We start from the raw sequence: 288,358 nt of genomic DNA, 5'->3' as shown, positions 1-288,358 counted from the left end.
CTTAATGATGGTCTAATTGCTGCACCAGGAAAGGTATCGGAGGATCACGGAGATTAGCTTCACGTGTGAGAAAATAATTAAAATCGTGACGTTCTATTAAAATGAAGCGTTGCCGGCTCGTTTAAATTTGATCTCCACCAGAAAAGTGCCGACCTCTGTAAAAATTCCGAAGATTCTCCTTCAGGTACAAAGTCGAAGTATAATGAGGCGATCTGTTGTGCAACACCTGGAGACAGAGCACTAATAAGACAGCTTAATATTAGACAATGTCACGAAATAGAACACAGATCCGAGCAGCAACAAAAAATGTAGTTATAATTGAGGATTTCATTTTATGTGTACATTAAAAATTTACAGAAAGAGAAATGGGCATCGGGATTTGTAAATAATCCTCAGAGGGCAGATTTTTGCAAAGGAATCGACCAGTAGAAACGGATGAGCGAATACTGCCTCTGTTTTTGACAGCTGTGGATAAAATTGTGCGTATTCTTCAAGAAAGAACCTCGCAGCTAGCGCAATAGCTATGATTGCTGTTCAACACCATCTGGAGAAGCCCTGGGCCTGTTCTTCACACGTGGCCGATTCGCTCTGGAGAGGACGACATTTTTTCTTCCAGAAATTCCGGTTTTTTTCATCCAACAAAGTAGAAAACTCAGAATCCTTAGGACTAAACCCTGCTCTCGAAGAAACAGACTACCGAAGGGCTCCAAAGTTTTAATTAATTCGCAAAATTCCGGCAATATCATTTTTTTAAACACGGTGAAAATTCATTTATTAGATTAGAAACCTTTTCTCTTTCGTTCACTTTTTAATTAGTCGTGCTTCGTTTGCACTTTCGAAAAATGTGACGTAAGAGTTTAGTATGAAAGAGATGTCACTACACCGTGAAAATATGAAGGAATTCAGGAACATTGCTTTATTCCATGTGTACGAACCAACATGGATGCACTTTTCATATCCCAAGTTTAAATTGGCCACTGCAAGAAAAAGGAATAATTCAATTTTAACCCTGAACCACATTCACACCATCATCACTGATTAAATTTATAGGAGTTAATTCTCTTATGTTTGGTTTCTCTTCCCAGAAACGTCTGGCTCCGATATCTTAATAAAAATTAGAAATAAGGAGGTCTGCACGTCGGTTAATTTGAAACATGTATCTTTTGCAGAATGTTTCTGCAAAGATTCCGCGGTTTGTATTTGACGCGTCCGTGGACATTACTTTCTCTATAGAAATTAAAGGAAACACATTTCGACAGCTGCTAGTTATTGAGCGAGCACCTGACTGTGATAATGAGACTAGGATAAACAACAGATTACCTTTTAATCTGTAGTAGTGGTAAAAATGTTCTTAAATAAACATTGGAAGTTCGCATTTGAAGTTCGCGAACTGCAACGAATTCTGTGGGTTTAGGCCATCGATGTCATATAGATTATTCTTGTTTAAAATACCACTTTCTTTAAATAGGGAGTGAACACAAAGAAAAAGCGAAAACATACATTTTAAAAAATAACATTGACAATAATCCAGCGAGTGATCAATGAGACAACAAAATATAACACGCATAATGCAGCTTTGTCATCCGGTACGCACAAGATGAGGGCCTTCCGGTTATTTGAGTGTTCCATCAACTCAAGAAAAATATTTTTACAAATGACACGAGCAATGTATCATTAGTGCAGAAGTCAAAGACATTACACAAAGTAATTAGTATTGTGCATTGATCGACGCATTTAGAATGATCTTTGGCTAACTGCATTATCTTCTTTCCAACTAAAGGAATTATTCCATAAATTTATTATATACACAACCGCGCTGGGAGAGGGGGTTTACTCTACGAGAAGAAAACTGTCCATCTTTGTCCCACCAGCAAGAAGAATAGAACATACTGAAGTGCTTTTATCTGATGATGACAAATGCGCTGGAATGTCGTTGCTCTAAACCTGTAAAGTAAATTATGCTGTGTTTCCAGATTAACATGGAGTTACCTCTCACAAAAATTGTCGATGTAATGTCCTTTCAAGACCAAATGGATTAGGTCACGTGCATTTAGAGCTTAGCAAGTTTTATTTCTCCGCTCGCTACAAACCTGATTAGGGAGTATTGTCTAGAGATTTTGTGGTAGTTTCTTTCGAAATATTCAGCAAAAACAAGTTTCCTTCAGGAACCGCCATTAAAGAAATCTTGTTAATGTACAAATAATTTTAAGTCCTACCTGCGGGAATGTGTGCATTAACGGATTTACTTCCATTGTGTTGATAAATTCAGATGAATTGCTTAAAATCAGTCGAGGACGATGATGCTAAAGAAAAACAATTTTATTGGATTATACATGAAACAAAAAAAATAGTTTGTGTTTAATAAACGCAGTTTAGGTCTTGCAGAGAAATAGTACGTGTGTATTTTACGAAAAACGTAATCTCTTATAGTTACCCCACCACCCTTTCTCAGTGGATGCTTATAATACTCGTATTTTCAAATTAGTAAACCATATCTGAAATATTTATTCCATTTCTTAATCGGCGAAGTCAGAATGAGTGAAAAATTAAGCCGAAGAAACATTTAAGCCTGACTTGAAGCCGAGTTACTTATTCGAAGCATTAACATGTTTTATATGCACTGCTAAGCAATGCTACTTAAGCCTCGTGTGAGAAGAGAAGTTTAATGAGATAGTATGAACTTAAGTATTCTTAGGTTCGAATGCTGTTTGCAAAAACCTTCCTAGAAACATCTATTCTGCTCTACTAAGAGTCTCTCTTAGCATTTTTAAAGCTTCTCTTAGGATTTAAGGGTCAAAGTATTAAAAGATAATCTGAAATTATAGATGGTTTCCCAATTTCAGATTTAGGACAGTTTTCATTAAAACAATATTCCCTTTTCAGTATATTTTCTTTATTCCTGCGACAATCATTCTTTCATATCACGGTTAGGTGGAATGGGATAATGCACAAAGTACTGTCTCTATTTTTTACGTTAGTTGCCGAAGGGTGATCACGCAGTACGTCTATTCATTCCCTCGTGATTTCAACTATTGACATAAACTGAGATCGTTCTTATACTTAAAACGTTCTACAGAAATCTATAATCAGAAATGCGATATGAATACATAATGAAAACTATAACCAGATTAACTCTGGAAGTCCATATAGGAAAATGCAATTCTCTGTTCAAAGATTCTGTTTTTTTTCCCGAAGAATGTGCTGCCATAAACGTTCTTACCTGAAGATAAATATGGCAGCGCATTCTTCGGAAAAATACAGCGTCTTTAAGCTTAAAAGTGTATTTGGCATCGTGAAACTCCGGCGACAAATAGCTCTTTTATTCATACCAATTCCCCCCCCCCCCCCATTAAAAATCAGTCTTACATAATCTGCTTCACTCGCCTGATCCTTTCCCACGCTTTTTCATTTTCTTAAAATTCAGCAACTGTTTGAAAGGATCTCATTTCAATTTTTTTAAAATTTATTTATTGTATTAGGCGGTCCCAGCCAGCTTTCTTCGCATCCCCGCCACTGATCACAATACTCTACAGATATTTACAGACTTGCAGCACTAATTCCCGCTCCATTACAAGATATTGAAGGTTCTGCGCTTCATGTAACCGCACCATTATAAGACATTGAAGCGCTGCAGTTCATATAAAATGAATTTGGAGTCCCTGCCACGAAAGGTAGCTAGTGAGCAATTGCCATCAGTGCATACAATTTTAAAGTAATGTCCAGACTGAGAAAAGAGTCTTTTTTAATAAATGAAATATAACCCGGAAAGTTGAATTCCAGACACTAAAAGTATTCTCCAAAGTAAATTGCAGTCAGACCGTGGAAGTATTCTCAAGAGTAAATTGTAGTCAGAAGATGAACATAGATCTGTTCCAAGTGCGTCAGCTTCATAATCGTTGAAATATGCTTAGTTAGACGTTGACGTTTCCAGTGGACTCGTCGAGTACACCGACTTAAAAGACCAATCAGTGATGAAATGCAGAAGCATTATCAACTCATTTTAATTAGTTGAAAAAACATTCAGGGTAGTGTGATTGGCTCTTCTGAAAGAACTTCAAAAGGAAAAACATATCCAACAGCGTTTTCAGCTATGGCAGAAATGTTGGGATACACTCAAAAGCAGAAGGGCATTGTGAAGAGACCTCACCCATTATTGGTTAATGATAAAATGTTTCGTTTTGCAGATTTAGCCTGGTTACTTCACTGGGTAGACGAAGTGTGCCTTAAGAGTTTCCGATGAAGAAAATTCTTCATCGTGCAACTGTGACGGTTTCAAACAGAATTCTACATAAGAATTCTGTTTGCCCAGTTAACTTGGGAATTTTTCTTACAGAAGGACGCATTTCTGAATTTCAAACTATTTAAATTAATAAAAGGTTAATGAGAAACACCTTGTAAATTGGAATCTGATAAACAATGGACAGCATAGTAATATTTTTACTGTGAAGTTAATTCACTCCCCCCCCTGTCTATTGGAAGTTACTTAGATGGAAGCAGAGAGTCCTGCGAACTTTCCATATTTTTTCTTAGCTACTTCGAGGAATAAGCGATTTTAATCATGCGACATTCCTTACATCGATTTGAGTGGGCAGAAATGTTTAGCAGCATCTCCACATTTTGCATCTATTTAACATAGTCTGAGAACGCATTAGCATTCCCTAACAAAATGGAAAACTTCGTTGTGCAGCCATCTTAAATACCGGAATAACGGACATCTTCCTCTGTACCTCACAAAAGTTCTGTTTCGTGTGTAAGCCTACTCCTCTTGATACCCAACAGACCTCAATTATTCTCTCCTGTAAAGCTGATCAAGGGCGGATCCAGCAGAGAATAATTGAGGTCTGTTGTTGGGTTTTAGGCCCATCCCATCGGTAACTGTAAGTGATATTTCGCAGTGCTGTATTGTGGCTATACAAGTCTATGTTCAAGAGTTGATGTTGTGCGGTCTGTAACCCCCGAAATAATTCTTGGGGGAACTCCCTACTCCCTCCGCTTCAGATCGGCCAACTACTACAGCCGCCATTGAACAGACCTTTAGAAATTTCTTCAGTCTATGACAAGACGTCAATCTATACCTTTCGAAACGAGTGACAAGTGGCAAAACCACTATGATGCATAGGACTTAATTGGGGATAATCATCATTCTTTAAGATCATTCCAGCGTTATTCGTAAACAGAATAGTTTTTTATGCTGGTACCCAAATTCTGGACCTCAGAGGCGGTCCCAGGTAGGGGCTATAACCACCCCTCTCTTATGATTATAACAATGTGGATTTTTTTACTTCTACATGATGAACTTAATGATTCCTGGAACATTGCTTTAGCCCCCTCCTTTAGAAAATCCTGTAACCATCTCTACTGGAGTTGTTTTCCTATGCTCTTAGTCAAATGCCAGGCTCTTTTGTTGTATTACTGTGCTTCCCCCCCCCCCAAAGAAACATGAAGGCGAAGGCTGCATCAATCCTTTGCGCCTCACAAAGATGTTTAATGCTTGTAACTCTGGAAACTGAAACCAGCAGTAATGGTAATGAAGCACATTTGCAACTTCAGTTTTCAAAGAATATGAGTAGTCTCATGTATTCAAGTTGCTGAAGTGTTCTAAATCGCATAATTTATTTGGAGTATTGTATATCATTATTACACCATTTGTAGTCCATCTCCTCTTCTACCCAACTCCAACTTGCACATTTTCTCAACTCTGCAAACAGCAACCTTCACAACGCAATTATGGCCAAACGCGTCTTCCTGAAGGAAGTTTATGAACTCTCTTATTGGCGGGATATTTATAGCCTTATCGGATCGCCAGAGAAAGGGCTGAACGAGTCCGCGAACCTGTCCGTTTCGGTGCACGCGCACCGCGTTAAGCGCCGTCTGTTTCTCGGGGAGCCCCATTACGCTAATTTTCTATAGCTTTCGACATCGCTTCGGTAGAAGTATCGATAGCCACTTGACGCGTTCGCTTTTACCCCTGGAGGGTGCGTGCAGCGTTTGACGTCACACTCGAATTTGGCCTACATTACCCGCTCGGTGATGTAAGTCGATTCTATCATCCCGGCCTCCTCTTCCTCCTCAAAGGCTCTCTCGGTGAAATATAGAGTCAACAGACGTCCGTGAGAGTGCTCGTGGTAGTGTCCTCTGTCATCGCTTACGAGGGGTTCTCGCATCGCGCGAGACAAATGAAGAATAGAATGCCTAGAAGAAAGGAGAATTAGACGAAATCTAAGTGGGCCAGCTAATTAAGTAAAAGCGCGAGAAGGAAAAGAAGAAAGAAAAAAGGAGATAAGAGAGGCCCTAGGAGGAGGAGGACACACTAATTTCGGTAACCATTTTAAAGACAAATGATAGCATTAAAAGTTTATGTCCCTAATTTTAGTTATAAGAAAATAGCGAAAGGACATTAATAAGAAGAACTTTATTACCCGAGGCACCAAGACAGCCGAGAGAGGTCATCACCAGAATAAATGTGGCCACTACGATGAGGATGCCAGAGCTGTAATTTGGCTCACAACTGAGGCGGAAACCAGCTGTTGGTAAAGGAACGATCACGGACGAAAATAACTTCTCAAAGAATGCGATGAAGAAAAATAAGGAAACGCGAAAATTCTTACTGGAAGAAAGGAAAATGCCATTTCCTTTGCGTATAATAGTTTCTTTTTGTGGAGCGAGACGCTCACATTTTTATCACCGCATCAGTCTGCCTTAATGCTCTCTTCTGTTCTTCACTCGATTGAATTCGTCAAAAGTGGAACTGTTAATTAAATGTAATAACTTTTGCCGTTTTTCATTAAAAAAAACCCAAACTATTCCGAAGCTGTGAGTGGAACACAGCAAGATTCGCTGTTGTGGTGGTTAGGATTGTGAGGATACATCCCATTGCAATTAGGGACAGCAACTTCCTCCAAGCTTTTCATAGTAGTAGTGCTTTCTATATTAATACAGACAGTGATTTGATAATGACATTATTCGCAGAAAGCTGGACAGTTAGTTCCAAGTGAGATATTCAAAGTTATTGTTCACATCAGAACAGATTTAAAACTGCGCGATCTCATATTTTCGATAGTTTAAATTATCTGCCCTCCATGTTTTCTCATATTATTTGACAGCAATCTGTTGGATTCTTCACCCGAAGTGCAAATCAAAATTCAAAGCTATTCGAGCTAGTAATTAGCGCATCTCATATTCTGGTTTTGATATGCATGCACGTTCCTTGTTTCCACTTCGACTGTCTCGCGCACACATACACACCTATTATCATCAAGCTCGCATAGAACGTTGTAGTTGTTATTAAACACAGATGCATCCTCGTTCTGTCTTAGAGTTTAATTAAATCGCCCTGCTTCGCTCTGAAATGTGACACCGTAGTGATGGTCTGGTCTATTTTCATGCACGGGCAGTCAAAGCATCGATAAGATTCTGCTGGTATGTTGTTTCGAAGTTTATGCCCACCTAATTACACGCAGTGGAATTTGCATCAGAGATGTAACATTTTTCTTTTATTCTTTTTGACCGATTCGTTGCTTCTTTCAATTTTTTTAATTAAGGAAATCATCTGTTTGAAAAACTCACGATCGGTCGCCAAGGTAGAAGTAACCTAAGACTGCAAAAATATTTGCAAAGGAAAAGAAATGTAAAGTGGTCCATCAACTGCATAAGTCCTCTAAAAGAGAAAAGTGATCGTTCAACAAGCCATATTTTCCGTGTACTTGAGCTTTCCGGCGAGGTGCCTCTCTTAAATTCGAACTGGAATTCTAATAATTTTACAACAGACTTAACTCTTGAGGTGCACTCATGAAAAATGCACGTAGAAACTCCTTTCATCATAAAATTTATTCATATAAAAATTACCAAAATGTTGAAGTTATTGGAAGAGTGGTAGCTTAAAATAACGTGGATCTCGTAGTTAAATATTCTTCCCTCAGGTAAAATATGATAGATGTTAGTTTTTACCACACAACTTAAGAGTTAACTAAACGACTTCAGGTGTTATACAGTCAAGAGAATTGTCTGGTTTATATATATAGCATAAAAAAGTGTCAAAAATGAGAGCGTTTCATGGACTATGGCTACTGATAAACAGAACAAATTCAACAGGCATATAAGTAATGGAAAAAAGGGATACAGAAAATGAACAAAATAGTATATGGAAGAAAGAAAAATAAAAAGAAATCACGGCATATGTAAAATAATATATATATATATATATATATATATATATATATATATATATATATATATATATATATATAAAGATGCAAATAAAACAGAAAAGTATATTGTCGTATAATTTAAAACCATGGTGTCATTATCAAGTGTCAACCACCAAGGTTTCACCCAGAGATGACAATATAAAGGCCCTGTTTCTGACGCGAAGCACATGCCAAGAAGTAAAGGTCAAAGGATTAAAAATTTTCTAGTAAAATTTAGAATAAATTTACGAGGTTAGGACCACAAAGGAAGAAATATGTGGAAGGATACAAATAATAGCCATGTGATTTACGGTTGACACAACACAGGAATAAAAAGAAAAAAGCAGGAAAGGAACTCGCCGCAACAGGCAGATAGTAAAATAATGCGAAACTAAACCGTACTACGGAATATATGGAACGTAGAAGACCATAGAAACCTCAAGCGAAAAAAAAAAATATGCAGTGTGGTGTGTGTAGTTAAATTCGGGATAAATACAGCTCAGAATAGTAAAAGAAATAAATAATGCACAAAGAAGCAAAGAAAGGATGCTAAAACTTTGTGAAGGATAAAAAAGGTAAATAGGAAAAATAGTTTCTCACTATGCGTTCGTAAAACTAATAGCTGACAAGAAATATAAAAATAAGGAAATAGAAAAATGAAATGTAGCAAAAACAGAAAGGCTCAGGCAGTACGTAGTCGCAAAACTCGTTCTTTTAGATAGTACTTTGAGGGGAATTCTGAAAGTATGAATCACGAATTTAAAGGCAGTCTTGTGTAATTAAGAATAATAGTATATTTAAAACAAACAAACAAATATATATATCACACAACTAAATAATTATTTGTTCATGAAAAAAGAATTATGTTATGTTTATTGCTCTGCTCAAGAGCCATCCCCTGGACAACAGTAAGCTAGAGTAGTGATATCTACATTCAAGAGTTAAGGCAGGACATGTGTCCAGAGTTACATGGATCAACATGTGTGCTTAACCTGAAAGGTGCAGTATTTGCAGAGTTTTTAATTACAGTTTTTTAATTACATACAGAGTTTTTAATTACATACATGAAATTCCAGTTTGTGGGATGCCGAAGTATCTCAATCCTGCTTTCTGACAGGGAAAAAACCATAATTGGTAAAGAACATAAAGGCGCACAGCAGCGTCTTTTCTGGCTCACGTACTCCCCTCCCCATCTTTTTTATGAGGATGTTTCAGGCCCACAAAGAATTGATGCACAAAAACTTAGATATGGTTAATTCTATAGGCCTGTGAGGGCATTTCAGCGCAGTAGTTGAAATCAGAACAAAATTCATACACTTTATCTTAATTCGATTTTGATCATTTACAGACTTTCTGCTCTCATTGAAACCGCGACTCACAACTGAGGCTTAATCCCTAAGTTGAATATAAGCCGAAAACATGCTCAGTCTTCAGTGAGAGTATAGGAAAGGCTTTGCATTCGATTCCTGGCAGGATAAACGGAACTTATATGATATTTTCCCATACCGTAGCCAAGTTGATAGATCTCAAAAAATTCTTTTCCAGGCGCACTTTGTAGGAGCCAAACAAACTCCTGTATATAACGACAAAACCCAAATTGCAAGAACATCATTGGAGGTGCAGCAAAGCGAACTTTAGAATGTCCGGGAAATGAGGAACTGACGACCTTTCAAGTTGATCTTTGATCGTGAATAGGATAATTGGTCTGTGATGAAAGAGGTTGCTTGTCACGGGTCGAAGTTGAAAGGCTAGGGAAGGAAAGCTACCTATCATTATTGTATTTTAGTTGAGTTGATTTTATCTCTTACAATCATCTGTGAACTGTATATATAATTTAAGTAATGTTATTCAAATGAATTGTGCATTGAACATGATCTGTAGCTTCTGCCAGTAGAATATCAGGATACATTCAGTAAATTTAAATTAAAATAAACTTCTTCTGCGAGCCTTAGTAAGTAATAGTTATAAATCAAAGGTAAGAATGGATACAATATAAACATAATGGATCACTTAGGAACACTACAAGTTAAGAATAGATAGTAAGCTTGATCATGTCGTCATAATCCTGTTGTGTAATGCCCTAAATAGATGGCCAAAGTCCGTTGACAAGCCAGCTTTAAGTTGTCCGCCATGTCTGAAATTTTGTTGATGAAATTAGTAATTTTCCCTTATGTGTTGTTTGGGGATTTGAAAGGTAATTTGTTGCAGTTAGTACTGCCGTGATATGAATGAAGAAACCGTGCAAGAATTTTGGAAAGTAAATATGGCCCAAGAGGATTTAGAAGAGTAATTTCAGAACGGAACCTTCTGAGCTGGACACACAGACAGACTACAGTGGAAGCGACTTGCTGTAATGCTCGCAGTGGTAGCATATCAAGCCCTACAAGCCAGTAGTGGACGTAACTTGCACCCACTGTTTCCTGGCAACGCTTTTCACATTCAATGTTAAAGTGAGGTTCCACACTGGGAGTTCCAAAGTCGGTGAGGGCACGACTGGTGGTTTGCATAGGAGTAAGGAGAATTGTGGATTCCAGAACATCCAGGTTGATAGAAGGTGCCTAGATTTTTGCAGTATTAGAAATTTCCCTCGCATATTCCTTCTAGATGTTTTAATAAATACTCTTATTAAGTCGACTTCCTGTTACATGTTGCAACAGTTTCTTTAGCTTCAAAATATGCCTTACTTTAAACTACATATTCTGTCTACAAGAAATATCAGCTGTGATGACCATTGCTTCTCTTTCTCCTTTGCTATACACAAGTGTAACTTTTTAGTTCTCAGTTAAAGTACGCACAGTTGATGTTAATTAAAAAGCGTTTATCTACATACCATTTCGTAATTCTTAGTCCGCGGTTATTTTCTGTTTCTGCATCGTTATTAAAACTGTCCATATTTCTTGTTCTTTTTGGTCACGTGTAATGATTTATGTTTTTTCTCCACCCCTTTGCAGATTACGTCAATTAGCGTACAAATCGCCATTACAGTAATGTGTTAAGCTACGGAGTGCTAGGTTTTGGCAATCACAGCATATCTGGTCATTAACTGAAGACTGATGTCCTTCATTTTGCTAAAGCTGGTGTGGGTGATGAATAGTTTCCTCAGACATGCCGTTTCTCATCAAAATTTAATCCAAAATTCGTGACTCCATTTAAACAATCTCATACGTTGTGTGTGTGATGGAAGTCTGCCCATCTATTTATCTTCCTTTTACAAGCCCTCAAAGAGCTTAATGCACCTTAAAGTTCCTTCTACTCTCTTTCAGCGAATATAATAATGTTTAGCGAGTGCTGGATTACATTGCCGCTAATTTTATATTCACCATTTCTCCCCTTGTGGACAATGCTCCAGTATTGTACAACGAAATTTCCCTTTCTAAGATGCCCAAGAGTATACATTTCAATTCCTCTTCTTAGCGGTTTAAATTTTTAACATTTGTAAAGCGTAAAACTTCCAAAATTTGCATAAAGATTTCACGAAAATGATGTTATGAGAATAACGCGATTCCTCATCATTTTCTTAATGTTACATATGTAATTACTGCTGAATACGTAACTTTATTTTCTTCACTAATAACCACATAACAGTGATGATTCTAAACACCTCACACCATCCCGAGCTACTTTAATATTCTTACGAAGTAATTTTTCGCATTTTATGTGCTGACAAGTTTATTCTGTTTCTTTCCAAAATTTGTATTCAAAGGTATTTAAAACGACCTTATAAAATTAAAAAAAAAAAAAGAAAGAAACAAAAAAGCAAATCCACGTTCTTTAAGCAAAGAGCATAAATAAAAATTTAACGCTTTTTACTCTCATCTAGTTAAAATTTATTGCCGAAAAGCAGTTTATTTTTATCACCTGTACAAAGCTCATCCTTCCAGTGGTGTTAATTGCCTCTGACTTTGTTTTCAAGATCTCCATTCCGGTTTATCGTAGCTAGAGCTTTTGGAAAGAGTAGGAAGAACACGCGCAAAAAAATAAGATCATTTTGAAATACTCCTTCCAGACATTTCATGGCACAAAGTAGAAAATTAAAAATAATAGAAAACATTCCTCATTAAGACCAATACGCGAATATTCTAACAATCATTGAAACTCGCTGAAGGGCTAAAGAGAGAGAAAAATACTCTGAAATGACTTCGATTATGAACTTCGTTCAAATGTACATCATTAATACTTCGCTGGATGGTAGAGACTTGTTAATATTTAACAAGCCAATGTTATTAACAAGCGCTTAAGAGCTCTCTCTTCTCTGTATTTAAGCCTACGAAAAATGCCTAATTGGCATATCTATAAATAGCAGCGTGCTTATTTGGATAATTCAGTAATTTATGTAAGTCTGCTCATATTCATTTCAGTTATTGACTGCAAAGAATTATCAGACAAAACCCCCTTTCTTATTCTTTAGTTTACCACTCACATTTTTCTATTTTACCGCTCACAATAATTAGCCTTCGCAGTAATACAGGAGTTACCATTAAGTGTCCGAGTCCTGTCAACGCAGAAAAGTTTTAATGCGCTTTGTCTTTTATTATTTTTATTTTTTTACTGCGTGGCCGGATTAGAAAATATCGGTTGAGGGTTTCGTGGTTTTTCATTGACGTCAAAGCATGTAACCCGACTATAGACATTTTATTGTATATACAATATAATACCTGGTGGCCTTAGTTTCTTTGGTACAAAACAAAGTGAATAAATTATAATTTTAGCTCCCCAAAAGTGTGGTTTAAAGTTTGAATATATTATTTTGATGTCGCAGAGTTTCTTTGATTTTTGGGGAATAATATTAAGATTAAAGACACAGTCTAAGTCATTAAGAGTTTAATAAGAATTTCATATTTTTCAGCTTGAAAAGCGGAATCAGAGTAGCACCATAATTTAACGTCAAGCAGCCACTGAGAGAAGTACAGTGGGCGGACAGAAATCATGGGATACCTACCTAACGGGTAGAGCCACCTTTTTCCCGGATAAGGGCAGTCACACGGCCAGGCATTGAATCCACTAGTTCACGAAAGCGTTCTACAGGTATTTCCACCCATGCTTGCTGCACCGCTGTCCATAATTCCGTCACGTTCCTGGGTGGAAGGTCCAAAGCCCGAACGGACCTTTCCACAACATTCCAAAGATGCTCAACAGGGTTCATGTCCTGTGAACGGAGAGGTCTTTCCATGGTGGTAAAATCTGTGGAATGCTCTTCGAACCATGTTCTAGTCACCACTGCTCTGTGGGGATGCGCATTAGCCTACTGGAAGAGTCTGTTGCTGAAGGTTATCGTGCACAGGGTGCACGATAACCAAGAAGGGATTCAGATGGTTTGCAAAGATGGACACGTAACCTGGACTGTTCAAAAATGCGTCTAGACGTACCAGAGGTCCCAACGCGTACCAGCTAAACACGCCCCAGACCATTAATATCTATATATATAGATGCATGCTTTTTTACATATTAATAGTCTGGACCGACCGTCCAGATGCCTGAACAGTTCCTTGTTAACATGACAGGTGCATAGTTTCGTGCGGTTTTCGCCAGATACGCACCCTCCCGTCCGCTCGAAATAACTGTAAATGGGACTCATTGGACCAGGAGACCCGTTTCTAATCATCCAAGGTCCAGTGCCGATGTTCTTTCGCCCAGTTTAGGCGTAGAATCCTGTGTCGTGGTTGTTAGCAATGGGGCTCTGGTAGATCGGCGGCTCACATAACCTATTGCAGCTAATGATCACCTGATGGCCTTGGTGGGGACGTTTCTGGCACCTCTCTCGTTGAAGTCGGCGGTTATTTGTGCCACTTTCGCTCTCCGGTTGGCTGAAACAATGCGAGACAGACGTCGACGGCCATGTTCATCCACCACCTTTCTCTGCCCACAGCGCTGTCCACGATCAGATGTTAATCCGGAAATGGCGTATTCCCGATACACTCTTGATACTGCCGAATGAGGGTTGTGTAATTTCTGTACCACTTCCGCGATAGAGTGACTCATGCGTCAGGCAACCACTATCATCCCTCTTTCAAAGTCGGTTAATTCATGACGTTTATCCATACTGACATCGAATTACCATCTACGTGAATGCGGTGTGCTTTATATATCTGCCAAGCGGTGGATTCGTCCACTAGCGAAAGGAGTGACAGCGTCACCTCGCCTAGGAACCAGGTATCCCATGAATTCTGTCCTTTCAGTGTACGCCTTTCTGGAGCTGGAGCGAGCTGCTAAAGAATTCCTGAGGATTTTTTTTAATCACAACGCGCGCACATTAAAACTAAATGTCGGTCGTCGATGTCTCATGAATGTTCGGTTTCCAGTATTCTAGTTATGGTTGCTCCTATTATGAACCTATTCCGTAGTAAGTACACCACACAGGTTTACAACGAACCACGTAGAAACTGGTTGTATCCCTTTCTTCTAGTTTGGCAATAACAATAACCACAGTAAAACCGGTTCTGTCGATTTACATTTATTTCAGTTTCTTGCTGCTTAACATTTGTTGTGAGTTCATTACAGATGTGTTAAGCTTGACCACAATTTCTGTTCATTTCGATGAACTTTTCTTATATGAGAAGTCGCTCCAACTGAGAAATTGCACGAACGAGGAACCACTGGCAGAAACATCAGTGGGGGGAGTGTTCTGCTCAAACTAGAAATATTTCAAGCGGACAGGCAAGGAATTTGTCCACGACAGTTACAATAAATATTACAAGCGTAATAATATCTGTAATTGTTTCGGAATGTTGTACTAAAGCCATATCAGTGGGACCAGCTATTCACCTGAAACACTCCATTCGCAGTGGAACCTTGTTTATCACTTCTCACGAGACTCCACTTCAACTCGCCTGTTTCATAACGATAAATTGGCCAACCAGTATTCCGAGTTGTTCGCCACGTTAATTCGCATCACCTACGCAAATGCATGTCGCGCCTATGCTATAATCAACCTCACTTCATTGCCATTAGCGATAATTGCCACAAGCACGTTGACACGCACATCTACAAATCAAGGATGTGTTTAGTTTGCTTCCATCTCACCTTTCAGCAATTCCAAAGTGATCGATAGTTGAAAGTTTTGATATCAACTTCTGCAGTTTAACGTTCCAGTGGAGTTTAAAAAAAAAACAATAATTACGTTCTCTACAGAGGTATTTTATGTTTGTGAGGATTGTTCCTGAACGTTTAGATGTTTTTTATTGTTAATTCTTGGCTCATCTCCCAGATGAGAAATATGACGATTGCTATTAATAATGCGTCACCCATCTTGATTTTCACCACGATTTGGATGAATATTTCTGTTTTTCTTCGAAATTTATACTTTAAATAATTCCATAGTGTCTATCTCACTATATGTAGTTTAATTTCTGGTTTGAAGCATCTTTTTAAAATATCCATTTTTCCTCTTTGTTAAATTACGCTTAAACACTGTTATTGTTCAGCTGAACTTTTTTTAATTGCAGTTTCTTTTGGTTTCTTTAATTTTTTCATCTTTCTACTATATAAGATGCGCATCCTCCCTGAAGCTTAGTCTGGGTGATCCTAAGCTTCAGGGAGTATCACCTGAAGCTTAGTATCATTGCCATCTGCTAATCGTTTGGGGAACTTTGGGTTCCAGTCCCTTCGCAGTCTTGAGTAACTTCTAAAGTCCTCTTCAATCGAGTTCATATTAGCCGATCTCAGGATAATGGAGTTTAATGAGGTAGCCATCCGAACCTGAACATATAATTTTCTTCTGTCTTCCTTCTTGCAAAGTCCAAGCTCAAGTCTCATTGATTATGGGGGCGTAGAACTAATGGAGGACCCACATTCAGAAATGATTTAAACGATCTCAAAGAGCAGACGAATTAGCCTTAGGACACACACACACACCTGTTGCGATGCTAACCTAATAATTTTATTAAAATGGTTCGTTTAAAATATTTGCGATGTCGAAATTAGACAAAGCATCGTCTAATTTCGACATCGCACGCCACTTCCAGTTGTGTGTTATGTTTTGATTTCAAGATTCTGCCATAAATTTTTAAATGTGCTTATTCTTACTTCTCTGTTAAGTTTCTCTATTTACCTGACAAATTAAATGCCAAGAAGCCTTCAAGATGAGATGGTGACAAAAGAAATCTGCTAACAGAATAAATGTTGCATGAAATGAAAAAGGCATTTTTGGCCTGCCATAATTATACGTTCTCATTTTAATCATATTCTCTACGTAATTGAATGAAAGCCAAGTATACCTTAATGTGTGTTTCGTGGGATCACCTGACGTCACTCCAATGCGTAATCCTTAGAAGCGATGCTCCTATTTTCGCTTCCTTACATGGTCTTTGGATGCCAAACTCCAACCAACCAAGGAGATTGTAAATATCTCAATGTCAAAAAGCCACTTTAAAAAGTGGTCTGTTGTTTGTTTCTTAGGAAAAATTCTTCTACTTATTATAAAATGTACTGTCACTTAAATGATTTTAACTTAACTAAGTTTAACTTAAAGCTAAATGACATGCAGTGATCATAGTCCAGGATAATTGAAATCAATCCACAAATATTAAAGAGTATGATACCGAAGATTTTTTAATAATTGCAATGCAAAATGCACAATTCCGTTTTCATGAATTTGATTGCGTTTCTTCAAATTATTATTGAAATTAATTCTTTCAAATCAGCTAATCCCGATCATGGATTAGGATTTAAAAGATATTTTAATGTATCGTGTTTAGATTATGAGAATCGAATTTTAAGAAATATAGATTTCTGTATTTTCAGTGATTGAGCTGTCCGGTCTGAACCCGTATGTGTATCTTAAACTCTGAGCACGCTCATACGCGATATCACTGAATTGTAATACATCATTCCTTTCTTCTGAACAGTAAATCTTACATAGAGAGAATAAAGTTCTAGCTATTAGAAACAGTTACGATAAATGTCAGTGACAGCACGATGCAGTAAGTACTTCATCTATCTCGCGGAATTAAATCTGTGGGCATCAAACCCAAAGTTTTTCTAGCAGCCAACCGTTGCTTTCATGAAAACTATAGACTTTCCGAGTAAAGTTATCGATAAAAATACCCACCACGATTTATGTGGTCCTAAATGACAATGCCCACCACTACCAGCAAATGACAGAATGATATATGACTGAGTTCCTACTCTTTGCTGGTTCTACTCAGTTATCTTCCTTAGGTGGATACTTAACAACAAGCGACCTCTACCGGGAAATGATTAACTGAACGTAGTCTCAGGTGCGTTTGAAATGTCTTCTTTCGGAATAAAATATACTCCAACAGAGAGTGCATTCTTATTTGGGCCAGATTTGCAGTTCTCTACTCTGTTCACTCTAATTTTAATACTGAGATAAACAAATGTACTCCACCGAGTAACGCTCTCATTATTCAGCTGCCCAAATACCACTGTTTTGTTTAGCAACTGATTAATGAGAGCTTTAGTCGATGACGTGTATTTCTTTGTCAGGATTAGAGTGAACAGATAAGTTAAAGAACTTTTTTCAAAGTGCGAAATCTAGTCTATAGAAGGGAGAAAAATCAGGCGGCTCAAGATCATCCGTTAGGCCTTCTCTTCCATACCATGAAAGAGTGGAAAGCCCAATGAGTGTCATTGAACCGCCTGTTCTTTATCCATGATATATAGTTAATTTCTTAAAACAAAAGTCTGTTATTTCATATAATAATATAATAAAATTCTTTAATAAATTAACTGGTATACATTTTTGATTCACTGCACAGATAACCAGAGGAATCTTACAGAACATTCACTATACAAGTGACTAATCACGAAAGTACAAAGTTCAGCTACAAATTAACCATTAAAGACAAAAAATGTCTGAACAGGGTATTAATCTTAATAAAAAAACAAGACTGCAAATTAAGCATAATATAAAATGACATCGGCATACTAGGACCGGCACTTGCAAACCAATCCTTTACATACATTAAGATAGCCCAAGATGTCATCTCGATATGACTTGTCAATCGACCATAGGTCCGAGTTGATGTTGAGCGAGTTAAGAGTGTCCAAAATCACATTTGAGAAGTGTCTATTGAAACTCTGGAGCCTTGAGCACAAAGAGGAGGTACTGCGAAGGTGTCTTCCTGGTAAACGCCAACCAACCGTGTTCCAGATGCTCATATGATCATGTTTAGATGAACACAGATGAAGGAACGCCTTTATTTTCTGCACGTGGGCTCTGTGTATTGCAGGTTCGAGCATAGTAGAGATTTGGATGTCGTGTAGATATGGTGAGACCACCTGTTGGCCCACTTCAGCACCCAGAATTCTAGACCCCATAGTTTCTTGAGGCTAGTGGAGGTGCGACCTACCAAACTTCCACGGCATAGGAGATCACGCTACTGAAATACGTTTCGAGGTATTTCCAGATTATTTGTTTATTGTGAGTTCGGCATAAATCTATTTTCATTCTCCAGAAGACTAGGAAGGCTTTAGCATGCTGGGCTTGGATTTGTTGTTTAAAAGTGAGATTCGCGTCTAAGATTACCCCTAGGAATTTGACGCTGTCTGTGGGAGTCAGAACCTTTCCTGTTAATTCCGGAAGAAAGGCATCAGCGGATGTCATGCGACTTGGATAAAAGATGAGATAGCTTGACTTCTGGGGATTAACTAAAAGGCCAAAATATTTGCATATTGGCAGAAAGTATTGAGGTAGTTGTTTAAAGTTTCTAAGAAAGTTTGTGTTTCTTGTGGATCAACAACCTGGCGTTTGCATGGCAAGTAACACACAATATCATCAGCATACGACATTGAAACTGGAACTTGACCCATAAGTGGAATGAATATTGCAGCGAATAGCAGAGCTGAGAGAAAACTACCTTGTGGGATTCCTACTTCTGCGCTTTTACGGACTGTGCTGTTATTACGTGTGAAGTGAAGCATTCTCCTACGTAAGACTTTGGAGGAGCTTGAGAGTATTGTCGGATATACTGTAGAAACTATTAAGTAATAGTTTCTACAGTATATCCAAATCACACCCCTCCTATTAAGGAGGGGTGTGATTTGGACTGAGTCGAATGCAGATTTCATGTCCAGAAAAATGGTGTGTAGGTCCTCATTGTCATTCCAGGCGTGAAGTATTTTCTGCGGTAAGGACGGTAGACAGGTTATAGTAGATCTATTCGGCATGGCATAATGGGTATGATCTGGCCTATGCACAAAGACTGCGAGTACAACGTCATTATAGATGCACTTCTCGAGGCATTTCAGCAAGGGAGAGGCGATTGATATTGGCCTGAAGACCGCAGGTGTTTTCGGATGAACCTTTTTTGGAACTGCCACGACTCTGTAAGTCAACCAGCTTTCAGGCGCCAGTCCCTGTTTGAGTATTTTGTTGTAGAGGTGGGTGAACCCTCTGCTGATGAAATAGGAAGCAATTTTGAGACTAAAAGAGGTATTGAGTCAGCTCCTATGGTAGACTTGTCAGGTAGTGAGTTTATTTCCATTAGCTGTTCTTCGGAAATTTCGATGTTTGCTGGTAGTTGAAGAAACGTTGAGCACTTCATTCCAAGGATATACTTCAGACACTCTGTAATCTCTCTTAAAACGCAGCACGTGGTCACACCATTCCTGGACATCCAAAGCTATGGGGATGCAGGTATGACTTGTTGACCACACACGTTTGCCTCTGGATAGCCGGCCGTTCATGGAAAGTGTCAATAGCTGATTGTTTGATGTTCTTGAAATTCATCCTTGCTTTGGAGAATTTGGCATATGATTCTTCTGAAGGCGACTTCTTGTAGGAGGCCTGGGCTGCCTGTTTTTCCTTGAAGGCCTCAGTCAGGAGGTCATTCCACCATGGCTTCGAGTGGGGGCTAAAGATGCAAGTTTGTACATTGCAGACCTTGCAAGCAATGAATTCCATCCATCCATCCAGGCCGACCGGGCTAGCCGAGTGGGTAAAGTACCTACCCGGCAACCCAAAGTGTAAAGTGTAAAGTGTGTTTAGGGTCAAACGGCACCAGGGGTTTCCCCCATCTCCGCGTTGCTTTCATTGTGAGTGAACCAGTTCGCTGGGAAATGCCAGAGATTTAAAAGTGTATGGATATTGTATATGTGTAATGTCATGTACCGTTGTTCATCTGGTCGTTTAGCCGCTGGACCCCTACTGAGGCCCAACGTTGCCCCACTTTCGCCCCGTGGAGGCAGACCAGGAAACACCAGTAGACTAAGATTTACTCTGGCAGGTCCTGCCGCTTAATTTCCTGAGATTTCGGCGGCTAGGACCTAAAAAAAAAAAAAAAAAAAAAAAAAAAAATATATATATAAAAATAAAAAATAAAAAAAAATAAAATAAAAAGAGGAAATGAAAGTTAAAAAATAAACTAAGATATATATATATATATATATATATATTTTTTTTTTTATTTTGGTAAATTCTATGGGGAATAACGCTAAATTTTTGAAACGCTGAGTGTATGGGCGAAAAACGTAATTTGGAGATGATTAAATCAATTCCGATGTGTAGGGCATTCGCTTGCGTATGTGCAGGTAGAGTGGGTGGGGAGACTGAAGTCTGGGGGGAAAAGACAGAAGTATGGAGTCGAGAGAGGAGGCAACTCCAAGTCACAGTGGGGCATGCCCATGCCGCACCAGAAGGGAAAGTGGGAATGGTGAGAGGGGGATGAGACAGTAAGACCGTCTCCCCCCCCACCGGGGATATGGGTATTAAAGATGAAGGAGGCTAGGGTGCCCTCTTCAATTCGCCAAATGGCGTTTGGCAGCTGTGCTGCGTTAAGTCTCTTTTCTTCAATATTGAGCCGGTTTCAGTCCAGTCGCTCATGGGGTAAGCGCCGTCCTTGTGTTTTTCACTCACTTGTCTCAAGGTTTTTCTCTGTAGTAACTCTGTTGGATAGTATTTTATGGTCTTGTACAGTTTAACTTGTGGTGATATTTCTTCAGACACGATTTATGGTAATTAGCAGTTTTCTCCTCTCGAAGAGGTCCTGCGCATATTGAGAAAGTGCTCTGTATTCCTCTTCTGTGTCAATGAAGTGGGATTCCAGTCCTTTCGGAAGGTAGTGTATCTTTGTGATCAGGATGCCTCTGAGATCTTCGTATTCTGGGCAGTCGTAGACCAAGTGGTTCCAGTTCTCGATCTCCCCACATGTGCAGTTGGGGTCCTCAACAAGGCAGAACCCGAGCAGCTTCTCCTTAAAGGGACCATGACCAGTAAGGAGCGAAGTCAAATGCTTCCCCGGAAAGTACCAGGCTGGTTGCTTGGGATATATTTTGCTGAGGTTGGGAAGGAATTTTCTTGTGATTTCTCCTTTTGTTGTATCGGTCCATCTTTGTTGCCACTCCCGAAGTAGGTAAGCCTGTAATCGGACTTTTTCTGTTTTTGTACTACTCGCTGGGTCAATTATGAAATCCTGGAAGGTGGCAGCAACCCCCCTGGCATGCAGGAAGAGCAAGCCAGCTTTTACAGTCTCCAAATCGAGGGGGAGCGCTCCAGCAAGCACCTGCAACGCTGGTGTGCTTACTGTTCTGCATGCTCGTGTGGTTGTTAGTAAAATGGTCCTTTGTATCGTATCCAGAGTTCTCCTATTGACTACAAGCGTCGTTTTGCTGTACCACACTGCAGCAGCATAAGTTATCGCAGGGATGAAGGTTGCCTTATAATACAACATTAGTGCTGTGGTCGCGGGTTCGATTCTCGCCTCGGGCTTGGATCAAAGTACTGCAAAAACCTTGGGAGGTGCAATATGGCCACAGAAGCCGATGCGCCAACAACTACCAAATCAAAAAAAAAAAAAAAAAAAAAACCATCCATCCATTTCGAAAGCCAGTAGGCAGCCTCATTGATGTTAAGCTCTGCCCGTATGTTCCATGGGTAAAGTTGAAAAAGGGTACTAACTTTTCAACGTCGATGTATTTAGGATTGTACACTGTCCTGACGTGTTTGTAGCTTGTACTGGCGAATGTTCCTCCTTAGATGCCTACAGTGATATTCTGGCAGTGATGAGACGGGAGGAAGTTATCGGTTATAGTCAGGGTTTCTTTTACGGAAGAGTTTGAGAAGATGCGCTGAAAGGTGGCATCACCATGTGAGGGAGGAATATCAATAAGACCAATGCCAATTTCCGACATGTTCAATGACAGTGTATCTAGGAGCTTCTTTGTTGCTGGCAATGGTAGGTTAAAATCTCCGAGGATGATATAAATACAACGTATTATTTATTCCATTAATTAATTCGGTAGTTTCGTTATTTCCTGGATGTGATGGCCCTCCACGCGATGTTCTACATCGTGTGGAAAGGACTTTTGTTCACTTCCTCTCACCAGCCGAAATTAAAGATTACTTTCCATCAGTTGGTGAAACTTTTATAAAGTTATTTCACATAGTAGCTGAGCTACTCGGTGTCGAGTGTGGTTTCATGGTAGGTTGTAATTTCAAGGTAATTTAAATGGTCGCTAGTACGCTCCATTGGATTGCTGTAGTCTCAAAGCAACCATTTTCTTTCAGAAACTCCAGTTTTCATTCAGAAAATAAATTAGAACGTACACGCAGTGCGACCAGCCTCAGCGCTTTACCAAAATTAAAAAAAAAAAAAAAAAAGATCTCACTTGGCTCTTACAGAAAAATCCCAACTCACGCAGTTTGCTTCGCCCTTATAAAACTAAATGGAATACACTTAGATGTCAAGTAAAGTTGAAATGACTACTGTATACACTGGTTTTCAAAATTAGTTTCCCAACTTGTGGTTTGGTTGCCAGTGTGAGTGTACTCATTTGATGAATTATTTAAAACGAGGCCTTGATAGATAATTCAGCCGATTCTTGTTTAAACTTTGTTCAAGCCTGAGGTTTTTTCTGGTTGGACTTGAAGCAAGGTATCGGTTGCTTTGTGAAAAAGTACTAAATTCCTTACCCCCTTTGTAAATAGTGTATTTTTAACTTACGCCTTGAGTCAGAATAGATATACAACAAGAGTCAGTTTTAAGACTCTCTCTCTTTCTACACGGAACCAAACTTTAAAACGCTGTTCTTTAAAAATATTCTCAAACCCTGATCTGCTTTTGCTAAATGTTTTGTTTCAATTTTTTTAAATGTCAAGAATTGTATTTTAAAATTAATCTGTACATAACTACAAACCGATGAAAATATAAGATTTCATAGTAAACGTTTATATACCAAGCCGTTAGAAAAGTTCTTTTTAACAAATTTCGTACGTTCAAAAAGTCAGTTTATTTTAAAAATTTATTAAATAGTTCGCAGCAAACACTGTTATTACTAAGGGGTTCAGAAAAAAAAACTTTGGGTACCTTTGGTATAAATATCGTGTACTGTGAAGACAGACCAATAAAACGGAAGATATAAAAACTGAAAGAGGAAACGTTGGAAGAGATTTACAACATTTTCAGAAAGTTTCTTGCTTTATGGCAAATACTACGGAAAAGTTTTATTTACGAATATTGGAACTTTGGCAGACTGACTTGATTGGAGCTGGACATTGCGTCACTGATGATCCTGACTCAGTTACATAAATAAGTTTACAATCAACGCGACTGTCGTGGATGGTGGTTCAGATACTTTATTCTTCGTGTATCTCGATAGGGGAGTGAAGTCGGGTTACTAAACTTTATTGGATATAAATCCTGTATGTCGCGATTGGTTGGCTGATTGTTTATGCTAATCTAAGGGCTAAGCTGTCAGTACTGCTCGACTTCTTGCAAGAGTTTTTATATGGACTCTTTGAAGGGTTGCTCGGTCATTCTTTGAAAGTGATTTATTTTCTTTTCTGCCAAGCATGTATAATGAAATGTATCTGCCAAAAATACTCCTCAAATGGTATGGTTCCATGTGGACAGACCACTTGCATATTACATTGTGTGCCCCTTTAAAATCGTTCATTGAAGATCATTTGTATGCATTACTGTCAGCGTTAGAGATCAGTACGGTATTGGGGTAGGGTGGTTAGGGTGAGGGGGTAGGAAAGAAAGTAACTCATGTACGATGTATGTTTATCATCGTCTTCACAAGTAACAGAGCAACGCTCCCTGTACTAATCTAAATGCAGCCTATTCATCATTCAATTTTTATCCCTGTCTCCATTATCAGCTGACATCACTTCATGAAGATTAACCATTCCCCCCACGTCTTCGTGTTCTTCTTTATTCGAACTGCACTCGGCGTGGAAAAAAATACGCGGAACTCTATGCTCGCACATCGTATCGGAAAAGGGCTATTAATCAAGTCGATTAAGACGCAGAAACGACGTGATTAACCCGCCTGTTACAACGATGAGAAACGTTACTTGGAGTTAATGTCTTGATAAGATGGAGTATTTGGACGATTGCCAACCTTCTAAGGACTTATATTATGTCTAATAGCCTCTATAGCCCTTTATGTTTTTTTTTCCCTTTAATTAATTTACAAACCATTTTCCCCGATATATTTTGCCATTCAGAAATCGCTTTTATATCTAATAAAGAGGTTATTAGTGCCATCTGGTGCTCACCAATAGGCTCATATGTCCATTCTCCATAGAGTTATTAACCGCAGTGGATAATAACCATTATTGTAAAGAGCGTTTTGTTTTTCTGCTTTTAAATCATTTATCCTATTCTTAATGAACACTTTACATTTTATTAGCAAACTTGGTCACAGATGAGAATAATATCAAAGTATTTAGGGCCTGTTGGAATTAAAGTATTTCTCCTTCGCACTGAAAATATTCATAGCAGGCGCCTTTAATGTACAGCACAGAAATCTGGTTTCAAAACATAAAGATGATATGCAAATTAACGCAGGCAATTATTTGTAAACGGTTTTTTCTGGTAGAAAAGCGCAGTTTTTATTCTGGAATCAGGAGGTTGAAGTCCTGGGAAATATTGTTGAGAACTAGTTGGATTCCTCCTATTATCTCTTGGCCTTTGTTGCATCTTTTACCTCATTGCGTGCCCTAATCTACTAGCGAAGTCGTGTCACCTAGAGTATGACAGTACAATGCTTCTCAGCTAAAGGGAACTTTCTTTTGTGTACGTAGTAAGTTGCAGCAAGGATTTTGCATTTTCAGGTTTGTGAACTGCTCAATTGTTTTGTAAAAATCGGATCAGTTTTTGATTTGCAATAACCCTTTCCCTAAAATAACTAGTGTGCAACGGGCGCATAAATTACTGGTCTTGTGATGAACGTTGACGAGATCAGGCATTTAAGCAAACAAAACATTTATTCACAGGTTAATATGAACAAAATTATATCACACTATCTTCATATACTGCCTAATCATTCACAATCACATTTGACACCGTTATCTCAGGGAGGGACAATTCCTAACTTATTTTGGTATTGATTCTGAACCTTTCTTAATAAAAGAACATTTTATTGAAGCGAAAATGAGGCTGTAGTTGCACACATCCTGCTCTCTGACATCACTATGAATGCGAGAAGACAAGGGCGCTCAAAATAAAGGAAGAATATAACTGTCAATTTGTATATCGACTATTTAGAATAAAGTTGTATTAGGTTTTTGAGAAATTATCGATGTAAGCTTAACGAGCAAGATGAGTTAATTCGTTCTCCAGAATCATTCACCCATCAGTGGGAATCACGTGTTGACTATAACATAAACATTAACAGCTTCAAATAAAACTACGAATCTTAGTATCCGAGGATTTATAAATAATAATTATGGGCCTCCCATATACATTCATCCCTACTTAAGCATTATATCGCTTTCTTTCTCATTTGCATCAATACAGCCGTTCACTCTGCTGTACTCCTTAAAATATCAATAATCCGATTGAACTTACCGAAAATTTAATTCACCTCCGATCCTTTTTAACTGCTGCTTCGACTGTGGCGATTCGGTCTTCCACCAGGCACAAGTTGATTTGCTCCTGGAGAGCTTGGGCCGGCAACTACCTGATGTGTACTGGTTTCTTGTGGATTGTTCTCCTTTCTTCTCTTTTTTCTGCTCCGTGCATCGCCTTTTAAATGGACGATTGTTTTTGTTTATTCATTAAAGTGGATCCATCCTCGGGATCCAACCGTTTAATTGATGCTCTAATTTATGAACTGTATTAAGCGACAATTGGTTTCCAGATAATGACGTTCTGTTGTTTTCCGAACTATGTTTTATTCCTTTCCAAGGCAATTCTGGACAGTATTCTAAAAGGTAACCAATAGCACTCTCTACAGGCGATTAAGCGACTCGTGTTATATCCAGTGGCCCAAAGGCGTTTTCCATGCTTTGAAATGTATGACACGGTTTTCAAAGCCTCCTTATGTAGACCTTGTACCAAAGTTTAGTTATATCCAGTGATAAAAATAGATCAAGTTAAGACAATGAATTCTATGATTTTAATGGGCGCAGATTTTCTTCATAATTAAATTAATGAATTTGTTGAAAGAATGAAGAACCACGACAGAATTCCTTAAAAATCATAAAGCTGAAGTTTCCTATTCAGTAAATTTTAATTCCTTCAAGGCCAAGGATCTTGGCACAGTGTTGTTAGTCTTGGGCTTGCAGCTCGAAAACTTCGAGAATCTCGACAGCGTTTTGATGAATGCAAACAGTGCCTTTAATTTGCTATGAACATTACAACACGATTAGATAAACTCCATGATTAGAAATTTTGTAAACATAAATGAACTAAAGTATACCATTATTTTAAAAATTTACAACAGGTACTATTAAATTGTCCACTGAAGCCTTCTCCCTTCCATTTCCTTTCTCATGATCAAATTCTACCATTTTAACTGTCCATTCGTCTCATATTTCAGCTTCCTGTTTGCAAGTACAGCATTGTACTTGGAAACAGGAAGGTCTTGTATAATTGCCTTTTGATGAACACACATTTGTAATATTTTGATCTATAAAAATTCGGAATTTGTACAACAAGGCATTCTTTAAAGTACTGAACAATTTACAAAAAAAAAAATTTCAATCTGGCACTCGTTTGACATTTCTCTCTTTATACGATGCTTGAAGGACTTTCTTTATCCTTTCAATTGTTTTTGAGTCCAGCAGGATTTGAACTGCACAGATAAAGCAATCATCTTAATTTTTACAATGGAACAAACTTGGCGTTGCAATGAGTGCCCTGGTATCGTACAAACAGATGCCCTTGCAGAAAGGTCAATTGTTCATTTTTTTTTTAAAAAGATGGCTCTGCTGTGTGTGTGTGTGGCCTAGCCCTAGACGTTATTTTATATTTTATCTGTCCCTTCTTTCATTAAAAAGCAAAAAAAAAATTTTTTTTCACATCCTGAGGTTGAAATAAAGTGAAAACTGAATAAATCGTGCAGAAGACATTTCATAATAATTATAGAGAATTGAATAAAGCGTGGGCGCTTCCATCAAAATAATTTAAAAAAAAAAGCTGCCTACTTGCCCACTAGCTGTGTTGGAACATTACTTTTGGAAAATATGAAACGATTATAACTTAACTCTAATATTAACCTTCAATAAAGAATGATGGCAGAAAGTATATTGATCAACCAGAGCCATCGAAAGAGTGTCGACCAGTGAAAATAGTTTTGTACTTGAATGGTGCACGAAATCCTAAGGAAACTGGAAGCTAAACAACGGACGTTCCTTACATTAAAGAAATCTTTTACCAGTATAGGGCACCCGAGTTTTCTCTTAAAGGCTAAATACGTAGACTTCCAGAGAAGATATCGACTGTGTACACCACCTGCGATTCCATATTTGGCTTTCCATATTTCCGAAAGAAATAGGAGTTTTGTTGCTTTGAGATGAGTCATAAATATTTTATCTTCCCTTGGCAGTATGTTGCCTCTTTTATTTTTGTTTCTTTTCTTTCATAAAATAGAGCTGGGTTACATTTTTCCCTCTTTGGTTGGGATGGAAATCGTACCAAGGATGTGAAGTGTCAGTTTGTGTAACTAAGTGTTTCCCAGGTATGCTTGTTTATAGTTATTGCAAAACCAACGAAAAACACCTGGAAAAATTCTTTAAATCTTAGACCACATAACTCAACCCTTCTCCCTTGAAAAGGATTCGGTAAACTGCTTCCATCATTGAAAGGATTCATACTGGAGTTTTAGAAGCAGGTTGTGAATGAGTTCGTCATTATTCTGCTTCTGATGCTCTTAAATGAGTGTATTCTGTATAACGTTAGATCTCCCTTAATATAAAATTGACAAATTTCTATATGGCAAATAAAACAAAATACCCTACAGCAGAAACTAGGATTAAGAGGAAATATTTGTTTAAAGTTTTCGAGCTCTTGATTAATCTCACAGCTGTGATTAGATGACTGAGTTGGCTTAGTCCAGAAACTGAACAGTGCTCTTATATTAAATTGGAACCGCGTAGTACTAAAGCCTTTGAAGTATCGTTGTACACCAATACATAATTTGAGTCTATAAGTTTAAATTTATCCAATTTTAACTGTATGTGTAAGAAGAAATTCATTCTAAGCAAAGCATATATTTTTTGAATAATTAAAAATGAAATATATTATTATATCTAAATTAATTTATGCTTTTATTAAGAAACAATTTTAATTTAAATTTCTAATTTGGTAAAATTAAATCGTCTGTCTAGGCTACTCGTCATTTCTCACAATCATTCACTCAACCTGCAGATCTAAACTATAAAAAACTACTTTTTATGTATATTATATACATTTTTTAAGTACAACTTCATTAGTAAACACTTATTATATTTTTTAAAAGCTGCCAGCTCAAATACAGTTCTAAATATTACATCAATGGAATGGTTATTGAGAAGGGATACGATTTGCAAAGTGAAAGACCCACGGATTCACCTCTTCTTGAAAAGTGCAAGGTTAAGCTGAATGCACTATGGGCAAGGATGATTTAAAATGATACTAGTTTACATTTTTGGCTTTCTTTTGTTTATTTGGATAGTTCATATAAAAATATATCATAAGAATTCCCCCCTAAAATGTATGGTACAATATAATAATAAAATGCCGCAGACTCCTACTAAGATTTAGAAAGTTAAAGTACTAAACACTAAATCATGAAGGAAAAAATAATAACTAAGGAAATCCAATTTACAATATTTGCATATAAAAAAGGTAAACTGCAGCCATTATCAACCCACTGCAGGATGGAAGCCTCCTCAACAATTCATGCTGAGGGAAATGGACCATAATCTGCCACGCTGGTCCAGTGCGGGTTGGCAGATCGACGTATTTAGCAGGTCAAGTCAGGGGCTTGAACCCCGGTCTACTCAAAGAGCGTGTGCTACTGCACTCCAGCTCCTGACCATTGGGCTACGGAAACCCTCTTTGCATATAAGTACTATTAATTTATTCATATGAGAATGCAGGAGGAGATCAATAAATTATTTATCTGACCACAATATTTTTACATATTATACTATCATTTATGTACTATAAGTTAGGTATATGTAGAAGTGGTAAAAAACCATTTGGTATAAATAATTTTCTCATTTAATTTTCTGTAATCTTCTATCTCAGCTATTTTCTCCAAATATTTTTCGACATACTTTATTTACAAATGACAGTACAGCAGTGAGATAATTACACTAACATAAGAAAACACTAAACATTTCCTTCTTTTTGAATATATTAAATATTATACCAGTATCTTATAGTCATTTATGTGCAAGAGAATTGAATTTAGTAATTTCAAGACCTTCAAATGGAATTGGCTACAGCTGAAGGAACATCATCTGAACTGAGGGTTTCAGTCAGAAGATCGTGGATCTTGATAGCTGCTACAGACTGCCAATTTACGAATCATGTGAAGAAGTATGGGTTGGAAGAGGGGTGATGGCCTTCTGGGGAAATTCATAGAAGTTATTATTTGTAAAAGTTAATAATCGTAATAATGTTAATAAAGAATCAGAGAACTAATTCTGTATTTTGAAACAAGTTTTCCATAGCGTCCGCTGCAGCAGAATAGTTGACAGTCGCCCGATTGCCAACGCCATACGTGCGTGGAGTGCTCTGTTCGTCTCTTAGAAGTTCAAAGAAACTTTTTAGATGAATCCGAGTTAATCGATCTTGTTTGAAGGTGTAGGATGATTTCTGTCGGAAAAACAGGAATTTTTACTCAGTACATCCAGTCAGTGACATGTACAATGAGCGAGCACGAAAGGTATTCATAGTACGTAATTCGCACTATTTAGGCGTTTAAGCTGCAGAGATTCTCCTCCGGTCTATGTCTTAACCACGTATTAATCGATCCAAATACAGTAGATAGATCATTTCAGATAGTGGATCTGGATAGCAGTTTTAGAGAATCGTGTATCTTTGGCCACCAATCCTTATAGAAGAAGTACGGGCTGGATCCTCATGGGTAGCGCAGTTAGTAGAATCGCCGTCCTCCCCACACCACGTGGAAAAGATGTCGATGATGTGAGGAATTTTTATGGGCCTTTTTCACAATGTAGCTGAGTTAGTCGGTTTCAGGCGAGGGTAGCATGTTTTTTTCTCTCCCATAAACTCAGTTTTTCGTCCAGCGTACAGACTCTAATAGAAAATCTAATTTTGCTTATGGCAAAAATGCTATACCTTTGTATGTTCTTTTGTTCGTTAAATTTAACACCACCATCTCAACTTGCTAATATAAAAACTCGAAAAGATTTCGTGTGAATAATAAAGACATAATAAAATACTACTTAAATTTAAAGGATGGCATGTCTTTGTTTAATTAGAGAAGCAAAAATTTTCAGCCTGTGGAAAGAAAAAAAGCACTGCGCTGCACTGTTCTTTACTGTGCTTAGTAATTCTGGCTGGGCGAAAATATTCATTTGATGCGATGAAATACTCCAGCTGCATATTAGAGCATCTCTTATTCATATGTTATCCGATGCCAATTTATTTAAATTTATCCTAAATTACAGTAAACTTTAAAACACGTTGTATTTTGTTGTGGGGGGATAGATAATGAAAAGTAAATATAGAAATGAATGAGATTCAGATGTCATAAATATCCTTACCACGGGAGCACTATTGGCGAGCATTGAAAACGTGTTTGATACCTCTTGAACCATGGTTGGATTCTTGACCATCGGACGAACAACAGGCCTCAGAAAATCGACAGTTGGTATGTATTAGAAAAAAACTTCTCAGTGGTGAACACACCTTCCTATTAACAGGTGCGTGAAGAGTGGAGATAGCATTTATCAACAAACCACTCTGGTCTCTGAGACTTATGTTTTTTTATGAAAGCGAAATTATTAGTTAGATACCACTTGTAATAAATCTTCCTATTGCAGGTGGATAACAAACATTCAAATCGTAAAAATAGAAAGTGTTTTAGGATGGGAGCACAGAAATTCATTTCGGATTTCAGTGATACGAAGAAACTCTCCAGAGAGGAAAGCTTTTCGATGCAATCAGTCTGTGCAATAAAACAAATAAACTTAGCTATATACAGAACAGATTTCTTTAAGAATTAAAAAAAATATAAAACTAACAAAAACCTTTAATGCAAAGATGAGATCTACTAGCTTCTTTAAGCGAATAAGACCAAAAATTAGCCAATGCCGTCACCTTTTTGATTGCGATAATCATATTAAAATTGTCTTTTAGTTATGGATTGGTTTATGGAAGTGACTTCCGAAAACATTAAAATATTTATAAAAAGGTTTAAATAACACAACGATATTTGTTGAGGTGCTGTTAAAGTTACCTGAGCTAATCTAAAACATTTTCTCATGTGCACTTGTTTCATTATTAAATTTCTTAGGCAGCTAAGTCTGTGATCATCATCATTATGGTTTTAGGCTTTTAAAGTTTTATGAGCTCAATGATAAACTGTGTTTAGCGCAGAAAAGTGGGCCTAATTAAACATAGTGTAAGTTTCTTACCATAATAGTTATAGGCTATTCCCGCTCATATAATAGTTGTTTATGTTAATCAGCCTTTATCAATTATTAAATAGTAAGCTGCATATTATATACACCCTCTGGAAATATATTTTATGTCAAAATTCGTTTTGTCAACTTTGTCTATCTTTTCTCCGAATCTTCCCTCCCTCATTAGTCCAGTTAATTGAATGTCAGCTGCTCTTAACACACTTAATTTTACAAAACAAAAAACAGCAAAACAACTCATAAACATTCCCTTCATTGTTTTTCATGTGTACCAACTTTTCATCTCTCCTGTTCACTCTCCAAAGAGATAATTGAACACAACAGACTTCACTAATGTCTTGCCTGATTTCAGCAGCAACTCAGTGGTTATTAATGTAGCTGCCTGGCAAAGTGATGCATCCACATTTCCACAGATGCTGGCCAAAAAATCCAGAAATACATCTGGCGATTTCTTTGAATTCTCCAAGCCGTTAGCAGATGTGTCCATAAGCGCCTGTATTGTGTTTAACTTCTAATAACACAATTGTAATTCGACTACTTAATTCATTTATTCCATCTGTTTAATTACGTTTCCTCTCTAAACGTGTTTGAGTTGTCATAATTAGAGGCAGTGAGCTTGATTTAACTTTCATCGAAAGGATCCTGCTAAATGAATCGTATTCCGACAGCTCTAATAAAGATGGGTAGATGCGGACAAAAAGTATCTATTCGTTCGTTGTGAAAGGAAAGAAGAAAAGAACTGAGAAGATTTTAAATTATGTACGCTTAATTAAGTTTAGACGCGCTAGGAGAGTAATTAATAGCTAATATAACGGGAGCAACTTCTGTGGATATCGCGTCAAATAAACTGTGTGCAATAGTAAAGTAATTAAAACAAGATTTATGCGACTTGACAATAAATGATAAGTTTAGTTAATTCACATATTTTCTGAAGTGCGCTTGAGTTTGCTTAGAAATCACCCCTAGGTAGCCAAGGCTATGAAGCATCTGTGTTCTATGGTTGGTTTTTCACTCATTTTGTGTTGGTTTTCCACACAATCCAGAGTAGAATCGAAACACAGGCCGCACTAGAAACATTGCAATCAGACAAGAGTGAAAAGATTTCGAAAAGTTAAAATTTATAATGTTTCTCACCAGAAGGCGTCTCTTCTTTTATGTCAGGGGTATATCAAATACGCTGAACTTAAAAGAAATGTTTAGGTCAGTAATATTTTCAATCCCCATGCGTTCCATTATTTAAAACTAATTCAGTTCTTTGTTTCCCCTAGAAAAATTCGAGACAGTACAAAGATGAGGAATTTTCCCATTAATGCTAATTACGAAACTGTAAGACTTCTTTCCCTTTGTTAAATTGCTGCGATCTTAAGAACCACCTTTGTCTTCCCAACTTAACACACACATCAGTGTACCTCTTCGTTGATTCAAGGGAAGCAATTATTCAGTTCACTGACCGTGACGACAGAGAGGCCATTTAACAATAATCTGTTTGCTCCGTAATTTATCTTTGTGGCGCTAACTCCTTCGTCCCTAATTAAACGTTTCAGCAGTCCAGAAACGGTTTGCTGTTCTGCAGAGAAAGATTTTCCAACTTTTTATCCCGTTATTCCTTCGGATGCGAACGCTGTGTTTGGTCCTTCAGGTGAAAACGATGTATTAAGACAGGGGCTAGCATAGATGCTATCACATCCATTTTAATCATTGGATGGGCCGGAGTTATTCAAGAATAATTGGTTCACTTCTCGCGTTACCTTGAAAGTATTAACTTCTTATATGTAATTAAGACGACCGACAGATGCCCTCTAGCGAAAAATTTAAGCATTTCTTTCGGAATTCCAGTGTCGAACTGTGAACATATCTGTAGGCGTATTGAGACTTCGTGGATGGATTTTTAATCCTAACAGCGAAATGAATTTCAGAAAAGATTCTGCAAATCATTAATGCTAACGGAAGCGCAGTTTAAATATTTACTGAAAGATACAGATACTTGTAGAAAATTGCTTAGTCTTACTGTGTAGGCTAGTGCCTCTTAATTTTAAATATAATTAAGAATTCCATTTTATTTGATTTCGAAACAAGTCAAAGCATGTTGGATTCTCTTCTCTTTCCAAAACGGAAAGGACTGAGTATAACGAGTTAGGAGACACATCTAATTTATGCTCGAAGATGCACTGTACATATCCTGCAATATATATCGAAGCCCTAAATGTAAAAATATGATTAAAAAAACCGAAATTTTTAATATAGAATATGACCGCCATGGACTTCAATAACATCAGCGACTTTCTGAGGGAGACACATCCACACTTTTGATGTGTGGAGTCTGGAATCTTACTCCCCTCAACCCATAAGGCTACCATTAGTATTCGCTTAAACTAGAATGTCTTGTTCTGTCTCTTAATTGTTCTAAACCATCTACAATGTGTTCAACTGGACTCAGACGTGGGATAGAAATGGCAGATTCGTCCAATTATTTTTCTCAAAGCAGCGTTGTACAGATTATGCTTTCCGACACAGAGCGTTGTTATTCCGATACACATATGGCTCCACTTTCCAAAGACCCCAGAGAGATCGCTGCCTTCATGTCATTCGTTGCTGAATATGTGATATTTTTATTACATATTCACCCTATATCACATATAGAGTGGGTTCCATACCAGTTTATATACGATGTAGGATTTAATAATGCGAGAATGCAGTAATGAACACGCGTTTGAGTAGACTGTGGTTCAAGCCCACATGACGCTGTTAAATAATGCTAATTATTATATGCATTAATCAAAATAATTAACTGAAAACTCCTCTGACCTAGTGGTCATACCGGAGCTACGAATAAGAAACCATTGCGAATGCAAGAAGAATCCTTAATTCCTGAGTAGTCAGCAGTTACTTGAGCTGCGTATTACTGTAAGTTTTGTATCTTCCAGTGCTACTGTATCGATGCCATTTACAGATCGGTGAATGTATGATCTCTTTTACAGTACGTTATTAGTATGATTGAAGGTCTGCATTCAGTCCAAAAACGCAATTGCAATGAAAGTTGGCATGCTATTTCATTTTCTGAACATACTGTTCTTCTAAAGTATCATTATAACCAGCCACTTTACTTGCATCATCATCATCAGACATTTTGATCAGCCCCTCTAAATATGAATTCGAAGACACTCCGAAAAAGTACTTTTTTCAAGAGAGACACTTGGCTAGAGAATACCTTTCTGAAATCGCTCGACTTCATCCCCAGAATATTTCTGATTTTGACTTTTCAATTATTGTACCTTAATCGTTGAACACAACCATACATTTCCAGATCTCAATGTGATGATGGAAGTTAAAAGAAATACTGTGCAGATATCCCTCATCCACAAAGTTCAGTGTTCCTGGATTATGACATGACCTCGAGAAAAGAAAAAGAAAAAGTAGTCTAAGTGAATTTCCAAGGTGAAATGCAATCTTGACACCAGTTAGCAAAACATGCAACTGGCGCATTCCCGAGCACATGGTTCTCCAATGACATACATGGAAAGCTTCGGAAGCCTGTAAACAACCGTTGTCGAAATATCTGCCCTTGGGATGTGTGCGCTTCTTTGCAGTTATTCTGCACGTGGTCATACAGATACTGTCATTTCTGAAAGAACTGAATGTCATTCTTATGGAAATTCGGTTTAGATATTCGCAAATTTCTTCACTATACCATCTCTAAGCATGGCGCTTTCCACGCGGCATGAAATATTTTGATCAGATCCCTTCTAAATATGCATTAACCAATGATCGATTTTTATGAAGGTGTAAAACACACGCACGCGCATCCAAACTGCTGCCGCTAGGACCTTCAAGACATAGAGAGGTTCCATGCACCTTTTTAACATAGAAATTTATCTCGTAAAATCTTCAAGAAGATGCTACAGTATTCGTGTGCTTATTCTTAGCCAGGGTCATTGCTTATAAATATGAATAGGGGACTTCAGAAAGCTGCTCCGCCACCTCCCCACTTCATTGGAAGGTGGCAAAATGGTGGGTAGTGCTCACACACACTCCACATTCGTCCCGCCCTTTCCCCCCACCCTTTCCTGTGGCACGTGTATGCTGTATAAATGTATATTTGAGAATACATCAGTAGCCCGCTTGTCGAACACCGGTAGCACGTTCCGTCGGGATTTTCACCTCACCAGCTGAGTGATTGATTGCCACGCGGTTAGTGTGACTGTTTGCGTCTTCATACGTCATTAGTATTCTGACTGATGTCGTTGCAGGCTTCTCTGCACTGCACTAGATAGTGCGTGTCTCACAGCCTATTGTTTTTAGATCTGTTTTCCTCTCTTCTTTTGATTTTATAATGTAATAACGCGTTTGTTTTTTGCACTGCTTATCAGAGATCTTTTGTAGTTTATTCCTCTCTCTCTTTCTCTTGTATGGCGCCATCTGTTTAATGTTTTATCATCTCTGACTGCATTTGACGGTTCTTGTGTCGCTAGCAATCCTAAAACTTCAATTATACAATCTTTTCTTCCCATTTATGGCAATTTGCAATGCAGATAAGTAAATTTACAAGAAAATGTAACGTTCTGTCGAAAGGAGTTAAGCACGATACATCACCTCCAGAAAACCTGTCAACCAAGCACCGCGTCTGCTGCTTCTTGTCACTGTAAAATATCTCCACCTCAAACCCCTCGAAGTCAGAAGAATCTAAAGAGATCTCAGACTACTTTTTGAAATCACCACTGGCCAATGTAAAAAAATTGCTCATCTTCAGTTTTCTTCTTTAAAGTTCCATTCGGTTGAAGTCATAAGATATTCCATCAATGACTTTAAAGAATTTTGTTTTAATTTAATCATTGTTTCAACATCAAAGAACTAGATGTAGAATTGATATCAAAACTTATCACAAACACCATAGATTGTTATGGCATTATCAACCAGTTTTTTACCTTAATCCTGGCAGGAGCCAACTCAAAACATTTCTTACTTTACGCAACCAAACTGTCAAGGCTTAATGAAATAGAGAGTTTTCAAATATACCCTTACAGCTGATTTAACCAGAACAGCTTATTGGATTTGTATATTTTCGTTTCTCCGCATGCGGGGACGTTTATCGATGTATACAGCTATTGACGGATTTGGGCATGCGCTCAGTTAGTTGTTGGAAAGGTGAAAGTATGTGCGCGCTCTTCGCTGGAGTTAGTCTTAAACTTTTTGATGCTAATTCGTACATCTCAGGCAGAGTTGATATAGACTGTTAAAACGAAAACCTCAGGACTAAGAATCGTTGGTCTCAGTAGGAGGTATTACTGGTTTCGCAACGGTGTGGTAGGCAAGGCACTGTTCCTTTGTATATGTATAACTAGTGAAATCCAACTGTAGAATTTTGGCTTTTTTCTTAATTATCTTGACAAAATCAAAAAAGGGAGTTATATGATAGTTATAAATGAGAGAACTTTCCCTTAATATAGTGTTTACGATCGAATAAATCAGCAAATGAATGTTGAATGAAATATATTATGTTCGGAGTATATGCTTGTAGTCTGATAACTAACAGAATTTTAGAAATCCTGTGATCTACTTGTGGAATGCATCAGTAAGTCTTTATAAAAGGATGATATTACCGCTTTCCTGAACAGAAAAGGTCAAATTTTCAAATCCAAATCTTAGGAGAGAGGGTAATGGGACGTTCTCTAGGCGATCTCGTTTTCCCCATGACCACAGTTTGAACTTATTTCGCTGATATATATCTACCTTCACTTTCGACAGACGACTGAGTACATTAATCCCCCCACATATTTCAATTCATTGCCGTCGAAGTTTAGAGAGCAATAGAAGAAAGCAAAGAAGAAATTGAGATTCCAATTTGAATCTCAATTGAAATTGGAATCTCAATTTCAATCTCAATTCACAATCTCAAAGATGTAATCTCAAATATTCATTATTTGTAAAAGGCTACGCTAATTTGGCTGTATTAGTGTGGGCACCCCGAGGCCATTGCGCATTTCAGTTTGAATCTGTTTAGTTGAGGTACACGAATCCGATCACGCTCTGCGATTAGGTATAAGGCGTGATTATTCGTTCATCAAAGAGTTTCTTAGACAGAACCTAGGAAAGGTTTCGCTGACCTTTATGACAGCCATTTCCACCGTGGCACGTGTTCCAGGAAATGTGTCCAAGAAGGAAATGAAACGTCACCTATTTCCAGGAGAGCGCGACAACGAACACGCTTTAATTATTTTCTGCTCGCTCCAACGAGAATAACGAGTGTATCGACATCCGTAATCTGCCGACTTTTCTCTTCCCATCGATTTTTCGCAGAAATATTCAGGAGGAGTTGGTGCCTCGCTTTTTCTCGCTTAATAACACCGGTCCAGAACAAATCTAATTTGTAATTTGCCATTGCGAATTATCTTCGTTTGCATTTGGCATTACACCAATAGGATTTGCTGTACCCACGTAGCGTGTGACACGCGCAGCCTGTATGACTTAGTGGCCAGATATTTCATCCCAGCAGCCACAACGTTCCGCCGTGAATAAAAGTGTCACGGACCCAGATCTTGTACTGACATGAGATATTGAAGAACGCAGCCGCGCTCGAGGTTTGTACGTGCAATCGCTGCGGATTCTCTTTTTATTATTTTTCCTTCCATTTTTCCGGTAAAAGAGACTTTAATGGAGAAATCTTTATTGGCGAATGTCAAAGTGCCTTTAGGTCAAAGGTCTACTTGAAGTACCTTTTGTGCTCGTTGAAGCTTATTACACAAATTCCGATGGACTGCGGAACGAGGAAGATAACGCTAGAAGGCGCTTCTTTTGTGGGTTATATTCTCCCCAAAGTTATAATTACTCATCAAGCGCCGACTGTGAACCTCACAAAGGGGAGGTGGAATAGTGAAAAAGGTAAAAAGCATGCAAAGATTAATTGGCAGAGGCTCACCATAAACATATTGGATTTTCTGTAAATTTATGTCACAGTCAACTCGTGCAAGTATAATTTTACACGTAAAATTTAAATGATCAACTGTTGTTACACAAATAGCGTGATTCAGTGGTTGGCATCTGGTGGCAGTGTCCTTAGACACGTCTTTACCTGCAGCTTTAGCCCTCAGCGTATAAAACAGTCAGTATACCATTTTTAAGTAAAAACCTAAAAGTAACATTTAAGCATCATTATTAGAAATCTTTTCCCGGGTTCTGCCTATAAGGATCCCCTTTATGGACTTTTTTTTTGTTTACGGATCTGTGGTTAAAGAAACAAACTGAAAAACGAAAAGGAAATAATTTATTATTATTATTATTATCAAGTGCATTCAGATATAATCAAAGATCAATTGGATGTCCGGCTATTTCAGAGTAGAGGTGGCGCTTGAAGAGCGATTGCCATTGGTCTGAATGGATTTTCCCCCCTGATATAAAGCATCCCTTTAAGTAATGAGTGGTTAAACGCGAGAGAACAGTGTATACCACACGTGTTTGAGTTGATCATTCACCGTGATTCTAGCCCACAACTGCTAAATACGATGATGTTTTTGTATTATATTCAATCAGTTTAGTAAACCCCCTCTTACCCAGATGTGCAGCTCTCTTTCCTGTACTGCTTATTAGACAATTTGTTTTAAGATTAATCGAATCTTCATGATCCCAGCACAGGACACCAGTAGAATGATTTAGTCACTATAATTGGATAAATCAATAAACATGTTCTGAGACCCAACAACACCAATATTGCAGAAGGTCATGACATTACACACATTTCTGGCCTTACGGAGTTTTGTATTCATCACTGTGTACCAAGGTGGAGTAACTGACGTTCAGGATCCGCCCTACATAAGATCCTATACATATCTACACGTCAATACCAGTAATACGTATATTTCTATCCATTAAGATGTACTTTTTTTTACAAATCTAAGCGTTTATAACATAAGTTGTTATTGTTTTTGGGAGCTAACTGTGTTGTCCAAACTATGTTGTTCTTGAAATACAAGAGCAAGTGCTTTTAGTTTATTTTTCGATCCTTTAAGTTGGTTTGTCGATTATTTTCTAGAAACTATATCCGCTCATTAGTGAATTCATTTTAATTTATTCCAATATTGTTGGAGAATTGTTCGATGTTCCTTGGAAACATGCTCTTTACATCTACGAGATTCGTGTAGCATCCTTTCTAGGGTTTTTTTAATTCGAGTTAATGTCGCCAACAACAACAGAGGGAATGTCTGTCTTTCCAGATAGAAGATTTTTACAAAGATGAAAATATTCTTGGTGAGAACAACATACCTCCAGGAGCGTTGTTTGTATGAAGATGGATGATGATTGGACTACCGGCCCTATATTTACTTTATAATGTGAAGCAATTAAAGTATTTTGATCATTCAAATGAAACAGACGTTTTTAATGAACAAGTTCAGAGATGCACCTGGTTAAAGGGCAGCATCCGCCGCGACGAGAATTGGTCCCATTATGTGACCAGGCTACACGCCCTGGGAGTACAGCTCTGTTTCCTTTCATCGTCCAAGCCAAAGCAACAACCTTCGAGTTTTCTTCGGATTGTAGGTCGAGTGTTCCAACACTTCCTACTTGTCTGCTGCAGCTGAGCCTGGACACGGAGGGCTGTGTGAAGTACCACTGTGCCGTTCGTTAAGCTTCCCGTTCGTACTTTCATGGTTCACTGTGACTGTTCATTTGTTTCGTTGCGGAGAGGTAATTGTGATGAATCCCCACTACTCTTGCTGACTTATGTCTGTGGTCTCCTGGTAGTAATAGTGGCACCACGATTTATTATCGCTTGCGATGATTTGACCCCGGAAATATTCAGCCTTTTCCTTTATAACCCTCCACACGATTCTTGCGCAAATCCACGAATAGTTCGCGCTATTCTTCAGTCAGACATTTTATCATCTGCGCAGCACACCTTCCGATAACGATATTTCTTCCAGCATGGGGTAGTTACTATAGATGTTTATTTTGAATTTACCGGCGATCTTCTGCACGGCTTTATGGTGATTTACTTGCACTAGCTCATCCACACTGCTGATATTATTTTGTTAAGGGTGTTATGTGATTGGCCCAGACGGGGTATAAACAACGCACGCACACCCACATTAATATACGTATATCGACATATTACACATATCAGGCCCTTTTACAGAGATGCTATAAAATACAGATACATCAGGTAGAGGGGGAGTAGGACGTCTGTCTGTCACCCCAACACACACACACACACACACACACACACACACACACACATATACATACATGACACAGATGTGGGATGCCCTTGTGTGACTTTTTTACACCACTGGAAGATCGTGGTAGATTTTACACAGCCAGTGCTCTACACGGCTACCATGCAGTTGGTTGTTCACCCTCTACACCCAAAATTTTTGTTATCGCACTCTCAGTACATCCGAATGTATCCATTTATGACGACTCTGCATGTTCACACTTAGTTGGTTGGATCACGTACAGCGGTTGGGCAAAATAATGAAAACACCTATGACAAGAGTGTCAGGTAGGCACTAATATGGTGATGGGCCATCCTTTGCTTTTAAAAAAGTTTGGGTTCTACATGGAATAGATTCAAATAAACTTGAACTGTCTTAAGATGAATATTGGACTATTCTTCATGGGGAAACGTTTCAAGCTCCTTGAGTGATGAAGGTAATGGAAATCTGCTTCTCACTCTCCTCTCCAAATATGTCCATAGTGACTCAATAACGTTTAAGTCTGATGATTGTACAAGCCATGGAAGATTTTTAGCCTCAGTTTCACGTTCCTCAAACCAAGATTGAATACATCTGGCTCTGTGTATTGGAGTATATGTAGTATGTTATGAACTTGGTCAATCAGAATATCGAGGTAATCAGTGACAATAATTCGCCTATTCGGGGTGATGATGATAAGGCGTAAAGAATACCAAGATATTGCTGCCCAAACCATTATTAATCCTCCTCCATGTTTGATGATTGGCACAACACAGTCAGGATGATGTGCTTCCTTGGGGATTCGCCAAACTTAAAATCTTCCTGACGCCGAAAAATTGTGAATAATTCGTGATAAAATATGTCGTTTCCAACATCAGGGATCCAGTTTTTCTGCTCCTTACACCATTGCATCCTTTTGCTAACGTTTCTGTCAGTAAAGTCGCTTGGTAATAGCAGTTCTGCATAAATTTCAGTTGAAGTACTTGCCGAACTGTTTTTTGCTAGCATCTGGATTGCTGAGACCAGCATTAAGTTCTGCAGTGATTTTACAGGCAGTAGTTTTAAAATTTCGGGCCACAATCCTCTTCAGTATCTTGCGGTCTCTTTCAAGTGAGCTTCGAAATTGAACCACAATTCTTTGTACCACATTTTGTTTTTCCATACTTGGTTGATGCAGATGCATTAAAAAAATCAGCAGGTTTAGTTACCGATGCTCATATTAAATGTGCAACCAATAATTTGATCTCTTTTCAGACAGCTCGGTCATTTTCTTCGTGTACATTTAATATCACAAATGAACATCAGCTTTTATCGTCTTAAATACATCATACAGCTAATAAAAAACTACTACTTTCATATCAGGTGTTTCTATTATTTTGTCTACCCACCTGTATTACTACAACAGTTTTGAGGAGACTTGTCATTCCTCTCCATCCCTTTCCTAGTGATGTGCAGCCGTCTATAAAAACTGTGCGCGATTTAAATTTGGCACCCACACAGATGTCTTGCATCTCCAACTGGAATTATGTCATTGTGAGCATTATTCGATATTTCCAGCCTTCCCTTCATAAGATAGCCTTAGAGCTAATGTAATGGCATAGTGCTACGTTCGGGGAACAAGTGATTTAATTGCAGGTGCTCTTTCCCTCCCACTGGAATCAAATTGTTCATTTCGTATCCTTAAAAGTTTTTCCATTGAAAATAGCGTGATGCACAATGCCCATTTCGGTCCATAAAACTGAGAATGGGTGCTGTAATACGTAATTTATTACTCCTTGAGAGCTGAATTAGTGGCCCTTAAATATAACAGGTTTTCCTTTCACTGCATTGCACAGTATTGCTTTCGTTATAAATTAACGATGGCTCCAGTTTAACGCGTTTTACATTAAAATAGTCGCACACTGCTTCACGCTTGTCATGGGCTGGTGATGTGAACCCGCTCATGTCGCGGTTTCAAGGAGAACGTGACAATAAGGAGATTTTTATTATCGGCTGGCCGAGCTAACGAGAATTGCCAAGAATATCGACAAGCCAGGGTGCTGCAGTTTCTTTCATCGTTTGATGGTGGTTCCAATGGCTAAGATTCGATTTAAAGTATAACCAACGACTGCACATTTCACTCTAATTGAAAGCTAGAGTGCATTCTTGTGTTGGGGGACTTGTCTAGTGGGAAAGGCGTTAAGAACAATTTCTACAACTTCGATAGCCGATTTCTTAACTGCAAGAGAAAACTGAAGCCAAATAACTAAGAGATCGATGGAAAAAGAAAAAAAAATAAAGTTTCTCGTCTTCAGTATAAACACGATTAGATTTCGTGGAGAGATCTGATCGTGTTTATACTAAAAAAAAAATAATAAAACGTGGGTTTTATTTTTTGGCTTGTTTAGCTGATAAACAAAACTTGAAGAAAAAGGTAAATTTATTGTGATTTTTATAAGTTGCCAAAGGCAGCTGCTCCACACGAGAGTCTAAAAGAAATCTCTCATTTTCACTCTGGTTATCGGTTTCTTTTATAAGGACTGTCCCTGGCTGGAAATGGTATCGGAAAGACACTGAAATCCTGTGTCGTATCGACACGACGTTCTTTCTGAAAATCGTTCTCTGAGTTCTTCAGTGGTGAGAAAATTTTCTAAGAAACTTAGTCTTGTCTCAGAAAATGAAATTAATGTAAAAACGAATATAGAAAATGAATATGTTTTGCGAATGGATACCGGAAAGACTTAAATGAGCGAATCAAATTTATATAATTTTAATAAACAATCATCATAGCTTACAATGTAGAGCTTTTTAATACTCCAAGTTGAAATCTCGTGTCTTTGATAAGTGCGTTGTGCAGTAGTACTAGCAATAAAATTGACACCACTAACTCCAGTAGGCTCAATGTTGTATTTTTTTTGACTCTATTATTTTTTTAACTTTGGTATTTATGAACTGTAGTAATGAAATTACTCAACTGCAGTTGAAATATATAACACGGGAACATTTCGACTTGAAGGAATTCGTTTCTACAGCTCTCAAACATTTGAATTTATCTTGGATTTTTTATTCTTTAACACTTTAGAGCTAATTAAGATTCTTTGCAGATTTCTTTCGAAAATCAAAAGAAATCTTCAACGGTCTGGTGGACACTGTAGATCTCATTGGAATGATATTGCACTTAACAGAAGGTCGGTTATACCCAAACGCTATTCCACGATGCTATTGGACTGGTCGGCCATATCAGAGACTCACGAAAAGTTAATTTCGTCGTTCTTAAAACCCATCAGTCAGTTTATATTCTGTAATATACATAGCAGATTTAACAAACACTACCTAATGAAGAGTGGATATATTTTTAGCTTATTGCAGACTCAAATCTGCTAGCTTCTGTACTCTCTTTATTTACAAGTACTTTATACATTTATCTGAACTCACAATGGCTAAAATGTCTACCATCCTTGGGACAGCTACATACGCAAGCGCGATATACGTTTGCTGCAACATGCCGAAGCATATCGCTGGTGTAATGTCTTTAATAGATTTGTCCATCATCTAGAAATGTCTATCGTTTAGCAATTCCTCAGCGTGTAGTTTGTTTGTTGAGTATATTCGAAGAGCACATGTTCCTTCGAATATACTCACAAGAAGTAGGAAGAGGTCCTGTCTGTGATAGTCATGGCTGCCAAATGTTTGTTTTTTGTTTTTTTTCTCCTGAAAACTGGAGTTTTTCGTCCAGCAAACGGGAAAATCGACCACGGAATATAAGCAATTTACAGACGCGATATACTGACGCCTCGTAGCCCTTTAACATACACCTAACCGTGGCTGCCAAAGTCGATCTATTAAAACAGATTACACCACAGGCACTGAGGCCCTGGACGTGTGAGAGGTATCACCATCCTCTTGGAGATGCCTTCAGTGTATTCTTTATCAGTAGGCTCTTCAACGATGGCAGTATAGCGCCCGGCGGTTACAGTCTCCATAAAAAGATAAGCCCGATGATGCTGTAGAACGAGATCGCGCAGTAGATCCCAACCTTTTGAGAATTGAGCAGCTCGTCCTACAATATATGTTGAGTTTTCTATAGCCTTATAATTGTATTTTAACAGATCTAATTAGATAAAACAGGATCTGTTAAAATAACAGATAAAACCTCATCTGTGAAAAATGGCTTGTCCAGAACACCCAGCCCAAGCGCATTTTTATTTCTTTTCGCTCGTGTATCATCTTCACTTCATGCAAGTAAAACATTTTTAACTTTTCTTGGAAATTGCTGTTTGAAAAACCAATTTGTTGCGCTGCGAGTTATATAAGGTATTTATTTACAAAGGCCTCTATGCAAACAAATATTCACGTCTTCAACACATTCCATCGAAATGTTTTAGTAATTTACCAATTTCCAAATGCTCTTATTTTCTAGTACCTTTATGGTGTGAAATTCACGTTTAAACAACTTACTACAATGGACACCACTTTGGTGTAAAAATAACTCTCCAGAACGTTCGTTCGTTCGTTATTTGGTTTTTAGGAGCATTAGCAACTAAGGCCATATTGCTCCGGGATATGCGGTGGTCATTCCTTGACCTTTCCGCATACTCCGTATTTGGTGGTGACGGGCTCGAACCCCGGTCTAATCAAGAAGCATGTGCTACGCACTGCTGCTCCTTCCCACCTGGCTACGGAGGCGCCCTCCAGAACGAAACACCGCTGTGCTAACGTTTACGCCACTGTACACATCTACGCATGCTGCTTGTGGTACCCCTTCTATTCATTATTGGATGTATCCGTACATCAATTTTCACTTTCTTCTGTCTATTCACTTCAGATTTATAGCAGATATTCTAGTGACCCAACTAGACAAACATCCTTCAGAGAACTGTCGCTGATGTAAAAAAAATCATATGAACTTTCTCAAAATTTGAAGGAATCAACAAAAACTGAATAAATCTAAATATCAAGAAATTAATTACGTTACTTTCAAGAAGAGGAGCTATCAATCATCTTACTTTACTTAAAAGAGCATTCTAAAGTGTTTGCAATAAACGATTTTGATATTATTGACTTATGTTTTGCAAGAAACACAGTACCAACCCCCCCTTCCCTCCAAATGACTTAAAAAGGATTATATTATTGAAAAAAAAAATGAAAAACTGGTTCTTATTCTAAACGGGATAAACTCAATTTATAAAATTATTTTTATAAATTTTTCCGGTCTTTCAAAGAACACAGTCATCGCCATAACTTGGCCCTGCTTTACTGTGGGCTGCTGCTGCTGCTGCTTTTTCTTCTTCACTCTAATACTTCCTCAATTTTTGATGCTCATGTAGGAAGAGGGATAAAACGTTACATTTCTTTAATTTGTTACCAATAAGTTTTTATTGACAAACCAGCATTATGATATTGGGATTACCATTGTTAGAATTCAGAAATTTGGAACCAGCTGCCTCCTCTAGATTGTCCTCAAAAGTCAATGACTTTTAAAGGGGTCTGTTTCATACACTGTATTTGGTGAGATGGATGATTGAATTCAGGGTCTCAGTAACCATCAGAGACGCCAGTAACCTGGTCTTTGTAAAAAAATATGACTGATGATGCATTTGAAATTACGAAGAATTCAATTGGTTTCCAGAAAGACGACATCCTATTATTTCCAAAACCAATTCGTGGTGCTTCAAACATTTGTTTCTTTCTAAGCCGATGGATCATATCTCCGCAAAAGATGTAGATTAATCAAACAATAACGGGATTCATTTCTTCAGCAAATGTTATATCGTATATTGCCCATTTCATTGAGCTTTAAATTTTAATTGAAAATTTGCCTCCTTATCCAACGTATAAAGGGCATGCTAGCCGACGATATCTTTCATAAATAACCTTGTTGAAACTGGAGGCCGGTATCCGTTTACCACAGCGCGAACATTACCGGGGACAAGATCACGTGATACACCCACCGACATGTTTCTGTGGAAAGCCAGTGGGATTGCGGTAGAAGAAAAAGCGCACTGCATGAATTTGCCAAGAAAAATTTTGGTCATTACGCCGTTTTGCAGATTATCGATTAGTGGCAGTAACAAAAATGCTATTCTTAGAGTATTTGGTATTTGTGTTACCACGGAGATCCGCCCCCTCCACTAAAGACTTGTCGTGTGTGGGTGTACATCGCCTGGCGCGTACTATTCATTGCCTGTTATCAGCGGCAGCTGACTGAAAGTGGAAGAACAAGAGGACGCCCTCTAGCAGCTGAATGATTAATAACAACATGGAACTTGTATAACAAGGGCCAGAAATGACGGCTCTGAAGATAGGGGAAGACGTCGAGTGTTTTTTTTTTATTATTATTATTTTTTTAAGTAGCGAGTGTGTCTCGCAAGTGTTGTATCTCCCACTCTCGTGCTGGCAGCTGGGTGATCAGAAGAGTGTGACTTGATTAGCAGAGAAAACATAACTAACTTATGTGGAAAGAGTGTGGCGGTGATGACAGCGGCAAAATGAAAGTAATCGCGGGTAGAGAAGAGAAAGTGGGCACTCCAGAGTGGAGTTGCAAGAAAAAATAACAGAGACAAGAGATGAAGAAATAAGAATTGAAAATTATTATTATGAATATTCCATGTTTCCCCTCTTGTGCATCTCGATGGGTCCAGTTAATTATAGTGTTTCAGACCGAAATACTCAATTGGTTGTCGTGTAGGAGATGAAGATAATTTTAACAAGCTCGCACTTGATGGCACTGCTACTTTTTCTCCGGAATTTTTGTAGATGATTCATCATAAGTTGGTTCGTGTATTTGGAGAGAAACTTGTCCAAACTGTTGATGTGATGAAATACAGAAATATTATAAAACTGTGGTGAAATTTCCAGTTATGTCACTCGGTGCTAGTTTAATATAAGCCCTAATATGGTGAAATCGAGGAGCATTCGGGCAATTGAGCCATTCTGAACGAGCACATCGATGCCACTCTTACTTAATGTAGTTTCTAATCACTATCTAGAAACTGCTGCTTGGTTTTCTTGGCGCTCGAGGGAAATTCAAAAGAAATGTTCACCGCTTCCAAGCTGTATACTAGAATATGTTTATAAAAACATTTAGCGATGGTTTTGCTCCATTTTTCTGAAACATTTAGGAAAAAATTATTCTTGTTTTGTTAATAATGAACAGCTTCAGAAGAAGGTTTAGAATTAAAAATATTCGTATGATTATTTGCCATCTTATTGGTTGGAAAATAAATAGTTAATAGTTTGTCTCTTATTCTTTAGATTTGCACAACTATATTTTACTCTTCGGTGAAATTCACAGTGTTATAAATTTTATTTATTCTTAAGTTCATAATTACCAATTTCTTCGAACTATAAATATTTAAACACTGGAATTGAGCAGGTTTCAGATATTAATAATGTGGGAATAGCCTTATGAATAAAGAATGACAGGTAACTGAAGAAAATGAGAAATGTTTCCGATTAGATAGTCAAAAGTTTTTGCATATGTAATAAAACCATAGCGGAGAATTTATTTAAAAGAAATTGGTTTCTGGCCATCCGTTCAAAGGAGCTGGAATCGATAAATTATTTTTGCAATACAGGAGTTTTTTTTCTAATTCTACCACTGCGATAAAGTTAACCTTCAAAGGATAGATCGTATATTATATTTAAACATCATAATGCAGGATAGTTAAGGGACAGTGGGTTGTATTGTGTAAAACCTCAACTATTGAAAATATGCACATTGGCTACATTTTGATCCATTGATGCAGTTGATAAAATTGGTGATTTTGAGAGCGTAGTGGCCGTGGCTGCTCTGGAAGTGTGATTGATAGTTCTGTCCATTGCGCGGAAACTGAAGCCTGAAGGTAGGTATTGCAGAACGAGTATAGGAGAGAGAGAGAGAGAGTTATAGTAAAAAGCACTGAAAGACGAGGCCCCGGGTGCCAAGCGTTTCCGTGGCCAAGCGATTCTTGCGAGTTTATAAAGCGTTTTTCCTCCAAGTGACAGAGTTTTCCTTATTTTTCTCTTAGAATTAAAATTTTCTGTTAAGTAGCTCTACTTACTTAAAAACACTAAGAAGAGAGCCCAGAAGAAGGCAAGTACCTTTTTCTTTAATTTAACTAGCCGTACTAACTTACTAACTCTACGCTTGGCCACCAAGCGGCACTGCTCCTGCCTCCCCGTGGCGGGGCCGGTAACCTGGGTGGTAAAGGCAAACCCCCAGGGCAAAAAGGAGCAAGCATGGATAAAAATCATTATCCAAACTTAGAGCCTTTGAGCTCAAGAGCGGAAGATTCCAACCCTGACCATGACTCAAGTCAACCTAAAAGACTGCGAAGAGAAGCAGAATGTCATGACGATTGCCCAAACTTCCTGGTGATTCATTCCCTGTCCGTCCAACCTGTGGGTAAGTTGTCACCATTCTTAATTCAGAAAATCTTGGAGTCAATTGCAGGATCACCAAAAATGGTTAAAAGACTGCAATCCGGAGACCTTCTGATAGAAACAGCCACCTCTAAACATTCTGAGCGGCTGTTAAAAACAACAACATTTGGTGGGTTGACAGTAGAAATTACTCCCCACAAAACTCTAAATTCATCAAAAGGTGTCATCAGCGAGTGGGACCTAATTACAGTCTCCGAAGAAGAACTACTCCAAGAACTCAGCAGTCAGAAAGTAGTAAATGTAAAACGGATCATGACAAAAAAAGATGGAAATCTTACTCCAACAAGATCCATCATTCTGACATTTGGCACTCCAGACTTACCATCCTGTATTAAAGCTGGTTATTTAAACTGCCGGATTCGACCATACATCCCGAATCCTGTTCGTTGCTTTAAATGTCAGAAATACGGCCATTCCCAGCAGGCTTGTCGCGGGGAAGCCACATGTCCCATCTGTGGCTCTAAAGATCACACCCAAGCGGATTGTTCAGTCAAAACTCCTGTTTGTCCAAACTGCAAAGGAAGCCATCCAGCCTTTTCCAAAACTTGTGAGCTATGGATAACAGGAAAGAAAATACAAAAATACAAAATTGAAAATAAAGTCACGTTTCCTGAGGCACGTAGACAAGTTATGTCGACCATGCCTAGTGGTCGTTCTTATGCAGCTCGAACTAGAAACTTTGTTTCTACTGCAGCTCAAACGGATGTATCAGTTCCGCCTAACACCTCTCTAGCGAATTGGCTTAAAGTTACACTTTCAACCTCTAAAAAAGATAATCCTCATAATCCTCCAAAAAAAACTAGCGAAGCCACAAATACTCCAATCAGTATCCCTACTCATACCCCATTGGTCTCGATTGAAAAAGAACAATTAAAATCTCACTCAGTCTCAAAAAAAATGGAAGCGCCTACCAATAATATGGATGTAGACGAGCTGCTAAGTAATGAGGAGCCCATTCTAGAACTCCATGCAGATGACACCATGGATCTTGGACGCCCCACATTCCCAAAAAAAGACCGGAAAAAATGTCCCACGAACAAAAAACAGTCAGACGAATCATCCTCAGCTAAAACTAAATAATGTATAACATCATACAATGGAACTGCAGAGGACTAAGTAGTCATTCTGATGACTTAAGGGATTTACTAGCTCAATTCAATCCCATAGGTGTATGCCTACAGGAAACTTTCTTGTCACCCCAAATTTCACCAAAATTCTCAAATTATGTGATATATAGACGAGACAGGAGTTCAAACTCTGCTGCTCGTGGCGGAGTAGCTATTCTTGTTAACTCTGACATTCCATCCAGGCCGATCCAATTGAGAACCACTCTAGAAGTTGTCGCAGCTCGTATTGCAGTTGGTATTTCAGTTACCATTGTTTCCATCTACATTTCACCCTCTCTACCACTTCCTCATTCAGAACTTGACAGCCTGATTTCACAACTCCCAACTCCAATTTGTCTCTTTGGTGACTTTAATGGACATCATCCATTGTGGGGGTCTGCTACAATGGATAGAAGAGGCAAATTGGTGGAGGAATTCATGAACAATAATGGTCTTAATTTACTAAATTCTGGATCTCCTACTTACATACACCTAGCAACAGGATCTGTTTCTGCAATCGACTTATCAATTTGTTCACCCTCTGTCTTTCCAATCATGACATGGTCAGTATTAACTGATCCCTTTAACAGTGATCACTTTCCAATTATTTGCTCACTACAAACAAGAGTAACTCCGAATCCTGTTCAACGATCCAACTGGCAGTTTAAAAAGGCAAATTGGGAAGGATATTCTGCCCAAATACTCTTAGACAGATGTTATGTTCAAAGACAACATATTGATAAAGTAAATACTTATATAACCAATCAGATTCTCACTGCAGCAAATGCTTCCATTCCAAAATCCACGCCTTATCACAAACACAGAAATAATTGGTGGAATACAGATTGTTTAATTGCCAAACAGGAAAAAAACCGTGCTTGGAATAATTTCCGCAAGTATCCCACCACTAGTAACCTAATTTCTTATAAAAGACTCAAAGCGAAAGCTAGACAAGTTAGGCGGAAAGCGAAACGGGATTCATGGATTGCTTTTGCCTCAACCATTACCAAAGACACGGATACACGGGTCATCTGGAAAAGAATACAGGCATTAAATGGCAAATTTTCTCGGCTGCCCTCCCCGATACTTCATTGGAGAGGGAAAGACATTTCTACTCCTGAAGAAGTTGCAAATGCATTAGCAGAATCATTTGCAAAAATCTCAGCTTCTGCCACCTATGCGTCTGCCTTTCAGAACATCAAAGCAGGTGCAGAACGGTATAAAATCAACTTCTTCACGCGCCGCTCACTGTCGTACAACCAACCATTTACATTAATAGAACTGCAAGAATCATTAAACAGATCTTCCAATAGCGCTGCAGGACCAGATGGAGTTCACTACGTTATGCTAAAGCATTTACTTGATGAAGACTTGAGAACTCTATTAATTTTTTATAATCGGATCTTCACTGAAAATGCCTATCCTTCTTCATGGCGCCATTCGTTCGTTATCGCCTTACCAAAACCAGGAAAAGATCCTTCCTGTGTTGAAAATTACAGGCCAATATCTCTTACGAGCTGCATGGGAAAAATTTTCGAAAGGATGGTTCATACTAGACTCACCTACATCCTGGAGTCAGAGAATCTTCTTCCAGAACAACAATATGGCTTTCGGAAAAACAGATCAACACTGGACGTGCTTATCAAAGCCGAATCTCATATACGCAATGCCTTTGTCATGAAACAACATCTAGTCATGGTCAATTTAGATCTTGAAAAGGCATTTGATACAACATGGCGCCATGGTATTATTAGGGACCTTTACCATCTGGGGCTTCGGGGCCATTTGCCGGAAATAATTCAGAATTTCCTGCAATTGAGCTCTTTTCAAGTCCGGTACAAAAACATCCTCTCTACATCTCACATTCAGGAAGAGGGAGTCCCACAGGGATCAATACTCAGTCCAACACTGTTTTCAATCAGAGTTAGTAGTATGACACGAGATATCCCAAAAACTGTACAAACGTATATGTATGCAGATGACCTTACCATTTCCTGTCAATCTCAAAGTATGAATACCATTGAACGGCAGCTACAACTTGCCATAACCAAAATAGAATCCTGGACTTCACTGAACGGTTACAGACTGTCAGAAAAGAAATGCACTGTCACACACTTTTGCAAGAAGCGAACTCTCCATCCCGAACCTGAACTGCAAATAAACAATACTCCAATCCCGCTTGTTAATACCGTTAAATTTCTTGGACTACTATTAGACCGCAAACTAAATTTCCAAGCTCACATCACTTATTTGAGAACTACTTGTTTAAGGCATTTGAATATACTTCGTTCTGTCTCATCTATGTCATGGGGAGCTGATCGGTGTACTTTGCTGCATCTCTATAGAAGTTTAATCCGTTCACGACTAGATTATGGTTGTCCAGTGTATGACTCTGCCAGGAGCACTACATCAAAACAGCTAAATATGATCCATCACAGTGCTCTGAGAACTGCGCTGGGAGCTTTCAGGACTTCTCCGATCCAAAGTCTATATATTGAAGCGCATGATCCCCCATTACACCTGCGTAGAAAAACACTACTGCTTCACTACGCTGCTAAGATCCAGAGTCTACCATCGCACCCAAGTTGGGAGTATCTCTATAATACTCGTTGGGATGCCTTCTACGAGAGCAAACCAAATGAAAATAGACCCGCCTCTCTCAGGATCAAAGAACTTGTTCAGACTTGGAATATCAATTTAAATGACATTTTCCAAGACACAACTACACCTGTTGCTCCTTGGACATATGTGTCTGTCTTTCAAGATACATACTTCCTCCAGTGGGGGAAAAATATACCTTCCTGCAATATCAGACAGTTACATTCAGCTCATGCTACGGACAACCATGCCTGTAAAATTTATACGGATGGTTCAAAAACTGAGAGTATGGTAGGTGCTGCGGCAGTTTTTCCTTTATTTACAAGTTCAGCCACACTACCGCTTGCTTGCAGCGTCTTCACAGCTGAATTATATGCTATTAAGTTAGCGCTTAGTAAGATAATTGAGCTCTCCATCTCATCTGCCATAATTTACACAGATTCTCTTAGTGCTGTCTCTGCCATAAGGAAGAATTCCTCCATTTCTCACCCTATATTGAAACAGATTCATTCCCAGCTATTCGCCTGCAGTGTGTCCAATCAGTCAATCAGTTTTTGCTGGATCCCTGGCCATTCAGGCATTCCGGGAAATGAAAGTGCTGACTTTGCCGCTAAACATCCCCAACCCGCTCTCTCACAACATCCTCAGGTTCCTTTCTCTGATTTTAAGTCGGTCATACGCAAAGTCTGCTATGATAAATGGTCACAGACCTGGAAAAGTGACCCTAACAATAAACTTTATCAGATAAAAGAAGATCCAAAGCTGTGGCTGTCTGGCTTCCGAAGAAATAGACGAGAGGAAGTGGTACTGGCAAGACTCAGAATTGGACACACTCACTATACTCATCTCTTCCTATTATTGGGGGAAAGTCCACCGCAGTGCTCATCCTGTCAGACGCAACTTACAGTCCGTCATTTCCTGGTTGATTGTCCCTTACATTCAACCATCAGGTCAAACACTTTTCAGTCACTCTCTACATTGAATATATCACCTGATTTATCTCGCATCTTAGGAAATGAAGCAAATATTGAAGAACTTTTATTATATCTAAAACATATTGGTTTGTACAGAAGCATATAATTTAATCTCTCTAACAATACGCTTTTGTGAATTAACGATGAAGAGACACAATTTGGCCGTAGTAGCCCTTGTGTCGTTAAACCGAACAACAACAACAACAACTGAAAGACGAATCAATTTGCCCAGAAGTTTTAAACCCGTTTTGAACATAACCTAACCTAATTTTCAATAAGTATGTTTAGTAAAAAATTTCTTAATGTTATTAAGATTTAACAGACAATTGAAAATTTTAACCCTTGAAAAAAAGAATAATGTAAACGTGTGGTATTTTAATTATGGCGTTTGTTTTAGAACGAAATTAGTTTTCTGGGCTCCGCAAAGGTTTGGCTTGGTGAGACGTAATCTAATTTTCCTGAAAGTTCCTACTCTCTTGATAACACAGCGATTGCAACCGATGATCTTTGCGACTCAGTGGAACGCAAATATTATTTTTATTAATTTAAAGAAGGTCGCTCTGTGCTGAGAAGCCACAGTCATCTGCAATGAAAGAAATTCACTCAGGGCGCTATTCCAAAGCAAAATTCGTTGGATATACATTGATATTTAAGATTGTGGTGAGGAATTCCAGTGTTGAATTCTTAAATCGGAAGCTTTTCAGAACTGATTCTGTAGGTGTAGCTGTTGTATATTTTTGAATTAGTACAAAGCGGTGGCTGAAACAAAACTATTCACCACACTCAGCGAAACTTTCTTGGCAGCGGGATAGATAAATTTAACAGCAAGCTAAGAGAGCCTGTAGCGACACAGGTTTGTTTTATAAACTGAGAATTGTGAATTTGAGGATCAGTTATTTTATCGAGGTACTGTATTTTAAAACACCTGGTATTATAAGGAACATCAATATAGTAGTACTGAAATAGTTATCCTGTTTTATTTTAGCTGAAGTTGGTTTTTATATAAGATCATTATTTTAATTAATAAATTTTGCTTTGAATGCGATTGTTTCACAATATTAAATCTGATATTGTTTTATGTTGTCTTGGTTGTGAAATATGTAAACTATTCTCTTAAAGAACAGTGGAACAGGCTGAACTTTTGAACTTACGAGTTTTAATTCATCGATCGCTGAAGCTGAATTCAAAGAGTCGATACTTCAATCCTTTTCTTTGGAACTATAACATGGATTTCCAAATTTTAATAGCGAAGCAAGAAACGAGACATTCTGTTATTAAAACAGCATATTGATGCAATTCGATATTTTATTATTGAGAGATGTTTTTAGCATTAAACAGATTTTTTTCATGAAATAAACGAACTACTATTTGTTCCACATATTTCAAATATAACGTTTAAATTTTTCCATTGAGACTCTGAGCTATCTCGTGAGATATTACCATAAAAGAAAAGTCAATATAAAGACCAATAAGAAAAAATATATTTCAGTCTTCGACGTTTGCTTTCTGTACAGTTCTTAAAGCGTCGAAATTGTAAGTGTATTACTTGAAGGAAGAATCCTTTTGGTTGGTCCTGAAGCCACCACGCCCGCTGTCTTAACTTTTTTTTTTTTAATTTGACGATGGGCGACTTTCCTGAGTGCCTCCTTCAGTAGCTAAGAAAGGTGAAAATCGCTCGGAGCTGTCTAGTGAATGTGGAAGGTGAGGTAACACTTCAAACCGAATCTCCTCTTTCATCTTCAGGGTAGAATGAGTGTTATGAGCGTGATCATTGTACCGCAGGCACTTATGATTAACAAAGCTGAATTATTTTTCCGAAATACTCGTGAATTAATCATGAATTTCTTCAGTATAATGAACTGACATTTTACAATTAATCCTATACGAGTGGGTATAAAAAAGTTCGCACCCTGACCGAGATAAAACATCATTAGGAAGATGTCGTTTTTAATACAAGTCGTCTACACATTCAATAACTAACATGTGGAATTTCATTCCCGTAGGTGATCGTACACCCGAGGTGGAATCTGAGGAAGGGCGCTGTTTGACAAAGTGGAGTATCGAGAAGTAATCAAGTTCCTGCATTTGCAGGGCAAGAAAGCTCAGGAAAATGACGAAGAAATTAAAGCGTGTATGGGCAGAACTGTCCATCCTATGACACTGTACAAAAGTGGAAACAGGAGTTCCAGTGCTGTCGTACAAGTGTCTTTGACGAGCCAAGAGAAGGAAGGCCATCCACAGACAGTGAGACGGTTGCAAAGGTTGAGCAGCTGGTGCTGAGTGACAGACGTGTGACAATTCAATTAACCGCAGGTGCCGTGGGAATTAGTTATGGGTCTGCCCACAGCATTTTACATGACCATCTGCACATGTCTAAGGTCTCCGCACGGTGGGTTCCAAGATTGCTGACGTGTTCTCGCCAACTGTTGGATTTGTGTAATGCGGATGTTGAGAACTTTTTTGATCGGTTGGTGACAAATGACGAATGCTGGATGTACAATGAAGAAACCATTGCGTGGGTGCCGCTTCGATTCGTCTCAGGAAGTCATCAATGAAGTGGAATCGTGGTTTCAGGCAAAAAGTGCGGACTTCTATGATCAAGGCATTAAATAACTGATCCACAGATGGGAGAAATGTGTTACTAAACACGGAGAGTACATAGAAAAAGGATTAAAGTTCCTGTGAAGTTTCACCTTTCTAGGGTTATTATTTCTAGTTAAGGGTACGAAATTTTTGATACCCCTCGTAGATTTTAATTCAGGTTGGCTCAAAAATAAAATTAAAAACAACATCCAATTCTTCGTAGGTTAAAACTGCTTGTTATAAATTGCGTTTATATTATTATTTGTATTACCGTTTAAAAATATTATGCTATTTCCGATTTGATTTTTATCTCCTGGGAATTCGGCACCCTCGGTGGGTTCCCTTATTGCGCAGTGGTGCCGATGTTGAGGATCATTCACAGATCTTTCTATCTTCTTCCTCCAAAAAATGATATAAAAATAAAAATGCTATTAGGAATAAAAATTAGGTTATAATATTGCGAAAGCTGAAAGGAATTATGACACCTTGTTTAGTGTATAGCCACGTAATGGGGCTCTATTTTTAGCACTTGTTGGACCACCGTTTTTTGAAATTGGTATAACACTATCTATTAACCTATTTCGAAAAAATCTATTAAAAAGGGAGGAAAAAGCAGATTGCCGAGACCTTAATTGCAATATAATTGGCAGCAGCTATCCGTCCCACAAAAAAGAAGAGGAAATTTTGCATTACTGGCAGTTAGTTGAATTTCTAGAATATGAAACCATTCAAGTTTACTTGGATTTGATCCATTAAGGCTTAATCGTAGTCCTAATTAAATGCGACAACAGGAAGTTTTAAAAATCGAGCTAGTTTCTTTGACATTTGGTAATTAATCTTTTCTACCTCAGGAAACCCCGAAGCAAGAAGAATCGATGTTTTAAATAGCACTCAATAAGAGAATATTTCAGGCATTCAGTTACAGTAAGAAGTAATTTTCTTTAAAATAACATACGTTTAGTTGGTATAGTAAAAAAGAATGCGCAGGCCTTTTTCTATTGGCAGCTTAGCTTTTATAAGATGTCAATAGAAGGTGGTAAGTTTTATGTATTTGTGTGTATGTCTGTTATGGATAGGTGAGAAAAGAGCCGTTGCCTCTGGGGATAGTCGAGAAAAATCTCTTTTCTTTAGCTCAGCCTAAGAAAAAAGTGAACAACAATGACTGTTCATTTTAAAAAGAAAAAAAAAACCTTGCAAGTGGGTAGATGGTGTTTATAAGGCAAGAAAACTTCAGTGAAGAGATGAACTAAGGTGGGTGTGGCCAAGTATTTAACTTTGCATTAACTTTATAAAGTAACTTCATCAAAAGTAGAGGTTGTCTCAACTGCCCTAAACACAGATCCGGTTGAAGTCAGCACAGTCATTCTTTTATTAGCTCTCAACACGAGTTGTACTGTTTATTTGCACCATGTTCAGAAAAATATTAAAATCGGAGAAATCCAACAGTTATTATTTCTTCTTCCGTCCGTTCGTTCGTCCGCATGTAATAAATCTCCTCCTGGTGGATGGATTTTCATGAAATTTTATATTTTGGTCCTTTTATAAAAGTCATTAAAATCAGATCGATAGAAATCCGATATTATTTATTTATTATACATATCACGTATGCTGTCCCTATATCGTAGTTGAAGCACTGGATATTATGTTTGTTGTTATTCGCTGGTTCAAGGAATGAATGGGCAATGTGTGGCTGATGAGCAGAAACAAACATTTCTCTGTCTTTCTTCTAGAATTCCCTAATTATTACAATTTGCTAACACTTCTGAAATGTAACGCACTGCGTACATTAACTAACTTATTCTTTATTCTCGAACTCCCGTATATTATTGGGCTCCGAAAAATAATAGTATTCAATTTATGGAATTACAATTACTTGCAGAACGCGTAACTTAAATGAAATGTTCATTCGGATATAGCCTCTTCAAACCACTTGAATAATTAATTCGTGATTATTATTATATTAGCCATAATTTAACTAAATTGTTTTGCTTGCTGCTCAGAATATGAACTGATGAGCACATAAGTACAGGTACTCTATTATTTAGGCCTTTGATTTTTCTCCTTTATTAAATTAACTATTCGAAATTCTTCAGATGATTGTAATTTATTTTATTTCTGATTCATTAATTAATTTCCATGCTGATAATTACATTCCATGTAGGAGACAAGCTATTCCGTGACAATGCAATATATGGTTGCTCTTAGCTTTGGATAAAGGCAAAGGATCGCATTAAAATATAACCATAGAGATAAAAAAAGAAATCATGACACAGTTGTCAATACTAACAATTCTGTTACTTCTAATTACACCACATTATTGCATGTTTCTTTTGGTCAGCAAAGAATTTATTTCAGATTAAGTGTGAATCCAGACCGATCTTCATGCTATTCAAACTGAAAAGTACGTATACTATGTCTTTCTTTAGGATAGAACCACTTTGGACATTAAAAGAATTTCTGAAGGAGTTCCGAATTGATAATCCTGCTGTTAATGAGCCTAAATAAGAATATTTAACGTTGAAGAATGTACCATCTGAATTCAACTGCATCCAGAATTGCATGTTAGGTTTTTATTACAGCAGTATTAGTTTTGATAACTTCGATTTGGGATGTCACTCTTTTGTTGACCATCGGGGCTTAATTTAAAGTTTGGACATACGTGACGTGGTCATCTATAAATTTTCTGATATTCTTAAATCGATCGACCAATCCTTTTAGGAATCGAAGGGTTCTAAATTCCGTGCCACAGATGGTATTTATGTAATTACTGAACACGTGTTCTTCAGCTCGGTCACTAGCAGTCTGCAAAGTTGTTCTTTAAGATTCATTCTCCCCTAAATAGATCCACTTTCTGTTAAGTGGATATACGTTCCCAAACTGGTAACCGAGCCAACTTAATCGGGAACGGCTTTAAGAGAAGACAATGTTCACAGCCTTTAGATGTCTTCTTATAGCCACAAGATTGGTCTCCGGATAGTATGCAGTGGGCCAAAGAACATCTTTAACTGATATGTATTCTTCCGAACTACCTATCACTGTTATTCGGTGTTTTCTAGAAAGATTACATTCCAATAAAAGTATCTGTTTGTCGATAGGATTCCGTAAACATTCGCAGACCTATTAATCCCTTTAAGAGGTGGCGAGTGTAAATTTTTTACCTGTTTACCTTTCCCCAGAAATGTTATCTGAAGTTTAAGTTGTTTTGCAGTTCCGATCTATACCGAATAAAGCCTTGATGTTCAATGCTCGCTCACTAGAATTTCAAAGAATAATATTTTTATAACGAAAATCTTCAATACTTTTTATGTTGAATTCGCGCCATAGGCCTGTAGTTAATAACAATTTTCTTTGTCCTCTTTGAGCTCGGGTAAAATTCTTCTCGTTTTAAATGCATTGAAAAAAGCGCCACATGAACACTGAATAATTAAAACAATGTTTAGTTAAAGATTCTTCAGGAAAGGCAAAATAGATCATAAAACTTCACTCTGGACTCTTCGAAGACGAAGAAAAGTATCCCATTCCATTACCAAAGAAATGTTAAGAATTCATATTTTTTCGGGTATGACATCGACTTGTCTCAAAGATTCACAAAGGCACCCCGGTTTGCCGGCCTATTTTAGCTCCCCACACGGCAGATTTCATAAATCTCGCGCTATGCTACCTAACGGCCAGACAGAAGGGTGAGGTACAACACCCCAACGAATTTTCAGAATCAATAATCGTCTCAGGCACAGGAAAGATTGCTGTGGTCATGACGCAAGTGGTGATTTGTCACCTTAAAATATTCATCCGCAGCTGTCGCTTCGGAGCTCACTAATGTGCCCCGGAAAGAATATTCAGAAAGTGAGAGAGAATGAGAAAAATCTTGAGAAAAGACGACAGTTTTTATATCTTAAATTTTCTTTTTGAAAATATCCGGTAAATGGTGAATTGCCCAAAGTGAAATATGGTAGTTTATTCTCGGCTCGAATCAGCTCGATACGTTACTCAATGGATTCTCTGTAGCCATGGCAACCCCGCCGTATGTATTTGGTTGGCAGCGGAATATTTGTTTGATCTGGATTTAATCATAATTACCAAACTATCTGATTTTTGATTTTCAGCCAAATTGCGATGTACTCAAACCAAACATTGCCTAAAACAATGTGGAATAATCAGTCCCAAAACACTCGCATGCCAGAATAGTGGAGAACAGAAAACAAAGGCGATTGACAAATACATATCATTCCTGTGGTCTTTCGCAAATATAGGGTAAGGAGAACGCGGTAATTTCACTGAATGCTTGATTGATGGTTGTTCTATACAGCCTCGATGATTTGTGGGAAATAGTTGTACAGGAGCACTGGCATCCCGCAGTAATTAATTCTAGCCGCTAAGTGGCATGTATCGAGTGGAGTTGGTCACTTTATGGCCCCATTCAGTAATAGTCAGCTTTGCAGAATCTCGCTGAAGATTTTAAATTGTTGTTCGGCATTTACAAGAAAACTGCAACCACAGAACTGCGGGAAGTATGTAAGGAAAATGTGTATTGGGGATGAAAGAGAATCATGTAAACGAACATGGTAATCAAAGCGTTATTAAGCTGCATGCTGTTACATGTTAAATATTTGAATCTCTATACTATACTATATGCCATGAGAAACTTTGTAGAAATCACAAAACTCAAGTTATTACAATTTAAATGCAATATTTTCATTGATCCACCTCATTCGGCTTTGACTGGTAATGTGTGAAGTGGATCATTTGTACTTAATGCGTGTAGTGTAATGTGTGAAGTGGATCATTTGTAGGGGTTCCCCCCACCCATCTCCACATATTGTACATTGTTGCGTGTAACAGATCACTGTTTAGGCCAGAGATTTAAGTGTGTTTTGTGGGTTTTGGAAAGTTTAATGTTGTGTATCGTTGTTCTTCTGGACATTTAGCCGTTGTGCTCCTAGTTGGGACCCACCGTTGCCCACACTTTGCCCCGTGAAGACAGACCAGGGACCCAGCAATTTGAAGTTTACTCTGGCAGGTTCTGCCACCTAATTTCCTGAAATTTCGGTGGCTACGACCTATAAAAAAATTAAAAAAGCTATATGGGGAAGTGAGCGCTATAAATGGGTTAAGCCGAAAGAGGTTCACGTATGCATTTGAAATTTGTACATTTTAAAATTTTTTTTCTGTGTGGGTCATTCGCTTTGAGTATAGATAGAAAGGGGGAGACTGAAGACTGGGTGGGGGAAAGCCAGAAATATGGGGACCATGGAGAAGGCGACCCCACAAGATAAGTGAGGCAGGCCCTTGCCTCACCAGACGAAGAGCGAGGGGGAGGAGGAGACCGGCCCTAGGCAGCAGCTCTGCGGTTCATCGAGTGAAGCCAGTCCAGTCCCTGTGGGGATCGGACTAGTGATGAGGTCGTTCATAGGGTATGATCATCTGGTTAGTACCAGTTTTGGTATGTCGCATTTGGTGAGTCATCCAAATCACATTTTGTCGAGTCAGGATAAGGTGTCATCATTCGTGGGACAGTGATCCTGTCCGAGCAGTCCTAGGTTTTCCTCACTGTGGGGGCAGGCAGAGGTCCCACGTTTCACTTGAGGGTGTCCATGCGGACCTTGTGTTTCAGGTCCGTTTTAATGTCCCGGTGTCAGGATAGTTGGTTGGTGTTCGAAATTCACTAGTGGGTAACCAGTAGTTTGACTTGTGTCCGTTTGCTTTTTTCAGGGTTAAAGAGTAGGCTCTAGAGTAGTCCCGGTAGGGTCCTTAGTCTGGCAAACATCTCTTGGGCAAATTCTAAGATAGTCCGGTAATGGTCCTCCTCCAGCAGTATAAGGCGCTCCCGATCCTTTGGGTTGAAATGGATATTCATGATGAGATGGCAACGGAGATCTTAGAGGGGGCAATCGTGCATTAAATGCGTCCAGGTTTGTTCCTCACCGCAGTGGCATAATGTGATTCTACAATACCGAAGACAGCCAATTTTCATTGAAAGATCCGTGCCCTGTGAGCAGAAAAGTGGTGTTGAGGCCAGGTGAGAACCAGGGTGGTTGGCATGGGTAGACTTGCAGGATGTCCGGGATAAATTTCCGGTTCACGGCGCCCTTGGTTGAGTCCATCCATCTGGATTACCAGATTTGTCCAAGGCAGGTTGTAAGGCGTTTCTTCTATGTTCCAGTGTTTCTGAGTGGGTTGTTCGTGAAACCAATGCAAGTCACTGTTCTTTCCTTTGAAACGTGGTACAGTAGGCCGCAACGGATGATTTCCAGGTCTAGAGGGAGACAGCCCACCAGGACCTGGAGTGCGTGCGAGCTCACAGTACAGCACGCCCTTCAGATGGTTAGTAGAATGGAACGCTGTATAGTCTAATTTTTTCTTATTGACTGCCGTGGTGGCTTTTTTAAACCAGACACCCGCGGCATATTAACAGAGCTCGGATAAATATGGCTTTATAGAAGAGGGAGAGTGTCCTCTTCTTTAGTCCCTAGTTCTTCCGGGTAACTCTGGCAATAAATGCTGAGTACTTCTTAATTTTTGTTTGCAGATGTACAAGATGTGGGGCGAAAGATAGGTTCTTGTCAAGAGTAAATCCGAGATGCTTCAGTTCTGTTGTTAATTTTATTGTGATATCTTGATTTGCAGTGGCCTGCTTATGTCGAGAGAACCGTTTAGGAGTATCGAGGAAGTTTTGGTGGAGGAAATTCTCAGGTGACTGACTGGCCTATTTCTGTTGCCTGATTTGCAGTAGCTTCCATTTGGGCTGTGCTGTCCGCCTGTAGCATGAGGACAAGGTCGTTGGCGTACGCTGAGAGACAATCTCAGGTTCGAGTTAGTCCCTTCCAGGCGTTTTCCTGTTTCACAGTTTGGTCACTGCCAAAAGGAGTTCTGCATGAATGAAACGTACACCGGGCAAAGTCAGTGCACGTCGCAAGAACTTCGTATCTGAGGCTTTGGAGTCCCGGGCACAACGACGGGACTGCACCGGGGGCTGGTCGCTTTCGTCCGATCGCAGCGGTTGCTGCTTCTATAATAATTGTTGTTATGGCTGTTTGACGTTGGTCTGGTGTGAAACCTGCACGGGCAGCTTCAGTCAACTTTTCTCTGAAAAGGTCCCAGTTAGCCGTTTTCACTGCAGATCTGTGCAGGGTGAGTCTAGGTATAGATTTATGGGTGAGAGCACGATGTAACTGAAAGGTGATAACTCTGTGGTCTGAGGTGGTCCAATCTACTCTGACCACCCAGGAGGATAGGTGGTTGGCGATGGAGTGAGTGGCCAAACTGACATAGATGGTGCTTCCAAGAGAGGGCTTGAAAAGGTGGGTGGATTGTTTGGTAAGCAAGTCTTACCAAACAATCCACCTGGTTGGTTGAGAACTGTGAGGCTGTTGTTGGTAAGGAATTCTTCAAGGCGCCGTACATTTCTGGATCTGCATCTTTTGGGAGTTATGCTGTGCATGCCGGTGACCTACAAGTTTACATCGGCACAGATGATGATTTTAGCATTAGGAATTTCATGTAGGACGTTCTGCAGGTAGTTTACCGCCGGGAGGATGTCTTCACCCGGTCGACAGTATATTGATATTGCAAAAAAGTTCCCAGTGGGGAGATAATATGGGCAGAGGCAGCCCATTGTTGCACAGATGTGAGATCTTGGTCACCGTGAGGTCAGGATTGCGGACGATCGGGGCCGCCCAAGGGGTGTCTCCGTCGTGCTGTACCACTTTGTAGTTGAGTGGGTATCCTCTCACCACTCGACTATGCGAGTATGGCTTCCTGGAGGAAGAGAATGTCCAGGTTTTCCTCTTCTGCCTTTTTTTTTTTTTTTTCACATACATGGTCTGTAACTGCCATGGCCCTTTGTACGTTGCGTTGCGCAAATTTCATTATAGTTGAGTTATAATTTTAGGTAGAGCCCATAATTTATTCTTGTTTGTTGTGCACTCTTGGCTCTAACGTACACCGGGCATTTATTGTCTCTGATCAATTGTCTCTTGTCGGTAGGTAGTTTTTGGACCTTACAATTGGCACAGGTTGGAGCATCTTTCTTGTTGGGGCAAGAGTAAAAGGTCTTGGTTCGAATCCTGTGTCGAAGGGAGGTACTTTTGTGTTCCTATAATGCCGAGGCTGAATTAGAGTGGATGTTTTTCATCTGCCAGAACAAACTGTCCGAAATTTATAGCCAGAATTCATTCATGTCCCATAGCTTTAGTTGCCTTGGCGTTAGTCTAACATAACTACTGCGACAATGGGTTAATATACCAATATGAATAAATAAAAGGCTTTGTACAAAGTCATATGGGCCTGTGAATTATATTAATTATGTTAAATATAGGAAACAATCTTATTTTTTCCCTGCAGATACGTAAAAAAAAGCTAAAAAAGCTACCACACATGTGTCCATTGGGATTTTTCTGATGTAAGGCCAGTAGTATCTTAGTTTTTCCACCGAAATATTCGGGTTTTTCATCCAACAAAACACATATTCTGTCCATAGAATAGATGCACAGTTGCTGATTATTCTAAATCATCGTTCTTTGGCTTAAATGCCCACAATAAATGGGGGATGAAACGTGTAAACTTTAGCCGTGCACTTGAATAAATAGACTACAACGCGAAAAAAAAAAAAACAATACCTTCTGCCGAGATGAGATTCGAACCCGGTCGTTTTTCTACAGTGTGGAAGGACTACAACGGCAATCTTTGTGGGATTGAGGGTGTGTACCGCGAAAGCTACACACAGTCACACCCACAGATATTTAGTATTTGCTTTGTATGTTTTCAAATTATTTCTTTTCCAAAACTGAGATTCTGTATCAAGGACTTTAATGATGATTCACTTCTCTCTGTCTGAGAATGCCCGCATCCACATATTTGAAATCCGATATGGCGTTAAAATCGTGGTTATACGATTTAAATATAGTTAAGATTCCTAGTTACATTTAAACTTTTTTGCAAACTAATTCGCCAGTTCAGCATCTGTCGTGATAATCAATATTGGAATAAATTAATTTACTACTACTGGTTGTATATTCAGATTATCCTTCAAAAACTTCTTTCTCTTCTTAATCTAATTGTGGTTAAATGTTATTTAGCACTACACAAAGAATGTGGGAAGAGATGGGATATCCTCTACCCAATTTCGGTTTAAAACACTTAAATTACATCCCTTCCCCTATATTAGCAAGAATGTTTGTAAATGAGAAAGCATTTAAAATCTACATTCTCGTAGCAGTGCTCTGAAAAAAGGAATTGGGCTGTAGTGCAGCAGTAGCATAATTAACAGGATGTTGTTGTTGTTGGCCAATGCTGCTGCTTCTGCTGTCCACAGAGTTGGACGTTAACATGGTTTAGGGTTCATTCAAGTGTTATACAAAACTTTTTTCCCCGATGTAGCATCATTTCGTGTTAGCGGCTTTGCTAATAGTCAGAATGATTTGTTATGGAATTCGGACAATCCCCGTGTATTCGATTAAAATTGGCGTTTGGTGTGCTCTCACGGTGCAGGATTATCGGTCCAATATTCTTTGAGGACACTGTGGAATCAAAACACTATCAAAACATTTTAATACAGTTCATCACTTTGCTTAAGGCCGATAAAAGGTATTCTTGGTTTCAGCAAGACGGGACCACGCTCGAACGACCATGGAATTATTGCGAGAATTTTTTGGAGAACAGTTAATTTCACGGGGGGGGGCTGTGCCCCCTAGGTCACCCGACTCGTCCCCAGTAGGTTTCTTTCTTTAGGCCCATCTCGAAAGGCTTGTTTAACTAACATCTCAGAGGCTACTGCAAGAATAAATCAAAGAACGTAGCACAGAATATGGTGAAACAAGAGAAGGCTTGCATGCAGCAGAATGGTGAGCACTTTAGCGTCTCTTGTGAACTGTATTTAAGCAATTATTTCATTGTGCTTTTGTAAGTATTTGATTGTTATTATAATAAATATTATGATGTGAAATTCCGGTGGCGTTTTAAAATGAATATCCTCTGAATTAATTTTATTATTTTGTAAGCAAATCATGAATAGTTTGTGATTAAATGGTTGGGCGTGTAATTTTTCATATGCATTTAAAACACCGTGATCCCAAGTGGAATCGGCGTCCGTTGATTCAGTTTTTAACCACCGAACTTCAAGAATCTTGAGAAATTCATTACAGAATATTTGCTTTGCGTGATGAAGGTGGCTATTGATGAGGATGCTATTCAGAAACAGTTGTAGTGGAGTGGAGTGGAGTGTTCAAAGAAGTGGAATGCAGTTACATTCCACTACTTTTTGAACAATCCAATACAGTCATCGACTCTTGTAAGACTCGATTTACCAGAGTCGATTCTATATTTCTCTAGTTCTAGTAATCATTTTCTCGGCTACCGTTTCCCTTTTTTGTTAAACTCTAAAGAAACTGATTCCAACATTTATTCTGAATGGTACACTGAAACTTCGAACCACCTGCGCCTCAGCATCAAACACAAGCGACCGTGAAAACTAACAAAAGAAAGCAGGCTGCTTCATGATAACGCACGCTCATGCTTTACCAATCCGATTAAGGATTTGCTTCAAAATATGCCCTAGGAGGCACTCAAGACATTGAGACACTGTCCACATTTGTCACCATGTTTTCAGTCCGCTCAAAAAGCTTCTAAATTACTTTGCTTCAGTTGAAAGCTGGAGCCAAACCAGCCGTTAAACAGTGGTTTCATCAGCAGACGATTCTCAATAAGGAATATGCAAATTAGGGAATCAATGGGACACGCGTGTACCTTCCTGAGTTGTTGAGGTACACGCAAAAGGTGTAATCCGTTTTCTTGAAGTTCCCTGTCCTAATATCCGGCAGTCGCATAAAAGTTTTAAGTTGCTGCTGCGGTGTATTCGATGCATCACCCCGGGCGCCTTTTCCAACGCACGGACGCCCTCCATTAGCTTATTGCTTCCAGTCGGGCTGGGTAAACATTTAACGGCACCGGAAGGGATGTAAGTCTAAGTGGGACTCGCACTTTGCTGTCGTTACCAAAGAGTTCTTTGTCGATTCTTTGCACGAGCCGGGGGAAGAACAAACGAGTGCGCGCCTCGGTACGATTATTTGCTTTTATCGAAACGTGTTTGTAAATAATTCCCGATCTACTTAAGTTTGCGTTTCGATGACCTCCTCGTTGAATCGTAAATGCAGATCGGATAATAACGCAGCGCCCTCTGTGCGCTGTTGTAAGAGCGAGCTTTAATGGAAACATCCGATGAATTATTAGCGCAGAATACCACGGTACGATAATCTAGCGGTATTGGCACAGCGAAAGCAATCAAACCGCGCACGTGCTGAATGTGGTTTGACCTGAGCGGGGAAGAAAATAAAAAAAAAAGGGTTTGTTTAAAATTCCGTTTGATGATGGTAATGTCGTTCTAATCAGTCTATGGGCACCGAGGAATTTTTTTATCCTTTTATAGTGATTACTTTGGCATGGAAACTAATCAAATATTTTATTTATTTATTTATTTATTTCTCTCCCGAAATGCATTTATACCCGTATGCAGAGTTTTAATTTCTTCTTAATTGGATATTCATCCTTCGTATTTAGAAATCACTCGTGTTTCAAGATAATTCTCTCTGTTTCATCTAATATTTTGAATTACTGATATATATATATATATATAGTGTGCATTAATTCGAGTACTGTAATTATTAACTAATCGCTTGGATAAATATATCAAAACACCCTTTTATTAGAATATAGTCCACTTATTTCATAAGAGATGGCAGCACTTGTTTCGTCAGTGGAATTTGGTGTATGCTTGTTTTGAGAGTACACTTTTATTCCCCTGCGCTTTTTGTAAACAACTCATTAAGTTACTAAAAAGGAGAGAAAATTGTGCTTTGTTGAAGGTACCTTTGAATCCGTTGGTTAAATTTATTTTGTTCAAATAGTTCAAAATAAATAACTGAAACTTCAGATCGCGGCCCCATCCACTGATTGGTTCATACTTTTGGAGCTCTCTCTCTCTGAATAACTGTATATGAATTAATTACAGTATATTTTTAATTTGATAAATATGGAACAGAAGAAGAAGCCGGATTGTAATAGCAAGTGTTGTCAGAATCAAAGCCTGCAAATTCAAATGTAAATTAGTATAAATAGAAATGTTTAAAATTAAAAACATGTATAAATCTTAATAAAGAAATTAAAATTACGTTTTTCTCTTGCTATAAGAGAATAGAATGCATTCCTATCCACATAGATATGTCTATAATGGCATGCAATACGTTTTTTTCCCAAATTGTTTCAAAATGTTTGTACTTTTTAAGAATATATGTACTTTGTAAGATGGACATTGTCTACAGGACGTGAAGCCCCATCTAAGCTTGAAGTGCGGTGCAGTTGCACCAGAAGTTCCATTATTGAGTTCACTCGCTTACTCATAGTGCTTTGATCAGTTTACGGAAAAGTGGTGGAATCAGTTCCGTGTGCTTTAAAAATTACCCCCAGTTCATTGTTTTTCAGTGTTTTAATATTTCTGTAAGTTGTTTTCGAATTTATTGAAGTGATGTTTTGTGTTAAATTGCTGGGTCAGCCAATGTCGTGGCGATTACCCATTAACCCATGGGTGATGGCGTATTCCTACCGTGCCCTAAAAAAGAGAAAAAGAAAGAAAGAAAGAATAAAGATTCTTTTGGTTATTTCAATTATTAAATTATTTTTATTTGTCATGTAAAATTATATATGCACATGGTGACCGGATACTCGTCTGTAATGCGCAAATAATAAATTATTAAATAGCGCCATTTAAAAGGATAAAGAAGGGGGCCACTTTCCCACACTATCTGAGCAAAATGATATTCAAAGAAACGGATGGCTTTATCTGTAGCTGACAGCTGAGAACGTTCTGCAGTCACGGAGGTTGTTGAAGAGATTGATGCTACCGATGCTACAGCATGAAATCAACTTTCATATGTTAGTGCTAGGGCTTAACACGGCAGCTCAACACTCTGTGCTCATATGCTCAACTGTTCGTAAAGTCCTTCAATCCATCATTCATTGGTACTAGCACACTTTCCCTATGATTTCTTGCGAGGATGGAAGACGATGACGTGCAGCCCGGAACACTTGTAGGCCAACCAGGCTCATTTCCAGTTAAGTGCTGTTATCAGTACCTATAATTGTTGGGAGCAGAGATCATCACTTTCCAGGAGTTTCCAATGAAGTACCACGCCATCACCCATGTGTTACTGTTGGTGTTAGTTGTCTGACGGCACCGAGGATTTCCACCTTGGGTTTTGCAACAAATTTCATAATCGACCATTTTAATTTAAGAAGATTCGAGCTCATGGTCCAAAGACGTATACCGTCTGATAACCGAATGTCATTGTGATTTTCTCCACATCGTGTGATTCTTGCTCTTGAGGAGAGGTAGGATGCTTAAAAACAACTGTCTTATTCAGATGGGGCTCTTCCACACATTGGTCGTCGAATAGCCCATCTTCTTCGTAATGATGTAGTCATTCGACGATGACTACATCATTTCTTGTTACTTTTGAAACGTTTGACCACCCCCAATCGCTGTACAAGAAATCTTGTGACATTGGCTTGTGGGATATCTCAAGGATGGGCGTATCAAGGGTATATCAAATCTCTGAGTGATTCAAAAGAAAGTACGTCGCTAACATTCCCTCTGACATGCTTGGGGTGACAGTTGGCCACGCCATTACAGGAAAACAACGGGATTTTCCTGTAATAAAACTTATAATCATGTTAAATAACTATTATTTTTTTTTTTTTTTTACGATTGCCTTATATACAATGTGGTTTGTTCGTATCCCTTAGTCAGTAAGCATAGCCTTCTTTTTTTTTTTTTTTTTTTTTTTTAATCCGCAGATTCAGTTAATCCAATTCACTTAATTTTTCCGAAATTTCACGAATATAAAACTAAATTTTCATTAAAATTACCGTACAATATTTATAATATTTCATTTATTTAAGTATTATTTATAATAATGATATTTCAACCACTAGATGGCGGCAGCAATCAAGTGAAATCTTTTGCCATTTTAATTTCCCAATTATATCGTTTAGGACTAATTTCGCTAAAATAAATAGATGAATATACCGTGAATTACACAAAATTAGTTGTAGATCACTACACTAGCACTTCGGTTTAATATGCTGTTCTGTTATGTATAATGATTCATTGAAACATTGCGAACAATTGATATCCCATCGAGTCTCCTGTTATTGTATTGCAGTTCCATAATTTCATAAGAGATGGCAGCACGGGCATTTAAAAGATACGTTGCACATTTCTGTTGCTTCATAATAAATGAATTTTGTATGAAGCACCGCAAGCTCTCATTATTTCAGTGTCATCTATTTATAAACATGAATTCTGTCGAGATCTATTGAATGCTTTTCTATTAAGAAATGCCCTACCTGAGGTTCACTAAAACAATATTCATTATTCTTTAGTGATGAACGGACAATGGTGACAGTAAAGTTTTATTTTAATAAAAGATGATGTACGTTCGGCAGAAGTTAGTTTCATACATGAAGTTTGAAGCAGAATAATGAGTTCTTTCTATATGCACCTGAATAATATTCAACTCGCTGTCATATCAAGTCTACCTTATGCACAAGTAAAGTAAACAAAAAGCTGCAAAATAAAACTGCTGTTATCAATCTTCATTTTTAAAATTCCCTTTATATGCGAAAGTTACACTTTTGAAGAAACAAACACCAAATGAGAAGTAAATTAAATACGTTCTGTGGTCTGTTTTCCTGTTTCTGAGTTGAATCCCGGAGAAGGATGAAAAGAAGCCCACAAATGTTCGACGGGATAGAAGACGATTTTAGGAAGGATGTAGATTTGCTTGAGCGAGTACAGAGAAGGGCAAGATTGGTGTGGGGAACGAAGGGGTGCTCTTACCAAGAAAGGCTTTAAGTTCTGCAAATTGCAGCGTCTGGAGGCTAGGACGTGATCTGATTGAGGTTTTTAAAGCATTAATAGGTTGAGAAGGCTCAATTCTGATGGGATTCTTCCTCTTCCTCAGATTAAGAACCTGAGGGATCATAGATTCAAATTGAGGAAAGACAATTGCAGAATAGATGTTCGGAAATTTGCATTTAGCCAGCGTGTGGTTGATTGCTGGAATAAACTTCCATCTGTCGTTGTGGAAGTTGGTTCCTTAAAAAAATTCAAGGAGGAACTGGACAAACTTTTAGAATGGATGTGTGGAATAGGAATTTTTTTTTTTTACGTTAAAATCGTTTTTACTGGCATTATTCCAAACTTTTTGTAACGAAAAACCGTCATACGAAAAGCGTTCTTTATTCCAGTTTAATTTATCTTCTAGTGGACCAAATTTAATGAAATTTTGCACGGAGCTTCATCTTAGCTATATACTAGAGGAAAAGTTTTCAGACCTCTGAAAATTGCAGTAGTTTTTCCAGGATAGTGAGAAATATGATCAAGGAAATTTTCTCACGTAATAAATGGGATAATGTGGACGTATAGCATATTGTTGGAAAGCTAAGGAATTTAAAAACGAAATATTAAGGTTTTAAGATAGAAAACAAACTTTCGAAAACGCATCTGGTGTTTTCAGATTGATGTAATTTTCTTCTTTACAATTAAACTCGAGGCTGGAAAAGAGTTTTGCACATGTATGAAAACATTCTTCAACTTGCACACGTCATCAGATCTTTCGACAAATACTACACGTATGGAACAACTATAGACGGTGATATTTAGTCGTGAACTCTCAATGTAAAAATTATATATCCTACTTTAGTCATCGCAAACCGATATGTAAATTATTATTAATAAAATAAATATTATCCATAAATTTTATTAATATCTGAAAATTAAAACGTTTTTAACGCCTGCCGATGACTCTTAAATGTAAAACACGTTAAATATGCTAGCTGCAAGTCATTCTTGCTTTCTTGTATCACATGCCTCTACTACTATGAGCCTTTTTCACACGCTGTTAGTGCATGTATCCTATCCATTATATGGGACAGATGACTAACTGATCACACTGATACGTAAATGAAATATGACAACATTTTCCAGATTATTATGAACCTTGATGCAATAGTTGATCATTAAACAAAGAATCCGAGAATGGTTGGGACAACTTATGATTGAGATCTGATTAATGATAGATCAGTGCCAGTTAAGAATTAGTTACTATAAGGACATAAAGGATGGTGTTTGCTTTAGTTTCAAATTCACAGATATTCATCTAGCCGAGTGACTACGGCACGGTTGAACAGTTTCTCGCAGCCTGTCTGCACTGCTCAGAAAACGTTATATCTTCCCTTTACTTTAGTTTTTCATCTGTACAACAAGAAAATCGACCGTAGAATATACACTCTTTTTAGGCACGATGTATTGACGCTTCACTCCTCACTAAATGCCTCAGCCCTTCTTGATTGAGAATATCTTTTAGAGTATTAAGGTTACCTATGCAGGATGAAAGATGATTCCTTTTTTCCTAAGAAAAATGTAATCCTCCTTTACTGTTTTCCTTCTTTAACTTTGGAAATGTTTTGCTGTTTTTGTAGTTATGTCATACTTTGAATTCACAGCATACATTGATTAGTTACTACAGACATTGCAGAACTTTATATAGCACTTTTAATGGAACTCTTTCTATGCTCCTAACTAAAATCTTTAATATGTGTATTAGTAGTGCAAAACGATGCAAAGAAGCGAACTTGTACACCGTAAGCCAAAAAAGGCAACACTTCCTATATCACCTGTCCATTCCTAAGTTTATTTATTCAAAATACCTCCTCTACAATACCAGATGAGAGTTTGTTCCAAAAAACCGACTACGCAGTGGCTGAAGTGAGATTTCCGCACATCTATCTTGCGACCATCCTTCCTCAGTTTGATTTTATACCCCCACCTCGTGAGTGTGGTTTGAGCAAGAGGAAGGATTCCATCGGCACCGAGCTTACTCAGTCCATTCAAAGCCTTAAACACCTCAATCAGATCACCTCGCAGGTGCATAATCTCCAAGCGCTGTAGTTTGCAGAAGCCCGTTTGGCTCCCCTCGCTAGTCTCGTTGCTCTCGTCTGAGCCCTTTCCAACCGACCCACATCCTTCCTAAAATGAGGTTTCAAAACCTGTATGGAGTATTGAAGATGTGGCCTGTCCATCGTCTTATACAATGGGATAATTTCCTTCATATCCCTGCTGTAAAAATTCCCATATATCATTAACAGAACCACATGAGCTCTTTGGCAGCCTGTCTGCACGCTCAGAAAACTTCATATCTGACTGCACAATAACCTCCCCAGTCTTTTTCATTCTCCACTACCCTGTGTGTGAGTGTACCACACAGTTGGTACGTTAATTACGGGTTACTGCCACCCATATGAAGTAGCTTGCATTTGTCAATATTAAACTTCAATTGCTACTTCTTAGACCAATTCAATTTGTTTAGGTCTTGTTGCAGTAGCATATCCTGATTAATTTATTATCGACGAGTTATTTCCAAATCGTATTCAGATTTAGAAAAGTATCAAGATCAGTTGAGTGTATTACGCATCACGACTGTAAATTGCGTATTTTCTAAAACGAGTTTCTTTTTAAGACTGAATAAAGCATCGATTTGGGAACTTTCGAAAAAAAACCAACCAACCTTCTCCTTAAACCAGAAGTTTTTAAACTTTGTGTGCAGCTCCCTCCCAATTTTGTCTTTTCACCTTCATCTCTTATTCTAGTTTCAAAATTTGTAAATGAAATTAAAATTCATACAGTAATTAAATCAATGTTGGAATGGCTGGATCCCTGTCTACTCTCTTCTGCGAGGCGAGCCTTCCAGGTTAAAAACCCCTTCTTTACACTAACAAACAAGAAAGTTATCAAACTTTTCTGGTGTTAAAAATTGAGCGAGCTTTATCCATTTATTCCAAGTTATGAACCACTAATTTTCCGAGATCGCGGCTAATAATTAATACCTAATACTCGGTGACTCCATGACCCCAATATTCTTCTTGCACTTTTACCATTCAAACTGTTAATTTGTTCATAGAAGTGTTGAAAAAACAGGATTTCTTAGGGTCTCGTTTCACCCCTGCACAGCTATGTCTCTTCCTAAATTTGGAAATGCTTTCATTTTTCCCTTCCTTCTGCAGGTTCAACTCAAGGGATGTTTTCAACCATTCGATTAGGAGTTGTTCGCTGTTATAAAGAATCCTCAGCAAACTCATTGATGTGTTCTATTCTCAGCAGACAGCGACAAAAAGAAAACTGCAGAAGTCCTGTAATTAACCAACGCGTGGCTTGCAGACTTAATAAGCGAAGGAATGTATTAATCGATAGAGACTTGATTCTTGGCTGAAACTCTTAATCACGTAAGCCTAATTGCTAGAATAGTAGGTGACTCACAGCGTTTCCCCGCATTTACGAGGTATTATTTAAGTAATTAATATGAATTAGTATCTTAATCCTTTCTCCCTCCGTACAATGAACGTTACGGGACGTTCGCAAGGAAATTATAATCAGTCTCTTTCGTCCGTGTGACAGTAATTGCCTGGATGTCTTAAACCCAGGCGTCACTCATGGCATTAATGTAGTAACGTTTATGTCGATGCACGCATTGCGTTGAAATTGTCTTGAGAGCATTTGATAAGAAATAATAAATGCGAAAACCTGAGCATTCGTCGATTTAGAAATACACTGCACTATCATAAGTACGTTGACACTTCTCCCACACCACTGATGAAGTTGGTTTGGAAGTGTGGAAATTTACTGGGTTTCGAAAGAGGAAGAATTTTCGGATGCTGAATCGGTTATTTACTGTTTGTTCTATGCTCTGTCACGATTAAGGATGAACACTTATGAAGAGAAGATTATGGTTGGGTGGTCAAAGATATAAAACGTTATTTTATGCTGTGCTTGTGGCATCTGTCGAGTGCTGGCACTAAAAGCATCGAACCTGGACGAAAGGCAATCTTAAATGTCTTCCTGATATACAACGGTACTCAGGATTCATTCAAATTGACATCAACTTCAGTAGTTTGGCCAAAGAAAAAATTAAAAAAAAATTTTAAATATCAATCGTTTAGTTCACACTGTTGAATTTTATTTTAATATTTCTCTTAAGGATTGTTTTGTTCATTGACATAAAAAAAAAACTTGTTTCTTTTGCACTTTCAAAATAAAAACTTGTCTTACATATTTTATTTTGAATATTTCAAAATTTCAGCACGGCACCTGAATTCATATAATTCAGTTTAACTGGATTAGATTCCAAAAAGGTACATAGTCTTCTGTCCAGTACTCTTCCTCACTAAAACTTTTAAGGTTACGTTTCAAATCCAGTGAGAATCCTTCTCTGGGTCTTAACCCATTAAATATAGCCGATTAAAATTAAAAATTCACGAAGACAACGACCAATTTGTACATTTTCATATGTGAAAAATTTTAGTTAAATCAGATAAATAACTTCTTAAATTTCATTATCATATGTGCGCAAAAGTTGTAATGCGAACTTGCATCGTGCATGTATGCAGAATGCTTGAACTATTGTGCAACATCCAAACATAAAAATCTGTCAACCTATGATGGGATGCTTACCCACATCCATCGTGTCATCGAATACGATAGGCGCACACTATTCTATTTTATATAAAAAAAATTTTCTTGGTAAAAGGGGTGTGATTAAAAATCCTTGATAAGTAGCGGCTTTTCCGTGTGTCATTCTCCTTCCAGGGTATCCTCCTCCCTGACCTTTCCGCAGTTCCGTTGCCAGGCGACTGCTTGATGAACTTTATTCTCCACCAAGCAATGGGAATTGTGTTATTTCAGATAAGGGAAGGTCGTGTTACGGGGGATTTGACGAACGGCTGTTTGTTCTCTCTTAGCAATGAAACGTCCGAACTCGTCAAGGAACTCCTGAAAAGAAGGCTGAAATGAAAATCTGCGGATGTGCGCGAGTTTTCTGAGTGAACGTTTCAAAATAGCCGATAATCAATGATGCTGTTCGTGTCTAATATCGCGTCCTGTGACCTCCAGTTGCGAAACGTAAAATGAGGTTTGGACCTCGGAGATGAGGTCGCCCGACTTTATTTGTGTTTCTATAATAAACTGTTTGCGGTGAGCAGCTGCCGAATTAAACTGACGTCTGTAAGGAATTGAGTGGAGAATGCGATGATGCTGAAGAAATGCCGTTTTAAGTTGAATTAATTCTCCACATAGGTAATACAGAGAACCGTTAGCAGAGTGTTAGTTATGCATTTTTTAATGAAATTCTAATGTTTGAAGACTACCTAGCTGCCCTCACGCGGTAGCATAATGTTTACGATTATTTCCGTCCATAACATGTGGAAGAGTCCTGGGTTGGGATATCGTCTTGACCAGAGAAACTTTTATGGGCTATTTGTACAGTGGACGAGTTGATTGATTTCGAGCGACAGTTATAAGGGTCCCCGTTCTGGAAATTCTGGTCTTTCATCCAGCAAAATAGGCAAGCCTACCATAGAATATACGTAATTTGCAGACAATACACAGATGCCTTATTTGCCTTGGCGCAAAATAAATCAGCCAAACCCTGGAATAAATTCAAGTCATCCTTCGATTTTACCAGCACATGCCATTGTTCAATAAGCCCAGGGAAGGGAGAAAGGAAATAACCAATATGCAGAACAGCCATGAATATATCGAGATCCTTCAGAGTCATCAGGGCGATTCTCCTCTCAAAGATGCATCGTAACGTACTGTATTTAAACGATTCACTACCTACATAGCGATGGGTCGAATTAAGAAGAATGCTCAAAATGTGTGCTACTCTTAAACGTAAAAACAATATCATTTACAGACTGTTTTAACAGCTTCTCATTTTAAAGATGGTCATGCGATCAAAATATCACCACTATCGTTTTAGTATTTTAGTAGCTAAATCATATGGGCTTTTTCTGCATCTTCCAAAATATGTATGTATTTCTATCATTCACATCTTCTCTATCGCAAATTAGTACCAGCTGTCTAATTCTGCATTAAAGTTTACCAAACTATCAATTTGAACCACTATGGAAGTCAATTCATTCCAATGTAAACTTCATGAGACCCAGCCTTCTGTTACGCTCCAAAGTTTCGTATTTATGTCCCCTGGTTCTTCTCTCTCTCTCGCCACTGAAAGCGTACCTTATTGATTCATTTTATTGATTCCCTTCAGGGCCGTATACACTCTTCCCCTCTAAGCTGTTTTGTTGCAAACTTTGCTATCCGCAACTTTCTAAGCCGTTCTTAATATGGACGATTAGCACCATTTATCAATCTGGTTGAGTCATGGCTATCTTTCTCTTAAACCTTTTATAGATGTTCTATGTCTTTTTACAAGTGTGGCATCCAAAACTAAACAGAGTATTCTGAATGCAGTCTTATCGTCGTCTTTAAGATAGACATCTTTCTCTCTCTTTGCGAAGTTCTTTTATAATAGACAGGACACCATACGCTTTCCTCAACGTCCGTTTACAGTGCATGGAAATTTTCATGTGTTATTGAATCGGAACTCCTTAGTCTTTTTTGTCATGGGCCACTCTTTACTCCATTTCCCCTTAGCTTGTAATGAATCCCTGGATTTCTCTTCCGTATGCGCAAAACCTTGCATTTAGAAGGATTAACCTTCAGTTGCCATTTTTCAGGCGATTTATGTCATTTTGGAGCAAAATTGGCCTGGTTCTGGTTGATAATCGCCCTTCCTACCTTTAAGTCATCAACAACCTTTGACAACTTCTCCTGTGCTCCCTCATCAACATCATTTAGGAAGATGAGGAGTTTCTTTTGGTAACCAACTCCATATCATCGCTAAAATTTTCAGTGCTGATCTCTGTCAATGTAATCATCTGTTTCAGCCATAATAAACCACGAACAGTAATATTAAACTCTGTATTTCTAATTCAGAGTATCAGTAAAACCCCTCCCTCCTGAAAAAGGGAAAAAATTCCAACTCTCCAGTACGTTGAAAGAACACAAAAGAGACATGCGCTGCACGCATTATACTGCAAACACGGCACCGCTAATTAACTTAGTTATTTACTTAATTTTAATTACACTGGTTCCGCTTATTTAGTGAATTCGAGGCCTGATTAAATGTAATTATAGTTTGTTCGGTACGTAACCTCTGAGACTACAAAACGAGGGGAAGCCACTAAATTCTAACAGAGCTGTTTCGGTGTTCTTTATTTGAAGTTAATTCTCTCTCTGTCATCACTTTAAAAAGTCTGTTCGTAACGCTAATTTTACTCAGGGGAAATGAACTCTCATTTCATCTAATTAGTGCTGTTTCTGTTTTTCGAATGGGAAAAGATTATAAAGTAGGAAGCGAATTCAGAGCCAAAACACGCAATTTCTTTTTGCTGAATTAAGAATTTGATAATACCAACGGGAAGGCAAAGACTATCATGAGTACGACTCGGATTCACTTCTAACAACCTGCGTCACGTTTCCAGGAGGAAATGGAAGTCTCAGCACGTCCATGTGGTGAATGAATGTACCACACACACAGTTAGCCATCATGTTACGATAAGCAGAGGAACTTTCTGCGGCTTAATGAAAACCTTCGTGGTCCATCTTACAGCAGACCCGGCCATAGATCTTTGTGAGACTGATATTGGACTAGCGAGGACGTTTCACCCATAAAATTGTTTATCGGATGGAAAAGGCCTTCACTTTGTTTCCAAGTAGGACAAGTCTCCGGTAATGCAACAGCGACCCTAATTCGTCTGTTTAATCGATTTCTGTCAGCCTTGGAAATTCTTCCAGAATGCGTAAGGAAAGTGGTCGTGTAAATGGATTTCATTTGGCTAAGTACGCTTTGCCAATTGCTGAAATCTGGTGTTTTACATTCTGTAAGGATCTGGATAACTGGAGCGAATCTTTTAGCAGAAACACCGCAACGGACGAATGGTACACATCGGTATCACTTATTTGATTTTATTTGTAGAAGGCTTTCAATGTCTGTTACCTTTTGATATTACTTTAACAACAATAAATGGTGGCAGGTAGTTTCAAATAATTTCCATAAACTGTTATCTTTCTTTGCAATTGATACATCATGCTTTTATACGTAAATGACTGCATTGCTTTAATAAATAAATAAAATATTTTCTGTTAATACTACGAGATAACCACATGGTCAGAGGAGTTCACAAGATAGAGATTAATACATGAAACAGCACCATATTTAGCAGTCATCCACTTGAACCCCGTTCATTCAGCAAGTGTATTTCTTCAGCCTCTCGCCTCACCATTCGGCTGACATCATGTGTAAATTTAAAGGGAAAATAAATAAATAAAATGACTTCAGCATGTCGGATGGAGATGAAGATAATAGGCACGCACACGCACGCGAAAGAAACTTTTTAGTGCAAAGGGTCAGCTGTGTTCTGGTCTTGTGATTTTGTAATATTCCTGAAAGCCTATATCTCGTTTACCGTTGATATTTTTATTTGTTTTCTCTGGTTGGGGACCCGAGAGATTCTTTTGTTTTCATTTGGCTCTGCTCCATCAGACAACGCCGAGCATTTTTTCCTTTGACTGGATAGGAAATAGTTACGCTACAGATGAAAGCATTGCATAGAAGAAAACGATTTGTTTTTGCTTAAAGATTTCTCAATCCCTTCGAATGTGTTTTGTAAATAAAATCATAAGTGAATATTTGGAAGACTAGTGATTTTTTTACACGTATTTCTTCCGATCTCTGAATGCTGCTGCGATGGTTCGTTCAGAGATGTCATTGGCCAAATAGAGAATGGACGAAGCAGCTGTCTTTCGGCTAGGAAACATTCTTGGGCATCCTTCATCGTTAGAAACAACCAAGAGTCACTAATGTTACAGGGTTATGCAAGCGTGGAGGATGTCGGATAACTTCAATTTTGTTTTCTGTAAAAGAAATTCCATCTTAGCAACATTGGGCGGAGCATTTTCCTCATACGCTGCTCGACAAAATTAACAGAACAAAATGTTTTTCATGAATATTTTATTCTGAACTGTCTAGCCGAAGGCAAATATTTGATATAATACGCATCTTAGCATGCAAATTCCGAGTATCTAATAGAAATCGATCTACAACCTTACAGAGCTGCACATTATGCAAATTATTCATGCCTATAAAACACAGGTTGTGACCACATCACTTCATTCCCGTTTTTTTTTTTTGGCTTGCTCAGTGGGATAGGCACATCTCCAGTATTCAGGGTGGCAAGTCATCGTCGTTTAGATGATTCTTGGAGAGGGCAGATCATAGAACGACTTGAACCTGAGCAAGTGCAGGCGGAGTTGGCACGTTGACTTAACGTGTCACGCTGCTTTGTCTTCCATAGTGTTACACTATGGAAACAGTTTCAGGAGACAGCAACCATTACAAGAAGAGCTGGCCAAAGTCCCCCAAGGGCCACGTCAACCAGAACAGATAGCTATCTGGCTTTAACAGCAAGACGGAACCGTACAATATCCTATGATCAATGTCTCTTGAAGTTGCTGCGGCTACAGATGAAAACATTTTCAACCGAACTGTAATAGGAAGACTCAATTCAAGTGGACTCTACGCGAGGAAGCCAGTGGTTTGTATCCCATTAACCCCCGGTTATAAGGGGAACCTTGGAGACCACCATACAAACGCAAATACCAAAAACCTCATTAACCCTAGCAAAGGATGCAAAGAAAAACAGCAAAGAGTTCTTTACTCATGTAAACTCTAGAAGGAAAGAAGGGATGAAACAGATTGGTCCACTTAACATAGATGGTCTGACTATTGATGATCCTGCTCAGATATCTGACAATCTGAATGAGTATTTTGCATCTACATTCACACATGAGGAGTTATTCAAGGCGGGGAATGCCAGAAGTTAGCAAACTCTAACGGGGAGCTATGTGATTTCGTAATAACTGAGAGGCAAGTAGAGGAGAAATCGTTGAAGTTAAACATAAAAAAGGCACCTGGGGTGGATGGGATCTATCCAGTTATATTAAAAGAGGCAGCAAAGGAAGCAAGAAAACTCTTAGCCATAATTATGAGAGCATCTTTGGATTCAGGGGAGGTCCCCATGGACTGGAGGTGTGAAAATGTATCCTCAATTTAAAAAGGGGTTCAAAAGGTGACACAAGTAACTATAGACCTGTTAGATTAACTTTTGTTCCAGAGAAAATAATGGAGTCACTGGTTAAAGAAGCATTGCAGGATCACCTAGACAAGACTGTAGTAATAGTTAAGACACAGCATGGGTTTGTTAAAGGGAGGTCTTGTCTGGCCAATTTGGTTGGAAACTATGATGTGGGCGCCTCCGTAGCCAGGTGGGAAGGAGCAGCACTGCGTAGCACATGCTTCTTGATTAGACCGGGGTTCGAGCCCGTCACCACCAAATATGGAGGATGCGGAAAGGTCAGGGAATGACCACCGCATATCCCCGGAGCAATACGGCCTTAGTTGCTAATGCTCCTAAAAACCTAACAACAACTATGATGTGGTCACAAAGTAACTGGATGCAAAAAATAATGTTTATATCATATACTTAGATTTCAGGAAAGCTTTTGATGCTGTTGCACATGGAAGACTAATGTAAAATTTGGAGCTGTATGGCATTAAGGGCAAGTTGCTACAATGGATGAAGGAATGGTTGAGTGGAGAGTTGTAATCAATGGACACTGCATTTCGTATAATAATATTATTAGTGGAGTTCCCCCAGAGTTCGGTGCTGGGCCCATTGTTGTTTTGTGTATTGATGAAGGTATATTAGGCTTAATTTCCAAGTTTGCAGATGATACAAAGGTTGGGAGGGTTATTAACGACAGTATGCAACTGGATCTGGATAAGTTGGGCAAATGGGTTGAGAAGTGGCAACTGAAGTTTAACATTGACAAATGCAAAGTACTACATATGAGTAGCAGTAACCCCAAGAGAAACGTACCAATTGTGTGGTAATACACTCAGGGAAGTGGAGAATGAAAAAGCCCTGCGGATAATTATGAAGTCAGATATGAAGTTCGCTAGGCATTGCAGACGGGCTGCCAGAGTAGGTCAGGGAGTCTTATCAATGATATATAGGAATTTTGATAGCAGGGACAAAAAGGTGATTATCTCGTAGTACAAGGCAATGGTCAGGCCACATCTTGAGTACTGTATACTAGTCTAGATGCCTCATTTTCTAGAACGAGTACAAAGAAGGGCAACAAGATTGGTGAGTGGAACAAAGCGGGGTCTCTTACCAAGAAAGACAAATTCTGCAAATTGCAGCACCTGGAGACTAGGTGCTCTGATTGTGGTGTATAAATGCCTTGAACGGGTTGAGCAAGCTCAATGCTAATGGGATTCTTCCTCTTGCTCATATTAAGAACCTGATAGGGCATATATTCAAATTGAGGAAAGACAGCTGTAGAATAGATGTGCGGAAATTTGCCAGTGGGTAGTTGATTGCTGGAACAGACTTCCATCTCTTGCTGTGGAAGATGATAGCTTAAAAAAAGTTTAAAGCTGAGCTGGACAGGTATTTGGAGTGAATGGATCGTTTTTTTTTTTTTTTTTTTTTGGCTGATGATGCATAAGCTTGCTTTCTTGCATAATATGCCTCAACTAATGCTAACCCCAAACCACCGCAGAGCTCATTGAAACTGGTGTCATGAACACGTGACTTGTAGTCTTGACGACTGGGGCACCGTTCTGTTCTCTGATAAGTCCCGTTTAAGCCTACAGATTGTAGACGTTATTTCATCTGGAGACAACGAGTAATGCGTTACCATCCCTCCAAGATCAGAGAGAAGGACTTACAGTGGAAAGCAGGTTCTTGTGTGTGGTGGAATAATGATCAACGGCCGCATCCCTCTTCATGTTTTTTGATAGGGGTACCGTAACTGCGCAGAGGTATTGAGAACAGATCCTCGAACCTTATGTGCGACGTTTTGGAGGTGCGGTTGGCTCAGATTTTCTTTTCATGCATAACAGAGAATAGAGCACATAGAGTTCAAGTGGTGATGGAATATTTCGAAACTGAAGATATCCAACGACTGCCGTGGTCATCACGGTCAGCAGACATAAATTCGATCGAACATGCGTGGGACGCCCTTGGGCATCACAATGCACGCCGACAGCCAACTCCTCGGTTACTTGGTGAAAGAATGAGATTTGTTCCCACAGAATCTTATAGGCACCTTTATATCGGGCATGGTTCATCGCTGTCAGGCCTGTTTAGCCATTGGAGGGGCGTCGAGAGGGGATATACTGATGTCAGGTGACCATATTTTCGAGCATCTTGTTATCAACTTCTGTAATGTGACTTTTTTGGTAATTGTTATACAATCCCTACAAATGTCCCATATACCTGCCTGAAGTTTCTTGCTGTCTCCTCATTTCATCGTTATTCTGCAATACACCACAGGACCATATTTTGTCCTGCTTCATCGAAAGCTGTACAAGTTTTCCTCCTTTTTGTACGCGTTCTGTTAATTTTGTCGAACAGTGTAATAGTTCTCCTATGCGTACTTTGGAAACCCATATATACCGCACACTCGATCTCGATTATACGAAATGTGATTTAGCCCATGTGGACGTCTCTTCTGAAACGCTGACAGAAACGTTTTCTTCAGAAATCTCTTAATACGAGTTTCCTGTGACTGTAGTGCCCTTAGGACCACAATGTTTAAGGATTATTCCATCAATATCCCAGAAAGTAGCAACACGGAACTTTTTTTTTCAGCGGTGACTCAGCTTGAATTACAAAAATCCAGGAGAAGGATGCTCTTCGTTGCAGAACGTTTCCTATCCGACGAGCTACTTCGGCCAGTAAGCCGAGGTCTCGCAGTCCACTTCGGTGGAGCTGCTTAAGTCTAAAGGATTCTTCAACTTATTGGCTGATTTTGAAACAATCCGGTGAGAGGCCAAATGGGGTTTTATGAATCTTTTGTATTATAATATTTTGTTATTGTTTGAGTTGACCTGAAGGTCTTTGTGATTTGTATTTATTAACGTACTGAATATTTGGTTGCCACAATTTACAAATAAGAACTAGTCGCATTATGGGCGAAAGCTCGGGTGAAACGAAAGCACATTCAAATGACAATTCGCTAGTGGGCCAAACAAACCTTCACAGCCTAGAAGAAAAAGTGTGAAAAATGTGTATCCATTTTAGGAGATTTTGTCGAGAAATGCCTTGTTTCATTTCTGTATCTTGTGTATTTTATGAGAAGTAAATTTGTAGACAATTACTTGATTCAACCCGTAAATCGCGAATAAATACACACTAATGGCATTTAACGCAGATGCACGTTCTCTTGGTAATGATGAGTTAATTCCAAATTTATGAAATAGTTCGATTTAAGCAATGGCATAAATTGTAATCGAATTAGTAAAATGAAATGCTCCCATAAAAGTATTTGAAGACATTTATGTACGTGTTTCAATAGTAGTAGTGGCATGTGATGCAAGAAAGCAAGTGTATGAGCTTATGCAGCTTCAGCCAAAAAAAAAAAAAATCTCACCATTCCCTCCAAATGCCTGTCCAGTTCCTCCTTAAATTTATTCAACCTATCAACTTCCACAACGACAGACGGAAGTTTGTTCCAGCAATTAACCACCCGCTGGCTAAAGGCAAATTTCCGCACATCTATTTTACATCTGTCTCTTCTTAATTTGAATTTATGCCCCCTTAGGTTCGTAATCTGAACAAGTGGAAGGATCCCATCAGAATTCAGCGTGCTCAACCCATTCAAGGCCTTGTATACTTCAATCAGATCACCGCGCAGGTGCCTAGTCTCCAGCCACTGCAATTTGCAGAACTTAAGCCTCTCTTGGTAAGAGGATCCCCTCATTCCCCTCACCAATCTTGTTGCCCTTCTCTGTACACGCTCAAGTAAATCTACATCCTTCCTAAAATGAGGCCTCCAGACCTGTACGCAGTACTTAAGGCGTGGCCTGACCATTGCCTTATTCAGAGGGAAAATCACCTCCTTCTCCCTGCTAGCAAAATTCCTATATATCATTGACAAAACCCCATGACCTGCCCTGGCAGCCTGTCTGCATTGCTCAGAAAACTTCAGATCTGACTGCACGATTACTTCCAGGTCTTTTTCATTTTCTACCACCTTAAGTGTAGTACCACACAGTTGGTACGTTTCTCTGGGGTTACTTTTACCCATATGCAGTACTTTGCATTTGTCAAGGTTAAACTTCAGTTGCCACTTCTTAGCCCATCTGCCCAAATTATCTAGATCCTGTTGCAGTAGCACACTGCCATTACTGTCATTAACAACCCTGCCAATCATCTGCAAACTTCGACATTAATCCTGATATACCTTCATCAATATCATTGATAAATATACAAAACAACAGTGGACCCAATACCGAACCCTGTGGGACTCCACTAATAACATTAGTCCACGAAGAGCAGCACCCATTGATTACCACCCTCTGTCTTCTCCCACTTAACCATCCTTTTATCCATTGTAGCAACTTACCCTTAATACCATTCTGCTCCAATTTGTACAATAGTCTTTCATGCGCAACAGTGTCAAGAGCTTTCATGAAATCCAAATATATGATATAAAAATTATTTTTCGCATCCAGTTCCTTTGTAACCACATCATAATATCCTATCAAATTTGTCAGACAAGACTTTCCCTTAACAAACCCATGCTGTGTCTGAATTATTGCTGCAGTCTTGTCTAGATGATCCTGCAATGCATCTTTAACTAGTGACTCCATTATTTTACCCGGAACAGAAGTTAAACTAACTGGTCTGTAATTACTCGTGTCACCTTTCGATCCCCCTTTGTGAATTGGGGATACATTTGCACATCTCCAGTCCGTGGGAATCAATGATGCTCTCATAACTATGGCTAAGGGTTTGCTTAGTTACTTTTCCGTCTCCTTTAATATAACTGGATAGATCCCATCCACCCCAGGTGCTTTTCTTATGTTTAACTTCAACAATTTCTCCTCCACTTTGCTCTCAGTTATTACAAAATCATTAAGTATCCTGCTACAATTTGATAACCTTCTGCCATTTTCAAACCTTAATAATTCCTCATGAATGAATGTAGATGCAAAATACTCATTCAGTTTGTTTGATATCTGAGCAGGATTATCAACAGTCGAACCATCGATGTCAAGTGGACCAATCAGATTCATCCCCTTCCTTTTAGAGTTTATATAAGTAAAGAAATCCTTGCTGTTTTTCTTAGCATCTTTTGCCAAGAATTTTTCGTAATCTGCCTTCGCCTGCCTAACCTCCTTTGTGACCTGATTACAGACTAGCTTGTATCTGCCATAGGCTTCTGAGTCGCTTGATAATTTATATGCATCCCATGCGTTTTTCTTCTCTGTAACGAGTCCCATTAGTTCATTTGATAACTATTTAGGCCTAAACCTTGAACAATATTTCTTAATAGGTATGAAACTTTTAGTAGCATTCACGATTAATTCCTTGAATGCTTCCCACTTAGAATTTACTGTTGGTAACATCGTCAGTTGATCCCACTGTACAGAATTTAAAAACTGTCGGAGACCACTGTACTCGCCTTTACGGAAGCAAAAACCCTTTCCTTTACCCCTGATGGTAATTAAATCTTTAAATAAATCCCACATCAGTACATTTGTGATCACATCAGTATTTTGTTAAGAAAGGCTGACTTTGCCCTCGAAGCAGTCCTTGTCAGGAGTCGTTTGAAAGTGCTGCATCAGCAGTAGCGAGGAAAGGTCACTTGATTATCACAAACATCGATCAATGGAATAGAAACCTCGCTTAGTCAACCGAAAAGAAAATTAGCCCTCTGGAGGCGGTGTACTTGCGCAGGTTGAATTATTCCCAATAACTTGTGGATTATAAGTGTACTTAAGCGTTCATGAGAGCGTGTTAAGGTTGGTTTATTTCTTCGATGCCACAAATTATGAAATTCGATAAAACCCCTTAATAACTAGGAAAAGCGAAATATAATCTCCTGAAAAGAGTTAATGGCACATGATTGATTTATGGACTCCTTCTCCATGTGAAGATATCAGATGGCCAATATTAATGAACTGTGTAAATTTCCTTCATTTTAAACCGAATTTGTAACGAAAGAAAGCTTAAAAGTTATCATATTTTGAAACAGATACTGTCCGTAAATTTGTGCAGTCCTGAATTTGGCAACGCTAAACACATCGTTAACGAGAACAACCAAGATCGTAGTCCCGAGTTATAAAACCATTTCTAAATGATTGCGATAAATTTATAAAGGGCATAGTCCCTCAAAAGTTTTTCTAACTTTCCTCTGCAGGTAGTGGATGATGCAAGGCAGAAGTATTTGAAAATGGAACAGGTATAAAAGTGCATGGGAACACCACAGTTATCATTATTAGACAGTATGAGTGGCAGTAAGGATCTTTCAAAAAGTTATTTCAAGTTAACAATGTTCAGCGCTGTAGCAGGTTGGAATAGTGATGGGATTACAACAGTTAAGCCAAGGTCTTTTCAAGAAATTTGAAGAATATGGATTAGAAACTCTCTGAGGACCGCTTACATGAATTCGAAGATGTCCTTACAAAATCCTCCACATAATGCCAACGAAAGAGTAGTGCGCTACCCACCGTTGGAACTCCGAAATAACGTCTCTTATGAAGTAATCAGTTGAAGTACGTGGTGTTCAGGTATAGTGTTCGAGTTTAGAGAAGAATGTCTACACAACACCAGTTCAGCAGTGTATCGCTCAATATGGAGGAGCAAGCGTACCGGAGCTGATTCTTGTGGTTCGATTAGGACAGTTAATGTCCAAAAATCCTGAAAGGCCTGTTTGTTTTAAAAGTTGCATTGTTGTGAGATTTTTTGCTGCCTTTTCCATGTACCATTTGAGGCTGTTACTGTCCCTAAGCTGCTATGTTCGTTTCGTATAAATGTTGCACTGTCAACACGTGGTTCTCACCGGGTTTTTTTTTTTTTTTTGTCTGAGCACAGTGAGGTATGCATTTCTGTTTTGCTTCAGATTTTATAATTCTGTTATATTTCATGCGTTAGCATTCGTTTTCAAATTTTCTGTCTGCTGGGTCAATAATAATTGGTATGCATGTAATATTCTACAGTTTTATGTTATTCACTTGACGTAACCTAAACATAAAATTCAAATTTAAGCTATTAGTGCAGAATGACAGAAATAGAAGACGCGCACATTTCTGTCACTCTTCATGATTGACCATTAAAAAAGTCAGTGTGATTGGGCGGTATAAATTGAACATTATATAAATAATATTGCCCAAATATATAAAATATATATCGGGCAATATAACTGAGATTGGGCTGTATAAACATATTGCACAATGCTTTTTATATGGACCAGTATAGCTATTTCGCGGTTTAATCATTATTATTGGATATAAAATAATTGATTTTATATCCATGGACTCCTTCCCCATGTGAAGTGGCGCTGGTGGCACCAGCTGTATGCTAGCAATTAGTGCTCTATTAAAATTAATTAATAAAGAAGGTTTTCGGGAGTGTTGCTCAGAAAGAAGTTATATTTTAGATAAAATAAGTGTGGGTGAGTAGGTTAAGATTTGGGACCTAAAGGTGGTTGTATTTTTCGGACTGTGAACTTTTTTAAAATGGCTATCATTATTATGTTCGGACATAGGAAAACGTAGGAAATTTCAAGGTCATTAAATTTTTAAGGAACTATAATCAGTCACTGGAAATTCTTAGTAGAATAGTTGTGCTACCTTGATAGCTTTGATGTAGAAGTTTTCAGGATACCAAATTGTATTTAAAAATACTCACGTGTTGCTGAGTTATACATTATTGGTATTTTCAAGGTTACAGTAATTCTACCGAGTCAGCCATTTGGATGTTTCCAGGAGATAAAAGAACTACAGCAGTGCCACCTGCTTGTTCATTGGTGACTAGAAATTCGGTATAAATTGCGTAAAATTATTAAATTGTGACATCACGAGGAAGCATCATTGAATAAGAGCTGTTCCATTTATATGGCTGCGGCAGGTTTAGTAGATCGGCAGCTTAAATCCCAAGCCCGGATAAATGGTGAGGGTTGACGTCAGGAAGGGCATCCGGTCGTAAAAACTATGCCAAAACCAATAGATGTCTTCCGCTTAAGAAGTTAATCCAACTAGAGGGGAAGAGGATGTAAAGTGTGAATTGGGAACATTGAATGTCGACCCCATATAACGTGGGAAAAGGCAAAGACAAAGAAGAAGATTGGATATAAAATAATCTGAACGCAAATTTTAAGTCGGATATTGCTTAGCACCCACAGATTTAGAGAACAATGCAGCTTATTTTTATTGAAATTTTAATAGGTATTGCAATGAACTGCATAAAAATATGATTTTTCTTTTATAATCGCCTCTTTAATCCATATTCAGCAATAATCTCCCAGAATGTTAGGCTTTCACCCTTATTGGCAACGTTTCTCCATGGTAACAAAAACTTGATGAAAACGTTCACTTATGTTCATCAATAACGGGTCTAAGGTTTTCCAGGAAAAATTTTAGATTGGAATGGAGGAAGTGCAATCTTAGATACATATTGTAACATAAATTTAGGGAGGTCTGTAATAAACTCCGAATCAAGATTTTATAGATGTTATAAAAGCAAGTTTTTATATATAATACCAACCAAAATTTCATAATTGCAATAAACGCTTTATTGCCCAATAAATGTTCGCAAACTCTTGAAGGATTTCCAAGCTGCCGATTCCAGTGGATATAACTCACTTTCAAAATGAGTATTTTCAGTTCTCTTATTAGCTCTCAACTCATTTCTCAGGTCTCTTAGTAACTCTGGTCTCTGCAGATCAATGATTACACCTTTGATTTTGAAGTTAACTTATGCTACGTGGAAAGTTCAGTTTTAAAAATTGGAAGCTCCGTAGCTTTTAAGAAATTCTTCATTAGACTTACAGACTCCGGACAAAAATTAGCCGCTTGTGGTATTTAGAACGTATAACAAATTGAACACGTTTATCTTCTACTCTTGTTTGCTTACATCACTGAAATCGTAAGGTTAACCTGTTTTCTCTATTTACAGGTATAACAGCTGTGGCTGAAGAAGAAAGGGTTCCCGCCACGCAAACTGGGGTGCTGGAAAGATGTTAGTGAGCGACAAAAAAATTAAATCATGTGTGTACGCACAAAAGAAGTTTTATGTGAAAACATACTTGGCTTGGAAGAAGTTAGTGAAATCCATTTGTAGAATAGAATGACGTCACAATCATACATCCCTAGTATGATTGTGACGTTTCAAACTTACACCCGCTACTTATTCTACCGAATCAACATTAGTGACTGAAGTAGCGTCATTTAGGATGTGATGCCATTTCCGTTACATTCCAGTTAGGTGCCCCTATAGATGTTTTCACATCAAAAGGAGTGATAGCATTTAGTAGGTCTATATCTTGTTAAACAAGTTCCTGATTTGTTGATGTTTCAGAAAGAACAGCAAATAGAGTTTTTTTTAAATAATGATGCAAATCGAAATCAACCAGAAATCATCGGCAGAACTGTGGACGAAAGTATATGCTAAGTGATTGTGTTCGGCAACGAATATCACCTCTATTAAACGAAAAACGATTTCAGACGAGACAAGAACTGCTACAGGCAGTTAATTAAGGACCTCGTCAGGCAATTTCTGAGAGAACACTGCAAAGAAAATTGCATAACATCGATCTGGAGTCGGGTCTCCCGAAACAGTCCAATGTTTAAGAGCTGCGCAAAAAAATGTCGGCTGATATGGTCTAAAAGATATAAAACTTGTGTTGATAATTGGAAGCCATGTTGTGGAATGACTAATCCAAATATTTTGCCGATATTGTAATGATGCCAGGCACCCAGTTCACAGGAGAAGCAATGAGGCATTTCATCCAGACTGCAAAGTGTCCTGTAGGCTTGTGGTGGATCACTGACGCATTAGAGATGTTTTAACTATTATGAAGTGAGGTCCCTACTTGGAATACCACCTTGGATGAATCAGGCTGGCTATACAAATATTCTGGATGATCAGGATGTGCCTCTTACTAAACGTTTGAGAGACACTCATGATTTCCATACCCCTGTATTCCAAGACGACAGCTATCTGGTTCACAAGCCCTCTACTATTTTCAACCGACACGATAGAATTGACCAGCCAGTCGCCAGGTTTAAATTCTGTAGATAATGCATGAAACTATTTTTAACGGAAAGTTAGACTAAATTAAGACTCAATTGTTTTGAATGGCCTAATATTGATATAAACTATTTAAGGGGTCCAGCCTACCAAAGAGAATTATGAAGTGATTCGTACTAAAGGTGTTGTTACACATTAATGGAAAAATTACAGAGGTACCTTTTTTTTCGTCCGGTCTCTGTGAATGAGAAGTGAATGTGAATTTATGAGAAGCAGTGGAATTGTTTTTAAATTAATAGTTATAAATGACATTTTTCTTTCCAGGTACGTGATTCTTGCAATGGGAGACAAATATTTATTGTCATAATGAATGTTTTTGACTCTACTGTCGCACTCGAACAAATAGCAACATTTTGTGTACCCAGATTGTAAACCAAAACCATCCAAATAACTGTGACATCTACGGAGATATGCCGCTTGCATTTATCGTACTGTATTTTTTCTTAAAATGAGTTCAATATTCTCCTGGAATTCTTTCATATGGACCGTATGGACACTTGGTTTAGATGTATGTATGTTTGCATTGTAGAGAAGCATATCTTTTAGACTTAATTTTGGAGAGTCATTGAAGAGCCTCCATTATTGTGGTTTATGTTCTCTTCGAGGGCATCAATCAGTCTATCAACATCCATACAGTAGCAAAGTGAATCTTCTTCCATAGAAAAATATGAAGAAATCGGTTTTTCATTTAAGACATACAGATATAGTTATATAATTTTGCAGTAAATTCCATTCTTTTGGCTTAGTCCTAAAAGCTCTGCCCATTCTTCACATTTAAATCACGGAAAAGGGCGATTAATCCACTTTGCTTTACAAGATGAGGCATGTTTGGGTCTGGGCATTCGCATTCTGATTCAGAACTCGCATCGACTTTTTCTATTATCATTTGTGTTTTCCCAGTTCTAATGACCAGATTTCTGGAGGAAATAGTACTTTGTCACTGTAACTAAATCTTCTTCAGCAGCAGTAGTAGCTGTTGTTGAAATGACGTGTTGGTTCCCTGCACACCATTAGGGGCAACGATACCTTACATTTATTTTTAACTAGGCTCTGAGTCTGGCCATTAACTATTCTGATTCAGAGTCAACATGGATTGTTTTCATTTGGTCATCTGTATTATCCTTTTCTAATGACCAAAAGCGCAAGTAGTACTGCATATATGAGGAATCCTTACTTCGTGCTCTTAATTTGCAGCAAAAATAAAATTTGTATGCTTTATTTAATAGGGGTTTTATAGACTGTCTATAAGATTTAATTTTGTAATCACCACTAGCATAACAACAGCCATCTGATGAATTAACGCACTGACATTTTAAAACCTGCTGTTTAACCAAAAATATGAAAACAGCACGAGTTTATTAATATGCAAAAAGTTAACTTGCGCATGTATAACTCCGGCTGTTTGGCCTTGTATGGCAAGTTTTATATATCTGCCTGGCAGGTGCTGCAGAGTAGCCCAGAAACTTCCGTAAACTGAACACTGCAGAAGTGATCAGTGGTCACTAGCAAATGAACGTAATCTCAATGCTGATAGGATTCTTCCTCTTGCTCAGATTACAAACTTGAAGAGCCATAAACTGAAATTGAAGAAAGACAGTTGTAGAATAGATGTGCGGAAATTTTCCTTTAGCCAGCGAGTGGTTGATTGCTGGAACAAACTTCCATCTGTCGTTATGGAAGTGGATAGATTAAATAAGTTCAAGGAAGAAGGGGACAAACTTTTGGAGTTAATGAATGGGTGAAAATGAGAAGCTGTTTTTTTGGCTGATGCTGTATAAGCATTCTTTCTTTCTTTCTTTCTTACATTATATGCCTCTACTAATGCTAAATGTGCTTTATATAAGAGCGTGTCTCAAGATATATATTATTAAAGGGAAGCAAAGTGCTCCACGAAGTCCGTGGAAGTGTTTAGGATGGTGGACTGTGCTCATTATTTGCTCTACGAATAAGTTGCATAGCAAAAAAATATATACAAGCTTATCCCCCACTAATTCTAGGAGATAAGCTGTTAGAGATATTTTTCCCTCTAGCGTTTCTGGAAATCGAGTAATTAATTTAATAAAATTACTCTTGTAATTAATTTCAAGTCAGTTGTTAATGACAATAACTTATGAATAAAACACCTCTTTTAAAAGCTCTTATTAATTTTATTTGCGTGTAGGTAATTTTGCAACACAATGGACCATGTTATATATCTGGTATCGTCGGCTACAAATATAAGTGAGAGACTACAATGCAGGTAAGCCTAGCTTAACGTTAATCCAGTTAAAAATATTTTTTAAAAGACAAATAGAACCAAACAAGAATACAAAAACTGACTGCTACATTCTAACACGCACACAAGACAGAATTCTGGACACAAACAAACACTTTATCAAGATTTCCTGTATGTGAGCAGACGTAATCTGTCCCACTGATTCTGGAAGATAAGTTAAGGGGTCTTTCCTCCCCTCCAGGTTTCTTATTTCTCCCCTAGCGTTTTTATTATTCACAATAAATACATGTAGCCAGCCTCTAACTTTATTAATAATGAATGCAATAAATACATCTGATTTTACAACAGTAGATAATTTTCACAATGATATGTATGTAAGCTCTTTTCAATAAATATATTACAAATTACATTTTTCAGCTCATTAAGAACAAGGACAAACACTTAGCAAATTCATAAATATTAACATCTAAATATTGAAATTCAGTTTTGTTTATTTTAAAATATATTTGTATTTTTAATTACAAATATTAATATACTCCGTCGTAAATTATTGCTATATATTTATATAATATTTGGTTACCACAACTGGCCTGAAGATGGCAGCAGTAGTCCACACTATAATGACGTCTCGGCTAGAAAATTTTATCTAATGTATACTGATTTAATAAAAACGTGCTGGGAAGGTGCATTCAGATAAAATCCTGTGATATGTTATGATTCCTTATGTGCAAAAGATGTATATTTTAAAAATAAAAACACTTTTTTCTTAATTTATACATGAAGTGGAATAAAAAATTTAAATCTGAGATTAAATGCTTCGTTTTATTTAGTAACAATGCGATTGAACTGGCCCAAAACTGTTTATTGAGTTTTCTCTTTGATGTCATTATTTTCGATTTATAAAGTGTTTTAAAAGGAGTTTTTAAAATTTAAGAAGTTAGTCATATCGTTGAAGAAAACTCAAAGAGTTTTCTTCAACGCACGTTTTGTTAGGCCACATTGCATACTTGTCCCTGCATAGTATTCTTTTGATGAAGTATTAAAAGCGTTTTTAATATACTATTGTTTGTGAATCTTATAATTTAAATGAACAGTTTAATACTACACTTTTTATAACCTGAAAAATGCATTTCTCCCTTTGATTAACAGTTTTTGGCAGCATGTTGTATCATAAAGTTCCAATCCACGATCGATCAATGAACTTCAGCTAATGAAAACGCAAATAAGAGATGCTATTTTATAAATGATGACTACATGTATTATATCAGTTGGGAACACGAGGCCTTTGCTCGGATGCTGCTTCATAGAGTCCGTAAAAGCCTGCCTGCGTCGTCCTTAATACTAGAAAATTAGCGAGTCTTCTCAGCACTGCAAACAGCACTCGACTGCGATTGAAATCAAATGATCAACTGACAAATGACCCGAATATCCTTCAGTTAGTTCATCGCTGTTTCTAAAGGATGCGCTATCAGCGTTCTGCAGGCATTGATGCATATTGTCAGATGGTTAATATTGAATTACTAGGATAAAGTGAAAGTCTGTGTACGGTTTGTTGCGATAAACAACGTCATGCGCATTATTTGCTTTATAAGCATCATTTGAAACCGGGCGTAGATGTTTACAGGCTAGTGAATAGATAAACTCCTTTCTCAGCCCAGTAACAGAGTCAGTATTGCGTGAAATCTGTTAATTATTAGCGTAACCATTTTGCAGGAGGGTCATCGATCACTGCCTTCATAACAATTTTCATTAGCAAATTAAATTCGAATGGTGAAATAAAACACACGCGAAATATAGATATTGATGAAGGTGAAAATGAATCTAACATAATTTATAAAAACATCATACAAAACTCATACAAAAAAAAAATTAATCTAGAGAACAGAATTTTGATGACTTGGACGTCAAATATAAGATTAATATTTCATTTCCCAATTTAGATGAAGTAAGAATAATAACTGTATGCTGCATCAGCCCAAATGTCTAGTAGCCTTTTAAATTTGACTTGGTGCATTATGGCCTTAGCTGCCAATGCGCCATTAAAACCCAAACCAAAGCACCAGCCCAAAGTACCATTTTAAATGTGAAAACGAGAAAATGAAATTGTTTTGCAGCATCTTATTGTACAGCTCTTTAATTTTGTCTGGAAAATTGGTCATCGTGTTCCACAGTTAGTGATTTGTTTTAGAAAATGTACTGCCTAGCCTGCAAATTCTTTTTCTAAAGTGAGAATTCTTGTTTAACTGAAATAGGAATCCAAACATGATTCTTCATTCAAAGCATCGTGTTGATGTTTTGAATGGAGCTCTTAAAAATCATTTTTATAGTGAAACAACTTAAAAAGCATACCTTGTTTTTGGAGAAAAGTTTCGTTAAAGTAATATGCACTATTATCTGTGGTTATTTTACCCTTTTATGGATAGACCAGCTCAACGTACTTCAAATAGAGGAACCTTTCTATCGGTAGTACATTTAATTATCGAATGAATTGTGCTTTCCAAGAATCAATTAATTCATCAAAAATAACTGATAAATACTTATCTACGAATATCCAAATCAGTTTTAGGTTTGACAATAAATTAAACCAGTTTTAAGTAGTCAAGATCACTTGGGAGATATCAAATAATTCAACTTTAAAATTATGCAGTTCACTTATTCTCTTAAAAGGCTTTAGTTTTTTTTTTATAAAAGGAGAAAAATATTTAATGTTTAGAATTTATTTTTCTCCTTCCAATTTTGGAGATAAAAACAAATGGTTCTATTATCCTCCGAAACGCAGTAAGGTTAATATAAAGCCTCAAACTTTCTTACAAATCGGTATAACTATCTTCAAAATACAAGAAATTTGTTAACTGAATGTTCTGAAATTAAACATAAGCTGAATTTATGTTACTTGTGCGTGAGACAGTCTCCTTTAAATCTTCTATTATGTTTGAATTAAAATATACAGAAAAAAAACATTAAATTTTGAAGTGTGATGGTTATTATACTTTTAAGGGGAAAAAAAGAAGACGAATAAATTAGTTTTAGTCAATTTTTTTGAAGACCAATAAATCAGCGTACTAAAAAAAATCAAAATCAATATATTTTATTTTATTATTGAGTTATCTATGTATTACACAGACAGTTACACCAACTTCACTTAATGATGCAAAAGGTTTCACCTCTTAAGTCTTCGCTGTAACCGAGTTAGTCGGTCTCGGGTGAGGGATGCTTCCTTGAGCGCCTAAATACCAGTTAGAGATAATACGTTTATTAATAAGTCACGAATTTATATACGTCATTCACGTATTTTAGAGAACGAAATTTAGGGTATGTCTCTGACAATGTATATTTTGAATAGGACTAATTTTCTGATTGTGAGGTTGGTACATTGAGCTATTCTACCTGACACAGTTGCGCTCCTGCAAATCCTTTTTTGCAGTTCTCAGGACTAGTTCACTGATACTCTGAACATGCAGTCTCATACTGGAGATCAAGTCGGAAAATATATTTTTATTAAGAGACCAGGGATGTTCTTGACTTATTTGATAAGAATTCAGTACTGATACCATAATTTACATACGCGTTATAAACTTATTCCCCATCCTGTTACAGCTAATCGTTTTCGGCCTGGTTGAACTCAAGTGCTGAGTGGCTTAAGTTATCCTATCAGAATAACTAATGTCATTTATATAGGTTAGATACTTCGTAAATATTTTATTTTTAGCAATCAAGGTGGATAACACGGATCAAGGACAGATGCTGCATTTGTTTTAAACAGCTGAAGCAAGTAACCCCTATTTTTCATGGCTGTCAGAGGAATGACGTCAGAGCTTCGAGTCAGCTATCGGAGTTCACAGAGGGAAGGTCTCTGACGTCAAGGGTTGGCAGTAAAGTGAAGAGGAAGATCAATTCGCAATCAGCGGTAGTGTATGCAATAGAGGTGCTGTGATGCTACGTACCTGCAATTTTAGAAGACTTTCTTAAACATATTTTTCTGCTCCTTGTCGTAATACATGTGCACAGCGGAAGGAAGGACGGAAGAGAGAACCATCGCGTGATTTAAGGACTTCGTTAGGATATAATGCAATTGGGGTAAAAGTTTGTTAGATGGCTTGAAATTACCACAACCGTGAAGAAGAAAATCTGTTTCGTTTTCATTATTTTAGATTTTATTTTAACGATTAAAAAATATAAATAACTTAAGAAAAAATATAAGCTATCCCAGAAGATTTTGTAAACAGAGGATACTATTTTATCCTCCGTTTACTGACAAAATTGTTTCAGTAGAATAATTTGGAATTAATAATAAAAATATCCTTTCGAGAAATGTGGCATTTCGATAAAATTGAATTATACGAGCGGATGATGAGAGCTGATTCTGATCTCGTAATTTACTGTTAAGTTGATGAAATTTTAAATAGTCAAAATAATTTCTACGTTATCAGTTTTAATTGAAGCTTAAAACTATTTCTTTTAGTTAGGTTGAGCATATCCACAGTTTTTATATTGTTCCGATTAGATTGGAGAATTAAAATGTTATTGTACACTGTAAAGTTATTTGCTTGTGCTTCTTTTAAAAATCAAAAAGCGCAGAAAATCCATCGCAAAGTGGGTGATGATCTCCCTGCGTTTTAAAAACGACTTCTAAGTTACTACAAAAAATATTTTCACACTTCGAGAAGTTTAGATATATTCTAAACGTGACTGGATATTGATTTTTCGTTTGATTTCTTCCGCTAAATTACCAGGATTCCTCATTTTTATGTACAGGTCATATAAAATAAATGTGTGCTATTTGTCTTCTCTACCACCATGCCCTTCCGAGAAATAACACTGCATGAAATGAAATTAAAATATATACTGGAATTAAGCTTTTAAATTGGTTCTATAGACTACGTTTGGAAATTTATATTGCGGGTTAACAATAAACTACCATCTACACAGTAAAAGCGTCGCATCCAGTTTGATTTTGCTTGACCTGTTTGATCTTCGTGGGTCCACCAATCTGTTAATTTCCGTGAAAAGGGCAAACTGTCACTCGACACGCTCATCAACTCGGTCCGGGTGGCATTAAGATATGCCACATCGCTACAGCGGTCTTCGAAGAGAGCATATTCCTTAAATGAGCAGCCTCGTCGCCTTTAGAATCAGGCGCAATAACGACTCGACCCAGAGGTTCATTAGGACCAATGATGTTGTCGTTCATAACCGTGAATTCGAGAACGATGGCCTTCAGCATATCCTTGGTGACATTAAAGGTCAGCGCCTCATTAAATACAGGATTTATAGTTGATCTTTGAGTTGACGTCTTCTTCTTTTTCAAACGGTGTCCCCCATGAGATAGGGCCACTTTGACGTAAGGATCTGAGAAAACAAATGAATAGTAAGACATAAAATATCTTTTAGGATTAGGGGTAATTGTGTAACATAAATAAGCATTATATGGGATTGAAGGCATCATGCACAATTCTAAACGTACATAATAAGAAATCAACTACTACAAAGTTACTTATTCTGCATCAAAGTAAGATCTGCTTAACGTGTACATCGGCACAACATGAAGTTTGGAGGGTGGAATATAGTGAGAGTTGTTTCTTGCTCTCTGGACTGGGGTGCAGTCACTAGAACACTCATTGCTGTGACCTACCCGGACATTTTGTTCGGTTCTGTACTACCTACGGTTTAGCATTAGTGTCTTGAGTGTATTAAATTATGAAGCTTCGAGCAGACATCTGAGCACTTAGTTTGGAGAGTACAACGTGATTATGTTCGCTCACATTGCAGATCTGATTTCCTTGAAACATGTTTATGAGCTGGAATGCTGTATAAGGTGCGCGGCTAACATTTTACTTTACGATTGTGCAGCTGAGAGTGGAGTAAAATATCAGCTATCTAGCGACGTAAATTCACCAGAAGGCTCACCACTGTCATTTAAGGGAAAAGGTGAGCAAGGCATTAAGTTTCTGAATAAACATTTCAGAAGCGTTGGTGGCCTAATGCTAGAATTCAATTACAATACAGGATACTGTGCAGAAGTGGATTATGGGAATTTATGGTTGGTCAAGTCTAACCTCAGTGGCATCTGGAGAGAGCAATATTGAACATCGTTCGCATGGAGGCATTAGACGAGAAAGGATCTCTCTCTGAGAGGGTTTCCGTAATTAGAACCACACCACTGTGTGAATTAGACTTAATAATATCTAGATAGTAATTTATGAGAGCGCCTGCACAAGGTAGATGTTTTAACAGTATTATTGGTGTGATATTTCAGTAGTACGTGAATCTACGTCATGAAAATATCAAACTGGGATCGGAATCTTAATTACAGACCTACGTACCTTCGTTAATTAATAACGTCCATGCAATGATCTCTTGAAAATAGACATTGCGCAAATTACAATTAAAATATTAATGAAAGGAGTAGTCCATTTCTCTCTTCTAAAAGCTATTGCTTTTCACTCCCTGTTGGAGATGCAGTGCCGGCATTAATAGCTGTGGTTGTCACCTTCACATTATTTTAATGGTTAAAAAGTAAAAAAAAAAATATCTTAATCGACGTTTTGCGCCTAATGGAATATTTGAAAGATTAATGAAATATCTTAATATAATTTAGGAAATATTTGTAGGCTGTGAGAAAGAACTCATTTATGGTTAAGTAGTATTTACATGCAAATTAGGTTTTATAATTTCTGGATTCCCCGGGGATGCGATGAAAAAAATATCATATTCATAATAAGAATGTTCAGATTCACAAATAAATAGCAAGAAGGAAGATTAAAAATTTTCTTACAAACTGACGCACTATGATCAGAATAATCGATGTGCTAAAAAAATCTGTAAATAGTTGAGACCAACAAACCAACCTGTAAAAAGTGGAACAAGGAACCAGCTGCTAAATAATTTGTCCGAAGAACAAACAGAAATGATACCTGGCATTAATGAGCTGAACAACGAAAGAGATTTTTACCAGAAATGGTGGAGAGTGTGTTAGAGTTGATGAAATTGTAAACAAAAAAGATATCATGGTATAATATTCTGTAACGGAAGGAGGAATTTGAAATGATGATAGTGAGATTCATCGTCATGTCGATGGTTGATGAAACGAGTGTGGACGTGAAGAATGAATGGTTATGGAAAAAAAGGATCGAGACAAATTAAATTTAAAATATATAATATTTTAATTAGTTTGATTGTTATTCCTTTTCACCATAAACCCCATCTAGTTCAACACGCTTTTCTCATCTCTTCACTCATTTTCTAAATAGGTATCAGCATTATATATACTAAATAAGAATACAATATCATGAATGAATAAATAATTTTTATTTGTTCGTTTACCGTATTATACATAAACAGGAAACAACCGCTTTAAAACTTAATGTAGGGGATTAATAAGGACTGTAAGTCGGATTAGTTCTACGTTAACAGTGATCAGCTGTTAAGCGCATTTATCGTATTAAATTCTAATACTTCAAAGGTTGTCATCAAGCATTAGTCTGGTGTAGATTATTGTTTATAAAGATTAGAGTCTAATTGAAGCATAGTTGTGCCATCATGAGTTGATACATCTGAAGCATTGAACGTCCAGATCACCAGTCCGAGATAATTATAAGTGGAGGCATCTTAAGGTTAGCACGTACGGAAAAAAAAATCTAACCTTTTCGATGGATATTGCTGGGAAGAACAACAGCAGATTACTTAATATGGTACCACGCTTCACAAATCTATAAACTGTCCTGCAATATGGCTTCTGTAATGAGTGTTAGTTGTCGTCTCCAGATCAATCAAGTTTGAAGAGTAGTTGAATTAATGGAACAGTATAAACTTGTTACTCAGTTTCTTTTACTTTTCTTCCCGGTATAAACCGATCAGATTTTCAACCGGTTTGCAATTATTTTCAGTGAAAGAGATGATCTTAGGGCAGGAGGGGTATATGCATAAATCCCTGAAGGACGGATTTAATTCCTAAATCCGGTTTCCAGCCAACTGGCAACTATCAAAGAACTATTTGTATTTGGCAGATTGTACTTGTTGTTTTCCCCTTTCAGAACATTCGGAAGTAAAAATTAGTTTTATTTGGGTTGTAGTAGACGGTGTCCATACTTACGCAGCGCATAGTATCGATGGATAGACGGCCGTCTTAGGATATCTGACTGGTTTTTTGGCTCTAGCAATCACAGATGCTGCTTGCATTTTCTAAGAATTTCTGTGTGTTAGACAAAGCTCAATCTGATACCAAATACTGCACCTCAGTCTTTATGACTCTTAACTGTACGAATTATTTCAGCTCTAAGCGATAAGTTCAGAGTGATTGGTGTTAGCTTGAGAGAGAGAGAGAGAGAGAGAATATTAGCAATAAGGAACAAATTAAACCTTTTTTTAAATATTCAGCCAAAATCATCAGCTTCTGATTCATTTGGGCCACTGCATTTCCGGGATTTACTGTTTGGGGTTAAGGTATGAGGAGCTTAATATCACCCTCATAAACATAATTTGGTAATTTAGAAATGGGATTAAGAGAGCCGTGAAAAGCAGACCAAACAGGACTCTGCCTTGTAAAACTTCTGCAGTTATTTTTCCTATTTAGTAGCAAAATTAACGATGCTAAAAATTCTTATCTGCACTTTAAGAGGGATTGTATGAATTGAATCTTATTTCCACTGATAATAATGAACCCATTTCAAGCACATTAGTTAAGAATTAACACCTAGGCTGTCGAAGGCTGACCGGACTTCAACGTTGATAACTGTGCGAGCTCAGACTTAGCCGCAAACTCATTTGGAATTCGAGACTTGAAGGATGCATAAATTAGTAACAGTACATCTACTTGGAACAGCGTTCTACAATTGGTCGGGTCATTTGCTCAGATGACATTGATAGCAAGACTTTTTCTAAGTTTTTACACAGTTAATGTTGTGTTCATTGGTCTGTAATGGCTTAGCAGTGTGGGATTTAGAATTTTCGGCAGAGGAATTATAGCATAATTATTCCAGTTGGAGGAAAAACCTTTTTTAACCAATATATTATTACATAATAGTGAGCATTAGGTTAATTGTACTGTATATTTCACAATAAAATGTGGCACATTGTCAACTCCCATTGTCTTTGACGGCTTGAGAGGATTGATCGCATTAACTTAGTGATTGTGATTGACGGTAGTTAGTTTTGATTGACTGGGTGCCAATCTAGACTACCGTTGGGATTACCCGGAGATCCAGCAGGGAAGCGAGCTGTGCAGTCCGTCACCACTATGAGTCAGAATGACTGAGCGTTGAATTTTGAGCAGATTGGTGTGGAAACTTGCAGTTATTAGGTGTCTTGTTATAATTCTAGATAACATACCGATTTATTTCTATTAAACACTGCTCTTGTCTTAGAGTAGACTATGCGGTCGGTGGACAGGTTCGATATCTTAAATTGTTTTACTCGAAAAGGCTGGAGAGGTGGTGGTTTCGCCAGTCTGCAGATCTCGGAGAAATCGTAACCTTTGCGGCAGCAGATACCGCTACAGCATTTAGCCATTTGTTAAAAGGTTGGCGACAAGCAGTGGATCACAGGTCTTAAGGATTTTCAGTGGAATGTATTTCATTGCACAGAGTCACCTTTCGAGGTCGAGAAAGGTAGGAGACCTTCATTATGGGTGCTAGAGATATGGAAATTTTGTTTCAAGCTGTAACAGAAATTGAAAGAGTATTGAGATTCGGATGAAACAAAAATGCCAGAGGAAGCCAGGCTACTTAAAAGTGAGTCTTGAAGATTCTGTAATTGTAGAGAATGGTTGAAGTTTCCACAGATTAGATGAGCGACTGGCTTATTAAGTACGCAACTAGATCGACTGTTTACTGCGTCAGAATCAGGGATTGGAGAGACACAAACCACAATAGCTAAAAAAAATCTATTTCCTAGATTTCGAGGTTGTTTGTCTTTATACTGGCAGCTAATCATTTAGAAATAACTGCAAGTACTTAAGTAATAACAATACACATATGAAACTATTAATTGCAGAAAAATTTACTTTTATGCCTAATGGATAAATATGCAATGAAATAAGTGCTTTTCTCCAAAATAACAGTATGTTACTTATGGCTCGTATAATAGCTAAAATTATATGAAAGCAGTGATTTTTTTGTTTCATTACTTTGCTCATTCTAAAACGACAGGGAGTTATATAACAAAAAAAAAAAACAACAAAATACACACTAATATTTCATTAACCACCCCTTGCTTTGATGATTGCCGCACATCGTTGTTGCATCGATTGGATGAGGTTCTGAGTGTAATCCTGGAAATCTCATGGTACTAAACACGAATTAATGTCTCTTGCAGCTCTCTAAGTGTTTTTGGTTTCTTTTGCATTACTCAAACACCCGTTCTGTTGCAATAATTTTCAATTGGATTGGAATTTGAACTGTTCGCGGGTCATGTTATTGTGCGAATTGATTTATCCTTCAACTATTTTCGCATCTGTGGGCAGTAAAGACAGCGAAATAAATTGCATTTATTTAAACAGGAGTGCGACATTTCATAAATTTTAAACATTTTTCTAATTTTATGATGTAGTACTTTTAGCTCTATGATATGGTGCACAGTCTTCTTGAAAAATGCATTTGGCAACATCCCCATACTCCCTCTAATTCTGAGAAGTAATTTTGTCTCAAGAGCTTCCTGGTACACCTCAGAATTAATTGTACCTGTCACAAATTCAAGCCCCAAATCATTTGAGATGCAGAATGATTCACTGTGGAGGCGATACAGTCAAGATGAAATTCTTCTTCGTCTAACAGTCTTCTGGTTGTCCGAACCATGCAAGTTGAATTATTATTCATCAGAGAAAATAACACATTTCCACTGATCCTCAGACCAACTAGCATGCTCTTTTGCGCACGTTGTGCTTTCATTTTTTGCGTCGAAAGTGGCCTTTTTGTCGGGTGACCTGCTACTAATCCCAATAAGAATGAGAAAAGACGACTATGTACTGTAGCAGTACTGTCTTTATTCCTGTATCCTCCTCGCATGCTGTTTTGAGATCTGTAGATGAGGGCCTTCTGTTTCAGACACGCAGATGGACTGGGAATTTTTCCTACTCTGCAGAAGATATTCATGGAGTCCCACTTTCTCTTTTTCTGTTTAGACTGCCAGCATCTTATAATTTTCGTAATAAACGTTTCACAGTTGACTGATTACAATGAATCCTTTCAAGTATTTCTTGCGTCGAATGTCCCGCTGCATTCAACGCAGCAGTAGCAACACTTTTCCTACGTGGTGTTGTCAAAACTTAGCCATTGCATATGATATCTGTTACAATACATATATGCTATTTTGCCAAATGTCACAGGAAATCGGCAAGTGACGCAATATTTGAGCACAACTGTATGTTAAGGTTCTCTTCACTTAAACAGTGACAGTCGGTGCCCCATATAACTGTGTTGTTTTAACAGAATGCATATGTTCACCATCTTTTTTTCATATCAAAAACGTTATGAACATACGCTCGCGAGCAGATGTCTCACGGTCGAATCTTTTGTGATGGCGATGTTCTCCTTTCACTGATAACTTTATTGCTTTGATTCAGTATATCGCAGTGCTGGATTCAGTACACATATCGAGGCAATGCAACCCAGGGGTTCCAATCGAAGGAGCCCCCTAATGGTGGATTGCCACATTCGAAAATTTATTGTAACATTTTCTTTAACGACAAATTATAACTGTCATATCTGACCTTCTTTTGAGTAGTAAGAAGTTCTGTGGGGGGAATGCTTTGTGTCCCCATAATTAATTATAAAATAACTTCTCTTTATGTAATTACAGACTTCACTTTGGTTCCTGAATGAGGCGTGATTAACAGTATAGTGGAACTTAATCGTTATGCTTGGAGGGTTGTTTTTCTCCTATTCCTGTGAAAAATTCTCTAGGAATCTGCGCGTCTGCAACCCAAATTAATCTAGCAGTGGGAATGATGATGTGTCTTTTGAATTGTCAATCTTTTGTTTATAGAGTTACGGAAGCGAAACGACAGAAAATTTGAGGAAGCACATAACCCTCTTTATCTGCCCCTTTTCTTAGTATTATGAAGTTGGTGCTTACGTTTTAAATTCAATAACACATCAGGTGAAAGTCGCACTTACCGGATATGTTTTTCGTCTCGTCCACTGGTTTCAGGTTGCGAGCCTTCAGTATTACCACTGTAAGACGTTCCGCACTAGGCAAGTATCCAAGGGAAAACATGAGGTCTCCGAGGTCGGGCTGCAAGAGAAAATAAAAACGATAACTGTTTCGGTACAGCATTAGTGCTTATATCATTCACCAAAATTGAATATGCTCAGAGAACTGTAACAATCGCATGCCAACATATCAGTAAGTATCAGAAATAGTGACATCAGAGACGTAGCAACAGTGGCGCCCAGGGTCCATGACTCGGGGAATCGTCTCTTCAAGGATTAAAATTTCTTTAATTCTCTCCCTTCTTCTCTTTGGCGCTCATATCCACGTGATCCTTGCTATGCCACTGTAGCACGTGATGTTCTTCTGATCGTAGAATGATTTAAGGTCCTTCCCTGAATTGCATTTTCTCTGTGACCACGGTAAACGCATCGAACACTGATTTTACGAAAAGAACCTAAGGACTAAAGGTTTTATTGAAGTCTAATTTCAATCAAAAGTTTTAATCCAGACATATCGCATAAAATGAAAGATATTGAATCCTTCATTTAATACATAATTTTCAACTTTATCAAAAGTCTAAAGTGGTCCACTCAGTGAAGACAATTTTCCTTGTTATAATTCATTGAAAATGAAGATCAGCTACTTAAAATAGTATATTGAAGTTTTCTGAGCAGTACAGTGAGAATTGACTCACTGCATGTGAGTCAATTCTCTGCTCTAGAAACTTATGGAGTTCTGCCAATGACGTACAGATAATTTTCTAGCAAAGACAAAGAGGATATTATGTCATTTGCTTCGGTTTGAAAAAGGGCGGAGAATAGCAACAAGATAAACTAATTTCTACTGGAATTCTGTAAATTTCAGTGTCTGGAAACCAGGCATCTGCATGGTTGACCTAATTTGAAGTTCATAATCCTTTAAAATGTCTAAGTAAACTAAATGCTGATAATGTCTGTATTCTCTCTGTTTCTTACTCACTCTTAGACAAAATACGCACGCACAAATGAAGACAACTTTAAATTGGAAAAGGATGGTTGTAGAAAAGAACTGCGTAAATTTGCTCTTAGCCAAAGAGCACTTCACTGTTGGAATAAACTTCCACCTAGCCTTTTGGAAGTGGGGGTTTGATAAATTTAAAAGAGGACTGGATAACTTATTACAAGGAATCGGTAAATTTTTATCATTTGTAAGTAATAATACAAATGTTGTGAAAATGAAGTTAAACAATTGGATAAAATTTAGATTGCCTTATATTGCTGCCTCAATAATATTTCTGTTAGGATTATTCAATTCAGATGATGAAGGATATATGCTTTACATTTTTAAAAACACACAAAACGTTAATTACCGCATTTACACGGGTCAAGTGAACAAACACTCACCTTGTCGTCGGTATCTTCAAGTTGCATTATTGGTCTCCATACAACCTGCTCCGTATTGAGGTCTAAGGACTGCAAAGGAATCTCTATGCCACCCATACATTGGTGTCGAGAATATTCATCGTAGTCGTAGATCAGCACTTCAAGAATACGTTGGCCGACATCTGTAGGAAGGACTTCGAAAACAAACTCTTCAACGAACTGCGGACATAACGTCTTCCTATGGATGGCGCTCTGGCGAAAATTTCTTCTATCCGGAAGTAGACGAATCTGACAACCAATCGAAGTTTGAAATAAATATAAATGCTCAGTAGACAAATGAATGATGACCATTAACAGAGGAAAGTTAGTGTACATTACCAATGCTCTCACACGGGTTAAATCTGCTAAGATTAAATATTTTATGATGTGTTTAATCTTTAAAATATATCTACATTAACTTACATTATGTGCCTAATGTAATTTAATGTTGAGATAAAAAATGTCTTTTTACATAAAGCTCCAGTGGATATGAAACCCAAAGGTTACTCCCTCTAACCTAGATTTGCGAATAATGGCTTTCCTCCTCAAGACTACTTTTGTTTTATATAACCAATTATTTAACCCATAATATGGTATTATTCCAATCTGTAAGATGGACAGTTCAATCCCCCTAAAGATGATTAACAGATCATTGGCAAGGTGGTACAGCATCATGCCAAATTTTCCGTGTAATTTGGTCACATGTAATTTTTTCATGTAATGATTACAAAAATGTGTCTGAATACCCCTACGTGCGCAAGTAAAGTATAATTTTAGGTATGAATTATTAATGCCTGAAATTTTGTAGCGTTACTTCAGTTCCACTAACAGTAATGTAAATATTCTGTGTAACTGCAAAGTGAATTTTTAAATTCTGTCCTGGATTCAGTTTCCTTACCTAAATCACGTCAGTGATGGCTGTGAGATGGGGACAAGGAAGCAAGACAAGAAGAGCACTCTCCGGTGACATTTCGAGAGCATCAAAAGAAGTGAACAGTGTCGAGAAATTGCTATCATTGAAGAATGGACCAAATGAATTTTGCGGTAGAGGCCACCTAATGGGATCTGAGACAGACATTTCTTGAGAAAACGTATAAGAATATTACATATGTAAAAAATTTACTTACGCTTCAATGTTTAACATCTCTTTCACGAGAATCGGAGGACAACCTGTGGCTTTGTGGTGCAGACCTTTCGTTTTTGAATTTATTTGCAATTTACACCGAGAATTCGCAACTAAGTCCATGAGAGATCATCATCATCATCATCATCAGCCATTTTCAATCCACTGCAGGATGAAGGCCTCTCCAGCAACTTTCCAGTTCCTTCTGTTTTGAGCACTGGCCATCCATTTATTACCCACAAACTCATGAATTTCATCTATCCATCTCCGCCTTTGTCTTCCAGGTTTTCTTCTAGCTCCTCTTGGATACCATTCTGTTATTTTCTTAGTCCATCTGTCATCATGTCTTTGAGCTATGTGTCCTGCCCAAGACCATTTTAGTTCTTTAGTTTTGATAAGAATGTCCTTTACCTGAGTTTGCTGCCTAATCCATGTGTTTCTCTTCTTATCTAACAGTCTGATTCCCAATATAATTCGTTCCATTCTTCGCTGTGTAATTCTCAGCTTCTCTTCCATTCTTTTGGTGAGTGTCCAAGTTTCACTTGCATAAGTCATGGTGGGGAGTATACATTGGTTCATTATTTTACGTTTCAGACAAACTGGGATATTGCTCTTCAGTATGTGACTATATTTCCTGAATGCTATCCATCCAAAATTTATTCTTCTCTTGACTTCCAGCCATTTATCATTATTACAGCTAATAACTTGTCCCAGATAAGTATATGACTCCACCTTTTCAATTACTGCTCCTTCAATCATATCATTATTTCCCTTTCTGTGGCATACTTGTTCATCATTACTTTTGTTTTAGCCATATTCATCTTTAGTCCAAAATCCTTACTAGCTGTGCATAACTGATTAAGATTTTCCTCTAATTCTTTGGGATCGTGGTTTATGACCACAATGTCATCTGCAAATCGTAAATGGTTTAGGTACTCTCCGTTCACATTGACTCCTTTCTGCGACCAGTCTAATCTTCTGAAAGCTTCCTCAAGGGCAGCAGTAAACAGCTTTGAAGATATTGTGTCTCCTTGTTGAACTCCTTTCTCGATTTTAAATTTCCTACTATCTTTGTCTAGTCTAATAAAGGAGGTAGCACTCTCGTATATTTTCTTCAAAATCATAATATATGGGGTATCAATGCCTTGCCTTTCCAATGCCCGAAACATTGCCTTATGCTGTATGGAGTCAAATGCCTTTTCATAATCCACAAATGCCAGGCATAATGGTGTTTTATATTCATTTGCTTTCTCCATTAGCTGTGATATTACGTGAAGGTGATCTATAGTTGAGAATCCTGTCCTAAAGCCAGCTTGCTCTTTCGGTTGATTCTCATCAAGTATTCTTTCTAATCTGTTAGTAATAACCCTTGTGAACAACTTGTAGATGTGGGATAACAAGCTAATTGGTCTATAATTTCCAATTTCTGATTTATCTCCTTTCTTATGCAGCAAAACTATGATTGCATTATTCCACTGCTTAGGCATCACACCTTTTCTAATGCACTTTGTGAAGAGCCTTGCTAGTTTTTGTGTTATGTCTCTTCCTCCCAATTTTAACAATTTTACAGTAACTTCATCTTCCCCCGGGGCTTTCTGATTCTTCATTTTCTTCAATGCATGTTCTACCTCGTCAGGAAGAATATTGGGTATGTCGTATGTATTGCTACTTTGCAATCCATCTTCCCCACTGCTGGCATCATTCCCCTGCTCCTTGTATAATTCTCTACAGTAGTCTTCTGCTATTTGAATTATGCCTTCTCTGCTGTTTATAAGTACACCATCGCTATTCTTCAGTTTCAGTACCATTTGTCTTTCTGTATTACTGCTCATGGCTGCTGATTTAAATCCTTTGTTTTCCCTTAATGCTTGTTTACTTTTCTTGTGTTAAATCTTCTTATGTCCTCTCTGAGTCTCTTTCTAATGGTTTTGCATAACTCAGTATACTCAATTTTCTCCCTGTCAGTGTTTTTCTTGCTCTTCATTTGTCGTCTTTGGTTCATCATGACAAGTGTTTCTTGACTAATTTTTTCTTCTTTGGATTTCTGTTTCCCTATAGGTTTCTTGGGCTTTATCACTTTCAGAAAGTTGTAATATTCCTCGTCGATATCTTGGTCCTGAGCAGTCTGCAGAAGCTCAAACTTGTTCTTAAGTTCCAGTACATACTGCTTTTTCTCCTCTTCTGTTATCTCAAAGACCTTTGTATTATTTACTCGAGTCAGTTTTTTCCTTTCCTACATCTATATCAAGTGTACATCTTACCATTCTGTGATCACTTCCAACATTTACCTTATTCAGGACGGTAACATCATTCACAATATATCTTCTGTTAGTGAGGATGAAGTCGATTTCATTAGTTGTTAATCCATTTGGACTCTTCCATGTCCACTTTCTGTTCACCCTTTTCTTGAAAAAAAGTGTTCATTAACTGACAAGTCCTTGAGATTCTGCAAATTCCACAAGTCTTTCACCTCTTTCATTTCTTTCACCATGAGAGATATTATATTATAACCTCAAATTTTCTGTTTTGTGGGTGTGTCGAGAGATATAACCATGTAATATCCGTCCCCTCTCTCTCCTTGTCTAAATTCTCCTTAATGCACACTACACTGGTATACGCCTTTCTCATGTTCATACTTGCAGTATTGACTAATTTGCTCGTGTTCTCTACATATTCTTCCGTTTTGGAAGTTTGAGTGGCCCGACCGCATGCCATCCTTAACGACCATACACCATTCTGCTAGTTACTTGACTCAGTTAAAAATACGCAATTGCACATTGCATAATTTTCATAAACCTGATTCGGATTATCGAAAATACCAACAGCGCACACATTCATTTTTTCACCAAAAACTCGCTAGTTTTCTATTCCAAACATTTTCCGTTCATGTTTAAAATACAACTGAAACACTACTTTTGTGACACTCGCAATACGACTACAAAACATGATCGATCGATTCTACACGTTCACCATATTTGACAGGAAGCTTTAGTCGGCTTGTGCACCAACGAAACTTGAGTCAGTTCTGCTGTCTGACGGGAAAGAAAATCAATTTTAGAACTGTGCTGTCAAACCACATAGACCTGCTGTGTATATATAGGTTATTAAAATTAAAGGGTGTCATTTTGACCTCCTGTAGGTGGCAAATCATGATTCATCCAGAGATTAAATATTGAATGAGCAGTCACTAGATTCATGCGGAAACGAAATAGCGCAAAATTAGTTCCAAAAACAACACCAAGGCGCTGAATGCAGATGTGACAATTAAAGTACACGTCTTAAATGCAACCACTGTAACAAATAAAAGTCAACTTGTTAATTGAAATAAAACATACTGGTTTATTAATTGGAGCTATTAGCAACTTACTTGTCCCATTTTGTTAACTTTGAACACCTTATCTCCAGAACGCTTTGTATATGGCTCCTTACAAAAATACCTTTTCTGGGCTTCGAAAGTAATGATTTAAAAGGAAAGTAATGATTACTCCTTACCCCAAAATGATGAGAAAATTCGAAGAAAACAAGTGTTTTCTCTTTAGGCCTTTCCTGGCAAAGACACGGACAAATTTCAGCAGTTGTCGAAATTGATGTTGATATGCGCAATACGTATCCATCAGTTAGTTTACCAGAGTGATGTCGTGGTCATTTGATATTCCATGGGCAGAATTCCGAAAAGTGCCATATTTTTTTAAACATGAGAGTTCTGTGATAAATATTTTTTATATTTACTTATTTATTGGAAATATTGATGAAGAAGATATGAATTAATTTAATTCGCACTGAGATTTCAGTTTCCTCGTTTGATGATTGCGATAACAGAAAGCTGTACTAAATGGACCTTTTAAGTATAGAGAGGCATATTTGAAGTAAGAGTTGCGCGACTCCTATCTTCTCCCCATAGAGCATTTTAGATAAGTTAAGAATGCTCAAGCACCATCCGCCTTTCTTCCCTTGCAATGCATAAAAATTGATTGTGCCCGAAAGAAAGACACCTTTCTCTAAATATACAGTATCTCATCCGACACCTCTAGCCGCATTCGAAGGTAGTGTTGTTTGCTTTTTCTTCTCATGCCATCATAAACTCTGATTTTGGTGGTCTTTTTTTTTTATTGTCTCTCCTTCTTATCACGTTGTCTAAAGAAATGCCCTTCGTCCTCTCGCGACCAACTACCGTTACTCTCGTTATGTCCTATCGATTGGCCGCCATCCTTCGCTTATTAGTCTGCGGGAATAGGGCCATTGAGATGGTTGTCTAATCGTACATCTTCCTTCCCTCTATTGGCTCATGAAGGTTGCACTGATCATTAGAGGATGCCAATATATCTTTCCTCTAAACGAGTGGAGAGCCCTCGCTCTCCTTCGCTTTTCTTGTTTTTCTGGCTTATATTTTCCAAGAAAAATCTGGACGAACTAAGTTTAAAAAGCAAATATCAAGAATGACATGAATCAAGGTAGCAACTGATAGTTACACGGTGGCGTACATAAACGTGCATTTGATTTTATCTTTATTGTTGTTTCTTCTTCATAGAAAATGTATGAACATACGAACAGAGGCTTCTTATTCGGTTTTTGCCTAGTGATAACATTTATTGCGTTAGTTTTATTTCGAAAAACAAACTTATACATATAGTAGAGTCAAAAAGTTTCGAACCTTTTTCTATAATTTCCCTACTCGCCAGATGTAGCCCTACTGATTACTTGTTGTTGTGCAGTAAACGACTCTCAAGAGATGGTTCAAGGCTTCAGACTCCAAGTCCTTCTCTGGCAATATTTTAAATAAGTCCAATATTAAATAAGCTAATGGCTGTATCGGGGTTTTTATTGTTAATCCGATTTAAATGAATGGTATTCGTGAATGTTAAAACAATAACTGATACAGAGATTAAGATTTTTTTCTCAATCATTGATTGATATTGGGCGGTTGCGTGTTAAGCGCGATAGCTACTAAGCTATTAGGCGTCATTATTGTGTCTTTAAGTTGCTTATATTCTGTTGTCGATTTTCTTGTTTATGTATGCTTTAAAAAAATTTCAACGGTGTCTCTGAATAACTCACCTTAGCGTAGGGATCTGCAGTACCGCTGAAATCCCTGGCCACAAGATCACTGGCTTGAATCAGGCGGACACCGAGTAGAGAGTACTGAGCATTGTAACACATCGACAACTGAATTGTGCCCCTTGAATCCTCTTGGGTGGTGGTTTCTTCAGCTTCCTAATCGGGAAGAAAACACGACATTGAATGTACTTTCTTTGTCTATGGTCGTTTAATAAAATTGTCTAGTGAAATCAAAAGTAACCAGGAAAGAGGAAGATTAAAGCATGTGGTAATAATAACCCCATGTGGAAAATTATTTTGAAATTGTTTAACTCTTAAAATATTTCAGAAGAAGTAAAGGGACAACTTTCGTAATAAGTAAGTCCATTTTGTCCATCATCACAATAGGACCACAGGAGTTTATAGGAGAGACTGCAAGAATATTACCGTATTTTGTGGTATAGTGTGAATCCGATCATGTGATTTAATTTTATGCTCCTGACGGTGGATTATGACAGTATACGAGGTCCGTGAAATTACTTAACGAACTGCCTGGGTAATGTAACGTTCAGCGTTGTTCTCAGCTATGCCAACCGGAGATTAAATTCAGTCGAGGAATGATGACCATAGTAAACATCGAAGTAATCTCCAATCTTGTGCGAGCTAAGTTCCCAATTGCTAAGTTCCCAGCAGCGTTATTAATCACCATCTATGTATGATACAAAGGGACCATATTAATTCGCTGCCGGTATTGGAATACTTGGTAGTTGATCCATTTCAGGTAATTGCTGTTTTTAAATCAAAGAACAAATAATGGAGTTAGTTTGAATTCTGGTTTCAAAGAATTTGAATCTTTTTTGTAGATTACGTAGTCATCGTAGAACCACCCAACGCACTTAAACGATTCTTGGAAAATTTAATTTAAAAAATATTGATTACATTTTAATCCTTTTGAGCTACAAATCGGAACTTTGACCTCATTAACAAAAATCCCAGAAAACATTCTGGGATTTTTAGCGGCGACCGATTATAGTGACAAAAAATACACACAAATAAGTAAAGCACATATTTAATACAATGTAAATACCCATCCTTTGTATTATAATAACAGAAGGAATGTAATGAGAAATATGTACATAAATAGGATACTGAATGAGACATTTACGAAATATTGCAAGGATTTGCAATTTTTTGCAACTTTGTGAAGTAGATGAAGATTTCATACAAATTGTAGTCTTTAATCGTGATTTTTCAACAGTTTTTCCACAGAATCCGCTCTCTTTTTTGTTGTTTTTGGTTTTTCAGGAGGTTCTATGAAACATGGATTGCCTTTCCCCGGAGGAGGGGTACGATATTGGTGCATTCATCTGCTTTATGACTAACTTGGAATAGATAAATCTATTAAAACCGGAGTCCAAGATGTCATTTTCAGATTTGAGTAACGTATGGATTTTAAGATAGTAAAGGGACGCCCGGTGATCCGATTTAGTTATCTAAGCACCCTGTACTCAAAAACTTCTTAATTTGGATCAGGAGGGGGGGGACGATAGAGGAACAGACCTTGTTGAGCTGGTAGGTTCAATGATCAGGAGTTACTCAGCAAATATCTTAAACCTTGTCTGGTTTAAGATATTTGCTGAGTAACTCCTGATCATTGAACCTACCAGCTCTTGCATAATAGACCAATGATCTTGGCCTTAACATTGGAAAAGTGATGTATGAATGAAAATTTCTCTTCCCACGTCACCCCTTTTTGTATGATTTCTATAAAAAAACAGAATAAATAATATCTAAAGTGCTACAAAACTCTATCACGTTTAACTTTCTATTTAGGAGCAATTGACATAATAAATATAAATTTGGTCTAAATACAACATTTGTACTTCAGAAATGCTTGGAGACATTCAAGTTATCAAATTCAACTGCGTAGACGACTGCTAGTTGTTTCTTACCCTCAAATGCTTTGATAATGAGGTTAGTAATCTAATTGTAAGTTAGTAACCGTTGTTTGGTTTCCATCAGCATATTATGGTAAGGAGTGGGAGGATGACTTTCTTCAATGCTTTTAACAAAGAGGAAGCTGATTAGACTGGCCTTGAAATATTTGGATGCTGAAGGCATTTGTATCGATAGTAGGCGTCTCAATAACCACCAGTTCCATTAGAGAAACCTGGAATAAATGTACTCGGGTGTTTCACAATAAAATGGGTTGCTCCGTTCTCTTAGGCAATTGTTAGGACAGCTCAGAGAAATTATTGAATTGATAAGTTTATTGCCTTTCAATTTGAAAAGCACAGAGATTTGTCAATTGCTAATTATTTTGGGATGGGGGGAATGGTGATAGCTCAGGATAATTGCTTGTATCAATGCAAACGATAGTTGAGGTCCAGAGTAAAAAGCTGCAAAAATGTTTTGTGTAAATTGTTTTTAAATTGGTTATGGTTCGGCTCAATTGGTCTTTAATTTATGTTCATTTTGTCTGTATTGAGAATTATAACACATCAACCCCACTAATTCATATTTTGTTTAAAGCAGATATTGAGGTGTAAAAATTAAATGTCCTCTATCAGCGTGTAATTTTTTTCTGATGTCGTATGGGGTGCTATCATGATATCCGTTGTCAGTTTTGTTTCAAATTGCTCGAGTGCATTCACGGAATCTTTATGGTAGCAGTGATTACGTTTTTTGAATATCCGAGAATTTTGGAAATTTTAACGTGCTGTTTTGTTTGTGGTTTAGTGGACTGAGATTAGGAAGTTTTGAATAATGGCTAACATTATTGGCCCATGATCCGATACAAACTATTTCTGGTTGAAGTTACTGCGGGCATTGTGAAGATGCAAATGTAAGATCAACTAACCAGAGCGGATCCAAGCCTATTGGATGCGCTCTGGTTTAGTTGATTATTCACAAGTTTTAGCACCGTTGATGAGGTTAGACTTCTCGAATCCTAAAGTTTGCTAAGGCTAAGGTAAATTTTAACCTCTGCTTATCACGTTGATAACCACTTCGCATTTGGTTACTATATTAATTGCTTTTGATTACCTTACGTATTTGTTAATACGTAATTATAAATTAGCATTCTCTGTCAATATTATAAGTAATCAACTGCAGTCTAGGCAGCATAATAGAAACTTAAGAGCAAATGTACTATATATTGTCCTTTATAAGGATCGGCGTGATTGTACGATGATAGTTCATTAAAGTACTGTAGACACGCGAGGCTTCAGCAGAGGGGGGGGAACAGTAAGCCTACGCTTAAGTTTGCATGTTGCTGGTTCATGGCAATACCTAGAAAAGAGTTCTTTTGCTATTTATTATCAGCACGTGTAATTTTTCGTAGGGAATGTCAAAGAAATGGTGCATCCAAAACGGATCAACGTGCAGTGATTCGGCTCTTCTTTTTTTTGTTTGAACACTTTCTACGGTATAGCGAAGAAGGCTATGCATTTTTGAACATGGCTGTGCCAGAAGATGAGTCTTAGCGCCATTATTTTAAACAGAAGCCCAAACCTTCCAGTATGCAGCGGAAGCATCTCCAAGAGCGAAAAATGTCGATCTTAGATTTCTTAAAGAAGAATTCTTGTAACCGTGTTTTTGACCTTTAAAGAACCTGGTGAGCTCGAACGATGAGCTGAATCTTTGAACCAACAATGCCTCGGCATCAAATATGCCACGTAGACAGCTAACAAATGGAATCATCCTGGTTTTTATAATGCGGTCCGATACCAAACTGTACAAAAAATATAAATGCTCTAAATGTGTTTTAATTGAACTGGTACTTGCATAAGAAAATGCAAATGCTTCTTGCGTGAAAACTTTATTGACATTGAAGCGTACTACTACTGCACAAAGGCCAGGATTTCAGCTTTTGCTGCTGTGCATTGGTAAGAGGACTGAATAATATTTTGTGTCGAAGTAGCTGAGTTTTCAGCTTGTATTTATAAGGTGCATCTAGTTTCCCGGAATAAAAATAGTATAAAGTTGATAGGATTGATTCACATCATATAATTTACCTAAAGGCATTAGGCTGTCAGTATGGATGATTTCATTTTAAGGTTATGGAGGCATTCTCTGATTCGATTAGCCTATAACCCAAGATTTTCACGAGAATTCCCGATATTGCACACACAGTCGCACGAAAAATTACGTGACAATGGCAGGAGTCAGTGCTGTTGTTACTAAATGTAACGGGAGAGGATAGTCTAAAAAAACATATCTCCTAAGCTCAACAAACCTTTTTTCGCCGTCTCTTCACTTTTAATGATGCAATGTAAACAGAACTTTGCCAAAATAAAAACAATTAAACGCAAATACTTATTCTCCTCTTACCCCTTCAGCTATTCTAAAGTATAGAAAGAGATTTCAATTATTATTGAGTAGACTTATGAAACCGGAGTCCACAAAGTAAAAATCTTTATTGTTGTCATTATTCTTTCTTTCGTAGTTTTAATAATCATCTGAATTCCATCTCTAAAACTATCCGAGTGCTTGTGGATTAGAGAGATCCTCATATGCTCATTTTGTCCTCAAGTTTCAGTTTCATTTTACACTGCACTCTCGTGAATTCAATCGTTTTTTTCATATGAAGGCCCTCGTCCAAACCACCCTTTTATCAATGTGAAAATCACTAACACAGAAACTTTGTGTATCCAGAAAACCATCTCCAGGTATTTTGTGTTGATTATATGACTTTAATATATATATATATTTTTTCCGATCCGCAGATAATTTACTTCACTTTTTCATTAATCTTAAACTTAATCATTATCTGGGAATCCTTTTAAGGAATTAAGATATACGCTTTAAATTTTATGTACAATTAATTTTAATCTTAGGATTCTGCATAAAATTTAATTTTATGGTTTTTCTTGAGTGCATTTCTTTTATGTAGGCAACTAGGTGGAGAAATGTCAATAGAGAACCAGAAAACAGCGACAACTAAGCTTCCAGCTTTTTATACAATTAGTATACAGTGATCAGCTGTTTTTATTTTACTTGCGGATCGAATTAAAATTTAAATGTATGTGGCATGCAATTAATGAGAAGGATTGGCCTGATGTGCATCAAAGAAGCGCACGAATATTAAGCTACAGGTTTGTGAAGATGAGCTTTGTGTCACCACGACGTCCAGCTTGTTTCTCTGTTTGCTCAAAAGTGCATTCACACGACCAAATCCAGCTTCGACTAAGTTGAACTTAGAAATAATGAATCAATGGTAATATAGAGCTTTGGACGTTTATATTTAATAACAGTGTTTCCATCGCTTTAGTAATCACGGAAACCTTTTTGAATATTGATTTCGGCTTCGGATACAGGTTCATTTCGATGAATTCTTAGTGTAAATCGGACCCCATATTTCAATGTCAAAAGGAGAAATAATCTGGTCAGAAACCACTGTTTTCTGGATCTTCAAAACGAATTTTGAAATCTTTCTCCAAGTTTTCAAGATAGGTTGTATAGATAAGGAAATCGCTATCTGAAATATTTCTTTCGCTTCTTGCTATACTATTAAAAATTTCGGATATCCAAAGATGGAAAAGCAAAGTTTTGGCCTTTACCAAGTCTTCTTTTTGTCGCCAAATATAATGGTTCAAGCCTGAATGATCGTAACGTCTTTCCCTTATAATCTTTTCTGTATTTTATAGAATGAAAGTCACCCAGATAAAACAGATGACGTTTACATAACGGCAATTTACTAAATTTAGTATCACATCATTAGTGTACATTAGGAAGGTTTTGTATTAGAAAATTCAAATTCTGATGGTGTACTGGAAACGCCATTCGTTTCCAGTACACCATCAGAAGCAACGGACATAATATCACTAAGAGGAATGTTGTCATATTTTTCTAAATACTTCTGTAAACTCATGAAAATCGTTTCACCCTTCGAGTCAGCTTTTAAAATTTTGGCATATAGAAATTCATTAATAATGCATCTTTGGCTAGAACTACAAATACGTCACAGAATATTTGCACTTCCGAACGTCGACTCGTTCAGTTGAAGGGATGCAGTTCTGAAGTCAACATTCGTCGATCATCCACTGCATCTTATCAATACAACGTTTCGTTGTATTATTACTCATGTGTTGAATCTTATGTAGAGTAGCTTCTGAATAGAGGGTACAACACTGCCGTGAATTACACCTCAATATGAGACCCTTTCCTTTTTTACTACTCTTTCTGGATCTTTTGATCCAGATAAACATAATCCAGATCATGACGACACAAATATATCCCATGCTAAGAGAAAAAAAAGAAGGAACGGGTAATACCACTCCTCTCTTTTTAATACTAAACTCCTCCACAAACCAACCATCGAGTAAGCTGCTTCCATTTTTGATATAGAAATGTCTCGAAAATGTGGCTCGTCCTCCAAAAATGGTTCGGCGATTAAGATCCGGAGATTTATTAGTTGAATGATCGAACGTAGACATGCTGAGAGACTATTGAAAATATCTACTTTTGGTGGAATTCCCACGAAGGTTACCCTACATTGCCACCTTAAACTCCTCTGAAGTGGTAATATCAGAATGGAATCTATTAAATGTATCGGAGGATGAACTTGTGCATGAATTATGAGATCAAAATGTGGTACACCCCAAAAGAATTGTCATCAAAAAAGATGGAGAGCCTGTCCCTATCCGGACAGTGATATTAACATTACATTTGAAACACCAAATCTGCCTACTGCCATAAAAGCTGGTTATCTCAGATTTCAAGTAAGGCCGTACGTTCCAAATCCAGTCCGGTGCTTTAAGTGCCAAAATTTGGTCATTCCCAAGCTGTCTGCAGAGGTGTAGCCACTTGTACTACCTGCTGTTCAAAAGAGCATACACACACAAACTGTAACACTGAAATGCAAAGTTGTCCATATTGCCATAGTAACCATTCTGCCTTCTCTAAGGAATGCCCTCAATGGAAAAGAGAAAAGAATATTCAAAAATATAAGATAGAGCAGAAAGTATCATATAAAGAAGCTAAGAAACATTTCGCAGTACCTATTAAGTTATTTACATATGCTTCAGTTACCCAACGGCTACGCTTAGTAACAACTCAGACTGACTGCTCAGTCCCTCCAAATATCTCAATATCCAGTTGGGCTAAATTACTCCTCTCTTCATCAAAGGAACAATCTAATCCCAAATATGCTATTCGAGAAGTAAATACACCTGTAACAATACCTCCAGATTAGGTTTTAATGAGCAACCAAAAGAACGAGCCAAGAGCCCTGAAAAAAGCAACACAGCTAAATTTATATCCGATACCATGGATATTGATGAAAAGATAGATGGATGGTTCAGTTCTTGAGATTCATCCAGAGAATGACATTGACACGGTTAGGGCAATCTTCCCAGAAAAAGCAAAAGTAGACAGGCACAAACAAAAATATCCGCCGTAAGTAACCAAACCCACCAGTTAAAACCAAACAATGCACATGGTGATTCAATGGAATTGTCTTGGACTTCGTGCTAATTTAGATTACCTGTACTATCTCTTAAGTGAATATAAGCCTGTTGCAGCATAGATTCAGTAAAATTAAACACTGCATCGTGTATATAAAAGATAGAAACTGTTCTAATGCAGCACATGAAGAAGTAGCGCTGTTGGTAAACTCTTTAATTCCCTCCAGACCTGTTCCGCTGCAAACACCATTAGAGGCAATTGCAGCCCGTATCACAATTGGCATAACGATAACATTAGTCTCATTGTATCTGTCACCAAACCACGCTTACACCCTTGTTGATTTAGATGACCTAGTAAAACAAATACCCGCTCCTTTCTGTATTCTGGGTGACTGGAATGGCCATGACCCCCCCCCCCTATGGGGTTCTCAACATCTTGACTGCAGAGGACGAATAATTTAAAAATTCTTATATAAACACACTCTAACTATTTTAAACACCGGTGATCGCACATATGTGCATATACCATCTGGTTCAAGCTCTGCCATTGATAGATCAATGGCAGAGCTTGAACCAGACAACCTTCTTGGTAGTGACCACTTTTCAGTCATCTGTAATTTCTGTACAAGCAGAAGAGAACTTGTACAAAAATAGCATTAGAACAATTTGGAAATTTGATAAGGCCAATTGGACTAAATATCAAGAAATGGCTCATTTAGATTCCACTATCATTGCAACTGACGATTGATTCTGCAGTAAGCTAAATCACACAACAAATAATGACAGCAGCTGAATCTGCTATCCCGAAATCATCATTTAAAATCCGGCTCCATCCAAAAATGTGGTGGAATGAATCAGTTTAGAAAACATCCAACCACAGCCAACCTCCTACAGTTTAAGAGAGCAAGGGCTAAGGCTCGTCATATAAGACGAATGAGTAGAAAAAAAGAAGCATGGGCTAATTATGCCGCTACCATAAACAGATTCACAGCTACTGCTACAGCCTGGAAAAAAATCAAACGTATCAATTGCAAATACTCACTTGCTACACCTCCCATTCTATTTCTGAAAGGGAAGAAAATTTCTGAACATGTGGATTGCTAATACATTCGGCTCGTCTTTTGCAACACTCTCAGCTGTTTCCGCCTACGAACCAGCCTTTTAGTCGCTAAAACGCAGTACAGAAAAGCATAAACTGAATTTTAATACCGCTCTCCAACATTCATACAATCTGCCACTGACCATGACTGAATTGCTCAATGCGCTCACACGAGTGAAGAACAGTGTTCCAGGTCCTGATGGCATTTATTACGCAATGATTTCCCATTTAAGTGAAAGATCGTTAAGAGCTCTCTTACGACTTTATAACAGAATTTCCTTAGAGTAATATTACCATAGTGCCGTTCTTATGTGCTAGCCTTCTCGAAACCAGGAAAAGTCCACATGGATGTCTTTCGTATGTAAGATGTCAATCTTACAAATATGGGTATTTAGAGGTTATGGGAAAACTTGTAATTTGGGAATAATTTAATCTTTGATATGGAAAGGAATTTTGACATTTAAGAGAAGCATATATGGGAAGAATACTAGATTTAGAAAATAAGCGATTACAGATGTGCAAATTGAATAACAGTCAAATGGAAGAGAAAGTAGCATATAAATGTAGATCCGTGGGAAAGGTGGTAAACAAAAAACAGACGCCCCATACTAGGGAAGGGGTGGTCATTAGTGAACGAGCGGAAAAGGGTTACTGGAAACAGACCAATGGGTCGGTGAAATGCAGTTGATTAAGAAACGTCTGATGTATGCGGCAGCTGGACATAAGTCCCGATGGGCTAGCGTTTGGGTCGAAAAAAGACCAGGTCACTGTGGCGGCTTTTTGGTTAGTTGCCAACATTTTCGCAAATGGGGATAGATGAAATTGGCTATCCTGGGAGACGACGGCAGACATGAAAACTAAACAAGAAAATTACGGAACAAGGCTTGGTTTGCAAACGGGGCAAACAGTTATGGTAAATTTTTTTAACGAATAGAAAAGAAGGGACGATTAGGTGAATTCTTGGGATTGGTAGAGACACCTGGGGAAGGAGGGACAAACGACGGAGAAAAAGTGGGGGTCGTCAGGGAGAAGAGGGGAGTGTGGCTAAAGGGGTGATCGTGGAGCGTGGAGACAGAGTGCAAAAAGGGCCCTAGACGGTAAGGGGAAATTTAGTTAAGAGTAGAAAAGTAACGGGAAGGCTAAGGATGATAAGCAAAAAGTTTATAAAAGGCAGTTGAGTGAACCAGAAAAGGTAATGACCCCTTGGAGATACATCTCAATGATCCGTAGTAAAAGAGGAGTTGTGTATTCAAAGCAGGAGAAAGGATGCCAGACTTAAGCAGCCAAAGAGTTTTGAAAATTATCTGAAGCAGATTAAGGAGAAAGCAGATGAAGGAAAGCCTCAGAAGATAGCCTGGAGAGCCTAAGATGGAAGCTTGAAACCTCCCTGGAGAAGAAGAGAAAAAGATAGAAGTAGGTGAGCGATATATTAAGTACTGTAAGTTAACAAGGACTGTTAGTGAAATAGTAGAGTAATTAATGAAAAGGGGGTAGCACTAGAAAGTAAAGTGAAAGATAAATTATCTCTGAGGTAGATATACTAACAGAGTTTATTATGTTAAAAAGGGTTAGTGTATAATGCAAGGGAAACGAAAGAATGAGTAATAGATGGAATTGATACAAATAACTATAATGTGTTAGAAAGGTAGTAAAGTGTATAAAGAAGGATTCTGAATATGTTTTTAAATGAAATGATAGATAATGTGATCCTTCGTCTTAGAAGGACCACTGTGTTCATTACTGAATGTTTTTGCATAATACGCACACATATGGATATTGTTTTATTAGTTTTCAAAGGCGTGAATCCGAATTTCAAATATTCTTGTGATATTTGCGGCATTTTTTGGCATCGCGGATCGACATAATGGTGAAAAATTTTATTAAATAAAATGCAGTTCCAAGGGTTTTGCCCTTATTTTTATTAATGCAGCAGAAATTCACCGTAAACAAATGACCTCACACGAGCACTATGTGCACTAATAACCCCACGTGATTAATTAGCACACTGAATTTACTAAATTTCAGAAATAATCGGTTTGAATCTGTTTTAAACGATATTGCGTTTATTGTATACGAGCACACCATCAGATTGGTTACTGATTACATTGTTAATGTTTCCTATATCCTCATACCCAGGTACAGTATACTGTACGCGAGTTCTAGTTCCATACAACTTTTCTAATTTATTTTTCGGAGATAAACATCTTTACAGCAATTTTAACATTTGATTGTGCTTCTGGGACGATCAAAGTTCATAAATTGGTCGTACATATATTTACAGTACAGTTATATAGATATGATGAAATTTTGCTTCAAGATAAGGCCTTAGATCGTTGTCGATATCAACATCTCTGGGAAATCCTGATTAAACATTACTTCTTGAAGCAAAATTAACGCTCCTCTCTCAAATGGCATAGTTTCTTTCGGCGAGCCTTGAAGCATACTAGCTCGTATTCCAGGTTTTTTTTTTAAAATATTCGTCTAAACGTGTATTCGAGTTACTCACGCAGAGGACAATAAATCAGCGCCCACGTTTTTGGAGTATAGTGGGATTATTACCATTCTCCGTATCTTTCAGGAAACGAAACCTTATAGGTAGGTGCCGGATGGTGTTAAATGAAAATAACGCGGGGAGTACTCCACATTGCATCTATCCCTATTTCATTTGGACGGTGTAGACGAAAAGCCCCCATCAGGCTTCGGGTAATCTTCTCCCATTATACTTTTAATTATTCGCCATACATGGATTTAAGATAAAAGCTTGTTTTTATTCCTTTGTCTTGTTGCACGGTTTTTCCCTTCCTTTAAACAGGTCTTTGAAACATCTATTCTGATTACATATTACGGGGATGCAGTTATCTCTGGAAAATATCTCAGATAAGAGATTTCCTGACTTAAAATATAACCTTAATATCCCTTTTATTATATTTAGCATTCTAATTTTATTTTTTCTTTGGTCAAATTTGAAAACATTGATTTAAATTCAAAACTAGGACTCAAATTCTCTACAAGAGAAAATAACAATAGATTAACATCTGTCCGATTTTACGAAGATTAGCGAATCTCGATCACATAAGTTGTCTTCCCAACAAACTATCTCTATTTCTGGAAATTAGCAATAACTGCCTCCTCAAAGAAAAACAGAACTAGATTTCTTTTGGAGGATACACCACCACACTACATATTAGTCCTAGCAATTCACTGCCTTCCACACGAATGTTTGAATTCATAATGGACATGTCCAGGCTATTATGAAGACTACCATCATAGTGTGGACTCGCTTTGAAGCAGACCTCGTACTAAATAGTCGGCTTACTCTATATCCTGATCTCACTTCCTTGAAACTTAGTCATGTAACTCAAGCCACAAATCGGAATTATTTCGCTTTGATGTTTAGAGCATAGGTGATTACGAATGTTTTCCATTTAGCGATGTTCAGAATTCAGTTACACTTAACCTACTGCTGCTGTTTCACAAGCACAGTGCTTTAGATTATGATAGCGTTGTGTCACTTACGATGTCACAACAGAAGCATTTTATTCACCAGTTTATGTGCGAGAACTCCCAGAATGTTGTTTGTGCATGGCTTCTGTAGTAAAATCAGCCACAGCTTACCACGAATCCTCGAAATTGTTAATTTTGTTTGAGCCTCAGTTGGAAATACACCCAACACGTGGCCGCTCCTCCACTTCCTGTACATTTTAAAAGTTGCTCGATATCTATCTTGTGTTACGCGCACACTGCCTTATAAGTAGAATGTCCAATTTTTCAATTTTTAAAGCCGAGACCGAACGAATTCTTAAAATTTAACAAAAAATCGCAACAAAAAAGCACTTTGAGGGAAAAAAATCAGGACCAGTTATGGTGAAGTAATTTTTACCTCCCGGCTTTTCTAGGGCACCCTAAAAATAGCAAGGCTAATATTATTTGACTAAAAAGAGCGCTAAGGAATCTGTAATTTTATTTTTGGCTCAAGAAAAACTATTAATTTTACTCGAACTCTCCTTGTTGGACGATAGTGCAAAGTTCGATTTTGGGCCCCAAGGTTAATTTTTGATTAATTTTATATAAAGAATATCAGCGTTAATTAGGACCCCCCCCGGCTAAAGGGTGTACTGTACTGGTTCGCTAGATGTACGTTGTGCCTTTGAATCAGATAGTTGTAAGAACAAATATTTTTAATCTAGATACAATTATATATATTAAATTCGTTTTATATATATGAAAACATTAACTAAAGGAACACAAAAATCAAAATGCACTTTGTATTAAAATTTAAAAAATAGATAATCTTAGTCATGACTGTTATTTGCGTAGCCACTTTTCATGTAGTGGGTGGCAGTAATTGCTTGTTTGCATCCACGAGATGAGAAAGCTTGTGATGGTCCGGCTTGTGGAAGCATTTTACGAGCAGGATCTCAGTTGAGTTGCTGAAGAGTCAAGAGACTAGACGATTGTTTTCGCCCCTGAAATTCTGCTCGTATTTTCTTTGCTTTAAGTGAACTGCAAGAAATCAATCTTAAGGTAAATCTTATTGTAACATGTGGCGAAACTAGTCAGGTTCGTGGTAAGGGTATAAGTAGGTGAGGTGGCGTGAGAAGGAGGTCTTGACATAGCCACATGCAGAAACGAAAACCCATGCGATGGAGAGAAGCTGATACCGCGTAGAGATAAATAACGGGGGAGAATGACACGCTGGACAAAAATAAGGGACCAGTTTGGACATAAATTTCGAGTTTTGGTATGGGTTGCGACAGGAATTTAGGAACGTCACTAATTGAAATACAGAGTTTCTAGGGAATATTTGAAGATAGCTTAAACGAAAAGAGAAAAGAAGAGGAGAAAATGAACAAGGGTCGGCACTAAGGAACCCAAGTGGCCCTACCCAAAAATAGAAATTTAAACCTTCCGTGGGAAAGGGGACGAATCTAGGATATCTACTGTCTGGACTGTAAAATGAAGGATTGGTGAATGAGGAGAGAGAATCTTTCGGAACTTTTTTTAGGATTGGCGGAAAAGAAGTGGAAAGTTAGTAAGTGAGCGAGAGCTAAAATTATAGTGTGCGAAAAAAGAGTGAGTGGAGACATGCAGTTGAGAAGTAGTGGCGATCAGTCGCAAAAATGTAAGGGTGTAAGACAAAGTGCAGAAAGTGGAAGGGAGTTAGTTAAAAAGAGTTATTGTTAGGAGTTAAGTAATGGAGTCTAAATGGAGAAGCTAGAGGAAAGACGTTAAAGTAAGAAAATAAGGAACGAAAGAAGCCGCCTTGGAGAGCTGAAAGAAGGAGCATTGGAAAGCAGAACGAAGATGGCGTAGCCGAGGAGACTCTTCCATGAGACAACTAGAGGGTCAAGGACAGTGAAAGGATGCGATATAGGCAAGTCAAGTAAGAGGAAACGGAGCAGTAGGATAAAGGAAAAAGTGGAAGATTAAGGTAGGGTTAAAAAATCTAGTTTTTGTTACTGATAATTAAGGCACAACGAAGTAAAAGAGACTGTTTAATAAAGGGAAGAGATAAGTACCTCTAGTAGGAAGGACTGTAGAGCGATAATAGAAATTTCAATGAGAAAGATCAAATGATAAATCTATCCTGATATATATATATATATAGATGAATTGTGCATTATTTTAGAATAAAGTAATGGATAGAGAAATTGAAGGAGAGTAGTTAAGTTAAATAAGAAATGGACAGGTGGTTGGTAGCAAGAAGAGATGTGTTAAATTAAAGAGATAATTAGGTGTAGGTACTAGCGACTAAGGTGTTTTGAATATATTGTTGTGACTAAGATAAATAATGTTTTATGATTACTGCAGATATAAGAAATGTATTAGAAGGTCGACTAAGGAATTAAGAGTAATTCCGAAATTGTTATAATATTTAGAAAGATACAAAAATTTGAAATGCATGGAGCGTAGTTTTAGGTATCCTTGTTCCTACTAGGATGGGGTACTGGTGTGCATGTAATAAAAAATATATATACATAACTGAGCATTTTATTTAATGCATTATGTATGTTGTGTTTATCTTAACCATATAATGTGCAAAATAATTTCTTTAACTTTTGCAAATATGCATCTGACATTACTGCATAACAAAACATAATCGGACACATGCTTATATGACTTTGTTTTTTCCTTATTTTGCCCATAAAACACATTTCAGAATACTTTTGAAACACTCTATAACCGCAAAACTTCACTGGTAAAAAGCTACTGCTCATTATAATTCTCGTATGTGAAATTTATAGACTGGAATTTCCTTGAATAGTGTAAGCAAACTAAAACATCGCCATATCGAGTTTCCAGGATGTAAGTACGAATACACCGGATGGAAATTTGCCCTACATTTGTTCAAGGTCGCTGTAATTTTTCTATCAATCAAAATTATCTTTACAGATAAATACACAATTTTTTATGTAAATCAATTAATAATTGTTAAGGTAAAACATTCAATTTTCTCTAAGATTGTAAAGTGCATTGAAGAAATCACCTCTTCTTGGTACATGGATGCATCAATCTTGGTGTGATCTAATTTACTGTACATAGAGGTCAGCTTCGGACGAACTTGGGGGGAACCTGATCCGGGCTGCACATATTTAACCACCGATGTCACTCCTTTTTCCCTTGATGCTCCCTGATTTAAAACAAATGACGGTACAGCTACTCCAACCGGAGAGTTTGGTGTGCCGGGTTGGCTCTCATCTACGAAAAGACAGTGTAAGTTAATCTTTTGAAGCTCCCAAAGTATTGCTAATAATTACTCGTGCAGTGTCCTTAACTATGATAAAATTTACGCTAATTTAAATAATTGATGGAATGATAACTCCATTCATATACCGTATAAGCGCATGCACAGGCATAAATTATATTCCAGCACTACAAGTAAATACTTACCCCCAGTAATATGGGTAAGTATTCAAGTGTAGGATACTAGTATTCCACAGGCGTTACCCTTAAGAAAAAGGTTCGCCATTGCACGATAACCGTTGCTAGAAGAATGCGTAATGTTTTCTTACCTATGCTACGATCAAACAAAGCCTCTTGGCAAACACTAGCTTGGCGTTTCACTCCCAGGGGAACCCAAAATTCTTTAGATCTCTGTGCTGGAGCAGGATCTTCAAAATGTCCCATACTTGAGGACCGAAAGAAGTGCAACACTGAACTTTGTGGACTCGTGGGCTGTTGAGGGGCCTGAATTGTTTCCATGCTGCTCTCCCGGGAATCTGTGACAGGACTTCTCTTGGTTTCCTCAACCGCCGCTAGTTGGGTTTTCTCATACCAATTGAGTTGGTACCTCCTGGAGCACAAAACGTAAAACAGGAGACCCAGAAGCATCACAAGCAATAAGGATACACACACATAAACGGCTGTATAATAATTTCCAGATACGTGGACTTCCTCGGCGGTCACCATGTTTGGTTATAGTGGCTGTTGGTCACGGAAAAGGCATTAGAGATGCATTGCTTCTCTCGAATTGAGGTCGTCTGCAATAAAAAAAGAGGTATCAATTTAGAGATGGGAAGTTCACATTGTACTTATTTCAAACAAAATTAATAAATTCAGTTTTTTTCTTTTTTAGACTGATACATTTTCAAAACAAATCAATCTTCCTATGGTTTTTTAAGTCACCTTGCAAATGCATAAAGCCCCAGTTTTATTTACCATGTCTGTCCACACACATGTAACATTCGACCTCCAGTGAACGGATTTCCATTAAATTTTATATTTGAATCTTTTAGAAATATTTTCTCTATATCCCAAGTTTCGTTAAAATCAAATAATCACAAATCTCTAGTGCAAAATGGCTGTTGGGACAACACATAGGTTGTCCTAATAGCGACAGAGGAATTTTTCTCTGTCACCTCTCAGTGACAGAGAGATTTTTCTAGCAAGGAGGAGGAGGAGGAGGTGATTAACCTTCTGCATAAGGCTGGTTAGATCGCATTTTGAATAGTACATAGCGGTTTGGAAGTTTATTTTATAAAAGATGTCGATCTGTTGAAATAGGTGCAAAGAAGGGTGTTCTTACCAAGAAAGGCTTCAATTCTGCAAAATACAGTCTGGAAACTAGGCACCTGCAAGGTCTAACTGAAGTGTTTGGCTCTTTAAATAGATTGAATAAACTAAATAATGATGGCATCCTTACTGTTGGCATCCTATCAGATTTCATGATATTAGACCAAGACGACACACATAATGAGGCATAATTTTAAATTGAAGAGGTGTGGATGTAGAATAGATGTGCGAAGATTTTCTTTCAGTCAAATAGTAATTGGTTGTTGAAACCCGCTTCCACCTGATGTTGTGGAATTGGGTAGTTTTAATAACTTGAAGGAAGGGTTAGACACATTTTTAATGGGGGTAGCGTTTTGTTTTTTGGCTGATGCTGTATAAGCTTGCTTCCTTGCATCATTTTCCAGTACTAATACTAACAGTCACAAAAGACCAATAGGAGACGAGTATACAGACAATACATCTTGAACGTTAAAATTGGTTGATGGATGTCTAATCAGTGGCAATGTCTTTCTACTGTTAATATCTAAGAAAAAAGCGTGTTTCCTTGGGCCTTCTCAAAAGTTTGCTGGCTTCAAACAGAATTAACGGATAGCAAGTTGCCAACTGAGTTTTCAGAATCGTTAAGTTAAATATTATTTAACTCTTACATATATGTAATTGTATTTGGAGAACCAATTCGTCATCTGATAGCGCTATTCAGAGAACACTTTTTCCCAACTAAAATGAAAACAAACAGTTTTTCTTTCATAATAATGAAAGGAGAAAGAATCGCGTTGGTTGGAGAACTGACACGCGCATAAGGAATCTTGAAATATAACAAATTATCCCAAATAATACTTGACATTTTTACAATTCTTCATAGAAATGCTGAGAGTGAAAGAATATTCAGTCAATTGAGAAAAACAAAAACTGATTTCAGGTCTTCTCTTTCTGGAGAAACTGCGGAAGTGCTTTTGACAGCTAAGACTAAGCAGCAGGTCCACTTGTTATAAACAAAATTTTGACTCAACATTTCTGAATATAGCGATATCTGCAAGAGTATCTTTCTTGAAGAAATCATAATCAGTTGATGTCTATTAGAAAATCTAAACAGAAAACACCTAGGAATCTATAAATCCACATTAGAGAAAAGCATACTGTACTTGTAAAGAATCTAATACGTGTATTTTATTATCAAACGTCTGTGTTTTCAGTGAAATTTAATTTGTAGTTCACTCTGAACTTTAAAAACCTCCTGTTTTTTTCGAAAAGCTCTTGTGTTTTATTTTTGGCCAAAACTCTGTTTTTGACTAATTTGGCCAAATCTCCTGTTTTACACTTTTTTTGCAGTTTCCCGATCTCCAGTTTTCAAACTCAATCGGTATGTTTTCAAAATTTCGGGACTTATTAGAAATATTCAGTGTGATCTTTGTATCAGATTTCATGATATTAGACTAATCATTGCTCCTCTTTAACTGTTTCCCCCCCCCCAAGACTTAATGCACACAAATCTCGCCTCACATGCGTTATTCGATAATTCTCGTAGATATTTTGCCATCATTCTACGTGTTATACAATCATTTTATGATTATAGAATGCGCCTGAAATGTAACGCACTGAGGACATGTACATTACTAAATAAGTTGGCCTTAAACAGCAGCAGCTGCAAATGCCCACCGTTGAGATTTCTTGGAATTGATTTCTCTTTTACTTCCACCAAGCTTCCCCATATTAAGCTTTATTTCTTTCCCCATCCCCACCCAAAGCCTATACTTTTCCCAGTATATACATGCCCCTTTGAGGGTCTGGCCAAGGCTGTGAAATAGTCAAAATTGCCAGCTTTGGAAAAATATGGCCAAACAGAGGTTTAAACAAAAAGAATGATCCTGTTTCTGTCAAACTGTCAAAAAGAGATTTAAATATGATTTAATTAAATATTACTTATTATTAGTGTGGAAAATGATGCAAGAAAGCAAACTTATAAAGCTAATCAGCCAAAAAAAAAAAAAAAAACCTAAACTTCCCAAGTCACCCCATCCATCCTCTCAAATAATTTGTCTAGTTCTTCCTTCTATTGATTCAAACTACCCACCTCCTAGATGGAAATTTATTCCAACAATTGACCACCTATTAGCTGAAGGCAAATTTGAAAAATCCGCGTGATTTAAGCACAGAGGTTACTTAGGTAGTCTTAGTATTTCAACATTATGCAGATAACAACTTATTCTGATTCATTTAATACGAATCTAGAATAAAGGGCACGAAGAAAGTACTTTAATAGACCAGGATTCGAGAAATCGTTCTCTGATTTTAAAATATCCTGCATTTCAAAGATGCGATATGGAAGATAAAAATGAATAGGTCCAGTGAATAATAATTTCGCTTATTAATTCTGAAAGAATAAATGAAACTACCACTTTATACCAGACGCCTACGGTCACTCGATGGAAAGTCCTTAGTGGACTCTCCTTTGGTATAACAGTAAAACAGAATTTTCTATTCACACGTTTGTTGGCATTCTTTTGAATTTGTGCCGAACTTTACCAGGATATCTATTTTGCTTAACATCTAATAATGAAAACATTTTAATGAAAAAATACAATATTTATGTACAATATTACTTTATTTGTATCGCAGAGTCATATCACAGTAAAAACTGAAATAACAGTAAGTGGGTTCGATGCTTAAGAAGAAGCAGAAAACTGAACTCACCAGACAAGAAGTCTGCTGATTTTTTTGTCTATTAAAAAATTACTAGCAGAGAAACTTGTAAATAATTGAAACAGATACTTCATTTGAATGAATTTCGGCAAAGTTTAAGAAAGAGTATGAGAAAAAGAAAAATCCATTTATGACTGCCGTTGAAGCAGACTATACATAAAATTGCATAGTCTGCTTTGCCCCCACTTCCCCATCTTTTATCCTTACCTCCACCAGCATAAGAACATTTTGTTGTCTTTGTGCTGGAGGTTTATCACTTTCCTCATCTCTTGATCTGGCTAGTGTCAGGAAAAGGAAACTTAGAACGCAGTATTAGCTTGAAGTTTCCTGAGACACGGCGGTGGAAATACTCAAGTTTCCTAACTTAACTTCATTACTCAGCGCAAAGCAGCAGATCAATTTCTAGGATATTCGACTGCACGTGATCTAACTGTGTTTGGCGGAGATTCGGCCGGAAAGAAATTGCCAATCGAGCGTCTTGTCTGGCGGATTATACGCGATTTTTTTCCTTTTAATTTCCTGCTTCTTAGCATGCATAGCATCTTCGAAAACTCTTGAAGTTCAGAGAACCGAGGAGAGTTTAGGAGTGTTTGTTTGCTACCATTGTGGGGGGTGGTTTCCCTTTTTTTTATTTCTTTCTTTTCAATTATTCTTGATTATTATTTTCTTTTTAATTATAATTTTATCTATCCTTTTTATTTCACTTATCCCCTTTGGTTAGTTCCCCTTTATTACAACCTCTCCAATTGCGCATCTATTCAGAAAATTTCAGGTTCGGGGGAACAGCTCTTGGTGTATATATATATATATATAATTTTAATTCCTTTCAGATAGGCTGGTGTTCAGACTAACAAAAACTACGCACATTAGATAAAAATAGTTTATTGTACATATTTACAAAGATACATCAACACAAAAGAAATTGATTAAACACATGACAAAATAATCTAATTTCACCTACTTAGTACTACAGTATATGTATATGAGCATGGGTAAATTAGCCTATTGAGTGCACTCTAGTAGGGCTATTTCTCTTACATACATCATAATCAAAAATCCCTGCTTTTAAGAACTGATAATGTTTCTTCTTCTTACACCTGAGCTCAGATAACTTTCAAAAGTCTGTTAACATTTCTCTTTCCATTACAAGTCAATTTCTTACTCCAATAATTTGATTAACCTTCTATACTTTTAATTTCTGTATAACTTTTTACCCCCTTTTCCAACACATTATAATTTGCACCTTTCTCTAATGCAGATAATCATACCTCTGCCAATTTCTACAATTAAATACTTGAACATTTGAATGCTACCATCATCTATCTAATCCCTCTAATTCCCTTCCAAAATTCATTAATCATTCACCTATTAAGACAATTATAAAAAAGGTATTACTCACTTCTCTATTCCCTTCCAAAATTATTTATATATCTATTAACTTTCTCTAGCTAATATACCTTTCAGTTCATACCTTTCACTACTTATCATTACAATATAGTACTTCTTATACATGTGTCACAGTATTTAGTCAAAAGTTCTGCTAAATCGGTTATCGGTGTGTCTATAGTCTTTGTGTAATGGTGAGAGTACTTAAGTAAAACAAATCACTTACTTAGTTTTCTTAGCGTACTTCGCGGTACATCCTTCATCATTCTCTAAACGAGTAGTGGGTCTTTTACATCTGGGTCGCATCTCACAATCACTGGGAGAGTTAGACATGAGTTATGGGATTCCTCCTTGGGTCTAGGGTACCTTTATTTCTTAAGAACGAATCATTTTCATCAGGTCAGAATAGCTGCTTCTTCCGGGCTCACCAAGGCTCCTACTTTCAGCTCCACAAGGCTGCTTCTTTCGGGCTCACCAAGGTTCCTCCTTTTACTTATTTTCACACTAGCACCGACAAAAATCTCAACTCTGTCTCTACTAAATCATTTTCACTAACACCGACAAAAATCTCAACTTTGTCTCTCCTAACTCATCCTAACTAGCTCCGACAAAAACTCAACTCCATCTGATTGACTAACTTATTTTCACTAGCACCGACAAAAACCTCAACTCTGTCTGCTTTACTAACTCATTTCACTAGCACCGTCAAAAAATTCTCAACTCTGTCTCTCATATTTACTAACACCGACAAATATCTCAACTTTGTCTCTGACTAAATCATATTTCACTAACACCGACATAAAACTCAACTTTGTGTTCCTGACTAACTCATATTTACTAACACCGACAAAAATCTCAACTTTATCTCTCGCTCCAACCCCTTCACTCTCTTTTTGTTCATCTCTTCCCACATCTAACTCCCGAGTTCGCCATGCCTGTTACCAGTGACTCCCTCCAATCTTATACTCATCCACAGATTTCTTCTCCTTTCATTTGTTAGAAGACTCTTACTCAGCCTGCCCAGTAGCACGTGTTTCAATACTCCCCCTTTTACTATTCTACAAGATCTGCTCCCATATGGTGTGTCCTTTGCCGATTATCCCAAAAAAACACTCCCCTTTCATCTAACGCCTTGATCCTGTAACTTTTTAAAAACACGAAACTCACATCTAGTAACCACCGCATCTATTTAAGGAAACTTAAATGCTGGTCAAGAAACCACTTCCTATTTGCACCTGACGGTATCCTGTTTGAAATAACTTTCACTTCTAATGTAAACCGCTCCATTTCCTGAGTACGACCCCGAATAAATCTTAATTCGTCCGTTTGTGCTTGGACCCATGCTGCTTCACAGTAGTTTTCTCTTTGTTTATCCCCCGAGTATAACGAAAGTTAATGGTTCGGACCGTGCATTTATTTCTTACCCCTCACGAACCTATCTATTCGCCGAATAATTTTATTTTATTTATCTTACGCGATATTACTACTTTATTCACCCTGCGACAAGAATCTATTAGTTAATAAAACTAATTTCCAAAGTTTTTATAAAGATTTTATTTTGTAAGATTTTGTATCTTACACCATGTAAAGAAATACTTCATTCCCTTTCCTTTAGTGCTCTCTCCAAGCTTGTATGTCTTTTCAAAATATTTCAGATCGGCTGAATTGAATGGGGAACTTTGTGGGTGAAGAAACACGCTTGAAAACGATCGCGTTTCCTCTAGACTAATTTGATCGTAGCCGATGTGTACCTGTCTGTAAATGTGTGTGCGTATGGACAAAGTTTCCATCAGATTCCAAGCAACTTAACTCGTCCATAAATATTATTCCTTTTCCAGAAATACTAAAATCATCTCTCCATCACATCTCTATTAAAAGATATATTGAAATTTTAGTAACCTAATGAACTACGAATTTCAAATATCATAGAATAATATATATGCTATCTTAAAAATGAGTCGTATTCATTTTAAAATACTTTAATCAACTCAAAAATATAATGTACTCCATAAATTCTGTTTCCTTAGAAAATTTATCACTCAGAGAGCCGCCTTTCTTATAGTCTGTTTTTTGTTTTCTCTCTTAAGAAACCAACAGTAATCTTCCATCATGGCAGTATCTCCCATGGACCTTGCTACCGCTTTTCCATCGTGGATACGTACTAATGAAATGAAAGCGTTCCCCTTGCCCATCACTCAGAAATTTCAAATTTTGAAACACACACCCACGAGACTAGAGTGAAGAAATTTTATTTTCTAAGTCATTCAGCAATTTATATCTTTATAACATTGCAGTAAACTTGGTACCAGAGATTCATAATTATGTTCTTTCCTTTTTCTAAGAGAGCTAACTGTTTTTAATTATCGCCAAGTCCTAAGTTCAGTGTTCTGTAGTTTTTTTTTTTCAAATACATCATCATTGTTCTCAATTTGATACCTTTCGACAATTCCTTCTTTCACTTTTGTATCTATTAAAATTGGAGAAAAACTTCCATAACGTAGCAGAATTCACTTCCTTATTGACAAAGAAGGAAATGGATTCTTTGCCTTAAAAAATTCTTCATTAATCCAAGCTTTATATGCGCTGTTTCAGATTTAGATTCATTTAGTGATTCTTTCTTTTGTACCCTTTTCTAAGATTTATTTTAATCAGATTTTTAAATTTTCAAATGTTTATTATTTTAATCAGCGGATTATTGATTTATTTTAAATCATACTTTGCATTATTGTATTTATAATTTCATTTTTGTATATGCTTTCTGTTCAGATCCTTTGAGTTTGTGTCTTGCGAATTTCCTGTTCCAGAGTTGTTTTGAATTAATGTTTTTATGGTCAACCTACGAGCTTGCAAATGTTTAAAACGTTTGGTTTAAATTTTTATTATTTATTTCTTATATTATGTATATTATAATTGGTGAATGCTCCGCAATGTGAGAAATAATAATAAATAAATATCTAATGACGTCTGCTTAAAATAACAGCAGTTTCAGTGCTGGATGAGAGGATTTCAACACTTCCAGTAATAACAAATAATATTTATTATAGATACTCTCGCCACGAAGAAAGAGCCAGGAGGGTTGCATATCAGGTTGTACATAGAAAAAGTTCTGATATCAGAAGGAGTAGCATAATATACCTTAAAGAACAAAAAATACAAATCACAACCACAATAGGTTAAGTTAACATCACTTGGCTGGTCACGATCAATTACTAATTCACGCTACGTATTCAGTATCATTATTGTCTCCAGCTATGAGGAGCAGAATAGTAATCGATGTGGCTTGTGCAGGGATTCAATTCAAAGACTTCAGATCTGCTGCAATTCTACTAGGTTGTCAGCATTCAAGGAATGCAGAGTTATCATCTGGGATGAAGCGTACGAGTTTGGCTTTGAAAAACGGGAATTCAGTCGAGAAGTGAGTGACGATATATTGAAATTGGTTTAAATAAATTCCTATTTTCTGAAGTATCTAGATTATTGGGAGGAACCCACCGGATAGCACGAGGTGATTCTTGATGGATGAATCTCAGGTTCTGTCCTGAGAGTAGAGAGCTATCACTTGCATATATCCCAAAGGAAGGTGATTTTGACTGACAAATTTTTAATAGTTGTAATCTTTCAAAATTGATTAGATCGGGTAGTCGTGAAATGGCCAGCTGATCAGTCATAACGGTAGTTCGCATTTTGTGGACTGTCCATTTCGACATCCAGAATTCGTATGCTCAAATTAGTTTTTGAAGAGTGGTGATGACAGAGGACAATAATTCAGAACCATATAGGATTGCGGGTTTCGCAGTAGATTTAATGTATTTGAATGTAATTTTTGGGTTTTGCTTACGAAAAAGTTGTTCAGTGCTATACTCAATTCATTTTTTTTCTTTTAGTTAATTCCAGAGTCATTGTAGGTTATGATTCTTGGCATCATTGTTCCTGAGAAGGAGTTGGCCGATAGTTGTAAATTGTTTGAGAGAAAAGCCTGGGCGTATCAGCATTATCTTGGAAGGCGTAGAAAATGAATCTGTTAAGCAGAGCAGATTGGAGTTAGCTTTGGAACTTGATACATATGGGAATGATCCTGTGGTGTCCATTTATATAAGAATTGTGAGTAAAACCTCATTAAATCAACGTCCAGTGAAATTGGTAATTCGGCACTTAATTTTATGAGTTTTGGCGGAAAATATCCCAGAACCGGATCAAACTTTGGTTCTCTTGGGTTCTCACCCGCACAGAATGCGTGATTTGTCCGTGAACTATATTTATTTGTCTGTATTTGTCCGTGAACAATAATACATCATAAAGATTACCATATAAATCATGCGCACAAATACGCCTAAAAATCCCCTTCTCAAAAAAAAAAAAAAACATAAATAAAAATAAAAATCAATAAGAATCCAGGCTTGGATTCCTACGATCACTGAGTGTGGGCCATGGAATTGAAATATTATAGAGAAAAAGCTCAAGATGTAATATATGAAGCAGAGGTATACGAAAAGAACGGTATTCCTTTATTTAGGGATTAATTTGAATTTCGATGTGATGAAACAGAGCCGGCACGCAACTCGTGCATCCATCAGTGCCTATTTATGCGCGACTATCAACGTGCTCTTCGTATTATTTAATAACATCAAGACGATTTTTTCTTGCGTTCCTCTTTCTTAATATGGCTGACATCGACGTAGGCGACACGAAGGAAAATGTACTCCCTGCAGGGATTTTTATGGAAACTTTTCTCACATAGACGCATTTTGAAAGAGTAGACTTAGGATATTTCAGAAGCTCCGGATTGGAATAGTAAATATAGCTTTCATTGTTGTTACCGGAAGCCGTTGCCTTGGTAACGGTGCCCTTCATGTTTGCGTAATATCTTTCCTGAATAACATATTGGGTGCCAAGAATGGAGGTTCTCCAGCGAACTTTGCGCAAGTTTTGTCCTTTTAAGTTGAATCACTTAAGGCAAAAAAATGTTGCGCAAGTCTGTGGATGAGACAGCTTTGCTATGCCTAAGAAAATAATGGAAGAAGAAATAGAAGTGAGGATAAGAGAGGACGAGAGTACTCTAAAATAAAACGGTGAACTTACTAAAAGCCTTCGCGGAACTCGAGTTTCATTCATAAATTGACGTTGACAGGAAAGTGGCCACTTATTTTGCATTCATATCAAGTTTTGTCATCGAACAATGGGTCTCAGTGAAGTACATGCAAAAAGATTTTGGAGCCCTCTACTCATAGGAGCCATCTAAGTTTAATTATTCTCCTTTGGCCACTGCAATAACCAGCCGAAGTAGTAGAAACTCTTGGCAGTTTAATGTACCAGTCGTGAATCAGGGTTAAAGACGGGAGTATGTTGCAAAGTATTCTTAAGAAGAGCTGATGAATACATTCAACTTCTCTGCAATATTTAAGACAGAGAATTAAGTAAATAAAAATCCCATCTTTGTTTTCGGTCACTTATGTAACTAGCTATTAATGTAAGAATTTGCTTTAACAGAGAGACATTTATTGAGCTAATAAGTCCCTTTTGTATAATCTCCCTCTCGAAGTACTGTTGCCCATAAAATAAGCACGCAGCTAATGAAGGACGAAGGTGCCAGCGCACAAATCTAAAAGGATTTGCAACGAAAGAGATGCGGGGGCCAATTGTAAAGTTGTGGAGAATTCCCTGGATACTTTTCACAGACAGGTGAACTGTTGTACACTCCAGTAATTGCTGTATTTTAACTATGGGAACACTCCGTAATAAACGTCAAACTCTTTTATTAGTGACGTCAATTTGTCTCGGAGGTTTCTGAATATCCCGCTGTTTGTGGGGAGCCTTGTGAACGGTACCTTCTGCCTAGCAAAGCGATGTGGAAGCTTGCGGCGAAACGAAATTATTGGAAATCGATGGCGTTTGAAAACGCCGATTGTTTTTCGTGTCTTAGTTATCCATTTTCTCAGCGGTGTTTAATTTCAACACTTGGAAACCTGTCATGTTCTGTTAAAGGACAGTTTATTCCATTTATGGCAAGCACCACTGCTTTTTTCCATTTATAAAGTTATCCCATAAATAGGCAATGCAGAGGACAGGAATTGGCGTGTTCAAAAAGTACTCAAAAGAATTATTTTCCATTGTCCTAAGGCGCCCGAGGTTTCAACTCGCATCGTGATGTTTACATCCAAGGATAATTGTCAACGTTGTCACGTGGCCATAAAATAATTGTTTCCTCTCACGCTGCTCAAATTCGCAACTATAATCATTTTCTTTCCGTTTTGGCTTTCTGAAAACTCATGAGATTGCCAAATTAGCATTTGTATTTGCCAAGTTCTGCCCTTTCTAAACGTAGAATAACAAAGCGGTCTCACAGTAAAGAAGCATAACTCAGAGCTCTTCGTAAAACTTTTCCTTTAAGAAAAGTTCAGATGAAATGCAAAAATAAAGATCGTCACTCTTCTGCTTATATAATGCAGACTTAGAATAAAAACTGTTATTTTCATTTAATGTATTCAAGAACATTTAATCCACTTTCTCTTGACTAAGGAAACTAAGAGTTTATTTTGTAATCAAACGAGAGGAATTTCACCTGCTGGAATATATTAACGATTTTATTTTATTTACTGATTACGTTATTTAAAAAAATAATTAAAAATGCATATGTAGTTGCACAAAGAAAAATGAACCCGGTGCTGTGAAGTAATAAAGGATGTAGATTCAGAACAGTCGGGTGTTTTTGCCCTTAATTACGAACCATTGACCAAAAAGAAGCAATCAGTCATTAGTACCAGTCGCTAGATGGACGAATCTTTCTCAATCCGAATAGAAGGGTTTAACATTCACTCTTGCAAGATGCGTCGGCCGATTCGATGTGGATCAGGTGCGATCTAGTTTTGATCCTGGTCGATACAGTGACCCCATTCTCGATAGTCAAAATTCCTGCGAAGCAGTTTTCTTTTTGATTCCTCGTGTGGACGATAACCAACAAGTGACCGTACAGCTACCTACTTTATCTCTTAAAGCTGCCATTACAATGTTCGGAGTGTAATTAGAGAGAGAGTTTGCTGTATAGAAAACTCTCAAATGTAGGGTTGTGTAATCGGAATTCAGTCACGCAGCAGCGTTTTGATTAATAAAGGAGCAAACTTGTTCTCGCGCTGACGTCATTGCGAATGCATTTAATGGTCTTTTGTCACGATACTGCAACTAGTGAAGGTCTCTTGTTTGAAATTCTGCGCATTAGTGGTTACCATCCTCCACAGGCAAATGAGAAAATTGACGTACTTTACTCCATTTAAATAATAAAAAAATCGGAAATAAAACACTATAACAAGTTTGTTCAAAAACTTGTTATGCTTTGCGCACATTTTAAGGTCCATTTGCTCTTAATAGCAGGCACTTTCGAACAAATATCGCCTTCAAAATCCGGGAATTGTTTCGACATATTCTTCTCCAGTAATCGATGATTTATATACATTACAGTAGTTGTTATCTAAGAGTACATTTACTGTCCAATGAGAATATGAATGCGCCCTTCCCCGCTAAGTTAAAAAAACAAAATACAGACACCCACTCACTGTTTTGGACTTATCTGTTCTTATACCGCACTTATCTCTTCGTGACAAACTAATTTGAATTGGAAAGAAACTATTTTCTTCCCATTAATTATTTACAGTGCAGTGAGGATCGCGAATCCAGTTAGCCTTTTTTTTATTCTTTGATGCCGTTTCTTCATTTCTCGAAGCAATTAGTTTTTTTCATTTCCTTTCTCCACCAACACTTCCATCTGAATAATACAAAACCCGAAAATAGCCACTTTGGGTCTAACAGCTGAACCACCCAAAAGAAAAGGGCCAGCCATAATAATATACGACGTAGATAAAGACATCACACCGAACCAATTAGCGTACGAACTCTACCATAGAAACCTACAGGGTAAAATCCCTAACAAAAATCCACAAGAGATAGCAATGCCCAAATACTCCATTAAAGCGAGGGATGGAATAAACAAAAACTGGGTAGTAGAACTAACCCCGGAAGCCTGGCAAACCCTGAAGAACCAAACAAGGGTGTTTATAGAATGGGGCTGCTACCGATATCACGAACGTGTGGTCGTTCCGAAGTGCTACCGCTGCTGCAAGTTCGGTCACACCACGCATACGTGTGCACAAACCACCCCAACATGCGGCCACTGCTCAGAAAAAGGCCATGAATATAATGCCTGTCCCCACAAAGATGTGGGACCTACCTGCGTAAACTGTAAAAACTTAAAGCTAGAGTACAAGCATTCACTGAGAGACCCCATGTGTCCCACGTACCAACGAGCCAAGAGTTTATACCAAAGTAGGATTAACTATGGGGACGAAAATTAAAGCTTACAACACAAATATACTAAAAATAATTCAAATAAATGCGCAGAGGGCTAGAGCAGTAGCCGACCAGATCCGAGTTAAAGCTGAAGAGGAAAACGTCGATGTCATCATATTACAGGAGCCATACTCGCATGGGAAACGGGTTGTAGGCTACCCGCTCACCTACAAAGTGATACACACAGTTGAAGACACCCCATGGGCTGCTGTCCTGGTAAGGAACAGCAATATCACAGTGACTAAAATCACGCAGTTCTGCACGGAGTGGGCCGCCTGTGCCCAGCTAAATACAGCTTTAGGGAACCTGTACGTTGTGGCACTCTATTGTAGACCAGGACAACAGATAGATTTTGCAATCGAATATCTTCAATGCCTGCAGGACATCCTACCAAACCAAAAAATCATCATAGGAGCTGACGTGAACTGTCGATCCCCGACATGGCACAGTACTACCCCTGGCAGGCGTGGAACCCAAAATGGTCAACTCCTTGAGGATTACTTGGCAGGATCACAACTGACAGTGCTAAATCAACCTCACCACTTGCCAACCTTTTGCAACACCCTCTGGGAGGCTACGATCGATGTATCCCTAGCTACTAGGAACTTGGCGGGATTTGTGACTGACTGGAAGGTGGAGGAGGCATGGACTACCTCAGACCACCGTGCAATCACCTTTAAAATAATCAGACAACTGACAACAGTAACACGAACAAACCAACAGAAAAACAGATATGCAGTTGCCAAAGCAGACTGGATGTCATTCAAAAACCTGCTCATCACAGCCATAGAAAGCAACCCAGCCAGTATAAACCCACAAAATGACCCGGATGACCTTCTGAGGGGGACTACAGACCTAATACAAACCATTAGCGATCGAACAATCAAAAGAAAAAACCCAAAACCTGGTGCTGTTCCTTGGTGGACCCCAGAAATAGCCGTGCTTCGACGCCAGATGCAAAAAGCTAGGAAAGATTTCCAGAGAGCCCGTAGGACTTGGCCTGCACATGAAGTGGAGGCTTTAAGACAGCGCTATCGAGAAGTCAGAAATCAGTATACGGACGCGATACAGAAAAGCAAGAAGCGTTCCTGGGAGCGTCTAGTATCCACGACAGGAAGAACTGACCCCTGGGGTGTAGTTTACAAGGTGACTACAAACAAACTGCCCAGGGGGGAGGTGATCAGCACCACCAGGACCTCGCAAGGAGACTATACAACCACTTGGGAGCAATCAATGGGTAATATACTCGACACAATTTTCAAGGAACCCGCGACCCTAACTCTGCAAGAACAACATAAGATTTGCGAAGAAAATGAAAAATATATCACCCCTGCGCTCGAGCCCCCCTTCACCCATGAGGAACTCGGCGCGGCTGCTACCAGGATCAAAAACCGCAAATGCCCGGGACTTGATATGATCGAACCGGAGATACTGAAAAAAATAGTAGAAATTGCTCCGCAAATCCTACTCACCCTCTACAACAGATGTTTGGAAACAGGGAAATTCCCTGCAGCATGGAAAACTGCAAACACCAAGCTAATTCTGAAAAATCCTACTAAGAACCCAGAATGTCCATCATCATACAGACCCATCGCTCTGCTCTCAGTAGTTAGTAAATTGTACGAGAGGCTACTCCACATGCGGATACAGAACCACTACGAAAGGGCAGGCCTGGCAGCTAAAAATCAGTTTGGCTTTAAGCCAGGATCCTCTACGGTGGATGCCCTTGGAGATCTGCTTAGGAAAGCACAAGAGTGCAGGAAAAAATATCTATTGGTCATTTCAGTCGATTTTGCCGGGGCGTTCGACTCACTTTGGTGGCCGAGCGTCCTGAACAGACTGAGAGAAGCTGCAGTACCAATCAACTTATACAAAGCAATGGAAGACTACCTTTCAGGCAGAAGAGTGGAAATAAATACAAATTATCAAAAAATCACAAGAAACATACATAGGGGATGTCCGCAGGGGTCTGTCTTGGGTCCTCTCATTTGGAACATGGTCTTGGACGATTTCCTGTGCCAGGACTTGGGGCTGGCTGAGGCCCAGGCCTTTGCGGACGATCTCATTGTTACTATTGAGGCAGATTCCAGAGTCCAACTGGAAAACATCGGCAATCAGGCAATGCAGAAATTACAATACTGGGCCACAAAAAACCAGCTAAAAATTGCACCGACGAAAACCATATCCATCTTGCTGAAAGGAACTCTTCAGGTACAGCGTCCGCCCCAAATAAAAATAAATGGCCTGACCATCAAACTCACCAAGCAAATGAAGTACTTAGGAGTTATCTTAGATAATAACCTATCCTTCATACCTCACCTGAAACACATAAGAATGAAAATAAGAAGATACTCAGCCCTAGTGGCTAGGATTACGAGGAAGGATTGGGGACTGAAAAAACGAACCCTATTGCTATATTATAAGTCAACCTTCATCCCAGCAATAATCTACGCAGCTGCAGTATGGTACACCAAAACATCACTGGTAACCAACAAGAAAATCCTGGATATGACACATAGGACCATCCTATTGACAACCACACGAGCTTGCCGCACGGTAAGCACACCTGCACTGCAGGTGCTTGCTGGCGCGCTACCCCTGGATTTAGAAGCTGTGAAAGCAGGACTGCTCTACTTGCACTCAAAGGGAGTGGCCGCAAATCATCAGGACTTCACAATCAACCCAGCAAGCAGTCAAAAAACGGAAAGAGCCCGACTACAGACCTACCTCCTTCAGGAGTGGCAGCAAAGATGGACAGAGACGACAAAGGGCGAGATCACTCGTAAATTCTTTCCAGAACTGAACAAAATATACCCAAGGCAACCGGGTTGGTTCTTCCCGGGCTTGCACCTGACCTCGTTACTCACAGGACATGGACCCTTCAACCAGAAACTGTTCAGCTTCTGCCTCGTCGATGACCCAAATTGCACGTGTGGGGAGGTCGAAAGCTGGGACCACCTGCTTTACGACTGCCCACAATACGAAGACCTCAGATGCACCCTCATCACGAAAATCCATTACCTCCCCAAAGGACTTGAACATCACTTCATTGACACGGAAGAGGAGTACCGAGCGTTCTCCCAGTATGCACAGGACCTCTTCACAAGGAGAAGGGTGTTAATTGCCATACATCGAGACTGATAGTACAGTAACATAAAACGCATAAGACAGAGACAATTCCTGGAAAAGAAAACTGTGGAAGAAAAGAAAATGAATGGAAAAGAAAGGAATAAAGAAAAGAAGGAAAAAAGAAGAAGAAAAGAGAATCAACGGAGAAAAAAAAAAAAAAAAAAAGGGGGGGACAGGGATTGCCTCATGAGTGTCCCAATCTGAATCAAGTGGACAAGAATAGAGACAACAAACTGCAGCCTAGCTCCCAAAGCCTCACGGCAGCCTGAAGAGGGCACCCTAGCCCCCTTCACCTTTAAACCCTACTCCCCCGGGGAGACGATTCTCTCGTCGCCCCCCCCTCATTTCCACTCTGGTGGGGCATGGGCATGCCACACTAAACTTGGGGCTGTCTTCCCTATTGGCTCCATATTTCTGTCTTTCTCCCCCCAGTCTTCAGCCTTCCCCCCTCTCTATCTTCACGCTAGCGAAGTCCCACACACCTAAATTTAAATACATCCAAAATATCTTCACCCACGTTCTGGCCCAATTCAAGCGACGTCAACCCCACGATTGGCATTGGTATGTGTATGCACGTTGTGTGTACATATGCGTCCATATATGTGCATATATGTGCATGTGTGTATATATGTACTTGTATGCGCGCATATATGCACCCAACTCAAGTGACGTCAACCCCACGATTAACGTTGGCACATGTATGCACGTTGTGTGTGCATACATGTGCTTGTATACATGCATATAAGCATGCAATATAAATACATTCTTTTTTTTTTTTTTTTTTTCCTTATTATCATTTTATTTATTTATCCTTTTATTATTATTTTATTTCTTTATTTATTTTATTTTTTATTTTTATTTATTTATTTTATTTTTTTTTTTTTTTTTTTTTTTTTTTTTTAGGTCCTAGCCACTGAAATCTCAGGAAATTAGGTGGCAGGACCTGCCAGAGTAACTTAAGTCTACTGGGTTCCTGGTCTGCCTCCACGGGGCTAAGGTGGGGCAACGTTGGGCCTCAGCAGGGGTCCAGCGGCTAAACGACCAGATGAACAACGGTACACGGCACTACACATATACAATATCCATACACTTTTAAATCTCTGGCATTTCCAGTGAACTGGTACACCCACAATGAAAACTACGCGGAGATGGGGGAAACCCCTGGTGCCGTCTGACACTAAATACACCTTACACCTTACACCAACACTTCCATCACGCGCTTGATGTCAGTTAATTTTGCATCCACTCTCTCTCGTGTATGTACAAAACTATTTGTACTGTTATCTTTCCTGCCCTTCGTTAATATAAGTCCTTTTTTCCAGAAGCATATAAATTAAGTTAGGCTTTTATATTACATGACCACATTTCGAAATACGTTTCCGTTTAAAAATCAATATTCCGCATAGAAATTGGTTTACAACCATTCGAAAATCAAAGTACGTGCACTTATTTCATCCCAACAGAACTTTTCATGTATGATTGGTGATTGCAATATTTTTGCTAAGAGTGCGTTGATACCGTAATATTTTATTGAAAAATAACGCATCATCTTCGGATATTTCCAATTACGTAGGTATCCAATCCCTAAATGAGTAACCCTCAGTCTGACATAGACTGGTTGCCCGTTACATTTTCCTTCTTTCAACTTTTTCAATCATCAAATCTCCGTTCTCTGGCCTCTCACATTCTTCCATCTCAATTCTCATATTTTCATTATGGGGGAAAGAGTGTTTCTTCAATTTACAGCCCACTCGAGATCACATTTCTCGCTATTGAGTCGGTCACCTTGGAGGCTCCACTTGATCTTATCTTTTTTGTCTTTATTTCAGCTCTTTGATGCCATTAAGCCTCCCACGCTTATTTTTCTCTTACGTGACTTTTATTTAATTCACAGTAATATCCTTTTCTTCATTTAATGCTTCACTCTTTAATCGGACTTATCACACAACAAAATAATTACAATGTGGGAAGAACAATTTTTTCTGGGAAGGGCGGTGTTTTATGCCCTTATTCCTCGCCCCTCGTGAACATTCCTTTTGATTTCCTGCTGATGATTTACTGGTAAAGATTTGGACAACATCTAGATGAAATAACAGATGCCAGGGTAGCCGAGTGGTTAATGCTCCAGATATTGCCGAGCCAGAGTTCATAAACCATGCCAGAGACAAAACGCAATGATAGATCTATATGAAATAATTCAATAATCTTTCTCTTAGTAATTCTCTTCAACTTGTTAGAATTCCAATAATTTTGTAAAATAGTATATATGATTCAGTGAAAAAATTTCTGAATCTGAAAAGATTAGTAGATAAATGGTGTGCATTTATGAACTGGATGTAAGACAATATGCCAAAAATAGGCAAAATATGCAATTAAAATCTACAAAAACATATGCCTAAACGCTATTATATACAATAACATTTCTACATTTATCACAAGTCTATTACAATTAATTGAATTTAAATTCCTTTGTACTCAGTATTTAAACGTAGCGAAACAGTTAATGAAACGTTAGAATATATCATTTTACAAATTGTACGTGGGATAACCTTTGTTTTTCAGAAAACTATATATTTTGATATGCAGTCCATTGTAAACCTGTGGTGTTTACCATCCAAAGTCATTTTAAAGAGTAGAGAATGATTTTCCAACATCGATGGAAGTGAGTGGTTTTAAATTTTAAATTGTCAACCTTCGAAGTCCCTACTTGAAATGGAAGTTAGAATTCATTTCCAAAGGCTTTTATTTTTCTTAAAATTATGAAATCTGCGCTTCTTTTAGTAAAACTATCAGATCTACTTCTTATTTTCTCTCCTGTCTCCAGAATTGGTTGAAATTTCTAACTAAACTTTCAACTAACTGCTTAAAGAACGTCCCCATGCTTTAATTTTAGTCATAGAATTAGGCACCCAAGCAAAATGAGTCTCGATTAACAGCAAATGTTTGTAACCAAAAAATGGGAAAGAAAGACCTTAGTAGCACCATTATCCAAAAAATAACTTTTTTAATAGAATCAAACTTGTTCGAATTAAACAATGTTGCACTTTAGCCCCTCGTCAAACTAAGCTGATGGAAAAGAAGGAAAAAGGGTTGCATATCTCTATAAATAGCTACACATGTAGAGGCTTTTATAAAGGTCTTTTTTATACAAGAAACAACTTCATTAAATTCGCAAAAATTCTTCCGAACTGCTTCGTATATCATGTGGAATCATGGCTATGCAAGTAATGTGGATCCGGTTTGTTAGAAAGCCTGTAATAGAAGCTGCTTTTATCATATGTGGATGTCATTAACAAAATGGTTTTCGTCATAGGTCGGTTTCGGTCTGGCCAATAATAACTGCAAAGAGTCATTAACATAATTTGCAATTGTGGAATGATTCACCTTTTTGAGAACATTACAAGCAATAAAATGCGAACCAGAAGGCTCTCCTCATTTCCCACGCGCGTCTGTCCTTTCACTGGCACAGACTCTTTCTCCAATACCTTGACTCCTTTGGTGAATTATGCCATTAAATAGCATTAATATAATTCCTCCTTTAGGGCAGATTCGTCTGAATGTTTTGATTTACAATATTTGTTCGAGAATCGATTGAAAATTAGATTTCTTAACTTAATGGAAGGGGTAATTCCTGCTTCCCTAGGCGACACGTAGATCCTTTGAAAAGCTAATTTGTCTTCTCTTGTGGTACACGATCTAGTTAAAAGCGACGGATCTGAAACTTTTTCCTTGCTTTATCGATTTATTTTTAATTTATTTTTTGGCCACAAATATGCGATATTGTTTCATATATTTGGCAATCTGGACTTTACTATATATTATGATACACACACAGACACACGAATGATCAAACTGCCACAATAATTCTCTATTTTCATATGCGCATAATTATATAATAAATCATTGAATCCTTTTAGAAATCTATATCGTATGAACCAAAACTCACGAAAAGTCACCCAGAAGGGAACAATTTCTTTAACAATCTCTTAAGTTTTTTAATTGTCTCCTGATTTTTTGATTCATCAGAGAGCTGTTTGAATAACTGAGAAGTAACCGTACATAACGAACTTGAACACCGGGATGAAGCTTTTCTCAAAGAATTGAAAAATAGAGAAATATTAAGCTGAATGATTTATTATAGAAGTACCGACTTTATTGTTGGATGCATTCTCCAACATGAAAAATCGTCTCGTAGTTCTGTACCAATTCCTTACCTTGAAGAGTCACTCAGAGTGAACTGCGTGTTCTTTAAAAGAAAGCTTCTTTTTGTTTATTTTGCAATTACACCTCAAATTAATAGTGGTTTCAACAACAGCTACAATGTTATATTTAGCGGTGCTGATAAATTCTAATGATTTTAATGCGATGTTCGGAAGAACAGAGTCTGCATTGTAACTTCATTTCTGCTATAAAAATATATTATTATGGATTCATGAAAAATTGTATGTTTATCACTACCAGAAAGAATTTCTCATGAAATACAATATTAAACTTGAAAAATTACGGTTACTCTCGCTTGTCCTAATGTGTGAAAGCACAGATGAACGGAGAGAACTCCAATTTTCTAGCAAAACAGACACTTTCTATCGTCTTCTACATGCATAAAAATATAATATTTTAAAAGTGGCAAATGGGTTCCAAAAAAATACAGGGTACGTGCCAGTGGGTAGAAGACATACATTTGTAAAAACAAAGTTTGTTTGCGTGCTGGCGGTAGAACATAATGACATGAACTCCGTGCAAGTTTTAAATCTCTTTTTATCCCAACAAGAACTTGAGTTCTTCTATCTGCGCTGAGTAAATTTGTCCAAACATTTTTTTTCGGAGTCTGTGAAGATTAAGGGGTGTGGTAGGAAGTGGAAAAACGCGCTTCTGTTAGTATCTTAGTTATGTGGGCATCGACAAATCGCCTTACCGATTTTAGTGAGATCTTTTTATCCTTCGTAACTGTACTATCAGGTATGAATTTCGTTCTACCGCTCTGGTCTGGCAGTTCTTAGCGAAGGAATTCATACCCACCCTCAAGCTTAAGCTTACATCGAAGAAAACTCCCTCGCGAATAAACCTATTAAAATATTCATTGGAGAAACCTGCTTAAAATTCGATATGCTAATATGTTTGAACACATTTTTCTGCCCCGTCGACTGCTTTTCTTGCTCAATGCGTTGGTCTCCCTATTACTCTGCGCCCACATAGAAATATTTCATATCGTGCTATCAAAATGCAGGACATTGAGTTCTAACACACATTACAACTCACTGGGGAATTTAGAGGGCATTTACAGCAATGCGATAGAATACAATACAAAGATGTCGCTACTGTTGCGGTATTTTACATAATAAGACGAAAATGAGATAATAAAATTTTGTACTCCAGTGCAGCTTGTAGCTTGCAGCAGAACGGCTGTTATCTCCGAAGTATTTTTCGTGGTCACTGGATTTTCTTTTATGTCAGAGTTTCTTCGACGTAATTCGTGTAAAGTTCAATGACAGTTTTATATCGTACGGAAATCTTGTTTCGATTATTCAGATGGATTCTGGTGGCAGAGCGAGAACCTGTGGTACTCTATTACCATCCAGATGGAACTTATCCATTATGCAATCATCGGGTTCCTTTTATGTGAAATGAAAGGTATCTCGCTCAGTGTAGTTGCCTAATAATTTCGGCAGATTTAACAAAATTTATTCACTTCAGGGAAATCCTGCTTTTTTTTTTTTAAATTGGCAAGTTCCAGTAATGGCCCTCGTGGGAAGGACCGGTCGTCATTAGTTCAGTTCCCCCATATAAAATATTTAAACTGTATACACGCCATGAGCCTTATTAAGGTAATTGACAGCTCCTACGGAAAATCATTAAAGAGCATATCCCTTGCACGTGCTTGGCAGTAACCTCGCTAATTATGTAGGATTAGTTGGGCCGTGCATTTTTGTGCATTTAGTATTACAGGATCAGAGTATGGTTTTAAGTTTGAAAGTTTCCTCTGCGATACATTTCCCGAAATGTTTCGCCTGTGTTAAAAGAATATCCTTTTTGATTCTTCTGTGCGAAAACACTGCGGAGAGATTTGTAACTCAATCGGGATGTCTCTCTTAAAGTCAGGAACTATATATAGGTCAGAGATATTACAGGTATTAAGCTTAAAGTGTCTTTGAAATTTCCTGAATAACTCATCGCTGGTGTGAAAGTTTGTCTCAAGATATTAAATATGATCTGCCAATTCGCGCTGGACAAGCATGGCAGATTATGGTCCATCTCCCGTAATTGATGCTGTCTTTGGATATTTCTTCTCCAAGTTTTTGGATGTACCATTCATAAATGGAAAATTATTGTTTATTTTATTTTATAATAATATTTCGCTTAACACTACTTTTAAATAACTTTCTTGTTTATTGTTGAGAAAGAGTCTTTTCAGATTGCAATATTGACGGTGAATCGGAAGGTCACTTTTATATAAGGACAGATAAATAAAAAAAATAATAGGAAAAGTCTAATGTTTATTGCGTTAAATAAAAAAAAATATTGATCCAAATTCAAATAACATTAAATGCTATAAATACCATTGAACTATTTTCCGTATGTCAGATATTACATAAAACTGGTTCAAATTTTAATACAGAATTATGGTTGGTTCTTTGGTGTCAATTTAGGGTGAATCAGTGTGTAGATACTTGGAGGGGGGGAGGATTTGATTGAGTACATAGAGCTCTAAGAGGAATTAATAAAATGAATAAGGCAGTAATATTCTCACTGATGAGTGGACAAGAACCAGAGGGCCGAAAGTAGACCTTCGAGCAGCGTGTTGTTAGAATAAGTTTCCTGCAAAGGTTGCCAGGCAGAGAGTATGAAAAACCCGAATAAAAGGCGAGAAAACTGTGCAACCTTAGTTAACTGCAACTGTGCAACCTTTCCTGTGTCTGAACTCGGTCAGGGTGACAAAAACCCCATTAAACGGCCTCTCGTCTTAACCAGATTGGAATCGCAGGCTTTTTCACAGCGTGGAAGGACAGCAGCCGTAACCACTTGTTACCCGCGAGGGTAACAAGTGGTTACTCAATTAAATTACCTGCGAGGTAATTTAATTGAGGTGTTTAAGGCTCTGAATGGATTGAGCAAGCTGAACGCTGATGAGATTCTTTCTCTTGCTCAGAGTATGCACGTGTGGGGTATAAATACAAATTGAGGAAGTTTGCCTTGAGACGGATGGTTGATTGCTGGAATAGGCTTCTGTCCTTTGTTGCAAAAAGTGGATATTTTGGAATAAATTCAAGGAAGAGCTCGATATTGAAGGGGATGGACAGGTGATGTGTGAATTTCTTTTTGTATAAGTTGCTTTCTTGAATAATTTGCCACTACTACTACTAATACCTCTACGACCCATTGAGATCAAATATAGTCAAATGGCATTATAATAAGACATGTCTTACTGATAGACAGCGGGTTGTTTTCTAGTTTAGTTTGATATTGGTCACTGGTTTAGACATTTCATTCAACGTATTCATTCATCTGCAGCAGGATTTGTTTTCACTCGAAAGTATTTTGGAAAAAGAGTTAACCAAAAGGTACTAAACAATGAGGCCTTGAGAAACATTGGATTATTAATAAGAAAGATTAGAACCTCTTCATTCGAAATCCTCAATTTATTTTCGTTATGTAATTGATCAGGGCCCTTGATTTTTGTTAACTTATATTTTAATACACAAAACTTTCTGTTTCTGTATAGTGTAATCCTCTAGTTGCGTAAATTTCAGAAAATAGGCACCAGTTTACTTTGCGATGGAATAGGTGCTTTGGCTTCCTGGCCAAAAATCTCCAGATGAAAATGAGCGCTGAAGATGCAAGTAAATTGATAAAAAGCTGAAGTTATGGCCGCTAGGAAACAAAACTGTTTATAAAATAAATTCTAGACTTCGTTCCAACATGGATTTCATTATTCAGTACTAGTCCTGGCTTGGACTGTGATAACGTCAGTAGTTTGGGACATATAGGGTGCTTCGTAACATGCGGGTTTTACTCTCAGGATCGATTCGGGACTTAAATGAAAACTTTATTTAAACAATCTGTGATTTTTAAGTATTGTATTCAGCTATGTAAGTACTGTCACCTTTCAGTAGTTACCATACATATCAAGTGTTCTATCTCTGTTGTGTACTTCTTCATTAAATAAATAAATATATTATGTTGTAACTCGTAAACTGTAGAATATCCAACTGTGTTGTTATGTTACTTAACATAAAACATTCATCTGTAATGAATTTTACCCTCTTGTCTTACAAGAAAAGTCTTAACTTTCTTAGAGAAAAATAAATCGGCTATAAAAGTATATTATGAAGTTCATCAATCCACTGCCTGGAAAATGTGTCGGTAAATGAGCAAAAATTAATTATAAACAAGAAAGAAACTCTTCGAAATCTTTAATAACTTACGAAGGTTACCGAGAATGGGAGCAGTGCATTACCATAATTGCTCATGCAGATACGATGTTTTATTAAGGGAACTGCGAGTGATGCCAACATATCTTAGAGGTATCTACTTAATGTGCATAGCTAAGATAAACACTGCGAAACTTATTTGCATATAATGCGTGTGGTTCCAAACGTCATTTGGCCATGTTAAGTCACGAGATCGTCCAAACCTCATTAACTACGAATAAATGTGATTTATATAGCAAAGGCTTTTGGCATCACTCAGATACTCTTAGATTGCTTTGAAGACGATGTTTCCTGATTTCTCAACGTGAATCTTTTTCTTTCGTCCTTAAGAAATGCATTTTGTTATCGATAAGATTTCTTCTGAAGAAATCGTGCGTGCTGAAATCTGAAAATGTGATTTAAAGAGGGAAATTAAGTCCCATTTACAATAAGCCTACTTTAAGTTAGGTCTATTCATCATTCTTCTCTTCGTACTTCATAAGTGAATTTGGGTTTACTCACCACTATTTTCATATGTAATTAATAATGTTTTCTTTATTTTCTGAATGTAGTCGGCTTGTGTATATATGAGTGCCTTCGTTATCAGTGGTTGTATAAATCTTCTCATTAATTTCTCATTGCGGTAAAAATAATCCTGTCTTTCACCAGCGAAATTACAAATCACTTCATTACTATTTCAGAATCGCCACCTGATTACGTGGTGATGGCATATGCTCAGTGATTTTAAGGGAAGCGGCCAGAGAGTGTATTGAGCCATTGAGATTAATTGTAGGGACATCATTGGACTCGGGAGAGATTCCTTTGCACTGAAGAAGTGCTAACGTATCGCCAATACATAAAGGTGGTTCTAACAGTGAAATCGGTAACTACAGACCCGTTAGTCTGATTTCAGTGGTAGGGAAAATCTTAGAGGTAATGATCAAGAGTGCAATCCAGAGACGTTTATATACAAATAGCATTCTGAAGAACACACAACATGGTTTTTTTGAGGAAAAATCATGTTTAACTAACCAAGTAAGCTATTTTGATACAGTTACTTATGAGCTAGAAACAGGGAACAGTTTCGACACAGTTTATTTGGATTTTAGAAAGGCATTTGACTCAGTCATTCACGAGAGGTTACTCATAAGCTGGAACTCTTTGGGTTTACTGGAAATATTCTAAGATAGATTGCAGGGTGGCTGCAGCGTAGAAGGCAGAGGGTTTTAATAATGAATATTCTTCAGATTGGTGTGAAACCAGACGTGGGTCCCCAAGGATCAGTTCTTGGACCACTGTTGTTTCTCATTTTCATAAATGACATTGACGAAAGGATAAAGGGCGTGATGTTAAATTTGCAAACGACCTAAAGATTGGGAGAGTCTTTAATGAGCAGTGCCAAGCAGCGCTCCTTCAGGATGACTTGAACAGGCTTCAAGAATGAGCAGAAAAGTGGCAAGCTATGTTTTAATGCAACAAAATGCAAGATCGTACGCTCGGGAATAGCAACTCTAAAAGAATTTATGCACTTGTTAGGGCTAAATGAAAAGCAGTAGAGGAAGAAGGGGATCTGGAAGTTAAAATACGGGCAGATATGAAGTTCTCCGAGTAGTGTAAACAGGCAGTCAAGAAAGCGATGGCGTGCTATCGATGATTTGTCGTATAGTAACCTATAGAGAAAGGGAAGTTATAATCCCACTGCATAAGTCATTTGTGAAACCGAATTTGGAATACTATGTCCAAGTATGGAGACCTTATCTGAAAAAAAGATAAAATTTCTTGAAAGTGTTCAAAGACGGGCAACTCGAATGGTGAGGTCAGCAAAGGGCGACAGTACGTGGAAAGGTTTCGATTATGTGGGCTACAGAGCTTGGAAACCAGACTACTGAGAGGAGACCTGATCGAGGTTAGTAAGGCAGTGAGAGGGCTTAACAAAATGAATGAAGGCGGAATTTTCACTTTTATAAAGGATTCTAGATGTCGGGACCATAAATTCAAATTACAAGGGAAGATTTTTTGACTAGATTGTAGGAAGTTTTCTTTTAGCCAGTGGTCTTGGCGCATTAGTTGCTAATGCGCCAATAAAATCCAAACCAAATCAATCTTTTAGCCAGGGTGTTGTTCATTATTCGAACAAGTTTTCCCCGCATCTAGTTGAAGCTGACAGTTTGAAAAAATTCAAAGGTCAACTGGGGATAGTTAAGAACGCGAGGAAGGAATCGCATAATGTGTATTAACATATCCATGGGTTTGTTTTTTTGTCACTGTATCATAAATTCTGTTTCCCTCCATGAACTATAGTAGTTTCTCCGCTGGTCACCCGATTGGACATGTACGACTCGATTCCCGTCGATCACTGGAGAGAATTTTTCAAGTCCATTCCATTTGAGTCTGTAATTAGTCGATCTCAGACTGAAAGAAAGTAGGGGTTACCTACTTTCACACACGCGCACACAAATAATATACTTATACGGTTGTCTAGCATTTGGAAACCATTAGTATAATAATAATAAGTATTATCACCATCTGCTCCATTAATGATTATCCATCTTTTCTTTAACAAATAAGTTTAACTAGTTTCATTTTCCTTTCACAACAATTCTTGTCAACAAAATTCTTGTCAACACGCATATTTTAACTGCCTGTCCCTCGTACTCTTCGTTTACTTGATAGCCCTTTGTTCGTTTCCTTCAGGTAATAAATAATCACCAAAATTGATTATACTCTTAACCCATCTCTGTAAAAGAAAGTACTCTCTCCTTTTCCATTAGGCCTCTATAATTTTGCATAAATTTCAATGAATTATACTCAGTAATTCTCATCTTTCTCGCCCGAGTTTCGGGTAAGCACGCCCTGTGGATGAGAAATATGTAAATAAATGAATGCGGTCGAACTCATGGTGATTTGTAAAAGTTTAATAAGCCCACGAATAATGGAAATCGTTTCAACACTGGCAACCCAATATGAAAAATTAAATGTTATCAGTCATTATGTGTTAATTTTACTCCCTGAATTCGATGTAAAAGAGAGAAATCTTTATTGCATCACTGAGATAGTGATGTACATAATTAAGACTCCTCCTTGTCAGTATCATACTGTTAAGAAAATGTGCATGTAGTCATTTTTGTCCGTTTTATTTCAAGGATGTATAGACATATTTGAATAAAGAGAAATGATATTACAGGAATAAATTAAAGCATTATAAACTTGCTTTTGGGAAGCACTACAGAGCAACTAATTCAGATTAAAGGATTATATAAATATTTATATAATTAAGGATAATTTATATAATAACAACGAACGAGATTCTTACCCAGGGCCATTCTTTAGTACAGTGAAACCTCCTTTAAAGTGTCTGCGTCCATATTAGAGAGTGTCCTTTTTGGATAGGTTATCTGGTTTCTAACGTTGCTGTAATTTCTAATACTTCTGACCGGGACCCAAGCCTGAGTGTCCGCAACAAGAGGAGTCCCTTTTAGAGAGGTGTCCATTAATAGGTGTTTCCTTCGGTATTTTCAACCTCCCTAGACAGGACACTTTCAAGGGGAATCCATGTCAATTTGGTACATGACAATTCGCTGTATGCATTGTTGTTATTATTGCAGGGTTTTAGGCGTATCTGCAACTCAGGCCATATTGCGCCGTCTGTAAATTTCGTGTGTTCTGTGGTCGGTTTGCTGGATGAAAAACCCGAGTTTCTGGTAGAAAAAAATTATGCTGCCCTGCCTGAGAGCTACTAAATCTTCTAATGATACTATAAAGCAAGAGAAAGCAAGGGCCATTTCTTCTAACAGTTTGCCTAGTTCTTCCTTAAATTTATTCAAACTTCTTGCTTCCACAAAAGCAAATGGAAGTTTGTTTCCAATAATCAACCAACTAAACCCCTGGCTGAAGTCAAACTTCCGCACATCCGATCTGCAACCATCCTTCCTCGATTTGATTTTATGCCCCCTCATGCATGTGTTCCAAGCAAGAGAAAGAATCCCATCAGCATTGATCTTGCTCAATCCATTCAAAGCCTTAAACATCTAAATCAGATCTCCTCGAAGGTGCCTAGCCTCGACCTGTACACAGCACTGAAAATGTGGCCTGACCATTGCCTTACATAACGGGATAATCACCTCCTTATCCGTGCTAGCAAAGTTTCTGTATTTCAAAACCCCATGAGCTCTTCTGACAGCCTCTGAGCACTGCTTTTCCTTCTTATGTATATAAACACGGCACAAAAATGCAATAATTTCCGAGTTCTTAAGAAGCTCAAGTAATAAGTACTGCTCCATAAACTCATGTTTCATCCGTATTTTACTCTTTTCCTTAGAAAGCGAAATACGGGTTCTGCATTTCATTTTTAAGACCCTGAGCATAAGATAAAATCGTGTGTGTGTTATCTGTCCATTTATGTTTGTCTTCATCGCCGGTTTCAAATAGATCCAACTCCAATGGTTTTCGTTTTTGATTATAGTTTTTTGTGTTAGAATTTTTATATAGGTTTTGTGTTAGCTCATGTCGGTGAGTATGTCTTTAATCTGATTTTATTGCTCTGTAGACATCCCCAAATCTGTTTTATAATGACATAAATAACATAATTAAAGAGCACTTTTTATAGCACTTTGCTTTATGAATAATTCAATGTAAAACACGCGTTTTTAACCGTCCGTTCAGTTATGGTTTCCTAAAACGTCGTCAGTATCATAAGGTGTACTGCTGGACATTAAACCTCACAGTTCAACTTTATTTATTTTCTCGCTTTTAATGAAACTTAAAAAAGCTAGCACTCTCTGAAAAGGTCGCTTCTTTCAAAAGAATAGCTGAATAGGCTTGCATATTAACTCCAAAAAAACACACACCTTTCTAGATTGTCATCACATACAGCAATAAATTTACAGAATATATTTTTATAAAAAACAACGTTCATTTTAATCGTTAAGTGCTTGTAAATTATTTCAATGTGTCACTGGATTCAAAATTCGTTTAAATTCTTAAGCCTAAAATTTTGAATTCATGCTAGATACTTTGATGTGTAGTAATACATCAGTGACTGAAACAGTTCAGAATTATTAATTTGGCTGTTCGCGTTAATAAATCTCCCTGATGATTACTTTTTTTATCTCTGAAACTCATCTGCGTGGGCAGTTAATTAGCTACTCTTTTGTTTAGTTTAATTTTCTCTCAACATCGATCAACTTCTGTCATTGTTCTTTTCACTTCATTTTTGCCTTTTATTTAAAAATTTTAATATGATATTTGTTACCGTTCTATGAAAATCTTCGATGCTCTTTTTCATCAAGAAAGTAAGGGCAGTATTAGTTAAGTATTCCAAGGAAAAGATGCTCAGCTTCCTTATGTAGTCAAATACAACATTTTTGTTATTCTGCTGAGAGTCATAAGTACATTTTGACCCCCATTCACCCGCCCTGTTTAAACAGCCTTTCGTTTTCATGTTCGAAGTAGCCATTATTTGACTGCATTCTATTTATCTCTTGTTAGCGCCCGCATTAGATCACTCTGGGCTCTTCTTTCTTTTTCCTCGTCAGCGAACAGACTATAACTTTAAGGTAAACGTCCATCATAATATTGGATTCAAGCGTACAGCGTTGTAAGTAAATTTATATAATCTTATGTAAGATATTAACGTCAGTGTTATACGAGAGCAACGTTAGAATATTAACGTTTAGCGCATGCAGTTTTGATGTTGAAATATTAACAGAAAGTATCGATTCCCCAAAGAGTGATTTATTTTCTTGCTTTTGAAGAAACGTAAAAAAAAGCCAGCACTCCTGAAGAAAGGAAAAAAAGGTAATGATCTTAAGTGCCGTGAACAGTTGAAAGTTAAACGAGTATTTATGAGGGGAGAGAATTTGCCCTTTTCGAAGGTATCTGGATAACGGATTCGAAGGGAATCCGTTATGGAGATAAAACTGGTAGGAAATAGTTTGGTTTTTTTTTTCTCTACTGTGAAAAGAAATTTTCTGGCTGTCATTCCATGACGGCCAGAAAATCTTTATTCACAGTGGGGGAAACTTGACTGATGCTAGAACGTAAGCAGCCTTGAGGATGTGCAGTTTGAGCGTGGGCCAATAGACTCGGAAAGGTTGTTTAGACTCGAATATTTTAGATGTTCAATTCGTGAATAAAAATTATATTTAGCAGAGCCCTATTTGGGATGTGGAAATAGCTCTAGAAGATGCCCCAGTTACTTTGTGTACTGGCTGGTCAAAAATCCTTTACGGCCTACAGAAAGTAAGAGCAGTTCAGGTCTCTGAAAGATGTAGGAATGTTTAAAATAATGAAACTGTATCGTTTCTTTATACTATTCTAGTTTCTGCGAGAAAAATGAAGGTCTTTGACGTGTTTTCAATTCTCTCTCTCTCTCTCTTTAGATAGCCAATTCTCGATTATAGAAAACTTGCCTCTTATGAGCCACTTGAAAATAAATGATCCCCCAATGACCAAGCGTATATTGGTATTTACTTAAAAGTGTCATCGCTCGGACAGTTGTTGTTGTTGTTGTTTTAGTAGCTGTTTCAGCGCGAAATATCGACCCCTCTCATCAGAGAGGGGTCGATATTTCGCGATGATCGCTTTGTGGAGGGAGCTTATCGATTGCCTTGAAGTTGGCTGTTTCTCTGAAAATAAAACTTAATAATAATAATAAAAACTTCAGCCTTCCTCTTAAGAACCGGAAAAAGTACAAGTGTAAAGAAACGATTCAGTTTTACTATTCTAAGCGTTCTTATATCAAAACCCTTTGCTAGTTTTTATGTCAATGACAATTACGTGTTAGGAATTGAACTGCACCTAACTTATTAACCTTCATCCAAAAGTGTCAAGTAACTTGTTATAAAGGTGAACCCACGGGAGCTTGCGAAAGTCAGCCACGAAGGGTTCTGTTTAGTTTGTTCTTATCTAATCTTCATAGAGCATACGTATGTATTATATCAGAGGTTACTACAGTAAATTTCTATGATGTTAAGCACAGAGTTCAACAACTGATTGTAGCGCAATTGTTGAATTTTTGTCCGGACATTTTTCCTTCAATAAACGATTATTGAACTTAATTTTTCTTGATTTCAAAATTTCCTGCATAGTTGCTGGTTTTCCACAGGTTTTGTAAATGTGAACTGACAACATTTGTAGATTTAAGCATAGAAGAGATCCGTAAAATGACAGAGACCACTTATGCTCAGGTTTTCTAGAGACTCCTCTAAACTACTATTTATATATTTTTTTCTTATTCTGAAAATTCGTGAAATGCAATGTAATCGTGTCTTTGAACCAAACTGGCCCCAGAAAGTAATCGCTCTGAAGATTTCAGAAGTTCTAAACTTCCTTCAGTAGGTCACAGATGTGTGAATGCGGACCATGAAAAGAATATTTGGGTAGTTTACAGGTTTCGGACTTAGCTTAATATACCTAAGGATTTAACGCGACCATGGTGCAAAATAGGTTATTTTTTTATCAAAATGGAAACATTTTCGAGTTTAAAAACATTCATGTTTCCTTGGCTGCTTCAATATTGCTTATTGAAGTTTCTCTAAAACTTCGCTTATTTGATGTTTTAGACGGTAAAAAAATATTTATTGACTGTTGCATTTAATTTGAAGAAAGAGCAAGCTATTAATTTTGTCAGATCATGATAATGCCGGATTCCTTTTATTGTTTTAATTTTTTTTTTTTCTTCAGTCACAAAGCAGAGTTATTTCTTTACGAACTGAAAGCAGTTTTGTTTTTGTTTTGTATTTAAATATAAAACCTAAACCTTTTTCAATATTTGTTTGTAAATTGAACATTATTTTTTATTTTATGTTATCAGAACAGTAACTTAAATGTTTGGCCACGAGTTTTGCGTCTATGAAGGAGGGCCTGACGCATCATGGCCTTAATCGCTCATGTGCCATAAAAATTCCAAAATCAAACAAACAAACATCTACGAAGACGTATAATTCGAAAGATCGAAGACTAAATAAATGATATGAACCAGAATTAAACAGATTAATTTTAATTATGAAGTTAGATAATTGAATAACCGCGTTTGTCGCCAAGCTGCACAATTTGACACCTCTCACTATTGCCGTGTGACAGTGGTGGGTTGGACTATTGGTAAAGAATTCCATTAATTAAAGTAATCGAATCTAACTGTGACGATTGCGCATTTCCTTTCATTTTTTGTCCTTGTTTGATTCTTTCCCAACTCTTAATATTAGCGTGCACACGTTCTGAAATATCTTTGAATATTTCAGAACGTGGTATTTTTGAAAATCGACTATATTCAAAGATATTCCAGAATGTAAATGATAAGTTTAGTATTCTTTAAATGCATGTATATTACGAATGAAAGGTAGTAATTTTATTCTTGCCTAGCTGTAGGCCAGGTTCTGTGTTCAACTTGTTACAACGTGTACCACAAACTGAATAAAACTTCTTTCTGGTTTGAGGGAACCTATTTAGGATGAGAGTGAGTTAGTTAGGTAGCCAGCTAGTCAAGGATTCTAAATAATCGGAGCTAGTGCACTGTGACAGAAAATATCTTTTGTATATAAATAAGTAAATAAATCTTTATTGTATTATATTATACATGCAATGCAATTTATATCTATGATAAAACCCACCACTGCACGTGTCTTTGAATTTCATATCAGTAGAATATTAAAACTATAAAGGATCTGAATGTGTAAGAAATAAAAATACAAGCACTGGGTGAATAAACTGTCGGTCTGAAAGTAGTTGCCAAACCTTATTGATTTTTATTGTACCACCATCAATAAAATTAACAGAGAAACACTTAATGAAACATACACTGTATAACCAAAGTATTTAAAGTGCAACATTAAGAGAAAATACAATAATAGGTTGCTATAATACAGCAAAAGTCTTTATGAACCACGTTTAACCTTTTCAAGAGAAATATTCATCTAGTTATAACTGGGAAAATGATATCGGCTTCTGTCTTCACGCTTTGGTTCTGTTGAAGTCGGATGGGAGTTCTGAGTTGGCCTGACCATCATTGTCACATTATTCTCCACAAAGCAAGCCGTTACCCATCGAAAGTGGTGAGAAATTGCGCTATCAAATTATCCAAATGGAGGTGTGGGAATCGAGGATGTTGCAGTACTGCTCCTTCTGCAAGATTCATTTCAAAACATTCTCTGTTAACGCCAAATCGGAGTCCTTCCATCTGAAGAAAATACTGTAGCTCGGCTCGTTTCGTTATGGTATGCCAATTGTAAGCGACAACTCAACCGCCTGAAGCTGACTTATAACTCTGCTACTGCACTGCTCTCTACAATATTTTCATAAATTACTATTTTCGTAATGTGCTTGTTAGTGTCCCAGTTTCGTTATTAGCATAGTATAGTTCGCCTTCAAATGTACAGTATTCCTTGACCTGTAAGCAAACTTCAACAAGCACATTCTCTGCGATTGTTAATAAATAATTTTAGGAAGGTAGTCCTAAAGTCATAGCACTATGTTGCTATGACTATGATTTAAAGCGGGGATAACATATTTTGAATTCAGTCACTGGTTGGAACAGTTATAAGAAATTCATTTACAATTCTGATGATCATAGTAAACCGTTCATGCTGTACAGTCGCCACAAAGAAATTGATTATCTCAAAGTGTAAAAACATTAAATTAATACGGTACTGACATATTCCTACACTGTGAACATAAAACTTCGATTATTTTTGAGACAAGTGAGATAGGTCTTAATCTTCTCAGAAATAATTTCTTATGCTCGAGGAATTATCTACGATATTTAACATTTCCTTTTGCGACTGCAAAAATTTATAGTCGTCCAAGACCACAAACGGAAAATATTTCTGATTTCATAGTAAATGATGAAATGTGCGTTACCTGAAGGATTTAAAAAGAGCCTAAATATTTTCTTTATTAGACTTCGCCCTAAGCTTTAATTTAGTCATTCTCTCAACCATTGCCGCAGTAGGAATACCTTCAAAGCTTTCCATATGCGGTGCGTTTTCTTCAGTTATTTTACGAGATCTGCTGTTTACTCGGGGATGCGATACAGATTTGTTGTTTGATGTTGTTTGAGAACAGGTAGATAAAGCGTTTCTTTTGGAATCTAAGTTAGGTTTTTTGTCTTTATTAAAGCTTTGTAATTTGGACATCCTCTCCATCATTGCGGGAGTCGGAATACCTTCGAATCTGCTCAGATCAGTTGGATTTTCAACTACCTTGTGAGATCTCTGACCTTTTACGTCAGAATGCGACGCTGATTTGTCTTTTACGCAGTCTGATATTCTTTGAGAATGCCTGGATGTAGCCTTACCTTTACGATCTAAATCAATTTTGTTATCAGCTCGATCTCTATCATGGCTAATCAAAGGCAAAACACCTAAGTTAGGTTTTTTGTCTTTATTAAAGCTTTGTAATTTGGACATCCTCTCCATCATTGCGGGAGTCGGAATACCTTCGAATCTGCTCAGATCAGTTGGATTTTCAACTACCTTGCGAGACCTCTGACCTTTTACTTCAGAATGCGATGCTGACTTGTCTTTCACGCAGTCTGATATTCTTTGAGAACGCCTGGGTGTAGCCGTATCTTTACGATCTAAATCAAATTTGTTATCAGCTCGATCTCTATCATGGCTTGCATCGACGCTTTGGTTTACATGACTAGATTCCCAATCGCACCATCTCTCACACGATGGACCTACTTCAATCTTCAGCAATACCTCAAGCAGCTTCATTTTAATTCGCTTGGAATCATCCTTTGGAATTTTAGTAAGCTTCAATACGTTAAATAATTTGGATGCCGCCCTGGTCTGCATTCCTCTCTTGGTTTGTTTGTTATTCAATGGAGAATTTATTTCGTACCCTTCGGAATCATCACTGGGATATTTAATATACAAATTATACTTAGCGATGTAGAAATCGAACATTAATTTGTTGCACTGCTTTCCCATCTCGTAAGGAATCTCGAATTGGTGAAGTACGCCTTCAATTCCTTCCTTCTTACTTTGGAAACCCGCCAGAATTACGATATTTTTGTTGCGAAGTGTGGGAGTTTTTTTTCCACAGTGCTCTTTCGACTTTCCCAGAAATCTTTCTCCTTCCCAAGGTGCTTCAGAAATTGCTTTATTTCCTGTAGTAAGTGCTAAGTCGATCAAAAAATCGTACAGCTTGTTATCGGCGAACCATAATATGCAATGATCGCTGTTGACCGCCTTTATTATGAACTCCATCAGACACATTTTGATTTCATTGTATTCACTCATTCTATATGGAATCCTCAACAGACTGCACCGAGCTGTGATGCAGAAGTTGATTTTCTGGATATCATGATCTCTAGTGTATTCGAATATACTGCTCTGATTATCAAAGAACTGAACTGATTGGAAATGGTGCTGACCATCGTATTCTACTGCCATCACCTTGCCATTTATCTCGAAAATAAAATCAAGTCGGAATTTACCACAATGAGATAACTGATCACATATTAGGTTTTTCTTACTAAAGTGTTGGCTAAAACTCGTGTAAGCAGTTTTAATAGCTTTGTTCCATAAGTAAGATAAGCAAAACTCGTCCAGTACCTGTCTTATTTTGATTTCTCCAGAGGAATTTAATCTTGTTTGGGCTCCATTCGCTTCAGACAAACGTCTTCCGCCGTGATCCATATTTACCCTTCGTACAGAACACAGATTGTACTTACATACTTGTACTAATCGTACAAGTCGCCCTAATGATGCCTCACAGACTGCAAAATACAGGGGAGAAGATTTTTCGTCTGAAAAATAAAATATAATTTACTTTCTGTGTGGATCGGAAAAACTCATTCAGTTTCAATTCTAAAAATCTGCTACACATTAATGTGCAACAAAGACCTATGACTGCAGGTTATTAGATTATTTAGATACTAGACTAAACGCTAATATAATATTCATGTCCGCTTACGCTACGTTTATCAGATACTTATGCAAATATTGCACACGGAAATTGGCCAAGAAATACAACATCATCACTTAGAAATTATTTTGGATTAGAGCTCAGACGTTTGATGTGTTGCCTATGAATGCTTTCATTTCTAGGTATTTATTCTTTAAAATTCTAGTAAGTTCAAGTAATTAAATAATTTGGGTCTTTGTCAGTGTTAGGTTGAAAAAATAATGGGGAAAAACTCCTAGTGTGGTTGATGGTGATCAAGCTTTAAAAAATTATTCTGAGACAAGTTTACTGTTTATTAACACTAAATATGCGGTACAGACACTAATACGTTTTCTGTATACTCTCCCTCTCTTCCTTTCTCCCTGATAGTAATCGGAATGTTCTCTCAAATAGCCAAACCATCCCTGCTTCACTACACATCGTGCAAAAGGATCTAGTTCAAATACTGCCTATTTGGGAGGGAGAGATCTTTGTGCATGGTTTCTTTGCCCGGATTTTTTCATTAAGAAAACCAATAACAAAATACAAGCAATTTACTGAGTGGCCACTTTATTAGGTACACTTACCATTTTCATGAAATGGAGTGTTCTTTCAATAACAATGTCGCGTGCTTGTATATAGCGAAAAATTCAAGAGTCCATGGACCCTCTCTGCCAGGTGCCAACGATGCAGTTAGTGTTGGTCCTAATGGTCACACCATTAGGACCAACACCAACTGAAGAAGGCTTGTGTGGTACACATTGAGCCTATGAATACCAGTGGGGCTACATTTCGATGCCACAGGTAATCAGGAATATTTTTCCAACAAGGCGAATCCCGTCATGGCTGCCGTGCATCTGTCTGCGAATGGGTTCTTCCAACACGGTAATGCGCAATGTCACAAATCTAGAATTGTACATTGGCTCTGTGCTGTGCTGTGCAATTCTGAGAGCGAATTCAGCCTACTACAGTGGTCTCATCAGTCACTAGATCTCAATGCAATTGAACCCCTGTTGGATAAGGCGAAAAAAACGCTTCAGAGTAGAGCTCTGTAAGCGTACAATTTGTAGTAAATGTTGAAAGCAGTTTAGTCTGCAATTGGGTCAACATCCAGCAGTTGAGTCCACAGTTGGACCGCATTCTTGTGCCAAGCTTTCAGCACCTCGTTGAGTCCATATCACAACGAATCTAGGCTGTTCTGACTGCCGAGGGAATATTTTAGCTGTTAGGTAGGTGTGTATCTAATAAAGTGTCCAACTAGTATATATTGACACTTTATGGCGTTAGTTTTGTTGTGAATTTTAAACAGCCAACTCCACATCACTGCCGTTATTGTACGTAAATCAATCGCACCACATGTTGATGACAAAGTTGACAACATTCCATTCTGCTTTATTTCTCTTATCATTAAAGTTCAATGTGTGCTTTCGATATTTTAATTAAAACAATCAGCTTTCAAAGTCATATCCGCTGTTAATCACTGTTAAATTCACTCATAATCACTGTTAAAGTAGACAAATTGTTGTAAATTAGTATTGCGAGCAGGCATTTATCCAAATGACTGTAAGGAATCATCCATAATGCGTCATGTTGCTACCAGATGGATAATCAGTTTGCATCAGTAATTTGTTACTACTCCGAATCTGCAATTATATTAAATTGAAATGATTAGCAACGATAAAAAAATCATTTCCATTGTAGGAAGTTTGTTGTGGAAACAGTGATTCGATTTATTATTAATAAATACAAACTGTTTCTCAGATAAGCTTTCTAAATGCTGAGTTGTTGGAAGCCTTCCTCTATATTCTTGATGACGTTGAAGGCTACAGTTGGAATGATCACTACAAGCGTGTAGATGCTTGTTGTATTTTCCTCGATTCATTTCTGGATGGTGCCCTTTTAAAAATGTAAATTTACATTTTTAAAAAGACCTGCTTCATCTGAGAAATGCTGCATCACTGAAATGGGGCTTAGGGCTCGGTCTTGAGTAAGAATAGAAAACCTCTTGGGAAATAGATCTTATTATCATTTCGACTGTGAATGTGCTCCCCCTTTCATTAATAAAGGAGGACATTCTTCTAATTGGCAAGGCGGCTGCCAGTACAGTGGCAATATTCCCAGGATTGTGATGAAGTTTGGCATTGGCCACTTCAAAAAGCAGTACTTTCCGGCGAAAATTCTCTTCATTTTAGTGGGAGCTGCTGAACCGGAATTTCGGAACTGCACAAGATTACTGAATTCAAGTTACTAGGAGCCTTGTGAGGATGGAGGGATCCCAAATGTAAAGCAGTTGTTACATGGCGCACCACTTAAGCCTAGTGGTTGGCATGTAAGCGTGACTGCAGCGTTATTTTGGCATGCGTTCTTGTTGCAAAAAGACCAATACAATAACATCGCCTTCGTTAACATTTCACTCTCTACTGGTTTCAGTTCAGCACTATATCAAGGATGTACGGTCTGCTCTTAGATCTAAGTATTTTGTGTATTACTAAAATTGGTGTCCCGTTAGATGGAAAGGAGGTAATAAGATTACATTTCAAGGGAGAAGGTAAAGAGAAATTCAACAGTCGATCCACTGAACGTCTAACTCTGCTTTTGAAATGTAGATTTGAAAAAGGACCTTGTCTGCTGGAGCTGGTGGAAGTCGAAAGTTTGTACATTTACTTAACCGAAAGAAGAAAGATAAACAAGAGAAAAAAACATATATCATTAACAGAGAGAAAATGCGATTTCTTTACTAGAACAACATGAGATTATTTTTCTTGCTAGACAATATGTGATACATCACTATAAGAAATAGAAATGTATCACGAGCGATTGAAGTTCAGAGAATTTACTTTCACAAAATCTAGGGATGTTTCCCTAGTGAAGACGCTTGGCTTATCTTGTAGTGAGATGCGTATTGGCGAAAGCTGAGCAGCACACCTAAGTGAACGCAGTCTACCGATAGGGCATCTCGGCAATGATCGAGTCACACGTATAACGCTGTCACTGAAAGCACTGCGTGCGTGAATAAAGTGTGATGTTATTCCGCCAGGCGTACAATATTTGATTATGATAGCAGCGCGCATCAGCAGTTCTTAAGAATTTCCATTTTTGTCCAGAGCTTCATCCACAATCACTTTTCATAAAGTGCTACAGAGAGTCCTTCGATGAAATTTTTTTTCAGGGAAAACACGCAGATTTATTAATCCCCATTGTAAAAAAAAAAGCCTTCGTTGGTAGCATAGTGGTTATGATTGCTGTTTGGACACACCGTATGGAATAAGATGGTGTTCGAATTCCGTCTATAGGCGGAGAACTTTTATGGGAATTTTTCGTAACTTGGCCGAGTTGTTCGGTCTGTTGCGAGGGTTGCATGCTTTTTTTTTCCTCCTAAACTTTGGTTTTTCATTCTCACTAAACGTGCAAACCAATAAAGGACATGCAATCTAAAGACATACTAATGCCTCGTGGCCACTGCGCAAAATCAAAATTCCCAACCAGGTAAAAACAAAAAAACAAAAGTGGGGGTGAAATTGAGGTATAACAGGAGGGAACAAGCCACGGTCTTGTAGGATGAGACCATTCCTCTGTTACCAAACTGTCCTAAAAAGTCTGAATAAGATTTCTTGAAAGACTAGAACAGAGCCACCTGAAAAGTCCTCACTTATCAGGTATTTCATGCTTTTACCTTCGTAGTGCCCCCGAAATATAAGAGTTTAATGATTATGCCATTGTAGGGAAATAATTACCCTTCCCCTCTTTTTTTTTTGATTTCCTTCAATACGTCATACGATTTTCCTGGAATCTCAATGTTATGACATCTCCGTCCTTTGAATAAAATGAGTGCAATGGTTTTGTTTTGGGAACAAGAACAAATCGTGAGAAGTTAAATTCTTAAGAACACACAGAAAATGAGGATCTCAGCCATGTTACCCTTGTTGAAAAATTATTCGGCATTCAGACTGGCGTAGAAAATAATCCACTACTAGATTCCATTTTTACCCAGCAGTTTTCATAGTGCATCTGCAGTGGCCGCTCTAGAAATTCCTTGTGGGGATACAGATTGACCGTTTGGCTAAGTTAATCAAATTCTAGTTGCACGATACCATCGGTGTCAAAAAAACACGCTCAAATTGCTCTTGACATTCGAGCACATCTGCTGACGCCTGTCTATATATCTTGCGAAGTGCAATTTCGCTCTAGTCCTTCGCTCCTTATTCTCTAGATGTGGTTTCCCCGTGATCTCCTCTTGATCTTTAAAGCGAAATTTGTACTGAAAGGCAGAAGATTTCATGATTTCGTTCAGATATCACTGAAAAATCCCAGGGCTTGCTTAAGTGATCAAAAATCATGGCTCCAGAAATGCTTCCAAATGTGACAGGGGCTATTTCGGGTGGTGAGCGCATGAAAATACCCAGTAATTGACTTGTTCTTTAAACACAGTCCGTGAGCGTTTTGATCATACCCCCCACCTCCAGTATAGTAACATTAAGCGAGAATATATTGCGAAAATCAGAGGTAACCAGTGGACTTTTCGGGTTTCTTTTTTTTTTTTTTTGCTTTCTTTGATATTTCCGTTTACACTTTTGCCTTGTCACCATCTCCTTGGATTTCTCACGCGCCCCACTCCAACCAAATTTGTATTCCTTCACTGATCGCAATGAATAATTAATAGTTTAGTGAGGGATGTTCTTCCATACCTGGCCTTAATTAAATTTTTAATTTTTTTCCCGATCAGCACGCATAAAGAGTGGTTATTAAAGCTGATGATTTATTGTCTTTTTTTGTTACGTCATTTGACAAACGTGGTCTACCGTTTAAGATAACACGAGGCTCTCTGAGATATTTGTACACAATGTCGTGCTGTCCCTTTGATTAATTAGCAAGAATTTTATTGGCTCTGATTACTTAGGACGATGCAAAAAATTCTCTTTCGAATTTACGCTCTTCTGAATACAATTCGTTGAAAAGAAAACATGGATCGTTATCCAAGGTCATGTAATTCAATTTAGCGAATTCGCTATCTTCATGCACGTTGTGGTGCTTCTTGTGCGTATGCTGAAGATACGAACCCACACACTTGACCTGGTAAATTAAACAGTTTTTCTTTTTCCTTTAAAAGCTGTCATGGATAGCGATAATGGAAAAATTTTAATGATAATTTATCTTGGAAATTAAGTGGCAGCAAACTTGAACTTGTAGTAAGCCTTTTTATTGAGTTCACTTTTAGTCACTGGTGCATTTTTGAACATTGAAAAGAATTTTCTTTTTTCCTTCCAGTCGCCATTGCACAGTGGTACTTGCTTTCAATTTTAATTCCTCTTGTAGCTAAAGTACATACATGAATATGTAACACGTTGAATCGCTGGATGTCTGTTTATCCAAGCAGCAGTGCACATTAGGAAGAGAACATCAAATATTTAAAAAAAATTCCCTTTAACTTTAAAACTCAGATGAAAGAATTTCTCCGAAAGAAAAATATGTGGGAGACTTGAAACAAAAATCTGTTTTCATTTCTCTGAACAATCAGTAGAAATGATTAAATCAGTTCTAGCGAAATTTTAAAGAATACTAAGACTTAGTCTTGCTACTGAATATCTTAGTATGTAAGGGAAACTATGATTCGTCATTTATTCCTGGGATACTTTTTATTTAATTAAATGCGGTTTTGTTCGAAATAATGCATTTGAGAAAACAAAAGTTAGAAAATTTGTGATATTCCCTGCAGTCCGCAAAGCAAAAATTAAAAGAAAGTTTCTTTTCGATATTTATTTTATTGGTTTCATTTCTTTAGAATTGACCAAATCACAAATTTAGAAAAAAGAAAAATGCCTTGATGTTCTTCCTCTCAACTTGCTTCATGCAGTCTAGGTCCTATCTTTATACAGCAACAAATTCAGGGGACGAATGTGGCATACAGACACCTTGGTCATCTCGATTGGGATTAATTATTAGGTGGATTAGCATTTCTGTAGTAGCGAATCCTTTAACACCCTTGTTACTCTAACTAATCTTTCGAATCCGTCCGCAGCCTTCATCAAAGGTGGTGTTCAAACCTCTATACAATTGTCAAGGTGGTCCTATCTTTATACAATAGAATAATCATTCTTTATCTCTTTCAAAATATGGCAGAACTTTATAAATGCCCATTAAAGAGGAGACAGGTACCTCATGAATTCTCACTCTGCGAGTACCTTTAACTTACGCCGAGAAAACTGGGGCCACGAGAAGTTGGCATGTCATGTCTGTAAGTTGCGTGTATTTACAGCCGATATCCTGTTTTTTCACTGTGGATGTTTCATTAGTTTTGGCTGACGATGGAAGTTGAGTCGGAGGATTTTCCGCACGAGATGATCTTCGCTAATAGAAAATAAAAGAGAAGAAAAGTGTGATATCATTACTCCCATGATCTGCAGCTGTCTTAGACAGTTCTGGTATAGGTTTCGTATTTATTTTTCCAAGGAACACTTCCCATATTTGATCGTGATATCAGCGGTCCGTAAGAATTTCAGTTTTTGTCCAAAATTTCATTCCAATCAGTTTTCATAAAGTGCCACAGAGAGTCCATCGGTGAATATGTTTTTCAAGAGCAACACGCAAATTTATTAATCTCCATTGTAAAAAAAACGCCTTCGTGCTTTTGTTTGCTGACGTAGTGGTTATGATCACTGTTTGGACACACCGTATGGAATAAGCTGGAGTTCGAATTCCATCTATAGAAGATAAACTTTTGTGGGAATTTTTCTTAACTTTGCCGAGTTGTTCGGTCTCTTGCTAGGGTTGCATGTTTTTTTTCTCGAGGAAAAAAAATGCAAACTTATAAATGAAGAGTACTTTACTACGTCATGAACATAACAACTATGCTACTAACGAAGGGTTTTTTTTACAATTGAGATTAATAAATTTGCCTGTTTCCCCTGAAAAAACAGATTCACCAATGGACGCTCTATAGCACTTTATGAAAACTGATTGGGGATGAAACTCTGGACAAAAACTGAAATTCTTACTGGCCGCTAATGTGCGCTGCTATCACGAACAAATATGAGGAGGTTCCGATGTTAATGCAACTACCAAAAATTAACTTATTGGGTTTCTTCAGAATTGACTAAGCCACAAATTTAAGAGCAGAGAAAAGACAAAAATCCTTTACGTTCTTCCTGTCAATTTACTGCATACAATCTGGGTAGTATTTATGCTTTTTGTCTTAGATATGAAGCGGATTTTCGCTTCAACATTTAAAAAATATAACAAATTCAGTATTTTCAAATCATGAAAACTTGCGCGCATCTTTGTGCTCCAAAATATAATAGTTTAGTGCGGATTATTTCGACTAAGAAACAATTTTCAGCAAAGCACAATAGTTACACGCTCCCCACATCACCTCATGTTGGAGATTTTATGCCATATCACATCGTTTCAACAGCTACACAGAAATGATCCGTGATAAATTTTGAATCCTTTGTTGTTGGCATAGCCTTGAGTACTCTGAATTCTAATTTAAACTCATAACAAGTGTGTTTCTTTGAAAATGCTTCACTACAAATCCAAGTAAATCTGCCCTCCATGACAGTAGAGTGGTTTGCCACCTGTTATGCGGTTTGGTGAGGTTCGAATTCCATCTATGACTGGAGGAATTTCTAAAAATGTCTTCAACCAGGGATGTAGTTATGATCTGAGTCACTAATGCGTCTAAACAAAAAGAAATCCATAATTTGTGAGATAAAATCACTCCTCCCAAGGTTATCACAAAAGGTAGTCACTCAATATGTCAACCCTGTAGATGAACAGCCTCATTCACTTCATCATATTTTGTTCATCATATTTCACAGCTAAATATGATACGGACAAAATAAATGTCTACTGAATCATTCTGGTACACTTCCTCTGATGCTTATTACTCGGTGTGCTACAGTTACAAAAAGTATTTCGTGTTGTAATACCAGCAAGCTGTAATAAATTTCCCTTTGATGACGTCTGTGAAAAGCACATCAAAGCTGCCTGAAGTGGAAGTACTGTGTTCCACCCTAAGAGAATGCCAGTCTCGAGCGAAGAAAAATTCTCTTCGTTTCAGAACTAATTGCGAAGGAGGATGTCAGCACAGGCTTATTTTATTTATTTATTTTTTTATTATCTAAGAGACCACTTCGCAGAGAGAGTTTTACACCGTTTGAAAAAAAGAATGAAGTTTACTATTACCTCCAGTTTTTATGGATGAAACTTAAAGAAAAAAACTTAAATAAGAATTAAATTTGTTTCAACGTACTGCCAAATGCGTTGTTATGAAAGATCATTCCAGTAATCATAATATGAGGTTTCTGTATTCCCCCCCCCCCCCCTCTGTGTTTCAAGCACGACTGCTTTTCTTCATCTTATCAAACAGCGGGATTTAAGAACTGGCTTGCGTGAAGACTGAGATTAAATATTAAATACTGAGATTAAATCCTACCTGATTTTCGATTTCACATATATAGAGGGTTAGTTTTTGGTGAATGATTCATTCTAATAGCAATAAATGTCCAATCGATCGAAGTTCATCGTAGCTGAACCTTTGAAAATCTTCGAAAATTAGAATTTGCTAAATTTTCACTCGAAGAAAGAGTGAAAATTTATATTTAGCAAATGTTTTGTTTTATAAATGAATCAAATATTTGGTTCACTTATAAAACAAAATTCCATCCGAATCTGAAAGCAACTTAGCACACAACTTTCTAAACCAGCCTATTTTAGGAACTTCTTTGTTTCGCGTTTTTCACTTTCACTCTGGATTTAAAGATGATCAACGTTGTGAAAATATTGCCGTGGCATTTCGTCCTGCTTCATCCTCCCTATTGTACTCCACCCTGAAGTGGAGAGCAGTAGAGAGAATGAAGGCTGAAAGAAGGCAGTTTTCAGATGGATGAATGCGACTAGATAGTAAGCAAATTGTCGGGCCATTTCCAAAACACGCAAAATGTCTGAAAGATCTTTCCGATGCCGCCCTTGTTTCACCTCCATTATCTTTGCTTGTTTTCACTCCATAATTGAGAGGCCTCATGGAGACTACACAGCAACTTGTTCCAGCGTCTGATGGATCTACAGGAGGGCATGTGCCCAGGCATACCGTCTACAGGTATTCATGACAACCAGCTATCTGTGTTGATCCGTATACACAAAAATGCCATTTTGGATTGAAACAGAGAGTAATCGGCCTTGCTGCTGTTTATTGATGAGTCATCTCGAGTAGCACGACGGTTATAATCTCTGCCGTGTAACGCATGTTCTCGTGTCGTTTTCCTAGTTAAGAATGCCCAGTCAGATCCCCACATTTCGATACATAGAGCATTCCAGGCAGGATGTTCGCCGGTCACAAGGTCCTTCTCGGAAATCTTCCTAGGGGTGGGTGCATGTAGAACGCAGGTAGCCGCTTACCGGAAACCAGCAGCGACATTCAGCTGAAGCTTCTCACTGGCTATGAACACATAGAAAGCAATTAACCAGCGCAACTTCTCAGTATGCGACGGGTTAAAGTTCTGCACTGGTCAATTGCTTTCTGTGTGTTCATAGCCAGTGAGAAGCTTCAGTTGCATTTCGCTGCTGCTGGTTTCTGGTAAGCAGCTACCTGCGTTCACGTGTAAGAACATCACACGATTTATTGGGGGGTATGGTGTCCCCGTAGCCAGGTGGGTAGGAGCAGCAGTGCGTAGCACACGATTCTTGAGACCGGGGTTCGAGCCCGTGACCACCAAATACGGAAGATGCGGAAAGGTCAGGGAATGACCACCGCATATCCCCGCAGCAATATGGCCTTAGTTGCTAATGCTCCTACAAACCAAATAACCCCCCAACAACATTAGTGGGGGCATGTTGAGTCATTTTTGTTCGTCCATGAACTCTGCATCACTTTTTTAATTTCATACTGATATTTTCCAATCTTTGAGAATTACTAAGACAGGTTAAAGCGAAATTCTCACTGTTTTTTTAATCAAATAAAAATTTTGACTTATTTACAATTTTTGAATTGGTTCCTTAACTCTAACACCAGTGTAGTTTCAGTAATTCATCACATTAATCTAAATTAATTATAGTTACTTCCATTTGGAATTTGCTTCTGGCAAGCTTCAATAACCATCTATAGCTGCTGAATGGGATGATCGTGAGCCAAATAATTTCCACTAAGGAATAATATATCCTTCTTTTGGGAAAGTAGAAGATTAAGAAAAAGCTAACATCATTTGTGTGCGCAGCAGCTATTTGCATCTTCTCATTTAATTTTTTTTAAAATTTCCTAGTATCTAAGCGGGATAAAAGTTCACAGGCTCATGATCTTCAAAAAACTTTTTAAATTCTGAATGGATTTCGTAAGAAACAGAAAGACATTTATAGAAAAAGGGAAAAAAAGAAATAAAACAGCCATAAAAAAATAAAACACCATACCATGTGTTTATGGCTCACAGAATCTGGAGAAACATTGCCAGCACTCTTAAACGACACTACAGGGAACTGCCGTACGAATTTTGCATTTCAGAATTTTCAATCAACTGCGCTGCCTTGCTATTCCTTTGTACAGTAAAAGAAAGAATACTAAGTGGTGCTTGGTAGCGTTGTGACTAGCCCATTGAGCTGGGTATACACTGCGGAATTCTCTGATCAACACGTGCCCTCTAAGATTTTGAACAAATATCGAGGGCAGGAAGTTCTATTGAGAAAACTATGGGAGATCGTTTGCTTCAACACCGCAAACAAAATGGGTGGATCAATACCTTGAAGAAAAACATTTACTTTCAAAGAGCTTCTCTAATGCATGCTGACCCAATTCCGGGTCACGACTAGAGTGGAGCTCAGTTCCCAACAGTTTTCTTATCCATATATATCCACACAAGGTAAAATTGCTCGCTAAACTCAGGTATCAAAGTCTTGATGGTTATTTCCCGATTATTGTAAATTCCAACCTATATTTCTGTTTATTTCAGACCTGAAATTAAGTTTCCGTTAGGCTTGTAACTCGACTTTCCTCTTCATTTTTGATATGACGAGCTTATTAAAAAAATTAAACGAAAATTTTTATTTTTTAAAACATTTTAACGCTGCTATGATTAATTATATTACAACCCAATGATTTCTTCACTTTGTGGGTATGAATTTCATCATGATGGGAGGAATATTTCTAGCCTTATTTTAAACGGTTCTGAGCTTTTTTGGACTCAAGTGGAATTGCATGCCCAGTTAGTTTGATATAGCATTTAGCTGTGTTCATTATTGGTATTTTATTTTTATACAATAAGGTAGTCTAATAATATCATTAAAAATATTTTATTTCTAGGAAAAAATAAAAAATTACTCGAAAGTTGCGAAGGAATATTTCGTTGGTTTGTTTGGGTTGGTTTGTCAATTCAAACCTCAGCGTAAAAGAAACTAACATTAACCAATTTCTGCGCAATATTTATGCTTGTAGATGGGCTGAAAAGATTACCTGCTAAGCATCGCTCTAATGGATAGGAAACACAACAGCAGCCATCCTTTCTGTGAAACTCTCAGCCCAAAGCAGCTAACTCAGTAATCTTTAAAAAGATAAAACTCTTACCATAAAAACCTCGATGGTTATATTTTCTTATTCGTTCACCAGGTTATAGATTAAAAAGGAATTAATGAAAATTAAGTACATTAAACACAACTCTAGCCTAATATTCTTCTAGTCAAAGTTATTAAAATTAACTTTGGTATTTTAACAAATATTTATAATCCTAGATAATGATCCGAAAGAGTTCGTTTTATTATTTTTTATTCGTTTGCCCGCTTCAATGGAAAAATCATCATAATAAATGTACAAATAATTCATTAAAATGGAACTTACACCACTTGCATCGACGAATGGCCACGCTATACATTCGATAGGTCATTTAATAGGTCGGGAAAACGCTTTTGTTCCATAACTCTGGCGAGCAAAATGAAACCCTAACTAAAAATACAAGTGACACATAAACGTAGATAAAAAAACCCAAACTTTGGGAATAATTTTCTGATAGAAACACACGCGTTCACTCGTAGATAATACAAGAATTTCTGTCCTTAGATAAGATAAGAAGGTGACAGGATTTTGACACGAACTGAATCACCAATAACTTGACTAAAACAAATCCCGATTGAAGTTAAAGAACGTGAGTGCTCGCCTTAATTAAAGAGCGCAACGGACTAAGAATTAAAGTGAAACTAATAATGAAGGAGAAGCAGACCAGGTGCTTTCTATTGAATCGAATAAAAGCAGGATTGCGAGGAATCGCCAGAAATCATCGCAGTTAATACATGTGAAAAGCAAATTTAGAAATATGCTGGCTACAATATTTTTTCAGCTTGCATTCTTAGGGAAATATTTTGCAATAATTTCCTTAAGATACTCCCTCCAGTTCCAGAAATAAACAAACCGAATGGATGAATTTACAGACTAAGGTACTTAATTTTAGTATTGTGTACACCCCAAGGAACGGCTCGCTTCTTCGATCATCTAACTCTATGGAGATACTGAATTAATTAAGAAAGAGTAGTCTTCTATGAATCAACAGACATCCCAAGAAACTTTTTCTCCAAGTATTACCCGTAAGTTTCAATTATTAAAAGGAAGTCACATCCGTGCCTTCAGCGCGCCCCAACAACTATTTCTGTTTATTAAATTTCATTTATCATCACACAGAACAAAATTTGCGAAGATCGCAAATGATTTATGGACTCCTAGCACTTTTCCCCCTTCCCGTTTATGGGAATAGCTGGGTGTGTGGGGGGATGAGGCTCTCATTACAGCTCGACGGGTACAAACATAAATCCTAAACTAATTTCAGTTTTGTTTCAAAACATTAGTGCTATTTACTGACTATTTCACAAACAATATACTTGTTCTTTTCCATCCAATATTTGCTCTGGAACTAAAAGAAGCCCACAACACCAAAGGTGCTCATTCCTGACACACCTTTCTTAGATCCTTGTAAGACTCGTCGAATCAATATCTGAAGCCGTAACTAAGAGCGCCTAACGTACTGAAGGTCACCTCTCTCTCTCTCTCTCTCTCTCTCTCTCTCTCTCTCACACACTCTCAACTTGGCACATTCAGATACAGGCAAGAAACGTTTCTCATGAATAAAAAAATTACATAATAGCGACAACTCTTCTTTAATGACGTCATTCGATTTCAGCTATGTATTCCAAGCGCATAATTTATAAATTCACTTTCGATTCACCCAATTAAGTATATAATCATATGTTCGGGTTGAGCCAATCGATGAGTTTTTGGGTTTTATCTCCCTCCACCCCCAAGTAGTTAGTCTTGATTTTGAAAGTGTTTTTAAATTTTTAAAATAAAAACATAATATGCAACCTCGGAATAATATGTACTACAGATCATTTGGCTACAAGTAATTCTATAGAAAGTTCATAATAGGCTTTTTATAGTTCCAAAATTTAGCAGTTATATTAGCGTCTTCAGAAGGTTGTTTAATATTCCTATAAATCCGAAATTATGGTGCTAACTCTTCAGAATTAATAAATAAATTCAATTTTATTGTAGCTTCAAAAGAATTTCTTCAATAAACACGAAAACTCGTTTTCTATTTCCCATTATGATCACTTTGAAGTTGTTTTCTGTACAGACTGAACCCAGGCGACTTCCATAAAGTAAGGAAGGCTTAAATTTTAAAACTTCAGTATTTTTTTACACCGTTTAAAAATTGATAATTAATTACTTACGTGGAGCACAGTTGAGCCTTTTTTTTTTAAATAATGCAGTTTTCAAGTGTCTCATGAATATATTCCTGTTTCTAAATTTTAAATATAAAATTAGGTTTTTTATTTCAATTGTTGAAAACTTTGCTGGATGGTAAATTAGAGTTTGATTTTTGTCATCACTTACGAAAAAGATCGGTACACCATAATTCTGCACATTTATTCCAGCAACTGCCAAACTTGATTTTATGAGAAAAGAGTAAAGAATGTAGGCCATTTTGCGTCGAGTTTTTAACTTCTGCATCATTCATGAACTCGCACTCGAAGTGCATCTGAGTAGTGGAAACATGTGACGATGAGAAGGCACAAGGCGGTAACTGTATGGCGAATGTGGTAAGGTCTCAAATTTCAACTTGTAAATGAATTTAAGCGTTGTTCTAGTAACAAGTGGGCAAACATTGTCCTGCTGCCAGATAAATGCTGTTGTTAGGGAACTGTGCCTTTTTCAGTTGGTCCTGGCATTCGGTATATCACATTTTTCAGTGATAAATTACTACCTGTGTATTTACACATTCTGCGGTAAATGCAGTTTCGTTTAACTCCTTCAGAATGTAAACATCAAGTGCTGCTTTACTGCATAACAGAAGTACAATGAATAAAGCCATACTGTTTTCAAAGTCACTGATCGCTGCCGCTATTGCCAAATTTATATCTCGGAAACTGCATTACGCATTAAGCCAATCAATAAGAAAAGGTATGTGGTAACAGTGGGCATTTATATTCGTTAAAAACGAAAATTAACCTTATTTTCCAAACCTATTCAGAAAAAGAGTAATTTTAATTTAGTATTTAAAGTTTTAATGTCACTATGAACATTTTCTGGATCTTTCTGTATCCCATTCTTATAAACACGGTGGACAGTGCTATTGTACCTCATTCAGAAAAAAAGACATTATTGTTTTCCCTTCTGTTTGAGGGCATATTTCATCAGGAGCATCGGATTCTTGGATACGTGACCTCTATTCAACATCCTACCAAGCTTTTTGCATTTAACTAAGTTTGCGGAAGACGTACTTTAATCCCTGTTGTTCGAAATAAAGTCAAATTAGAGTCGTTCTCATTTCTGACTTGCCTATTCATTTGACAAGAGAAAGTAATTTCCCCAAGCCATGAAATGTCATCTTGTGTCACAGGAGAACTTTCGCGATGCCACGGTTATTCCCTTAGAAACTATTAAAAGTTTCAGAGGTGATCAAATGACGCAGAAGAGGAAGAGAAGTTTGGTGATCCCACGAGGACCGGTTGCCGTTTCGGCATCGTCATTTCAAATGTCAGAGTAAATAATCCGGCTCGATCAAGGAAATGGCAAAAACGAGATGACAGATGTTGCGAGTTGAAAAAATTGACGAGTAAGAAAAGTAAACTACCAAACAGAAAAAAGTGCTAAGAAGGCGATGAAAATTTAAAATAAATCGAGCAAAGACAGAAATGACAAGCAGAGGCATACTGAACTAAGGTGATGTGTTTTCTCTGGAAAATTCGGATGCAAAACAAGATGATAAAAAGAAGTATTTACTTACGTCAGGTGAAATTGGATCTTGACCGACCTATGAAGCTGACGGAGTCGTTAAGTACGTTGCTAGCAACTCGCTGTAAATTAAAGTGATGAGTGATGTGAGAAGACAAAGAAGTGGAAACCTCCATCAAGTTCGCTCACGAATGAAAGAACTTCTTGAGGAAAGGATGGAGAGCTGCGCTACATCAGTGCGAGATTTCCGTAACGCAATTATACGGCTCTAAGTGAGGAGGTTCTTAACAGCATCCTCTCCGTGCTCAGGGAAGCCCTTTACATGGTCTGTCTAATCTTTCATTAAAAACTAATACCTCCCCGGAGCAGTCTCTCATTGATTTTCAAGTCACGGCAACGAAAAATTGCTTTCTCGACTCTGTTCTGTAGGCGAAATTCGCACTACCAACAGGGAAGTGGAGTGGAGTGGAGATGGTTAATGATTGTTGACGCCAGCCAGTGAAGGGGACGATGGCAAAGGAAATAGAAAATTTGCTTACACGAAGGACAAAATAACTCTGGGCAAAGAACATTATAATAGTCTCTTTAATGTACTATCAATTATACGAAGTACAGGTGGCTGCAGCAGTTATAGTTTAAAAAGCTCCAAAATGCAATTCAAATACGTGCAGTTGTCAAGCAGCTTTTAAGATTTATTGCCGATTTGTCTTTCAGATATTAATTTAATTAATTAATGGTATATTCATATTTTGACAATATTTTGAGGGGCTTAAAACTAGTCATTTTAACAAGAGTGCAATCATTACCAGTAGTTAGCAGTCATTTGGGCTCGAACCACGGTGGATTCAGATACGTTTTACTCTCGCGTTGGTGGCTGCATCAGTTTTGACTCTAAATTTCTCAGCTTTTATTTGTTAACGCGCAATTTACAGAATTTCATAATGTAAATTATTTTTTTAGTGTTCGTCTTATTTTACTGACTCTGCTTTCTCTGCATGAGCCAAATACTGCATGGCATATGGACCCAGAATAAAGATGGACAAACCTAATTAAAGCAGAGTCCCGGAATGTGCCGTTCATTTCAACGGCTATGCAGAGATTTCTGTTTTGTATAAAAATATATTAATGCAGAAGATCTACAGCCTACTAAGATTAATAACAAAAAACTCATTTCTAGTGTTTGAATGTAGCTCTCATTAATTTAAATTAGAAAAACTAATTTCAATGTTCCCCGAAAGGCACAAAAGAAAAAAATGATAACCACTGAAGATTAAAAACGGTCCTCGTTTTTAATCTTAGCAGGTTACATTAATAAAAATTATGAATTATAAGAAATACTATCGATAAGCTTGCGTTTCGAAGGGGATGAAAGTGTTTATTTTAAAATCGCTTTACATACACAGCTAAGAGTAGTTAACTGAATTTTTCAAAAGTTCTCCTTGCTTAGGTCAATTATTTGAATATAACGTTGACCTTTGTGGTGGTGGTGTTCGAAAAAAGGAACCTAAATTGTCGATGATTAAATATGTCAGTCCTCCCTAATTGTGCAATCTCAACGTTTCTTAGTGGTTTTTGAATCAGAACCTTCAGCGATGCACTCCAGTATCTTTCGAGAAGAACCGGTCTGATATCTATGGAAGTGACGCTCGACATTCACTCTTTTTAGTTTTTATATGTACTGATATTTGTAAGTCCAAGTGTTTCTCACATATTAAAACGACAAGACAAATCTGTTCCCATTGAATAATTTTGTAAGATAAAACCCGAAGAGAATGAAGAGAAATCAGAATCCTTCGAAATGGGCTGCTTTTTTCTTGCTTGAACGTTTTTGAGCTTCGATTATTTCCTTAATGTATCATAACATTTAAAACGATTGAACAGAATAGACAATGAAATTGTGTACGCATAAAGAATCTAGCATTTTTATGCATTGTCTTGAACAGAATTCTCCAGTTGAGATATGTCGTAAGATTTCAAAACAAATATCGAGATTTTATTCTACTGAAATAAAAGAGCAAAAACAACATGATCCATGTGGAAATATTAAATGGTGTAATATCAAACCATAAGGGATAAAAGACATAAAACTGAACAAAAGAAAGAAATTTCTTTTGCCGGTTTGATAAGGGAAATATTGGCAATGAAAATTGATAAAAAGAGGTTGGACAGTTGTATTAAAAAGCTAGTATGCTTCATTAGAATATTTAAAATAAAAAAAAAAACTTCCGGTCTAAGAAGCAATAGTATGATAGTTCACCCGCCCTTCATCCCTTTGCATAGCTATCGCTAAATCCATCTTCAGTGATTTATTTTGCGTAACCGTATGAGTGAAACTCTCCATAAGTAGGAGAGCTTGAAGAACTTCATAAATAATAGCGTGTTACAGAGCATCTAATAATGAAAGAGTTACAACTTTTTCCCTTTCTAAGTGCTGCGAGATACCCTGCCATCATTTAGCTTCCCTAATTACATTAAACTTATAACGAATATTATCCAAGCGTGCATAAAATTAGAACAATTTATAAACTAGAAGACCTCAAAATATCGTTAAAAATAATCAACTGTGTTTCATTTTACGATGATAAATATGTGGAGTTGCAATTATGTCGAAGTAATCAGTGCTTTGAGTAATAACGACTTGCAAATCTCCTCTTAGCATTTGTGATCTACCCACATTCTCATGGACGCCATATAAGATATCCCTCTTAATTAATTTAACAACTACTAAACTTCTACGTATAACGTTAACCCTTCTTATGGGTGCAATAAAACGAGTGTTTATTAATCTCTTTTCTATCGTAAATTGGCTTCATTTGCCTTTGTTAGTTTACCAGCATTTTAAGGTCCGGAAATAAAACAGCAGCATCCCCAAACGTGGTGAATGATGGGCTCTAAAACAAATAAACTCGAGAAATTACTTTCTAGTAGCAGTTGTACGAGGCTGCAAGATAATGCAGTGACTGTTTTTTATTTCAAAATGAATTCCATTATATAGGAACAAATATCTATTTTTAATGAAATAACTGGATTAAAATAGAAAGAGGAGCTGCAGCCCTTTTTATTTTCTATTTATTTGTTATATTTATTGTTCTTGCGCTTATTTACAATCTTCAGGTATCAAGCGGAATTTAAACCAATTCTGCAAAGATAATCTAGATAATCCTTAAATGCCTTCAAGCCCCAAGTTTTCTATTAATTTGTTAACCCAATGTATGTTACTGGGTGTGACAGTGCCCCCCTTGCTGCTGCCTATAAACATTCACTGTGCAAACTCCCTGTAATTACTGTTCGTGGAAGCCGTAAAGTCTTTGGATACTGCTCAGCTCATTAGGGATGCCTGTGGTCTGTTGGTACTGTTGAATATTTGGGACGCGTGTAATCTCCGGCAACGAATCAGAGCGCTGTCGAGACACAGAACAGTGAGATACAGCACGGAGAGAGAAAACGAGCAATTTCATGCAGCTCAAAATGACAGGGGTGGAGATACAGAATAATATGGAGCGAAGGTTTACAACTTTCTTTCTGAGCTATGTTTGCATTCTATTCTTTATTATGTGGACAAATGCATCATAAACATTATTTCAGAGTGCTTGTTCTAATTTAGGTGCAAGGAAACAATTACCTGCGTGGGCCTATTTCCTTTTACCCTTTCATAATAATGGCAAGGTCAAATTTATATTGCTGGCGCGCAGACTTTGGTTATTCATCAAGCGAGAGAGTTGCAGGGAAATCAAAATGTCACTAGAAAACGTATGATAAAATAGTAATGTTTTATATATATATAAGGATAAAAAGACTTCCATAGAGAGCTAATCCTAGTACAGTATTGAAGAAGCCAATATAAATAGCACGCCATTAAACACAATTAGTTTATGTGTACAAAGATATGTGCGACCATAAAGAACTGTCCAGAAATTGCTCCTCAATAGAAACAGTGGATTGAGGAACAGCACGTTAAGAATAACAGAGAATGAATATGATGATCGACAACTTTGTAAACAACAACAAAAAGATCATAACGAAACTTAGCTATGAGAATAAAATAGGCCACGTCCAGAGCAAAAAAAAGCATAATAATTTGATTTGTAATATGGAAGTGTAAGATTTGAAAATCTTACAAAAATAAAATATTTTTTATTAAGACTTTGAAAGTTAGTTTTCCTTTGATTCTTGCCATTAATAGGATAAATGGGTAATATATGCAGTTTCAGAAATAAGAATTATTCTGGTAAGAGGTATAAAAAAATTAAAAGAGTAGCGGGAACGAAAACAGAGCCATTAGCTTTACTTCCGTTAAACCAGGGAACAGATGGAGGATACTATTACAAACCCAGCAGGGGGTCCGGCGCTACAAAAACAACTTAAGGTTTATGAGTGGACACACACCGGAAACGTATTCTGTACAACACACACTAGTTTCTAAAAATAGACGCTATAGTAGCCAGTGTCACAATTTGTGGTTTTTTTTTGAGTGCAATAGAGACAAGCTGTTATGAGACAGGAAGAGTTGTTTTGGAATATTCGGCCGACATCAAAGAACACATGTTAACAAGTTGAAAATAATAAAAGAGAGGGATATTAGGAATCACGTGCTAGTGCTACGGGGCAGGCTGAATTAGGCCTTCCAACAAATGAAAAGAAAGAAAAAAATGAAAAAGAAAGAGTGATTGGAAGAAAACACTGTGGGAAGGCGTGGAAAAACTCCTAGAGAAAATTGTGGATGGATATGGACAAGAGAGAGAGAAGGAAAAAAGGAAGAGAAGGGGAGAGAGAATTTTTGAGCGGTGCTAGTGGAAGGGTGAGTCGGGTAGAGTGGCTTGAAAGATGATGAAGAAATAGCCGACGAAAAAAGTCGAAGTGGGGTTATCAGTAATGTAGTGAGTGAGAAATTAGGAGATGAACTGGAAAGGGGTAGTAAAAGGAAGTTCTGCAAACAGTGAGAATGAGAGAAGAAGATTCCCTTAGAACACCCAGTCCACCGAGGAAGGCGATAAATCCAGATATAGTCTTGAAAGGCAAAGGTAGCCGTCCTGACAGGAAAAAGTAGCAGATCCTGAAAGCTGAGTAGCAGTTGCGAATGCCATATGATGATGCCCTGGAAGCTGTAAGATGTTGCCCTGGATAGCAGAAGATAGCAGCTCTGGATAAGGATAGGATAGAAGGCCTTTGTGAAGACACCGGATCACAGAAATTAAGTAAGTGAAAGTTAATTTGAGAATACTATAAGTTAAAAGCTAGAGAAAGGACTGTAGAGCGATATTTGGGGAATTCAATGATAAGAGAAAGTTATTTTTGAAAATACTGTAAGTTAACTGCTAGAGAAAAGACTGTAGTGCGATAATTGGGGAAATTAATGATAAAGATAAGATTAGATGGGTGAACCAAAATAGGAGTAAAATCTACTCTAAGGCAATTATGGTTGGTTTAGGCAGTAATTTGGAATAAGGAGGATAGTAATGCAGATGAGAAAGTTAACGGAAGGAATTGTAGAAAAAATAGAAATATTAAATGTGTGGAGATAAAATTTATGTATATTGCCAACCCTTAAAGGTGTGTTTGAATGTAATATTGTATTTTGGTGATCAAGTTCTGTAACTGATAATGGTTAAAGAAATATATAAGAAAGAGGAATAGGGAATTAAAGAATAAATTGGTAGTTATGATGATACATAAAAGTAATATGATCAATGATATGTTTAACTTTAATGATAAAAAATGTTATTGACACCTATGAGGTATGATTTGATTGTGTTGTAATGGGAGCAGAAATAAGGTGAGCATATAAAGAGTGTAACTATTTAACCTGTGTATGCGTAATGAGAAAGGTGAGATAAAAAAAAGTCAAGTCTGTAAAGGAGCCTGTTAGATAGGAAGAGACTGGATATGTTGTAAGTACCTTGGTGTTGGAACAGTGAAATTCTATTCTTAATGAGATTGGTTATGATTTAACTGTAAATAATGCATAATAAACTTGTTTTTTTTGTATAACATTTGTGTGTGTGTAATTGCCTAACCAATGGGAATTAAACATATAAGAGTTTCTCCCCTATGAACTTAGAATTTTCTGAGAAGTAAAGTCAGATGCGCAAGTGGGGAGTATTATAAAGGGGAGTTGTTTAAACAAAAGATATAGCATAAATAAAAAATAGATAAATAATATATATACAACACATTTAAACCCCCCCCCACAGAAGCATTCAAGCAAATTAGCTATATTTGTAGTGAGGGTGCCACACTACGTCACAGCACTCGTCAATTGAAGAGGTTGCTTGTTTATGAGGTGCTTCAACAGCACGTGCGAAAAAATGGGTCTAAAATAATAAGAAAAAAATCATATAAACCTCTTCCTGATTCTGAATTGCCACGGAGTTTTTGAATGGTAAAATATAAAAAATAAGAATAAGCAGATACTTACATAATATGAATTAACATTTTAGTATGTGTCTGCTATTTTTATTTTATTATTTTTTATCATTCATAACTTAGACTTTTTTTTTTATTAAAGTTCAAACAACTATTACTTCATAACCTTTCGAATTGCGCACATATTTATGTGACGTTGTGGACCCTAGAATACGTCTCAGAATTTTGTGCATCTTTTGAAACAGTATTAAAATAGTTCAATTGAGTCTGAAGGGGCGGATGGACGAGCCTTTGGGTTAAATAACATTAATAGAGATAATCAGTTAATACAGCAATAGTTGTTGCATTTTAACACAATTTCCAAATAAATGTTACCCCGTAATGGGAACAAGGATCTTGTTCTTTAAGAAAGTAGAGTAATACGATAATCACAATGTAGCCTACATTGCACTAATTAAAAGAGAATGTTGTTTGTGACATTCTACTACTATTTCCGATAAATGGCAAGTGGTTTCTGCTTAAATGGAACTAGTGGGTCTTGTTCTGCGCAGCGGCGTGTAAATTTGGTAATCAATGGGGTGCAGATGACTATCTTTCAAAACGTGACGGCAGAAAGCACGTTTTGAACTTTCCTTCTGTTGACTCTTCACTGTTGCTGATAAATCATCCAAATGTTGATCAAAATATTGCGCTGTGGACAGAAATCTCGTAATAAAGCTGATATTGTAATAATAAAGATAAAAAGGATAGTTTCACATAATTCTTTAATGATAATCAATTTAACGTAATTCTGTTTCTGCACTGAAATTAGCTGTGAACTGTTATGCCATTGGCATACTAGAATGAGGGACTCGGTCTTGTTTCTGATCCTTCAAATACGTTGGCACTTGCGACTGTTCTTCCAAACCTGTGGAAAAGGATCGAATTCAATTTCAATGTCGACAGGAGAAATTTTCATGGACAGCATAAGAGGGGCTTAATATCTCTAAATTTAAGAGGCCCCAAAATTACTATATCTAAAGCATAAGGTCAAGAGCTAACAATCTTGAGAACAAATTCTTTCGCTTGCAATGTACTTCAGAATTAGTTAATTTATTATAAAACATTTCCGTTATGTTTTGTACAAGTAGATATACATAACCGTGAACTTTTAATACCACTAGAGTCTCGATGAGGGTTATATGGGTGTTTCATCTCGCAAAGCAGGAAAAGTAATCATGGAATGCGCAACTTAATCTAAACAATCCAAACTTTGTTCTTAAAGCAGATTAACTCGAAAATAGTCCCAATGTCTTACGTTGGCTTCTTATTGACATCTTAAGAAAGGGAGGATACAGAATTTGACGGGGATATTTTGTTCCCACTGATTCGATGTTCTTGAACGTCACGAAAAAGATATCAGCGAACCCATTTCAGACATACTGAATGGAGTCATTACTGGACTTTACTCATATCGCTTATCACAACACCCATAACTTCAGCCGTAAAACACGAGTCCTTATTGCATGTCAGAAAGTTAAGTACACCCACCGGACCTAAGGACAGAAGTCAATATTTTATTGCCGCTATGAAAATAAAATATAAAAACCTGAGTGCTGCACAAAAATATCAACAGACCTAAACGCACAGATCTGTGAGCTGATGTAGGGCAATCCCATTCTGGAAATACGAGTAACTCGGGAAAAAAAATCTTTACGGTATAAAGATAAACTTTAAAATAGTTATCGATCGTTTGTCTCGAGCACACATTAGAGGAAGAGAATCGAACGATTATAGCATCTGTTCACAACCCACGATTTATTATTTTCTGCTATTTATCGAACGACTCTTCCTCCTGAGCTTTGAACGATGACTTGGTTGATAGCACCAACTTTTGATTGCAAACAACGAAACTACTGTCAGGTCTCTGACATATTGATTCGTAATCCAATATTGAGCCAATGACTACCGCCATCTATAGGCGGATTTTACAGTTAGGTGTTTGTTGGAACAGAGGCTTATTTCAGGCATTGGGAAGATGAAAATTACGTGCGCATTAAAGCATTTCTTTCCTTTTTATCGTTTCTTTACAAAGTGCGTCATGTCAACATACGACATTTCACAATGTGTTACTAAGAAATTACTGATACTATTAAAATTAACAGAAACCTCACAACCGTAACCAACACTCGTAGTAGAAAACTGTTGTATTTATTTCAAATTGAGGTAATTGCAGCCGTATATTTAGCCTTTCAGCTCATTAAACAAAAGTCTCGAGCAACAGATCTGAACTGTCAGATGTTCCAACACTTCCTGTCCAAATCTGTTGGAAGCCTCAGCTCTCATTAATGTAACTTGCGATATGGCGTTATCGTGATGAAGAATAACCACTTACCAGTCCTACCAACCAACCAACCTCTTGCTTTGTTTCTTGATGACCCTCAGCAGATGAGTTAACAAATCTATTCCTTCTCCGCGTTCTGTAAAGCGAACAAGAAAGTCCCATGTGGTCAAAGAATAATCTCACCAGCACAACGTTCTTGGCGAAGACCAGAGCATACTTTGGGGCAAAAGAATTAAAGTACCTTTGCCTGGTGTGTAATGGTAACGCACCGTGGCGATATATCGCAAAATAGCAAATATTTTGCGATATACAGGTGTGTTGTTATATATCACAGCGCTCAACTCTGAAGCTTCTGTTCTCTTAAGAGAACAGAAGCTTCAGAGTTTTTGTCTCACTCTATTACTATCGGAGACTAAAATTCTTCTCCATGTATCACAGGAATTCGTCTGTGAATTGATCGACCTTTCCACTGATACGAACCAAGTTACTTCAAGTTGCACTTTTGCTGGTGAATACGCGATTGCCTAAGGGTATACTTATCCACGAGACACGTTAAATTGTGATTATGGGAACTGAGCTTTTGCTGTTGGTTATCTAATGCGTGCCTCAGTTGTAAGTGTACGAGCATGCGCAAATTATGAACAAATCCATTTCTATTTCAGTTTCATTTAAGTGGTCATTGGAGTGTCATCACCGAGTTTTATGTAAGTGCAATGCAAACAGTTTCCATTAAATAGTACGCTATCTTTGCATAAGTCATTTTAATGACCCACGTGGACGAAATACGAAGAGCAAATAAAAAAAAAAAAGTTCCATCGGGAATTTTCGAGGGACAAAACTTTGCGTAATTTTAAAAGTTAAAAAGATACTAAATCTTTTCTTCCCCAAACAGATATATGGGATCAATCGAGATGCGCACACGTGACTCTTTGCTTGTTTCGAGATAGTAGATATATGGTTCAGTTCATCACAGACACATCGCTTTCAAATAAAGTGCGTGAATATGAAATATGTCATTTTCAGCTGTTTCTTGAAGATACAGTGCACTCTGGGGACAGACAACGTCAAAAGAATGCAGTTTACTGTAAGTGAACAGAAACTGCTGTAGAGAGAGGTCCTTTAAAGAAATAACATCGTCCGTGAAATTTTAGTGTGAAATTGAGTTTTGTGTCCTGCGGTGCCTCTGAAAGATTTAAAGGAATTTTCATTTCGTGCTAACATGCACAAGGATACGACGGTGCCAGGAATTCTAAAGAGTTCTGGGGTGTCTCAATATTGCTCAGAGGTGAAGTGTTACTGCATGTAAATGCTATTAAAACTACGAGTGGAATCAATCTCTCTCTCTCTCTCTCTCTCTCTCTCGGGGGTAGATGGATCACGCGTGAAACGAGTTCATAAACAGTATGAACTCAAAATGAATTTAAAGACGGACGTAATATATTTTTTTATTTTACTTTTATTTTTTTTTATTATGACATACGGGTGTGTTACTTTTATACAAGTTTATTAATTTAGCAGTTCCGCTCATCATTAATGCGATTCGAACCCGAGCCCCTTCAAATTACGAACTCTCCAGTCGTACCTTATAATGTGACTACAAGATACGAAAATAAACTTAAATTGTTTGTGTTTGGCTTTATGTAGAGGATATTCTGTTGTTCCCTAAATGTCACTTAATGGGATGCAGTTTGATTTAACACCTATCATTACCGTCTCATGTGTGTAGGGCTGTACTGACTGCAATGCATTTAAAAATAAATTTAGGTTGCAAAACCTTTTCGCAGTCGAACCTTATTTACAGCAGCCTTGGGAAAGAAAATCATCGATCAGTGTCTTGAGAATGTATTAGAGAAGGAATTGAAGAGCTATCAGATGTGTTTCTGCATCCCAAAAATTATTATTATTTTTGGTTTTTTTTTTTGTTATTTTATTGAGTATCTGTCTCAGCAGGTTGAGCGATAACTAGCTCGATACCAACATTTCATTATAAATGACAACCCTGCCAAGTTTCTGACGTATCACCGTGTAATTCCATATTGGGGTGGTAACTATTTCCGCCTACTGCTGATTTTTGATGTGAAAACAACTATGGTGGCACCTACTGCAATTGTGGACTGAAGGAAAACCAATTGGTAACGAAATTTTCTTTCGGAAATGACGAATATGACGTCACTTCCTAAATGCCGCTAACGACGCTAACTCAGTCACCAGCATTGATTCTGTATGGTAAGTAGTAGTAGTAGTAGTGGCACATGATGCAAGAAAGCAAGTGTAGGAGCTTATGCAGCATCAGCCAAAAAAAAAAACAAAAAAAAAAAAAATCACACCATTCCCTCCAAATGCCTGTCCAGTTCCTCCTTAAATTTATTTAAGGAGGAACTGGACAGGCATTTGGTTTGGTTTGCATAATATTACTATGCAAAGTTTTAAAGTCTTCGAAAAAGCCTCTCGTGTCGACAAAAGAACAAATTCAAAAACATAGAGAACGAAAAAAAAAAAAATGCAGAGTTAACAAAATCTGCTTCTCAAGATTTTGATCAACATCCACCTTCTAAGTAGCGGGCGTAGACATAAAACGCTACATAGTTCATAACGTCAGTGGCTGTTAGATTAAACCATTTAAAAATTTAAAAGGTTCTGATTCATGAACGCAACAAGACAAATCACTTCAACAGACAACAATCACTTGTTGCAGTTTTTGGTTATGACGTCATACTATTCTACAAATGGATTTCGCTAACTATTACATTGTACCAAATCTAATTTCAGTTAACAACCTATAAGAATATTTCTAAGATGGCTAAAACTCCGGTTGAGCAAAATCGAGAGAAGTATGCACGAATAAAAGCTTCAAAGCCACCGAAGAAGCCTCCCGTGTCGACAAAAGAACAAGCTCAAAAACATAAGAGAACGAAAAAATATGCAGTGTTTAATAAAATCCGTTTCTCAAGATTTTGTTCAACATTAATCTTCTTTTTCGACTTCTCGTCAATAAGCTGGATCTCAACATCACGAAATTATATTTAAGCACTTCCAGAAGATGTGACTTCAAATGAATTACTTCATTTGAAAGGCCCTGAATGGGTTGAGCACGCTGAATTCTGATGGGATCCTTTCACTTGTTCAGATTACGTACCTAAGGGGGGCATAAATTCAAATTAAGAAAAGACAGATGTAGAATAGATGTGCGGAAATTTGCCTTTAGCCAGCGGGTGGTTAATTGCTGGAACAAACTTCCATCTGTCGTTGTGGAAGTTGATAGGTTGAATAAATTTAAGGAGGAACTGGAGAAACATTTAGAGGGAATGGTTGTGTGAAATTTTTTTTTTTTTTTTTTTTTTGGCTGATGCTGCATAAGCTCATACACTTGCTTTCATGCATCACATGCCACTACTGCTACCACCTGAGGATTTTTAATTGATTCCTGACCCGGCTAGACAGAGTACACTTTAACAACTAGCTTCGGATGCATCATTCAAAAAAAAAAACAACATCATATTTCAGCTCAACCGCCTGTTGTAGACCCTCCACAGGTTTCAAAACATAAAATCATTTACAAGAACATGACCGTAACTCCTATAAACAATTTGAACGACAATTTCTGAAAAATACATTTGGAGCTGTTTGCGATATCTGTGATCGATTATGGTATGAAAATGATGTAAAGTTGTGCCTTCCAGGAAGTTATGCGTTAGAATTTCTCTTAGAATTTCTAACTACACACGCAACGACTATGAAGGCTCGTAATACTTGTCGAGCATCTCTCAAAAATGATTCCATTCCAACATTTTCGAAGCGCAACAGTTTCGTTTATCTTTCTATTCCACCTCATCTGCCTCGATTGGATTTAGTGACCGAATGGCTCATTTCTCCTCGTATGCCATTCATGCAAATTTGAAGACTAAGACATGGTTTCGGCCAATTCGAAATTTTGGTCCAAATTATAAATGTTCCTGTAATTTTTTTTTTCCAGATAGATACAAATATGAAGGACATCGGGGAAAATGAAGATATGCATATATATTTCCGTGAAAGTTCAAAGGTTATAATTATATTCACATATAATTTCTTTTCTTTAAGTGACAATTTTTAGAGAACTGGATTTCATTTCAACGGGAAGAAAACCGACAATACAGAGGAATTTAAATGCATCTTTCTGAAAAACAGCTAAGCTAAACTTGTACATATTTCTCAAATATCCCATCCTTCTAAATCACTTGGGGTTCCATTCCCGTTTGAAGGAAGATTTATGGGTTTTTACAGTCCATACTTGAGTTAGTTGATCTCGGACTAGGTTGTATGGTTCTTCCTTCTCTCTCTCTCTCTCCTGAATGTTTCATCCAACAAACAAGCAAACTGACCATAGTAGAATGCATGCAATTTACAGACAAAATTACTGACCACTTTCGCTGATAGATGGCTTATGAAAATATGATTCAATAAGTATTTTATTGGCTAGATTACGTAATTGATATAAGCATGGAAAATTGGTATACATTTGGTAGCGGCTGTTTATTTATATACACAATAAAACATCTTTGTCTAAACTTTTGACCTGTACTAGCAGGGATGCTCAAAATGTACTCCGTGGACCAGAGTGCGGTGCAACAAACGATTAGTCAATTCATTTCTGACCCTCGTGGGTAGCACATTTGGTAGAATCACCATCCTCTTCACATCGGTTGGGTGGAAAAGACCTGAACTTAAGTCCCATCATTGACGTGGTGAATTTTTATGGTCCATTTTTACAACGTGGCTGAATTGGCGGCCTCAGGCGAGGGTAGCATGGTTTTTCGTCCAGAAAATTGGCTATAGAACGCACATAGTTTACAGACTTTATATACGGAGTAATATAGCCTTAGCCTCCTAAAAATCCTTCTACAACAACAACAATTCATTTCTGAGATGTGCTATTGCTCGTGAAAGAACGCAAGTGATGCGATCTTTAAGGTCATTGAGCGATTCGGTTTCTCTCATAAGCACACGCAGCTGACAAAACCCTGAGAAAGAAATTCAGGAGAGTGAAGTCTGGCGGCTAAAGAGACCACGCCACTGTTCACCCAATTAATCCAGTGTGCACCAAATATTTTATTCAAGTTCTATTCGTACTGTTGCGCTGTAATGCGCAGTCACTTGGAACTTATGTTCCCTGTGTTTGATGACAACTCGTTAACAGTCATCTGCGGTCCACAACATCGCTATTTTTTTCACTTCTCTATAACTTAGTCGCGTGCTAAATCGACTACAAAGTAAATAAATTTTCGTGCAATTGTATATTTGGCACAGTTCGATGCTTTTTCCGAGCCATTCCAAATTTCATTGAATCGAATAGATGCAAAGTAAGTGTACGCAAAATACATAAATCATGAATATTATTATGTTAAACAATAAATAAAAAAACAAAAAATCTACAGGATGAAATTCAATAATTCAAAAAGATAACTTTATCATAAAAATATTTCTTTCATGGAAAGAAAATCAATACTGGTCTAACAATTAGCAAAACTACGTTGAAATTAGAATTTTTAAAAATTCTCCAAATATCTGCTCATTTTTTTAATGAATTGGAAATCTACTTGGAAGTCTACTTTGCAAAATATAAACTCAGGATAATAGTTGTTCGGTATAATGTGCAGCCATTTCATCGCACTTGTGTTGTGCGAAGCTAAAAATATCTTTCAATAAGATTCCAAAGAAATACGACATAAACTTCAGAAGACGTATACGCGAATATTTCCATATATTGAAAAATCTGAAAAATGCACGTGGAAGTGATTTTTCAGTCCGAAGTGGCGGCAGACGTCTGGTTTCAAGTGTAACCAGTCATTTGCAAACAAATAAGCGTAAGGGAAATGTGCAGTGCGTAGGAAGAAATGCAAAAATAAATGTAATATTTGTAATACGTGCTGAATAAGAAGAAATGCAAAAATAGATGTAACATTTCATATAGACGATGTAATATTTGTCATATGGGCTGAATAATTTATTCTTATGTTTATCATGGAACATAACTTCCTCTGAGTTGGGCTAATCGCACAGGCACGTTATTCAGAAATATGTCTCTCTCTATAGCGAAATAACAAAGAAAATACAGTTATATGAGAGAAAGGAGAGGTGGTGATCATGGCTCTGAAAAATGTGCCATTTTTGATTGCTGGAAATGGCAGTAATCAAAGTGATTCTAAGAAGCTCTGTCTCATTGTGGTGATCTTTCATTTCAAAAAAAAAAAAAAAGAAAAAACAAATCGGAAGATTTCTCAGAATACCGTTATTGGAAAGGGATAGATATTCTGGCATCCTGAACAGAGGGAAGGGAAAAGAAGTGAGGTGGTGTTGAGGGATCCTAACAACGAGAGATACAAAACATTGGGGTAGAATTGGGGGAGGGAACCGTAGGATTCCGAACCAAAGGGGAAGAGACATAGGGGATACTTACAAAGGGGTTTGAAACGGGAGTCTATAGAGCCCGAATGAAAGGGCTGAGATCTTGGGGTTCCGAGCTAAAAGGATAGAAGCAGGGGTCTGAAATGTGAAGTAAATAAATCGTGGAGGATTTAGGGGATATGTAAACAATATGAACCAAAAGGGGAGAGAAATCTGTGGTGGGGCAGTAAACTACCTCTGGTTAGGGGAGAAGAAGTGAAGTGGCGATTTTTTTTATAATTTCTCCTTTATTCACATCTCATTTTGCATATTCAGATTAATTCTTTGATTAAATCTAGTGTATTTTTGAAATTTTAATTTTTAATTAATTATTATATTTCACATCTGCTTCAAGTTAAAAGCGATTTTGCCAGTTTTCTTCCGAAATCATCTTTATTCAGTAATTATTATATTCGAGTCAATTTGCATTGCTTATCAGGGATGCTCGATTCCATTCAGGGATTTCTTATTACATTATATTTCATATTGATTATTATTCAAATTGTATTTTGAGATCAAGTTATCTTATGAATCTTTACATTATCGTTCTTCACGTTTCGTTTTATTTATTCAAAATCCTTCAAGGCAATTTCTGTCATTCTTTCTGGAAACTTTGAAATTTCATCATCTTAATTTAAATCTTAAATAAAAATGATTAAAACGAATGTTTCCTAAAGGTTCATCTTAGTTATTCACTTATTTCTTTGATTAAATTAAAATTTGCCGGCGCAACATAAATGCCATTTTGCATTTCTATGATTAAATTAAAACTTGTGTTTCTGACGTATCTGTTTTTACGTAACTTAATTGACTAATCCATGATTCAATTTCAGTGTTTAGAAAAAACCAATCCTTGGTTCAAAAAGCCCCGAATGATCACTCAAATTGGGCTGTATTTGTTCCTGAAAAATTTAGCGTTAGAGAAACAAAGTAATGTCATACAGTGTTTTAATGTCACGCTGTTTCGCTTGCATAGCAATAGTGACTCAGCTTCATCTACATCTGTTGTTACTGAAGCTTCAATGGTTTTTCCTATGGAAAGTATATATATTTTTAACTGCTTACTACTGCTATTAACATCGACCCCGACAACTCCTAACATGGAAGAGAGGAGCTGATCTTTTCTACTTTGACTCATACATACATACATCAAGGGCTTCATTTGATGAGACCCATAACTGTTATTCCCTTTGGTATGGGTCTCCACCACCTAAAAAGCTTTGATTCAGACCTTACCTTCTCCCTCATTTCCACCCTCTTGTTCATTATCTCCGTTCTCACCACACGCTTTGGTTCCAATTCCTACAGACTCCTCCCCACTTCTGCCCCCTCCCATGGTTTATATCCTCTTTGTGTAGATCTCTACAAACCCGATCCCGTAATTCTACCTGCTTTGTATGACAGCATATCTACTGAAGGTGACTCTGCACAACCTGAAAGCGTATGGAATTTCTTTAAAAACTGCCTGGAAGTTAGTGTTCGTAATGCTCCTGTTATGGTAGACCTATAAACTGGAGTAACAAGGTTATTAAAAGAAAAGATCGAGCCCATGGTGGTAATAAGCTATCTGTGCCATTCCATTAATTTTTGTGTTGATAGGGGATCTGCATGCATTCCTGTGAAAGCGTATGAATATTTGAGGATTTATACTAATGTTCAGAAAGGAGTACTGAAAAGAAAATAGATTTAAGCAATTTAATCTGATGCATCCCACTGAAATAAAAATGATTTTGAAGCATGTGCACACGTTAGCCGTCTTTGGTTAAATGTGCAACTAGCCTCGTATAAAAGTTTTGAAAGAAGAGAAATTGATGAACTCAAGAAAAGGAACTTGTGGAATCCAAACTTACAGTAAAAGCAATACTAAACAGTCCAAACAAGCTGATAATTTCAGTAATATTATCCTCACTTTTGCAGAATGTCTGCTGGTGTACCTTATTCTGGTCTGGAAACCTTTGACAAGTTTGTTTAAAGAAGACGTTAGAAGTGGTAAGAAAAGCAATGAGCACTTTTGAGATTTACCAATTCTAAAAATACAAGAGATCACTAGAAAATGATACTGATTCATTTTCAAGTCTAGTTCATGATTCAAAAGTTTTGAAAGAAGAGAAATTGATGAACTCAAGAAAAGGAACTTGTGGAATCCAAACTTACAGTAAAAGCAATACTAAACAGTCCAAACAAGCTGATAATTTCAGTAATATTATCCTCACTTTTGCAGAATGTCTGCTGGTGTACCTTATTCTGGTCTGAAAAAGCAATGCGCTTGTTTCTTTTAAATGTCATGCCAGTGTTTGAAAATTCGAACGTATCTCTTCAATGTAGCGTATCTCACATCCATGTACTGCAATCATTACTCTAGATACGTTGAAGAAATTTATGTGCAATCTTTGGAAGTTGATTACCATAGCATACTAAACCAGAAGTATGATTCTGATTTACTCGTGGGCATTTCTTCTGCCAAGGTTGTGGAGATTCTGAGACAAGAGGAGATTTTTTTTTAGAGATGAAATACTTTGTTGCTGCATGTGACTACTTGCGGGCACGTTTCCACTGAAGAAAGTTTTGATAGATGCCAAATGATAGATGATAGATATCACAAATTTTCATCCGTTGACAGTACATCGTTTTTAAATGTTTGATGTACAAGTTTCCAGTACTACTTTATCTTTAAGGATAGAGAAATAAATGAGGCAAAAGATTTTTTACAGCAACAGTTCTGTTATTTTCAACGTGAGAATTTACAAGGATAACTGATTTCTGATAGATTCTAGATACTGATAAGTGCCCAAGGAAGCTTGAAATATAATAAATTATCCCAAATTCATCATAGATTCTGCACAGGATATTCAGCTTTGTGAGAAAAATGAAAAACTGAATTCAGACCTTTGTGGTAAAACTGAAAATATTCTGACAGCTAAGTCTTGATAGGGTCATTGTTAGAAGAAAACACTCTGATTTAGTATCTTTCTTAAAGCGGCCATAATTAAGTGATGTCTAACAAATAATTCAGATAGAAATTTAGGGAAAAATTAAGCTAACTTATTTAGTACGCTGACTGTACTAGTAAACGACCTTGTGGCTACATTTTAATGTAAAGTTTAATTTTTTACACTTTAATTCAAATTTTACACTTGTCAATATTTATTCTTAAAGTATTATATTTAGTCCAAAGATAGAAAGTTTAAGGAAGGAGACAAGTTTAATTGAATTACAGACTTAAAATTTTAATACCAATTGAGTATAACAATAATTGTCTACCTTGATGTCTGGGAATATACGTGGTAAATCATCCAGATACTGTATATATACAGGGTGTTTCATAATATGTGGGCCATACTTTCAGGATCGACAATGAAAAAATATTTCACATAAACTTATATCCGATTCTGGATTACGAAGCTCTATGGCTGCTTGAATAAAAAAATGGCTGTGGCGTTTTCAATAGCAATAAAATAATAATAATAATAATAATAATAATAATACATAGGAATAGACGCATACGTAGTAAAATAGATTCATACCAAGCACATGTTTCATTTTTATTATTTTTACCACTGAACGCTCAAGAACCATTTATTTTTAAATTCAAACAGCTGTAGCTCTGTAACTGGTCAGAATTGGACACGTGCTTATATGAATTTTTTTTATACATAAAATACCATAAAAGATCTGATGCTCACTACAGCAATTAAAGTTAAGCGTTCGTGAAAAATCATTATTTAATAATCAAAATCTACAATGGTCGCAGTTAATTCTCACATCGTTATTCAGCCAAGTTTCGAAATTACATTCATCTCGCTTTCTTAGATACATGACCGTTTAGTTGATGACAGTGGTCATCAACCCGTCGCGATAACCTTGGAACATGGCCAACAACGCGTTGTTGACTGTCAGTGCCGGCCTTAGTCTTATTTCTAGCTATAATTACAACCCAGAACAACATGAGTTTTGTGTGATACTTTTAATTTAGAGAATATATACGTACTTACAGGAAAATCCTGATGCTAAACATTTTACGGTCAAGGGTAATTCTCATTCAAGTCACATCTATAAGATGAGTACCCGTACACGGTAAGTCGTTGAACATCATACTTTTGAAACCAAAAGTAAAACTGTTCCTACTGGTGTAACTGTACTGGGGCTGTCCCTGATGTATCTCCATTGGTTGTTCGTGGAAGGGAAGGCGGACGCGCAATCAAAAAAACAAAAAAAAACACAGACTTGTTTACAGGAAGACATCTAAGAGAGCGAGTAAGACCAAGCCGGATGGAAAAAAATAAAATACGTTAGAAGTTTAAAAGAATGCGTGACTATCCGAAAGTGAAATATTTAGCTTTAATCTGTAGCACAAAATTAGAAGAGTTTTGTTACTTCTTTTAATTCCTTAATGTTTCAGAAGATTCTTAATGTGTTTTTATTATGTTTTAATATGTTTTTAAAGTGTTTAAAGAATGGACTCATTGTTTAAATTGGCTTCAAAGCATTTAAATTGTTTCTAAAGTATGGACTTATTGTCTTCTCTGATTCGATGTATTTTGGGGTCGGGTTTCGGGTGCGGGCCTCCGATTTCTTGGTGCATTGGATCATTGATTTTGTCTACGAGTGTGAGGAATTCATGTAAATTATTTGCATAGTTAATTCAACAAAGGAGCATATCAGCACAAAAGTGTTCTACAAGACATCATAGAGGTAATTCCTCCTTTTTTTAACTAATAAATATTATTTATAGTGCTGTTATTCAAATTTTCTTGTCCTTCGTGACAAGAAATATAATGGCTTCGCGTCTTGTCGCTCATTTGTAGAGATCTGGGTTCGATTCCCGTTGACAATCTGAAGAATTTTTAAAACTCTTTCAATCAAGTTAGCCGATCTCAGGCTGAGGAGTAGGTCCCCTTGTGTTATTCCGGGTTTTTCATCCCGCAAAACAGGAATATCGGCATGTGAACGCAATTCTACAGACATAAATACCCTTATATGGATATTATTATTTATTATTGAATATTATTATTTATTACGTTAACGACTCCTAAGTTACGCTTAGGAGCCGTTAACTGAATGAATAATAATATTCAAAATTTCAAACATATCTTTTTCAAATGATAATATTGACAGCCAGAGTAAAATGCCTAACAAGATAAAAAGAGAAATACGGAATCCTGATTCATATAAACAGTTCAATGATACAAAAAAAAAAGCTTCTTGAATAGCCTTAAGTTATTTACCAAGGCAAACATATCTCTTCTGGAAAAACTAGAAGTACCTGTTTCTTGTTATTTAAATTTAAGATGCCTTAATTTTGACACGGTCAACCGTGTAGAAATTTTTCAAAACTTGCACGGGAAATTCATATCTAAGTTGACAAAAGAAAATTTTAGAAATTGGCGAAAATCTTAAGCCCACCAGGCTAGAAGAAATAAGTTGTTTTCGGTTGCAGAAAAAAATTAATTTTTGTGAATTGTGCCCTTTTCAAAATAATCGATTCAATTACAGGTGTTATCGAATTTATATAGCAGAATGATCATCCAAGATTTCAGAAAACTTTTTTGGGACGCCTAAAACCGGAGCGCATTGCTCTTATTTTTGAAAAGTAAATTTTTCAACCAGTACTTTCAGAGCTTTGTTTTAACATATGTTATTAACTGTCATAAAAAAAGAACAGAATTACAACCTTATTAATATAGTGACTAGATAAGAAAATGCAAATTGTTTCCCTCCTCACATAGATAACCAATCAGTTGATCTTTGAATTTATTCAAACTGTCAGCCTCAACTACCTGCGAGGGCAACTTGTTTCAGCAATCAATGACTCGCTGGCAAAAAGAAAACTTACGACAATCTAATCTAAACCTCTTCCCCTGTAACTTAAATTATAGCCTCTAGTTCTGAAATTCTTTACAACAGTGGGAAAAACCTTCATTCATTTTATTAACTCCTTTCAGAGCCTTATAAACCTCAATGAAGTCACCTCTGGAGTGCCTGGTTACCAAGCTCTGTAGCCCACATATTGGAATATTTCCTCATATGGTTGCCCTTTTGCAGATCTCACCATGCGAGTTGTGCTTCTTTGGACCTTTCCAAGAAGCTCAATGTAATTTTTCAGATGAGGTATCCAAACTTGGACACATTATTCCAAATGTGGTCTTAAAATTGCTTTAAACAGTGGGAGTCTGACCTCACTCTCGTCAGTATCTCTACAGGATAACGTTCGATAAATCATCGATTTGACATCATATCTGCCAGTATCGTAACTCCCAGATCTCTTTCTTCCGCCACTGTTTTTAATTTAATCCCACCAAGTGTATAATTCATTTTGGGATTGCTATCCCCCAACTGTAAAACCTTGAATTTTGACGCATAAAAACTTAGCTGCCACTTCTCTGACCATTTTTGAAGTCTATTCAAGTCATCCTGAGGGATCACTGCCTGGCACTGGTCAATAACTACTCTACCAGTCGTTACATCGTCTGCAAATTTTTGACATCATGCCTTCTATCCATTTGTCGATATCATTTATGAAAATCAGAAACAACAGTGGTTCAAGAACCGATCCGTGGGGGATCATGTTCTTGAAGTTATACCAATTTGAAGAATATCCATTAATCACAACCCTCTGCGATCCATCTAAAACTCTTTCCAGTAATCCCAACCTGTTCTGAAGACAAGATGTGCTGAGGATAGCACATGTTGTCTTGAGATGTTTGTAAGACAATACAAGATGTGCTGACGATAGCTGGGTTTCAAAACGAGAAGCTAAACATAATAATACCACGGAAAAGGTTAGGCTGGCAAAGGCTGAGTATTAAAGATCACTGGATTCCAGAGAAAAGAACGGGATAACTAGTTTATCGTGTGTGTGTGAATACAAAGACGAAAAGAACGAATCAGATCCTTGCACAATGGGTGCAGAAAGTCTTAGATAACCAAGCTGGCGTTACGCATGAATTGTACACTTCGCATCGATATACAGATTTGTCCATTTAGATGCATTTGTCCATTTAGATGCATTGTGGTGAAAAACTTTGAAATCAGAGACTGTACGGAGAAATTGTAAATGGAGTGAAGCTGAGCAGTATGAAATTAGAAATATTAAAGTAACAGAAGATTGTTTATTAGAAAAACTTTAATTTAAAATTCAAAGCACAGTAAAGCTCTTGGAGTTGATGGCATATACCTAATAATTTTGAGAGAGGAAGCAAGAGAGTGCATTGAACAGTTAAGGTTAATTATGTAGGCATAATAATTAAACGGGGGAAATTTCTTTGGACTGGAGAAGTGCCAACATATCGCCACTACATAAAGGTAGTTCGAAGAGCGAAATGGCTGACTTACTGACCGGTCAGTCTGACTTCAATTACAGGAATAATCATGGAGACTATGATCAAGAGTGCTATACAGGGTCCATTTAGATGGAAATAGAATGCTGTAGGAAACGCAGCACGGTATTATTATTAATGGAAACCATGTTGAACCAACTTGGTAATCTTTCATGAGGGGTTGGTCCACTACATTCTACTCATGAGTGACTCTATCAAAACAGATGGAACGTGGGATCACGAGTAAGATATGTAAATGGATCGCAGGACGGTGAGAGAACAGGAAGCAGATGGTTGTGATTAATGGTTATTCTTAAGATTGGTCTGGCGTTAGATTTGAATTAAATTGGATCGATACTGGGACCACTGTTGTTCCAAATTTTCTTAAATGACATCAACGAGCGGTACAGCCCATGTTTTCAAAATTTGTAGATAACTTAAAGATAGGGGGAGTGATTAATGATCGATTTCAAGCAATGCTCCTTCAGGATGATTGGATAGGCTTCAAGGATCGTCAGAAAAGTCGCAGTGTGCTATACAGTGCAGCAAAATTCATTTGATTAGTAGAAATCCTAAAATAATTTACACACTTAGTGGGAATGAATATAAAAGAAAAGATGAGGAAAGGGATTGTACAGTTATGACGGTGGACATGAATTTCTCCGAGATATATAGACAGACGGCAAGAAAAGCCCGCCATATTTTATCGAACATTTGAATGTAGAAATGAGGAGGTTATAATCCCACTGTGCAAGGCAACTGCATGATCACACATGAAATATTGTGTCGAAGTATGGACATCAGACCTAAAAAAGACATCCAGATTGTTGAAAGGATCACAAGAGGGGTAACTCACTTGATGAGATCTACAAAAGGGCATCAATACGAGGAAAGACTTCGAATACGTGGGCTTCAAAGCCTTGTAACCAGGCACGTTAGAGAAGATCTGATGAGCTCTATAAGATCCTGAAATGGGACAGTAAAATGAATGTGGGTAAAACTTTCGCAGTTACGAATGATAATACCATTAGTAAATTAATAAGAGGAGTTTACCTCAATATAGTACGTGGAACACTTCCGTATGATACCCTCCAGAAATTAAAACGGAAAAAACGAAAAAATCGACAACTTACCGGTACATTAAAGTAAAATATAAATAATTAAATAATTAAAGTAAAATATAAATAATTAAATAATCAATTTAACACAATTCAAAATCAATTCAAAACAATTAAAATTCAAATTAACGCAATTAAAAGAATCTAACGAAAATATTCAAAACGATTTTTCGTTATTTTCGTTAGATTCTTTTAATTGCGTTAATTTGAATTTTAATTGTTTTGAATTGATTTTGAATTGTGTTAAATTGATTATTTAATTATTTATATTTTACTTTAATTATTTAATTATTTATATTTTACTTTAATTATTTAATTATTTATATTTTACTTTAATGTACCGGTAAGTTGTCGATTTTTTCGTTTTTTCCGTTTTAATTTCTGGAGGGTATCATACGGAAGTGTTCCACGTACTATATTGAGGTAAACTCCTCTTATTAATTTACTAATATTATTATCAACGTAGAACATATTGAGTATTACAGCTCTGATTCATACTATCTAATTGAATGATAATACCAGAACCAGGAGCCATAAATTCAAGTTACAGGGAAGTAAGAATTTTGCTTTCAGCCAGCTAGTTGTTAATTATTAGAATAAGTTTCCTTCGTGATGGTTGGTGCTGACAGCTGAGGAAATTCAAAGCTCAGCTGGGCAATTACCTATATGAACAAGGAGTCGCATAGGTAATTTATTTCATTTTATTATTATTATTTAATTTTTTGCTGGTGTAGCAAAAGTGCCTGGGATACTTCCTTGCACCACACAACTAATATTAATATAATTTTCGAGTTATTGCTTGAGGTGGGGGAAATTGTAAATCTAGTTTTATCTTGATTTAGAAAAAAACTGAAAGATTGTGGGCTGAAATGATTTCATCTTACACTCTTTCCTTTTACTTGCGTGAAAAATGTTTTCTTCAATTTCAGCGTTACATTACTGCAGAACGGCCTTAAGAAGCCTGTCTGCGTTGTAACCATTGCTCGATGCGAATTAACGAGTTTGAAAACTGTCATAACATGGTCAAAGCGTGTCACTTTCGCGCACAAATCTTGTTGGCGTATTTAGACCAGAGCTGACACGAGAGTGTAGCAACCGAAGAATCTGCCTTGAGCGAAGGCTGGAAAGGGTTCAAGATTTAAAGGATTTAAAGAGTTAAGTTTATATAATTTATGTAGTTGCAGGTGGGGAATAAGTGCACATCTGAAGAGCAGCGCAGCCTGGGGCGCAAGGCGAATTTCAGAATAGTTGCTTTGGGTGTAGAAATCTCTCACCTTGGCTCTGCATTAGAAAATGGCGCGATCGGAAATTTCCTGGAGGTTGGAACCGAGAACCGCACGTTTATAAATTAACAAAAGACGAAATAATCTGTCTGCAGTACTCGTCCTTAAAACCTTAGTAATGACGGATGCTTATAAAGAAATGTGAAACGATGAAGATAATGAATTAGGATAAAAGAAAGTTCACCAAATATGTGCACATTATTCACGGTCGTCAAATGAAATCTGTACAGCGCGAAGAAAACTAAGGAATCTTTGAATATTTCCTCTTTCTGCCAACGTGTAAAAAAAAAAGAAAGAAAGATGGAGAAGAAATTAATTTCTTGCTTTTGATTTCGCACGCTGCAGACAATCGGAATATCCTAAAAACTATTGATTTCAGTTACCAGCATTCTTCATGCTTCTCAATTTTTATGAAGACCGCTGAACTATTTGCACATTTTGGATGAAAATTTTATTTTATCATAATTTATTTCTTCTTTGTTCTCTGTTTCTTTAAATGCATCATTCTTCATTTGCAAGTTTTAAGCGTGAGTACCATAAATAATCGTGTTATTCCCAATTTTATTAGATAACAACTATGTGTAGTCCTCCTGGACAGCACAGTTGGTAGAATCAACGTTCCTCCTTCACCAGGTGGAAAAGACCGGAGTTCGAGTCCCGTCGATTGAGGGAGGAATTGTTATGGGCCTTTTTCGCAATGTAGCCGAGTTAGTCGGTCTCAGGCATGGTTTTTTCTCCCCGAAACTCGGATTTTTCTGCCAGCATAGAATTGCATTTTATGCTGAACATCATTCCCGCCACGATAGCTAACTGAATTGTAGCTGACAAGTCCGTACTCTCATCAAGTGCAATCTAATTGAATAATCTTGGATAATAAAATTGAATAACTTCTACCCTTCCGTTAACTGTGTTTGTTGAAAGTTGCTCATTTTTATTGCAGTTATTTTTTCTGATTTACTTAAATCCATCAAAAAGCTGCTGACCACTTGCAGGAAATGCATCTTCAATAAACTGCCTATCTTAAAATGGATTTTTCTTTTGCAAAGAAATTAGCATCCTTAAAAAAAGCTTTGTTGCATTTTTAGACTTCTGTTTGGAAAATATAGATTGCTACGCCAATAATTTTAATTCAAAATCACTTTTTTATCCCATTTCTGAACCTGTGCCCTTAATGTTAACAAAATGAAACTCTTCATGCCATTCAGTTTTATGTTTGTAAGTTTTTTAATCCTTTTATTGACATATAAGTAATTCCATTTGATTAAAAAACTAAAATAAAAGAAACTCGTCGGTCTACGAGTAGTTATTCGTGTGTTGGAATTCGTGTAAAACTTAAATCACCGTAGAATGTCGTAAACTTCCTTTACCTCGATATGGCCTTCTTGTAGCAAATAAAAATTTTATTTCTCTTATCTCCTATTCATTGTAATCTCCTATAATCTCTTATAATATCTCTTATAGTCTCCTAATCAGTGGAATAACGAAGATTACATTGAATAGGAGATCATAATTATGGAAAGGAAAAAATCTGAACCAGATCTAACATAATTATGATAATTACATCCCTAAATGAAAAAGACGGATTATATTTTATTCATGCCACACTTCACCGCCTCCAGTTTCAATGTGAGGTTGTATACAAAGAGAGCGAGGCAACAAATCCTATTCATTCAGAACTAATTACCACTCGGATAATCATTGGAGGAAATCTAAAACATATAATTCGTCTCCCTAGAGCATCCTAGGTTTGCATGTTCCGTGGAAGTTAGATTTAGAACTTAGATACATATAATCCAGAGGCCTTCAACTTGGATAGCCGCTCCATTCTTTTTATATCTTCGATTTACGGTTACGCTTGCACTAGCCAAGATGCATGGGAGAAGGTATTGTCATTCACAAACAGGATATGATTTTCCCTTTAAAGTGGTACTTGGACTCGTGGATCTCGTGATTCTGAGAGGTCGGGAATACTCCATTGAGCATATTAAGTAGAGTAGGGTCGTTAATGGGGGGGGGATGATATCACTTTGGAATAATTACGCTGCAATGACACGTTGGCGATACCAGCGTGTAGGGTGTAAGTAAGGTACTGGTCACTTCGCTTAGCATCTCCCGTTTGTACCGGTTTTCGTTTCAAAATCGTCCTTTTTTTCTATCTTTGACTCTAGAGATAGCCGATCTAATTTCATCTCAGTGTTCCGCCTTGAATAAATGCTAGAGACTGGCTATCTGGAGTTGAGGTAACGTCTTGATGTTTTGTGCTGGTCTCTTAGGAATTCTTTGAACCCCTTAAAGTTGTTGACCTGTCTTGCCATCTCAGCATTCAGTCACTTTCAGATGAAACCTTGAGCATTTGGGACGCCGATTACCTTGAAGACTGCGGTATTCATCATCTTTCATCAATTGTAATCTCCTTGAATTATCTTGAAGGTTACACGCTGCATTTGAACTTTAATATTGTGCCAAAATAGCTTATACCCTTCCCATAATTGTGTTTTTTGAAAGTTGCAAAATTTTTATTGAGGTTATTATTTGGATGCTGCAGGGAACTCATCAATTTCCAGTAGATATTCTGAATTTACATTTACTTACGAAAGTTGATTGGAAAGGAAGGTTATAGAGCCTAGTTTATATTCAAAGAAATCATTACCTAAAAACTTAAAACACACATATGAATCTGTTTTTACACACGTTTGCCAAAACGATTGAGGTTTTTTGTTGAAGAAATATGACCTGAGATTCTGATAACAACAGCAGCAAGATTTTTTTCTTTCAGGTAATCAACTTTTTCATGCCACTTAAAAATGCTTTTGCTTCTTCTTGCATACAACCAATTACTAACTACTCCGAATATCAGCATCTAAAAACTCTAATTTCTCTGCCGTGCGAGTTTTATTTATTTTTTTAAATAGTTAATCTTTCCATTAAAGAAATCAGTTTACTTCCGCATATTAACTTGAAAGTCCTCCAGAGTAAATATTAGAATTCATTCCATTTTGTCATCCCTCAATTTAAAAATGGTTTCCTTACATCAGGTCCATTCGTACGATATCTTCAAGTAATAAATAATCATTATTTAAATAGCGCCAGGCCTATTATTTAAATTATTCTATTATTATTTAAATAGCGTCAGCTCCGCTGACAAGAAGGGTCGACATTCTGGGGGGGGGGATTACTTAAATCTAAATCATGCATTAAATGTTTTCACTTCTCTTACCTGTTATAAAAAAATTAAGCAATTTCTAACACCTCAGGTAACAGAGTGGTAATAAGCAATCCCTCCAGATCGTTGGGGAAAACCTGGGTTAGAATCTCGTCGATAGAGAAACTTGTGGGCTGTTTTCACACCACACCTTGGGCTAGAACTGCATGTATTTTTTTATGTGGTCGGTTTGCAGACTGAAAAACCCGAAAATTTTAAGTTTTCAATCCGTAAACGGACCACAGGATATATGCAATTTGTATTCTTAAACAGAATACACGCAGTTTGCATTCGTAATATACTGACACCTCATGGCTTTAGATGCCTCGAAACAAATACTAAACGAACGAGTTCATTTTTCATTACAAGTAATGATGCTATGCATAAAATTGTTTGTCTTCCAAGTAGCCCTAGCGTGGTTGATTTGTTTACTTCCTCTTGCACTATTCACCTTTTGGCATGATATTGGCGTGCCAGTAAATGCGCTCGCATTTACTGGCATGTATCTTGTCTTCTGTACAGCGGCTCCAGGAAGTTAGTTCAACTCCGAGGTACTTTGTGATGACACAAAACTCAGTCAAAAGGCCGGAAATGTGTGTAACGCTATGCTTGTGCAGTGTCTGCGTTGTTGTGTTGCTCAGTTGTTTCTGGCCACTTAGTTACCAGGAAGGCCATCACCTTGGAAAGCCTGCCCAGTGTGCGTCTACACCACGGGGAGGTGGGCCACAGCTAAGTATAATCTAACCACCAGGTGGGACAACTTTTACTATAGACCAACGTCCTATAGTTGGACAGAATTTCGCACCCACTGAAAGGAGTGCAATACCATTGGGTGCCAGCAAATCCCTTACCCTTGGGGAACCAATTCAAGAGCACCATCAAAAAAAAAAAAAAAAACTACACAGTCATCAATTATAATATCTTACGAAGAAAACACCTAGAGCTTCGGAAAAAACGAAACCAAGATACAACACTAAAAGCTTAATGAAGAAGATGAGCTATCCACAGGAACTAGCCACCAACGAGTTGCATAATAAGAGTCCTGGAACATGCATAACGTTATCTATTTGATAGCAGGTGTTGCCTCCTGTTGAAAACTTCCATGGAGAAATTTTTGTAGAGTTCTCAAGTGAAATTGTTTCATTACCCTCTGAAAGCCGTGGGACAAGATTCAGTAGTAATTTCTCTGTTCATCAAAAACTGGAAAGTGTTGTAAAACATGACTCCAGGTTTCTTCAGCTCCAAATAGGCGGGCAAAGTTATTTTCCAGGACCAAAACATAAAGAGTTTGGCCTTTAGCGACTCGTGCCCAATAAATGCACTCCTGGGTAGCACAATTGGTAAAATCGCCGCCGCCCCACATCGGGTGATGAAGACCCGAGTTCGAGTCCCATCGATGGTGTGAAGAATTTTTATGGGCCTTTTTCACAACGTGAGTGAATTAATCGGTCTCAAGCGAGGGTGGCATGGTTTTTTTTTTCGTCCAGCAAAATAGAAAATCGACCACAGAACACAATCTACAGACAGTATATATGGAGTAATAAGGCCATCTGCGCTGTTACTCCTAAAACACTACTACAACAGTAGCTCAATAAGAAAGACGTACCCATTGAAGTGTAAAACCATTTTAATAGAATTTAATGATGCAATGAAACAGTTGGAATGACAAGTCTTGTGTTATGATCTGTTTCCTTAAAATTTCAGCATGTCTGTCAGATATAAAGCCTCTTTCCAAATTGTTTTTTGATTTTAAATTATTGGCTGGATCACTATTTACACCCATAATGACAGCTGGAAGTTCTTTAGTGGTAAACAATACCTCGGAAAGCAACGAAGAGGTGCAAAATAATAACTCCGGCGATGACCTGGAGAGCACTTGCAGATACTGTTCGGCATGAATTGCCAAAGCATGGTACGTTGCAGTGAAGCGATTTTGGCTTGGATTCTTACATTGGTAATTCTATACAACCAGACAATTGAAGAGAAAAAAAATTATAGGAAGAAATACAGCTTTGTAATATAACGTAAGGATTTTCTTATTGCGACTCCATTCTAAACGGGTAATCCTTATGATTTGCCAATCATAAGGATTACCCGTCCTATAGAAGACATTTATTGATAAATGTCTGATATAGGTAAATGCTCTGCTCACAGAAACCGATGAATTCCACGAAGTTTTTTGTAGGACCAAGTTTCCAGTCTGGTCGCCATTTTAAACTATCACTGTGTACTACATTCGCACTCTGTAGGCAGTCAAACCATGAGGTTATGCGATATTGACAAACATAAATATAGCTGTAACACTTTAAATATTGCGAAATACAGTCACTGGCCACCTCAGTTTCCGATAAAGCCTCTTAGTTATAGTAACGTAATTTTTGAACATCGGTGTATATAAAAAGGGTTGCAAGGACTAAATAAATTAGCTGTTATCGCTGTGCAGCGCATCACGACATTCGTTGTGCGTGTTTAAACGTAATGTATTTCCGTTTTTGTTTATTCCTAATTATGTAGGACAACATCACAATCGAACTGCGTGCAGGTTTCACAGGTAGGTCATGTCCTTTCTGACAGCACCAGAGACACCTTATCTGCTCCTCTATTTCCAGCGCAGATCATTATTCTTTTGGGTGACAGGGAGCTGATTGCTATACTGAAAAGAACTTCTTTGCATGCTGTCCATTTACCACGTAATCTTTCTCTAAAGAAGTTATGCACGTTATTTCTGTCACATGACAGAATCATCTCTCCAGTTCACTACCGTGTTACTTGCAGCAGCATATAAGTATAGTCTCAGGATAATCACTAATTAAAATCGTCTAGATGCTAGTCTAATAATAACAGTCCAAAGAATTATTCTGACTAGACTAGACGCATCTATTAATGAGACAACAAATACCATTGAAAATCGATTACGTATAACTTAAGAGTGGTGCCCAACAGCTACTTAAATTCTTTAGGCAACTTCATCTTTTCATATTCGCACACACGAGACCATGGTATGGTCTATCCCTTCACAGACAGGCAACGGATGATGTCACATGCAGATCCATTCCGGAAAATACCGTAGTTAGTTTAGGGTTATTCCGAAGATGACGCGTAATATCCGGAGGAGGTAGAAATTAATTGTCCAACAGAAGAACGCTTATTAGTTATTTTTGAACTTCAAATGTGCATCTCTTCTTTTAAATAGTTTTTGCGGTTGGCGTGGTGGCTACGTGCATCATTCTTTCACTATGAGGAAGACCGCAAGTTTCTTCCCCAGAAACTGGGAGTTTTTTCATCCAGAGAAACGGGCAAAACGACTGTATAGTATGCGTACCCACACATCAGCTTACAGACATAATGCGCATTGCTTTATTACCTCAGTTAATTCAGCAAACCAAACAGCCTTCCACATCGCGTAGAAAAGAACCAGGTGGTTCAGTTCCTGTCAGCACAAGAGGAACGGGGTTTATTTTACAAATCTCAGAAATTTTCATCCCGTAAAATTAGCAAAGCCGACCATAACACCTTCATGGTAGCACAGTGACTGTAATCACTGCCCTCCCATATTGGACAGAAGAAGTTTGAATCCTATCAACGATAAGAGGAATTTTTATGGACTTTTCTTTCACAATGCGACGGAGTTAGCCGGGCTTAGGCCAGGTTGTGTGGTTACATACACAGTGTACTGACACTTCATGGCCTTGGTTTTATTGGCGCATATTTTTAATAGGCGCACTATAGCCCCAGCAGCTTATGCGCCATTAAACCTCCATAACACACACACACACACGCATATTTTTAACAACTCTTTTCAAACTTCCTCCAATATATTCTAAACATGTGCAGAAACTAAAGGTGGATACAGGAAGCACAGTTTACGCGTAATCGCATCTATCCTTTCCAGTACGCCACAATTATCATAAAGTATGCATCAAGCTGCATACATTTATGGGAATAAGTGTAAAAAGTTTTCTTGGATTACAGATGGCTTTTCAAATCACAAAATGGCATTTATTGCTAATATCTAAAAGGTAATTAAGTTGGGCAGCATCAAGGATTATTGTGAATTATTAGACAACAGGCTGAAAAGAGACGCTTGAGACTGTGGAATTAGTATCTCGACTGCGATCATGCTGAACATGGAAATGTCATAGAGATATTGCAACTTATAGCTTAAACCCTGGGTCGCCCAAGAAGCAAACAATGGAAGTTATTGACTGCTGTACAGAGTAAGATTCATAAGGCATTATTAAGGTAATGCGTTTTCTTTCCACTCTAAACTCTCCAAAGTCAATATATACAGAAGAGTAGGTTGTTTAGAATGGCCCCGAGATAATAAACCTCGATGCGTCTGTGCATTCTTTTTTGTTTTTTTTCTTGCGCTCCGAAGGTTAAAATTTTTATTATTTTCAGTGGAGAATAAACAGAGAGCCATAAAACATTTTGCTGTGAGAATAAATTCCTCCAGCTGCCGAACATATACTTATTTTTTTAAAATAAAGTTGGTAGAATATTTAAAAGAAATAAAGCATAGGAAAAAGACTTTTGCATCAAAAAACTTCCTAAAAAATTTCGTGATTAAAAAATCGTTAACGAGTCAATTTTATGAAATTTTACTTTGTAGTAGATATATTCAAAAAGTTTACGGAATTGCACGCTGGTATTTAAATGGCTTGCGCTACGGATGTAAAATTTCGTGGGGTGTTTATGTTGACCTTTGTGCGCACGCATGTCAAGTGGGAACTGGCTCGACCACTTCAGTCGTGTGTCACAGCTGATTGATTGCGGAATGTCGCAGTTTGAACAGCGTGCTAACATCAAGTTCTTTATTTAAAGTTGGGAAGAGTACCACGGAGACGCTGCAAGCATTACAGAAACTTTTTGGAAATAATGCTTTAAAGAAAACAGCAGTTTACGAGTAGTTTAATTGGTTTAAAAACAGACTGAAAACACTAGAAGGTGAATCTCCGTTCGAGGCCACGAAAAGATAAAAGTGTCACGAAAGTGAAGGAACTCGTGCGAAATGATAGGCGAATGACTGAACTCTTGAGACACGATTTAGGGATGCGTCGGGTGTGTGTGTGTTGTGTTGGTTGGGGTCCTCCAAGGCAAAATCCACCAGGAATCGAAGATCACGTTGAAAAACATTTTTAATTAAGTAACTATAAGGGTGATTAGGGTTGTCAAAAGCAATAAAATATAAAACTTGTCTAATTAGTAATGCTAGGACTATTGTTAATAAATTAATTTGAGCTTTTGATCAAGTCAGCTTATGATGTGTGGTTGTGCTTATTGAAAAGTGCCACTCAAAAATACGAGTAGAAGAATTCCAATTCAAGGGAATAAAAAAGGCGAGTTATATAAAATAATATTATATACTGTAATTAAGAAACAATAATGAGTATTTAAACTGTGAAATTGGGTGAGAGAAATTGAGGACAAATACTGGTGGTTGCAGTTTCAGCCGATAAGCGATCTGCATAAATTTTACAGAATCATTCGGGGCCATATGGCAAGTATAACGTTTTATAGTATACAGTTTCGTATGGTCCTTGTCAAGTACATCTCAATCTCTTGCAGAACGAGAGGGATTTAATTCTTTCCACTCCTGCCAATAGCGCAGCAAGAGGAAGAGTTTTCTCTATCTGGATTTCTAATTAAAGGGGCGCAGCTGAACCCAGAAACCCTTGATATCCTGTTTTCGAGCATCAACTTGCCAAAAATTTACAATAAATATTTGAGAAATCATATACAATAAACAGCGTAACAGTAATTGAAAAACCATTTCGGTAGTTATAACTTTTCAAGATGGAAAGATTACCGCCGATATTTTTTGAGAAATTCTAAGAGAAATCGATCTACCGCCAAATGAATGCTCCTGACTGTATGAAAGAAAGAAAGGACGCCTGCATCTTATTTAGCAAATTCTCATCTGTCTCAAGAGGAAATACTTTTTGGACATTAATAAGAGTACCGATATACAATTCAGTGTTCCGGAGGGCGAGCAATTTGCATCTAAGTTAAGCATCTTAGTTCCAAAGGTCGTTTGCGGAAACAACCGAATATCGAACGCTCTTGAAAGAGGATGCAGAAATGAATATCAGAAAAAGAGAAACGATTTCCAGTAATTTAAATCAGAGAACATGGAAACTGAGTTGGAAATTTTCTGAATGTATTCAAAACGAAAACAACCCCTGTGCAGAATGAAAATTATGTCATGAAGCATTTTGTAATATGAAAAAGACAAATTCTGATTATTAATACCCACACTTGCCAAAGTGCAGTCTTAAATATTGCCTTTCAAGTGAAGGGAAATGAATGGTATTTAACTGGCTTATTTGTTATTAATGTAATATTCGCAATCTCGCTGTTGCTTACTTTTTGCAAAACAAAGCGAAGAGAAACTCTGCCAATCCATTATTTATTATAACCTAGTCCAAGATTGAATTGGACTTTATTATCTAGAAGAAATATGGAATAAAGGGACCCAGTAAGCACTATTTTCATTTAATAGTTACTTTCAAGGAGACGGAACAGATCTTTAAAAATCTTAATATATATTTTAATTCCTTAAGTTTAGTTTCGTTTTCTTATAAAAAACGATCCTTCTTTTATTGTTTTGATTAGGAAAAAAAATTATGATATCGAAATGTATCAAATTGGGATGAAATTATGGTGCAGTTATGCCACTTTTCGGAAAATATGATGAAATGAGAAAAATATATAACTAATTAATGTAAAATATATAAGCAAGTAGTTCATTTTCAATAAATTATAAAGAATTTAGAGAATTACAGCCTGAAAGGCTTCTAGATTCAAAGATAACTCGCCTCTTAATTCTGCTTAAATTCCACGTGGAAAGTTGAAACTAGCTAAAGATCTGTGCTAGTGAAGAATGTATTTAGAATTTCATTTCACACTTTCCTTTTGAAAGTGTGAAAAACTACGACCTCTGGACATCAGGGAAGAATGTACGAGACGTCGTTAGAAAAATGGGAGACCGTTTTTAAGTTCATCTTATTTTTCTAATGACATCTGATACATTCTCCCTTTATGAAAATCAAACAATAATGGTTCAAACACCGCTCTTTGGGGGAACCCACATCTGGCATTACATCAATTTGAAGAATATCCATTAATCATAACCCTTTGCCTTCTGCTCTGCAATTACCTAAGATCCATCTTATCTTTCCAAATATTTTTCACTTTCTCTCCTAATATATTTTGATCCGCTTAGTGCTATCTAGGCCATACAGGATAAATATCATTCTCATCATCATCTCCTACAAGAAATTGGCTTTCTAATCAATCTCTGTCAAAAAAAAAAAACGCCCTGAAATAACCCTTTGTTGGATCTCAGGACGCTCCTTAATAGAAGGCAATGACAGCGTAGATAATGCAGCAAAGACAGCATCAGAACTACCAAACAAAATAATGATACCGCCATACGCTGATTTTAGGCCAATTATTATTACAGCAAGTGAAGATGAATCGTTCAGTTATGGAGAAATCAAACAAACAATAAACTACAGGAAATAAAACCTAATCCACAAATATGGGACTCCGGCATCAGAAAAAGTCGCAGAGAAGTCGCAGCTTGCCAGACTGCGAATTGTCCACATTCCTCGTACGCATCATCATCATCTATTAGCTAACGAAAATACCCCTCTCTGTGTTCAATGCCAAGTTCAGCTTTCAGCAAGACACATTCTTTAGGTATGACCTCGATTCAGAAATTGCAGATTCCTTTGCCTCCAGAGTTTACACAATAATCAGAATGTAGTTACCCTTCAAGAGATATTAGGTAACTCTGCAAATCTAGACGAACTGTTTAATTTCATTCGGGAAATCCGATTTGATAAATGAATCTCAGAAATTTGATTTACATTAAAAACCTGGAAAGGCACATCTTGGCCTTAATGCCCTTGTGTCTTAAAACCTTTAAACAACAAGAAGAATATCGGTCTGTAGATTCTCCCAGTTTCATTATACCTCTGCTTCCAACTAACTCACGCCGCATAGATTTTATGCTGACATGCATAACTTGACTCAACCACCAAAGTCCCTTTTGATAAGAAGCAAGACCCCCATCACCCCTTCTATCTTTCCTAAACACATTATTAAAAATATATATATGCAGCCATTGCCAATAAATTGCAGGATAGTCCTCAACAAGTCATGTTGAGGGAAGAGACCATAACCTGCCACGCTGGCAGATCGACAGTATTTAGTAGTCAGGGGCTTCAATCCCGGTCTACTCAAAGAGCGTGTGCTATTGCACTCCCGCTCCTGACCAATCTGCTTCGGGGGCCTCAAAAAATACATTATCTTTCTGAATGCATTTTCCTAACATAGAGCTACTTTTTCTCTAAGCCTGAAGGCATTGTTTGAGACACGAGGGCGCCGATTCAAGCTGTCGAGCAGACATATTTCTCCTGCATTCGGCTGTTGCGGCCAGATATTGGTCATCTTTCAGTGTTGTGCCTGTGGAAGGACTTCACCTTCCCTGCAGTTATTTTGAAATGAAGATAAAATTGCTTGATATGATTGACATTTCTATTTCAAATCTGTTATAAGTAGTACAGCATGGTCAGATGATGCACGTTGTGGGAACTTCTTTCAACATGCCCTGTGATGCTTTCAGATCGGTAGAGACCGAATATTGTGGTGATAAACGCTGTCCTTGTGATATCTTCGTCACCAGAAGTCCAAGAATTAAGATCCAAAGAGCAAAGTGGCCATGCTTTGCTAAATTTCAGGAAATGGGGTAGTCCTCGTCAAATGTTACCCGAAGTAATCGTTTTACCTGCTGTGTGTGGCGGAGGTTCATGCTGCATAAAAACAGTTGTGGCAAAACATCGTCTTCTCAGGAATCGGTGTCGAAAAAAGATCATAGCAACATAGTTATAACCTCGACTACTTGGTTACTTTTACCTGGATTCGAGATGTCTTCTATATATATCTATTTTTGTGTCTCTTTCATGTATCGTCTTAGAGGGTCTCTCCACCCTGTAATTGGGCAAAGATTGGGTGTAATTGGGCGAGAGTGTATTACAGTTATGTAACCAATCCGTATATTAGACAGCGGTTTTTCAAACTTTAAATAAATAGACTGTAGTTGTAAAGGCACACATTTGTGGACCGCCTACACTCAGTCATTGTAGGATGATTCAGTTACGCCGTTTGCTGTAAATCCACGCCAAACAGTAACATGTGGATATTAGAGAGGAGTTCATCAATAACGCATGAAGGCGATTTTCTCCATACACAACACTTACGAGTATTCATACAGCCGCTTGATTAGTAATGTGCCCCATCAGTCCATAAGACATGTCCTGGCCACATGGCATTCACTTCCCTTCAAGCCAGAAACCGTATAGCGGAGTCGTTGCGTTGTTGGTAACCGCATGGAATTAACTTGTGCAAAAGGCGAATCTTGTAATAAACTATTAAAAAGAAATCGAAGCACTTTGCGAACTTTATATGCCACGTTGCCCATGTAATATCTAGTTCTCGTAACAATACCCTGGCACTAACGGACATGCGCCATCATCGACCCAAGAAGCTGCGACTTTATCAACAACAGTTGCCGCAATTGGCTAGAGACAAAAAAAAAAATTCTTTCTTTAAATATCCTTCTCACGTTGTCCAATCCATTTCTTAATGCGGTTTTCCAGAATTGCAACCAAGAAATTTACTTGTTTTGATGAAGAGATCTTCACCAAGAAAGCTCGATCTTTCATTTGCATACCTTGTTGACTTTTTTCTGACTGTTGGAGTCACGTTTGCTTTTATCTTGTGAAAGCTGGTAGTTTCATCACTGATTGTATCGTGAGATTTACTTTTTATAGTGACTACTTTAAGCTCATCCTGGTGTTACTATTTGGAATTTTTTGTGCTTTTCTTTACCTCATGCTCTAGAGACTGTCTGGTCCAAATTTGACATCAGGGAGACTCGTGGAAGCTACAGTCGGCTCAATTGATGCGCTTTAATTGTAACTCCTCTGTACCTTGGGTAGTTATCAAGTTCTGCAATTTATAATTTATATACAAACGTGTTGGTCGATTCTACACACCAAGAACAGGAAAGGCCATGCATAGGTTTGTTGGCGAGATTAAAAAAAAAATTTCTCCGAGGTGACACTTGTCGTTACCAAATAATTTTACAAAATAATTTTGTTGAGAGTAGATTATTCTCCGTGTTGTCCGTGATCTTCAGCAAATTTGGGCGAGGAATTACGTGACACAGAGAGGCCTGTAGCAATAAATAATTCTTCGTTGTATCTAATTCTTTAGCTTCGCACGCGTTGGAAGATTCCTCTAACGGAAACTTCGCACATGTAGTTATAACTTGATGAACTAAAGACGCTACGGGCGGTACGAATTTTATTACCTCCGTGTAGTTAAAAGCTGTGAATTATTAATCATCGGGTACTAAAGCCCACATCTGTGTAATAACTAACGGGTACCAATAGATAGGTAATAACCAACTTTATTCAGTCGTGTCGTTAGGGACACGTCTGGCCTAATTTCATTGATTACTAACACGTGTCCTGCTTTGCTGGTTCATCTTAAAGACAAATACCTAATTTAGTAATAATGAAGATATATGAATAATAACAGGAATGGCTGAAAACTTTGGCCCAGTTGAAGATGCTGATAACTCTGTTTTCAGCAATACTTCGAAATAATTGATACAATATTATTGATCCATTATGATATGTATTTAAATTTTCTATAATATAATGAATTTTAACGAATCCGGTTATGCTTTCCAGGATCCCATAGCTGTGAGGGCGTGCAGAATCCAGATTCAGACTCTTAAGGTTGTTAGTTCGACGTCCACTTGTTAATCAATGAGCCACAACCCTTCATAACTCACAAGAAGATTTGTTATTACCTTCAAAAACTATCTAATACTGACGATACAGTATATAAGTCGTATCAGGCCTTAAAGAAACTCCTGGAATTAAAATCACTAATGACAAAATCATTTGACTTTGTAAATTGCATGAAATAACAGTTTGTAAGTTGTAACTTCTGTGGACATTAACCCATTTAGGTGCCGCCAGTAATGTTCATTGAATTGTCACCATAACGTACAGCTGTTCTCAGCAGCATTTCGATATGTATTTAAATTTTAATTATTCTTCTGTCTGTCTGTCTGTACAGACAGCTTCTATCTATCTCTGTTGGGCATTTGAGCTTTAATTAGAGTGAAACTAAAGGTAATTTGCGTACATGATGAGTCTCCCTATGTATTACGTTCATGCACCATCTACCCTACGGCACCTTATCCATCTCTGTCAACCGAGGTACCTCCCGTTCAATACGAATCTTCTCTCTCTCTCACACACACCCAACTAACTAATCAGTAACTAATTCTAATATATATTTCTGTAAAATAATTCATATTAAGTCAGGACGTTTGTTAGAAACATATCTCAATTCTTATTAGACAGCTGAATGAAGATTATATCATGTTGTGTACTCCATAAATATTAAAATACTGTACATGGAGTAGAGATTTTATGTTCGTACGAGACACTCCATGCAGTTAAGGGAAAAAAAAAAACGTCTGCGCCTGAGTAAATTTACCACCTTTAAACAGATTTAAAAACAGTGAAGGCCTCCTTAATATTTAAAAATAGGGAAAGAATGTCCTGTGGAAGAGTCTTGGGTTCAGTTCTCGGTGCAGATTCTAACCAACCGTTGTTTATGCCAATCTCCGTTAATAATTGTTGTTTTAGTATTGTAGTTTAAAACTGTGCAACTGGTTTTCTGTACATGTACTAGAATAGACACTAGTGTGTCTATTCTGTACAGTAATAGACACACTACATTCTGACACAGATTAAAACATTCGCTACTCTGATCTTTACTTGATAGTAACATCGGTTTCGCTGTATATATATTTTCTGTATCATAATTAGCGAATGTCATATCACGTGAAGTTTGCTTTTAATTGTTTCATTATCACTTTGATAATGTACTATACATTGTGCCTACTTTATATTAGAATCCTTCTAATAGAGACTTCAGCTGTATTATTAACGAGACATATCCAGATATCGTGAAAAAGTACTCTTAGGGATTACCCGGCCATGTCAATACGATTAACTTTTCACAATTAATATTGTGCTGAGTAAAAATTCATTTTATAATTAAGTCTATTGAGACAAGGGGGAAGTATTGAAGATAGTATATTCCCACTATTGTTTGTTCTACACTTTTGTAGGATGTTTCTAGAAAAAAGATCATTTTTTTCTGTGCTTAGAAACAAGTTTCTTCGCTTCAGTATACTGTAAGTGGTGCATTAATATTAGAATGGTATTGCGCTTTGTTTTCGGGGCTTTAGCGTCTTAGGCCATATTAGGGTTATGTGTTTTGGGCCTGAGTAGTGTGCTCAGGCCCAGAACACACACAGCCCACTCAAGGGAGGCTGAAAAGCTCGGAATAATTCATGAGATAAACTCTGCTCTGTGAGATTGACAAACGGCACTCACAAGTGAAGACGTCTTTAAGAATTTCTCCACATTCCGATGGGATTCGAACCCAGACTACCCATAATGAATGGCAAATACCGAAATCGCTAAGCCACAAAGAATAGAAGATAATGCATTATATGGTAAAACCTGTCAACCACTTCACATTTGTTTACAGCCTTCATCTTCATTTTGTCTTCATTTCAACTTAGATTTTTTATCACAAAACGTAGCATTACTTTAAGATGGCCTGAAATGTGAAATCTAAGAAAGGGATTACTCATACTGCTGCTTCTATCTGTGAATCTAAAGGTTACTTCTTGTATAGAAATTTCGGATGTGAAGTCATATTTTTTCTAATATGAAGACCATTTTAATCAATTCTTACCATGAGTGGGAAAAACTGTCACAGTGTAAATTTACAAGATGATCCGAAATCCCCTTGAAATAATCCGTCGTGTAATTAGCACTAGAAATTTTTATACAAAACCCCGTTATTGAATTTTAAAATGATAATGGCTTAGACAAGTCTTTTTCTTAAGGGGAAAACTCTTAAGGGCTTCCAGTTCTTTTTAAATAATAAACTTCATTATTTCTTACAGTGGGAAACAAAAAACTAATTATAGAAGATTCTATGACAGAAAATAAATTCGCACCAAAAAAAATATTTCCTTCAAAGGTAAGTCGAAATCCTTTGTCTTTAGGTGAGGATTTGCTAAAAGAATTGATCAAAACTTCTTATTGAAGGAACAAATGGCATAGCACCTTTCATAATTAAGGGAATGCTAATATTTGCCAGCTTCATCCACTTCCGCTGAATAAATGCTTAGACTTCAAGGAAATTTATTAACTTTAATCAAAGTAATCGCATTCTTTTATTTGCATTTGGGAGAAACAAATAACCAACTCGCAAAGGTGATGAGGTTAATCATTGAAAAGGAAAAATGATGAGTTTTAAAAGCTATGTGAGCATAAAGTATTCTGCAGATTAATTGAAATTAAAAATAATGAATACTGACAAAAATTTATTTAAAGTGACTACGAGTATATACATTTAAATTAAGATATAAATTTAAAACATCTTAAATTTTACATGATGAAGTCAAAGGTGTGGAAGGGTCACTAGGATAACTGTAATAGTAGTAGTAACAGTCATCGAATAAAAGAACTTCTTACTTGATGAAATTATAAACTTAATTGATTTCAACATTGTTTTAGTTATACACATGAATTGTTTTTCGTGTGTTCTTGGGTTGGGGCCTTAAAAGTTTTCTCTGTTACTATAATTGTGAGCAAGGATATATTACAGTCCAAAGCGAAAGCCCTTCCTGGCCATAACTTGTGAAGAAATATCAAAATTAGTGATACTAGAAGCCAGAAATGCTCGGGTTTCTAGGAGGCAGGAGTTAATCCACAGATTTGTATTGCATGGTTCTGCTTTGACGAATCATTGGGTAAATATCCTTTTGACACAAAAGGGTCCGATGCCTTTCAAAGTCCGATTCAGCTTTCAATAATACAAAAACCAAACGAAATCTCTTAACTCTTAAGATTAAAAACAAGTAAAGTATTCAAAAATCCCCAACAGTTTGTTCCTTTTGTGCTCTGCTTTATTCGCCATTATGTTAGGCTATGTTAATGTTACCGGTTTTATATATTTATAAAATGATTTTATTTAAGATAAATTGCCGTGAAATAGATTTACCCCTTAGTAGTATAGTAGTCGTCTATTGTAATTGTAGTAATATTAAATTTCTATTTTAATATACATTTAAAATGCAGATAGTTGAAAAGCTTTCGGAAAATTGTATATTTTAATCCACCTCTCTTAATTAAAGTATGTTTTATTTAACCAGTTCTGTTTGAATACAAAAGAAAGCTTTTGTATTAATTCTTTTGTTACTAAAATACAAAAATTTCTGAAGCGAATCTTTTTCACCGCTTGTTTATCCATATCATGAGTTCGGAGCTGTGGATGATGTTGCTGCATCATTCACATGTCAACTGCAAAGTCCCAACAACCGTTTACAAAAGAAAGTAATTTACCAGAGAAGGAAAATAAAATTTAATTTAAAAATGCATATTATTATGCGAAATGCTGTTAATTATTATACAGATAAACTTGATTATTATTCTAACTGCTGGTACATCTGTGTCTGTTCTTTCGTCTTTCCTAAAACCTTTCATACTTTAGTTTGTCTAAGAAAGACCCTATTAAGTGTTAGTTAAAGTTGAAGTTGCTTATTTTTTTTTCTTTCTGTCTAAACGTGTCGCTCATTAGGGCTCGTGAATTCGCCAGTTTTGAAACGTTTCTTTCTGCTATTGAAGTAAATTGTAAACGTAAATACGCGAAGTGTGGAAAGATCCAAGTGTGCTGCGAAATTCAAATATAAATTGGCGCAGAATATTTCATTAAGGTTTCTTCCACTTTCAGCCCCCTTAACAGGATTTGTTTACTAAGGAGTCTGTGATTTTAAGGACATCATTTAATGAACTCCTTAGGAGAAACTGTAGCTGTGATGTTCCTTAATTATGGGGGGAGACCATTATTAGAGAAAAAACCATGCCAACAAAGTAACACAAAGGGAACTTAACAGGGTGTCTCTATATTATTCGCACTTAGGTGAAAGGTAAAGAAATAGAATAATTGCTTTGTTTTTAATCTTACTAATTGTCTCGGTTTATTTATGAAAAAGGGGAATATAAGTTTGAATTTCTTAGTTTGTTTCCTTTAAAGTATTTTCTTAGTTGTATTTCAGCATTTGTCTTACCAATTCCCTTCATATTGCTGAAGATTTGTTTCGTTTACGCTGGTTATACTTAGCTCCCCTTGTATTTGGAAATGTGTAGGTGTGAGAAAGAACTTCTGGCTTAAGATTGGCTGCCGTATGGGAAATACAACTGTATTTATTGTAACAGTTGTAGTGAAGTGCGTTGGACCTAGAGGCTTCTGTTTAGTCTTATTTCAGTGGATTTTTTTTTTCTTTTAAGCGAGGAAGATTTCTGGAACAGTCGTTTCTGTTGCATTGGTTTTGTTTTCTTTTTCTGTTTGGTTTCTGGCTGTGTAATGCTTCAGGTAAACGTTTCCCATGAAAGCCGTTTAAAGTAGGTCAAAGTGTCTGTCAGTTACTGCCCGACATTCCACAACATGTAGTAAGTGTGATTTTCTGTTGTTGGGGAACTTGTTTAGAGTTTCTTATTTAAAGAAACGGCTTTTTTGTTTGTGTAGTTGAATTCGAAGGTTTCGAAGCTGTGAGATGTTCTGCTCCAAGCTTTGGTAATATTTATTATTTTCCAAGGTTCGTGAGTTTATTCGTGACTGCACATTATGATCGATCTGTGTATTAAGTTATGCGAATCGCAGATATTGGCCATTTGTATTATAGGCTACGAGAAGTATCTGATTATTTTTATGAACTTGATGTCGATAGAAAGTTGTGTGTTCGTCAGAGTAACAAGTTTTGGGCTCAGGTCACGAGAAATAACTTTGTGTTACAGTACCCAGGTACTTTGTTCTCGTGTTTGTAAGGGTTCTATATCACTCCTTAATAGAAGGTATTAACAAGAGATCTAAGTGTGTTTACTTCGTGGTTATACACAGCGACTGATTGTTCGGTCCCTAAAAAGTCGTGGTACCAGAACTGATTATTTATTCGTAGACGGAGAGAACCAGCATTAATTTTTGGCTGAATCACTCCAGAGTGCAGTGAAATGAATGCCTAAGAACATTTTGATTTGTCACTTGTTTTGAAGCACCAGCTGAATTGCGTATAGCTGTGTTTCGCAACTTTTCTGGACAGGTCCAAATATCGTAAAATAAATGACAGAAGTTGTTTATGGCATCCATGTTCGAAGACAGTCGTGATTTTTCAAGTTACGCGAAGTTTCAAGAAGAACCATAATCTGTAACTAATGGCTTATAACTTAGGCAGACGAGCGCTTTGACCACTCTGAGAAAATTTCACGAGGCCAGGAAATCTTGTATGGTGAGTGGCGAGTTGTGGTTCTCCGCAACTTATTAGTGAAATATTCGTCTCATATGGTAGTGTTCATGGCTGTAGTCCGTCAATCTCAGGTGTGGGTATAGGTTTCTTCCGTGGGTGTCATGGTTTTTCAAGCTGTACAACATACGCATCGGAATGTGAACATACACAGACATAATACACAATATGACCCAAGTTAGAGATATTTACGTTCCCCCCCTTTCTTTCTCCACCTCGCGCCATCTGATTTCTGAAGTTAAAAGAACCGATAGGCCGGTATTTATGCTAATTAAATTTATTTATAACAAGTTGTTTAAATGCTGAAACTAATTCACTTACTAAGTTTATTATTGTTAATTTTATTAGCAAGTCGCTCTCCTTTGATTATTCTTGTGGAGCCAATTATAGTGATACTTATTTTTCAGAAATAAGATCGTATCATTTTAATCTTCACATTATTTTCTTACTTGTCAGTTTTAATGATTTTCACCAGATAATTAGCTTTCTAATCAACAAATTAATACCTAATGAGAGTTCACTGGTTAAAGCGCTTGCTTGAAACGTATTCAACTCGGCAGTCATCAGATCTAATCTTGCAGAAAAGAGAAGTAATATTTCGGTGTTGGTTCGTTAGTAAATTGCGCTCGAGGACGCCTGTGCCATCTTCCAAACAAACGAAAGAAGTTGAGAGAGATATCGCCCATCTCTGTTTTGATGATACTAATTTCTGCACCGTAGAAATAAAACTTGTGCCTTGAGGATATGCTGCAGTTGTGAAGTAATGAACGCCTTTGGTGTATAATTTACTCAGCTCAAGAATCATCAGGTTTTTTTTTTGAGTTTTTCTAACATTGCCTTTTTACCACAATAGATAACAAGGAAAACTTTCAACACATCTATCTATCCATCGATAGATAGATGTGTCGGAATATGATTTTTTCTTAAAGTTTTTATTTCTTCCTTTAATTATGAATTTATATGGGGACAGTATTGGGATATCAGGTTCCTGATACCGTCCGTGGGGCTTTCTTTTCTTCATTTCTTATTTAATCGATTTTTCACAAAATTAAATTCCTGATATGCATAGTGAGTTTCAAGTGTATTTCATCCTAGTACAGTTGCTTTTATATAAAAAAACATCCTATTCTTTATCTTAAGTTCAAAATGGTTGATATTTGGGCCTTTTGTTAACATTCGGCTATAAATTTCATTCGACTCGTTTAAAATGTTTTCGCATTTTTTTCTCTTCCAGGTCATATTTCTCTGATGTAGATACCGAAAATATGATTGGAGCTATGGAAGAAAACTAGATCTGCTTCACAGAAAAACTTACAAATGACTTTTCTGTGAAGTTACATTTATGATGCTGATGTTACCTGCATCAGTGCTCTTGATGCATGTTGTAATGATATTTTCTTTTGCTGATTACTTACGCCAAATTGCAGTTTAAATTTATTAGCAGTGTAAAGATTTCTTTTCGACTAGGGAACATCTCAGATTCAGTAAGAGTACGTGGAATGCAGTGGTTGATTGCTTTTGGATGGAGGAATCCATGAAATGCATCAGTTAAGGGAAAACGTGATCAGATTTGGAAGTTCCAAGCAAAATAAGACACGAACACTTGACGCACTCAGAAATCAAAGGCAATCTACTGAAATTTGAAAGAAAAGCAAACTTCTAAGATAACTGCGGTGTAGCATCTGATCTTATATCAATCTTTTCGCTCTCGCCATGCCAAAACCACCTGTCATCTCTGCAGGAAATGGTAATGTGGTGGAAAACCGATTAAGACAGACACGATGTGCACTGTCATAAAGTGTGCGCGCTCTCTTTCATTTCATACTAAGAGTTTCAGTTACATTAAAAATTAAGTTCACCATATACCAGTTTTCATGCTCATTCTTCTAGAAAAAAAAAAGTTAATTTCATAGGTATTGAGATTTCCCAAAATTCTTACATCCGACTAGCTAGGATGAATATATTCGTGAACTTGTAAGGATCCAGTTTTACGTAAAACGAGATTTTTTTAAATATTTTTTGTGGCATGTGTACTATATTAAAAATCAATTTGACACTATGGAATACAATGTCGCTCTTACATTATAGACTTTCTTCATTGTATTACTTCCAACTTTCTTTTATATATAAATAATGTGCCTGTAATGTAACTTTTTTTCCATCAATCCATCTTCTCTCTATGCCCATATTTCTCTATTTAACATGTATATTAATCAATGACGCCAACGCAAAGGACATTAAAACCGAAGCAAACGTTATATTCTCTGGTTATTCTTATGCATGTCAGTACCACAGATTACTGTTATGGCGCCTCCGTAGCTAGATGGACAGGAGCAGCAGTGCGTAGCACACGCTTCTTGATTAGACCAGAGTTCGAGCCCGTGACCACCAAATACGGAGAATGCGGAAAGGTCAGGGAATGACTACCGCATATCCCGGAGCAATATGGCTTTAGTTGCTGATGTTCCTATCAACAATTACTGTTATAAAGGAGTGTTTTACGTAAATATTATCTTTATGATTAAATTATATTAAATTCTAAATATTTTATTAGATATGTTAACTTGAAAGTAAGAATTTTGCATGAGTTCAGATTCCGTGGCAGTGTTTTCAGCAATGCTTCTCAGTTCGGCAGAGAAGCGACATATACAGGGTATGTCTTAACTTATTGTGAGAAGTGGAATTGTATTGTATTCTGCCTGTTCCTTGAAGGAATAAGAAGAACGATTAAAAAATAAGTAAGAAAGAATTAAACCCACTCTTTTTGGGTAGTCATCTGGAACTGAATCGGGCACACGAATCTTCATCCGTGGTGTATTATTACGAGTACAATAGCAAACATCAAAAGCGGTGTTGTTTAGAGTTATACATTGATAAATTAAGTTTAAGCACGAAAAACTTTTTTCCAGATTTCGTTGAAAGATTGTCTTGTACCTGTACAGAAAGTATTTATCAGTTTTTTTGTGATGTGCAATACGGAATATGTGCGCAAAAACATCACACGATCGATACTAACAATCATTGTTTTCATTTTTGTAAAAAATGATGTATTGGAAAAGTAAAATGCTTTTCTTAAGAAAATGTATTTCATTATTTGACTCAAAATTGAAAAAAAATGTAGCCATCAGTGAAAATTTTGGAACTTTGTTGCACACAATTATTTTTAATTCAGGTCGAACTGTTTTCGTATATGAGTTCAGATCGGCAACTCTGGATTAGGTTTTCGGATAGAGCCGCGTTAACACCACATAACAAAACGTAGAAATTGTTGTAATATGTATAAAGTAAATTATACGCCCTATAAATATTGTCTTGTGTCCTATTCGCATATGATTCTTAACTATAGCGTCAAATTTACCTTCACGTACCTGTCATCACTCACTTGTAATTCACTCACTGATTTTATTTTCTGATGTTCTATTTAATTTGCGGGCCAGTAGAAATTTTACGCTGCTAATCCTAAAAATCTCCTCTAATTCATTAATTATATTGAGTTGGCGAAAATTTAAAATTTCTCTAAAATCTTGCTTTTCCAAAATAACATTTATTTTAAGAAATTGTCCATATATAACAAAATTCAGTACACTTTCGTCATATACGCGTAGTTTCACCAGTAATAAAAATCTCAGTAGTCTCCTGTTATTATTTGTTTGACAAAAAGATTGCATTTAATCATCAGGATCCCATTATTTCTCAATATCACATTATCTCGCAAGTAACTCGACACTATATCTCATTTAATTGGAAAAATAGTTGAGAGGGTTTCACCTGACCTATTTCACTCTAATAATCGGATCGATAATTTTTGATGAAGTGTAACATTAATGGAACATTCGTTATTTGACCCCTTGAAATGCGATACCGCTCTTCCAACTATTTTCAGTTGGGAATTCACTTATTTACAGATTAATGAAAATGATTTAGGGCTGCTTGAATGGACTTAATTCGAATCTTTATAATGATCCAGAAGTCAAGAATCATTACACAAGGAAAGTAGGACCAAAGTTAATTTCTTTTCTGTGTGTCTTCTTTTAGATTACAACAGGCGATAAACTAGCTCAGTTGAAGTGTATAAGAGCGATAAACTGTCGTGCTTGATTATCTGAACCAGCCTCCTCAGTAAATACGTGTACTACAGCGCATCTAACTTCGTTTACACCGCTTCCTGCGCTCATCTGACTAAGTAATCGATTGGGATGTTATTTTATTCGTATCTCACGTCCTCCAATATGATCTTCAACTAAAATAAAGTAGACATTTTGAACCAGCGAGTTCAAAATGTATATTTAGAATTATCCCCAAATATTCACGATGACAGAGTCATTACTAGTCTACAGCTAGGGAAATAAAAACTTAATAAATGGCGCTGCTAGAGTCTATACCCGAAGGAAGGACAGATAAAAAAGTATGAAACAAAAAAAAATCATTACAAACTTTAGTTATTTGCGAATATTTGCAAGAATTTTCTTTGGCCCATTATTCTGAAACATAATAACAACAGCTGATTTCGATTGCTTTTACAAAAACTAATTTTTCGGAGTGAAATTAGTTTTTGTAAACAACAAAACAATCTCTAAACACACATGGCGTATTAATGTCATAACTATAGGTCAGCAAGACCTCCAAATTAATGTCTCCTGCAGTAAAGGGATTTGTCTTAACCGTTCATTCTGTGGTTCGTTTCGTAGAACAACGGTGCAAATTAAAAGTTACATGTAGAGAGAACCAATGATTTAGTATGGTTCATTAATTCCCATTAATAAAATATCTCTGCCCTTTCACTAATCTGTTTGTAGCTAACTCTTACGGCATTTCTACGTAATTAAATTTTGGTGGTACGTTTACTCCTAGCAAATCAATTAAGGAGTAAATTGTGTGCATTGTTCAAGATAATGTTATTGTATTCATCTAAGGCTGCATCTACAGTAGAGAATTATAAATCAGGCTAGAAAGAGCTTCGCTGGAACTGTGAAACTGAGGACGACTTATCTGTTCGTGGAGAAGTTCAAAACGAAATTGTCTATGAAGAAATGATCGGCTTCTAACAGAACGTTATTATTCTCGTTAGGCATATTTTGTTAATTTTCAGGAATAACTAGTAAAAATACATAATTCCTATTCTAAAATTATAAATATGTATGTTAAAATGCATAATCCTTCCAATTTGCTTCAGTGTTTGTCTTCTTGTGAATGCATTTATCACCAATTTTGCCTAATATTATTAGAAAACTCATAATAGTTTACCGAATAAATAAAATGTTGTAAACACCCAAATACATAGAATAAATCTTTATTAAAGTAACATGAAATGACAGCGAAATATACAACAGCATTAAATCTATATACCTTAAAATCAGATAAAATTAATAATAAATATTAAAATAAATTATAGAGTGATTACGGGAACGTTTTTAGATTTAGAAACAGGCCCTTTGTCAACATAAAAATTTATTGACCACGGCTGTAATTGCACGGAAACGATGTGGTTTCTGCTTGATAAATCCTTAAGGATAAGCGTTAACAGTTACCACGAGGAATGACATTTTCATGTACTCAAAACACCACATGCTGCATTCTCATAAACTTTTAAATGAGAAAGGAAGCGTGTGTAATAATGAATTCATTTAATGTGTTTTGATTTTCGTAAAAAATGACACAATGGACATATAAAATTATCTTCTTACCAAAATTTATTTTATCTATGTCATCACGAATCTCATCCACAGTTGAACTGCCATTTATATTCCTGAACTCTCCTCACACTTAGTTTTATGAGTGATATAAACTATCCCACACTAAATAATACTTTATAACATTTTCTTGCTCTGTTAAAACGTAAATGGAATTAGTTTATTTTATTTCACAACGTTCTGGCGATAATATTAGGCGAGCATCTATGGCTTCCTCTTTCAGAAGTTATTGCAGTGTGTATTCTTTGTTATAAATATAAAAACAGATGCTCCTGAAACATTTAATAAAAGAGATCATTTCTCAAAAATTAATTTTCCTAGTTCTATATTTGCTTAGATAAGGAATAAATAAATGTTATCAGTTTTCTACGCAAATTGCAATCAACAGCTTGTCAAAAGATGAACGCAATCAATAGACGCGTCTTTACTACACTGACAGCCTAATCCTAGCCGTGATAAATGTATTTAAGTAGAATTATGGGATTCAGTATGATCGCTTAATCTTCTGATGAAAATAAAATCGCGGAAAAAGGGAACTGACACACAAAGAAAAGCAAGATGAACATCTGAATCCTGAATTAGTGATCGTGCCATTTGCATAAGAAAATACCGGGTTTTTTGTTCCATTGTAAGATTCGTTAACCCCCACCGATGTTCCATTGTAAGATTCGTTAACCCGATTGAATGAATATTATATAAAATACAATTAAATGCATGACAGATGAAACGTTGAAAATTAACAGTATTCTTTATTGGAGTACCATAACCTAAATGTAGTATGTAGTTTTGAAATGCTGTTTTCAGCTCGGATATCGGCAGATTTTCGTTGACGTTATTGTCGAAGTTAATCTTTAAACTTGTTAAAGAAAGCTTAAATGTCTTACTTGGTCTTTGGTAAAGATTGAACTAGCCAGATAGCTGATTTGTGTAGCCCCGCCTTCTTGGAATACATCTCAGTTCATTAATAAATATACCATAAGGTTTAAACATAAAAGCAGAGTACTTTATTTGCGGCTTCATAATAATTTCACATTAATAAGCGAGTATTCAAGAAACAAAATGAAGAGAAATTTAGAAAAATCTTAAATATGTTCAACCCGGTCTCATATAAAGCATACTGGAGAATGCTAGAATGCTACGAAGAGCTACTGTACAAAACAAGTGATAATGCGATCGAACGAGAAAAATCAAAACAAATGGTTCTCACCCTGAGGGGAAAAACTGATGAAAACAAAAAGGAAACTATGAAAAGGCATGATTTGTTGCCAATATGTCTATATATGTCACACCACTGGTTTGTTAGGAGAGACTCCAGAGTGAAAAGTAATGTACACGCGGAAGACAAAATATGGAAGATAAATGATAACAAAACTGGTACCATTTATCTTCAATTCCTACTGGGACCAGTCTATTGAAATTAAAACTTTTACGTTTTAAACCAGGAAGAGAAAAAAAGGAAATAATTCGGTTTTTTTTTTTGCGATTTGTAAGAAGAAGAATGAAGGGCATATAACTAATTAATCTATCATGGCCATGAAGTTTAACAGGAGCCTGTAAAACTTTATTATTCATGACGGTTATGTTCCACAGCGAGCAAACACACTAATTCTCCGATCCCAGAATCATTCCTTTTTATAACGAATTCGCAATATGAGATGCAATTAAAACGATGTATTAAAATCACCTTGGTAGCAGAAATGATGCGAGTACATAATTAAACTCCTTCATACTCTTAGGCATTTAGCCAAGAAATATCTTTTAGACCAAAGGCTAATTTGTTTATTGGTGTGAATAAGTCACTTATCCCCTTGTGGTAAAATTTTCAATTAATTTTTTATTGCTTAAAAAAATCCCACATATACTGTACAATTAATACAATGCCACTGCCAAAAACCAGTTTTTCAATGCTCGAATTATTAAATTTTAAAAATGGGAAAGGACTTTATAATCATCCTGCACATTGTGTTATTGGCTTCCACCCTAAGGTTACTTCAGGATGTAAATTACTTTTTACAATAATAAAATATATATAAAAAAACGAGGTTTAGAAGAGTTGAAAATAATAAATTTAAAATAACAAAATTCAAGTAATAAACAAAGGCAGATGAAGTTAGAAATCTCCCAAACTGATACAGATGGTTGTCATAGACAAAATTCGAATCTAGACATTTTCTGACGCAAGGTGGCAGAATAGTGGATGCACCGCATTTTACTGTAATTCATTCGCAAATATTTTCGGTTTGATTCCGTTGCACACATCAGGAATTTCTCTGTGAAGACTGTTTGCTGTCTTTTGTTAGCTGGGTTCATAAGGATGTTCTGGTTTTTCCCCACTTCTTCCGGAAGTGGGAAAAATCTTGGGATATTTATTTTGGGATATCACTGGTTGCAGCTGAACACATTATTAGAAAGGGTTAGTCAAAGGGTGGTTACATAGCTACAACTAAGTCGAACAGCAGAAAGTAAGCCTTCATAGATATCGATCAAAGCGAACCTTTTTACCCTAAGGAGATTTACTTATCGGTAGCAAGCAATTGTAAGAACGCAGTAGTGGTATCCATAAGGCATGGTCCGTGGTGCTTTAGAACCAAATCCAACTGGGGATCAATTTCCTCCTTTGGGTCGTCTGAATTCACATAGAATAAACATTTGTCCTTTTCAGATGGAAAATCTTTTATTATTTAAACCTAAAAGAGTTCGATCTACCAGGGTATGCATTATACCGTCGTTTTGTCCAGGGCCCCGGGTGCCAAGCGAATGTGATCGAGCGTTTTCTCTGTACTTAAAAGTGATTATCAAAAGCGATCTAAAGTTATATTAAGTTACTGTCCTTAAGAAATTTATTTTTTATATCAGCTACTGTCACAAAAAGTACTTGTACAGAGCAAGAAAGAAAAGCTACCTTTCTTTATTTTTCATACTTCTTTTACTAACACCTAATACTCTACGCTTGGTCACACCAGGCACTGCTCCTGCCTCCCCGTGGCGGGGCCGGAAGTCTTGGCAGAAAAGCTCATCTGCCAAGGACTAAAAGGAGCAAACATGGATCAACATGCCTTTCCGCCTCTCGAGCCGACAAGCTCTCGGCCAGAGTTAGACAACGAGCATAACACGTCGCAACCCAAGAGGATGAAAACCACTTCCTCAGCGACAAATTGTCCTGCATTTCTAATAATGCACTCTCTTGGAGATCAGCCTCTCAGTAAGCTCTCTCCGTTTGTTATCCAAAAACATCTGGAAAGTCTGGCAGGATCGCCTAAGACAGTCAAGAGGCTGCAATCAGGCGACCTACTAGTGGAGACAATAAACCATGGACATTCGCAGAAACTACTAAACCTTGCCAACTTTGCTGGAATTCCAGTAAAGGTTTCTCCCCATGCTACCCTAAATACATCCAAAGGGATTATATCCAGCTGGGATCTTTTGAATGTCACGGAGGAGGAGATAATGCAAGAACTTCAAGACCAAAATGTCATTTCAGTCAAAAGGATTAAGACTAAAAAAGACAATATACTTGCACCTACAAGGAACATTATCCTCACTTTCAATACACCAAATCTACCAACATCGATAAAAGCAGGCTATCTACATTGTCGAATTAGGCCCTACATCCCTAATCCTTTGAGATGTTTTAAGTGCCAAAAGTATGGTCACTCTCAAATGGCATGTAGAGGAAATCAAGTTTGCCCCAATTGTGGGTCCTCTGAACACACTCAAAGTGATTGCTCAGCAAAAGAAATGGCCTGCCCCAACTGTAAAGGCAACCATCCTGCCTATTCCAGGTCATGCGAGAAATGGAAAACTGAAAAGAAAATTGTGACATATAAGATTGAAAATAAAGTAAGTTTTCAAGAAGCAAGGAAAGTAATTGCTCCCAGTTTAACTAAGCGTACATACGCCAGTATTGCGCAAAAGTATCAATCAGTGGGCACCCAAACCGATGTTACAATACCTACAAACACTTCAATTTCTGACTGGGCTCGGGCTGTTCTCTCCCAGCAACAGTCCAATACCCCTAAGCAGATGAACCAGGCAAATAATACTGCAATTACAGTACCAGCAACATCTCCTTCTCCTCCCACAGTGACTGCTTCTACATCAAATAATCGGAGCTCACATTTAAAAAAGAATATCCCAGAAACATCTATGGATACATTCGACTCATCTAGACAAGAACCTATATTAGAATTACATGCGGAAGAAGAAATGGACACCGGTCGACCATTCTTTTCCAAAAAAGACAAACCAAAGCCTGAACGTCACAAGCCAACCACATTAAAAAAGCAGTCAGATACAGCTTCTTCTACTAAACACCAATAATGCCTTATATTCTACAGTGGAATTGCAGAGGATATCGTAGCAACCTTAATGATATTCAAGTCCTAATTCACCGCTATTCTCCAGTTGGTTTCTGTCTACAGGAAACCTACCTAACTCCACAAATTTCCACCAACATTAAGAACTATGTCATCTATCGACAAGATCGTAATACTTCAAATGCTGCCCGTGGAGGTGTGGCCATCTTCATCAGCTCAAAGATCCCGACCAAACAAATTGTTTTGCAAACTGATATTGAAGTTGTTGCCGTACGTCTGATAACCCAGATTGCGTTAACACTAGCATCAGTCTATCTCCCACCAAGTCATACTTTCTCTTACCAAGATCTTGAAAACCTGCTAATGCAATTGCCACCCCCGGTCTGTCTGTTGGGTGATTTCAATAGCCACAATCCCTTATGGGGATCAACAAAAGTAGATACACATGGCCGACTAATTGAAACTTTTCTAGACAAACAAAACCTTACTGTTCTTAATACTGGTGCACCCACTCACATACAATTGCCAACTGGACAAACTTCTGCAATTGATCTATCAGTATGTTCCCCGACTCTGTATCCAATCATGGAATGGTCTGTTTTAGATGACCCCTTGGGCAGTGATCATTTTCCCATTATTTGTGATCTGCTCACTGCTCAACCACCATTAGTCAATCCCTGCAGGAAATGGAAGTTTTCTCAAGCCAACTGGGTCAAATTTAAATCTTTAGTCACTCTGGATGAGCAATATATACGGACACAGTCGATAGATGAAGCCACAGATTATATCACTTCACACATACTATCTGCAGCTAAGTGTTCAATTCCATTGTCGAATCCGCATTCCCGACAGCACCATAATTATTGGTGGAATGAAGACTGCACTAAAGCAAAGAAGTTAAAAAATAAAGCATGGAATATATTTCGCAGATCACCAACCACGACTAATCTAATCAATTACAAGAAACTAAGAGCGAAAGCACGTCTCATTCAAAGGCAAGCCAAGAAGAATTCTTGGATTCATTTTGCATCTACCATAAACAGAAACACTAACTCCAGGTTAATATGGAAGAAAATCAGACAGATTTCTGGAAAATTCCCTACAACCCCCTCACCTATTCTTTCATGGAATGGGCAGGAACTCTCAGCTCCTGAGGACATAGCAAATGCTTTGGGCAAAACGTTTGCTAAAGTTTCAGCGGTGTCAAATTATTCGGCGGATTTTCAGAAAATAAAGACCAAGACTGAAGAACGAGCCATAAACTTTCGAACTTCAGTTTTCCTTCCGTATAACCAGCCTCTTCAATATCACGAACTCCTACATGCCATGAAAACGACACACAACGGTGCTGCTGGGCCAGATGGCATATCTTATATCATGTTACAATACCTTGGTGACAAAAATTTACAAATACTACTGGTCTACTATAACAGAATATTTATGGAAAACATTTATCCCATCTCCTGGCATCATGCCACAGTTCTTGCCTTTTTGAAACCTGGAAAAGACCCTACAAGGCCATACAATTACCGACCAATTTCCCTCTCCAGTTGCCTCGGTAAATTACTTGAAAAAATTATTCATAATCGACTTGTTTGGACCATCGAAACACAACACCTAATGAGTAATAAACAGCATGGCTTTCGTAAGAACAGGTCCTCCTTAGATCTCATGATTAAAGCAGAGTCTGCAATTCGCAATGCCTTCGTAAAAAATGAACATCTCGTTTTGGTTTCCATTGACATAGAGAAGGCATTTGACACTACCTGGCGTCATGGCATTCTCAGCGACCTCCATGCCCTTGGTCTAAGGGGCAACCTTCCTATATTTATCAGAAACTTTCTCCAGAACCGTTCGTTCCAAGTCCTATACCACAACTCTCTTTCTAAGACATTTTTTCAGGAAGAAGGAGTGCCACAAGGTTCTGTATTGAGTGCAACCCTCTTCGCCCTTAAAATTGATTCTATAACAAAAGAACTCCCAAATACAGTTGAGACCTATCTTTATGCGGATGATCTATCCATTTCTTGCCATTCTCAGAATATGAGATCCATTGAACGGCAACTGCAGTTATCCTTGAATAAGGTGCAAAGTTGGGCAGGACTCAATGGCTATCGTCTATCTCAGCAGAAAACTGTTGCAGTCCACTTTTGTAATCAACGAAAAATGCATACAGATCCTGAACTTCAGATGTCAAATTTTCCCATTCCAGTGACCAACAATATCAGATTCTTGGGATTAATCCTTGACAGAAAATTAAATTTCCTTGAACACATTAAATCGCTACGTACTTCCTGCCTTAAAAAACTGAACATACTGAGAGCTTTATCTGCAATGTCTTGGGGAGCAGACCGTACATCTTTGCTTCTGCTATATAGAGCATTGATCAGATCCCGTTTGGATTATGGTGCTCCAGTCTACGATTCTGCCCGAAAGAGTACACTACGCTGGTTAGATCCTATACAGCATAGTGCACTGCGGATTGCCCTTGGCGCATTCAGGACATCCCCTACCCAAAGTTTATATATTGAAGCACATGAGCCCCCTCTTTGTCTCCGCAGGAAAACACTACTTCTTAAGTATGCAGCCCGAATACAAAACTGCTGTCAGCACCCTATTGGGCCGTATCTCTTTAATCCACCACTGCAAAACCTTTATAGAAACAAACCCAGTAAAATAAGACCGGCAGGCTTACGACTAATTGAAATAACACAGAGTTGGAATATTCCTAGTGTCAACAGGCTAGACATAATGAAATGCTTACACCCACCTTGGACACCTCCTCCACAATTAACTTGTGATACTTACCTTCAAAAATGTGGAAAGAATCTTTTACCGTCACTGAACATGAAACAACTCCATGCAAGCCATATTCAGAAATATGCTAGTTTATTGCCAATATATACTGATGGCTCCAAATCACACTCAGCTGTTGGAGCAGCAGCAGTATTTCCCTCTACAATCATTTCTGCTTCCCTTCCACCTGAGTATAGCAGCTTCTCTGCAGAACTTCATGCAATAAAGTTAGCTTTAGAAAACCTGAATCTCTACCCATCTCTAAAATATATTGTATATACTGACTCTCTAAGCTCAATTACAGCAATACAAAACTTTGGTTATAAGGTTCATCCTATATTAAACCAAATCAGAAGCCTATTATTAAAAATTGAGGAACGTCATCAATCAGTGACCTTTTGCTGGATCCCAGCCCATTCGGGGATAAAAGGGAATGAACTCGCTGACAAAACTGCCAAAAATCCAACAACTTATGATTTAACCCTTGCTCCTATTCCAATCTATGACTATAATCATATCATACAAACAACATGTCTTGCGATGTGGAAAGAGATATGGGACACCCAAAGCAATAATAAACTTTATCAGTTGAAACAGGATCCACAGCTTTGGCGCTCTAGCATCAAAACAGTACGAAGAGAAGAAGTAGTGCTTGCACGAGCACGGATAGGACATACATATCTCACTCACCTTCACCTACTTACAGGAGAGGATCCTCCTCATTGTCCACACTGTTCCTCGCACTTATCAGTCAAACACATTCTCGTTGACTGCCCTCACTATGATCAGGACAGAATATCCATCCTCCTTTCCCTAAAAAATTTTCCGGAACCGAAGACATTAAAAAATATTATAGGTGACGATGCAAACATCAATGAATTCTTCTCTTTTTTGAAAAAAATTGGATTGTATCATAAATTTTAAAACATCACTCTAATAAGCCATAAATTGATTCTATCCAAAATTTGAGTTTTATTATTTTCCTATGAATAGGCGCACTATAGCCCCAGCAGCTTGTGCGCCATTAAACCCCCATCACAACAACAACAACGTTTTGTCCAGGAAGAAAAAAACTAAGGGATTTCCAGAAGCCTCGAAATGTACTTTTGCTCCTTGGAAGTATTACTCTTATAGATGTTTGTTTTTTGACCTGGTTCGTGACTAGAGTAACCATGATGATACGGAAATGTGAAAGAAACTTTAGCGGGGAAAGTGACTGTTACAGATGTAGAGATGTTATTATTTTTTGAGTTAAGGCAGCGCTATAAAGGAAATAACTTTGAGTAGAAATGTTCCAAGAAGAATGAAGTAACTACGCGGGTTGTGACACAGCGTTTTATGTTGTTGCTTATTACTTTGTTAGTTAGGAGAGCTCGCTGAGTCTACGTATCAGGGAAAGGCATTAATAAGAATACGTGGGTGTTTTCTCTGACAAACATGATGCTACAGAGAAGCAGCAGCCAACCCTGTCAGTTGTGTTTTGGTAGAGCTTCGTTAGCAGCTACAAGGACTCAATTCTCTCCATAAATAATTTCTCGCGTTTCGTTGTTAATTAAAAGTATCCACCGTTTGCCTTATTAAAACCGAAATAATTGGTGTTGATGTACAGTAATACAACTGGGTTAAAATCGTTTAAACTTAAAAAGAAATTCCAATTTGTTGGTACCATTTTATGTCAAGAGATGGAAGGGAAGCCTTACGAGCTTTATATACACATAGTGACCGATTTAGTCGATCTGGGCCAGTGGGTTAAATGATTTTCATCCCGACATTCTGACATGAATGCTTGCCATTCACAGACTCGATTTTTTTTTTTTTTTTTTTTTTGTCTTATAAGTTATTCAACCCGGACACAGCCATTACGGCTAGAAGGGTATACCATAAAAATAACAATGCAATTTTAGCACTGCAAAGTAGCAATGTTTCGCAAAATTTGCATTAAACAATGTTATCCGAGTATTCCTGAGAGTCGAAGTAAATATTTACTTTGTGTACAAAGCATACTTTACGGCACAACTTCTCGATCGGAAATCGATTGAAGCATTTCTTCTGCAGTGAAACTTCCACAATTAAGAGTGACAACAAGAACAGGTCAGCAGAGCGAAGGTGACGCTTGTAATCTTAGTGGAGGAATAATCCTATTTGTGGGCGTAATCCTCTCCAGCAGTTGAAGCTTTAAGCTGTTTCGTTGGGATGTTGAGGGGGAGGGGATAATTTGGAGAACGGCTGGAGGAACTGTGTAAAAGAGCATCGTATTCTCTGGGGGGGGGGGTTATAAGTCACTGAAATTTTTTTTAACTGGGGAAGACTATTTCCAGGCGGTTAAAAAATAAAGTTTTTGTATAGTCATCATCAAATATCACCCAAAATATAGTACAATAACTTTTCTGAGATGTGTTTTAGGCTACGTTTCTGGATCATCAGCATGATCCCATTATCAGATCAAAAATCGGAATGGTGCAGTTGATCCAAAAACAACAAATTAGTTTAGCAACTTATTGTACTCTAAGGTAATAGTATTCGCCATGTATGTACAAGGAAGCCACAGACTTTTGCTGTACTGGCAAAACAAGTAGATAATAAAATACAAATTATATGCTTCCCTCCTTATATATTATTATTAGCCATATGGTGCAAGGAAGCCTGAAGCTTATGCTACACCAGCGAAAAAAAATTCCCGAGTTACTCTGAGAGAGAGAGAGAGAGTCAAAAGTAGAAAGGAATCATCAAGAAAGAGAAGAATGATGATATCCAGCCCAGGTGTGAGCCCCGGGGTAACTATCCAGTTGACTTTGAATTAATTCAAACTGCCGGCCTCATCTAACTGTGAGGGCAGCTTATTCCAACAACGACCCGCTGGCTAAAATACAACTTCCTACAATCTAATCTAATCTTCTATCCCTGTAATTTGAATTTATGACCCATAGTTCTTGAATTATTTAGAAGAGTGCGAATTCCACCTTCATTCAGTTTACTAACCCCTCTGCTATTTGTTATTTTTGGGTTTTTGTTTAGGAGCATTAGCAACTAAGGCCATATTGCTCCGGGGATATGCGGTGGTCATTTCCTGACCTTTCCGCATCCTCCGTATTTGGTGGTCACAGGCTCGAACCCCGGTCTGATCAAGAAGCGGGTGCTACGCACTGCTGCTCCTACCCACCTGGCTACGGAGGCACCCCTAACCCCTCTCAGAGGCTTATAAACATCAATCAGGTCACCTGTGAGGTGTCTGGTTGGCCAGCTCTATAACCCACATAATCGGAGTCTTTCCTCATACGGTCGTCCTTCTGCCGATCTCACCATTCGAGTTGCCCGTCTTTGGATCATTTCAAGAATCCCAATGCCCTTTTTCAGGTGAGGTCTCCATACCTGAACACAGTATTCGAAATGTGGTCTTACAATTGCTTTATTTAGTGGGACCTTATTCATTATGGCCACCCTATCTCTACAGGATAACGTTCGATAAATCATCAATAGGACACCATGGACTTCCCTGGCTGCCTCTTTGCACTGCTCAGAAAACTTCATATCTACCCGTATCATGACGCCCAGATCCCTTTCTTCCTCCACTATTTTTAATTCACCCCACCAAGTGTATAATTTATTTTGGGGTTGCTATTCCCCAATGTATGCTTGAAAACCGTAAAAAAATAATATCCTTTACTTAGTTATATTATTCGATCCATGCATTCGATGATATAAATACATTGATACGATACAACAATTTCTTCTGTTAAATGGTTTCGATCCTTTAGAGTAGTCTTATTTTTATAGGAATTGTGCCAACTGAAAAATATCGAACTGTGCAGATTTTCCGAAAATTCGCGAACTTTCGATAGCTCAAACCAGCACTTTATAAGTTTAAGTTTTAAATGACAGGTAATAGCACTGTACAGAATAATGGAAAAAGTGGAGGGAGGGAGGGAACAGTCAGATACAAGTATTGTGGTATGAATTACGTAATGGAAAAGGGTTCAAAACTGTTGTTACAGGAATATTCAAAAAGGTTACTAAACTGTGTTATGTATTGCATGAATGGCCCCTAAATTCAACACACTGTTTCTTCTGTTATTTCGGGAATACTTGAGGGGGAGGAAACCTCACACCATAAAAATCATCTTTTTTATTCAGTTTTAAGGAACAGTTAGAGAGATTTTAGCAGAGGGTTAAATAGGGGTTATATCTTAATTTAAAAATAAGGAAATTTCATTCACTCTGTTTTCTCCCCCGGTAGTTGCCGTCCACGATAACAAACTAAATTTTAAGATCGGGAATTCTTTAAATCCACGATAACAAACCAAATTTTAAGATCGGTCTAGAACAATCTTTGTCATACACGCCACGTGTTTGACAAACAGCACAATTTCTTCTGTTAAATATACGTTCATCATCTAATCATTAGATGATGAACGTATAATATATATGTGAACGTACAGAAGGTACAATATACACGTTTATCATTTAATCATTATTGAAATGAATAATCATTCGTTATTAATTTTGATTAATATTAATTTAAATCACAAACTTTCTGAGAAAACTGGGAACCAGAAATAATCTTTATTTTAGGTAACTAATTCAGGTGATATCCACTGAGGTAGAGCTTAATGGCCAATCCCACTATCCAGTTTGTTGGAAAGAAACAAATAACAATTTGTTTATTGGAGGAGGCTGAGCGAGACAAACTCATGAATCCCGGGTTTGCCAATGATATGCTGCAACAGTAATGTCTTAGGTAATCGGATAAAAACTACGAAAAAAAACAGCAGAACTCTTGGTCTTGGCTGGGAAAAAAACCCATATCAGCTCTGATCGGAAACTTCCGAATTTTATTTATTTTTTTTATCAGAATTTATTGGCTTGGAATACGCCGGTTTACTGCAGGATACACGAGTAATGTTTCTGATATTATATGCGACTGAAAATTGCTAAAGTTTGCACAACGTTACATTTCATCTTCTTTTTTAAATGACCCCACTACTGAAGTTCAAGGATAGTGCTAGATGAGGGCAACAGTAGCTTGGAAAACTTTCCTCGCCGTATTAATATCGGTAATGGTGTCACTGCGAAAAGTCTGGATGGTTGTGCCAATACAAGGTGAAGCATCATATTGTATCCAGGAGTTAAAATAAAATGGAAATTGCATAATTTGTCAGAAAGAAGGTTTCAGCTGATTTAAAGCGCAAATCAATCCTTTGCACTTTATTTCTACTCCTCGATCTATGATTTCACAATAAGAAAAGTCAATTGATTCTATAAAGACAATTAAGAAAGCAAGTCGTTTTTGTTTTCTTTATGACTTTAACGCCTGCAGAATCATTAGATGTTTCAACTAAAATATTCCAAAATGCTAATGGATTAAAGTAACTTCCTTCATAGAAGGCTAGTATAAATAGTCTCGTGTGGAAAGTTTCATTAAATGTGCATAGAACAAAACTGGAAAATAGCAACCATCATTCGCCAACTTCTCCATATTCAGAATATTCATTAGCAGTATATATATAGGAAAACAATAGTGTTAATTGCTATTGCACTTCAAGTAGAATTTCATTCAGTATTGCTGTGCAGATTCTAGATCGACCAGCTGTCACATTAAACAAAAGAATAGTACTCTCATTAAGTCCAACCGCACAAAATGATGACGGAATTCAAATTAGGTAATTTGCCCTCGCTTAATTAGATAATTGGATTGTTCGCAATAAAAAGGATCATCTCGCGTGTAAATAGAATTGGCTGAGGGAACCCAATGCAACCAGTTAACTCTCCATCCCTTAGTTTAATGGATGCTGCCAGTATCCATGGGAATCGCCTGTACCTCTACAGAGAAACAAAAACATTAATCATTGATAACAGCGCAGACCGTGAAAGGAAATGGGACATTTCGTACTGTAAAAAACAACTGAAAGTGGACATTCTTTCGAATAAAACCTGGGTCTCTATTTCAAGGTACTCGACAGAAATTCGTTGGAGCAAATTCGTTTTCTTTAACAGACTCTGTTCTTGTTTGGGTCCACGGACACGTCTCAGTAGCAGGCTGGTTAAAGATACCGAGATGAGCCATCTGTTGTTGACTGAAATTATCCAACAAACTTCAGGCAGTAACATCATTGTGTTCTTTACTTTTCCCCCGTGGCTATTTCCTGAGTAAAAATGTTCTTTGTATAGCGATGCTATTGCCATGGGAACGGGCAGCATCTTTGAAGAATAAAGTTCGCGCGTGACTGCTAAAATAAACCACTTAGAGCTTTAATGAGGTACTAGCGCATGTGGTTAAATACGTAAAGTGCTTCTGAATATTCGAGCTAAATAGTAAAATAAATTATTCTTCATTAAGCAGATTTTAAGCCAGAACAACGTTTTAATGGAAGAAATATAATTGAAACGGCATTAATTTTTGTGCACTGTCTGCTCTGAAGATGCTGTTTGAAATTTTGTCATCCCTAATAAAATTTTGTGGCACATAATTAAAATAAAAATCTTTTTTTAAAATGAAAAGAATCATCCCTACTCCTGGATGTAATAGTGTCAGCCTACAGTTTGACTATATTTACAGTCAGGATAAGGGAAGAAGAGAGATAATATCGAGTTTAAAATAAATATCGTTTATTCTGAAAGCTTTTCACTTAACAGTATTTTTTAAAGATTTTCAGTGAAGAGTCATTTTGTTTAAAAGTATGGATTTGTAATTGCATCTTCATTGTGTATCCTTTCCAGAAACCAAGAAGATCGAAATCACTTTCACAAGTTCCTGAAGAAAGTGTTCTGATAATGACGCTCTAAGTTTTCTATCTCCTCCATTGGTTGGATCAATGATGTAATCAATCACGAGACTCAAGATCAACGATAGGACGCATTGTCAAGTAAGAACATTACTTTTTCTAGTACGCCCTAGTCTCTAAATTTTTTTTCAGCATCCATGCATTTTTCTGCGAAAAATAATGCGCTGGTGAATTCGTCAATAAAAATTCAACTCCTAGTTGAATTTTCATCCAGATTTCGCCCTTGTGGATAGATTTGTTGAGACATCACAAATTCATTAAAAACGGAGAAATAAAAGTCCAGTGCTTTTATTGCATTAACTGCAGCAGAAACATGAAGAATTATATTATTGTTATTGAAATCCAGAAGGAAATAAGCAAAGTGCACATTACAAAAGCGTTGACTGCGTACTATAATCTGCGGCATTTGTTATTATTTATTTCATTAAATCGCCGAAGATTCGTGAAATACACATTGGCTACATTTGAGTTCCAGGAGTAAATAAGAGTATCGCAAAAGGTTTAGTGAATATTACGTGATGTATGTGCAGCGAAGTGAAAACAACACTTTTATATGTTATCAGTTACTTAATTAGTAATTAATTAATAAAGAGTTAATTAGTTATTTACTTTTCACTTCTGTTAATCGCAGTAAACGAAAATTCAATTAAAGAAAAAACACCGAACGAATTGATTTTTGATAAATTAAAAAATGTGACGCACCGCTTACATTACCTAACTTGATTCCTAACTACATTCCCAGCCAGAGCCATAATATTATTAATAGTTCATATCGAGTTGGTCGTGCGTGCAACATTTTATCGTTTTGCCTCGAGTTAACGTTCCATCGGTCACCTCTATTTTGCTTAGAAGTCCACAATTTTTCACTATCCCACTTCAGATCGCTACTAGAGATTCCTGGAATACTAAATTTTCGCTAAACTGGTAACGCCTTTCCTTAGACTTGGAACGATTCAAATATTATTGCTGCGTTTCCGTTTCCCCACCACCTTTATGATAAACATAAGCGTACACAGAGATTGATCTTTCAATATTATCAAAATATTTTGTGACAAACGGAGGCAGTAAAGTGGAAGAACATTTGTAATAATATATATTCAGAGAATTATTTTCTCTGCACGAAACTTTTCTGGAAATGGCTGCAATAGGCGCAACAGATAAATAACTGTAAAGTCTTTTATAACCGTATTTATAGTTGTTAGTGTGGTTCTAACTTTGAAAGAAAAAAAAAATCCAGTGGAGTAACAGAAAGGGGCTTATAAGAAGGTCACCTAAAATCAAAGTTCATCTGTGCGTGCAATACAATACTGTGTCAGTCCGCTTTTTTTTTCGCTATAATATAATAACAAATACATAAAATTAAAATAAAATTTAATAATTTTAATCTTTAATTTTTAAAATTGTTAAATTTATTGCGCAGTTGTGGGTACCCACTGGTGACGCCCCCCTCCCTAATCACTATGTACACTATGCCTTAGTACTACACAAATACTACTTCCTCGAAAGAGAGTATTACTTATTTGTAATACGATACTCCTTCCTACCAGATGGATGTTCCGCATCCATTTGTTCCTCATCGGTGGGAGGGTAGTTTCATTAAAGCGGCGTCTAAAAAATCCAGTTCTGATGTAACTCACAAATTACAAAAAGCGCATTCAAATGTAGAGATTTCGTTCTGTTAAAAGCCATCGATAATGGAAAAGGTCTCATGGACTCCTCCAAGGAAATAATGACCTACAGTTTCAGAAGTACTGATTTAAAATAACAAAAGTACTTAAACTTTTAGGGATGTCGAAAAAAAATTATTACTATGTAGTATTCGTGACAAGGGGCTTCTGCAAGAATAGGAGGGGAAAAAAAGTCTGGTTAAGAAATTACGGAAATTAATTCGAAGCTTGCTTATTCAGTAACTTGCGAAAATGGTATAAAAGTAATTTGTGCATTAATTGAAATTTTTTTTAAAAAATATACGAGAAACAAGTTCTATTAGTTGACGTTAAGTACAGCAGTAACTATATTCGCAGAATCACTGTTTGCTCTTCGACATCTCGCTAATTGGATAGTCCAAATGAGTTGCATTTTATGTATAGTCTGAAAGGATTTCATTTAAAGCCTTAAAAATTCCCATTAACGGTATACGAGAACCCTTTGTTAGCGAGAATTCATAAAGCAATTTGTGGTTGTCTTCGCGACAACTTTAGTATGTAATTTTTTTCATTTGCCCCCCAATTCTAATTGGAAACACTCGTACTACTCACGTATTCATGCGAAATGGATGAATGGCGTTTGCAACTCTAAACGTCGATAACACATCTAACCCAATTTAGATCCGTTCTCCATCTTTCACTGGCCATAAACTTTATCCTTTCGTTAATCTTTCCAGCTGAATTACAAGTTAACTTGATTTATTTACGAATTAATAAAAAAACTTTCTACGGTTAAAGTGTGAAAAAATTCCCAACAACCATCCCTACACAAACCGAAGAATGTGAGGCACATGGAGCTTTCAGTAGTAGTATTTATTAATATTTCGGGCGCGTCTCTTGTGTGCAAAGTAGAAATCATTCTAGAGTAGCCAGCATTATCTGGTCTGCGAAATTTCGTGGAGAGTGCTTAGAACATTATTATCAAGCAGGTGCTAATGACAGGCGCAATTTCGAAAGTTTATTCTCACGTAATTGTAATTAGATGAAGTATTCAAAGATTTTAGGGAAACTGCTTGTCAGATAGCTATATAGGACTATGTAATCAAAGAAGGATAAGGACAGTAGTTATATACGAGATTCACTTCCAGGATTATCACTTTGAGCACATAATTTAATGGTGTACGGAAACCGAGTGTATAATCTCAATTACAGTTCTAGAATGTAAATTGTTCGAGGGTAGCATTGTAGGAAATTTAATGCTCCAAATTGATTTGAATGTCCTAATATCCCGAAAATGTAAATTATATTGAAAGCAAATCCCTACGAATGTTACAATAATGATATTTTTAATTTTTTTTCAAACATACTGCGTTTTATAAATATTCTATTTTTAATATAATTTAATATTTATTGAACTGATTATCACTTAAGGTTTATTAAATTGATGGAAACTAATAAAGTTTGAATAATAAAATAGAATTTTCTGATTGATTTCTTTTGGAGACGATCACTGTATAAAATAGCAATTGCATTAAGTTGCTAAACGGCTTATTTCAGGTTTAAAACTTGTAAAATGATAATTTGGGAGGGAATCAATCATTGCTATGTTAATATTCTTATCTCCTCTACTTAATTTTCCTGAATTTTGCTAGTAGGGAAAAGGAGATGATTGTCCCTTTCTATAAGGCAGTGGTCAGGTCTGGAGGCCTTATTTCAAGAAGGATATAGAGTTGCTAGAACGAGTACAGAGAAGGGAAATAAGATTAGTGAGGGGAACGAAGGGGTCCTCATACCAAGAAAGGCTCAAGTTCTGCAAATTTCGGCGTCTGGAGAATGACACCTTCGAGGTGATCTGATTGAGGTGTACAAGGCCTTGAATGGGTTCTTGCTGAGATTACACACCTGAGGGGAACATAAATTCAAATTGAGGAAAGACAGTTGTAGAATAGACGTATGGAAATTTCCTTTAGCCAGCTGGCAGTACATTGCTGGAACAAACTTCCATCTGTCGTTGTGGAAGTTGATAGCTTGAATAAATTCAAGGAAGAACTGGACATACTTTTGGAGCGAATGGATGGGTTAAATGGGAAGATTTTTTTTGGCTGATGCTGTATAAACTTGCTTTCATGCATCATATACCTCTGATAATACTAAAAATGCATTTTTCGCAAAAACAATTGATTTAATCTCCGAACCCGGTAAATTCCAATTGAATAATAAGCAAAATAAAATGCTACTAATAATAACAAATCATATTTAACTCTGTATTTATTTTAATAGTAAAATAAATCATTTCAGAACAAAGTCAGTATTATTTCTATCATAGCACTGCTTAGTAGAAAGTGTGTATTCAACCTTTCGCAGATAACTTAAGAATGCTCTGATAAACTGTTTAGTAACAAAACTTGATGTGAATTCTCTCGTTGAATGCAGCATAACCAGAGATGTACAATTATAGTATGCACCGAATCAATATTATTCCTCTCAAATACACAATCTTGTGTAGAACATCTTTTGTAAAATAAGATGTTCTGCAAATACCTGAAGGATGTGATAAGTTTTAGTTTTCCTTTAAAAAAATCAATAAACTCGAATTTCGCTCCAAATAACCAAAACCACGCTTCCCTAACTTCTTCTTCTATTTTGTGACATGAGATGTCCCTGCTTTATGCGCAATAAATCACCATAACCTTCAGTTCCTGTCTAACACAATGACATTCTGAAGATGTGGGGTGGTTCGGTGATGTCCGCTCGTGTCTAGTATCACTAATCCTGAAGTTATCGATTATTTAATCTTCGACCGTACGTCATCTTTAATGTATCGGCTCTCCCCAACACCCTCGTCCCGTCCTTATTTCTTGTTAGAGTAATTGAAATGGGAATACTTCCACGAGTGTCGTTTTTAATGCCATCGACACTTACGTCGATAGCGTTAAAGACGTGACAGGAATGGCTAAATAAAAACTTTATAGAGGCGTGACGAGTGCTGACAGCTAACAGCGTTCCTTGCCGAGCGATTGGAGAGTAATGTCGCTAATTAACTGAAAGTTGTCTCTACGTGTGCGAAGTAATACTTTATAAAAATCACTCGGTAGTTGATAGCATTCTTCTATTAAGCGAAATTTCTTGGAGGTTCGTTAGAGTTTGAACCGAAGAAGTTCACCTCAACTGGTTTAAATAAGAAGTTTTTAAAAATGAAAGTTGGACAGTTGTCCCTATTAGATGTGATAGCTAGCTGCACGCTATAAAGCTTAAGATGAACAAAGGATTGTGTATACTTTAATTTACGTTTTATTGAATATTTAAACACATGTGGACTAACCTACTCAATTACACCGTGAGATCATGCATGTATATCATTGAAAGCATGAATGGGATGGAGTATTTTACTGCAGTTTACTGAACATGAATAAATCGAGAGATTTTCCAATTACGCGTACTTAACAACTAGACATTCTGAAAAAGAAGTCCTACCTAATCATATCTAATATAATTCCCATTTATACTTCATTTGCATAACTCATATTTTCTTGTCACTGTTACTTTCACAGAAGGATCGCCAACGTGGATACAAAGAACAAACTTTCCCTTACGAATCCTCTCGTTCTAATTGCGATACACAAAACCTTACCTGATTTTGCACACCTCAGTGCGACATTGTTTGGAATCCTCCACCACGCGTGCGATAAGAAAGCCTTAAAACATCCTGTGAGTGAGGAAGGAAGGAGCGCTTTCGCACTCGTTTTCCGGACACCGCGTGGAAGCGAGCCTTTTAGTTGGAACGCAGGAGGGAAACTAGTGTGGCGTCTCTTTCGGCAGCGTGAGGCCACCGCCTGCATCACGTGGTACTGACAACGAAGGGAGATGTTTTAGTCACGTGCAGGGCAGTAACGGTCGGATGTGCCTAGAGTAGAGAATTTTATGTCTAAGGGTAGGACAGGGTGGGAGGGCGACTAGCGAAACTATTTGGAATTAGTATTCAGTGCGGAATCAGTCGCTGGTCGATCAATCAGAGGCAGAAAAGTGTAAAGAAACTTCCGATTGTAATCAAGCTCTAGCAAGGTTCGCTCGCAGCATTAAAATAAGACTTCTTTCAAAGAAAATAAGACAGAAGAATCCTTCTCATTGTCGTCCACTCTTTTGGGATTATTTCTGGCTTTGGTCAGCCGTCTTGTAACATTACAATTGTGATGCGAATACAATGCTACGAAATCATTGCAATAGCAGGTTCTGTAAAGGACGCATCGAGACCTTTGATATTCATCATTCTTGATTGATTTCCACTGTAATGAAAGTTTCAGATTCCTTCAGCATGGATAAGCATCTTTTTGTGCGAAAGTTGGCACGGAATTGTTAGAGGTTGCATTTTTAAGAAAGCAGAGATGAAAGAAGGTTTCTCCAAAGACCCGAAATGGAGGGATTTAATTAATGAACAAGAAAAACATTTCGAAAAGTTCCCAGTTCGATTGCAAACCGGTGTTGGCCGAATGCGACATTTTTCCGTTGTGGTGTGAATAGTAATGGGATTTCAGATGCCACCTCCAGTGAATTATTCCGAAGATATGCAGAAAATCAACAGGATCACTACCCGTTTTCTGCGAATTATGCTGTGTGTTCGTTACTGGAACCCTCTGGCAGGCTGTGAAATTCAGACTAGATTCATTACACGATATGCATTTTCCTTTCAGTATTGCTGTCGCTCGCAGCTCGTTAATTTCAATCGATGTATTGACATCCACATTGGACCAGCGGTTGTCAAAAAACCAACTCAGAATAAAATTAATAATTTTACTACAGAATACGTTATGTAGAATAATGGTATTCTAATTAGTCTTCATTATAACTACTTCAGGGCAGATTTTATCGATCGTGCAAAAGTCAAGCATCAAAGCTGACGAGCTTTGATCCTGACGAACAAGAAAACAAGTTCAAGACAATTTATTAACAGGAATTTATTTCTGTTAATAAGTTGTGCACATTCGGAAAATAACTATTGTCCGAATGTGCGCAAACCGATTACTGCTGGGCACTTTTTATCAAAAGGGAATACATTTCGATCAGAAAAAAAAAACTCGTTTGGGCACTTTCTCCCTTGGATTCTCTCCATTCACAAGTTGGCAGAGTAGAGGCAGCGAGATTACATATTAGCTGATTTAGATGCTTCCTAGAGAGTTATCAATCGGTAACTTTCTAGGAAGCATCTAAACAATTTCACACTTCCTTGATATAAGGGACGTTTCAGAAGAACTTAATAGAGCCTATGAGCTCTAGTTTTTTCGTATTTTGTGATGATTACTTTTCGATTTTTAAACAAGAGTGAAAGGAAGAGATATTTCCTACTCCGAAAGGCAGGAGCTGATTGGTCCTCCAGGACACCGGACAAAATCCCGGTAGCCTAGGAGCTGGATTGTGTATAGAATTGCACTCGTATGCAACTCAAAAAGGCCTCCGTAGTCATGTGTATATGTAAGGGCGGCACCTAGAACGTTTGTTCAACTCCGCCTCGTGTCTCTGTGAAGAACAGTATCACTACAAATGGGCCAGATATGTGTGTGACGTACGTTTGTGTGTATTATGCTGTGTTCTGTTGTTATGTTCTGGCCACTTGGCTGCCCAGAAGCATCAGTCACCTGGACAGATGATTCTGGGTACTCGTCCACACCACGGGAAGGTGGGCCAGTCCCAGAAAAACACGTACTGTCTCAAGAGAGACTCTGACCCACCTAGTGTTGTCAGAAGGTGGAACAGATTGCTCTGGGGGCCCATTCCAGAGGAAGGAGATAAAGACAGAAGAACCCAAAAAAAAAAAAAAAAAAAAAAACCACCCGTGGTGCAGTTAGGGAAATAAAAATAAAAAAAGTAAAATAATAATAATAAATTAATTAATAAAAGATATATATATATATTAAATAATAATGATAAAAAATAATAATTAATAAAAAATAAAGAAATAATAAGAAGAAGAAGAAGAAGAAAAAAAAAATTTTAAATAAATTGGCTGCACTAGAGTGGGAACTCAAGGCAGAGCGCGTGAAAAAAAATAATTAAAAAAATAAAAAATAATAATAATAATAATAAATAAAAAAATAGGAATAATAAAATAAAAAAATAGGAATAATAAAATAAAATAAAATAAAAAAATAAAAATAATAAAATAAAATAAAAAATAAAAATAGAAATAAAAATAATAAAATAAAATAAATAAATAAATTGGCTGCACTAGAGTGGGAACTCGAAGCAGAGCGCGTGAAAAAAAAAATAGATATAAAATAATAAAATAAGTAAATAAATTGGCTGCGCAAATTAAATAAATAAGAAACAATGATTTAATAAAAATAAAGAAAAGAATAATTTGATTTAGAAAATAAAGAAAAGAAAAGAAAAATAAATAAAATAAATAAATAAATGAAATGATAATGAATGAATAAATAAACTGGCTGCACTAGAGTGGGAACTCCAGACAGTACGTGGAGAAGAAAATAAAAAATAAAAAAATGAAGAAGATGGTGGCATGCGAATATAGAACTCTTTAAGTCACTGAAGAGGTATTGTTAGGTGCAGTAACAACTATGTAGCTCTGCTTCCTGTGCTCAGAGACTTCGGATGCATAGGATTGGAATGCCTTTAGATTGTCAGGTGTTTGGAGTAGAGACTCTGGTTGCTGTTCTGAGATACCTGGCACAGCCTGCAGCAGGGTACTTCTTAAGTCATCGTACAACCTGCATTCGAAAAGATGTTTCCAATTCTCTGAACTGCTGCAGAAACAGCGATCTGTTGGTAGCCAACCCAGTAGATGTAACTTTTCATTGAGGGACCCGTGTCCGGTAACCAAGTAGGAGGATTCCAAGGTGAGGGAAAGCCAGGTCTTTAGGGTTGTGAAAGTGACATCAGGGAGGAATTTTCTGGTAACGGAGCCTGTGTGTGAGGTGTTCCATCTAGACTGCCAAATGTTGACGAGTTTCTTATAACAGCGAGCTCTTTCTGCTTTGGGGTCAGCATTGAGATTTAGTTCTAGGCCCTGTATCTTTGTTGATGTTTTCTTTTTAATTCTGAAGTTAAGCCCTCTGAAGATAACAAATAGATCGAGCGGCAGAGTTCCAACTATCACCTGGATGGCAGTTGTAGACACTGTTCGGCATAATCTGTGCGTGGCCAAGAGCATAGCACGTTGAATGGAGTTGACCTTGACTTTTATATGTACTCGTTGAACCCGGTGAAACCACGCTCCTGCTGCGTAGGTCACAATGGGGTTGAAAACGGCTTTATAATACAGAGAGAGTGTTTTGTTGGAGAGTCCCCAGTTGTTCTTGGAGATCCTCATGATTGCAGCTGAAAATCATTTCGTTTTGACCCCTAGGTATTGTAGATGTGGAAGGAAGCTCAGCTTATGGTCAATGACCACCCCTAGGACTTTAGCCTGTGTCACAATAGGAAGCTGTTTTCCGGAGATCTTGATTTGTGGTGGGCGACGTAGGTCAAGCTTTGATTTAAAAAGCATCATTTTTGTTTTGCTGGTACTGATTTGAGGCCTCCGTAGTCAGAAGCGGGAGTGCAGTAGCACACGCTCTTTGAGTAGACCTGGGTTCAAAATTTTCTGACTGCTAAATACGGTCGATCGGCCAACTCGCACTGGACCAGCGTGGCAGATTATGGTCCATTTCTCTCAACATGAATCATTGAGGAGGCTTCCATCCTGCAGTGGGTTGATAACGGCTGCAGTTTACCTATTTTTTACCTTTACGTAACTCAATGGGCCACCTGTGGATATTTTCCCGGTCAGTTTTATGCTTCCAATCCGCCCGTGCCAAAAGGTGTAGTAATACCTTTAAGTTTGGGAGTCACTTATTTTATTTTCAGTGTTACCTTTATTGTTCCCTAATTTGCTGGAGTGAAATGTGTCCAGTGTATTCCATTCGATGGGGTTTTCATCTTTAGAAGAACACACGTTAGTCTTATAACAAACACAAATTATAGAAGCTTCATGACCTTAAGTACCGTGCCACTAAGTTATCGAAGCGGCCTTAATTACCATGGTTTTCATCTTTTGAAAATAGACGCCGATCTTATACACACACGGAATTTACATGCACAAATTGCTGAAGTCTCATGACCTTAGTTTTTGTGACATTAGTCTAAAACAACATAATCTAATCTAATCTAATTTCATGAATAAATCGACAGTACTTCTAGCTTTAGCTGTATAATTATATAACTGTCATTTGGCATTCTTAATTCTTAAATATTTTATCAAGATAGTTTGTTAGGTAAAAGGTTTTAACTTTAATTATCTTAGGACGACTTCTGGATAAGAGGTAAAGTTCCTTAAGAAACCAGTAAACTGTATGTCGAAGTATTCTATAATAACCGAGCAGCATATTTCTCTATTAAATTTTCTGAACAAAAAAAATCATTTTCTGCTTCTTCGTATTCGTAAAACTAAAATGAGTCTTTTATAAGGAAAAAAAAAAACGAACACAGCAAAAACGAAATATATACAAATTAATACCGTGCAACAGTCCGATAGTTTATGCACGATCACTTTGAGAAAAGCAGTTTATTTCCTGAGATAATAAGGCGAAGGAGAAACGTTGCTTTGTCTAGCTTGTTTTCAACTTCCCGAATTCGCAGAACGCGTGCGAAACTACAGCACTTGAATTCAAAATGAATCTGGCTAAAAAAAACAATTAAAAATTCATCACGAAGACCATAGAGATCAAAAGCGTCGCTGCATTTTAAAAATGCACGAAAAGCACTAAATTGTTCTCCTCAGAAATGTATTTATTCATGATAAATGCATACATTTCCTTAGAGTTGCCTGCTTTTCATTCTTAAAATTTCCATCTTCTTTCTTTCTTCGAGGAAAAAGATCGTGGATAATCTCTTTATTCAAAGTAAGATGCCACTGATATCAGCTGACTTCATTGAACTGACTGAAATTCTCGAATTTTTGTTGCAAATGGTGATCGTAATCTACCAACTTACGAGATGATACGAATACATCGACTGTTAATCGCATTCATGACTTACGGGTTCATTTTTATGAACTCGTTGTTGTTGTTGTTGCATTCTGTTATTTTACGCCACAATTGGTAATTCATTTATTTAATTCGAGCAAATAACAAAACATTGTAATTCCTACATTCATTGTACAAGTCAGCAAAGATATTGCAGGGGGCAACAAAGCAGGATTGTGCATCAATGGAAAGGTAGTAATTTTATTGTTCTCTCTCTCCCCCCCCCTTCTTTGCTAAATTAATTTTATTGATTTTATCAGCAGCTGAGACAATTTCTCTCTTGTTACAAACAGCCCTGTCGTTTTCTTCGATCTCAGCGGTCAACCAAGCTGTCCATCTTCAGCCGTTTTTTTCGTATCACTTCACGCGACATTCCTCTTGCCACACTATTAAATAAGGAAGAGGATTCGATTTTTCGCAGTGGATTGTGAGTCGCTGTTGACTAATGAATGTCACTTTTGTTTTGAGAGAAGGGAAGTGTTAACTATCGACTTCTCCTTTTGCCGATAATTAACATCAATGGTTTCCACCGGTAGATTTACTGGATACGACTCTCGTTATTTGCAATGTATATTGGAACTTTATTTAGCAGTTCTTCTCTTTAGATAGGATCTACATTGCAAGCTTCCTGCTCTTGTTATATTATTATTATCATTATTCCAAATTTTGAGATTATATGGAGAAGTGCGCAAAAACAGGCAATACCTTTCAAAAGTAAGGGGACACCCCTGTGCTGTAAATGTGATCAGCACGTCTTGTTTGATAGTTTACACTTATCTGGATGGACCATTGAAAACAGTTAATGGACTTTCAGAGAGAAGTGATAATTGGATGTCATATTGGACAAATGTCAATGCATGCAATTGCACAGCCTTTAAACAGCCTCATGTATTATTATTATTATTAAAATCAGTTTATTTCCCAAGAAACTTTGGGTCACCCCGGGACGGCTCTGCGCCAGAAGGGTGAATGTAGACTTGTTGATGTGCTCCACTAATCGAAAAATTTAATGTGATCCTGCGATAAAGAAACAACAGAGCAATCCAAAAATCCTTACCGATAGGAGGCAATAAAATCTTGCAAAAACTAGCAATGTTATAGGGTTTCCCGTCTTTAGAGACGCTTGCTTTGGGATGCAAGGAGCCAAAGGTAATCCCATAAATGTAACCACTGGTCCACAACAATTCAGTGTAAATCAGTTTGACGGATGACAGTTTTATTTATTCGGAATTGTTTGGACGGAATCAGCCTTGGGAATCAGCCCTACTGGTGATATCTGCTTCCTGGTAGCAAAGTGGCCAGAAACAACTACACAACACACGCTGCATAAACACAGCACCACGCTCATTTCTGGCCATTTTACAGAGTTTTCTGTATCAAGACGGAGTAGAATTTACGTTTAGGGGCCGTTCTACATAAGAGACAACACATGCCCACGTGTTATTTCGAGTTGTTATATTATGCATGGACAGTCATTTTGAAGTTAGCATACGCACTTGTGAACCTCTCTACTAGAATTAATCTTATTTACTTTTTTCATATCTGACAGCTCTCCCAATAAATATTTCCTCTCGTCCTCCCGCACCTTTAACCACTCCACGTTACTGGAGTAGTATCGGCTTGAATACTTTTACACGAAATAAATAGATAAAATATGTACTCTTAAGTTATCGAAGTTTCTTTTAGTTTCTAAATCTTTTACCAATGTAAAAAGGTTTGGAAAACCAAAAGAAACTTTGATAAAAGAGAAATCAGAATTAAGAAAACCAATTAGGATATGTGATATCAATTTGGTGTATCGCATTCATTGTTTTCTTAATTTCTGATCTCTGTATGATGCACCCAATTGTCGTACGAATTGTCCTACATCCAGTTGACGCGATTTCGGAATCCACAGCTCATAGAGAGTTGCATGCCACGAAATTATTCCGAAGAGTTGCATAAGACCTTCGTTTCTAAATGCAACACGATTGGTACAGGGGCCACCAATGAATGCTGGCAAGTGCTTCCGATCGGAATGTGTTATCCCAACTGCGAAGTTTGCAGATGGGAATGTTCTGATTAATTTCTTTTGGAGACGATCACTGTATAAAATAGCAATTGCGTTAAGTTGCTAAACGGCTTATTTCAGGTTTAAAACTCGTAAAATGATAATTTGGGAGGGAATCAATCAATGCCTTGCTCCACTGGTCTTAGTACATTGAATTATTAATGCCACTTTCTTATTCTACTTGATTATTACATCAACTTATTGTGGTGTGCTCTGCCCTTGAATAACCTTCATCCGGGATAATACTATGTTCTGTCCTAGGCGCCTCCGTAGCCAGGTGGGAAGGAGCAGCAGTGCGTAGCACACGCATCTTGATTAGACCGGGGTTCGAGCCCGTCACCACCAAATACGGAGGATGCGGAAAGATCAGGGAATGACCACCGCATATCCCGGAGCAATATGGCCTTAGTTGCTAATGTTCCTAAAAACCAAATAACAAACAAACATATGTTCTGTCCTGTCGACATTCCTAAACTATAACACCTACAGGCCATCACAGACATCTCAATCCATTAGAATATAATTGTGTTGAATTTAAATGTCGGATTCGTGCTCTTCAAGAAGAAGGCTCTCTGCTTTGCTAGAATCCATTGCCACTTTTAACGAAGAATGGAGTGTCACATAAGATTTTTTTACCATAAAGTGGTAGTATTGCAAAACTTATTTATGCGCATATATAAGTTTTGTAATAAGTCATGCTATTACTCACACCTCATAAATATTAAAAACTCATTTCGGGTGAAAATAGGCCTCGTAAGGGTATAGCGATTTCTCCACTATTTCCTTGTTTCAAGTGTTCTGGGTTAGAATCTCTTCACGCAATGGAGGAATTGCTTAAAAGTATCTTTCCATTGGGGAAAAAGGCTGATCTCAGAGGGAAGAAATACGGTTCCCCTCACCTCGTGAGTTATTCGAAATTTTTGGTCCACGCAAGTCGCAAATCCGCCCATTGCCACACGTGAACTTGTACAGATATGATATACTGGTGCAATATGGCCTAAAGTGAAGATGGGCCTAAAATCACCAACAGCCAGACCAGCGGCCTTTTCTTGCTGTGTCTGTGAAAAGTTGAAGAAACTCAAGGTGTAATAGATAATTCCAAGCCATTTGACCGAATTCAATATAAGGGCCATCTTCACAAGCATTTATCCTATTGTCAATCTTCTATTTTTTTTTCAACTAGTTGAGCGATCTCATCTCCAGCCACCAACAAAATGCGATAGTAAATGGTTTCCTGCCACCTAATTTGTGAGCCAATGCCAGTGTATCTCAAGAATCAGTTCTTTCATATATATAGGCGCCTCCGTAGCCAGGTGGGAAGGAGCAGCAGCAGTGCGTAGCACACGCTTCTTGATTAGACCGGGGTTCGAGCCCGTGACCACCAAATACGGAGGATGCGGAAAAGTCAGGGAATGACCACCGCATTCCCGGAGCAATATGGCCTTAGTTGCTAATGCTCCTAAAAACCAAATAACAACAACAACAACAATCTTTCATATATTCTTTTGATCATATCAGTGGTGGCCTTCCGCTGACGGCAAATCCTATGTAGTTTTTTTTCCCTAACCATCGTATGCAATCACATTTCGGTTTTATCTCCATGAACAAATACCAGAATATCCACACTTAACTCCAGCCTTTCTAATATACAGTTCTGATATATATTTCCGAGAAGTAAGAATCTAATGCGCGTTTTGTCAGAAACACTCCGAATACTAGATAATGGAACACCTCTTTACTTGGATAAACCTTAACTTCCAATCTTTGGAAGTTGAGATTGATCGATCACAGAAATAGGAAGTTGTTAAAGATGTTCAGCATGACCAACATGTTGGCTGACTTCTTCCGAATTGCCGTTGGTACTGTACTACGGAACTGAACGCTTCTGAGTCTAGTAAACCTGATTGTCGCTCATAGTTATGTTCTTTCGTACTTAACTCATGGTAATTTTACTAGCGGAAATGTATTTGCTAAGTACCACTTGCACTTCTGTTGTGTATTTCTAAAGCATCGTTGCCCTCGTAGGGACCCTTGTGGGTAGCACAGTTGGTAAGATCGCCGTGCTCCCCACACTGGGGGGAAAAGAGCTGAGTTCGAATCCCGTCGATGACGGGATGAATTTTTATGGGCCTTTTTCACAACGTGGCTGAGTTAGTCGGTCTCAGACGATGGTAGCACGGTTTTTCTCTCGAAAACTCGGGTTCAGCAAAACAGGAAATCGACCTCAGAACACATGCAATTTACAGACAATATACACGGAGCAATATGGCCTTAGTTGCCGATGCTCCTAGAACCAAGCAACAATCAACCCCTCGTATTTAGCACAGATGGTAAAATCAACATCCTTCCCACACCGAACGTGAAAGTCCTAAGTTCGAATCCCGTCAATGATATGAGGAATTTTTATGGGCCTTTTTAGCAAAGTGGCTGAGTTAGCCTGTCTGAGGCGAGGATAACATGGTTTTTTCTACCCGGAACTCGAGGTTTTCGTCCATCAAACAGTCAAATCAACCGCAGCAGACACGCTTTACAGACATGTTATGAATGTCGCAATATGACCTAAGTTGCTGATGCGCCTAAAAATCCTACAACATCTAAAGTATGGTGACTCTTTGAAATTAATTAACAAAATATGAAATGACGCTAGTCTCAAAGAGCTATTTAACTTGGAAAAGCAATTTTAAAACTTCTCTGTTGATGATAAAAACTTATTAATTAATTCTGTTTAATGCTGGTTATGCATAACATATTGAATGAATACGCCTTTGTGCCATGGCTCCTGCTCGCATCCCTATTGTAACTGTAACTCGGGAAAACAAACCAATTTATGTTTAACGAGCCGTATAAAAATTGGTATCGTTAAATCTTCTGCTTGAGTATATATACGCCTTGGAGGTTTAAAAGACGGATGGCCGAGCCACCAAACTGCACGTGGAATGGAAGTATTACGTAAGACTGGCGAACAATTCTTTAAAGAGACAAGCTCCTTCGAAGTGCAGGTAGTTTACCGAAAACCCCATTTGACACGCAGTCTTTATCTTTCATAACCATAACGCTAAAAGATAAAAATAGATAGCAAACCGTAGAAGAAAGCACGACCATGAATCTTCCACGGAATATAAGTGAAATATGCTTACATAAAAGAAAGGAAGCAAGTTCGACGTATTTATTTCGGCCGGAAAAGGATTTGTGAAAGTCATTATTTCCTGTGAAGGATTTGCAGTAGACTGATAAGGAAAGGCATTACCTATGTATGCCATGGATCTTCTAATAACAAATACTGAATTTCAAATGTAAGCTTTTTATACTTATTTTTCAAAGGATATACTAGTAGAATTCTTAACGGCCCCTTTCAAGAGTTATCCGATCTCATGTGAAGTGAATAGGGTTAAATTTTGTTTATTTATCGTTTCTAAGTGTACAATGTTCTTCCAGTATGCAGAACGTGCAAGAGGGGCCACATAGAGATATTACAAATTATCGCACAAACTTACAATTCAAACGAAGCGCAGCAATCAGCAGGGTCATCTCTTCACAGGCAGCTATTGTACTGGCGTGAGCCGGTAGCGAGGTCATTTCGGATTTTTCAGCCAACAAAATATGCAAATCAACTCACGATCTTAGTTTTCTCGGATTCGCTCTCGATACTTTTTAATCAGCCTTCGTACACCTAAATATTTAAAACTGTTCCCTTGTTCTAGTGCTCTGTTAACTCACAGTTTTGACTTCCGATGGATTATTTTCACTTAAGTCATAACTTTTGTCAAAACTATAAAAGTTTTTACAAAAGATAAAAGATTTCGTCGAAGTCGGATGTGAGCATTGAATGTCATCTTTCGAGTAGCAAAAAGAATTTGATGATTTGTGAAAGAAGAATACCGAATTGTTAGTTTCTTTCCTCCTAGTGATATATTGCTATGCAGTGGTTAATCTCTAATCCTTAATGAATTCATACAGATATTAAAAATCAAGGCAAAATGTGGGCAAGCCTGCAGTTTATTGATTTCCATCTGGAAATTCCGACCTTTGAAATTATTGCTGTGTTGTAGATATTATGGACTGCCGATGTGATTTGATTTGGAATGCCAACATCTGAATGGATACTGGATATCTAGTAATTCATTTCCAACCATCCATTGATTTTTTTTTCTTTTTTTTTTTTTGTTAAAGGTCATGTGAATTTCTGCAGTAGATTCGTTACGTTTTCAAAAAAAAAAATTCTGAATTTAGCTATCTATAGCAATTGTATTTTATCTTCCTTGATGAAATTTAGTTTGCGCTTCACTTATCGCGCCATCGTAAACTCGTGTTTTTCATCCCGCGAAACAGGAAACTGCTCATATAATACAAGCAATTTACAGATACAAAATACTGACGCCATGAAGGGTCATCAGTAGAACCAAACCCTATATATATATATATATTGTACTAATTCAATGGTTTTCTTTGCACTTATTCTAAACATCTCACTCTCTTCCCCCTCCCCTACTCCTTCCCGATGACTTCTTTCATTTATTATTATCATCAGTTTATTCAACAAACACCCCTGTACAGAAATTATCTAGGAGGGTGGCTCATACATACACCCAACTAAATTTATTAGAGTGTAACATAGGATAAAATATCAGCAAATACATAAGATATATAAATATAGAGGAAAAATTACATAGATACAGAAATCCTACATTCATAGAAAAATTACAAAATATTATACATACATAGAAAAATGATATCGTCATTTACAATATGAATTGGTCCTCATTTTTAAGGAATATCCTCAGTCCTATAAGAGTCTTTTGGAAATATAATGTATCGTTCATTTAAGATTTTTATGAGTTCGAGGGCACTTGAAGTCTTTCTTGAATTACGTTCTTCATCATATTTGTAGTTTCGTATACAGATCCGCTGCAATGAGCTTCCTGTAAGTTTTTTCATGGCAGTACCCGTCCGGGTCTATTTTGAGGTCTCTAAACAGCTCCAGAGTATTGGCAGGAAACATCTGCCTTAATCCGTCCGTGTTATTCAGAGCGCTTCGGAGACTATGAGGGTTGTGGAAGCGGGCTCCAGGGCGGGGCCTTACTGCAAGATTTTCAATTTGAGGGGCATCTAAACTCCCAGTCAGAAGCTGTGCCAGAGTGCATATGTTACGTATTGTGATCATCTGAATCCACGGAGCTGTGTTCAATTTGCATACAGTATGGATTTCGAAATTGTGAAGGGCTTCCCGGCAATCCTATTCATCCACCGGAGCAACCAGTATTGCAGGCTGAGAAATTCCTAATATAAGTATTTGGAGCAGAGGACCAAATTGTAGAAGCATATAACGATACATCTTTGGATATATTGGGTCACTAGGCTTCTGGTTTCGAATCCCAGTTATTTCCTGTCTTACAGCCCATATGGCAGCGAGAGTTTTTGTTTTCGTGTTCTGAAAGTGCCTTTGGAAGGTAAGGCCCTCATCCCACGTCACTCCTAGGTCGGTGTATGAGTTGACTTTCTTAATCTGTGCTCCATTAATAGATAATTTGATTTGATTTTTTATCTTCTTATTAGTTATTGTCAGTTGTGCTGACTTGTCCGAGTTTAGCCATAAACCGATTTTTATGGCTAAACTCGGACAAGTATTTTATATCATCGGCGTAGGAAATAAAATTGTGATTCCGCGCCAGAAAAGGCTCCAGGGCGGCAGCGAACAGTAAAGCTGATAAAACACCTCCCTGAGGGATGCCCCAAGTGAGGGTGTATTCTGCACGGAATTCTTGGTGTTGTACAATTAGGTGCCTTGGCTTCAAAATGGTCTTGATGATCTGCAATAGTTTGCCCTAAATGCGGAAATAAACTTTCAATATATTTTAAAGCGCAAGTAACGACACATTATCGAAAGCTGCCTTTATGTCAAGGAAGATTATGTCAATTTGAGCTTTTTCATTTAATGCTTGCTGCATTCTGAAGAGAGTCTCCAACAGATTAGTAGTAGTGAATCGTCTCGGTACTACGGTGTGGAGGTGGGGTGGCCTGTGCGCAAAACACTGTTGGGTTAAAGCAGGAAGGATGGCTTTTTCAAAAAGCTTTAAAAGAGAACAACTGATGGATATAGGTCGAAAGTTTGAAGAGGCCTTATGGTTCTTCTTTTTTAGCACCGGCCGCACAAAGTAGTGATTCCATATCTGGGGGAGAACCCCATCTTTCAGGATGTTTTGGAAAACGTGCAACAGCACATCAACAATATCATCATCAACAACATCAACAACACTGCATATTTTTAAAATAAAGATAGGAAACCAGTCGGGGCCGATCGTAGATTTGCTAGGCAAGGAATTAATGGCATTGATGAGATCTTCTCTAGAAATAGTGACTGTGGATAAAGCATTCTCACAAACGCCTCTTCTCGCTAAATCGCTAAAATATGCTGCGCCATATTCTCCAGCTGATATCCTTGGACATTTTTTGCTTTACCTTCAACTGGCAGCCTTTCAAAGCACTCCTTAGCCCAGTGTCCGAATGTGGTTTCTTCCATTTCAAATTTAGCGGCCTTTTTGCTCACGATTCTTTTCGAATGTCGAAGCTTTCTAATAACCTCTTCGTAGCGTGCATGTCGTTTCTTTTTCAAGAAGATGGCTCTTTTTTTCTTGTAGTCCGTAAGGTCTTCATTCAATCCAGAATTTTTCCATTTCTATAAGCCTTTTGCTTGGCCACAAACGCCTGTTAATAACGGAAAATCAAAATAAAATTCTTCTGTAAAAACAAGTATTTTTTTTAAACAGTTATTAGAAATTTGTGCGGAATTTGGAAGACTTCAGTTTGAATATTCATTATTAAAAAAGATTAAAAAATATTTAAAAAAAAAGAAAACTAAATAAGGCATAATAAATTCTGTTTATACGTTTTCTTCCTGTCATGGAGGAGTAAAAAATTCATCGTAACTATTTTATTTTAGCTGGAGTGCCAACAAATGGGCCGTGCTTCTTTCTTTTCTTTTTTTTAATTTTATTTATTTTTTTTTTATTGCAGCGCACGAGTCTCACTGTGTGTACCTGTGTCCACTTCGTACACAGCCAGCTAAACCATGTATAGACGATTACTTTGCACTTCTCTTTAATTTCTAAAGGTCTTTCCCAGCCTTCAAACGGAGGACCACTTCAAACTGGCATCACTCCAAATAGACTATATGTAAACTGCTGCAAGGGTGGCTGACTAATAAAAACTCGGCCTTGGGTCTACTTTTGTTTCAGCACATAGATAAATTTTGTTTATTTTCAAGGCCACAAAATTTAAATAAATAAATAATCTCTTTTACTATCACACAAAGTTGCCATTATGCTTTAAAGTTTTCTCTTTTTTTTTAAATATTTTTGATCTTTTTTAATAATGATATTTCATACATAAAAAGTACATGTGAAAAAATAATACATAGAAACAAAAATAAAATAAATATCCAAAAATTAGCAGAATTCCTGTAGTGACAGAAAGGTATAACATGAGTTTCTATAAATGGGGTGGAGACTTAATTTCCTTAGGAAATGCTGTCAGATGCAGGTAGTCAAGGGAAACAGCTGCACACTTAAACTGCACCTCCTCTGAACTCCTGTTGTCACAATGTAGACAATCTCTAGGCATCCTACACCCTCACCCATCTGATCGGAGTGGGGTAAAGCAAGATTCTTCACTCAGAAGAACAGGTTTTCACTGCTCTATGCACCAATCACGGCGTTCGTTGCACCATGCAAGGTGTAACGGCTGATTGCGGTTCAGCTTATGCTCTGTCCCTCTGCCAAATCAAGACTGTGGAGCTTTTGAGGAGCATACGTTGGTGTTTGATTTTAGGCTCGTTAGCAACTTAGGGCATATTGTGCCGTATAAAATATGTCTGTAAATTGAGCGTGTTTTGTGGTCGATTTGCTCTTTGCTGGACGAAAAACCATTCTACCCTCCTCTGAGACCGATTAACTCAGCCACATTGTAAAAAAAGCCTATAAAAATTCCTAGCGTCGTTGATGGGATTCGAACTCACGTCTTTTCCACCCAGTGTGGGGAGGACAGCGATTATACCTACTGTGCTATCCGCGAGGGCTGTACGAACAGAATCCGTACGTATTGTGTTCGTACAGCACTCAATTCCTATTAACCACTTACACCCCTAGATGATGTGTTATATGAATGTCTGACGAATTTTATTGTCTTCCCGAATACCCTCTGGCCACGTGGAGTGTGTTTCCGTGGTCTTTCTGTACGTTGCTCGACGGTTGTGGTACCGCCATGCTTCCATTTCATGAGAATATCACTGACTGTCATAAATTACACGAATCAACAAGCCAGCAATGTGACATTCGACAATAACACCCCTCTCGAAATCAGTCATTTCGGCTTTACGCGGAATGACGAGAACAGATAAGTTGTGTGACTTATACGCATTCCTTATACACCGCTCTGAGTCATTTGTTTATACAAGAAAATCATAGTGTAAAAAAGGTTTTGTTGATTTGTCACACTTTGGTATGCTTGGCGACACTGACAAGTGAAACATATATTATTGATAACGCCTTAACGGCTCGTTCTGGGTCAAAAATTCCAGAACTTCAGATTTGGAAACCCATGATTTGCAGCAGCTTGTCATCTTTCACTTTCCAATATTTTGTTAAATAACTGAACCTCCTGCGGAAGCGAACTTAGGGACACACTGTATTTGCTACTCTGATGCACAGTCTGGTCTCTAGCCCAGTAGCATCTGGCTAGCAAGCCTGAACGATTCAAATCCAATTATTGAAGATGTCTATTCCAGGAATCGAATCAGTTATCAGCCGAGAAACTTTCCTGTTCTGTAAACGATTTGACCTGCTACCTCGGGGTGTGAGAAGTGCGTTCACGGAACGTTATTAGTCTTCAAGCTACTCAATTATCGTCTAGATTCGCCTGCTTTACTCTTGAGATTCGTCTTCGGTATTGCGATCTACAAGGTATATTCGAATGTCCCCGCTGTTAAAACAAGTTTCTCGGAAAGGAGCCCATTGATCAATTACGTGCACTTAATTAATGCGCGTGGTTTAGGCATTTTTACAACAACTCTTCAAGTAACAGCTGTTGAGGATTGATGAAACAAGAGGCAGTTTTGGTGCTTATCAATGCTTAGTGGTCTTGCTTTTAATATCACGTTAATATAATTTTATCGTATTAATTGAGTATTGTTTTTTGGCCTGGAATCATCTTACTTGATCCTGTGTAGCTGGTTTCGTTATATTCTATTTACCGATTGTAGTTTTTATTGCCATTCGTTTAATCTCTCTGTCTTTAAGCTATTTAAAAATTTCTGTATGCTTAAATCATTTATTTAAATAAGTACGGTAAACAAATAAAATTATCCTCCCCATTGATTCCAACTGTCGCTCTAATAAAACATTATTACAAAGACAGAATATTATTTCATTCTGCTTTTCAGTCAATTCTTTTTAATTTCAGAGAGTCGTAGATTTTTCCAAACTTTATGCTGGCCTGGTTAAAATAGCCTTCAGCAACAATTAATTTCTTTGTATGCGTACAACGAAATCCGATTGTAGAATTCCGGTCTACGAGGAATTTTAAGTCGAATAATCGCTGTTCGTGGAATTTGCCTTCACAAATGATTTCAAGTTTAAATTAGATTAGCATTATAACTACAAAATGACGCAAGGTATCAGGGCCCTGTGGACATCCAATTCTGGTTTGAACTTTACCAAACTATTAATCTCGACCACTGTGGCAGGCAATTCATTTCAATTGTCTACAACACACTACCCGAAAATACGCCTCATGAGATCCAAACTTCTGTTACTTCTCCAAAATTTTGTATTTGTGCTCCCTGCTTCTACTTTCTTCTGCCAGTGAAAATATATCTCCGTTGTTAATTTACTGAATCCCTTCCGTGTCTTATACAATTCTATCGGGTACTAAATATCTTGGGGGACCCTCCTCCCAAGATATCTAGTTGCCAAGCTTTTTTGTCTGCATTTTTTAAGCCATTCACACAAATGGACATTGATTAACATCCCTTCCCAGTCTGGTCGTCCTTCTCTTGAATCATTTCCAGTAGTTCAGTGTCCCTTTTCAAGTGTGGCCTCCAGACCCGAACACAGTATTCTAAATGCAGTCTCACTATCGTCTTACACAAAAGAACAGTGACATTTTCTGTATTTGCGAACCCATGTAACACTGATAAGCACCATGTGCCTTTCCAGCCGCCTGTTTACACTACGTGGAAAATTTCATGTCTCACGTAATGTAACCCCTAAGTCTTTTTGTTCATTGAGTCACTTTTAACTCCGCTCCCCCTAGCTTGCAATCCAGAATTTCTGCTACCCAAATGCAGGACTGTTCATTTAGAAGCATTAAACTGTAGTTGGCATTCTTCAGACCATTTGTGCAACGATTTTTAAACAAAATGTCCTGCTTCTGGTCGTTAACCACCCTTCCTACCTTTAAATCATCAGCAAACTTTGATAACTTCCTCTCATTAAGGAAGATAAGAAACATGTTGGCCAAATATTGATTCCTGAGGTATCTCCATTTATGACTACTCTGTCTCCTATATTTAGCCAGCCCTTAATTCAACGGAGGAGCTTGCCATTTATCACAATTTTCTCCTGTTTATATAATAGCCTTTCATGCATGATGAACCCTACCAAAAGCTTTACTGAAGTCAAATAATATCAAAGCTGTTTCTTACATCCAACTATTTTATGAATTCGTAATAATAATTAACTACTTTGGTCAGGCAAGGCTTCCCCCTCACGAACCCATGCTCTGATCCATGCCCATCGAAATGATCCTATATCGTATCTTTAATCAGACTCCATAAACTCATACACCACTGAATTTTAACTCACTGATTTATAGTTGCTCATTATGTCTTTCGTATCTGCTATATGGACTGGGGAGATGTTAGTGCTTCCCCAGTCCAGAGGGATCTCATTAAAGACAGTGCACTCTCATGTAACCTTATTTAGTATAAGGTTATATACTAAATATGGATGTATACCATCACTCCTGGAGCTTACATTCCCTCAGCCTCATATATTCTTCTCCGAGATTGGTATATCACTTAATTTACAGCAATCTAACTCCTTGTAACCGCTCCCTTGTGGTTCAAATGGTCTTTCAACTGCAAAGATCGTTGCTAAGTACTATGCAACTCATCTGTCGCCTGCTGGGCTTTTTCAGTTCGATCAAGTAAAAGGATCTATTCTGATTAATTATTTTCCTTTTTGTATTCAGAGCTAAAACTAAAGAAAAAGAATTTTTTATTTCCATCTTTAGCTCTTTTTGCTAGTGATTTCTCATACTCAGCTTTCGTCTGGCTTACCCCATCTCTCACTTGGTTGTATATACGCTTATAATACAGTAATCATATAAATCAGTATGCCGCGATAGTTTGTAACTAAATCCTCCTTGCTATTTTCTTTTCTCCATTAAACGCTTAACCTCTCTGGTCAGCAACTTAGGCATTTTTTAAAGAAATATCTCTACTGGAACAAACTCATCCGGAGCTTCCAGGATAAGTCCATTGGATACTTCTCATAACGAATTTGTTTCGAGCAGCTTATAATTTCTCTCCAGTTAACAAACCAAGAAATATTTCCACCTATCGTTATCCCTTCTCTCGAAATTGAAGCCCTTCCATTGACCACAGAAATCTCTTTGGACGTTACCTATTTTATGACATTGTGGTCCCTGCCTGCTGTTGGTTCAGCGCTGTCAAATTTTGGATGCAGTTCGGATCCTTTTTTAGAACCAAGTCAAGGATATGAGCCTCTTATACTTTCTCTGACACGTTGGAATAAATAACAATCATCGGGATGGCTCAGTCTGTTTCTGCATGGCGTACTGCCCGTCTACGATTTCCATATATTGCAGTCGCATGTAATGAGCCAATCACGCTTGGTTGCCCATTTAAGTTGCCTATACAGTTTTCATACTCCTTGTCTGTAATTGGCTCACTGGCGTGAATCGTGCCAGTGACTCTCCTACCCCCCCCCGAATTAGCAGTTTCCCTGAACCCTTAAGGCTCCCTCAATAGCAAAAATTCTTGCACCACCTCTGTTCAAATGAATTTCACCTTTACAAATTTCTTCTATTAAGTATTAAATTCTTAAACTTCTATTAAATAATTCAGTTTAGTCTCTCGCTTTATCGAGTATCAGACAGTAGCAGGTGGTATTGACTCTTGGGATCACAATGGGTTACCACAAATTTATTATCGATGGTGATATTAGTAATTGTTATAGTGATATCACAAAAACACGTGGCGCGCTCTTGCGAGTGTTAGTGAACGTACTATTACTTCTCCACTGTGAGAGGAAGTGGTACTTTCTATTGTTTTGTTTTATTATGATGATTAAAATCGCACCATAGCCGTAGTTGCTAGTGCGCCAAAAAATCCAAATAGATGATTAAAATATGGTAAAAAGGCGATTATTTTATTTATACGAGAATTAAAGATAAATCCGAATTGCTAAGTTTGAAGTTTCGCAGTGTGAATGAAATTTGGGTAATTTATGAAAGAATCTAGTTGCGAATTGTCCAGAAAAATCAAAGCACTTAGTAATGAACTGTTTTTGTCAGTACTGTATTTGATTGAAAAGAAAGCGCGATCGAAATGAAGTGAAAGGAATAGAATAATTTTATGTTTTCTAGGTAACCTGTATCCAAGATTTCATGCTTATAAACAAATTTAAGTTTGCTAAGAGTTCGTCTGTTTAATAAATAACACAATGAAACTCTTTGGAAGTAAACAATAAATTGCTGTGGAACATGTAGCACCATCTAATTTTATGAGTAATCTTACCGACTTTTTTTAAAAATATTTTCTTACTCTTAATCAATTTTTTTGATGTTCTGGGCCCATATTGGGGCAGAATATTCAAGGATCGGCAAGACTCTTGCGATAGCTGCAGTTGTAAACATCAGCTTCGTGTACGCTCGTTTGTATCCTGCCTTCCCAACACGCGTTGCATTTGCATGATCCTTTTGCTAGCAACGAACATTGTTGGAACTATTTACGACTGCGTATTAAAAAGGCCTCCGTAGCCGAGTGGTCAAGAGCAGAAGTGCAGTAGCATATGCTCTTTGAGTAGACCAGGGTGCAACCCCTTGACTGCTAAATACGATTGATCTGCCAACCCGCACTGGACCAGAGTGGCAGATTATGGTCCTTTTCTCTCAACATGAGTCGTTGAGGAGGCTTCCATCCTGCAGTGGATTGATAATGACTGCAGTTTACCTTTTTATTAAAAAACTAGTTACTGTGAAACTCTTTGTTATGAGAAAACAAAATTACAGCGTCCATTACAGAAAGCATACCCATCCATAAGACGAGTTAAGAATTACTTGCTGATCTCACTATATCAACACCATTAAATATATATTAAATGGTGATTCCTTATAGTTCCAAAGGTTTAAATTATTTCTGTATTCCCTGTTTGGGTCCACATTCCCAAATTTCCAGTTTTTCTTTAAGTTCCATTAAGCTCTGTTTGCGGTCGGATGAGCTGCCAACATATCTTTCCCTTCATGCGAATAAAGCGCTCCGACTTTCATTTTCTGTTGTGTTCATCTTGTATTTATATATGTGTGTGTGTGTGTGTGCGCGCGCACACACACACACACATATATATTTGTGCGTGTGTTTGCGCTTGGCACATTCTTTCGGTACCTCCGGTTCAATAAACGCAATTGCATAGGTGCGTCGTGACAGCACTGTCGCAGATCGTGAGCTTCGTATTTCTGGATTAACCGTAGTTGTTCTTCCATGCTAAAAAAACAGAGCACCAGTCGTGCGTTCTTTCTCTTAGACTCAGCGAACAAAAAACAATCAGGCATAGTTTTTCTTTCTTCATCAAATAGCCACGCTTAAGAAATATTTCAAAGTGCACTGCGTGTGGTTGTTTGACGATTGGACAGCGACATGAACACGATCAGACGCATTATTCCAACTAATTAAAAACTTGATTGGCGGAGATGCAGTTTGCGCTAAGGCCATGAGGTGTAAATAATTATATTATACCGCATGCTGGATGTGTTCTGTGGTCAGTTTACTATTTTCTGGCTGAAAAACCCAATTTCCAGGACAAATATCCACGTATCCCTCCTTTCCCGACTAATTAGGTCACGGTGGGAGAAAAAGTCCATTATACTGTGGTTGCTCCCGTCTATATGGCCTTTTTCTGAAGGACACAGATCGTAACAGTGTGATAGCTGCAAGGGCCACTGAAAAGATGATAATATCTTGTATTCGTTCGTACCGGATCATTCATCAGATTGTTCATATTCCTGCAACAAAAGGCTTTTATTTTTGTTGTAGGTATTTTCCTTGGTCGATGTGCATGCTACCGTTAAGCCGATGCTATTTTTAGCACTGCTCGCTGGCTGTCATATGTTTTCAGGCGTAGTTTTTTCGGTTTCAGTTTCTAAATTGTGCACGTTTTCTACTCATAGCAAACCCTCTCTGGAGCTCATTTTGTCTATTCTTTTAACGCTAAGAAGAAAATCTTGAAAGCTGCTACGGATTCAATGCGTTGGGTTCAGTATTGCTAAGTTGCAAGATTTACTTGATGTTGTCTTTGAGAGAACCTGAAAAGTTTAAGGATCGTTTCCAAAACCAAGGTCTTCTTTTCTGAATTCCCATACAAATGGTGGCATGCTTATGTTTTGACATTTCCGAAAGCAGGAAAAGATCCTAAAGATCCGGGACGTTACTGACCTATTTGCATTCACCAGCTGTATGAGCAAAGTTATGGAAAAATAAGCCCCGCTAACCTGGCCTCTAGTCAAAATGACCTCTTAGAGTAGACCAATGCGGCTTCCTTGAAGGCGGATCCACTCTTGACCTATTGATTAAGACAGAAATAGACATCTGTGATTTTTACGAAAGAGAACACATTTCCATGGTTCTCTTTGAGTTTGACATATTCCACAGTTTATAAGAAACTTCCTACATCACTGCTTATTTCAAGTTAGAGTTCAAAATCACTTATCTTCAAATTTTATCCAGGAAAAAGATTGTAATTAGTTTATAATTACAACAGACTACTTAAGAAGTAATATGTTGTAATTATAAACATTAGTTAACATACGCAATAGTTTACATTTCAGGCGAGTCAGCAAATAGTACTAATTCATGACTTATAGCAAAAAAGAAAAAAAAAAAAGCAAATAGTTCTATGCACGACACGAGAAGATTTAGTTTCTGCGCATCCGCCACACTGCTCATTCATTCCTCCAGCCAACGCATCAACTACAATATACGATATGTGGATGGCTATGTGATATGTATGAAAAAAAAAAATAATAATAATAATTACCGGCTTTCTATTGGTCCAGTTAATTGCATTTGGGATGCCTCGAGAAATCTTTCCAAAAGCCCGAATATAAAATTTCATGAGAATCCGTCCACTGGGACTTCAGTTATTACATGAGGACGGACAGATGTGGTGAATACAATAAATGCATTATGCATATATGCTAACGCACCTAAAAATAATAATGCTGGAAAGTTTCTAATTAAACTTGTTAACTCTGTGCACAATTAGGCTTCTTATGGTTTTCACCTCCAGGTGTGGCTGATAGACCGTAAAACAAATTTGACATCAAATTAAAAAAGAAAAAGAATACTTTTTTATAGCGTAAATGTGGCTGCTTCCTCTATATTTTATATTGTTCTATGCGTGTCACTCGTGGCATGCGTGCCATTGGTTCGCAATCCTTGAAATGGGTAAAGAAAGCATCATCCATGTAATGCAGGTTAACATAAAGTTATGGCTTGCTTGTTTGAATCGTTTGACATGAATCCTGAAACATACGTAAAATGGTGTGTTGTAGAATATCTGTCAATCCATGGTTGGTACATCGGCTCGTGAATATTGAAGGTTTTAAGTTTTGAACACCTCTGTAAAATAATTTTATACTCGTTATTAAAGAATATTAATAACGAGTATAAAATTCTTAAATCAGGCAATTTCTTATTTGTTTTTTAGTAACGAAATCCGAATTTCGTAAAAATGTTTTCTATTGTTTCAGGCGTCTGAACTAGGCCCTCCAAATTTGTGAAAAAAAAAAAAAAAAAAAAAAAAAACAACACTTTATGGAATACCCTGAAAAAACCAAAACAAGTGGAGGAGGACAAATTAACGAGTCATGATTCTAGATAATTTCCTAATTTCGTCATCTCTTTGTCTGCTCATGTTTTGTTCCTTCTTTAAGCTGCTCTTTGGGGGAAGGGGGATGCAGTGTTTCCTCAAGAAAATTTTCATTCCTCCCACGAGAGTAACAGTGAACAAATAAGATTCCGAGCATATTCTGCACGTGTTTCTTCTCAGGAGATGATGTTTGCCATCTAAAGTAATATGACTGCAGAGGAAACTGGAAACGAAATTGATTGGGAGAGAAAATGCGGTAAGAAACCGAAGTTTAGAAACTGTCGTGTGTACTGAAAATTTCCTCAATGTTTACTCGATGGAATCAATTTAAAAATCAAAGAAAATGAGTGAATTCTTTTCGGGGTTGCTCTTGAAATAAGAAAAGACAGTTGTTTTTGTTCACTGTTCGAGGATTGTTCTATAAAGACATCACGCCTGTGGAGTGGTGAACAAATAAACCAACGTGTGCTGCTAGCGCGTGAACCGACAGTACTCGTGATGAAGTGAGCGTTGTGTGGAAGTAGAGCTCTGAATGACCTCTCCTGAATGCCTCCGAACTTGTGAAGGATGAAACGATGCTCAGGAAATAGAAGTGATCAACAGTCTTCGCTGTCTTTCTAAGCGAACAATTTTCTGCATAACATCTTATGACAAAAGCGGAGAGGATTACACAATTGTGGTATTCTGAACGCTGGGCGAGCAAATTATACACGCAGTTTGCTCTCTATCCGTCTCCTCCAAGCTCGATGAACTATCTAGTCGTATCAGGAGAGTGAAAACTCGTGGATAAGAACGGAAAACTACACCGTATGATTTTTTATTTGCGAGATGATTTTTATCCATACAAGTGTCTCGACAACGAAAAACGAGTTTTAATTCTTATAACTGGTGATCGAATACGCATAACGAGAAGACCATCACGATTTTAACAACGCTAGTGGCAGTTTCTAAGTGACTTCAGTGGCTACTTCGGCTTATGAAAAATAGTGCAGAAACAGTCAATCGCAAAATAACCTCCATCCATAAAACCGACGATAAAGAGAGTGGTAAGAATAGCAATGGGTTGTGTAGTGCAGTGGTTATGATAGCTGTCCAAGCCCGGGTTTTTGAATCCCCTTCAAGACAGGAGGAATTTTATTTTCTTCTGTTGTCGGGTTAGTAGGTCTAAGGCGAGGTTTGTACTGTTTTTCCCTACCCCTGAGAAACTCGATTTTTTTTTATCCAGCAAATAGACAAATCAACAACAGATTACGCGCTATATACTGACATCTCATAGTCTTAGTTGCTCTGGCACAAAACAAACAACAATGAATTACGGAAAGCATACATGAATTCCTTCAGCTTCTGTGCAAGTCTGAATACATATAACTGTTAGCTTGCATAGTTATCAGCATTGGTGCAGCAGTGTTTTTTACTACGTTCTGAGAAACAGTAGTGTAGCATAAAACACAAATATTGATTGCACGCAACCTAGACGATCGTACCAGTCAGAGATCCACCTTGTGAGGTGCACTATCCACTAAAGTTGTTGATACTCGAAGAGATAACTTTCGGGGAGCTCCATCCTCGCAAATTCACCAGCTGTCTAAGGGGTTTCGTTCTATTAAAAAAAGCTATACGACAGAATGTCAAAAATGTGTCCTAATAACGAAGTCGTTTATATCGGCGCCTGATAATTACCATTTGAGGTTGCATGTCAATCCCGCACTGAATGTGGCTAAAAGTCTCCTGTCGGTATTGGAGTTTGATGAATGTGCCTGGTGATCATGATTCGGATGTTGGAAGCATCCAAACATGTGATTACAAAAGCCGTAAAAGACGGGCATTCTTGGTTTCACTTTTAGACAAGACAACCGTCTTGACTTAAAGAATTGGTAACTGAAAACTATTGATGCTGTCCGCTTAGGTGGACAGCTCCAACCTTTATACTGAGGTCCGAAATTGTATCGTAAATACTGTGATATTCTTCGGAATATTACATCCAATTTCTAATTATCTTTTATCTATTTAAATAACAGAGGATAGCGTTACCTGACATCACTGATTATTTTCCAGTAATAAATTCCTGTACATATTCCTACTTCGCTATTTTTCTGTATTTGTTTTGTAAATATTGCATTGATTGATATTTCATTATCTTTTCTTTTTCATTTCGTTCTCTGTCAAAAGCCTTTCAACGATCTTGAGCGCGAAATGATTTTCGATGGCACTTTTGCTGTGTATCTTGGGATTGGTCATTAGATAACTTCCGTAGTCACAAATCTGCATGGTGGCATGTTGTTCTTGTATTTTAGAGTTTTAAGAATTAATTATAATCTCTTTTGTAACTGTAGGTTACGAATATAAATAAATCATCTTTATTATACAGAGATATACGCGGTGTAACCACCACAACGAAGTGAATTACAATTCTGAATAGCAATCAAACATGACGTCGCCTCGTCTTGTCTTTAATTAGGTCGAGGCAGACATCATCCACTGCATTTATAATAGGCAGCATCTCCTTGAGTGGCCATCAATCTCCTAAGAATTGGCAATTGTCTTTTGTACGGAGACAAGGCCGTGAGCACAGGCTTGGTGGAGGGACACTTCAGACATACGTATTCCAAATGTTTTGATCCGAAATCCGTCCTGCCGTTATTTGCAGCAAAAAAAAAAAAAAAAAAAGACAGGCCTGAATGAGGAGTTTCAGTCAATTCCCAACTACCATTATGGTAGTTCGCATTCATGGAAGGAGGAGAAATTTCAGTTACTTAAATGTTTGTTTTGGCTGCTGATGTCCAGACTTCAACTCCATGAAGGACGGTTGGATAGATGTGAGATGTCACATATCGGCGCCTCCGTAGCCGGGTGGGCAGGAGTAGCAGTGCGTAGCACACGCTTCTTGATTAGACCGGGGTTCGAGTCGTGACCACCAAATACGGAGGATGCGGAAAGGTCAGGGATATGGCCTTAGTTGCTAATGCTCCTAAAAAAAACCAAATAAAATGTCACATATCATATAGGCTTTGTTCCTCAAGTGGAGCAGCAAGTGTTTGCTCGCTGATATATGAGGGAACCAACCTTTCTTGCTACTTTTCAATGTGGTTTGAGACCTTTTCAAAGATCACACCGAGGTCAGAATGATGATCCAGTGATGGGAGAGGAGATTCTGATCAGGGAGATTCTGTCTCTTCAGCGAGAAGACGATTTGTGTATATTTTGGATCTTTAATGACCAAAAGTGGCTTAACTAAATTTCTTTATTGATTATTTTGATTTTAATTAATATTCCTAGTTAGGTTTCCAATATTTTTCAAGTTGTTTGCTGCTGTCTTGTTACACCATTGATTCCTCTTTGATTTCACTAGAGAAGACAGTCTTCGAAATAAGATTGGAAGTAATCATGCATAGCATAGTTTTGAACGTTAGCATCAGCCTTGAACAATTTTCTTCTCCCGAAACCTATTTTAATTCTTAAAAGCGTTCCAGCGTTAATTATCTGGGGGAGATTATAAGAATTATTGTCCTGCTACGCAGAATAAATCTTATTATTGTTAACTGAGGGCTTAAAGAAAAAATCAATGTCAAACCCTGCGTCCAAATAAGAAAGAGTGAAATTTAATGGGGACACAGCTATTTTTTCGTTTGCTGAAGGAGGTCCCAGAAAACAGACAAATGTTTCAGTATTTATTTTAATATATTTTCAGTTTTCCATGTAGCTTAGATTAAATGCAATTGGTTCACTAATTGATACTTTTACTCCAACTGAATTTTTTCTGAAAATATCGAGACCTGTGTGATGTACAAACGGTATTTTGGAAAAAAACCTTTCCTTACTTTTTTTATAATGACAGCCAGTGTCACGCATGGTATTGAAACCTATAGCATTCCAGTACTGTGTGTGATTTTAAGATTGAGAAAACAGAAGTTATTTCTTGAGTTGGACTTTTTCCCATTGAAGATCGGTAGTTAAGGAACTGGTGGAGGATATCTGAGAAGTTGTAGCTGTTGGGGTACAGCACAGTTTCTCAATCTGGAAAGTGGAATGAAGTATGCTGTCATCAGAGAATTATGGACAGGAGTTTAAAAGAACAAGGCCTGACGTTGCCGAGTAGTCAGAGCGCGAGTGCAGTAGCACAAGCTCTTTGAGTGGCCGGGTTTCAAGCCCTTGACTGCTAAATACTTTCTGCGTTTGTATTGATTGATTTATTGTAAACTCCACTGACCTGGTGGTCGTGCCGGAATATAAACAAGAACAATTTTTTTTTAGAGGGATGTGGTTTATAGAGTGGAAACTATACGTAATTCGGCGTGCATTATGGCCACAGAAGCCAATGCGCCAACAACTAACGTAATTCGGCGAGTACATCTGATTGCAGTATATACCGAACTGAGGGGGAAAAAAAAAAAGAGTCGGAATATGAACGACCATGGAATTCTAAAGTTTACATTTGATCATCGTGTTGTCGACCACTGGAATAAACTTCTCTGACAATTTCAGTCAGTGGATGCAGTTTATTCCAGTGATCGACCAGCAGTCATTCCGGAGTTACTAGGTAACTTAGATGAAGTCTTCACTAAAACTTCATCTAAGTAGTCTTCGAGGCTCTTTTGGAAGAAGGTTCCCAACAAAACGAAGAAGAGAAGAGCATGCCAGGTCATAATTGATCTAGGAATCAGCTGACTTCTCGGCTTAAACTTAAAATCCTGCGATTTGAAGTTGAAACCAAGGCTCTGAAAGACATTAATTTCCTGTAGCACTGTTCCAAGAGCGAATCTGCCATAATTTCTGTCCTCCTGCAGTGAAGATTTACCTCATCTTGTCACAGAAGGCATCGTGAATCGCCGACAGTACAATGCTCTAGATCATTAAGACATCGTTGATGAGATGAATTAGTGACGTGATTGTGGAGATGGAATGATGGAGTTCACCCTCTTTTCCACGTCACGAAATCAAACTTACATCCCATGGACCACGATGTGATTGCTAATTCAGGCGATATTACCGTATCATCACGTTCACTAAATGCTTGGCAGTTAGTGCTGAAAAGAGAATATTTTAAAGGGAATGTTGGAAACATTTCAATATGAAGAATGCAATCGCATATGATGAAATGAATTCCTACTACATGGAGGAAGTTATGGAGGTTGGATTCCTAGAGGAGACAATCGAAAAAATTAAGTAAAGGGTTGTTCAGTTTGGAACTGGAGATCTGTAATATTAACGAAACGGGTTGGCATATGCTGAAAAATTCAACACTAAAAATCTGCTTCAATTGAGTGAACTCAAGGCAATGGAGCTTTAGATGACTACCGGAATGCTTTGTTGCATCTGGATATTCATCTTATTTCTTGTATCAATTAAGATGGTTTGTGCAGACCTTCGTTGCTGTAAGAAAGTCATGAATGGGAGGAATAGGTTGGTAGTTTGCAATCAACTCGAAATTCCTTTTTGCAAGGAGTAGAACGTGATGCCTTCAGGAACCTACATCCCTCAACTTCTGGACTCTTAAGTTCCTGGTATGCAGACTGAGACGATTCACCTGCCTTCCCCAAGGAATATGATTTAAACGCACAATATGCATATATTAATATGCATATTGTGCGTTTAAATCATTAACTTTAACGTTAAACTAGAGTGGCGTTTATTTATCCGACAAACGAATTTATTATTCATATTTATCACTTCTCTGGAACCAGTTATAATTATAACATGTTGATCTTTTGCTCTTTATCCGATACACTTTTAAGGAACCAATTAAGGATGGATAAGGATAGACAGTACATGCATGAGTCATACACAGTGGCGGCTCGTGACTCTGATGTTTGGGGGTGCTGCATCTTAAAGTGACATTATTAAATTGCCTTGCTTATAAGACACGTAGACATACACAGTAATAATAATAAGCAAGTTAAAAATACTACAAAACATTAACTAGACATTTACCATTAACAGACTTGAACTTTTATTTAAAAACGAAATCCATTCTTCGGTTTTTATTTGTTAAAAATAGATTAATAACTTTTTCATTCAAGTTTGGTGCACTGTTGACCAAGCTTTTCTCTATTGAAAGCACTGCTTGAGCATTTAGCCTTTCCTGATTCATAATGTTCCTTAAAAATGTTTTTATTCTTTTTAATGTCGAATGGCAACGTTCGGGCTGTGAAGTAGTCATCGAAATGGTCAAAAGAACTTTATGAGTTTTGTAAGTTCATCAGGAACTTCAGCTAGATTATTTTCTGAGATAAATTTCAGCAAGTCAGTTAATTTGCAATAATTGTGTAGATCATGTCTGCTATAGAAAACTTGTAATTCCGTAAGAAGTTTTTCTCTTTCAATCATGGGATATGCCTCAATAGTCTCCCGTACCTCTTCCATGGGCATTTTTGTACGAAAAATAACAAAGTTATCCTTGTTAAACAATTTAGCAGCAATTAATTGCTTTGTAAAAGAATATCTCTCACCTATGCCAACACTTATATAGTCGCAACCTTCCTTCGTTTCAATCATGAGTGTTTTTTTGAAAGATTTTCACAGTACATTGCCATTCTAAAAATCAGGAATTCATTCTTCAAGTTTCCTATATATTCATGTATTTTAACTGCCTCAATTTCTCGAGATTGCATTTGATTATAAATAACTTCCACGTGAGGCATTATCTGATGGAAAAGTTCTAACCAGAACTCGAATTTTTCATTACTCAAGATGTGCAAAATTCCAGTTGCTTCTGAAATCGTCTTATCTGCGTTTGCTGTCCCTTGTAGTTCCTCCATGCACTTTTTTAAGGATTCAAAATTTTCATAAACGCTGTTCACGGTGCGTATATTGAAGTTCCAACTTGTAGGGGAAGGTCGGGCAACACGGCTGTCCATATGCTTTCGGAGAACAGAGAGACGCTGTGGTGATCTCGAGAAAAATGTTGGTATCGACATGAGGTTCGAATTTTGCACATCTTTTTGAATCTCGGGTACTACTTGCTGCATTTCTCATCACCAGATTCAGTTCGTGTGCATAGCAGTGAATAAAATGTCCATTTTTGTACACTTCTTTTATTTTAGCCTGAACTACCCCTTTCTTGCCTTTCATCACACTTGCGCCATCAAATGAGCAACCAGTTTTTGAGTATTTCCTTCGAGGATTATGTCTAACTGATCTAGAATGCCGTTTGGTTTTTCGGAGGGGAAAACCCCAAAAACGCTCAAAAATGTCTCCATTCAGTTCATTCTCAGAACAATTACCATTTGTATATGTTCTGAAACATCTGTTGTGTCATCAGCCATGACAGCTACGAATGAAGCTTTTTTTATTTCATCCCGGCATATTTGCAGCAAACAATCAAGAATATCATTCTGAATAGTTTTTGAAATGCCTTTAAATGCTGCATTACTTTCAAAATGGTTCTTTAAATTGGAATCTAATGTACAGGCGAAATTTATTAATCCTCTGAATACTCCTGGATTTTTAGAATCGTCTTTTTCGTCATGTCCACGTAAAGGAATTTCAAACTGTCCACAAAATTTAATGCAGTCTATTATTTTAGATAATACCTCACGATTCTTGGTAACGTTTCTGTTATTTTTGCAGATCTTTTTATTTCTTTTTAAAAAGTCTGAAGCCTCACTAAGCTGTTCTTTAATATTTACGGTTCCTAGTGAAATCACATTATCAGTATCTTCGAATTCTCATGTTTTAGAGTTTTTTATTCATTCTGTTTATGTTTGTAAAGCCACTTTTTGTCCACGTTAAGTCACCTCCGAACAGTAAACATGGGAAAACAATACAATGCATTCTTAACTTCACAACCACAAAGCCAACTTTTCCTTTGGTACTATTCAGTTTTAAAACTACGCATATATTTCTTATTATTACTTATTCCCCGCTGAGAAATTTGAATCTTTGGTGTGGGGCGGCCTTCTTTTTTAATCGCACTTTTGTCTTGGAGGGATAATTGTGAAAAACTAAGTTGCTGAAGTTTAGTCACGAGATTTACTTCATGGGGAAGCATGGAGGCCATGATCGAATAAAATTTCACAAAATCGGGTGTCGTAGAAATAATGTTTTACTTTACACATCACCTAATAATATAACTTCAACTTACCAAGTTCAAGCTCAATTAAGCTGTAATCACATAATTACACTGTTGAATGTTGAGTATTCACTTAACACCGATATTATTTAGTTACTTAATGGGAATTCGGGCGAATAACAAAAAGACACCGACATTGTGGCTACACACCCATCATGCTCAACTATGAAATCTGCACTGCGGGCTTTACAGTGACTTTGATTCGTTTCACCTATAAAAAATGTATATTGGCAGCTTGCCAATATACATTTTTTGTATATTGGCAAGATGTAACAGTAGGCCTCATTGTGTGCCAGGCAGTGACACATTTTGCATTCCAGTGAACATCTGGTAGTTATACCAGATGTTCACCAGAATGCAAAATGTGTCACTGTCTGGCACACAGTGAGGCCTACGGTTACTTAAACTTCAAAGTTGGAAACGATTTCTTGTTTTTATTCGTTTATTACTGAAATGATTACTGGAAATAGAGGATGTGAATACTATATGCGGATACTGTTAATAAAAATGTTCATTGCGTTGCATTGTTCTTCACAAAATTTCATATAACTACGTTCACTGTATGTCTAGATTTATATAGCTGGGGATGCTGCAGTGCCTATGGATGTGCCCCCCCCCCCGTGTATGACTGAAACGGCTAGGCGTTTTATTCTGTATTATAGAACTTCATTAGCGCCGCTGACAATGTTAGTATTGTTATAACAATAAAAACATCTACCCATGATTAGCAATAAACGCTGTACTGTGAGTACAGCAGACATCGGCGTTAATTAAACATCATTAGAAGATATTCCTGACTTATTATTTGACTTCCAACTGTAAAATAACAAGTCAGGTTTCTCATTTATCCTCTTCTTTTAACAAATATAACTTGTGAACGAAACCAGGGAAAATAGTCCTGGTTTGTCTAAAATTTTAAAGATAAGTATATAGTAGTCTTGTCAAATTCAAAACTTCGTGACACTCGAATATCTGAAATTATATCTTTTACTTTTTCATCTGATATGATTACAATCCATGTTTATGGTACTCTTTATGTTCGAATATTGTGTATCGATATATTTAAGAGCTATAAACAATATTTAAGGCTCAGTCAATAACTGGGAGATAACAACGAATGAGCCAGCTTTCCCTCGCATTCGACCAGTTTAGTTTGATCCCTATTAGACGTATTTGGCTGCTCCTTAACTTCAAATACACAAGATCTATTGAAGCACGTTTAATAAATTCTCATTGCTTCCATTCGTAATGCACTTTGGTGTTCCCTCAGCTCGTTACCAATGACCATTAAACTATCATCATTAGCGGGATGATTAATGGTGGGCAATCCTTTTAACTTTTCGCTGTTTGCTATAATGATAAGTAAACATGACTCTTTTTACACAGAGATGTGTAAAAACGCACACGAAAAAAGGAAATAGTTGATGCGTTACAATTAGATATTTAAGAAAGGGGATAACCAAATTAGAAACAAGGAAATAGTTAAAAAAACCAGAACGATACTTAATTGAGGAGACATTACTGTTACTTTCGACATTGTCACTCATCCAATTGTCCTATGTCACAAGTGCAGCCATAGCTCTCAAGAAACTCAGGGACATTGTTATTCAACCGGTTTTCAACACTTCGTTTAACTTCAACTTCGTCACTGAATCGGTTCTCTGCCAGATAATTTCTCGAATGCCACAGTAGATTAAAGTATTAAGGGGCACGGTGTGGTAGATGCACAAGTACTTTATCTCTAACCATATAATCTCTATCGTATGCACAGAGTGGCCTAGTTTAATCTGATAGCATCAAAATACAATTTCTTGGACATCACCGTTGACCATAAAGCTCACAGTTGCTGATAAAGTTTTGTGGTTTGGCCCTTTTTCCATGTAGAAATTAGATAAATACGCACGCTTCCAGGAGAACAGCAATTTTGATCTTCTAAACAATCTTATGAATTTGTGACTTTTTTTTCCGATTGGTTATTCAGTTGTCTGGCTACTCGCTGTAGATGGCTCTCTGCCTTCTAACTTCTCCACTAATGCCGGAGTAACTCGAGGTTCAGTTGTTTCTCGTACTGTTTTCCTCTTGTATATTAATAACCTTCTTCCAATTCCTGGAAATCCTATTTGTACCTTTGCTAAGAAAAGCACACTACATTCCGCCTGCCAGTATGATAAACCTTGCCCTGCATAAAGAGCATGAGTTTTCAAATATCCATCTCCAGGTGGGATGGCGAAAACTTAGTTAACCTCAATCCTTCTAAAACTCGGGCCTGTCTCATTTCTCGCATAAAAGGAGTCTACTGCTCCTATGCTCATCATCGATTACACTAAAATTTCTAAATAAGGTCACTAATATCTCTTCGCATAAGCCCATCGGAAAAACTGGGTTTTCTTTTTCGCTTTCGGTGTGTGTTACTTTTATTCTAAACAACTACTGACCCTGTATAAATTCGAAATCTGCTCTACCGTAGAATACTGTTCCCACATCTGGGATGGTGCCTGCAAAACCTCTCTCATGCTTCTGGATACTATTCAAAAAAGAGCAGTCAGGTTAATTGATGCCTGATCTCTCCACTCAGTTCCAGTGATGTACGGTTTCTGTTGCTTACTTTTTCTAAAGATACTTCTGAATATGCACTTGTTCCTCTGCTTTCTTCCAAATCAGCCAACACGTGTCACACCCAGCGAGAATTCATTCACTATCACACTTTAACTTTGTCCTTTATCCCTTCTACATCTATTTTCAGGAACAATTTCCTTCATATGTATTTCTAGAAAAATACAAAGTACAGAAATTCAGGTCTAATGTTAACAAGTACCTTATATCTTTTCAGCCATGGACCCAAGTATGGTATTAAGTGCTAACAGCCTCTAATACATTTCGTGCTTAGAATTTTCATTAAATAATAATAATTATCTGGGAGGGAAAACATTCAAAGCCTGTGAATTTTCCCCCAGGTTGGCCTCAACTTCCATGAAGATAACTCGTTCCAGTAATTAAAAACTGGCTTGGGGGAACTGTTTTGTTTCTGGATCCCTCATACCTCAATAATATTTCAGTGCTTTCTCATCAAACTATTAAGAAAGGCCTCCGCTTCTTCCAAAATCTTGGCTTGTGCAATAGATAATCGTTGCAAATCGTGTCCCCCCCTTTATCTCATTAGTTGTGTACTGTATATCCCCTTTTTCGCTTTTTTTTTTTTTTTTGTATCTTTATGAAGTTGTGTATATGTTTAGTTGAAAAGTTTAATTTAAATAATAATAAGTATGCCATCTTGAACACATACATAAAAAAGTCACTGATTACTTCACTAGCAAAGAAAACGTTATGAACAGTATTGATTTAAAAAAAAAAAAAAAAGTTGATGAGTGTCTGCGAATGTGCCAATAAATGGCCAGACACTGTGCTGCAAAGAGCCGGCAACACCCAACTTACAGTCCAGCATATACTCATTGACTGCCAGATTTACAACAGTGAGCGACAAACTCTGCCTCATTTTCAGCAACGAATACTTTTGAGTGTTTTCCATCTTATACGCCATATGTGGACAAAATCTTCACTTTCCTTAAAGAGATAAAGCTGCATAACGCACTGTAAACTTTAACTGCAGTCCAAATTGAAAAAAAAAAAAAAAATAAATAAATAAATAAATCAACAGAGCACTAAACTTTACCATAGTTAGGCGCATTATGGCCATGTTGCTCTTGCGCCGTAAAGCCCACACACAAACAAACAGCCACAAAGAGCGGTCTTTTTATCTTCAGAGTTTCAAGTTAAATATGAAATAAACACCCGTAACCTGCACAATAAAGGATTCCTATAATTTAGTCTGTGTCCCTTCCCCAAACTCAAAAGGAGGGTTACATCCGGGTTTATTCCTTCTTGGATCTGAAAAAATGATTGACATTTAATAATGATATTTTATAGAACTGTAGTTAGAAGAAAGCATTAGAAGCGGGCTCTTAATAATCTCTATATAATAGTATTATCTTTCTTGAAGAGCATTTTTTAAGTAAAATCTCTTTAACAAGCTAACCACTAACACTAATTTCCAGCTTCTTAGTCATTATGTGGCATCGTCCCCCCCCCTCCAAGCGTCGGGAGGAGAGAAGCTTCTCTTGTAGGGAAAATGAGCAAACATAGGTAATCTATGGTTGCTCAGTCTTTTGGGCCTACAAATACGAAACAATAATCAATATGATGAGAGCCTAAGCAATCTTCTGTCAAAAACGTCAGAAGGCAGACATTGAACAAAATCATTATCCGCTTTTTCTCATATTACACTCTCAGTGACAAACAGATAACCAAGTCTCCATTTCTCATTTAGAAATGCTTTGTAAATGTGGCAAACTTATCCAAAATGGTGGTAATGGAATTTTCTAAACTGTAAGTTCACATTTTAGAAATTTCATACATTCCAAACCCCAGGGTAGGATTACCCATTAAGGCAATGAGGCACGTCCGTAGGGGCCCCAGGCTTTGGGGGGCTCCCAAGCCAAGACATTTTCCTATAGTTTTCAGTAAACATCATAAAAATCTTGATTATTTTAAGCGAAAAATTTTTCAAAACAATTATTACGTTTTAATACGTATTTTGAACAGCGTGAAATATCGACGCTTTAAATAATGCCGCAATACCAATGGCTGTAATGAGCCAAGAGCGATTAAATGCCTTATCCCTAATTTCCATTGAACACGAGTTTGCCGAAAAAATAAACTTTGAAGACATAAGCATCATAAAAATGATGATTATGTCTTCAAATCATCATAATATTTGGAGCCCCCAACTATCCTTAATCCGCCACTGCCAAACCCGATAAGGTGTTTTAAATGTCAAAAATAGGACACTCCCAGCCTGTAGAGGGATAGCTACCTGTATTCTCTGCGGCTCTAAGGAACACACACTAGCTGTGTCGTCCAAACTGCCAAGGATTGCGATCGGCGAAAAAGAGAAAAGAAAAATCTAACAATACAAAACTATACGTAACGTATCATATCAAGAGGTAAAAAATCAGTACCTTTGCTCTGAAACAACCCATATATGATCATCCACAGAAACCCACAACTTCTCAGACTATTGAAGTTCACGCTGATATGTCAGTTTCTCAAGTAGTCTCAATAGATGATTGGAACACTTCCAAACAATAAAAACACCATGCCTTAACACTAACAGCAAATACATTAGTACTGCTTCCTCCTGATGTGAAACACTTCTCGGAAAGAAAGCAACCAAATCCAAAATACTTGAAAGCGAAAATTTAGGGAAATTTAGTTAAGATTGACATATAGCGCCAAGGAAAATTCCTTGAAATATGTGCAAAAAATGACATGGATACTAGCAAACCAATTCACCCCCCCCCACAAAAAAAATAAAGGAGAAAAAACAAAATCGCCACTGACCTTCAACTTCACAGGAACAAATAAAAGGACATTCAAAATAACGGATACACCTTCCACAACAAATGAATTGTGCCTTTAGCTAAAATGTAAGGCAATAGTGCAGGTCCTGTTGAGCCTCTTTAAACCAAAGACCCTAGACATTAAATCGAAACAGTTATCGCCCATATTTCTCTTACCAGTGCGCTAGGTAACATGATAAAAAGCAGATTGGCGGGGCTCGTTGATGTTTTCTCAGTTCTAACCAATACGGCTTTCGGAAAAATAGATCCGGTTGTCAACGCAAAAACAAATTATCAGAAATGCTTTCCTGATGAAACTAGCACCTGGCCATGACATACTTCAAGACTTCCATGATCTTGGATGAGAGAGAATATCCTGAAATTTCGTGACATCGAACTTTTCAAGTAAGAGTATGCACCTATGTATGTAATATCTTTTCGAAAAAGATAGTCCTGAGTGCAGTCCTATTTACTATTAGAACCAATTGAATAAACAAAAAGAGACCTGAAACAGTACATATCCACAT

General features: G+C 37.3%; 1 protein-coding gene across 1 annotated transcript; it reads right to left on the bottom strand.

The window, feature by feature from the left end:
* Positions 1–98,508: 98,508 nt before the first annotated feature.
* On the bottom strand, positions 98,509–250,916 carry LOC150089430 (synaptotagmin-5-like). The gene is made up of 7 exons (XM_090368586.1): positions 250,772–250,916; positions 129,367–129,834; positions 128,841–129,052; positions 113,870–114,025; positions 107,674–107,940; positions 106,255–106,372; positions 98,509–99,493 (listed from the first exon to the last, which is right to left on the bottom strand). The coding sequence occupies exons 2-7, from the start codon at positions 129,761–129,763 to the stop codon at positions 99,180–99,182; spliced, it is 1,464 nt and encodes a 487-aa protein (XP_090224712.1). The 5' UTR covers positions 129,764–129,834; positions 250,772–250,916; the 3' UTR covers positions 98,509–99,179.
* Between the last annotated feature and the right edge of the window lie 37,442 nt (positions 250,917–288,358).

Source organism: Mastigoproctus giganteus, chromosome 2 (genome assembly GCF_048544385.1).
Source record: "Mastigoproctus giganteus isolate SK-2022 chromosome 2, ASM4854438v1, whole genome shotgun sequence".
In the NCBI taxonomy this organism is placed as follows: Eukaryota; Metazoa; Arthropoda; class Arachnida; order Uropygi; family Thelyphonidae; genus Mastigoproctus; species Mastigoproctus giganteus.
The sequence above is the reverse complement of the archived record's forward strand: the minus strand, read 5'-3'. Positions and strand labels throughout refer to the sequence as shown.

Excerpts from the sequence above, each read along its gene's own strand:
- LOC150089430 (XM_090368586.1), bottom strand. The coding sequence starts at position 129,763 with ATGGTGACCGCCGAGGAAGTCCACGTATCTGGAAATTATTATACAGCC. Across the intron at positions 107,941-113,869 it reads CTGCAGATCCCTACGCTAAG|ATTCGTCTACTTCCGGATAG; the intron begins GTGAGTTATTCA and ends ATTGGTTGTCAG. Across the intron at positions 99,494-106,254 it reads CGAGACGAAAAACATATCCG|ATCCTTACGTCAAAGTGGCC; the intron begins GTAAGTGCGACT and ends TTGTTTTCTCAG.